General features: G+C 36.4%; 6 protein-coding genes across 13 annotated transcripts; 3 read left to right on the top strand and 3 right to left on the bottom strand.

Annotated features, from left to right (window-relative positions):
• Nucleotides 1-9,491: 9,491 nt before the first annotated feature.
• Nucleotides 9,492-37,108, bottom strand: LOC121378681 (coiled-coil-helix-coiled-coil-helix domain-containing protein 1-like). 3 transcript variants are annotated; one of them, XM_041506965.1, is made up of 5 exons: nt 36,972-37,108; nt 30,736-30,854; nt 16,491-16,599; nt 11,004-11,091; nt 9,492-9,648 (listed from the first exon to the last, which is right to left on the bottom strand). In XM_041506965.1, exons 2-5 carry the CDS (start codon nt 30,832-30,834, stop codon nt 9,633-9,635), a joined length of 312 nt encoding a protein of 103 aa, XP_041362899.1. In that variant the 5' UTR covers nt 30,835-30,854; nt 36,972-37,108; the 3' UTR covers nt 9,492-9,632. The 3 variants fall into 3 exon arrangements, with proteins under 3 accessions (XP_041362899.1, XP_041362897.1, XP_041362898.1); XM_041506963.1 differs by lacking the exon at nt 36,972-37,108 and adding an exon at nt 36,319-36,639; XM_041506964.1 differs by lacking the exons at nt 11,004-11,091; nt 36,972-37,108 and adding an exon at nt 36,319-36,632.
• Nucleotides 37,109-37,237: 129 nt separating this feature from the next.
• LOC121378680 (N6-adenosine-methyltransferase non-catalytic subunit-like) lies at nt 37,238-49,546 on the top strand. Its single transcript, XM_041506962.1, has 10 exons — nt 37,238-37,469; nt 39,730-39,815; nt 40,412-40,502; nt 40,958-41,023; nt 43,377-43,464; nt 44,388-44,478; nt 44,830-44,968; nt 46,291-46,383; nt 46,807-46,923; nt 47,365-49,546. Exons 1-10 carry the CDS (start codon nt 37,383-37,385, stop codon nt 47,908-47,910), a joined length of 1,404 nt encoding a protein of 467 aa, XP_041362896.1. The 5' UTR covers nt 37,238-37,382; the 3' UTR covers nt 47,911-49,546.
• A 2,264-nt stretch (nt 49,547-51,810) lies between these two features.
• LOC121378387 (cytochrome b-c1 complex subunit 2, mitochondrial-like) lies at nt 51,811-72,777 on the bottom strand. Its single transcript, XM_041506537.1, has 14 exons — nt 72,628-72,777; nt 68,478-68,552; nt 67,759-67,908; nt 66,737-66,801; nt 66,024-66,080; nt 65,279-65,403; nt 64,222-64,319; nt 63,035-63,185; nt 62,260-62,323; nt 60,687-60,822; nt 60,331-60,411; nt 54,631-54,707; nt 53,722-53,875; nt 51,811-52,101 (listed from the first exon to the last, which is right to left on the bottom strand). Exons 1-14 carry the CDS (start codon nt 72,667-72,669, stop codon nt 52,012-52,014), a joined length of 1,365 nt encoding a protein of 454 aa, XP_041362471.1. The 5' UTR covers nt 72,670-72,777; the 3' UTR covers nt 51,811-52,011.
• On the top strand, nt 72,728-90,565 carry LOC121378386 (BRCA1-associated ATM activator 1-like). The gene is made up of 11 exons (XM_041506536.1): nt 72,728-72,908; nt 74,382-74,675; nt 75,070-75,276; nt 76,481-76,676; nt 77,348-77,464; nt 77,825-78,005; nt 78,430-78,577; nt 80,280-80,365; nt 81,230-81,416; nt 81,915-82,087; nt 89,665-90,565. Exons 1-11 carry the CDS (start codon nt 72,728-72,730, stop codon nt 90,400-90,402), a joined length of 2,508 nt encoding a protein of 835 aa, XP_041362470.1. The 3' UTR covers nt 90,403-90,565.
• A 350-nt stretch (nt 90,566-90,915) lies between these two features.
• Nucleotides 90,916-170,846, bottom strand: LOC121378928 (WD repeat-containing protein 90-like). 2 transcript variants are annotated; one of them, XM_041507318.1, is made up of 42 exons: nt 170,734-170,846; nt 169,294-169,385; nt 168,146-168,458; nt 167,084-167,254; nt 166,207-166,330; nt 165,544-165,617; nt 163,968-164,077; nt 163,348-163,482; nt 155,773-155,826; nt 154,829-154,897; nt 154,324-154,434; nt 153,680-153,825; nt 150,899-150,956; nt 149,652-149,770; nt 148,265-148,426; nt 146,480-146,604; nt 144,917-145,027; nt 144,113-144,183; nt 143,381-143,545; nt 142,452-142,591; nt 124,142-124,403; nt 123,022-123,192; nt 121,024-121,152; nt 118,486-118,613; nt 118,106-118,149; nt 117,331-117,462; nt 116,319-116,404; nt 113,788-113,991; nt 111,281-111,383; nt 110,285-110,359; nt 108,538-108,741; nt 106,064-106,305; nt 101,607-101,751; nt 100,536-100,735; nt 99,680-99,769; nt 97,268-97,387; nt 96,176-96,413; nt 95,501-95,631; nt 94,943-95,116; nt 94,334-94,456; nt 93,309-93,393; nt 90,916-92,340 (listed from the first exon to the last, which is right to left on the bottom strand). In XM_041507318.1, exons 1-42 carry the CDS (start codon nt 170,741-170,743, stop codon nt 92,186-92,188), a joined length of 5,601 nt encoding a protein of 1,866 aa, XP_041363252.1. In that variant the 5' UTR covers nt 170,744-170,846; the 3' UTR covers nt 90,916-92,185. The 2 variants fall into 2 exon arrangements, with proteins under 2 accessions (XP_041363252.1, XP_041363253.1); XM_041507319.1 differs by lacking the exon at nt 90,916-92,340 and adding an exon at nt 92,477-92,687.
• Nucleotides 170,847-172,170: 1,324 nt separating this feature from the next.
• On the top strand, nt 172,171-234,972 carry LOC121378927 (MICAL-like protein 1). Of its 5 annotated transcripts, none has more exons than XM_041507314.1 (13): nt 172,171-172,534; nt 185,176-185,438; nt 198,355-198,403; nt 209,113-209,254; nt 210,143-210,273; nt 211,073-214,105; nt 216,577-216,691; nt 222,445-222,544; nt 223,643-223,716; nt 228,139-228,253; nt 229,070-229,116; nt 230,760-230,854; nt 233,670-234,972. In XM_041507314.1, exons 2-12 carry the CDS (start codon nt 185,290-185,292, stop codon nt 230,852-230,854), a joined length of 4,050 nt encoding a protein of 1,349 aa, XP_041363248.1. In that variant the 5' UTR covers nt 172,171-172,534; nt 185,176-185,289; the 3' UTR covers nt 233,670-234,972. The 5 variants fall into 5 exon arrangements, 4 of the variants coding, with proteins under 4 accessions (XP_041363248.1, XP_041363251.1, XP_041363250.1 ...); XM_041507316.1 differs by lacking the exon at nt 172,171-172,534 and adding an exon at nt 181,962-182,155; XM_041507315.1 differs by lacking the exon at nt 172,171-172,534 and adding an exon at nt 182,164-182,369.
• Nucleotides 234,973-241,013: the final 6,041 nt, after the last annotated feature.

Here is a 241,013-nt window from a genome sequence, read left to right on the forward strand (position 1 = left end):
GACTTGCCTCCAGTTTCAGAGCGTTATTCGAGATCGTCGAATTTTGGTGAGGTGCGACAACACGGCAGTCGTCGCATACCTCAATCGTTGGGGTGGCACCAAGTCCGAGTTGCAGGGCCTTGGAGATCCAGGAATTGTGCGATCAGTGGGGCATTGTGTTGACGGCAAAACACATTCCCTCTTCAGTCAACGTCTTGGCGGACGCCTTGAGTCGTCGTTCACCTGTCCAAACAGAGTGGATGTTGCACAAGGTGGTTGCGGGCAGGATTCTGCTATTGTGGGGGAGTCCACAAGTGGATATGTTCGCGACCAGGCTGAACCACCAGTTACCGGTGTTTGTGTCACCGGTTCCCGATACTCTGGCTCTGGAGTACGATGTGTTGAGTATGGACTGGACGGGGTTGGATCTGTATGCCTTCCCGCCCCCAGTCTTACTCAGCAAGGTTCTGGCCAAGGTCGGAATGCAACCGTGTCGAGTGACGCTCATGGCGCCGGGTTGGACAGCCCAACCATGGTTTCCTCAGCTTCTGTCACTGTTAGTGCAGGAGCCGGTGCGCTTGCCACCCCTTCCGGATCTGCTCAGCCAGCGGCTGCAGCAGCCGGTGTGGCACCCGAAGCCGGAGGTCTTCCGGCTTCACGCGTGGAGGTTGTCGAGTTTTCCCTGTGAGGCAGAGGCTTTTCGAAACGAATTGCTGAACTCGTCTCCTCTTCGAAGCGCCGGTCAACTGAGCGAGTTTACCAATGCCACTGGAGCGCCTGGGTTCGTTGGGCAGGTGAACGGGATTTCGATCCCTTATCACCTACTGTCAATGACTTAGCTGAATACTTTCTGGCCTTGGTCCAGGAAAGGAAGCTTAAAGTTCAGACAGTCAAAGGTCATCGTTCTTCCATCTTCACTACTCTCAGGCAGTGTGGTCGGACAGACTTTTCCACGAATCTCGTATTGCATGATTTACTCAAATCTTTGCAATCCACGGTTGAGAGGCCTTCCATTTTGCCAAAATGGTTCTTCATGCGCTCAAGGGTCCGCCTTATGAGCCATTGCGGTTTGCCACTCTTCGATTTTTGACTTGGAAGACGCTTTTCCTGGTCTCTCTTGCGGTTTGTCGCCGTATTAGTGAGATTCATGCGTTCTTGCATGATTTGGTCGATTATAACCCTGATGGGTCGGTTACGTTGCGGACTGATCCCATCTTTGTGGCTAAGAACCAGGCACCAGGGGAGGAGTTTCCTCCGGCAATCATTCAAAGTTTGTCTCGTACGTTGCCTTCTGATAATTCAGACCGTCTTCTTTGTCCGGTCAGGGCATTGAAGTATTATCTGCATCGTACTACACTTCTTCGTGGTGGGAAGAAGAGGCTGTTTATTTCTTACACTAAACAGCCGGGAGATATTACTAAGAATGCATTGTCTCGATGGATGGCTGCAACCATCAAGCTGGCATATGAGACGGCAGGAGATCATGTTCTGCGGAACTTCTCAGTTCGGCCTCATGAGATTCGAGCAATCTCAGCTTCCCTGAATTTTCACGATTCCTTGGATATTATCAAGGTGATGAATGCAGGGGTGTGGAAGGGTCGACATACGTTCCACCGCTTCTATTTTCGTGACATGGCAGTTGGTCCCGATGGTACTAGACGTATCCAGTCGGTGATTGCTGGTCAGCAGGTTGTTTCTGTACGACGAGCCACGAGACGAGGGAGACCTCTATTCCGGTAGGCAGCTCGTACAGGTCGTGTCGGGAGATAATTGAGCCAACTTTTTCGGGAAAGGGTGTGGTTGCTATCTGGGGCAGTCTAGTGTTTTCCTTTCACTTGTGAGATGGTTTTGCCTCACACAGGGGGTGGAAGATGTTTATTAATTCGGGTATTGATAATTAATAGTCACTTAGACTTTTATACCTCGTATGTCTTGGTTGTTTTACACCTTGTCATTACTTGAGACGATTCACGTTGGTCGAATGGGTAAGTCCTCACGTTTTCTTACCTCCTCCCATTAATGTTGAATTCACGTGCTCTAACGGTGTTAAATCACGTCCGTTATAGCATAGTTATTGTGCTAGTACAGTAAGTTGAATAAGACTATTAGAAACTTTGTTTCTAATTTTCATTATTATTCATACTTACCTAGTACTAGCACAACAACGGTAACCTCCCACCCGCCCCTAGGAGGTCTTCCCTGGATTCGGTCATTACGGACTTTGAATCGAGGACGATGGTCTGCCCATGCGCGGATATGGATATACATCCGGCAAGGGAAGACAATTCTGCAGTGGAGGAGATGACTCAGGTTGTATAGCATTGTTGTTGTGCTAGTACTAGGTAAGTATGAATAATAATGAAAATTAGAAACAAATTTTCTAATTATGGGATGTTTTGGGGACAACTGCCTCCTAGTGCTGGAGAAAAACCTCAAATTTGGTCAAAATTATAGATATTCGGGCAAAATGTGTTAATATGAGACCTTTTTACCATTTATTTCCATCATTCTACCTGCAAAATTAGTTGTAATCCATTTTAAAATGCGCAGTGATTCGTTTGCAACCCTGTATAGTTGTTCGATAGAAATAGTAATATGAATAAATATTGTTATCCGGATTCGGGCATTTTCGTTTAAGTCGGGCAAAAACCAGCCTGCCACCCTACAAAAATAGGAGCCCATATGCTTCTGCTGACTTCACGTTTAGTCCGGCAGCGCAATGGGATATTTAAGGTGAACCTGGACTTACAGTCCATGTGTGTGTGTGTGTGTGTTGGTCTCTCTCTCTCTCTCTCTCTCTCTCTCTCTCTCTCTCTCTCTCTCTCTCTCTCTCTCTCTCTCTCTCTCTCTCTCTCTCTCTCTCTCTCTCTCTCTCTGTGTGTGTGTGTGTGTTTGTGTTTTAAATTAAACGAAAATGCCCTTATCTGGATTACAACATTCATTCATATCAGCATTAAAGAAAGAAATGTTTTATTTAACGACACACTCAACACATTTTATTTACGGTTATATAGTGTCAAACAAATGGTTAAGGACCACACAGATATTGAGAGAGGAAACCCGCTGTCACCACTTCATGGGCTACTCTTTTTCGATTAGCAGCAAAGGATCTTTTATATGCACCACCCCACAGACAGGGTAGTACATACCACGGCATTTGATATACCAGTCGTGGTGCACTGGCTGGAACGAGAAATAGCCCAGTGGGCCCACCGACGGAGATCAACCGCGCATCGAGCGAGCGCTTTACCACTGGGCTACGTCCCGCCCCTCATATCAGCATTACTACCAAACAGCTATGTAAGGTTGCAAACAATTCACTATGCATTTACCCGAATATCTCTGTCGTTTTGTGGGGTGGGGTATGTAAGGTTGCAAACAATTCACTATGCATTTACCCGAATATCTCTGTCGTTTTGTGGGGTGGGGTATGTAAGGTTGCAAACAATTCACTATGCATTTACCCGAATATCTCTGTCGTTTTGTGGGGTGGGGTATGTAAGGCTGCAAACAATTCACTATGCATTTACCCGAATATCTCTGTCGTTTTGTGGGGTGGGGTGTGTATGCATCCCTGGGAATTGTCCAATTCACTCAACAACTGAGTATCCTTTTCTCACCATACCTTCACTTCTAAATGGAAATTTCTATGCATTTAAAATTATATTTTATGCTTTAATAATGATAAACATTAGTTATAATTTGACACACCTTTCATTTGCATAAATCCAATATGGCCGCCATTCAACACAGATCCTATTCTCATCATGTCTCCACTTCTAGATGCAGGTTTAGGTGTATATAAAATACTACTTCAGGGTTTCTAAGCACACGAAACACGTTAAGACAACATTAATTAGAATTGCTCATGATTAAAGTCCATAAAATAGCATTTTAAATGCATCTAAATTTCTATGCAGAATTGAAGATATGGTGAAAAAATTATCCTCAATTATTGAGTGGCGGCCATATTAGATTTATGCAAATGTATTAGAAAACCTGCCCGAGGGTGACATCAAGTGGATTCTTCATATTTATGGTCTCATACACCAAACACACAAAGAAACATTGTATAGACTACAAGTCCAGGTTGGGTACCTTGGCTGCCAGACTATTTCCAAATGATTCTGTAATATTATAAAGTGACGAAACAAGGAATATCTCTAGTATTCCTAACTGTTGATAATATCTCTACAGACTGTATGGTGTTCTGAGGAACACTAATGAACGCCAAAACGTTTAGCAATAGTGTTTTGTGCCATTCCAGTCTCAATCATCGCTCGAAGACTTTAATTTTCTGAGGCGCGGTATTACGTCAACTAGTACCAACGAATCTGAATGACAAACCCGTAATACGTGATCAATGCCGTATCTCTGCCCAGTGCAGAATCGAAAGGGTATTTGGCAAAATAGTGATTGATTCCATAAATTTCTATCTAGTGTCTCGACTATAGGACAGCCACTCCTAAGGAGATCATTTACTGGAGATTCCATCCGTTTTGTACCGCAACAAAGAGGACTGCCACTTCCAGACTAGTTTACTTATTCAAAACTAGTAGAGGACAGACTCACTGGAATAAGTAGAGCTGTGATGACATGTTCTGATGAATCATTGTCAAAACACACTGCTCATATACATCTATGACCATCCACTCTCCCACTCTATCACATACACACACACGCAAGCACGCGCATAATCACATACAAATAAACACACGTGGACACGTTATGAACAGAAAAAGTAAGATGCATCATGCTAAACTATACTCTGTCAAAAACAGAAACGTATAGGCGAAATATTCATGGAATTATCTCTTTAATATAAAGTGGCATAATTTCGTTATTTATGATCGTATCACAGTCAAATTTGACATGAATATGTGACAATGGACTAACGGCAGTGGAGGCGTTTTCGTCACCAAACAGCGTCGCACGAGGGCGCTGAAATCAGTACTTCATGTGGCCACCAACTGCAGCAACCACTGCGCGACATCTCTTTGGCATAGACTGAATGAGTCTCTGAATCTGGGCACGTGGAATTCTAACCCATTCTTTCTGTGCACAGTGCATGTGACAGTTGCGGAAGCGTCTGAGGCTCCGGGTGACGCTGGCGTACACGTCTGTCCAGTTCGTCCCATAGAGGTTCAATGGGGTTGAGATCTGGCGATCTTGATGGCCATGGCAGCACATTAATGTTCTTATTCTGTAGGAAATCCATTGTCCTTCTGAAAGAGTTCTCTCTGTCGATCCAAAATGGGAAGCATGTGACGGCGAAGAATTTTATTCCGGTAGCGTACAACTGTCAGGTTGCCTTGTACGAACACACAAGTTCACTTCTGCCGGTGTATGAGATGGCTCCCCACATCATGACACTCCGTCCACTGAATCTGTCAACTTGGGTGACGCAGTTAATGGCAAAACGTTCATTGCGGCGTCTGTAAACACGTTGTCGTCCATCACGCCGCTGTAGAAGGAAATGTGACTCGTCGCTGAACCATACTCGCCGCCAGTTTCCCCAAGTTCCACCCCTGTACATTCGTGCACTAGCGAACACGTAAATGTCGACGTTGACGTCGCAGGACGGGGCCAACATACGGTCTCCTAGCCCGTAAACCAGCTTCTCGAAGTTGGTCCGAATGGTTTGTGCAGACACCCTTCTCAAACCAGGTATGCGTCCAGCAGTGTTCGTTGCTGTGGCAGTTCGGTGACGCAAGTGCAGAACTCGGATGTAGCAATGTTGTGCTGCAGTTGTTATGAATGGTCTTCCACTTCTGGGCCAGTCTTCAGCTGATTGAAACTGCTGGCACCTATCCCAGAGACGCGGAATGGTGTTCTGATGGACGTTCATGTGGTGTGCGACTGCTGACTGCGATTCACCTAACTGGAGGCGGCCTATTGCAATGTTTCGATTCGGCAGGCTTAGTCTTGGCATCTTGTAACTCGTCTACATCGAAATGGAAATGAGGCATCATTGCGAGCATTGCAGCTTTAAATACCCATCACTACCCCAATGTTTTTCCCCGAATTTCACGTACATTCGCCAAAATATGACCATTTCACGCCGATTTCCTGCAGTTGTCGCACAACGTGCGTTAAATTTGTTTTAGGGTGCATTTGGGCATGCTGTCCCATTCCAGGAACATTAACAAACATGGTCATTCAGCAACATTGTACCAAAAAACGATATTTTGTAAAATCAAACATTTTTCTTCATTTTTTTTTTATCAAGGGGCGGGACGTAGCTCAGTGGTACAGCGCTCGCTCGATGTGTGGTCAGTCTGGGATCAATCCCCGTCGGTGGACCCATTGGGCTATTTCTCGTCACAGCCAGTGCACCACGACTGGTACATCAAAGGCCGTGGTATGTGCTATCCTGTCTGTGGGATGGTGCATATAAAAGATCCCTTGCTGCTAATCGGAAAGAGTAGCCCATGAAGTGGCGACAGCGGGTTTCCTCTCAATATCTGTGTGGTTCTTAACTATACGTCTGACGCCATATAACCGTAATTAAAATGTGTCGAGTGCGTCGTTAAATAAAACATTTCTTTCTTTCTTTTTCTGTCACATTAATTAAATGATCCAGGCTGTATTTAACTACTAATAAAAACCCTTCCCAAAGTTATCATGAACTAGCTTAAATGACCCTCACAAATATGCTAACAGACTAACACATACTTATTTCATGAACAAGCTTTTTTTAAATAAAGGATTTGGTAAAACATAGATTTTGTTTGTTTTCGATCGAAATTTTATGCACCAATTTGTTGCCTCCGTGTATAAGCTGACTCTCTTCTTTTTAAAAGTATTTCTAGACTTCAAAAGTCGGCTAATACACAGCAATATATGGTAAATTAAATCCTTTTCACATCCAACAGCTGATGATTAATAAATAACATTCTCTAAAAACCAGCTGCTTTAGCACAAAGGATAAAATTAGTGTTGCCTATTAGAATTAGCGAAGAACAAAAAGGTTTCATGTCAGGACGATATATAGGCGAGGTAATAAGACTAATTTTTATCGAGTATACAGAAATTAAAAAAAAAATTATTATTGTTAACCAACTTTGAAAAGGCATTCGACTCTGTAGACTGGGGATTTATTTTTAATGTTCTGAAATATTTTGGTCTTGGTCCTTCAATACAAAAATTTATTTCTATTTTTCATAAAGATTGTCAATCTACTGTTCTTGTTAATGGGTTTGCTTCATCCTTTTTTAAATTAGAAAGAGGTTGCCGTCAGGGGAATCCGATATCTCCATATATATTTCTCACGTGTGGTGAGATTCTTAATAGGATGTTAAAAACCAAAAAAAATATAAAAGGTTTGACAATTGGAAATATAGAATTTTTGTTAACTCAATTTGCAGATGACACAACAGTAATTTTAGATAGAACAGAAAAAAGCCTCTATGCAGTTCTAAATACATTGGAGATTTATGCAAGATTTTCCGGCCTTAAAGTTAATGTGGAGAAAACTAAGTTAATATGGATAGGTTCTGAGAAGAGGAGTAGATACAAATTATGTAAAGAATGGAAATTTGATTGGATACAAACGTTTGATTTATTAGGTATAAAATTTGATATTGACTTAGAAAATATGGTACAGATTAATTATAAGAATAAATTAAATTCAATAAAGAATTTGTTAAACATTTGGTCTAGTAGAACTTTAACACCATTGGGGAGAAATATAATATTAAAGAGCCTTATTTTACCAAAATTAAATCACCTATTTTCAACCCTTCCTAATCCACCTGATGACGATATTTAACTACTACAGAGGCAATTATTTTCTTTCGTATGGAATGGAAAACCTGATAAAATTAAGCGTACTGAAATGTCAGAAAATATAAAAGATGGTGGTATTAAAGTTACATTAATAGAAGAATTTATTAAAGCACAAAAAATTGCTTGGATTAAGATTAGTTAACACCAATTCAAAATGGAAGGGATTGATTATAATTCATGAGTATAAATTATTAGGTAATATAATGGTTTTTGACTCTGAAGGAATAGAAAAACACTGTCAATATATTTATAATTATTTCTGGAAAGAAATCTTAATGGTGTGGGGAACATATCTTAAAAAATGCAAATCAAACTCCGTGTTTGAAAAGATGTCAGAATATATTTGGAATAATAATGACATAAAAATAAATGGAAATTCAATATTCTATAGAGACTGGTTTGAAGGAGGGATAAAATTTATTAATGATTTATTTCACGATCGAGATAATTTTTTTAACTTGTCATGGCTTTTAATATCAATACTAATTTTTTAACTTATCAAGGTGTAATTAATGCGGTAAAACAATATTTCAAATTGTGTAAAGTAAAACTGAAAAATAAGCTACCGTCTCCATAGAATACCGTTGCCGTATAATATTACAATATTAAATACAACTGTTAGAGGAAGTAAACATTACTATAATACTTTATTAAATTTGTCGTTCTCAAAATCGGCGTACAACTACTTTTTCAGATTCTGATTGGAAAAATATAAATATAATTCTTTTATGCTGTACTGATAGTAGTGAATTGTGCTAGTTTCAGTTTAAAATAATTCATAATATACTTCCTGTTAATACCTATTTATATAAAATTGGTTATATTTCTTGTCCGAAGTGTAATTTTTGTAATTTAGAACTTGGTACAATTATCCATTTATTTTGGGAATGCACTTTAGTCAACTCAATTTGGACTGATATTCAGAACTGGATTCATGTAAAAAAAAGGGCAGCAACATTAAATTTAATAAAGAAAATGTAATTTTTGGTTTTAAAACTACAAATAATGATCCTGTTAATGCTGTTGTACTTGTTACAAAACACTTAATATTTAAGTCATTTCAGTACACATGTACCCAGTTTGAAATGGATCCAAAAAGAGTTGACTGAATACTATTATGTGACAAAAGCAACAGCTTTTTTCGCATGCAATTATGATAAATTCACCAAATTTTGGTCAATTTGTCACAATTTATTTAAAACTTAGATTGTATTTTTTTCTCTTCTTTTGATACTTAGTATGTCCTCGGTCTCCTTTTGAATTTTTCATACATGTATGTTGGATTATTAGTCACATATATTTGATTTTCTAGCTAAATATATCTTTAACTACTTTATTTTTCATGTAGTTAAATATCTCTTTGTCATATTCACTGTATATATCTGTGTGCGGATATCATGTCAATAAAAATGGAAATGATAATAAAAAACCCATTATCTAAAAACGTCATTAAACAAAACAAACTTTAAACCTTCTTGAGCTCATATAACTTTAAATGGACTATAATACTAAGTTGATCAGTTGGTGCAAATTGATTATAACTGATGAAATTCCAACCGATTCCAAACACCAGTAAGAACTAATAACTAGCAAGAACTGGTCTGACTCATCATAAACACAAATAAAACTAGAAACACCCTGTTGAAAACTAGCATCAGACACTCGTTTTCAGTCTCTCAGTATTACCACACAAACTATATCTGACATAACAACAAATGCAGGTGTGTTTTCTAACTACTGTTTATTAATAAAATAATCTGTATGGATTATGTCAATCGTCACTACACTCGGGGTATGGCAGGCACACAATGTCAACTGAAGAGTCCTTCAGGCACTCCTACTAATACTTGTCCATGTCAAACACCTCAACTTCTATTCAATCTGAAATAGAGAGAGCAAACATTTAATATTTAGTCAATATGTACAAGTGTGGGTAAAAAAAAAATATATATATTGTCGGGTATTCTGACTATATAGATTCTGCAATGCTTAAAATTTGTAAGTGGCAAGTCATTTTTTTCCTCTCAACCTATACTTCTGATGATCCTTCATTCTTAATTTTATTGACTGTCTTCAAAGATTTACTTGAAAGTTTTATTTTGCTGTTGAAGATATTTGATCACCTGTCTCAACTTTAAAAAGTTCATAATTAAAAAAAGAAAATGAAAAAGTAGATTCTTGAAATTTAAAATAAAACAAATCAAAGTGAAATATTATTAAAAACAACAACAACAACAACAACAGTTTGTGATCCTGTCAAATATATACTGATTAACAGGACTGAGTTTATCACACTGGAATATCTATTTATTTCACACGGAACAAGGTTAGGTTAAAAAATATTTTGTCAGTGCAGCAAGAAAAATATGTTGCATATTAAATGTTAATCTACTGACTTTTCCTAAAAACAGTGAAGTTATGTTAAAAGCACATGGTCTTGTTTTTCTACAAAGTAGGTGATTTTTTTATAATACAATCAAGAAGACATTTAATAAACTACAATTAAAAAAGATAGATAATGTCTACTACTTTTACAAATTAAACAATTATGTTACTAGAAACACGTTGAATATACAGACACTGATATTCTAAACAAGAAAACATATTTAATATATGTCTAATCATAGAAATATTTTATTAGTTGGAAACATCTTACAATGCAGCAAACTCAGGAATGTCCCTTTAAGCTACTGATTTTTCTAATACCCCTAAAAAGAGTAAATTTATGTTAAAAACACATGGTCTTGTTTATCTACGAAGTAGGTGATTTTTTTTATAACACAATCAAAAAGACATTTAATAAACTACAATTAAAAAACATAGACAATAATGTCTATTACTTTTACAAATTAAACAAATTATGATATGGTAGAAGCTTAAAGCTAGGGTGGCATAGAGGTGTTTGAGGTAAACAAAAACAGATTTTATTAATTTTATTTCAAAAGTCGTAGAGATCATTAATCGTGTTAAGGCAACAGGTACATGTAGGATTGACTTATGGGTGAAAGGGAGCAAGTCATGACAAATCAGCAAACAAAAATATCTTTACTTCTTTCACAATAATCATGAAATAGGGTGGGTGGGGACGGCAGTTCTGTATAGAACTTTCAACACAGGAGTGGATTTTAAAGAAAAAGTTAACATGGCTATTTCATGTAAAGAGGCTATTTTCATTTGTCAAGTGGTACAGCTAACAACAAATGACCAGGTGTCACTATAATAGAGAAATAAAATACATGTAAGAGTGGCTTGTGTGAAGAACTGTGAGCGGATTGAATAAGCACCCAGCACTGGCAGATTCCTGGGAGCTTTGAGGGGAAACACCTGCGGACAAGATCAGAAGAACTGTCAACAATACAAAGAGGTGATTTCCTTCATTCAATGCATCTTGACAGTGTGTGTGCACAAGAACAGTGAAAGAAAATAAACTAAACAGCAGGATAAACATGCATTCTGACATCAGATATCAAGATGTGATTATCATATATGGAAGTATACAGCTAGGTCCACAGATAGGTTTACAAGGACTTTGTAAAACTAGATTAAAACTGAACTGAATAAAGGGAGCAATGAAATAATTTTAAAAAATAGAATACAAAAAGAATTAAAACAAATTAAAACAAAACTAATGAAGTTTTTTTTTGCAACTTTTAAAGTACATTAGAAAGAAAACTTCAATTTTAATAGTAACTCTGGTAAAACTCCATTTGCTATTAATGTTTGTAAAACTAGTTTTAATGGCTGCAAATGGTTAAATATAATGTTACAGCTATCTCCAAATTACAAACAGTGATCCTTTAGTCTAGAACCTCATAAAAGCTTTATTCTTGAACTGTGTTTTTAGTTGTACTATGGGAGAATGAAATAAAACTATACCAATACTGCAGTAATATTAATGAAGCAATAAGAGTTATTTTGTCAACTATCATTGGCTATTGGATGTAAAATATGTAGTCTTCACAGGAAACCTGCTATTTCTTTCTATTAGTGGTAAGGGATCTGTTATATGCACTCATTCATTCATTTCAACTTATTTTTTGTGCTTACATCCAATTACGGTTCAAGCATGCTGTCTTGGGCACACACCTCAGCTATCTGGGTTGTCTGTCCAGGACAGGGGGTTAGTTGTTAGTGGTTAGTGAGAGAGAGAAGAGGGTGTAGTGGTCTTACACCTACCCATTGAGTCGTTAAAGCTCGCTCTGGGTGGGAGCCAGTACCGGGCTGCGAACCATGTACCTACCAGCCTTATGTCCGATGGCGTAACCACGACACCACCGAGGCCTGTTATATGCACTTACCCATAGCCTTTGATATACTAGTTGTGATGCACTGATTGGAATGGGAAAAATTCAATCAGAGAATGAGTCCATCAAGGGGTTTTGATCCTTCAACCCAAGCTCCTCAGGTGAATGCTCCACTGACTGAGCTAGACCTCACCCCTTAGTTAAATGGGGCTGGGAGGGGGTAACTGTGTATGAAGGAGTTTTGTATTGGGAACTCTATTAATGTACCCACATCCTTAAAGGTTCAGGCACGCCGACCTTGGATCCAGTCTCTGACATCGCCAGTGGTTTATATTTTTGTTTTGTCTAGGCGTGTCAAAACTGATTGACATTCAGAGCAATTCGTCTACTTTTGTGATGTCTGCATCATCAATACTTTAACATCCAATTGATAGAAGATGAATTACTTTGAATTACTGCACTCGGTGAACATGAGACAGGATGTAGTTCAGTGGTAGAGTGCTTGCATGAGGAGCAATAGCTCATAATTGATTGCCCTTGCTGAACCAACTGAATCTCAAGTGCCCCATGACAAGTATATCACAGTCTTTAACATTAGCTAACTCAAGGTGAGCTGAAGATCACTCTCCTGAAATGGTACTAGACGAGCAATCACATCAAGGTTCAAATAAAATTTATTAAAACATTTGTGGCAAGGCTGCTCTCTTAAAACATTTCAGATATGTGTGAAAGGGATGTCATGTGATCAACCGCCTTTCCTGGTAAAGATCATATGCCATAAAGCCTTAGAGCAAAAGGGAATACAAAAGATCCATTGCTGCTATACAGTAAAAGTAGCCTGCATTGACCTCGGTGGCATCGCGGTTAAGCCATCGGACATAAAGCTCATAGGTACATGGTTCACAGCCCAGTACCAGTTCCCACCTAGAGCTAGTTTTAATGACTCAATGGGTAGGTGTAAGATCACTACACCCTCTTCTCTCTCACTAACAACTAACCCACTGTCCTGGACAGACAGCTCAGATAGCTGAGGTGTGTATGCCCTGGACAGTGTGCTTGAACCTTAATTGGATATAAGCAGGAAAATAAGTTGAAATGAAAATGAAAGTAGCCTGTGTGACAGCAGTTTCCTTTTCAACTATCTAGACCACATATCACTGTACCCATTTGTAAGGAACGAAATGAAAGTAGCCTGTGTGACAGCAGTTTCCTTTTCAACTATCTAGACCACATATCGCTGTACCCATTTGTAAGGAACGAAATGAAAGTAGCCTGTGTGACTGCAGTTTCCTTTTCAACTATCTAGACCACATATCACTGTACCCATTTGTAAGGAACGAAATGGTTTATTTAACGACACACTCAACACATTTTATTTACGGTTATATGGCGTTGGACATATGGTTAAGGACCACACAGATATTGAGAGAGGAAACCCGCTGTCACCACTTCATGGGCGACTCTTTTCGATTAGCAGCAAAGGATCTTTTATATGCACCATCCCATAGACAGAACAGCACATACCACGGCCTTTGATGTACCAGTTGTGGTGCACTGCCTGGAGCGAGAAACAGCCCAATGGGCTCACTGACGGGGATCGATCCCAAACCGACTGTGCATCAAGCAAGCTCTTTACCACTGTGCTACGTCTCGCCAATTTGTAAGATACCAACAAAATTAGTGAAAACTGTGCCGAGGTGCCGATAGAGAAATATTTTTTTCCTCTTACCTAACATTGCCACCTACTTTTGACAAACAACCTCCGACTTCAACGCCTGATGGACACCCTGGCTGTTTGTTTTGATGTTGGTCTTTGTCTGGGTTTCAATGATAAAGAGTTATGGTTCAAGTTGAAGGAATGACAGGGTTGGGCAGCTATCTGAGTCTACGTGATTCCTAGAACAAATAGCCCAGTATGAATGCACTGAATCACTGAGTTAATTAAAACTCAGTCTATTTAGACCATTTCTCATTTGTCACTGTCAGACATTTCATCCATCTTCCAAGTCTACAGTCCAAGAAATAGGTAAAATACAATTTTCTTTGTGTACAAAACTGTCTGGAGGAGAAAGTAAGTTTAAGTCTGTGAGTTGTGATAAACCAATGATCAGTAAAAACATTAACATACCAGCAACATTTTAGTAAGTAAATCAAATCATATCAAATCAAAGGTGATGTTTTGGATTTTCATAATGCTCAAAATTATTTACACATTTTTGTTTAAAATGTTAAGATTCTACCTAGAACAATCAGCCCATAATTACAACCAAATAATGTCATTTAGTAGTTTTAAAAAATAATAATGTGTGTTTCAGGTTTCATCTCTGGAAAAAATAGGGTAGGTAGGTAGGAACTTTTTTCTTTTCCTTTTTTTTTAAATCGTGTTCTTGACATACTGTATATAACTTGTCTACAAAAATCGTGGTAGATGTTGGGTTTTTTTTTTTGCTAGTCAAATTTATTTAGGGTCGCAGCGTAAAATTAGGGTCGGTCGGGAAACCAGAAACACACAATTTTTTTTGATGGGTGAATATGTGATGGTAGATTTTTCAACAGTGAAAACCTTGTTGCTGGTTTGATGGGTGAATATGTGATAGTAGATTTTTCATTTTACTTTCTATTTTGAGAAGCAGGATTTAGCTCAGTCAGTTGTGTGCTCACCTGAGGTGCTTGCATCACAGGAATGAACCACAACTGGTCAAAGGCCGTGGTTGTGCTTTCTTGTCTCTGGGAATGTCAGGGCTAGCTCTGCCACTCGCCAAATTCACAATTGCTAATTTTAGGAACAATTGGCAAATTTTACTTTAATTTGGCGAAAAAATTTCAAGTAATAATTGGTGTTTTATAGGAAAATAACTGGGTTTCGCATTTTTTTAAAAAGATAATTTGGCGAAATGTTTTGCTCACCCAGAGCTAGCTTTGGAATGTGCATATAAAAGATCCCTTGCTGCATTAGGAAAAATGTAGCGATTTCCCTCTGATGACTACGTGTCAGAATTACCAAATGTCTGACATCCAATAGACGATGATTAATAAATCAATGTGTTGTAGTGGTGTCGTTAAATAAAACAAACAGGTTTTTTTATTCTGAGCAAAATGTTTTAGGAACCCACAGCTTACTCCCAGTGTCAGCATATTACAATGTTAATATTCTTGAGTTAATTATATGCAAATTTTCAATTATTGATCACACATGTAAAACCAGATAAAAGTGGTACTTGCAACTATACATAGAGCATGTATAACCTTGAAACATATATGGGACAATCATTATAGATGTATACCTGTATTTATTAAATTATTTCATAAACTGACATAAAACAAGTCCAACAAAATGATAAATTTATATACACCAACAGATCTTAACCGAAACAAAATTATACAGTTTAAAAAAGATTGAACGACTGGCAAACCAGTGCTAAATGTTTGGAGTTTAAGAGAAACAGAAAAGAAATGCCAGGAAATAAAAACAACAACAATCAGGTGGTCTCTTTGTAATTACAAGACAAATTTAGAAAGCATATTTTCAAAACTACGCAGGAACTGTCTGCGAAATGTCTGACTGCTTCAAGATAATTAGCAGACGACACTTTGACTAATGATTTTCCTTTAGCTACAAGTTACCAACAGACGTTTATGACACTCAGGCTGCTCGGGTGATTAATCTTCCCATTTAACTTATTGGAATGCTCATTTCAACACCTGAGAGACACAGACACAGCAATAAACAGCAACGAAGTTGAAAGTCTAATTAGACAGGTGTCCCCCATTCACGGTTTCAACCGGGATAAAATATGCTGGCAGTAAGTGGGTTGTCTTAGCCAATCAAAATTCAATAATGTGAAGGAACATTAAACATATAGCTAGGTATTGACCCTACAACCTTTCACACCTCAAGCGACTGTTTACCACAGGGACACTAAGAATTTAGGATAAAACGTTTCAGAGTGTTTTATATTGTTCTAGTTACTATGATCAAACAGAACTGAATCATTATTTTGAATGAAGAATACTGTAACATACGCAGGAAACATTTTGTTTTCAAAATCTTGATTAACAATATTTCTAGTCAATTGGAAATTAATGAATTAGCAACTACTGTTTGATGTTTTAAATTTATGTAGCGATCTATGAAACCTGCAAAGTGAATTGTAATGCAATACTGAACAAAATGTTCCCCAATATGAGCCTGTTCAATAATTATGTAACAAAATTTTGCAATTGTTTAAAACTCACTCTCCACCCACATGTATTGGCAAGCTTAAAGTAATACCACACCGCCCTCTAAATTTACTCACCACTCTTGTTTTATTTTCTTAATATGATGTAACTCTTCATTAATACCCCTCACCTCCCCTAAAATATTTTACATTACATAATTATTGAATGACCCTTACTGATAAACTTAACTGCATGTGGAAGCTGTACTGATGGGCATGAAAGCAGAATGAATTATGAAATTATACTTTACCAACTTACCTTTCATCTTGATGGTATGTGGAGGTTGTGGATATCGTCTCAGAAGTTTGTTTATTTTTGAAGAGGTCAAAGTTTTAGAGATTGTGGACTCGTCTGCAGACTTGTTCGCCTTCAAAAAATAATATTACTATAATTAAAGAGACTGACCCAAGTTCAGAGTTTGCAATCACTGTACAGACCTATCAACCTTTAGTCAAGAGAAAGCAGGAGATTTTTTAAAATGCAAATGATTTAAAGGGACATACCCTAGTTTTTAAACACTAAGACATTTTTTTTTTTTACCATTAGAGCCGTTTTTGATAACTGAAATCATACTTTACTTGGATTTTATTGTGTAGATTATCCATTTCCATACATTCAAAGTGTTTTTGGTCATCCTGGTGTTTTTAATATCACAAAATGCATTTCTCATATTTTTAAAAACACATGTGCGTCTGAGAAGTAACAGTTATGGAGTCGAGTTTTAGTCCAGTTTTAGAGGGTATTTCACCAGTTCAAAGTCACAGACTCATGTTTCACTCAATTGTAACTTTATTCAAATGTGTTACAGGTTTGTAGAGTAACTAAACTTAGTGTGCATTTTCATGAGCTGAAACTAGGGTCTGTCCCTTTAATACAAAATTGCAAGTTTTAAAAAATTATTATATATATAATATATAATAAGATATATAAACACTACATAATGTCATGTATTTCTATCAACCTTAGATCTTGGCATTAATAAATAATATATATATATATTATAATTTTAAAAAATTATAATAATTAAAAAAAAAATTCTATGTTTAAATATTATTATTATGATTCAATACCTATATTTTAAAAAATAACACTTCTATCTAAAAATGTTAACAACATGTTAAATGTACCTAAAGACAAATTTATCTAAATCTTATAAATTAACATTCAGATTATACTATGAGGGACAGTGGCGTGGTACTTATTTTAAAATCTTCATAACAATGCAATAAACATTGTATGTCCACTAATCATTAATAAAACCTCATTATTGACATTGTGTGAAATATACCAGTATTATACCCACTGACATTGTGTAATGTGTGTGACTAATGGATACTTTTATTTATGTATATTCAGTGTGTTTCTGGCTGTTAATCAATCCAATGATATTCTTTGTTTCTTTCTTTTTTATTTTAACAACACTTCTAGAGCACATTGATTTATTAATCATTGGCTATTGTGATGTCAAAAATGTTTTGGTAAGTCTTTGAGAGAAAACTCACTACATTTTTTCCATTAGTAGCAAGGGATCTTTTATATGCACCATCTCACAGTTGTTGTGCACTGGCTGGAACAAGAACTAGCCCAATGGGTACACTGACAGGGATCGATCCTAGACCAACCACGCATCAGGCGAGCGCTTTACCACAGGGCTATGTCCCGCCTCAAATGATACTCAGTACTGTCTGCATCATTCGGCAAGCAATATAAAATTATCCAGGATTCTGCCGTTGACGTGTGCATGTGAAAGTGGCTTAACAGTATTTTTTGGCCAGTGTACATGGTGTACATGTATTGGAGCGCCAGCACTGGGTATTGTTCTGTAGCGACACTGTTTCTGTTTACTCAGGTGAGCTATATTACTGGTACCTCTATGTCACTAACAGACAAGCCTTTTCATGCCGCAAGTGGCCAGCACACCTGGGCCATTTCTATTTGTAAGGCAATATGGTAAACAGTTATTCGATATTGTGTAAATTAATTTTCACTACACGTCAATACAAAATTGATTTACAACTTTTGATATCTATGCAGGCGATGCATTTAGAAATTAAAAGGAACAAGGAAATGCTTTGGTATGTAAACTACCATAACACAGTTTATAATCTGGCTGCGTGATAAGACATTATTTTCGTTCATTACATTTATTGCAATGCATGTTGTTAAGAATAAACCAATTAAAAAAATGGAACAGAACATTAATTTAATACAATGAGCATTTATTTGGTGTAAAACCAGTATTAACTATAACAAATTGAAAATAACCTACAATGTGAGTTAAAAAAGTTAGTTTTGTTTAATACCACATTGATTTATTAATCATTGGCTAATGGTTGTCAAACATTTGGTAATTTTAAACTAGTCTTAGAGAGAAAACCCACTACATTATTCCATTAGTAGCAAAGGATCTTTTATATGCACCATCCCACAGACAGGATAGCATATACCATGGTCTTTGATACACAAGTCGTGGTGCACTGGCTGAAGTTAGAAATAGCCCAATGAGCCCACTGATGGGGATTGATCCTAAACCCGACAGTGCATCAGGCGAACACTTTACCACTGGGCTACGTCCCACCCGTACAGTGTGAGAGAATCAGCCCAATGGTACCACAGATGTTACTCTTTTTTAGTAGTAGCAATGGTTCTTTACATTAATAACTTTATGGTCAGGACAACATTCAGACTCAAAATTAAAAGTCCCCATACATTATTTGGTTTTAAATTGTTGGAAAGAAATGAGGGATCACACCAACACTAACAGGAAAGAGTGACTTCAGCTAAAACCCTCATACATTGGCGTAGTTTTTTTTTTGGGGGGGGGGGAGGGGGGGAAACGTATATCGGTGTCAGGAACTGTCAAGTTGAGTCAAGTTATGAAGTGTGTATAAAAAAACGGGTGGTGGTTCACAATGCGACACAAATGTCCAGCTGAGTCACATCTAATGTGATCTATGCTTTACTGACATTAAATGTCATTTCACCGACATTCAATCCCACATTACATTCTAGAATTAATTTAGCAGTTACGTTAAAGTGATATACCGTACCCTAGTTTTTAAACACTAAGACATATGTTTTACTATTAGAGCCGTTTTTGATAATTGAAATCATACTTTACTTAGATATTATTGTTTAGATTATCCATTTCCACACATTCGAAGTGTTTTTGGTCATCCTGGTGTTTTTAATATCACAAAATACATTTCTCATATTTTTAAAACGCATGTGCATCTGAGAAGTAACAGTTATGGAGTCGAGTTTAAGTCTATTTTTAGAGGGTATTTCACCATTTCAGTCATAGCCTCACGTTTCACTCAATTGTAACTTGTAACATACAATCATGTAGAAGACTAAGTAGCTTTAATGGCAACATAATCATTAAAAATAAACACAAAATACCTTCATGAATGAATGAATGAAGTGTTTAACGATACTCTAGCATGAATGAAGTGTTTAACGATACTCTAGCACGAATGAATGAATGAATGAAGTGTTTAACGATACTCTAGCATGAATGAATGAATGAAGTGTTTAACGATACTCTAGCATGAATGAATGAATAAAGTGTTTAACGATACTCTAGCATAAATGAATGAATAAAGTGTTTAACGATACTCTAGCATGAATGAATGAATGAAGTGTTTAACGATACTCTAGCATGAATGAAGTGTTTAACGATACTCTAGCATGAATGAATGAATGAAGTGTTTAACGATACTCTAGTATGAATGAAGTGTTTAACGATACTCTAGCATGAATGAAGTGTTTAACGATACTCTAGCACGAATGAATGAATGAATGAATGAATGAAGTGTTTAACGATACTCTAGCATGAATGAATGAATGAAGTGTTTAACGATACTCTAGCATGAATGAATGAATAAAGTGTTTAACGATACTCTAGCATAAATGAATGAATAAAGTGTTTAACGATACTCTAGCATGAATGAATGAATGAAGTGTTTAACGATACTCTAGCATAAATGAAGTGTTTAACGATACTCTAGCACGAATGAATGAATGAATGAAGTGTTTAACGATACTCTAGCATGAATGAATGAATGAAGTGTTTAACGATACTCTAGCATGAATGAATGAATAAAGTGTTTAACGATACTCTAGCATAAATGAATGAATAAAGTGTTTAACGATACTCTAGCATGAATGAATGAATGAAGTGTTTAACGATACTCTAGCATGAATGAAGTGTTTAACGATACTCTAGCATGAATGAATGAATGAAGTGTTTAACGATACTCTAGTATGAATGAAGTGTTTAACGATACTCTAGCATGAATGAAGTGTTTAACGATACTCTAGCACGAATGAATGAATGAATGAATGAATGAAGTGTTTAACGATACTCTAGCATGAATGAATGAATGAAGTGTTTAACGATACTCTAGCATGAATGAATGAATAAAGTGTTTAACGATACTCTAGCATAAATGAATGAATAAAGTGTTTAACGATACTCTAGCATGAATGAATGAATGAAGTGTTTAACGATACTCTAGCATGAATGAAGTGTTTAACGATACTCTAGCATGAATGAATGAATGAAGTGTTTAACGATACTCTAGCATGAATGAATGAATGAAGTGTTTAACGATACTCTAGCATGAATGAATGAATAAAGTGTTTAACGATACTCTAGCATGAATGAATGAATGAAGTGTTTAACGATACTCTAGCATGAATGAAGTGTTTAACGATACTCTAGCATGAATGAATGAATGAAGTGTTTAACGATACTCTAGCATGAATGAAGTGTTTAACAATACACTAGCATGAATGAAGTGTTTAACGATACTCTAGCATGAATGAATGAAGTGTTTAACGATACTCTAGCATGAATGAATGAATGAAGTGTTTAACAATACTCTAGCACGAATGAATGAATGAAGTGTTTAACGATACTCTAGCACGAATGAATGAATGAAGTGTTTAACGATACTCTAGCATAAATGAATGAATAAAGTGTTTAACGATACTCTAGCATGAATGAATGAATGAAGTGTTTAACGATACTCTAGCATGAATGAATGAATGAAGTATTTAACGATACTCTAGCATGAATGAAGTGTTTAACGATACACTAGCATGAATGAAGTGTTTAACGATACTCTAGCATGAATGAATGAATGAAGTGTTTAACGATACTCTAGCATGAATGAATGAATAAAGTGTTTAACGATACTCTAGCATAAATGAATGAATAAAGTGTTTAACGATACTCTAGCATGAATGAATGAATGAAGTGTTTAACGATACTCTAGCATGAATGAAGTGTTTAACGATACTCTAGCATGAATGAATGAATGAAGTGTTTAACGATACTCTAGTATGAATGAAGTGTTTAACGATACTCTAGCATGAATGAAGTGTTTAACGATACTCTAGCACGAATGAATGAATGAATGAATGAAGTGTTTAACGATACTCTAGCATGAATGAATGAATGAAGTGTTTAACGATACTCTAGCATGAATGAATGAATAAAGTGTTTAACGATACTCTAGCATAAATGAATGAATAAAGTGTTTAACGATACTCTAGCATGAATGAATGAATGAAGTGTTTAACGATACTCTAGCATGAATGAAGTGTTTAACGATACTCTAGCATGAATGAATGAATGAAGTGTTTAACGATACTCTAGCATGAATGAATGAATGAAGTGTTTAACGATACTCTAGCATGAATGAATGAATAAAGTGTTTAACGATACTCTAGCATGAATGAATGAATGAAGTGTTTAACGATACTCTAGCATGAATGAAGTGTTTAACGATACTCTAGCATGAATGAATGAATGAAGTGTTTAACGATACTCTAGCATGAATGAAGTGTTTAACAATACACTAGCATGAATGAAGTGTTTAACGATACTCTAGCATGAATGAATGAAGTGTTTAACGATACTCTAGCATGAATGAATGAATGAAGTGTTTAACAATACTCTAGCACGAATGAATGAATGAAGTGTTTAACGATACTCTAGCATGAATGAATGAATGAAGTGTTTAACAATACTCTAGCACGAATGAATGAATGAAGTGTTTAACGATACTCTAGCACGAATGAATGAATGAAGTGTTTAACGATACTCTAGCATAAATGAATGAATAAAGTGTTTAACGATACTCTAGCATGAATGAATGAATGAAGTGTTTAACGATACTCTAGCATGAATGAATGAATGAAGTATTTAACGATACTCTAGCATGAATGAAGTGTTTAACGATACACTAGCATGAATGAAGTGTTTAACAATACTCTAGCATGAATGAATGGATGAAGTGTTTAACGATATTCTAGCACGAATAAATGAATGAAGTGTTTAACGATACTCTAGCACGAATGAATGAATGAATGAAGTGTTTAACGATACACTAGCATGAATGAAGTGTTTAACGATACTCTAGCATGAATGAATGAATGAAGTGTTTAACGATACTCTAGCATGAATGAATGAATGAAGTGTTTAACGATACTCTAGCATGAATGAAGTGTTTAACGATACACTAGCATGAATGAAGTGTTTAACGATACTCTAGCATGAATGAATGAATGAAGTGTTTAACGATACTCTAGCACGAATGAATGAATGAAGTGTTTAACGATACTCTAGCATGAATGAAGTGTTTAACGATACTCTAGCATGAATCAATGAATGAAGTGTTTAACGATACTCTAGCACGAATGAATGAATGAAGTGTTTAACGATACTCTAGCACGAATGAATGAATTAAGTGTTTAACGATACTCTAGCATGAATGAATGAATGAAGTGTTTAACGATACTCTAGCATGAATGAAGTGTTTAACGATACTCTAGCATGAATGAAGAACACTGGCTACTGGGTCTCAAGAAATGGTATACGGTATAAATAAATATATGATAGCAATGAATTAGCTACATACCATTTCATCAAATGAAAACTAAATCACCATTTCATTTTGTCAGTTCAGGTGTTCTGATAAAATAGATATCAATTCCTTTGCTTTTAAATCTGTTACATTTTCTGTGTGGAGTATTTTCTACATGACTTAAGTAAACAAGCCTGCATGATGTCCTGAATAACATAACACAATAAATATAGACAACATTTTGTTAACACATTGTACCTTGCTACTAGCATATCAATACTAAATTTCTCTAACTGATGCTTTTAATAATTTATCAATATTTATTCAAAATATGATCTAGGTGTGTCTAAATAATCTTAAGTCCAACCATGTAGCAATGAAAGTAATACCTTTTATATATAAATGTACTGTATAATATTAGGAATAAGAAAATCAATGAAGATTTCTTTTTAATAACAGGAAGGAAGGAAATGTTTTATTTAACGACGCACTCAACACATTTTTATTTACGGTTATATGGCATCGGACATATGGTTAAGGACCACACAGATATTGAGGGAGGAAACCTGCTGTCGCCACTTCATGGGCTACTTTTTTCAATTAGCAGCAAGGGATCTTTTATATACACCATCCCATAGACAGGATAACACATACCACGGCCTTTGATGTACCAGTTGTGGTGCACTGGCTGGAGTGAGAAATAGCCCAGTGGGATCGATCCCAAACTGACCACGCATCAAGCGAGCACTTTACCACTGGGCTACGTCTCGCCCCTTTTTAATAATAATTAAACTTAAAATATTAAAAACTTTAAATCATACCCAACAAAATTCATTAGGGGCCAGTAGATGTGTTAATAATTTTTCTTTAAATATGGGTTAAAATAAATACAGCTTCTTTCTTTGTGAGGTGTCAACTTTGTGTCATGTTATTAAACTTATTAATTTAAACAACAATTTAGAGCGAAAAAGTCAATAATTGTTAAGAACCAACATGTAATGGCTCACAGCAGAATGTACATTTCTGTAGTTGTCTGAAAGAAATTTTGTGTATCATGGGTCAAAAAGAAATATCCATACATTGCAAGTGTTTGAAGTCTACTGGCCCTAAATTAGTTTTGTTGGGTATATTAATCACATGTGACACGAAAGTGCCGCTCCACCTTTAAAAAAATATTTTACTACATGTACCAATAATTTAATGTTGATCAAATTAAATAATTACGACTTTAAAAAAAAAGTCTATACATTTGACATACGATGTACATGTATGTTGTGCATTTTAGGTTGTAGATTATTATAAAAATGACCAAGCAAAAGCTGGTAGGTACTGAGTTTATACTTCAGCAGGGCACAATATTTCACGCGAACCGCCGTTCTGTTCGCGCGTCGGTTACGCAAAATTAAATTTACGCGAATCGCAAATCGGTTACGTCATGACCTGTAAACGTTCAGAAATTAAAACTTGCAAACTTCACGATTACAGGAAGTTTATTCATGCAGACGTACTACTGGTATTCCGCCAAATATTTTAGACTGATTTTTAGATACTTGATGCGCAGCAAACCAGTAAACTACGTTATATTGCAACAGCTGTAACTTGCGAACAGTCTACAGTTTTAAAACAGTTTTAAAGAAATGTGCTTGGACCGCTTGGGACGGCTAAATTTTCTGCTGCTATTTTATCTCTAAAGGAATATATGTAGACATACTATTGGATTGGCTATAATTTTACATATGTTAAAAACAGTTTTAACGTAAACAGGAATCCAAAAGTGTCACAAAAATAGAAAAATACTAACATCGCATAATGAGCCTTAAAAAACAACAACATTTGGAACGTCACTGTAGTATATAAGTAACATCGATGAAGTGAAAGTAGCATAGCCACCGCAAATTGCAAAAAGGAATCCCTACAAATGAGTATTTATCTATTTCAAAGGCTTACCGCCCATTACGCACAGTACGCATGTGCGTAATTCAAAAACAAAATCCGGGAATAGGTTGAGGCTGTCTGTAATTGTTCTATAAAATAGACCTCTTAAAATTGACTCGAAAAAAGATTTTAAAAAATGCATCTACAGGCGTCCTGAGTTTCAAAATTTTCACAGGGGAAGGCCCCCCGAATCCCCCCGCTTGGGCACGCCTTTGGCGTGCGTAATTCTAAGAATATTTCTGGCTACGCCCCTGTATTTTGTTTCAGTACTGGGACTAATATTCAGTTCTTTTATAATATTGCTAACTTTAGCAAGCATTAAAGACATTTTTTTTTTTTTTTTAAATGTTTTCTTTTGTATTTGTTTTAACTTTTATGTTTCAGCTAAAAACTATGTATTTAAAATATAATTTCAACGTAATTTTGAGGTAACCGATCAGATAACCCATGGGTTACGCAAATATAATTCATGTAACCGAACAATTGGTTACCTAGGTAAAAACCACGTGAACCGACTTCCGGTTACCTCAGATTTCGAAATATTGTCCCCTGCTTCAGTACTGGCTCAAACTATAGGCTCACAAGGTAGGCTATATGGGACGTCTCTGTAACATGTGTGCAAATGATTGTTTCGTTCATCCATTATTCACACAAATCAATTTTCACGAACCCATATTTTGTTCTTGCATTATAATTAGGACATTATTTACAAGGTATAATGGGTTACACAAAATAAAATAAATTAAATAAGTCGTCTTAAAATTATTAATTCTGAGATGCCAGCATGGTATGTGCTATCCTGTACAAGAGGTTAATTGGTAAGACAGAAAAACCCTGATATACTGACATATATACAACATGTAGGCTACTATTTTCAGTTAGCAGCAAGGACACTTTTATATGACGTTTTTCACAAAGAGGACATGAGGATCACAACCTATCACATTTGTTATTGATTATTTTGGTCTAGTGGTTTCCAGACTCAGCCTATATGGTAATTTGACCACCTTGAGCTTTCTAATGACTTATCCTGAGAAGCATTTTTGACATCAATCAAACAAAATACGGTGGACTCTGTCCAAACTGGCATCTTCTGTGTAAACTGGCAGAGGTTTAAAGTCCCGTCCAGTTACCGTTAATTTATTATGGATAAAACTCTGCCTAAACTGTACATGTACATAGAAAATAAACGTGCTTGTGCCACACTATAGTGTATGCCCCACTCTCCACACCACACATTATTCCTACGGTACTTCTTCTATCTTAACATCTAGTAAAGACATTCAACACTCATGTCAGAGTTCATGTATTACCCTCGCTCTCGCTCTGGTAATACAATAATCCTAACACTTGTTTCATAAAATCAGTATGATTCACACACGAGTGTAATAATTTCTTTATTATCCACATTATGTAAAATCTAAACATAAAATCACAAACTTGTATAATAATCTTTATATTCACCCCCACACCCCAATAATTATTTAGTAATTTTTGCTTTGTAACACCTTCAATATGAGACCGTATAAAATTACAACCAAATACTTTAATTTACTAGAAGAATAAATAGCAATTATTGGAGAATATTCTGACGACCGAGAGAAGTTCAATCATAATGTTAGGCCATGTATATGTTGCAGATAAGTTTGCAAATCAACCATCTTAAAGGTACAGTGGTCTTTGGTCTAGTACCCCCCCCCCCCCCCCCCCCCAATCGTATTTTGCTGCCCCTCATTATTTTACTGAACACAACTTCATTTCTACCCAGTCCACTATTTCAAAATACACAGGTGTGTTTTTTTTACACACAATGAAATAATTAAATCAACGTATAAGTTTGCACATTGGACATCAAAGGAAGCAAGCCATGTTGTGTATGGAAATGCAAGTGACAAAATATTCAGTAGCTTATTGTTAAAAAATTTAACAGTATTTTTAACAGCTTCTAATATGTCCCATACCAGTATCCATTTGTTTGCTTGATACACATAATAATTTTTTATTTTTATTTAAGCAATGAAAAACCACTTATTTGAAAGATTTTGTAAACAAGACCTAGCCTTATTCCTACATGCCTATTATCATTTCTTTTCCTTCTTTTTATTATTCCATCTACTTTTGAATTGTCTTTGTCTAAATTTCATTTCTTTTTTAAAGAAAGTAGAAAGTTACACACTTGCCATTTTCGGGACCTCACGTAAGCTTTGTAGGCTAACAGAGACAATTTTACTGACTTCACTAATTTCTGTAACGAGTTCATTTGTGTAGGCTACAGAAGCCACTATTTAATTCAATTCCTTTTCTTTTTTTGACAACTATATGAACAATATAAATGAGTTAGCCGTATCAGACTTTGTGATCTATTACCTTACAGTGTTCTACGCTCGGTTTTATAACTTACTCTTCTTTGACTAGTGGACAAAAACACTGAACTCGCCAAGCTTAAAATGTTACTAGCCACACTACTCTTTTTGTATCATTTATGCATGTGTTGTAACCAACTTAACATTATACATGACTTATGCTGCTGGATTAAATAAATAGCTTGAAACAGTGAAATTGTTTAGTTTTCACTCAATCATGAATTTGAAATGACAACCATTTCAGAATTGATCGCATGAGGGAGGTGGGAAGGACTGTAATTATAATTCTATGCCTCATATGACTGCTATTTTATGCCTCACATGACTGCTATTTTATGCCTCATATGACTGCTATTTTTTTTCTTACGTATCTACTGTTTAACTAAAATATTATTTTGTGGGTGGTGGGTATATACCAAAAAAACCCGTCTCCCCTCATTTGATTTACGCCAGCAACATGCTTGCTAATATTTCTACAATAGGTACAATGTATAGTACATTGTGTCAGTATTGTCGTCATGTTGAAGCTACAGAAACTGAAAGCGAAGTTTTATAAAATTTTCTACGTTTTTTGGTTGGCTCTGTTTCGGTTTCAACTGCAGATTTCTCAGATTGGCCTTAATTCATTTGACTTTTCAGTACTTGTTTCACCTGTCTCGTCTTCTTGATTAGCGTTTGAAGTTTTAGATTTTCGTTTTCTTAAAGAATTGTAATATTTTAACATTTTGCCGCTTTGAAAGTTTTTGCCGTGCTTCTACATGGTGGGTGGAAACAGCGCATACATACACAGCAAGAACACACACACACCCCCACCTGCTAACTGGGGCTGCATTCGATTTGAACGATTGTAGCAACATGCGTAATGGATTAGCAGATCAAATGCAACACTTAATTTGTGTCCGTTCAATAATTACATAGTGGAAACTTTGGCAGGTTCATTTTTTACCATGCTCCACATAACATTTCGTAATGTTAAGATCACCATCCCTTCTAAAATTATGTAAGACTTTGTCACCCCCTCTACTTTTCACTGCCACAGTTATGCAATTTAACCAACATTATTCGGTTTGCACTTTTTTCTTTTGAATTTATTATTTTAAATAAATAATTGATTAAAAAATAATCTAATAGAAAATATGGCCATGTATGGCTGCCGGTATTTAGTTTATGCTTTAAAAAAAATCACTTTGTTTTAAAGACGTTGTCGATATGTTTGTAATGTATCGTATGGTGCATCAAAGAGCGTTACGTTGAAATGCTCATTTTGTAATGCATTGTTTAATAATCAGTCTCTATTTTGCACGTTTGATTACAATGTGTATAGTATGAACAGTGAGTGAGCAACCTTTACTTGATTTTGTACTCGTGTTCTTCAATTGAATGCAACCACCAGTAATGTACCATAGTGAATCGGTTATGTATAGTACAATACAGTATTCGGAACTTCTTTATTATATACATGATCCAGAAATCGATATCAGTTGAGATATTCCAAATGGTTGTCTGCATTAAAATAGCACACCAATCAAAATATCTGGATTGTTTTCGCAAGTATCTGGATTGTTTGCGCCAAATCACTAAAATCAATAAGTTCTGAACGGTACTGAAAATTAATACGGAATTCACAGTGATCAATCGGACAACTTTGTAAATAACGAAGTGTTCCGACTGCACAATGATGTCAACAAATTTCATTTGTTTTCGCTGTTAGGACTTTGAACATACATGGCAAATAATTTAATACTTAGAAGTTTTTGCCAGATGGTGACGATAATAAATTCAATCAGTCACCACGCCAACATTTTGGTTGCATTGGCGACCATTTTGGTCACAACGTAGAACACTGCTACAAAAGTGTACTGTTTCTAATTAATAATAAATTAAATAGGATTGGTATGTTTTCAAAGATGTCTACCAGTGTTTTCCGATTTATATAGCAAAGATAAGTATCAGTCATATATTAAAAGCTTGCTGGACGCTACCGTTCATGTCACATTTTAACAAAAATTCTGGTATTATTAAACAGGTCTTTCTATCAGCTGCATATTTTACGTGCGCTGTTAAGTGTAACATGCGTTATTTTTCACACTTGCCAGATTGAAATTATGTGCGCTGTATGAGCACCTTAAAAGGCAAGGTCTGATTATATTGATGGGAATATTAACTTCCCTTCCCAACATCATCATATTTGGTATAAACCCTGTAGCAGGATCAATGGTACTTTTATAAGCAGCTAAAGGAATTTCAATATATGTGTCCCATTCCCTACCATTTTCATTAATGTAATTTTTTATAATTTTCTCTAAAATTCTGTTAAATCTTTCTATCAGTCCATTTGATGAAGGTCTGTATGAGTAGTACCGGTCTTCATTATCAGATATAAAATCTTACAAATCTCTTTAAACAGATCACTATTGAAATTTGTGCCTTGATCAGTGTGTATTTCTAACGGAGTTCTGAACATGAAATAAATGCATGGTCTGCTACTTTTTCAGCATGCTGGTATGAACAGGTTATGCCTCCCATCCATCTAGTGAAATAATCACCCACAAGAAATATATATTTATTGTTCTTCTGAGTACGTGGTAATGGACCAATATGTCAATGGCTATATTGTCCATTGAATAACCATCTCGATAATCTGTTAGTCATGCTTTAGGTTTGAAATCAGCCAACATCCATCAGTTACAACTATGTAATATGAAGGGTTTTTTATCTTCACTCATGCAATACCATTAGTATAGTTGCTTTATTCTAGATCCATTGTTTTATGTACATCAGAAATACTAGCTCTAACCTATTCTCTCTCTCTCTCTCTCTCTCTCTCTCTCTCTCTCTTTCTCTCTCTCTCTCTCTCTCAGTAACAACAAACTATTAATCCTTGACCTGGACAGATAGATAGCTGAAGTTTTTGTCCACAGTCTGGTTTGTACAGTTTAATAATCCTGGAGACAGTCTCTGAAGACTGTGATTTGACAGTCTAGTAGAAGGTGCAGCATTTTGTGGGGTATTTGGGTGTTTTTCAAGGTTCTGTAGTGGTTAAACCATCCTGTTACTGGTTCCCACCCAAAGTGACTGAATTGGGTAGCTGTAAGATCACTATACCTACTTCTCTTTTACTAACCACTAGACGGACAACTCGGATAGCTGAGGTATGTGTCCAAGACAGCATGCCTAAACCTTAATTGGATATAAGCACAAAAATAAGAAAACTGTGTGGCTGTGATCAAATTGTATACATACCAACACACATGCACACACGCACACAAGTACACCTATACACATATGTAATTTATTACATAGTAAATACATATTACATTATATACTTACATTTGCTGTGACAACACAATTGTTGAAGTCAACTATTTCTTTACTGCACTTTGATTCAAGAAAATCGTTTTTTCTCCAGCATGAAAGCAACAGCATCATTTCCTGTCCACAAGGAGAAGCTGAAATGTGCAAGGTGTGAAATATTATTAGCCACAGACTAAGCACAAATCCTAACCTGGATTAAAAAGTCTTGTGAATAATTTGATTATTTAACTATCATCCATATTGATTTCCTTCCTGAGACATGCTATCATTTGATATTTTTAAATGCAATTAAGTGATTTAAACTTGTTTTATTAATTTGCTATTAATGCTAAAAAATTAGGGACATGTTTTCCGCAAACACAATTCAGAAAGGTTTCCATATTTCCCTCCTTAGGGATATTAAATTAATGTAATTAACTCAATACTGCATAAAGCACTACAGACAATAACTAACCCCAACACCAATTGTGAAGCACTGGCTGGAATACGAAATATTCTTATAGGCCTACCAATGGAGATCCATGAAACAGATACAAGTCAAAACATTACTATTAAACCAAAACATTAGAAAAAATATATAATAAATAAAACATTTAATGTTTTTTTTTTAAATACAATTTATTAACTTCCGATGTGTCAAAACCTTAAGTTATTTTTATTCATTGCTTCTTTAGGTATGTTTTGATTTATAGTCTTTCCCACAATGATAACTGATTTTCCGTTGTGATATTTATTTCTGAACAGATTGTTTTCCAAATTGCACACAAAAATAGTGTGGTTTTTTCATATCCAAAACACTTTCACTTTTTTGCTTACGTCAAACCAAACTGAATTGATTTACCAAAAAATAGGTGGGCTTTTTCAAGACCTGTTGAAAATCAATTGTAAAACTAATGTTTATGAGTTTTAGCTTACATAAAAAGGGAACTTTTTTTAACCAAAACATGGGTATGTTTTATTAGGTATGTTTTGAACAAAACTGTCACATTTTAGTTTTGGGTACATTTTGACCAACTTACCATAAAACTAGTAAAATGTACAGTTTCATATTTATTTGCCCACCTCTCTCTAATGCATATATATGTATATATATATATGTGTGTGTGTGTGTGTGTGCGTGTGCGTCTACGTATACGTAAACATATACATATATATATACACATATACATACATACATATATATACATACATAGATACATATATACTAAAACGCAAAAGAAATGCAGGTCCTGAAAATGCGAAAGAATTGCACTTTGTAAAGCAGTATCTTTGGTGGAATTGAACCTCAACTGTGTTAAAGGACATGGCACACACCCACACCGCAGTCCCACCTGCGTGTCAATTTCATTACCTGTGTGACGTCACGAATTCTCAAAACACGTTGTTTGCACGTGCTGGATCATCCGTATCATGAATCCAGTGCAAACACACTCATTGAAATGCTTATAAAGCCTACACACCTGGATTTAATCGCATAAATTCAATTTGAGTAGTGACAGACAACAGAATCACATTTTAAAAATGCCGCGACTGACGCAACTCCAGCGAGGGATGGCCATCGGGATGTTGCAAGCCGGACAGACCCGTACTGCTGTAGCCAGACAATTGGGATGTCATGTTTCGACAATCGCACGCCTTTCTCAACGTCACCAAATCACTGGATCTGTGAACGATCGACCACGCACCGGCCGCCCGAGGGTGACAACCGCAGCCCTAGACCGGTACATCCGGGTGACCCACCTTAGGAATCGGATGCTGCCAGCAGCTAACACCGCTCACCAGGTGCGTGGTCCACGTGGTCCAGTGTCCGCCGATACAGTCCGACGCCGTTTGAGGGCAGCAGGACTCCGTAACCGCCGTCCTTATGTGGGACCAATATTGACCCCTCGGCACCGCCAACAACGTCAACAGTGGGCGCAACAACATCAAAGATGGCGACGTGGCCAGTGGCAACAAGTTCTGTTTACTGATGAGAGCCGTTACAATCTTTCCAACGCTGATGGCCGAATCCGAGTATGGCGACGTCGACATGAACGTTACTCCGACTGCTGCGTTCTGCAGGCCGACCGATGGGGCGGGGGTAGTGTGATGGTGTGGGGTGGGTTCTCATTCAACCACAAAACACAACTTCATGTGTTCAGACAACGCGTTAATGCCGCCGTGTACCAAAATGACGTCATCAACAATCACGTCGTTCCCTTCTTTGCCGCTCACCCACGTGTGCGCTTGCTGCAGCAAGACAATGCCAGGCCGCACACTGCCAGGGCAACACAGGCGTTGCTGGCTCAGCACAACATCCCAACGTTGCCGTGGCCAGCCTTATCTCGGACATGGCGCCTATCGAACACGTCTGGGATGAAATCGGACGTCGCCTTCAGGCTCGCGGACAACCTCAGAATATGCAGGCGCTGGAGGCAGCATTGGTCCATGAATGGAACTCACTCCCTCAGGCATTCTTTCAACGGCTTGTCAACTCAATGAGGAGACGTTGCACTGCCTGTTTGAATGCCCAGGGTGGTCACACGCGATACTGACTTTGACAATGCTACAGGTCGTCTCTTTCACATTTTTAACATGGACCCCCACCCTACTTTATGACATGAAACAATAGCCAAAAAGGAATTCAATCAAAAATTTCCAACACCAATGTGTGCCGAATTGGTGTAGCTCCAAAATAAATGTTGAAATCTTCATTTCGTTTTGTTTTTTTAATATTTTATATCCAATTTAATGAGAACCTGCGTTTCTTTTGCGTTTTAGTATATATATATATATACATACATACATATATATATTTATCATATAATATCTTACATTTTCAGTGCAATCAAAGTATGTGATATTTTCAGATCACATACTTTAAGAATTTGATAACTTTGCAAATTAGATGTAAATTAATCGAGGTCACAGCACTAGGTTTATTGACATTTAAGCAAATGTATTTGGGTGACACTCCATAATTGATGTATGCATTCATAGTCATCGATCGACTGGCCTCGGTGGCGTCGTGGCAGGCCATCGGTCTACAGGCTGGTAGGTACTGGGTTCGGATCCCAGTCGAGGCATGGGATTTTTAATCCAGATACCGACTCCAAACCCTGAGTGAGTGCTCCGCAAAGCTCAGTGCAAACCACTTGCACCGACCAGTGATCCATAACTGGTTCAACAAAGGCCATGGTTTGTGCTATCCTGCCTGTGGGAAGCGCAAATAAAAGATCCCTTGCTGCCAATCGGAAGAGTAGCCCATGTAGTGGCAACAGCAGGTTTCCTCTCAAAATCTGTGTGGTCCTTAACCATATGTCTGACGCCATATAACCGTAAATAAAATGTGTTGAGTGCGTCGTTAAATAAAACACTTCTTTCTTTCTTTCTTTCTTTCATAGTCATCGAATAAAAAGATTTCAATGGCAATTTGACACTGAAAGATGTAGTTTGTTTTGATGTAAGGATATCCAAAATGACGTCATTTGAGTTTGACGTCATTTCCATTCAAAAATACACCGCGCCACATATTCTTACATCATTTGAAGATCTAGTAATGGCGGACTGGAATTAAAGTTGCGTGTAGTTTACAAAAACATGTTGTATTAAGCTTGAGATTATGATAAAGAGATTATTACCCTCGTGTATATGATACTGACGATACCGAAAAACACTGGTAATAACCTCTATATATACTCTTCAAAAGAAGAAATGCAAAACCACATTGTCGTAACATTTGGAGAATTGATTTAATTATTGAATGGTGAGTCCGATAATTACCAAATGTTGCAGGATTGTTCACAATTCACTCTAGTCCATTGTGAGTAAGTGATAGGACACACCACCAAGGTCAAGGTCATCTGGAGTCAATACCGGGTGTGGCCTCCGCGTGTGTTGACAACTGCCTGGCACCGCCTGCCCATTGAAGCAACCAGAGTACGGATGACGTCCCGGGGGATGGTGGCCCACTCGGCCTGCAAGGCTGCTGCCAGCTCGGGCAGGGTCTGGGGCTGTGGTTGTCGCTGTCGGTCCAACTCGTCCCACAGATGCTCAATTGGGTTCAAATCCGGTGATATCGATGGCCAAGGAAGGACATTAATGTTGTTGTTCTGTAGGAAAGCCGTTGTGAGACGTGCTGTGTGAGGCCTGGCGTTGTCATGTTGGAACACTGCGTTGGCGTTGGCCATAACTGGAACGATGTGTGGCCGGAGGATCTGGTCAATGTAGCCCTGTGCATTCAGGTTGCCCTGCACGTGGACCAGGTCAGTTCTGCCAGTGTGTGAGATGGCTGCCCACACCATGACACTACCCCCGCCGAATCTGTCCACTTCCTGCACGCAGTTTGCTGCATAACGTTCACCACGACGCCTATACACGCGACATCTTCCATCATGACGTCGGAGCAGAAATCGGGACTCGTCACTGAACCACACCTGTCTCCATCGCAGTTGAGGCCATTGTCGATGAATCTGGCACCACTGCAGTCGGAGTCGACGGTGTTGTGGTGTTAAGATGACACCTCGAACTGGACGTCTGGCACGAATTCCTACCTCACGTAGGCGGTTCCGTACGGTCTGGTCGGATATCCTGCGCAAACCTGGTATTGCTGCGGCTGTGGAGTGGCAGTAGTCAATCGTTCCCGAAGGTGGCGTACCCGGATGTAGCGGTCGTGCCCGGGGGTAGTGACCCGTGGTCGACCGGATCTAGGGAGGTCACGTGTTGATCCATGTTGCTGGTAACGGTCCCACAGTCTGGAGATGGTGCTTGGGGACACATGGAATGCCCTGGCAACGGCCGTTCTGGATTCGCCTGCGTCTAGTCGGCCGATGGCATTGTTTTTCTGCGGTTCACTGAGACGTGGCATGTCCTGGATTGTCAACTGTCGGACGGATACAGAGGCCAGGCAAGCGAACACCCTGCACTTTTATACTGTCGGTGTTCATGTTGCACGTGCAGACAACGCACGTGCAGTGGTGACATGGTTTGCACGTGGCTGCGTTTTTGCGAATATTCACATTTTGGAACTTTATTGTACAGTAGCTGCGTTTTATCGAATGTAACCGTGGGAATGTGTTTGGGACATGCAATGACCTTATATTCACAAAGCATGAACCGGTAGGAAACATAAAATCGGAGTTATAACCCATTTGTACCCTTTTGCGTTTCTTTTTTTGAAGAGTATATATATATTTAAATCATTTGAAGTGAAGACAGAGTATATTATAATATTGTTAAACAATCAACATCATCAACGAAAACGTGACCCAAACCTTGACTAACAAATCAATACATTTTGAAATACTCTGGTAAATTTATACTAAATGTTTCACATTTCTTTTATATAGATTTACAAAATTCAAATGAAATCCCGAAAGTGTTTAACAGAACAATTTATTCAGAACACACCGCAGATTCAATGCAAAAACAAAATATGTATATAACAAATTAAATTAGTCAAGTCAGAAAAAGGCAGATCACCCGTTGGACTGGTAATTGCATTTTTTAACTCCTCCGTCAAATTTTTTACTCGCATTTGGCAATCAGGTGAGTACTTTCTGCAGTACCCCCACCCCCACCCTCCATAGTTCTTTAATAGTATATATTATTTTTACTTACATTTTTCTCTAACTTTCTTGTTAGACACGGAATCTTTCAAAATTGGGGGATAAATAATTTTATATGTCACTGGATTGTGTTTATAATTACTGAATTTCTTCAATGGCCTATATTTATACAAAACATCTGTCAGCTTTGTCATTTTGGTTATTTCACCAGCTGAACAGTCTTTTACAAGAACAGCTAAATTATGAAAACGTCAAACATGTGAAATAAACGATTTCAGTAACATTTTTTGATTGAACAGTGTTGAAGTTCACTGATTCTCACTTGTCAAAATGAAAACGTGAGCTACGCAATGTAGAGTTGCGTGCCCTTGAACATTGTCACGCTGGGATCTCACAACACGGTTTAAAATTATAGGCCTAATACCAATGGATTATTGTTTAAAACATTTATTTATTATTATTTAAAAAAAATTGATTGATTGATTGATTTATTTATTAAATATTGCTTGTCATTCTTCAGAAGAAAGTATGTATCTGTTATGTTAGTAAGGCAACATACTAGAAAACAAATCTTAAATTTGCTACTCTGAATGTCAGAATCATTAGCATATTCCAGCTCGAATTTTTGCACAGAACAAAATTCAAAGGATTTTGTTAAAACATCAGGATGGTATACATGAACAAAACTCTCGTTTAAAATCATACAATCATTCTCCTGGTCGAATGCATCTCATTCCTATGTACAAGGTCTGTAGTCGTGTAGGAGGACTGTCACAGTGTCAACCACGACTAGCTTCACAAATCTGAATATCAGTCGTATTTCTACACAAAGAAGATTTCGTGCGTTATTTTGACATGAAACTAACCATGAAACACTGACAAAATAGTGATAATACTAGGCGTTCGTGAAAGGTCGACATATTTTGTCCTAACGTTTCCCCCACAAAGGATGGATTTGCATCAAAGAAAACCCGGCGTCTTTGTACTTCCGGAATAGTGTTTTGCTATGCGAAAAACTTTAACTTTAAGTTAATTCTTAATATTACACTTTGCAAATTTGATTAAATTTTGTTGCATGCTTGGATATTCTAGTTTTCTTACAGTTTTACTCAAAATATGGGAGACCAGCTCAAAGAACTACGCGAAAAGTCTTTGAAAAGATCCCAGTTATCACAGAAGAGGAAAGAGTTACTGGCAAAAGCGGTAATCGATCAAAACATCTCGTCAAAACCTCTTATTACCTGCTGGTCAGAACACTTCCTGGTCAAAATGTCCATTATATGCATTTACTCAGAACCATGATAGCATTTACTCATTGCAGCATGATGGCCTTGGATAAACCAGTCAGCAGTCGAGCCAGAGTACTCTGCTGTTCTAAACGGTTACTAAGGAAGGTCGACGACAGTCACTATTCACACCCTTGTTTTGGGTTCGTACACAATAAATATAGCATATCTTACCGTAATTTCACTTGAAATCCATATTTCGTAAAAGGTACAATTTTTTAATCACAAGATTTTCATCAAGCATTCAGTTGCATTAGTAATGTTCAAACAAAACATTTTCAATACACGTTTGCATTGGAATTTTTCCAGCATTCTTAAAACGGAAATGTCATGTACCCAGTGTATGGTTATTGTAAGGCGATTCAAAGTGACATTGGAATACTGACGTCATTCAAATTCAAAATTAGCTATATTATTACAATGCTTTGCCACATTAAAATAAAAACTGGTCTACTAACCTTGACCCCTGTCAAATTTCTATAACAAGCGGACGTTGTTTACAGGTTGGTATTTTGTTATTTTTCATAATTCTGGACAAAATATTAATTTTAAATTTCAAAAGATGAAAGAAATAAAAAGTACCTTTTGTCAAATATATCATATAAAAAAATTACCGTTGGATATGTTTTATTTACTGTGTACGAAGCCAAAACAAGGGTGCGAAAAGTGAGGGCTTCTAGAATTTTTATAAAATCCACTAGCCATGGGATCAGTAATTTAAAACATTTACTAGCCACAATTAAAAATCCACTAGCCCTACTTTACTTTACAATAAATACAATTTTACTAATGGTAATAATCAGATATGTCACCCAAAGAGGGAGATAGAGTTTAAAAACATGAAGATTTGAGAGTTAAGGGGTGGGGCCAGGATGTTCATATTTTTGCAAAATAGACTTAAATGTAGCATTTGACAACTTTTTTTTCACTAGCCGTCGGGCATGGTAATAATAGTTATTTACTAGCCCAACATTGAATATCACTAGCCACGGGAGTGGGCTGCCATAACCTAGAAGCCCTGCTAGTCATTCCGTGCCATCCATTTCGTAACATAGTTTATGGTCATTTCGTACCATAGTGCTTTGGTAATTTAGTGCCACAGTCATTTCGTACCATAGGTAAACGTACCTACTTTTTACCATCTCGTACCATAAAGTTTGGTCATTTCGTACTCGGTATCTTATTTTTGCCGTGGAATGCCACTTCTTTTTTTTATTGTTGACGAATAAACGTTGACGTGTAAACATACCTTGTAAAGTGAGCAAAGGTTTAAATGAATAAAGGTTTAAATAAATAATAGAAGTAAATTAACGATGAAATGTGTTTCAATGGCCATTAACCCTATTGAATTAACTTTTCTGAACATATGTATATTGCCACATGAAGGTGATAGTTTATTTTTAAGACGAACAGACAAGTAACCCATGGCACTGATGACCCCCCCCCCCCATCTTATATAGGCCTAAATCCTTGGCCCGTTTGTTTATCTAACACAGTCTTCGTGGGTAATTAAGGTTTTTCTGAAATCAGCTTGTCTTAGAAGATCTTGATACGTTATTCTAACACAAGATGCTCGTTGGTAATTAATATTATGATGAACGGAAACGTGAGGAGATAAAAGTAATATATCATTTTTTTCTTGTTCTTTCTTTCTTTATTAAGGGGTGGGCTTCAATATAGGTGCATTAACCTAATGTTTATTTTTTAAATCAGTAATTCGACATTTTACTATCTGTCATTCAACTAAGCTGCACAATAAATGATTGAGGTACGAAATGACCAAACAGACATGATACGAAATAACCATGGTATGAAATGACTTGGGTACAAAATGACCAAATAACCATGGTACGAAATGACCAGGGTACGAAATGACTTGGGTACGAAATGGTAAAATTGGGTACGAAATGGCTATGGTACAAATTGACTAAAGTTGGAACCATATTGTTGACAACTACATGATAAATTGCTCTCCTACCTTTATTTACTATTGGATTTTCCCCAAATTTAGTTTAGACACAAATCATAAAAAAGCAATTACAGTAACACAGATTCCACAAAGGAAACTAACGATGTTGCTCATTAATTTTGGAAATCTTAATAAATTATTGTAACTGAAAATGATATAAGAAATTATTTGCACTGTTCTGTTGTGCATAATGTTTCATGTTTTTCAGTTTGGAGTGGGTTCCCCAGATGGTTTAAAATCTGTTCTCAAAACAAAAGACGACCAGGACGATACAAAGAAGGAGAAACAAGCTGGGTAATACTGCTATTTGCAGTTATAGTTTTAATTAATTTTTTTGCAACCAGTGAAGGTTCAAGCATGCTCTCCTAGACTCAGTGCAGCTGCCTGTCAAGAACATTTAGTAAAGGCAGAATTACACAGAAAGCTGACTTACTATTAAAATGGTCTAACAAAATATTGCCAGAAACTTTAAAAATATTATTTTTTCTGAAAAGTATTTTATTCAGTCACCTATATTGTCATATATGTTGTGTTGTTATATTATTGAATTATGATTACTAAATTGTAAATTGGAAGAAAAAAAACCTTTTTATTTTTAGCTAATGCTAATGTTTTTTTAAGTTTAAGAAATTGTGGTTCATTTCTTAACCAATTTGTTGTTGCATGCTTTTTCATTTGCATTTAACTGGCACACAATGAACAGTGGTTGACATAAATATTATCCACTATACTTGGTACTATACTATAATAGTGTACAGTGTTGTGAAATAACCATGTTTGTCGCGTCATATCGATTTGCAAGGGAGCAGGATTTTGATCACTCAGTAGAGTGCTCGCATTATAGACTTTGATAAACTCACTCTTTATTTTTAACCTGTATCTACTTGCAGTGGTGAGTCTAAGGGCTCTGATGTGAAGAATAAGACCGATGAGGAAGAAAATAAAACACCTTCAGCTGGACCTAGTAATAAAGAGAAGGAGGTTAAACATGTTCTCTTTATTCATATGTTGTGCATAAATTAACATATTTAGTGCACATTAAATGGGTTATATTGTTGGGGTTTAAAAATATATGTTTTCAGTAATAAGCTCCAAAATCAGTAACAGTTAAAAATATGGACGGATCCAAGATTTTTTTATAAAATACTACAAAGGGCAAATTTGAGTTCGACAAAGGCAAATGAGCCAATCACATATAAAGAAGCAAGAACTGTAAGGGAGTTCTAGGGTATGCTCTCCAAAATAAAGATGTCCAAAGACAATTTTGGATCTTATTACATTTTATTTGAAATTAAAAATATTTTGAATGATGAATGTTACAACCTAAATGTAGATTTGTGTGTAATAAATTGTTCATGTCTGAATAACAGATTTTTACCTATTTATATGAACTTTATTTATTACTTAATGTTTGTTATGTTCTGTTTTTATGTCAGGGTGATGAAGAGAAGTTTGATGATGATACGGAGGAGATGTATACTGATTCCAGTACATTTCTAAAGGTTAGTTGGATTGGCTTTTGTTAAAAACAATGGCTTTTCAGGTATTGCTCTGGGTGAACAGAAAGTTTCGCTAAATTATCTATTATTAGACTTTAAAATTGTGAAACCCCAGTCACTTCCTAACAAAATAGCAAGTATTGCCTGATATTATTTAATATTGAAATAAAATTTTCCAATTGTTTTTAAAATTCACAATTGGTAAACAAGGTGAGCGCCACAGCTAGCCCTGCTGTTTAAGAGGTTAATGTAGTTTAGAGACCACATTAATTTGAAAATTACAGTTGGTAAATAAGGTGAGCGCCACAGCTAGCCCTGCTGTTTAAGAGGTTAATGTAGTTAGAGACCACATTAATTTGGAAATTACAGTTGGTAAATAAGGTGAGCGCCACAGCTAGCCCTGCTGTTTAAGAGGTTAATGTAGTTTAGAGACCACATTAATTTGGAAATTACAGTTGGTAAATAAGGTGAGCGCCACAGCTAGCCCTGCTGTTTAAGAGGTTAATGTAGTTTAGAGACCACATTAATTTGGAAATTACAGTTGGTAAATAAGGTGAGCGCCACAGCTAGCCCTGCTGTTTAAGAGGTTAATGTAGTTTAGAGACCACATTAATTTGGAAATTACAGTTGGTAAATAAGGTGAGCGCCACAGCTAGCCCTGCTGTTTAAGAGGTTAATGTAGTTTAGAGACCACATTAATTTGAAATTCACAGTTGGTAAATAAGGTGAGCGCCACAGCTAGCCCTGCTGTTTAAGAGGTTAATGTAGTTTAGAGACCACATTAATTTGGAAATTACAGTTGGTAAATAAGGTGAGCGCCACAGCTAGCCCTGCTGTTTAAGAGGTTAATGTAGTTTAGAGACCACATTAATTTGGAAATTACAGTTGGTAAATAAGGTGAGCGCCACAGCTAGCCCTGCTGTTTAAGAGGTTAATGTAGTTTAGAGACCACATTAATTTGAAATTCACAGTTGGTAAATAAGGTGAGCGCCACAGCTAGCCCTGCTGTTTAAGAGGTTAATGTAGTTTAGAGACCACATTAATTTGGAAATTACAGTTGGTAAATAAGGTGAGCGCCACAGCTAGCCCTGCTGTTTAAGAGGTTAATGTAGTTTAGAGACCACATTAATTTGGAAATTACAGTTGGTAAATAAGGTGAGCGCCACAGCTAGCCCTGCTGTTTAAGAGGTTAATGTAGTTTAGAGACCACATTAATTTGAAATTCACAGTTGGTAAATAAGGTGAGCGCCACAGCTAGCCCTGCTGTTTAAGAGGTTAATGTAGTTTAGAGACCACATTAATTTGGAAATTACAGTTGGTAAATAAGGTGAGCGCCACAGCTAGCCCTGCTGTTTAAGAGGTTAATGTAGTTTAGAGACCACATTAATTTGGAAATTACAGTTGGTAAATAAGGTGAGCGCCACAGCTAGCCCTGCTGTTTAAGAGGTTAATGTAGTTTAGAGACCACATTAATTTGAAATTCACAATTGGTAAATAAGGTGAGCGCCACAGCTAGCCCTGCTGTTTAAGAGGTTAATGTAGTTTAGAGACCACATTAATTTGGAAATTACAGTTGGTAAATAAGGTGAGCGCCACAGCTAGCCCTGCTGTTTAAGAGGTTAATGTAGTTTAGAGACCACATTAATTTGGAAATTACAGTTGGTAAATAAGGTGAGCGCCACAGCTAGCCCTGCTGTTTAAGAGGTTAATGTAGTTTAGAGACCACATTAATTTGAAATTCACAGTTGGTAAATAAGGTGAGCGCCACAGCTAGCCCTGCTGTTTAAGAGGTTAATGTAGTTTAGAGACCACATTAATTTGAAATTCACAGTTGGTAAATAAGGTGAGCGCCACAGCTAGCCCTGCTGTTTAAGAGGTTAATGTAGTTTAGAGACCACATTAATTTGAAATTCACAGTTGGTAAATAAGGTGAGCGCCACAGCTAGCCCTGCTGTTTAAGAGGTTAATGTAGTTTAGAGACCACATTAATTTGAAAATTACAATTGGGATTAATCATCATCAGTTACTTTATTAATTAATTTATTTCTACAATTTTGTGATCTTTTTTTATTTTATAATGTTCAAACAGTCGAACCATTGCAAGTCTGCACTATGAGGACACTACTGTGACAGAGTGTTTTATATAATTATATCCAGAAATAGATACAATGCATGAATACTACATTTAGAGTGCTATAAATATTGTTACAGAATAAACAAGATTAATAACAGTTTTTGTTCACTGATGTTGCTGCAGAAGATATGATTTGGTGTTATTCCACATAATGTATGATTATAATATTATATTGCTGATCTCTGCACTTAATAAATAATGAAATTTATTTATAAATTACAGGGAACACAGAGTGCAAACCCTCATAATGATTATTGTCAAAACTTCATGGACACTGGAGAACGACCTCAAAATTTCATCAGAGATGTTGGTATGTAAACTAATGTTGCTATGGTTAACACTTCCTTGGTTTTAATGGGGTATTGTTAATTGTTACATATCTTTTACATGTTTTGAGTTAATATAAAAGTTTTTTTGAAAAACAAATTCATATTGGTAAAACATGATAATCTTATAAGCAAATATATGAGTACAAAGGCAGATGCTGAACTTGAAGTGTTAATACTCGTGTAATAGGAGTAGGACCTAAATTTGGACAATATTGTAATGTGAATTCCTTCAAAACCAAACCCTCAGTAAACAAGAATTCCCTCAAAAAATGGATATTTGTCAGTCATGTGATTTACCCATCTTTTAACACTAAAATTTACTAGTCGGATGTAATCATTACGGTTACCCGAATTGCTCCAAATACAATCCCAGCCGAACACGGACAACTAATGCAGTGTGCTCACATTCAAGTTAGCTGTCAGTGTTACATTTAATCATTGTTACACATAGTCTGTATCCTGTTGACAAGAATTGATTTAACTGTGATCCCATTGTTCAGGGTTCTTGCACGTCCTGGAAATCCTGGAATGTCCTTGCATTTCATGATTTTAAAATCCAGGCCTAGAATGTCTTGGAAAAAGCATTAAATTTAATTATGTCCTGGAAATCTAGGCCAAAATTTGGTGGAGGTTTTTTTTCCCTCATAACCTGTCTAAATTCAGACACCAATTTGTTGTAAAAACATTCATTGATGGAACATTTCATGTCATGGAAATTTTTTGAAATATCCTGAAAAAGTCCTGGAAATATCCTTGTTGTTTGAATTGACTTTACTTTTGCCAAGTTTATTTGATTGCTGGTATAATGTTAAATTACAAATCATTTTTCAAAATGCCTGAACATACTGCAAAATTGTTGATATGTATGTATGTATACTAATAAACCCGTATTCTGTTTATAAAGGTTTAGCCAACAGATTTGAAGAGTATCCTAAGCTGAGAGAGTTGATTCGCCTTAAAGATGAGCTAATATCTCAGACAAACATCCCACCAATGTAAGTTTTAACCTTCATAATGTTTGAGCATCATGTCCGCAGTTTTGGATTAGGATGGCATGTCTCCCTTACAGCATTCCCGATTGGTTACTAAGAATAGTATCCAGTAATTGTTTAGTTTTCATTTACCGTAATTCAGTTTTCAAGAAAGACAATAATTTATTTATTTTATAGTAACAGAAAAAGTCACATTTGTTTTTGTTCAATTATACCCACTTGTAGATAAAAATAGTGTTCCATCAATATTTAAAGGGAATAATTCTTTAAGAGGATATTTTTCTATCAATAATCAGGTTTAGACTTTTTGTGTGGAAGATGTTATTGTGATCATTTGCTTTGATTGTTTAATAGGTATTTACAGTGCGATCTAGAAACATTTGACCTTCGAGATCTTGGTAGTAAATTTGACGTCATTTTGGTAGAACCACCACTCATAGAGTATCAAAGAACCAAGGGTGCAGTATTTGACAAATACTGGAACTGGGACGAGGTGAATATGCCCTTTGTATATTGAAAAAAAAGGGAAAAACCTGTAACATATCATTGTCAAGCTATAGTTTAGATTATTAAAGTTATTCAAAAGAAGCAGTGACTCATTTAGACACACGTCCAGTTATTAATTGCTATACAGATTGACACCAAAATGTAATACATGTATTTGATTAAATAAGTGAATTTTAGTTGTGCATCTTAGGATGCAATCAATACATGTGTAATCATCAAATATGAACCAGGGCAATACACTGCACTGTTACGCTGTGGCGGGACCTAGCCCAGTGGTACAGCACTCCCTTGCTACTAATCGAAAAATGTAGTAGGTTTCCTCTCTAAGACTATATTTAAAAAATTACCAAATGTTTGACATCCGATAGCCAATGATTAATAAATCAATTTGCTTTAGTGGTGTCCTTAAACAAAACAAACTTTTTAACTTTTGCATTGTTAATCTGTGCATTCTTTATCAGCATATATTTCTTTCAAGGTGACCTTCAGGTGAGCACTCACCTGAGGTGTGATAGGATTGATCTCCTTAGAAGACCCACTGTGTACCCCCCCCCCCCCCCCCCCCAATGTCCCTCCCCCATTCCAGCCAGTGCTCCATGACTGGCAGATGAAATTTATATTCTACCTGTTGGCAAGTACATATCAAATTAAAGATTCCATTCTGTTGTTGTAAAAAAACATTTACGGTGTGATGTGGTTTACATCTTTGTAAATTACAATAGGTTTGAGTACCCTAACATAGGTGTCAAAGAAATTTTTGATGATTTCCTAAGGACACAGACATCTTTGAACCAAAATGGATTCAGTGAATACCATTCTATATTAATTTTAATGAATCTCATATCATTTGTCTTGTGATTTATGATTGGATTGGATTGGATAACATAACATATTAATGTGCCTATATCCAATTAAGGTTCAAGCACATCTCTCCCAGGCACAATCTCTGACTTCGCCAGTGACTGGGTCCGAGACAGAAGGGGTGGGTGAGGATGGGGGGTAAAGCTGAAAAGGGGCAGAATTTTGAAAATAGCAATTAGTGAAAAAGTTAATATATTTAAAAAAAATAAAAAATAAAAAGTTAACAAGCTAAAAATAAAAGAATTGACTGCTCAGCCGAATATTGATATAATTTGTGATTTAGAATTTTACCCAAAAAGAATGGGAGATAACTCCTGTATTAGATATTCACTTTGAAAATAATCTGGCTATAATGTATCCATATTGTTTGATTTATCTCGTAGGAAATGTTATTGTATGGTCATTTTAATGAAATTTCATTCCCCTTTTGACATATTTTCATTTTAGATACAGCGTCTTGATATTCCTAGCGTAGCCGCACAGAGGTCATTTCTGTGGATGTGGTGTGGTAATGCTGAGGGACTGGAGGGAGGCAGACAGGTAAATGATTTATTGTAAAATATTAGGGGTAAGACTGAGCAGAAAAACGTTTGCTTCACGTTAAACCGAATGATCAGACCTGGAACCAGTCGGATAGTTTGCGAACATTAGTATCGCTGTTGCTGAACTTGGGGCAGTAGTGAATCAAATATTTGAATAGTTAGTGAAGACTGATGCTGGCTAGCTGGACATTAAGCTATTGACCATGAAATAATATCACCATTCTATATACTCCATAAATAAGACTCCATATATCGCAAGCCATCGAACTGTACAGATTTGGAAATCAATGGAATTAAAAGACAACTTAATTGACATGAAAAAACTTCATTATTTCATCAAACCGTATGTTTTTAGTGATAAGCTATCAATTTCAACAGTAAAATATGTTTTTAAGCTTTATCCAAATTATTTTTCTGCTAGTGTTTGAAACGGTGGGGATTCCGAAGATGCGAGGACATCTGCTGGATAAAAACCAACATCAAGAACCCTGGACACAACAAGAATCTAGAACCAGATGCCATCTTCCAGAGAACCAAGGTAAAATGGCTTCAAATTATCCCTGACATTTCTGTATATGTGATCTGGGACAATAATATATATCTCTAGCAATCACCCAAGGGTGTGAACAGAAGATACCTGATGTGGGTCTGAGACACCCTTCACACACACGGGTAGGTATTCAGTTTGTAAAGACATTTACCTGTGATATGTTATAGTTTTCAAAGCTCTTTGCACTGAATTTTTATACTCAAGGGAGTTTATTGACTACAATATTTTTTTTCTTCAAAATTTGATACTAATTCTCTCCCCCCCCCCACCCACCCTTTTGAGCAGGAAACTAACTCATTACCATAATTGAGTCATGAGGAAAGGAACAAAAATATGTTTCAGCGTTTTTTTTTAATTTTTATTAACAGCCGATTTGCTGGTCATTGAAAAACCAAGTGATTTCTCTGTTTGATTTCCTGTATGTTTTAGGAACACTGCATCATGGGAATCAAGGGCACAGTAAAGCGAAGCACAGACGGGGATTTCATTCACGCTAATGTGGACATTGACTTGATTATTGCCGAAGAACCAGAGTATGGCTGCAAGGACAAGCCAGTGGAGATATTCCACATCATAGAACATTTCTGCTTGGGCAGACGGCGTCTGCATCTGTTTGGGCGGGATAGCACAATCCGCCCCGGGTGGTTGTCGCTCGGACCAGAAATACAAAGCAGTAACTTTGACGCTGATGTGTACGCCAAGCTGTTTCCTGATCAGGACAGCACGTTGACGGGATGTTCAGAGGAAATCGAGAGACTGAGACCGAAATCACCCCAGCCCAAAAACAAACAAGGAAATATGGGGGATAGGGGTAGAGGAGGAAGAGGGATGGCTCGGGGCGGGCATAATATTCGAAATATGAGGGGCGGACATGTCATGAGGGGGGCACGGGGTGGAATGAGAGGGATGGGTAGGGGAAGTTTCAAGCCAAGAATAATGCACGGCCGACCAGAAACTAGAAATGATGCGAGATGATAGAATTAAGTGAATTGCAGTGATAAAAAGAGATTAAACAGAGTGGTTGGAATGTTTAATTCAACTGTTGTGTACTGGTCAATGTTTATTTTGATCAATACATACTATTAGAACTAAAGGATTGTATAAGATTTGAGAAAAGTCCCACCAAACTAGTGGTATGGTACTTAAAGAATTATATATTTGTAAAAAAAAGTGAATTAATAATGCATATGCCAGACCAAGGTTCATTACATATACACCCTTTAAAAAGTGCTTAAAATCGGCCTGAGATAAACCTGCCTTGAAGTTGAAACAAGTAGGTATGAAGTGCTGGAGTAGAGGAAACATTGTTGAGCATGAAAGCAATACTGTCTACTGTCAAGTTGGCCTTTTTTCTCTTTTCTTTTTATACTTTTCTTCCCTTTAATACATATTATCTCAAACTATAGTGCAGATTTGCCTCAATATAGTGAACCATTATCTATAACGCATTCACAACACGTGGGGCTAAGGTTGCTCGAACCCAAATGTTCGAGAATGTTCCAAATTTACCAAGTGGCTGTTGTGTACATGTATTTGTAAGATATGTTCCTGGGCTCCGTTCCACAAAGTAATCTTGGTGCCAAGATCACCCTAAGTGCATATGGTCATTATGACACCAATAGATTGAGTATACTTTAGGGTTGGATTTCAATTACAGTACAATCTCATTGGCTTCAATGCGGAATGGTTGAACATACAGCTATGCTCGATGTCCCAAATTTTTCTTTTAAATGTAGGACCCACAGAGTACTAAAAATCTGTGTGTGGGTATACAGCTTCCGTTCTGTTTATCCAGGAGATAAAAATGGGGCCCCAAACTTGTTACTGACAAGCTCACCTGAGAACACATTGAATTTTGGCTATTTAAATAGAGCATTTTCCAGCCTCCTGAGCACAATAACTGGAAAAAGTGAGGGGTATAATGACTCCTGAAATAAATCAAACCATGCTAGCTGTAAATTGCTAGCCTTCTGTTGCACAGTAATGTTAATTCTGTCGGAGGGAAGGCCGTTTCACAAAAACCTGTTATTCATTAAATTTAAAATGGCAACAATACAGCCTTTCGTGTCACAATTTCACTCATTTGACAACTGACCAATCACTCGGTCACATCATTGCCTTGGACTATTGTATAACTAACTGAAAGGCAGATTGATTGGTTTGCATTGTTTTAACAATGCCATTTATAACACTTTATGTTCCTGCAAGTGGCATTAACTTGAACATGAATAGATCTGATGCAATGGTTGAACAAGGCATCTCAAGTTTTTACCTCTGTTAACCATATTGCTTGGTTACACTAGTACAAAATAATTTATGTTTTGCAAATATAATTTGGTTAATCATTGGGCAGTGTTACCAAAATGTCCAAATGCTAGGTTCAAAGTAGCCGAGTCAGACAAATTAAGATGCCCCAATGAGATTCTACTGTAAATTGTTAATGGTGTGTTGATCCAGAGAGATTCTACTGTAAATTATTTTATTAGTTTTCTTTTGCCAGTGGGAAATAATTATGTAAGTTTACACTACATTGTTGGTGCAGGCAATAAAAATAGCACAATGCAGTTTCGACCAAAGTTGGCCATGTAATAAAACTATTTTTTTAATACAAGTCTTAGTGAGTTGTGTTTTTGTGCCATGTTAGAATATATTGTTGTTTTTCTTCCCTTGATGAATCTCCTTGTAAACCTGATCATTGTTGTGTAACCTTGGCATGTCAAAAGGATGTTTTCACCATACTAATGCTCTGAAGGAAGAAATGTTTTGTGTAAAAACATACTTGACATTGGTTATATTGTTGAGAATTACACTTGAGAGGAAACACATTGCTACTCTTTCAGAAATGCAACCACTAAGGGGATCTTTTATATACACCATCCCACGACAGGACAGCACATACCAAAGCCTTTGTTGCACCAGACTAATACTCTAAAACACTGGAGACTAAATATCTGTCCTCATATTAAAAATGGTGATAACGCGTCAAGGCATCATTATTTTTATTGAAGTTGTAGTGATGTTTGTTTTGCACTAGTAAAATATAAATATACATATATATAGTTATATAATTATATATATAGTTATATAAACTATGTAACTATATATATATATATATATACTACTTAAAAGAATTTAAGGGTCAAAAAGTTATAACCAAACAAGTTTCAGAGTGTATTAGATTGATGATGTAAAATTACATCAAATTTTTTATTTATTGTTCCATATTTACAAAAAAACACAAATAAACGTCACTGTATACAAGAAAGTCCCATGACATGCTGTCAAAGTTAAAGGTTGTCAAACATGGATTTTACACATTAGAACATTCGTTTAATAGTGTGTGAATCCACCCCTGGCGCGAATACACTCGACACATCGTTGCCTCATGCTGTTGATCAGACGTCTGAAGAACTCTTGGGGAATGGCCTGCCACTCTGCCATAAGAAGTTGACCCAGATCATGAAGGTTGGCCGGAGGGGCATGGTTATCCTGAACTCTCCTGCCTAATTCGTCCCAGGGGGACTCTATTGGGGCCAAGTCAGGCGAATATGCTGGCCAATCCATCCTGGCGATACCTTGTTGTCTGAGAAAGTCCGTTACCACCCTGGCGCGGTGGGGTCTGGCATTGTCATCCTGCAGAACCGCCCCGCCACCAATCTGCTGAAGGCCTGGGAGAACCAACGGCCGGATAATCTCATTCAGATAGCGGATTCCATTCAGATTGCCATCCACCACATAGAGGGGGGTCCTGTGGTGGATAGAGATGCCGCCCCACACCATGACGCTGCCACCACCGAACCGGTGACGTTGTCTAACGTTAACGTCAGCGAAGTGCTCCCCAGGACGTCTGTAGACACGAACCCGACCGTCGTTGAACTGGAGACTAAACCTGGACTCATCAGTGAACATCACTCGACCCTACTGAACACGTTGCCACTGCACCAGTGACGTCTGGCGTTCTGTGACGTGGTAGGAGTGGTGGTCGAACAGCCTGGCGACGGCAGCATAGATTATTGGCTCTCAGACGATTGCGTATGGTTTGATCAGACACTCTAGTTCCAGTTGCAGTCCGCAAATTGTCACGTAATCGGCGTGCAGTGGTTGTGCGTTGATGTAGAGCCATATTGGTGATGTAGCGGTCCTCTATTTGTAGTGCTTCGGGGTCTTCCCGAACGTGGACGATTTCGAACAGAATTCGTTGCTTGGTACCGTTGCCACAGTCGGCCAACGACACTCTGACTGACACCAAGTCTCAGAGCAACATTTCTTTGCGTATTGCCATCCTGAAGCCAAGCAATAGCCCTTCCTCGATCTTTGATAGTCAGTTGAAGTCGTACCATTGTCGAATTTGGAGTGTGCACCGTACACGAACGCAAACTCCAATTATACGGAAATTCGGCATTGGAAACATGGAATACACATGCAAAGCGTGCACATGAAGCGCTTTGTGAAAAAGCAAGTTATGGGCACTTAGCAGACCTTTCGCTTTCGCCCTAATTTACGTGCAAATGTAAGCATGTTTTCGCCATTAGAACTAGTCGACAGTATCAATGACAGTGGATTTTAATTCATTTATGGGTTGCTTAGACCGACTTTCGTCAAAATGGAACAATACTATGCGTGACATTATGGTCTAGCTAATATAATTGACATTCAGAAAATAATGTCGAAAATATCGTCTGACCCTTAAATTCTTTTGAGTAGTATATATATATAGTTATATATATATATAATTATATTTAGTTTTGTTTTTTCTAAGTGCAAACAAGTGACTGGTTTGACTGAACCTCACGAGGCAAAACCAACAAATTCTAAAATGGGCGAGAATTTCATTTTCTTGCAGTTATTTAAAAATAATTTTCAACTAGACTCATAAAAACTTGACAGAATATTTTTAATTCAACCTATTTTATAATTTTCCAAATTTCACAAGCACTGGTGACGTCCATACATAATTTAAGTCTGTAATGTAGAGCAAATAATGTCACTGTATAAAGAATTCCGCTGCAGTTCAAACTGTTTCTGGTGTTCGTTATTAAAGGATTGTTGTAAAACCTCTATCAGGACAACACTTGATTATTTTAACAACTGATCCATATATGGGGTCTTGGTCAGATCACCGAGAACAGCCATGGAAGTCTTTCCCTTGCTGAATTTTGTAGCAAGCTAAAAAAGAGAACAGAAATATTAGAAAAGGAAGAGTTTAAACTACAGCTGTTTCGTGTCTTAACATATGGTTATTTCTCTCACCCTAAAGTATATGGGACAGAGCTATCCCATGAAAGAAAGCTATGTAAGCAATTTCTATATCACATGCTTGTGCTTAATATAACATCATATTAATGCGAGATGGTGATGTGAGGTCATCAAACAGTTTTAAATCAATATTTTGTTATTAAAACTTTTATAAAAGCTATCTTGTTATTTAACACATGAAACAAACAGCAAATACGATAATGCAGTTAATTTATGATAAAATGGTCAAATAAAAAAGTTACCTTTTCAGCCATCTTTGTCTGTTCATGTAAAATATAATCTATTTACAAAATGGATGAGAGAAAAAGACTCCATCATATGTGGTCATGTGGGATAGAAAAAGTACACCATCAGTGGTGAAAATTTCGACCACCTCAGGTGGACTTTCTATCCCACATGACCGTACATGATGGGAATCTTACATTCCAACTCTTGGTTGAGGTTAAGAAAACAGAAATCTGCTGCTGCATACTACTGAAAAAGTAGAATGGGATCTTTTAGATGTACTTTCCCAAACAGGACAGCACATACCACAGCCTCTGATGAACCAGTCGTATTGCACTGCTTGGGATGGTGGAAGAACCTCCATTAAGGCTGGTCAATCCTGAAATCCATTACACCCCAGATAAATGCTCACCAATTAAGTTACATAGTGCCATAGATATAATGACAAGGAAGATGGACATAAACATATACACACTGAAGCCAGCATACCATGCAATCTAAAATCGGATCTTACGGACTTCTCACGTTTTAAGTCTCCATCTGTAGATCTTATCAAAGCCAATGTTATCACATATCGAGATGACATTTCATTGGATTTTTCAACATTGCTGGTTCACATTTGACAGCAGTTTTAATGCATTTGTAATCCGTCTTCATGATGAAATGTAATAACATTCTTTATTATTGTTTGTGTGTTTAAACTATTAACATGCCTATATCCAATAAAGATTCAGACACATCCACTTTGGGTTCAACCTCTTTGATATGCCAGTGAGTCCAGGGCAGATCTAAGAACGGTTCCAGAAGTATTTCATGTCAAGTTGGTTTGCTGCAGTCTTTTTTTTTTTTTTTTTTCTATGCACTTTTTACTTAGTTTTAATACAAAAATATTATTTATGGGTGGTGGGTATATAAAAAGGTTGCCTCCCACTCCCCCCTTTGTGATCAATTCTGACAAGCCTTACTTTGATAACATCATCATCTTTTGTAAAGCCATCAATGTTTATTCCCCATTTTGTTACACTGACTACAGTCAACTTTATTTTGATGACATCTTTTGTAAAGCCATCAATTTTTATTCCTCATTTTGTTACCCCATTTTCTTTTGTACCACTATTCCCCATTTTTTTTACACTACAGTCAACTCTGTTATTTTCATGACATCATCTTTTGTAAAGGCAGCGAGGTATTTATTCTCTATTCTATTCTATTCACTGCACAACTTACTTTGACAACATGACCTGTGTTTATGCCCAGTTCTGTTACATAATTTACTGATTAACGTAGTTCATTATGAAGACTTACTTTGACCACATCATCTTTTGTGATGGCATCGATTTGTTTGAAGATGTCATCCATGGTTGCAACCTTCTGATGGCCCAGAGTCTGCTCGGCAAGATCAATGAGAACATTGTCCTGCTTCTCAAAATACATCGCAATCTGACTCTTCAGCTGAGTTCTGAAACACAAACACAAGTTAATAAGAGTTAAAGTTTGTTTTGTTTAACATTGTCCTGCTTCTCAAAATACATCGCAATCTGACTCTTCAGCTGAGTTCTGAAACACAAACACAAGTTAATAAGAGTTTAAAGTTTGTTTTGTTTAACGACACCAGTACAGCACATCAATGTATTAATCATCAGCTACACAGACAAGATAACACATACGACAGCCTTTGATATACCAGTCGTAGTGCATTGGTTGGAACAAGAAATGGCCCAGTGGACCCACCGATGGTGATTGAACCCAGACTGACCACGCATCAAGTGGGCGCTTTACCGCTGGAGTACATCCCGGCCCCAATTCAATAAGAGAAGAAGAATGTTTGTTTAACACTACCTTAGTACAATGGGGTTTTTATCTTGTCAACATGTCATTTGTCGGGGTTTTGTGCATTTTTGTTGATAATGAATTGGGACATTTGTTGTAAAAATACAATACCATGATCTCAACCATCTGATATTTATGAAAATCAATTTATTAGCTTTTTCCATATATTTATTGCAGATGTGCTAAATTATTTACTCCTTTATTTGTAAGCCAATTCCATTTAAAAAAATGTTAATATTTTTGTTTCAGCCTGATTGTAGAAGGTCATACAAGAACTCAGTTTATATAGAATATTTGCCTAATAAACTCTGTAACCACAGAGCTCACCAACTAGCAGTTGAATAGACTGCCAGTAATAAAAACATTTCTATAGACATTACTTACATGGCTCTGGCAAATTCCTCGTCCTTGATTCCAGTTTTTTTTACAGATAAAAACTGCTCCATCGCCGTCTTTAGAACCTGCAACATCAGCCAAAAAAATAGGTTTAATCATATTGACAACGCTGATAATAATACATTTTCAAACAACATTCAAAGTTCCAAGCATGTAAGCAGAGCCAAAAAATAGGTTTAACCATGACAATGCTGGATATGATACATTTTTAAACAACATTCAAAGTTCCAAGCATGTAAACGAAGCCACAAAATAGGTTTAACCAAAATAACAATACTGGTAATGATACATTTTCAAACATTCAAAGTTACAAGCATGTAACTGGTTGTCTATCCAGGTTAACAAGCAGCGAGAGAGAAAACTGGATAAAACTTGGAGTGTTTTCTCTTTTATGGATACATTACCTGTCCTCACAAGTGCACCTCCCCCCCCACGCAAGTGGTCTGGTCCGAACATCCCAACAGCCAATGGGATGGCCTAAATTCTTCTACTGCCTACTGCTCTCTAGTTCCGGTCACATGACTGTAACTTCCTTCTTTTTCCCTGAGCGCATTGCACGGAAAACAGGAAGCGGGGAGGCTCGGGCTGGATGAAATCCTGAGGACAGGTAATGTATCACAAGAGCAGCATTCAACAGAAGGCGGTGGGTTCTGGAATCCAAAGATGCATTTGATAACTTCCAAAGACCGGATAGAGGCTGACTAGTGGAAGAATGAGGCCAACCGTGGTAAACCCTCCTCCTAGGGATGTCCGTCACAGACCAATGCAGGTGATGTTAGTAACAACAACCAGAATGGTGACATCCGTCAGCAGTGGCGGTTACGGCTCCTAGAATACATGGACCGGGAGTCGGAAAGCCACATCTCATGCTGGTTCTGACAGGGTGGGAAGACGTAGCCACCAATGATGCAGGTGTTAGGTAACCCCCCACGTATTGAAGTGTTAGTAAAAACAAGCGACAACGTAATGAGGTTCATCCGTCAGAACATTGAACTGAAGCCCCCCCCCCCCCCCCCCCCCCCCCCGAGTGTTTTCTGTCTAGTACACCAAAGAACTGTGGGAATTATGACAACAGATAACCACATGCAGTGCAAGGTAAATGTTATCGAGACAAAAGTTCCAGCACCAGTGCGTGAACCGTGCAAAAGAACTAAAGTCTAAGCAATCCTCACCTGTCGATTCGATGGACATCTCGGTATGCAGCCAAGATTCCGACAGACATCAACGACGATGACGACGAGGACGGCTTGTATTCACCAGAGTCTGCGCAGCAACAACTGGACCCAGATGATGGAATCCCTCAACGTCTACTGTGGAGACATCCCTCAGATAATAGTTAGCAAATATGGAGTCCGTAGCCCAGAAACAACCAGTTAGAATGTGCTGAATGGGTGTGTTGCAGTGCAGGGACATCATGGCAGCCAAGGCACGGAGTTCATGCGGGTTAGTAGCAGATGGAGCAGGCAAATCCTCTTTCTGATATGCAGTCAGGATAGAAGACTGAATCCAAGTGGCAACCGTGTTCTTGGAGATATCCGTCAACCGACTCTGGTTACAGGAGAGGAAAAGTCTCTTGCGATGTTGATGAAAAGATCTAGTCCTCTTGATGTAATGGTGTAGTGCTCTGACAGGACATAAGGCCAAGTCCTCAACGGCCACTGGACCGACAATAGAGGAGAGGGCTTGCACATCATACGAGCGAAGCGCTTGGTCAGGTAGCTGATTCTTTGCCACAAAGTTCATGAGTAACCCCAAGGTGACCGCATGACGAGCTCGGTGGAAGTCCACATCAAGAGCATGGATTTCTGATACACGAACAGCCGTGGCAAATCCAAGTAAAAACACTGTCTTCCGAGTCAAGTCTTGCAAGAAAGATGATTCGATCGGCTCATAAGGTGAGGTCGACAACGCTCGTAGCACAAGAGTCAAGTCCCATTTTGGCGGCCGAAAACGGTCAACCTGATCTTCAAGTCGAAATCCCTTGATCATGTTATGGATCTCAGAGATATTCGATAGCTTCGTTCCAGTAGCCACATCATGAACCGTAGCGATGACCGAAATGTAGCCCGCAATGGTAGACCCCTTCAATTTCAAAGATGTACGTAGAATACAGCAAAAAATCCATTGGATGTTGTAAGCCGCAGTAGTAGATGATCTGTGAGCTTTCAAAATGGCTGCCGTGGATTGGGAAGAAAAACATTTCTTCCTCAAACTCTTGGTAATAATGTCCACGTGTGCAGTTTGAACAACTGAGGATGTGGATGGTGTAGTCAGGACGTGGGAGACAACAACATATGATCCCAGTCTGGCAGAGGTAGTGGATGCGGATCGGCAAGACGTACGAGATCTGGATACCACACCCTGGAAGGCCACATCGGAGCGATGAGTAGTAGCCGACAAGTGTACAGCTGAAACCTCTGTAGCACCCTGGGAGGTAGGATGGGAGGCAGAAAAGCCTACGAATCCATCCTGTCCCAGCTGATGGCCAAGGCGTCTAGATTGAAGGCTTCGGGATCTGGCACCGGAGACACGTAAACCCTTAACTGATGTTTGGTGTCCAAAGGTTGTCGCACATTTATCGAAACGCTTCCGGATGCAGCATCCATTCCGTCGACTGTGGAGACCACGGACGAGACAGAGTATCGGCTAACTCACTGGAAACGCCTGGAATATGGCGAGCCCGAAGTTGAAGAGGAATTTCGTCGACCAACTGGTAGAAATGATACGTCAACTGCAGCAGACTGCTGGAGTGTGTTCCGCCCTGGCGATTGATGTAAGCCGCTGTGGTGGTACTGTCTGTGGCCACCATGATGGATTGCGTTGTAGACTGCCAACAACTCCAACAGGTTGATGTGTAGTCCGACTTCGCCGGGAGACCACAGCCCCAAGGTAGTGTGGTTGCTGAGATGGGCTCCCCAACCGTCTAGTGACGCATCGATGAACAGGTGATGAGTGGCTTGGAAGGGCCGCATAGACTCTCCATCTAAGACATTCAACTGGAGTTGCCATCACCGCAGGCTGGACCGGAGTTCATCTGGGAGACTGATGAGCAAGTCTGAATTGTTGTAATGAACAAACGGATTGAGAAACATCTGCAACCGCTGAAGCTGGAGGCGACCTCTGAGCGTCAAATCCTGAGCCGAAGTGAGGAGACCCAGGAGACTCTGCCACCCATGGAAGGACATCGGAGCGGTTAAGGCCCTGGAAACCATGGTTTGGATGTTCTCCCAACGGTCGAGAGGAACTTGAACTAGGCCCAGGTCGGATCAAAGACAAGCTCCTATGAATTGTAGGTACTGTGTAGGAGTCAGTCTTGACTTCTCGAGGTTGATGATCCAACCGAGACACTGGAGTAAATCCATGATGAAGGCAACGTGTGCAGTAAGCCATGTCTTACTCTGGCATTTCATCAGGCAGTCGTCGAGGTACGGGTAAAAGGAGATACCTCTGTGATGCAGGAAACGGGATATCGGAGCCATAATTCTGGTGAACAGCCATGGAGCGATGAATATCCAGAATGGCAGGACTGTCCATTCATAATGACGACCTTGTAGCATAAACCTCAGATAGCGGTGGTAATCTGCATGGATCGGGGCATGGATACGCATCCTTGAGATCCAGCGAAGCAAGCCAATCCCCTAGTTGTACTACAGCAAGGACATCTCGCACTGTCAACATTTTGAAGGCCGGAGGAGGAAGCAGGTAGTGGTCGCTGAAAAACGGCATGTTATGAATCATCCGCAGGTCCTGGGAATCTTTCTTTGGAACCAGAAAGACGTTCCGAATAAAAGCCTGGTGTAAACGGCTCCCTTCTCCAGAAGTTTGTCGACAGAGTCCTGTAAAACCTTGGTGTGCGACACGGAATGCGATTAAGGTACCGGCTGCCAAGGAACGGATGACCACATCTTCTGGTGGAACATCAATCGCAATCTTCGGTATAGGCCCCTTCTTAGAGGGTGTCGGTGGATGCGGCAGGGACGGCAACATGTCGCACACGACATCAATGACGGAAGCCGCTGGAGCGTCATTTCCGAAGTCTCGTAGAACTCGAGCACAGGCAAATCGATCTGCCGGAACGGAAGACGCAGGGGAACTGGACCATGGACGGTCCCGTCTGGAACTCTCGGAGGCCACATCAACTGAAGATCTGCGATGACGGTCCATAGAATCTGTACAGGCCGTGGTGAACGGCTACGGTTCCGACTCTGATGCGCCGAAGATGACTTCTGCTTATCCTGTGACGGTATTGAAGATCGACAAGCTGTGGATCCCATAGAACGTCTAATGGAATACTTCTTAACGGGCTGAGTAGATGCAGCAGGACCCCTGTAACAGGTGGAGCCGAAGGAACTGAACCCCCCGAAGAGGGAACTGGAACCGGCCCTGACCCCGAATCCGCCGGTTTGGAGGAAGTCGCCATTGGTTCTTGAAGCACAGATGGCAAAATGAAGGGTAACACATCCGCTACGGAGTCTGCGATGGAAGGTGGGGTCTCCACCTTCTTGGCCCTCGCTGACACCACTTTCAGATACGCAGCAAACTCAACTTCCGATAACCCCGAACAAAGGTCGCATCTCGAGTCAAGAGCACATGAAACACGACAACCCAGACATAAGTCATGTGGGTCGTCGTCAGCGGTAAACTTCTTACAGCGTAAACACGCCAGCACAAGTCGATGAACACTAATATCAGACATGATAACAATTTCTATCTGTGAAATAGAAAGAAAAACAATCATGACAAAACACAAAGCCGGTCAACAACCGACACCATATTTGCAAATGGCGGCTGACACGATGCTAACCAACAAACAAAAACAAACATTTCAAGGAAAATAAACACTTGGAAAACCAAGTGAATGACGTGAAATGATACACGAAAGACAATGAATACGATGGCAGAAAAGATTCCACCAAAAGGTCGATGAAAAAACTGACTCCAAAACAGAGCCAAAGAAAAGACGTCCAGACCCTTTAGCGAAGAGAAAAAGAAGGAAGTTACAGTCATGTGACCGGAACTAGAGAGCAGTAGGCAGTAGAATTTAGGCCATCCCATTGGATGTTCGGATGTTCGGACCAGACCACTTGCGTGTGGAGGAGGGGGGGGAGGTGCACTTGTGAGGACAGGTAATGTGAAAAGAAATTGCTTGTACCACCTGGACTGCTGTCAATTCCAATTACTGCAAAATTCTGTAATTTCATGGGCTAAATAAGTTTTAGTGGATAGTTCAATAAAAAACATTTTGTAGTTTAGAATAACATGTTTATGCGTATTCACTAAATACCATTTATGTTTCAAAACATATATAACAAGAAAAAACAAGTTGGATACCTATTAAAATGAGTTGTAAGATAAATGGTATACAGACAAGAATGTAGTATTTTATTTCTTACAAATCCTGAAAACAACAGGTTCATAACACATTTAAATGTCTTATTTACAGTGTTTGCAGTTTACTTATATATCACAGAGCAATCAGTTTCAGTTTAACTTATATGTTTCAGAGCAAACAATTTCCATTGTGCTTTTTTTTTCCCACTGGATAGTATGGTTGTGGCAACTGGATGATCACCTAGGAGAAGCCGATCGTATATCTTTAAATTGATAACACACACATTATTGCTGTGTGAAATCATAAATAACTCATGTATAAGAAAAAATGTTTAACAAAACAAATTAACTGTTTACCTTTTCTGCATCGTCAGGGTTAGTAACAGCAAAGAATCCAAACAATCCACCATCTGTGTAATTGACATTGATGCAGGACACCTACAAGACGATCAGAATCATAAACAGTTAATTACTGTAAAATCAAACAGGCATGTATACAATGTGTACAATGGGTTGCATTGTCAGTATGATCTCTTAACACTTCGTAAAATATCAGATGCTTTTAGCAAATTGTCAGGTAACAATTTAAAGAATGACAAAATAAAGGCCAAAGACATTTTTTTAATAACTAGTTCTTTCAAAGGCTGGGCTCATACCTAGAGTATGTCACTCCACTATTGTAAATGTGAACCACCACAATAAAACACACTCACAGCACTGGGCAGTCCCGTACACTGGCTGACTGCATGGCCTATTCGAGAGGTATGGTTTGTGCCCCACTTGACATACGGGCCTCTTCCCATCACATTCTGCAGTACCCCGGCATGAAACATCTCCGGACTTCCCAGACTGAAATATATTGTCATCATTAGCATATTATATAGATTCATCACGACTGGTTTTTAATATGGAAAATATAAATTGAGGCTCTGCCGATTAACCAATTAACTAAACAAGGTTGATATTTTACATTCTAAAAAACATGAGCAGCAAATTCTATTTATCCTATCAGTGTTTCTGCCAGAAAGAAATTTTTGGGTATGGCGCTATGAAACTAAATGCAGCCACAGTCAACAGGGGGTAAGGGGGGCCTCCCCAACAAAGAAAATGGGTTACATTTAGGGTTAGGGTTAAGAAAATTATACAATAATAATAAGAATCATTAATTTTGTCAAAATGTTAACTTAAAAAAAAAAAAAAATTGGGTATGGCGCCATACCCATTTTACCCTCTGGCAGAAACCCTGCCTATAACACTTCTAAAATAAAAATTTAATTCAATATATTTAGTAAATCAAAGTTCTGTAGTTGACTATCGGTTAGCACAAATGTAGTTTGACATCATGCACTTCAGCTAAATCTCATCCAAATGTTACTCTCAGGTATACAAGTCTTGTTTAATAATGGTAAATATCAAATGGGTTTATGACATGGATATTATAGGTAAGTTAGAGGATAATGGTAAATATCAAATGGGTTTATGACATGGATATTATAGGTAAGTTATAGGATAATGGTAAATATCAAATGGGTTTATGACATGGATATTATAGGTAAGTTATAGGATAAATATCATTATCATTAGTATTTCTTTGTGTTTTATTACATTGGTGTCACTAGTAAATATCAAATGGGTTTATGACATGGATATTATAGGTAAGTTATAGGATAAATATCATTATCATTAGTATTTCTTTGTGTTTTATTACATTGGTGTCACTAGTAAATATCAAATGGGTTTATGACATGGATATTATAGGTAAGTTATAGGATAAATATCATTATCATTAGTATTTCTTTGTGTTTTATTACATTGGTGTCACTAGTAAATATCATCAGTAGAAGGATTGGTCGTAAATACTCGCTCGCACAATAAGAGAGGAAGGAAGGAATGTTTTATTTAACGACGCACTCGACACATTTTAATTATAGTTTATGGCGTCAGACATATGGTTAACAACCACACAGATAATGAGAGAGGAAACCCGCTGCCACCATGCAATGGGCTGCTCTTTCTGATATGCAGCATCCTAGACAAGATAGCCTTTGTTACACCAGTTGTGGAGCACTGGCTGGAACAAGAAATAGCTTAATAGGCCCGCCGATGTGGATTGACAGACCACGCATCAGAGGAGCACTTTATCTGGGAGTGGTTTCAAGTAGAGAACCATGCTCTTCTCCACCCAGCCCTATAGTCCTGCCTTCTGTAGCAGCCTACATTCCTCTCTAGTGGGTTGACCCACCCACCACACATCCCTGTATGTAAACCAACTGTTCAAGAACATACCTTGGTCCTTCTACTGCTACAGCAGAGAATGTTAGATTAGCACCTGTGGCCTTTCTCATCTCACCTGAAATGATATATACGTATAATAATAATAATAAATAAATAAAAATATAACTAATAAATTCTTCAAAAAGATTTTTGTTAAATAGCTTCAAGTTACTCATGATTACTAACATCACCCTTTTTTTCTTCGAGCAGGAGTCATATTTAAGAATGTGCTACCTACAGCATTTTAAGCCCTAATTTTTGCAACAAATAAGTTAAAACCCCCAAAATATCCCTTCAAGTGACAGCAGTAATTTTTATCCAATGTAAAAAAAACCCGACTGTCATTGGTAAAGAACCATCTATGGCAGCTATGCCAATTGCTGCCTACGTTACTATTCAGTTAAGTTTGTGCCCTGATGAGCATACTTGAACGTGTCAATATAAGCTGACCATCTTCAGCTAGCAAACCTTCATGCTGTCTACATTTTAGTGAAGGAAATTGAGAAGAGTAATTATTTCCTCCCCAAACTTAAGATTATGGGGAGCCATTTAAGGTTTTACCATGTTGCTATAATATAAATTCACATGATAAGGGGAGTTAAAAATTACTTACTTGGAACTAGTTTCAGGAGATTGATTGGAGTGAGAGTGATGGCTCCCCTTAAATGACGGGGTCTGATTACAGACGTACATTGCTTAAGGTGGTCCTTAACATAGCTGCCTACTCTGAAACAATGAACAACCTGCATTACTACAATATACTAATTAAGAAAAGGATGGTACTAACCTCCATGGTATTTTGTTTTCACTCCAGTTGCTCCAGTGGAATCAAACGGGGTGAATTTATTTCCTTCAGCTACCAAATAGTCATGGTCCACCCCGACACCAACCAGCGCCATACGCCCACTAGTGTAGTAGTTCTTCACAAAGTGCATCAGCTGTTGAACAAAATATACTGGATACATTAAAATAAAGTTCAAAGAATAATTTACAGAACATATTTTATAGTTTTACTGTGGTATAGACACAAGTATACTATAAGGAACTACATGCATTACCGTATGAATGTTAAAACAAAATGTAAAATGGGCACAGGTTACCTGAAGTACAAAATAAATTATCTTATATTACCATTGTAAAAATGCATAATTTAGTGGTTTTACACCAAAGGTAACAATCCGTAAGTTTTATAGCAATAAAAGGAACTAATATGTTCAGTTTTAGCCTCAAGAATTGCTGGACAATATCTTTTTAAGATTACTACAAAATGCTGAAACATTGCTTAAAATTACACTTTATATTTGCAGATGCACTACTAAGTCAGTACAATTACAGTAAGGTATACTAATATTTTCTAGTTACTAGCACTTTAATCATGTATACAAAGAAGTCTGTAATAAACATATATTTAAAAAACATTTATTTTTATATCTAATTTGTTTTACCAATCTTAAAATAAGGACATCATGACACTGAAATTTTCAATGTTAAACTTCAGTTTATCCCTCCCCCACCTCCTAAAAATTATTATATATATCTCAACTGGTTTGTGGACACTGCCCTGGGGAATCTCTGTATTAAGTTTCAGAACTATCCAATAAAGTGTGTTTTGTTTAACGACATCACTAGAGCACATTGATTTACCGATCAACAGTTGCTGGATGTGAAACATTTGGTAATTTTGACATATAGGCTCAGAGGAAACCTGTAACATTTTCCCATTATCAGCAAATGATCTTTTATATACAATTTCCTACAGATAAGACAGCACATACCACAGACTTCAATATGCCAGTCATGGAACTAACCAATAGTCTCTGACGAGAACACAAACTGCAAGAAAAGTTGACTGACACTGAACATTAGTATCAGAAAAGATCTGCTAACGAACATCGTAGCAGAGATACCCATGTTTGATTTAACTAATAAAAGGTGTGCTTAAACAATTCTCTATTAGAGCATCAAAACACATACCTGTTCACTGGAATATTTGCCAAACATATGCTTTGGGGCATACAAAGAATTTCCAAGGGAATTCCTGAATGCAGCCTTGTGCAGCAATTCAAAAACACCTAAACAAAACAAGAAACTCTTGATGCAATATAAGAATCGATGAACCAACCAAAGTTGGGTGTAAAGAAACTACTATCTGGGTACAATATGTGTCCCAAATGCCCTGTTTCATAGTATATAGCAAGAAGCTAATTGAGTGGTTTCAGTCAAAGATTTAGAATATAGTTTTTTTTAATACAGATATTTTCATTATTCAGTGACAGAATAAATTGTATCAGGAGTATGAAATAAACATAAGGGCACTGGCATTTTATTATATTCAACTTTTTAGTTTCAATACTAGTGAAATTACGTAAGCTTTCAAAGCCTGGAATGTCCAATAGGTTTTCACAGGATGTTTTTTTTTTTAACATTATATTTTTTTTTTTTTTTTTTTTTTTTTTTTTATAAAGGGTCAAAATTCTAAGAAATAATTTAACAGAATTACACCTAATTATATTTTCTTTTCCTCCCCCACCCCTCATAAATGGATATCCATTCTTATTATTTTCGATAATCGTAAATGACACATTACCTCAACAACTGATCCTGTCCTTCACATCTGAGTTGCGCAATACCATTTGCGTGCCCATGTGCATCCTGATTTTATCTCACAAGCATTTTTATCGTCCACCTTAAAACAAGGTTACAGCAAGCCTCCTGCTTGTTATTTGAACAAAAAAGAAGCTGTCCAGCCAATCGAAGTGCTGGAATAGTAGTATAGTTATACTGCTTCAGTGACTGTCCAATGTGTGCTGTTCACAACTTACCTGTATGTCAATATGTACAGGCTTTACTCAATATATTTTCAATGTAATGCAAATCACTTGCCTGGAGCGTATGAGGAGAGTAATTTATCACTTGCCTGGTATTTTTAAATGTTTTATATTTCATCCTATGTATAAAATCAGTTCCAATGCAGTTAATATACTAGCAGCAATATCAAGTGATTTTTAAAGTAACAAAAAGCAAATCTTACGAATATGAGGCTGGGTCTTCAGAATGCCCAAGTCAAGAGCCAGCTTTGCTTGGATATCGGCAACCTCCCACGGTTTAAAGGCGGGAGTTGTTGTGATGTCTCGGAGGAAGTTGAAAGCAACACCTCTGTACAACAAAAGTCCAAACAATTAATATTCATACAATGTCTTCTATTAAGAAAATGTAAACAGAAAACATGCTACTGAATAAAAATTGAATACAGTCCATGGCAAAAACATGCTGTAGTGAATTAAAAACTTCACGGTATTGTCGACTGCTTTGGGCAACTGCAGCAGTTGTTATATATTCCGATGAAAAAAATATTAATTTAACCACACCCCAGAACACAGGGTCATTACTATGACCAATCCCCCCCACCTCCCAATCAGACGAGCTGACTCGAGGAAGATAACAAACAAGTATAACTCTTAAGGCAGGCAACTGCTTAGAGGAAATCAATCTATACTGCATTTGGACTTTGTTTTGACAACAGTAATATGAACTAGGAATAAAACATTATGACTGTTAACAAAATAATTCAGTTAACTTTATAACACAGCTGTATTACGCACAGTAACCCCTCTGAACCAAACATTCTGTAAACCGAAATTCATTCAAAATCAGTAATTTTTCAAAGTTCCTTGTTAAATATCAGTACAGAACAGAACCACTCTAAACCGGATGCCCTTTAAAATCAGATGTTTTGAGGAGTTTCACTGTATTTGTTTCAAGTTGACTTTACTTACATGTGATTTCTAGTACACTCTACAGTGTAGTATACATACTCCCTGGTCGACATACACCTGAAATAACAACATATTTTACATAGCATTTGCTCAAATAAATATGAAAACTGCTAAAATAACGAAACATTTGACAGTAAACATGCTGTAATATAAGAATCAATTAAGCAAGAAAGGTTGGGTATATCAAATGTGTGGAATCAATCCTATAACCCTGAGTACCTCAGGCAACCCTCTACCAAAGAATTAGGCAAGTGAAAAATGTCAAAGACACATGCTTCGAATCTGACATTGATGAACAAATGTCCAGTGAGATGTCAAGTTGCCTCATTATGTATTTATTAACTGTAGACAGAACCGTTAATTTTTTACCCAGGCATTTTATTGTCAAGTCTGAATAATTGATAAAAAGCAAGCATTCTGAGTACTGCTAAAGCAATGCATGACCCCTACCCGGTCCAATTTTTGTTCATATCTCCATAAAAGTTCAAAGGCTATAACTGTGAAAATTGGGTAAATCACCATGAAAGTCAGTTGATCTGTAACAGAACATAAAAAAGCTATATACAAAATTTCAGCTCAGTATCCTGAGTAATTGTGTGGGAAAAAAGTATGGAAAACTATATGTGGAACAGACAGACAGACAGACAGAATGATGGAGACAAAACCTATAGTCCCTTCCGGTTGGACTAATATTTAGCAATAAAAATACTCACTTCAGGTCACCTCCAGTTTGCTGGATGTGTTTGGTGATTCCAAACATCGTTGAGTTATTGGTAGTCTGTAATAAAATAAGACATTCACATTCCTTTTGTATGTGATAAAATGTTTAATGAATTATGCTAAGCAGCCACCAATGATTAAGATTTACTTAAATATCCCTCTACTAGGCTTACCACTGCATTGTATGATATCCTATGCAAAGTATTTTACATTAAACACATATTATCCTGCAACCACTGTTTCTACTGACAGAATATGATAACGGATAAAGCAGTCATATCCTGCTACTAGCAGGATATGACTTTTGATGAGTGACGTCACATGCATAGCCTACATTACAAAATTGCACACTTGACCTCTAGCTAGGTGGCTGAAATAACAGAAATAATAGCTTTTCCCCTTAATTGTTATGGTCTGCAAGATAAATATAATAACTAGTTACTGACATCGGATATCTGCTTTATCCTGTTCAGGCCTAATGAGAAATTCCGCTTGGCGAAGCCTAGCAGAATTTCTTATTCTTACCATCACAAGATAAAGCAGATATCAGATGTCATTAATTAGTTATTCTCTATTTAATCAGCATTGAGCAAAATCAAGGTAAGCTGAAGATCACTCTACTGAAATGTGCAAGGCACACAATCACATGAAGTATCATATGAAATGTATTAAACATTAAAATGCAAGGTCATCAGTTTGCTGTTCTAATAAAACTTTCTAGCCGACTGTAGAGGGGAGTGGAAGTGACCACTTGCCTTTCCGGGCAAACACTGTTAGTGGATAAAATTACTTAAACAGAGCAGAAATAGAATTACACACTTTACAACAGCATTAGCGAAATCATTTTCTGAGTTTAATTTGCTTTTGCTTATTAGTAACTTAGTGCAAGATAAATGGTAGTAATGGCCATTCATGTAGTATTGTGTGTATACATTTTTCTTTTTAGGCATGATTTTAATTGTGCAAGTCTAGTTACCAGAAGGTAAAATGAAAGTGAAAGTAAAAGCTATAATACCAGTCCAGCAGCAGCTCTCAAGCAGTGAGTGACTCCGATGTCATGTCCCTCCTCGAACCTTGACCCTCCGTTTATCACCACGGAAACATGGGAGATCGGCGAATTGTTCTCGAGAGATGCAACCAACAAGCCATTCGGCAACTTAGTCAGCTGGAAAAACACAAAACTCAGATGTCAACACAGCAAAGCAAACACACAGGCTATAATTAAAAAGGATTTTCTTAAAGAACATTTGTGTTGCTTTACATTACACTTACAATTATGTGACAATTAACATCGAAAGACTAACATTTTTATAAAGACAGATGATAAAATAACTTTTAATTTCTTTTGCAAGCTCCACTAATAAGACACATTCAAGAGATGAACCTCACATAAAATAAAATAAAAAATTACTGTAAAATGTTTTTATACCTTAGGTCCTTGTTTGGGCAATGATGATGCTGTCTCAGATCGAGACTGTAAAATGTTTTTATACCTTAGGTCCTTGTTTGGGCAATGATGATGCTGTCTCAGATCGAGACTGTAAAATGTTTTTATACCTTAGGTCCTTGTTTGGGCAATGATGATGCTGTCTCAGATCGAGACTGTAAAATGTTTTTATACCTTAGGTCCTTGTTTGGGCAATGATGATGCTGTCTCAGATCGAGACTCCTGTAGGTCCTTGTTTGGGCAATGATGATGCTGTCTCAGATCGAAACTGTAAAATGTTTTTATACCTTAGGTCCTTGTTTGGGCAATGATGATGCCGTCTCAGATCGAGATGGTGCTGCCTGGCTGGAATATAATCGTCCCTAAAATAACGAATGAGAAAGTTAAATAATGAAAGACAAAAACAAAAAGTAAAATAAGAAGATAAAAAAGGAAAAGAGAGTTAAATAACAAAAATTAAGCACAATTATGTAATCATGAATTGTTTTTTAATTTCTAATCCACAGACCCATGTAACCGTCGAGTGTATGTATGTGTGGCAGTGTATGTGGTATTAAAGTTGGACACTGTGACCAATTCTAAAGCAATATTATATGGAAACTGATCTCAGCTTTTAAGGTTACATAGATGTATGTACCTGTACGTCGTTACCAATAAAAGTAAAGACAATATCTAGGTAGGGGAAACAATGAGATAATCAGAGCAAGCTGTTGTGAACCACATCTGACTTATGTACATATTCTGATCTGCAGCAGTTTGTGTTCCAGACAGAAAAAGGTGGGTGGGAAAATAGTTTGTTTTCTTTAATGACACCACTAGAGCACACTGATTTATTAATCATCAGCTATTGGATGTCTACATTTTCCAATTAGAAACAAGAGATATTTTTATGTGTACTTTTCCACAGATAGAGGAGCATATACCACAATCTTTGATATACCAGTCGTTGGCACTTGATAAAATGGGGAAAAAACCCCAATCTGAGACCATGCTTCTGGACCTAATCTTTAATTAAATCACAAGCATACAATGTGTATGGTGTTGTCATGACGTTAAAGGTAGAGTAAACTCAAACAAGAGATTTATGTGTTGGAAAGATGCATACCCGGACCACCAACACATAATGACACTTTAACAAATGAAAAACGTGTAATTTTAGAGTTAATAAAAAAACATGACTATTCCTGCTAACTGGGAGCAGCCATTTTGTTTCGTTTTTGTGACGTTCGGTGGTATAGCTTGGGGCAAAGTGACGCCAGCTCCGTCCATCTGCTCTATGCAGTGTAAACAAACGCTCTAATTTACGACAAAGTGCTTCGCTTTCATCAACCTGACTTGTAAAACAACATAAATGACTTGATAGTACAATAAACTATTTAACTAAATATATTTCAGTTTGCATCAATAGAATGAAATGGAGTTATAGTATTTTTCTCTTTTTTTTAAATCCAAAGAAAAAAATGGATATTATTAGGCCTGTTAGTATACCACTCACGATACCCAAGTGATAATTTTCTTTTCTTTGGGACTATGTAATTGGTCAGTTTTGTGATTTTAGATGGGAAAGTCTACTTAATCAAGGGTTTTACAGAAATACTTACAGTAATACCCTGTGATCTTAATAAAAGTGGCACGTCTTTTTAGTGTGTCTAGACAGTGTCTTGGGACCATCTAAATATACACTTGCCAATCAGGAACTACAGGTACAGGCCACGGAAAGAAAAGACCAATTAACTAAGAAAACACTACAATTATTATTTCAGTATGTGGGTTAATTGATGTACAAACCATAATACAGTTATTTCAACACTGACAATGGTGGTTTATTTTGTATTAAAAATAATATATAATTGTTGCTGGCTTACTGGGATGACTATTATTATTACAGAAAAATCAGGTATGTTTTGTTTCTTCAGTTCGAAGACTAATTCTTGACGTGACATGTTAGGTATTACGTAACCACCAGCTCGCCAGAGGGTGTATTCACTGGGATGATACAAAATGGCTGCGCCCATTATATATAATAGCCGTCACATTTAACCATTTTATTAATTAACTATACGATTATACTTGTTGATATTAACCTTCTGAGTACTGCAGGTGAGATATCTCGCCCGACGTCACGTCAGTCGACATACTGTATACTGTATACAGGGCATTCCCCAATTCATATTTCCCACCGTTTTGCACACGACACTCACCAGAAACGGAAATATAATAAAAGAAAAAAGATTTTTTTTTCAAACTGGTGGCTTTTGTTTTGATTTTTTCAATTGAAAATACCTTGAAATTTTGAGTTCAAAAAGCGGTTTTCGGCAAGTATTTTCGCTTGACAAAAATGGCGGCACGTCGCGGTCATTTTCAGGGATCAATAGCTGATTGTAACAGCTAATTTGATAATAAATTTGATCGTTTTACCAACAACGAAAATCACCAAATATTGCAATATGAATCGTAGTTCGGGTTTAAAAAAAAAAATCGGTCAGAAAACCACTGTTATCGGGAATAATGGACATAAATACTGGACATCTGGCCACAAATGCCTGTAAGTAAACGCAACTTTTTTTATTTTTTGCCTAATTTTAATCACCATTAGCTGATCTAAAAATAATAAAAATTACAAAAACCCACGAAAATAATACTTACCAATTCATATGTGAACTTTATTTCATGTATTTATAAGACATTTAAGTGAATATATGTGAGTAAAAATTATAAACTTGTACCCACTCAACATGGTTTTTGTTAAAAATTAATCCAGTAGTCTAAAGGTTAAGCAATAATGTGCATTATATATCGTTGAATATGCATACCAGGTCAAATGCCTTTATTGTCCTTTTCCTTTAAAGTCTCATACTCTATCAGTTTTGATGATGATAACTAGTTTAACGTGCCCATATACCACTAGGGTTTTGAACACGCCCATCCCCGAGTCGACCTTCGATAAGATCGGTGGCCTGACTCGGGATGGAAGTAGGGGGGGGGGGGGGGGGGGGGGTGTGTTGAAAATGGGCAGAATTTTGAAAATAGCAATTAGTAAAAAAGTTAATAGAATAAAAAAAAAAAAAAAAAAATATGGTTACAAGCCAAAAATAAAAAAGAATTGACTCTCGGTCGAATATTTATATAATTTGGAGCATTTTAGAAGGACAGTCCAAAATTAAATAAGAGAAAGAAGAGAGGATCAGACTATTTAATAATATTTAAAAAAAAGAAGTAATTTCGACATAAAATTTTGAATGCAGATCTAAAAGTTTAAAGTCCGATCGATATGTCCACGCGAGTGGCCTCGTTAAGGCCGTTTGGGTGCACAGCTTAAAGGGACGAGGTGGGTTGCATCCTGTCAAGAAAACCCCTAGATTGACAGTCGATAGACGTTGAAGGTGTAGTGCTGTGCTGAAATACAGATCTTGAGAAGCCGGATCCGTCTGAACGAGAGAGAGTATCAGACTAGGGTATAGTCCAGTCGTCATGGGTTGGTATAGTGGTGCGGACGGGCCCGACTCCGGAGGATACGAGATGGTATCACTATAAAGCAAGGTAAAGTCTAGAAAAAGAGTAGTAGGGGCCGACCCCGCTTCCTATTTCTTCTTAGAGTGGGGCGGTCAATCTTCCAGTGCTGCTAGGACAGGCTCGGACATGTAGAGACTAAACGCGAACAACCATGCAGTTTTGAGGCTAAGGTTGACAAGAGTAACTTTTTGCACCCTTGTTCTGGCCTGTACATAATAGATATAGATAATCTCTTTGTAATTTCACTAGAAATCCATATTTTGTAAATAGTACAATTTTTTAAGTAAAGATTTTCTAAGTTTTAAAAGATAAAATAAATAAAAAGTACCTTTCATCAAATATAACATACCAAAAAATTACCATTGAATATGTTATATTTATTATGTATGACACCAAACCAAGGGTGCAAAAACTGACTGTCATTGACCTTTGACTAAACATTTAATAAGCCTAGGGAATGGGCCCAATGACGTGGTTCAATCCTACGATGCAAACATCTCAGACAATGCTCTACTGACTGAGCAAGATCCCGCCTTTGGTTGAGGAGTGGTAATGAGGACATTTGCATTGTATTAAGATTTATTTTTAAAGTTATGATCCAAATTGAACATTCTTTTTGTCTGGGAACCTTGATTCAAGGATTTTGACTTAATATAAATAGTTCACAAAATTTTAAAAATTGTTTTGAGAAAAAGTTTTAACAGTTTTGAATAATACCCAAGTAGGAATATAAATATGTACCATAGAACAGAAATATTCTGTCTGTCATTGCCTGTTAATACCATGGCTTTTGCCCGTTTTGGTTGCTACAGTACACACATAACACCATTATAACTGCAATACTTTGGCCAGAATTAAGCTGCATTATTTTGTTATTCCTAAATTTTATCACTTAGACACTGTCAACTCTCCATAACGTATTACCTTCAAAGGTCTTGCCAATGTTCTACACGCTCGGGATGCCATTATTTACAGATGCCCTTGACGTGCCCCGACCGTAGAGCTAAGAAAATGGCCGAACTGTATGAAGAGAATTAGAGTTACCTCTCTTGAATCGGCTATTTTTTATTTTTTGTTTGTGAACAGAGGCAAAATGAGCTTTATAAGTAAATTATCGGAAGTGCTGAAATTGTTTCTTCATTTGAAGAATCCAATTTCCGACGACACTAGCTTGCAAAGATTGTTAGATTTAATACACGATTCATGTAAGAAGAAACAAGTTATTTGCAAAACGTGACCTCACGTTTCTTATCATGGCTTACAAGTTACAGTACACGACCCAACAATGAAGTCACCTATCAACCCATAGTCGGTTTTTTAATATCTCTAATTATCTCAGATTAACAAATCAATGTAGTGGTAATTACTAAAGCACCCAAAAGATCATTGATTGTTGGTTCATTATCGGTTTACAATGCATTTTTTTTTTTTTATTGGTCCTGTAAAATAATCATTTTTTTAATAATAATAATGCCAATTTGATGTTCTTAGGCTATCACTCTTCCGTTCATTTTAAAGATTTCATAATATTTAAGCCAGTAAAGGTATAACAGGTTTTTATTTTTAAGTGATATCTGTCAATAAATGTGGGGAAATATACTGAACAGATATGAACACCTGTACAACCAGACACATTTGTTAAATAGGTTCATTCGGTACACGTCTAAAACATTTAACAGACAGTACATTGGTAGCTTATTTAAAAGTTATTGCAGGCTGACAGGTACATTGTACGGTGAACTTGACTCATTCATGCTGACATATTATATTTAGGTGGTAGCAGGGACTAAACCTGTCCATCTCCACACTGTCACTCTGAATGTGTTATTTGCATGTCATCGCAAACAATGGCATATTGAAAAATAAGATTTGGGCTAGATGACCAAAAAATTGAGTGGATTGGTAAGTTTTAGGGAGACAGTTTGGGGCAAATCAAGGCATCATGCAATCCCCTATCGATGGACTTATTGGGATTGTTTTCTCTTCCAACCATAGATCATCAATTGCCAAACGGTAAAGTCATGGACCGTGCTCTCCTGACTATAGGAAAGTGTTTTTAAATATGTCATGTTCCTCCTTGGTAAGAGTAGTCTGTGTAATGGCAGTGGGTTTCTTCTCTCATTCCTTAGGGAGCTGGAAGTAGCCCAGTGGTAAGGTGCTCGCTCGATGCGCTATCTGTATGGAATCAATCCCTGTCGGTGGGCCCATTGGGCTATTTCTCATTCCAGCCAGTGCACCACGACTGGTATATCAAAGGCCATGGTATGTACTACCATGTCTGTGGGATGGTGCATATAAAAGATCCCTTGCTGCTAATTGAAAAGAGTAGCCCATGCAGGTTTCCTCTCTCAATATCTGTGTGAGTGCGTTGTTAAATAAAAAAAAAAATTCTTGCTCTCATTCCTAAGACCATTTTTCTCAACAACTTAGCTTAGAGATTTTTAAAGCTATCTCAGCATAACACTATCGTAAAACCATTGTAAGCTGTGCTGTCGCAACGTATGCCATAGTCTAGACTATGATGGTTTTATGATACCGTAGTGCTAAGATAGGTTTGGAAATCTGGCCCCTGTAGTTTAAAATATGCTGTCATTAAACACTCATTCCTGTTGTTACTAATAAATTGAAACTGATATTTGAATTCAGTTCATAATATCTTGTTTTCTTTGTTTATTTAGTTACAGAGAAGCCTGATGACACCGGTGGGGTTCTGGTTGAGTTTCTGCAGTCGATGGTGGATGATGTTAAATCTGTGGAATCAAGCATCGTGACTTTTGCCCTCTCTGTGTGTGGCATTGTGGGTAGAGATACTAGTTTCTACACCACACATCATAGTCTTATAGGCCAGCTATATCAGAGTGTCAAGAAGCAAGGACTGACGGCTGATCCGTCCATTGGTACAGCTTATTTTAAAAGTCTGACTTTAGTCTGCCAGAACGTGAAGTGGGTTACGTTTGAAGATTTTATTCAAGGTAATTATATTATTAATGAATTTATTCTTGTTGAAGTGAGAAAAAAAGACAGAAACATTGTGAGTTTGTGTATAAAATTTGGTAGTTTCAACGAGTATATTTTTGTACTTTGTAGGCCTATTATATAACAAGACCCAGCAAATTTTGTTTTCTTGTCTTTATTTTGTTTCATTTTGGTTTTTTGTACCAAGGTCTGTTATTGATAAAGAAAGGTAACTTAATTTTATATTTTGGAAATAAATAAAAAAGCATAATGTTTTGTGAAATGATGCTAAATTTTCAAAAGTCATTGTCATGAATACCATGTAAAATTTTAGAGCCAAACACTCTTGATATTATACATTACAAAATCTTGTAGATTTTCCATCATGTTGATGTATGTTTTGTGTTCCAGAAATTGTCCAGGAGGCATACATCACACTCAAAGGCAAGGGCAGCCTTTTTCATCAGAGTGCAGCCCGGCAGTTTCTGGTTACTACTATCACAAACAAATCTACAGAAAATCACACCATGGCTGAACCAAACATCTTTTTGGAAAAACTGATGCAAACACTTGTGGATGATTTGATGAAATCTTTACTGGAATGTACAACAAATAAAGGTAAAATAGATTTTGTAGGCCATTTTATAAAAATTATGGTGTACATTATACATTAGTGTCATACTACAGATATGTAAAATTATTGATGAATATAATTATTATAAAATGTTGCACTTTACACAGATGAGGACTGTTACATAAAGGAATAATAGAATATTAATAGTTGTACGTAATGCGTTTGTTGTTAATTGCTGTTGTTGTACAGGTATGTCTTCTCAGCATTAAACCGGCCTTGGTGGCGTCGTGGTTAGGCCATCGGTCTACAGGCTGGTAGGTACTGGGTTCGGATCCCAGTCGAGGCATGGGATTTTTAATCCAGATACCGACTTCAAACCCTGAGTGAGTGCTCCGCAAGGCTCAATGGGTAGGTGTAAACCACTTGCACCGACTAGTGATCCATAACTGGTTCAACAAAGGCCATGGTTTGTGCTATCCTGCCTGTGGGAAGCACAAATAAAAGATACCTTGCTGCTAATCGGAAAGAGTAGCCCATGTAGTGGCGACAGCGGGTTTCCTCTCAAAATGTGTGTGGTCCTTAACCATATGTCTGACGCCATATAACCGTAAATAAAATGTGTTGAGTGTGTCATTAAATAAAACATTTCTTTCTTTCTCAGCATTAAATTTTGGATGTAAATAAATAGCACTAACATAGCAGGTGTTTAGATACTAGTAAGAAAAATTAATACATGTAGTAATAATAATAATGATAATGATAATGATGATGATGATGATGATGATGATGATGATGATGATGATGATGATGATGATGATGATTTATTTATTAATAAGAAATGGAACACTAATTAATAGATGTGGTACTGAACTTTTTTTTGTTTTCTTCTTGGTTCATTTAATTTTTTTGTTTAAATTATTTTTAAAAAAATATTATTTGTTTTTTTTAACAAAAGTGTCTAGGAATAAGCCATGCTAAACTCACGATGAGTTGTCTTGGCCCCCTGGCCTTATTTCTAGTCAAATACTGTATCAACATTTTCACAAGTGTACCCCTTCCCAATCTTAAAAATGTATTTAAAAATTTAGATTTTTAATAAAGAATATTTAAATGAGCTATTTTTATTTGTTTTACAAGTACATTTGTATTTACCTCCTGTCTACCCTAGCTGAGGTTTGTATATACCCGTATGTGAAAATGTTGATAGCTGTGATTAGTGGTGTTAATTTGATTGGATATATTTTACAGTAACCACACTGGACACGACACCGGGCAGTATTCTAGAGTTGTGGGTTGATGTACTGAAGACTTGTCCCGAGTCTTCACTTGCCTTGATGGACGATGTACAGAACGTGGTGGAGCTGTCACTGAAGATTTGTCTTGACGGACCTAAACACTTACAAAGCACAGCGGAAAATCTGTTAATTAATCTTCTCAACTGCTGGTACGTCATCACAGAGTTCTTCAAATGCAGTGATAAACCAATTACTGTGCATTGTTTTTGTTCATGAAATAGTCTGTTGGTTCCCAGAGAGTTACAATTATTTATACAGTGAAATCCCTCAAAACAAGATCCTCTCTGTATTGGAATTCCATCAAAACCTGGGACCTAATTCACAAAGGTCTCTTAGGCTCTGCTAGACAACAAAGCATCCTCTTTGCAAGTCTTTTAGCACTGCACTGCGAGATCGCAAAGTTGCGAGAGTTTGGTGAATTGAGCCCCTGATGTGTTTGACGGTCCCTTTTTAACTATCAGTACAGAACAGAACCTGTCTCTTTTTACTTGATCCCATGGGTGTGTGGTTTAGAGGGGTTTCACTGATTTTAGTATTTACATTTCAGTTCATGTAACACTATTCTATTGTGAGTAATAATTTTGGAGCACAGATTTTAAAAACACTTAAAGGTCATGTTATTGTCATAACTATATAGAGAATGGACCCTCTGTAAACTGAAATTCCCTCAAAACTGGATGTTTCTCATGGTCCCTTTTAACTATCAGTACAGAAAAGAACCTCTTTAAACTGGATACCCCTTAAAACCAAACTTTTTACTTGGTTTTTGTAGGCATTAGTTCAGAGGGTTTTTACTGTATTAGACTTTTTAAAATTGCAGTCCACCAGAGGACAGAGATGTGATAATGTCTTCAGCGGTTGTTCCATTGTTAGAGTATGAATCGCTACAAAGTGACTTCCTAGCAAAACACAGAGCAGCAACAAATATGCAGAAAAGGTGAGGATAACATTTCTATAAAATCAATTTTTAAATATTTGTTTTTACAAAATTAATAAAATAAAAGACATCGTTTTAGTTTGTAGGAGTTTGGCTTAAAAATATGATGTGTCAGCTTCTAACACTGGAAATCATGTTAAGTTGCTTGATTGACAGTTTTTGTGAAATAATGTAAAATAATTTTTAGCAACACCTCGGCACATTGTTTAAGTAGCAGCTATGATGTACATATTTAACAATATCCCAATACAAACAAAACCTCAGTAATTGAAGGCCAAACAAAGGTTGCCTTCTCATAGTCAAATTATGATTATGATTATAATTGTGAGCATAAATAATATTCTTTCATTGTTGTTTTAGCCTTCAGCTGCATGGTGAGTCTTTGTCAAAGCTTAAAGCCGTCAGCCTTCTGCCTCTCCAGTTCCTCTTTGATGCCAGTCATCTCAACAAATACCAGCTGGAAACAGTGGGAGAAATCGTCAGCCAAAAATCAACTTTCCTTAAACTGCTTTCACAAACTCTAGATGTCACAGCCCTAGACGTAAGTTACGTTACGTCAGTGTTTATTAAAGGCACCGAGTCTAACAATTTTTTAATGATGACAGCTTTGTTTTAACCATTAAATTACACATTACAACATGCATAAATTAGTTTTAACAAATGTTATATTTTTCTAGTTTTAGTGTTTATAATAGTTCCAAATGAATTTTATTCAAAACAGAAAAAGTACACATCAACAAGCATTATTTAATTGATATATATTGTTTTTTTTCCTCCTTATATCAATCGTGTGCTCTACTCTTTGTTTTCATTTCAAATTAATTTGAGGCTAACTTTTACACAAATCTTGTCCCCACCAAATTCACCATGACTCATCTTTTTTCAGGCATATTATGTTTCTCTTTCTTAATTTTTTTAATCCAAATATTTTTTTAAATAGTAAACAATATTTTTTTGTTTGTTAGCCAGGAAATCATGAATTAGTGATTGACCTGTTGGCTTGCACGGATGTGGACAGTAACATGAAGGTACTGAAATGTCCACAGGCTATACATTTGATTGGAAACACCAAGCTGCAGATAAAACTCATGTCCACCATTGCTCAACTTGCAGGTAATTCATTTCATTTTATTACTTATACCTAATTAAAATTAAAGTCCTGGGAACACTCTATAGCTGCCTTAGCTGTCTGTCCAGGAGAAAGATTAATGGTTAGTTGTTAGTGATTAGTGACAGAGAAGACAGTATTGTGGCCTTGCACATAAGCAATGGGCTATTACAGGGTAAGATTTTGTCTAGGTGGGAGCCAGTACTGACACGTGAACCCCGTACCTGCCATCTGTAAGGCTGGTTGCCAAAACAAAGTAGTGTTATGTCACTGAGGCTACTTTGTAGATCATTTTATCATGACTGTTTACTATGTACATTCATAGAAAGAAATAAGAGACCCTGCGAACACCAACCTTTTATCCATTGCATCAGGAAGTTAACCGTTTTACCGACATTCAGTTTCACACTACCGACATTCAGTCTCACATTACCGACGTTCAGTCTCACATTACCGACGTCCAGTCTCACATTACCGACGTTCAGTCTCACATTATCGACGTCCAGTCTCACACTACCGACGTTCAGTCTCACATTACCGATGTCCAGTCTCATATTACCGACGTCCAGTCTCACATCACCCACGTCCAGTCTCACATCACTGACTGAGGCGGATCCAGCTTTTCTGATGGGGGGGGGGGGGGGGGGGGTCCAAGACAAAAAGGGCACCATAACATTATGAAAAGGCACTATTGAAAAATTACATACGGTTCACATGGACCATAATATAATAGTGCTACAACAGGGATGCTGGCAGACGTATTCTACAGTGTTCTATACATTGTCAGAATAAATAAATTTGTAAAAAACCTAAAAATCCTAAAGGGACACTTTTCAAATTTGGGGGGGGGGGGGGGGGGGGGGTCCGGACACCTTGGACCCCCCTTCTAGATCCGCCCTAGACCGACGTTCAGTCTCACATCACCGATGTCCAGTCTCACATCACTGACATTTAGTCTCACATCACCGACGTGCAGTCTCACATCACCAACGTGCAGTCTCACATCACCGACGTCCAGTCTCACATCACCGACATTTAGTCTCACATCACCGACGTCCAGTCTCACACCACCGATGTCCAGTCTCACATTACCGACATGCAGTCTCACATTATCGATGTCCAGTCTCACATCACCGACGTTCAGTCTCACATCACCGACATTTAGTCTCACATTACTGACGTTCAGTCTCACATTACCGACGTTCAGTCTCACATTACTGACGTTTAGTCTCACATTACCGACGTCCAGTCTCACATTACACCATGATTGTATTTTGTACAGACATTACAATGCTAATAGAGACTGAAATTTGGTCTACAATACCAAGTTTTTCCGCATTTGTTTTTCTCTCATAATAATATATAATAAACATGAGCTGGAACAGGAAAAAAATACAATGGGTCTAGTGAGGTAGATCATATATTTGACCTGTTGTTTGTTGAGTGAATGGTTTACACTGCCCCAAACCGCCAGTTAAGTCCACATATATTGTTCTCTTTTAAGTAACTTAGTAGCTGTGCCCTAAACAGGTGTCTTTGAAGCTTTAATGAATGTAAACGTCAAATAGTTGAATGAAAAAAATAAATATATATTGATATTTTTTCTGGATAGAAAATAATGTAGCTAATTTAAGTTGCAATTTTTAATTGGACTGTATTGTTTATTTTCACTTGCTAATTAAAATGTATATCATTTCTGCTTTTCAGACACTGATATGTTACAACAAACATGTTTATCTCGAGCCATCGACATCACTTTGAATATAATCAGCCAACCCCAAGTTGATCCAAAGGTGACTTTGCTTTTTAATTATCATTATTATAATATAGGACCATGTCTGCGACAAGTTTAAATGTGGCATGACATCTTTCACAGAAAACATTGTTCAAAATGATGTCATGTGGAATTTCAATGTTGTACATGTACCAGGAGAGCTGAAAAACTGCATAACCCATTTATGAGTTACAATCTTCAGACTGCAAACAGGACACTGTAGACTGCAGTCCCACCTTGCCAGGATTAAACTTGTCCTCTCTCCAATCTGTCCCTGTGAACAAGCCACAGAAACTGTTGAACACATCCCACAATACTGCCAACAACACAACGCAACAAGAAAAACTTTATGGAGACCAGGAATCCCTCCGTGTCACTGTGAGATTCATCCTGGCAGCAAACATCTCTCTGTGATATCATTACAAGAAGGAACGAAAAGAAGAAGAAGAGTTACACAAATATAAAGTCAGGAATCCCATTTGATTTTGCATGACCCGTTATGGTAAGGTAAATCATGTCCCAAATGTAATGCACCAATGAAAAATAGGTTATGCAAAACAAAGACTTGTACTAGCTATATGCTAATGGAATGATTGTTCATGCAATTTTCAGAGGCCTGTTGGAATTGTTAACATTATTATAAGCAAATTATAAGTCAAATAAGAAATGGCATATTAGGGACACATACAAAAAACACTATAATTATATCTTTAATTCATTATTTGTATGTTTGTGGCAAACACAATTCAGTATCTGTTGTCATAAACAAATCTTCACTGTGTTAACTGTAGCTACATGTATTAATATGACCATTTTATTTTGGCATTGACTGAAAAAACAAATCCCATAATTACAGTTAATGGACGTATTGTTTTTACTTCAGATATATCAAGTGGGTCAGACATGTTTGCTGTCCAAATTGTCCTGTATATCGAGACATGATAGTGGAAATCTGACTCAGTGTTTTCCAAGATTGACCGTCTTGTTAGAAAAACGACTGGTCGATACTCGCTGGGAAGTTCGAGACACAGCCATAGATGGGATCAAACAAATTATAACACGTTTTAAAGGTATGTTTTTGTTTTTTTAATAGCAGCTTATTCAAAGAAGGCAGCTTCTATATTAAGCATGCCCCTATACAGAGTAATTATGCTGTATTGAAGTTTATTGAATACTGGTACAAAATTAATTTTTAAAATACAGGTGCAGATGCTAGCCTATTTGTACAAGTCTGAATAAAAACTTGTTTCACAGAGTTTAAAAACAACAATGGTCCATATACATTTTAACATTAAAAAAAATTCTGGGAGTCTATTAAAAACCTGGAATGAAGTAAATTAAGAGAACACATAGTACTTGACACCATATTTAATTCACTACTTGAGTAGTTCTGCCTGTACAAAACACAGAGATGTAATGTGTGACAGAGTGTCAGTACTGTGGGACTGACTGCCAGTAACACGGTTAACCTCCTGATACTGTCGATGACGGTTTTGATTGCAGTCAATATTTGCTGTTACTACTTTTGTGTTCCCGTATTTCTAATTTTACAGTTACTATAATTACAGATAACAACACAGTTTTACACCAAGTCTCTACCTCTAGAATAGTCGAGTCAGCGTGGAGATGTCATGTAGACACCGACAGCTACGTTAGAGCTTCTGCTTTCTCTCTGATCGGTGCCATAGCAAAATATCCACAAATTTGGAATCCGTTTGTCACAGGAACAGATTGTCAAGAGGTTTGTCCATTTTCTCATTTACAGTTAATGAGAAAGGTTGGCCCTTTATACATGTGACACCCTTCTACCGAGAAGAGTGGGTACAGCCAATTTGTAGAGCTTGTTGAAGGTGCAGTAGATCACCTGATCATGTCCCATTCACCTTATACTAGTGGTCCATCATTGGATTATCAAACTGCTCAGTATGTGCCAATGTGTTAACAAAAAGTGCATATAAAAAGACAACTTGTTGATATTTAGTTGCCTATGTACTGTAGCAGCAGTGGCTTTTTCTGACTACATACATTGGTCAGTTAAATAGTATGCTGGGGTTTGCAAATTAATATATTTATTTTATCTAATCAACTACCTACTTGTTGTGATGAAAAAATACATGTTGATAATTTAAACCTTTTATCACCACTACTGTTTCTATTGACAGATTATGATGACGGATAAAACAAAGTCATATGCAGTACGGTACTCTTATAAGGAACGGGAAAGGACCATGATAGTTCGTTAAAGCAATAGTTTGTTGTACACATTTGGATAAGTTGGTTATTAATATATAGGGAGATAAAACAGGACTTTACAATCAGTTCATTTTATGCAGTAATTTGTGCTTAGCATATTCGTTATAAGTGTACTTTACTGTACATGTATATAAACCGGCCTCGGTGGCGCAGTGGTTAAGCCATCGGACTACAGGCTGGTAGGTACAGGGTTCGCAGCCCGGTACCGGCTCCAACCCAGAGCGAGTTCTTAAGGGCTCAATGGGTAGGTGTAAGGCCACTACACCCTCTTCTCTCTCACTAACCACTAACAAACTAACAACTAACCCACTGTCCTGGACAGGCAGCCCAGATAGCTGAAGTGTGTGCCCAGGACAGCGTGCTTGAACCTTAATTGGATATAAGCACGAAAATAAGTTGAAATCAATCATGTATATAATAGCAAAATATGACTTTTGACATCACAAGAGTGACGTTACATGCATAACTACATTACAAAATCACTCATTTAGAAAATTTGTTTCTAATTTTCATTATTATTCATACTTACCTAGTGCTAGCACAACAAACTATACCTCCCACCCACCCCTATGAGGCTTCCCCTCGGTGGGTTTGGGTGGACTTTGAACCGAGAATGAAGTTACAGGTAGCCCGTGCAAGGATAGCATTGCGCATATCCGGCAAGGGAGAGAATTCTGCAGTGTGTAGGTATGACTCAGGTTGAATAGCATATTTGTTGTGCTAGCACTAGGTAAGTATGAATAATAATGAAAATTAGAAAAATAAATTCTAATAGTCTTATTCAACTTACTGTGCTAGTACAACAAATGTGCTATAACGGACGTGCAATGACACCCTTAGAGCACGTGAATTCAACATTAATGGGAGGAGGTAAGAAAATAGAGGACTTACCCATACCCAAAAAGCTCCTTTGAAGTAATGACATGGAGATAGGACAAACCACGACATACGGTAACAAGGAGTCAAAAAACTTTTGGGAATAAAAAGGGGCTTCCCAAAAGAAAAACTCATCCCCATGAAAGGGAGGAAAAACATCTCTCCAGGAGAGGAAACGGTAGACAACACTATAAAAAAAAAAAAAAAAAAACAAAAAAAACCCATCCCTCAGAAAAGGGTGTAGTGTTAAACATGTCCGAAGCGTGAATCGATGGCAGTTGGACGGAAAAGAGGTCGACCCCTTTCTGTTGCCCTGCGCACAGACACGACGTGTTGAGCCACAATGACTGTCTGGATCCTACGCATACCGTCAGGACCAACCGCCATATCCCGGAAATAGAAACGGTCAAAAGTGTGCCGTCCTTTCCAAACCCCTGCATTCATGACCTTTATAATATCTAAAGTGTCATGAAAATTCAGGGAAGCAGAAATGGCTCGGATTTCATGTGGTTTAACAGAGAAATTCCGTAACACATGATCACCCGCCATCTCATATGCTAGCTTGATGGTAGCTGCTATTCATCGAGACAAAGCATTTTTTGTGACATCACCCGGCCTAATGGTATAAGAAATAAACAATCTCTTTTCACCCTGCCGCCAGTTTTTCGTACGCTCCAAATAATACTTCAATGCTCTCACCGGGCAAAGAAGTCTATCCGAGTTGTCAGATGACAGTGTACGAGATAAACTGTGAATAACAGTAAGTGGAAACTCTTCCCCCGGAGACTGGTTTTTAGCAACAGAGATAGGGTCGGTACGTAAAGTGACAGACCCGTCCGAATTGTAATCAACCAAGTCATGCAAAAAAGCATGTATCTCACTAATCCGATGACAAGCCGCCAGTGAAGCCAGAAACAGAGTCTTCCATGTCAAGGCACGAAGACTAGCAAACCTCAACAGCTCATAAGGCACACCCTTAAGAGCATGTAACACAAGAAAGACATTCCATTTCGGAATAATGGAAGGTTGTTCAACAGTGGATTGCAATGATTTAAGTAAATCATGCAACACTAAGTTCGTAGAAAAGTCACGACATCCACACTGTTTAAGAGTAGTGAAAATCACAGCTCTGTGACTTTTCACAGTTGTGACTTTAAGTTTCCTTTCTTGGACCAACGCCAGAAAGTACTCCGCTAAATCGTTGACAGTAGGCGATAAGGGATCGAAATCCCGTGCGTTCGCCCAACGAACCCACACACGCCAGTGACACTGATAAACCGACTCGGTAGATTTGCACTTTGCTGAAGAGACGAGATGCGCAATTCTTGTCGAAAAACCTCTGCATCGCAAGGAAGCCCTGATAACCTCCACGCATGAAGGTGGAAAACCTCTGGCTTCAGATGCCACACCGTCTGACTCAGTCGCTGGCTGAGTAGATCGGACAACACTGGTAACCGGAACGGGACTGCCACTAACAGTGACAGGAGCTGTGGAAACCAGGGCTGCGCCACCCACAGAGGAGCTATCAACGTCACGTGACAAGGTTCCTGGACCACTTTGGTCAACACCTTGCCGAGTAAGACAAGAGGAGGGAAGGCATAAAAATCCAGTCCCGTCCAATCCATACTCAACGCGTCGTACTCCAATGCCAATGTGTCCGGTACACCAGGGACACGAACACTGGCAATTGGTTGTTCAACTGTGTGGCAAACATGTCCACCTGTGGACTGCCCCACACCCAAAGAACCGCTGCGACCATCCGTTTGTTCAACATCCACTCCGTCTGAACAGGGGTATGTCGACTGAGGGCATCGGCTAACACATTCACCGACGAAGGAATGTGTTTCGCCCACAGAGTCGTCCCTGATTGGTCGCAGAATTCCAAAATCGCAAGAGCTTTGCGACCCAAAATCTCCGATTTGGTTCCACCCCAACGATTGAGATATGCCACTACCGACGTATTGTCGCATCTCAACAGAATTTGACAGTGTTGAAGAACACACTGGAAATGAAGACAGGCACGATGCACTGCCTCCATCTCCAAACAGTTGATATGAAGCTTCCGCTCCTGTATCGGATGAGTGAACCATGGGCCCTGAGGCACTATTGTGTCCCAATTGTGACCGTCCCACCGTGGGGACAAATGCCACTGGAGTGGTCGTTTGAATCGTCTGAACCGCACAACCAATGAGGCCAGAGATTTGAGGTGGCCCAACACCATGTGGAGAGATCGTACCGTAGTACTTTGCCCGTCCATCAAATGTCGTGCCGACGTTTGAAAATTGTGGATACGCGCATCGGTGGGATGAACCGACGCTACCACAAGATCGAAGACCACTCCGAGATATGTGAAAATCTGAGCCGGCATTAACTCCGATTTCACCCAATTGGGAATAAAACCCAATTGGAGGATCGTGTCCAAAACCAACCCGACATTGGTCCGACACTCCTGTTGGGACGAAGCTGGGATCAACCAGTCGTCCAGATAGGTATGCATTCGAACCCCTAACGAATGAACATGACCTACCACCGCTTTTACCACATGTGTAAAAGCATGGGGACTCATCGCCAACCCAAACGGGAGCACACGAAACTTGTACGTTTTCCCGTCGAAAAGGAAGCGCAGAAACTTCCAAAATGCCTTGTGCACCGGGACATAGAGGTATGCGTCTTTCAGATCGATCGACGCAGCCCACTCCCCAATTTGAAGCAGGTTCTGGACCGAATGAACCGTTTCCATTTTCATGGAAGGAACGTCGACGTAGATGTTCAGTGGCTTCAAATTTAGGATTGGTCTCCATTCCCCATTTTTCTTCTGGGCGAAGAAAAGATGAGAATAAAATCCCGGAGTGTCCAGACTGACTCTCTGGATGGCCCCTTTGTCGAGAAACTCGGCAATCATACTCTCCACTAAAACGCGCCGATCCGCGGACGGTAACGGCAGCATTCTCGGAGTGGAAGTAAGAGGGGGGCTCGAAGAAAAGGGTATTTTGTAACCGTGTCGAATGACCGACAGAACCAAGTTCGAGACCCGGCAGCTTGCACCAATTTCCAAAGGAAATGGCGGAGCCTGCCCCTTACGGGTATGGTTGCTAACGGTACCTCCGAAAGCAACTGCCGATCGTTCACGTACCCTCACCCCAACCGCTTACCAACCATAGGCGCAACGCCTTTGGTGGACTGAGAACGGAACGCAGTACAACGTTTGTGTCCTCGCTTAGCGGAAGACGGGTTGTTACCTGGTTGCCTCCTAGTGTCAGGAACCCTAGGGATCTGAGCCGACTGTTAAAAAGCAGCCTTTTTCACAGGAGGAGGCTTGAACCCCGAAAACGTGGACCGACATTTACCAGAGGTTGAGGGTTGAATGTTCTGGACTGGTCGCGACAAATCCTTGTCTAGGACAATATTAAAATCGGGACCGAAAAGTAAATTTTCCCGTACCGAACGTGTACGAAAAAACGTCTTCGCAACGTTTAACGCACTCAAACCCGCCAGGTAATGGTCACGCCGTAACAAAAGACTGTTCGCAAACAATCGGCCAGATAACTGAGCGATATGCTTAGAGGCTTTTGATGCAGCCTCCAAACAGCCTTTCGCCATCGTGGGAAGGCTCTCGACAGCCTTATCCAAGCCAAATAGGAACATACCTAAATGGTTATTAACCTGGAACATCGACTTAGCCAGCCATTCGAACGATTCCAGATCCGCGATTGGCAATGACACATGCGGCGATGGGGAACAAGCGGCTCGGACACTAGCGGGAACGACCGCCGGATGTTCGAGAAAATCCGCACCCAACGTCTCATAGGAGTCGGCACGAAAAATGCGCGCTCCTTGTTAAGATTTTCCCCGTAGGCAGTGCCGTTGGGTACTCATCAACACCCACTCCCAGGATACGATCACTGCCAGTGATCAATGCATCAATGTCATAAAGTGAACTGTGTGCCTCCTGGCAAGTGGTAAACCAGACTCCTCACGAGGAGTGACCAAATTCAAAAAACGGTTCCCGAAGGAGACACCCTTGAATATAGGCTGGGCCTCAGCCTGAGGTATAGCGTCCCCGCATACCTGTCGGACCTGGTCCCTGACGAAAGCCAGAAGTGACAGAGAGCTGGGTCAGCGACAGAATCCGGTCCAACTGACGCTTCCTCTGAAGCCAGGTCACTGTCCATTGGATCCTGAAGATCTACATGGACTCCTCCCCCTAATCGAGATGCCCCTGGGGGCAGCGTCCCCCCGGGACGGAAACAATAGAAACCCAACGACAATCCCTAACTGCATCGTCAAACTGCTGTCGAGACGCATTTTCTGCTGGTTTTGGCGGAAAACGGGGGGGGGGATGGGAGCCGCACCCGACGGTCCCATCTGCGAAAGCAATGATCCCAACTGAGGCAAAGCGTTAAAAAATTCCACAAAACTCCGAAACAACGTTTCCTGAAAGCCTAACGGTCGTTCCTGCGCCAAGTGCGGAACGGTCGGAGTTTGCGGCCACAGAGTACCCCCAGCCGAGGGGTAACTATGCGAACTTCGTCCTCTATCGAGTAAGTCGAAGAGGTAGGGACCAAAGATGGTGCAAACTGTGAGGAGATATCCGTTGCTACCGAAGTCACCGGACCCTTGGGGTAAACATATGCAAACGGAGTCCTTCACCCAACGGTAAACATTGGTCAGGATGCCATCAGAGACGGATCCCAGCATCGGAACAACTGGCTCAGTTCGAAGCAAACTGGCAGAACTCTCCTCAGGTCTTGAGAATGCTGAGGTGCCAAAGCGACTGTCAGCAATCGAAGGCAAAGTCGGGGCCACCTGCTCTGCGGACGAAGCAGTGGACCTATGCACAACGGAGTGCATGTGCTCGGTAACCGATGAAGTCGTCAAAACCGGTGCCGCAACGACTCCACCCTGCCCCGCTTCTGTTTGTAAAGGTAACCGTAACGACGATGGTGACGCACGAGATGAAGCAACACAAACAGAAGAAGGCGCCGTCACTAACGAAGACGGCTCACTTACCACGGTCACAATAGGAGTCCGGGGGGCGCTCCCAAAGTATCGGTAACTGTACTCGTAACACGGACCGACGAAGAAACACCCTTGTGTTTCCCCCCTTTCCGGACACTTTTTGAAGTGTCTACAGACTTATGGGACCTACCCACTAAGTCCGACTTGCCGACTACTGCCGAAGCAGCCGACAAGATTTTGCTGGTACCCGAAACCTGAGTCTGCGAACCGAACCGATCCCACTGGTCAGGAGACCACGTGGTGCAGATCTCACACTGACGGTCTTGAGAACAAGACCGACAGTCCAGACACGACACGTGTGTGTCTTTACGTCATAAAGGAAATTGACAACCATCTTGCGCACAAACTTTCCGTGCGCTAGCTGTCAATGAACTCGCGTCGGACATGGTAAATTCAACACAGAATTCCCAACTACCAACCGTATGTCAAGTTCAACCGAAAAACAAACACAAAATTACAAGTAAAGAAAACTTTTTGCCAAAGCTTAAACAGGTGTTAACAGGTGGACTGCAGAACTGAGAATGAAGTTACAGGTAGCCCGTGCAAGGATAGCATTGCGCATATCCGGCAAGGGAGAGAATTCTGCAGTGTGTAGGTATGACTCAGGTTGAATAGCATATTTGTTGTGCTAGCACAATAAGTTGAATAAGACTATTGACCTCAAGGCCATTATATAATGTAGCTGAAATAACAGAAATAATAGCTGTGTCCCATAATTTTTATGGTCTGCAGGATAAAGAGAATAACTAGTTAATTATGTCAGATATTGGCTTTATAGTGTTCAGGCTGAATGAGAAATTCTGCTTAGCAAGCCTCACAGAATTCCCCATTCTTACCGTCACAGGATAAATGTCATCAACTAGTTATTCTCTATATATCTTAATATTTTTTAATAAGAAAGTAAACTTGAAGATTTTATTTTGGCCCAAGGCGTAATATACTGCTGATGACAGACCTGTTACAAGGTAAACATAAATTTTCAGTGAGCTAATTAGCTGTTTTTAAACAAACCCATTGTCTCTCAATGACAGTTCATCAAACAAATGTGTCTTCCATGTTTTGGTGTGGTATGTGCTATTATGTGCATAAGTGCATATAAAATTGTTATAATTTTGTTTTCTTTCCCTTCGAATTTTCTATTTTATCATTTGTCATATTTTACTATTTCAGGACAGTTTGGTGAACATAGCTCTCGATATTCTAAACACCGATTCTGAGGCTTTTGCTAGAAGGGCAACGGTCGACTTCCTTCACTCCATCTACTATCACCATAAGAGTTGTCTCACAGACACGACAGTGAGAACTCTGATCACAGGTGTGTGTCTGGCTGTCGCCGACTTTGACTGGGAGGTCAAGTGTAAAGTGCTGCACTTCATCAAGATGGTTTCTGACAACATTCACCGACCATCATCCTATGACAGAGTACCAGAATATGCAGCTGAACTGAGAACAGATATGAGGGACGAAAGACAGGCAGACGGCAGTGAAAAGAACACTTTGTTGGAACAGCTGATGTTTTTAGCAGAACTAGGCTGTCTTGACGCTTTGTGCGATGGATTTCACGATTTTGATCAGACTGTGCAGCAAGAAGCTTACACAATTTTGCACAATATAAAGACATGTATCTCTGAATCAGGGTTTTCTGTGTTAGATGATGATGATAAAATGGCTTCCAAGACTTCGTTAGTCAAAGAAAACGGTGTTGGTTCTGAAAAGGAGGAATCGTCTTCCAAGGAAGCACTTTCAAAATTTATGCGATTCCTGCGTGGGGTTGATTTTGAAGCCAAGTCACGAGAACTGTTGAGCAGTGTTGATGAATACGTCAGGAATCCAGTTTCTCTTCTTGATGACATTCTCAGTGCCGACTTTGTGTCAGATTCAGAAGAAAACACGGTCGACTGTTACTGACATGTAATAGTACTATTGATCCTAATACATACATCATAATACAGTCAAACTTGCTCCAGTGGTCCATTGTTAACAGCCTCTGGCCATAAGCAAATATTATCTCCCAATAATTTCATTACCTTTGACACGTACAGGCATTAAAAAAATAAAAACTTCTACCAAGGCCAATCTGTTGTTCTTTCTATTTGTTAATGTAATTTATTATTTATGACTTTAATTTACCAACTATATGTATATGTGCATGGGAACTACTATTAAAAATGATTTGTTAACATGTTTAGATCAGGTCCGACTTGAATGCTTCATACACAGGTAGTATAGGGGTTGTCTGTTAGGTCATGCATTTACATAGTCAATTAAGTATGCATTTTATGTCCAATTTGAGTGTTCTCAGGGAGTAAAATGAACATGGTTGGATATAAACTTTTAATTTTGATAACCAAGGTATCCATGATGTAAAATAAACGGTGCATAAGACTGTTGCTCTAAATATAATAACAAAAAGCTATCTTATAATGTACAAAATAATTTATTTCAATATAAATTTAATACATCATATTATCAGTATCACAATATTTGCTAAAATATGCCAACTGCATTTTCTTGTATAAAAACATTTGAAATGAGTCATCAATTTCAAGGTCTTTAAATGTTTGTTGTGTTTAGTGTTGACAGCTGATACACAACTTGTTTTTTAAAAACCTCAAAATTATGTTTAATAAAAACTATTTACTAGATGACAGTTTGAAATGATGAAACTGATTTTTAACTATATTTTATTAATGTGACAAAGCTACAATCAGAAAAAAGAAGACACTTTATAATTCATTATCATGCATAAATATGGACGGAGAATAGTTGCATGCACTGTAACATCAATGGTTTCTCCAATTTTGTGGAAACGCATCCAGAGTGCCAGACTGAATTGAACTGTTCAATATCTATTACTTTTGTTCAGTGAGTTGCTTATAGATCCATAATAATAATAAAAATAGGTTATGACAAAATATTGTGCTATATACATTTAAAAAAAGTTAATTAAATATATGTTATTCAGCACACTGATATGGCAGTGAAGAGATAAGTGTTTTGTAATTCGCTATAAATTATATACTATAATTTAAATGACTAAATATCTGAACATTTGTATAATTTGACCTAGGTTATCGGAAGCCCCAGTTTCAGTTGCTTCGATAGGGACTTTCTAAAACAAAAGTATACAGTAAAAATCAAGAAAAATAGTGTCAAGATGTCTAAAACCAAGAAACCTACAGTCAAGATGTCAAAAATCAAGAATCCTACAGTCAAGATGTCTAAAATCAAGAATCCTACAGTCAAGATGTCTCCATGGTCACCTAACGGTCCATAAAGGATGATTGTTATAAACATGGCTCAGATGGAATGATTTGCTACCTACAGTAATTAAAAATATTTTTGCATAATGCTCACCTACTGCAATTTTAAACCTGTAATTTCTGCAGCAAATAAACCATAACTTAAAAAGTGAGAATTATCCCCTCCCCTGACCCCAATCATTTTCATTTAGCGTCAAAAAACTGCAAACAGTAAAGCCCCAAACTCCTGTCGGTGCCATCATTAAGTTCGAGCCCTGCGTAAAATCATTTAAGTCAAAATCCCATTTCAACATGTATCTTAACCTAAGGAGACTTGCTACTGCTTCTGTTAAACATCCCTTGGTCTCTTATTTGTTGATGTACTGCAATAAGTTCTTCATCGACTCGAAAAGCAATCATGATGTACTGCAGTAAGTTTTTCACTGTCACTACACTTGTACTTCCCAGACAAATATTTCTGAGTAGGAAGCAGTAAAGAGAAGTTTGCTGTCCTCGGAAAACTTGACAATGTTCACAGAATCATTGTGACCCATGAAATCCTGGAAACTTCCCTCTGAGTATTCCATTAGTTTCAACAGTCTCTCTGAAAATAAAGAACATTGTGATAAATTATTGTGACCCATGAAATCCTGAAAACTTCCCTCAAAGTATTCCATGAGTTTCAACAGTCTCTCTGAAAATAAAGAACATTGTGACACATGAGATCCTAGAAACTTCCCTCGGAGTATTCCATCAATTTCAACAGTCTCTCTGAAAATAAAGAACATTGTGATAAATCATTGTGACCCATGAAATCCTGAAAACTTCCCTCAAAGTATTCCATGAGTTTCAACAGTCTCTCTGAAAATAAAGAACATTGTGATAAATCATTGTGACACATGAGATCCTAGAAACTTCCCTCGGAGTATTCCATCAGTTTCAACAGTCTCTCTGAAAATACAGAATATTGTGATAAATCATTGTGACCCATGAAATCCTGGAAACTTCCCTCAAAGTATTCCATGAGTTTCAAGTCTCTCTGAAAATAAAGAACATTGTGATAAATCATTGTGACACATGAAATCCTGGAAACTTCCCTCTGAGTATTCCATCAGTTTCAACAGTCTCTGAAAATACAGAATATTGTGATAAATTATTGTGACCCATGAAATCCTGGAAACTTCCCTCAAAGTATTCCATGAGTTTTAACAGTCTCTCTGAATATAAAGAACATTGTGATAAACCATTGTGACACATAAACTCCTGGAAACTTCCTTGGTGGTATTCCATAAATTTTAACAAACTCTGAAAATACAGACCCCCCCCCCCATTCTAATAAATAATTTTGACCCATGAAATTTTCCACTCATCACATTTTAAAAGACTGAAAATTTTAAACAAACATCCTGATAGCATTTCAAATATTAGTCTTAGTCATATTCTAGAAATCTTAATTAATGATTCAAAGAAAAATCACAAAATATTTTATTTGTTGTGCCTTCATCAATACTAAAAATGAAATTCACAAAAACTAAGGAAATGTTCTTGGAAAAGATGATCAAACAAACTTACCGCTTGCACCCATTGCAATAAGTGTTGTATTCTTGGCTAGATCGAGTGACAGCGTCCACTGGGTGAGAGACGTGGTTCTTACAACCTGAAATAAAATAGACATTCAGAATCTATTTCAGGTTAGATAAAACACTACTTCAGGGTGTATACCACCAAATCAAATCCTATAGATGACAATAGTAACATATGTGGCTAAAACTCCTATCTGCGTATCAATCGACATATACACCATGGATATAAATACTACCACCCCTCATCCTTATAGTAAATCAGACAAAAATGGGGGTTAAGCTGCTCATTTCATGTCTACAACTACCCTAGTTCCGCACAAAATCTGAGTACTTTTTTTTTACAGGTACCCCAGACTTGTTTCAAGTACAAGGTTACTTGACACAGTGGTACTAAATGAAATAAAATTGCATACATTTTTTGCACAGATGAAACTAATTTCTTTTCTTTTTTTTACAACAAACAGACTCATATCTATCACCAATCGCAGGACTTGTGGTATTAAAGGCTCCATCAAAAGTTTGGTGCACCTCAAACTTTGACGCCGGAAGTTATTAGGTTTAGTACTACCTTCAGAGATGGAAAAACCTCCAGAGCCTGTGCATATAAAACTTTAGGGTCTAAAATCATTAATGATGTTAACACACAAGACAGATACTAGTCTTGACTCAAAAGTTTTATAAGCATGAGGCCCAATATTTTCAAAATGCTGGATTGGAGTACCATAATTACCCATGTACTTTTTAAGACCCACATTTTTTTTTCTGCTACTTAAATACAGCATTTAATGGTGAGGCTTCTGTAGTTGCATGTGTACTATAATATTACATATCATGAAGACACTTAATATACTTTACTGTGTGAAATATGATTTAATAAACAACCTAAACTATTAAATAATGCAGTGTCAAATGATTATAGCAGTTATTGCTATGCAAGAAATGTTCACACCTTGAATATTTGAGTTTCATATTTTCTGTCAAACTGCACTAACAGCCTGTTTTTTATTACTATACCTTTCTTTGGGAGAGACTGTAAAATTGAAGACATTTATTCATGCCGTAGCCAGTGTAGACGATGATGTCCGGCTCACTGGTTGAGAATTTAGCCAGACTAGGTGGCAGCGTACTGTACTGGCTCTGAAAAATACAGTGATTATTAGCTTACATTCATATTTGTAAGAACTGCCATGGTAAGTTATGGCATTAAAAAATGAACGGGAAAATAATGCTGTTTAAAGATATTCTTCCTCTCTCCCAGGGAAAGATCAACTATCAGTTGGCATAACAATTACCTGAGGTACCTGGAGTCGTAGGATCAAATCTTCTCTGATTGGATTTTCCCCCCGTCCCAACCAGTGCCCGGTGACTGGTATAATCAAAGGTCATGATATATACTGTCTTGTCTGTGGGAAAGTACATGAAAAACATGTAGCACATTTCCTTTGAAGACTGTAACAATTGCCAAATGTTTGACATCCAATAGCCGATGATTAATAAATCAATGTACTCTAGTAGTTATGTTAACTTGCTTTCTCCATCCCCATTTTGTTATATAAAAGGAAAAAAACAAAAACAAATGGACAGCAATTAGTGGGTTTAACAAACATGACACAACAGCCCTACCTTATCATGTTTCTCTAAAATGGAGCCATCCGGTGCAAATGCTGGAGCAGGAAAGGTCAACCAATCAACAAGTTCACAGAAATCGGTCGACCAATCAGCAGACCACACACTGACCCTGCGGTCAGCACTACAAGCCAACCACAACAAAGGAGCACTGATTCCAAAATCTTGATCCTGCAACAACAGTCAGTTTACTATGTAACCATACTAATGCAACACATCGTTATTACAAGTCTTAATAAACAGAATTACTGGGGGGTTTTGGTGAGAAAACAAAATATTCTCTCCCAACCCTACATCCCCAAAAAGTTGTTAATTAACAATAGCCAAAATTAACTCAGTAAAAATATTGCAAATGGGGTAAATCTATACCTAACATTCACCAAAAATCATAAACATGAACGTCTTAAATCTAAGTACCAATATAAAACAGATGTAGCAATATAGTTTGTTACACAATGATTAAAAAAACCCTTTATATATTTAATTATTTATTTTTATTTATTTATTGTTATCAGGTACCAATATTTAAAACCAAGGACACCATTTATTTGTTACCTGTCTAAATGTGACATCAATGTTAGTAATGACTGCTCCCTTGTGATCACCGACCACTCTGACAGTCATCCCCGTGGTCGGGCTGCTGACCGCAATCAGACCATCACTACCACCCGACAGAATCATGCGACCTGAAGGTCACGTGTTATAAAGAAATGATACATATCGTTGTAGGTGTACACAAACATATAAAGACTGTACATACCCCAAAGGTTATCTTTAAAACCTTAGCTGTAAGAATATTTTGGTTTATTCTTTCGTATTAATCACAGTTTAGACTAATGAATGAATGAATGTTTAACGACAATCCAGCATGAAAAATACATCGCCTATTGGGTGTCAAACTACGGTAAATGCATAAATGAAGTGATGATCAACATCAATATAAAAATACACGAGTTAAATTAAACTGACCCGTGTATGGTGTGATTTTGACAGAAATCAATCAATGGGAAAACGCATAGTGAATTAATTCACATAAAATTGTTTTTGTTATTAGTTCAACATGTACTGTTAACAATGACACCCATAAAACATGTTTCATTTAAATAATAGGTTTGTTGTTTTGCTTTGAGTAGACTCACTGTAACAATAAAATGTGCTCTAGAGCAGAGAACATCCCATGTATCGAGGAATGAGACAATAAAGAAATCTATATTATCTACAGACTCGTACCATCTGATGAAAACGACACCGCTGTCACGGCAACAGCGTGAGGGTGCATCTTGAGTACCATCTCGGCCTTGTTGACGTCGAACATGCGCACCGTTCCGTCGCTGTAACCAGCCGCGATGTACGGCACTAGTTTGCTGTCTCTCCTCCTGTGAGATAATATCACTTCAGACTCGGAGCTACTCACCACTGACTCATGTGGTGCAGGCTGGTCCGGGGCAAACGATATACACGTACAAGCCTGGACAGAAGAAAATAAACACGTGGATTATAAAGTTTTTGATAACAAGCCATCAGAAATGCTGTAAATTCAAGCATAGTTTCATGATCCTATTTCTATATGTGAAGTTTTATCAGAATCAGATATCCCTTCGATAACTCATTGCGAAAGGAAAATTAATTTAATTTGTATTGCTATAGGTATTGTTTTCTGGAAATCGTTCATTCATAAAAGTTGCTGTGACTTTTTCCCCAGCCATTTATTTTGTAAACCATTATGTCACGCTCAACTTCTTTTGTAAACTACAAGAAACTCCTACTTCATTTTAAAATCAGGAGTGATTTCAATTTTTTTTAAAACAGGGTTAAATATAATTTGTAATGATGCAGCCAGATGCAGCAATTATTCTTAAATGTTGCTTTTGTCTTCAAGTGGAATTCTAAAAACTGCTTTAAATAAAATAGGGGCCATTCAACAATCTTTTAATAAACATTAAAAATATTATGGGGATTTTCAAAACCATGAACCATTATTATTAATAAATTAAATATGTCCACTCAAGGACTACACTAAAGAAAGAAATCAAAAATACAAATAGAAAAAACAACATAATGGTCAAATTATATCAGGGTAATAGTTAAAGTGGTGTGTGTGTGTGTGTGTGTGTGTGTGTGTGTGTGTGTGTGTGTGTGTGTGTGTGTGTATGTGTGTGTTTGTTTGGCAGTCCTGACAAAATGTTATATGGGGAGGATGTGGTATAGAAATGTCCAACATGAATAAAAGTAGCCATATTCACAAAGCGATATTTTCTACAACCAGTCCTAGCCAAAATCCATAATAAATTAACCACACGGCTACATTAAACATATGTTTACCTGATCAACGACTTGGAACTGTAGAGTTTGTTCTCTGTCATGCACTGACCACACCCGAACACTCCCATCATCGGCACACGACGACAACAGTCCACCAGAGGTCAAGGTCAGACCATTTACCTGTCAGATTATATGAAGATCAATATTTAATATCTCAGATCATTCTTCATAAAATCAATTTAGATAGTAGTTTATTTTAACATGTTGTTAAATAAATAGTTTAACCAGGCATAGAAATCAGAATAATGTACACAAACTTGAAGTTAGGATAAACTTATAAAGTTATTCAATTAACTTTACTATTGAAAGTCCTTCACAGACACTCCTACCTTTGTTCTCATTATACCGATTCTGGCATGATGCTGATTTTTAAAACAAGATTTTGCAAATCTGAATGACCGTTCTTGACTTATTTTGATACCTGTTAACAAATAATGATAGGGTAGTTGTAATTTTTAGAAACAGTGTAACTCCAGTTTTAGTTTTACTAATTAAATAGGTATACTGTGTAGGTGGAAACTACTACTTACCATAACATATACTGAATAATTATCGGATATTAAACAAGCTTCCATTTCGTATCATATTTATGTACTTAGTGAAATAATTTTCAATTTTCACAAGCTTTAGCATAAACATTATATGAAATGGTAGCAAGTTTAATATCCCATTTATTACTCATAACCAATCTTAATTTATATCACTGAGCTCGTTTGGTAGATATTCCTGCAAGGTTGTAGTGCACCAATAGATGACGTTACTGTGTGACGTTTGAAATGTTACGTCCCACATATGTATCATATATTGTGACAAAAACCCCACATTCTTGTTATGCGACTGTGGTGATATACCTGGTGTTGTGTAATTCGTGTTGAGCGGTGGCCACTGTAACTTATAAACTCTTTCCCCAATATCTGTACTCTCTTTATTCTGTATATTATTTGTCCCTTTCCTGTACTATATATCTTTAATCTGTATCTCTTTCCTGTACATTACTTCCCTTCTCTAATCTGTATCTCTTTCCTGTACATTACTTCTCTTCTCTAATCTAGATTTCTTTCCTGCACATTACCTCTCTACTCTAATATCTATATTTCTATCATGTACTATATCTCTTTAATGTGTTTACTTACAGTGGCCTTAATTCACAACACAGGTTGTCAACAGAAAATAATTTAATAAAATGGAGAAATGTATTCTCAAATTGGTAGATGGGAGGCGCACAAAGTGCAAGATAAATATAAAGTAATTATTACAGTAACTGTCCTGTAATATGAAGAAATTAAATGAAAGAAGAACAAAGTCAGGTAGAGTTAAACTCAAGAAATGTTTTCTTGTAAATAATTAATAATATTAACAACAGCAGTATAATAGTCAAAATATAGTCTATATATTAACTACATAAAATACATCAATTTAGTATTTAGAATTAAATTGTGATTTCATTAATAAACTTTCTAATACTTTATATAGTTCATTTATTTATACTTATTTAAATAGTTATTTACACAATTCTAAGTTTTATCCTACCCCGTTACTTAGTTTGTCATCCGTCACTATGTCAAGGAGAGGGACGTAACTTTAACGTGAACCTAACGCTGTGAAAATCTGTAATCTTTAAATACTTTTTCTTTATCTGTTCTGTGTGTATGTGCTGTATCTGTGTGATAATATTTCAGTATTTCTTTATTTTCTGTTACCTTTGGAGCTCTAGTTTTTATTTCTTTACAATCTGTATGGTCCGAGAGACTGAACCCCAACTGTCATGACGTTGCGCTTTTTATACCCCGTACCAACCCCTTATTTGGGCAAGAAGGTCGGATAAAAATAGGAATATTCCATATATGGTAAAGAAGGTCAGGTTATAAAGAGTGCATACTATATAACACAAATAATGTCAAGTTAAAAATAGCACTAAGTCGTAAATGCCGGAAATTAGAATTAATAAATACAATAAATTAATATTTAAGGAAACCACTATTTTTCTAATAACTACTATACACTAGCATATTTAAATAATATCCTAAATTATCTAAACAATAGTCCGTTTACAAACTAATTAAAATAGCAACAGGCTGAAAATCATTCATATGTAAAGTTCAAACATGGCAGATTCCATGCAAATAAAACTGTGCTATTTTCACAGCTTCGACAGGTAGTGACTGATACATCATTCGATTACATAAAAATTCTATAATATTTCTTAAATAGTAAGAGTAATGACACAGAATATTGCAATATTTTCTTTGAAAAACTATCTGAGCCGCTAGTCTGCGGTCTGTCAAATAACCGTGAAGGCCAGTAATGGAGACTTCGTCATCAAACAACATTAACAAATACTAAACGTCCACATTTTGTTACAATATACCAAAATATTTTTAACCCTATGGGTAATAATAATTAAAATCTCACCTTGTTCATGTGTCCAGACACAAGACGCACACTCGTCCTCTCTGACCAGTTGATGTACCACAGTGTACCAGCACTCGTTCCAACTATGCCCTGAGAAAATATTTACTATAAGTCTCAGAAATCAGATGGAACGAAACGTACAATCATCTATGGAGTCGAATATCAAGTCATGTTCATCCCGTTAAAGAGGAAAATGAGGGCATTGACTAACACTATAACTGCAACTTTAAAACCTGTACCGGCCTCGGGGGTGTTGTGGTTAAGCCATCGGATGTAACACTGGTAGGTACTGTTTTCACAGCCTGGTACTGGCTCCCTCCCAGAACAAGTTTTAACACCCTCTTCTCTCTCTCACTAGCAACTAACCACTAACAATTAACTCACTGTCCTGAACAGACAGCCCAGAGAGCTAAGCTCTGTGCCCAGGACAGTGTGCTTGAACGTTAATTGGATATAAGCAAGAAAATAAGTTGAAATGAAATGAATGTACCCATTGTGGTGATGGGTGTGAAAACCATCATCCTAGACTGACTTGTTTTTATCACAAAACAAAACCGGTTTTATTTCTGAAAATCCACATTTGCTAATCAACTGACTTTGACCTCTTCCTCTTACAATTACAGGAAAGCCTGCATACATGTTTTTTTTTCCACCACAGCAAACAGTAACTGAAAAAAAATGTATTTACTGCATACAAACTCTCCTAAATTAAAAAAGGTTGTGGTTGGAGACAAGGACCGGCATGAAGAGTCAAAATCGAGATAAAATGAAAGAAATGGAGTAGAAGAATTAAAAAAAATTGTTTTATTCTAAAACACCAATTAAAAATGATAAATTAAAATAGAAATCAATTTACCATTTCCAGACAGTCATCGAATGAAACGGAACAAATGGCTCCATCCAAGGTCATTTCATCCTCCATGGTGAGGCCTCCCACTCGTATGCTGTTGTTCTCCCCGGGGAGTCTCATCTCGCCCACGCCGACCGTGGACCACAGGCGGACGTTCTGTCCTACACTGCCCGTCAGCAGTCGGTTTCCACAGCTCACCAACTGACCTGCATGGTCACAAGGAAAGGAATGTTTTATGACATCTCGGCACATACTAATCTACAGTTAGTTCAGAGTTCTGGGCCCATGCTTATAAAACTTTTAGAGTCCAGGCTCAATCTTTAATAACATCACACATATACAAATTGTATGGCGTTGCCATGACGTTAAAACATCACTCTATTAAGAGTCTCGAGACTCAAATGTTTTATAAGCACGGGGCATGGGTCAAAGGACAAAACCACCTCGGTGGATCCATATTCTGATTGTGTTTTTCCCATCCCAACCAGTGCCACAAGACTGTATATATCAAAGGCTGAAGGAAATGCATATAAAATATTTGTTGCTGCTAATTAAAAAATGTTGCAGGTTTTCTCTGAAAACTATGTGCAGTAAATGTTTGACATCCAATAGCCGATGATTAATTAATCAATGTGCTGTCATTAAACACATTTTTTTTTTTAGGGTTCTGCCAAGATATTTTAAGTGGTGGAAATAACATACTGAGGCATATTGGTGAAGTTCATCTTTGTTAAAAAAAGTGGAATTCACGACTTTATTGTGCTGACATACAGAAATAGTGCAAGTGGTGATCGGCAGCTAATCAGCAGCAACAGTGGTCGACACAACTTTCAAAATTCCAGCCAGCCCAAAAAGCTCTGATTACCATGGGCAGAAGCCTGAAATTTGGAATCATAATGAGATGAAACCAGCTGTCACAATGCAGCCTAATTCTGAAAAATATTAGCAAGGGTGTACAGGGAGAAATGGAATGCAAAATACAAATTTTATGACATGACGACAAGTACTGAAAAACATTTTCAGACTTCATGCAGCCAAATAGAAATTGAAATTAGTCTAACAGAATATGAGTATCACCTATTTCTGTTGAGTCTGCCTCCCAGTGCATGAAACACGTGTTACATCTGGTATCCCAGGCGGAGACGCGGCCGTGGTTTGTGGCTGCGTACATCGTACTGTCTCCGGCAAACACAAGAGAGGTGAAGTCCACCTGACCAGCTCCCTGAAACCACGTCAAAATCAACACAGAATTAACTAAACACTTTTTAAAACACACCAGGTTTTATTTCAAAATTTTAGAAATATTATGTTATTTTTTTATTTAACACAGCTCTTTACAATGTATTTTGAATTTTGTACTGTTGGATTTTTATACTGATGTCAGAATTGATGTCAAAATAAGAAAAGAACATCTGTTCAGTTGAAGTTTGTTTGGTTTAATGACACACCTAGAGCACATTGGTTACTGGATGTACATTTTTCCAATTAGCAGCTCGTGATATTTTATATACACTTTCCCCCAGACAGGAAAGCACATACCATGGCCGCTGACCAGTTATGGTGCACTAGATGGAACGAGAAAAAACCCCAATCAGTTGAATGAACCCACCGAGGTGGTTCGATCCTGCGATGCAAGCACCTCAGGTGAGAACATCTGTTCAGAACTAATTTTATACTTTATAACTGTGATATTTGTATTTTAACAACTGTTTTATCATTTATTGTAATTGTTAAATTTTAAAATTGATAATTTTTTCATATTCTCACCTTTACCCAATGAGGACAGATGACACCAGTACACTGGTCATGATTTAACTGTGCCAAAGATACTGGCTTGAATATTCATTGAAATATTTTCAATCTTGGTTAAGTTTAAAATTAAAGAACATGACAGATTGGATGTTTTACAAATATATCACCACATTTGTTACAGAATTAATGACCAATTCATTTGAGAGAGACCTCAAAGGACAAACAACCAGCCATTAAACTGACATTAACCCTTTCAGACTCGTTAACCCATTGTCTTCAAAGTACCCCAGGAATTGATATATTGTACAGTTAAACAAAGGATACATTTACAGATGGTTTTTTGATGATAATTAGAAAATTTGTTTCTAATTTTCATTATTCATACTTACCTAGTACTAGCACAACAACAATGCTATACGACCCTGAGTTATAACCTCCACTGCATAATTATCTCCCCTTGCCGGATGTATAACCTACACCCATGCATGGGTAGACCGTATATCCTCGTTATCGATTCAAAGTCTGGAATGACTGAATCAAAAAAGACCTCCCTCGGGGCAGGTGGGAGGTAACGGTTGTTGTACTAGTACTAGGTAAGTATGAATAATAATGAAAATTAGAAACAAATTTTCTCATAGTCTTATTCAACTTACCGTACTAGCACAACAACAGGGCTATAACAGAGGTGATATAACACCGTTAAAGCACGAGAATTTAACATTAAAGGGAGGAGGTAAGAAAACAAGGAGGACTTACCCATTCAACCAGTAGTGTTCGTCTCAAGTAATGATACAGTGAAAAGCAACCCACATCATACGAGGTATAAAATGTCAAAGTAACTTTGAAAATGAAGAACTACAACCCCAATTAAAAGTAAACCAAGTTAACAAGGTGAGGAAACCCGCACACCAAGTAATGGTAAAAGACACTCAACTGCCCCAGATAGTCAACCATCCACCCACCACTCTCCAAACAGGAGGTGGAGAACTATCTCCCAGAAAGACTGCCGCTAGCGACTGGATGAAATAAGGGTCGCCCACTTGCGCACCGAAATGACTTGCTGCCCTGCAATGACTCATTGAATCCGCCGAGTTCCGTCCGGACCAACAGCCATATCACGGAAATAAAACCGGTCAAACGTGTGTCGACTTTTCCAAAACCCCGCACTCATGACCTTGAAAATGTCCAAAAAATCATGGAAATTAAGGGAAGCAGAAATCGCCCAAATCTCCTGAGGTCGAACGGAGAAATTCCGCAGAACATGATCACCCGCCTTCTCATATGCCAGTTTGATGGTTGCAGCAATCCATCTCGACAAAGCATTCTTCGTAATGTCTCCCGGTTGGCGTGTGAAAGAGATAAACAGTCTCTTAGTGTTTTGCCGGAGATTTCTAGTACGTTCCAAATAGAATTTCAAAGCCCGCATAAACCCCAATCGGAGAATCATGTCGATCACGAACTCCACGCCCACGAGACATGCCGTCTGTGACGCCGCAGGAATTAACCAATCGTCCAGGTAATTGTGCATCCGTATACCCAACAGATGTACACGCCCCACCACTGCCTTTACTACCCGAGTAAAGATGTGAGGGCTTGTGGCCAATCCGAACGGCAGAACTTGAAACTCGTAAGCTCTGCCGTCGTAGAGGAACTGCAAGTACTTCCAAAAATCCCGATGGATTGGAACATGCAGGTAAGCGTCCTTCAAATCGATGGACGCCGCCCATTCCCCCACCTGAAGCAAAGTGCGAACAGACTGAACCGTCTCCATCTTCATAGATGGAATAACGACGTAAGAATTCAGCGGCTTCAGGTTTAGAATTGGTCGCCATTCGCCATTCTTCTTCTGGCCCCGAGTCCGCCCCGAAACCATCGGACCCTGAACAAAAGGTTCCGCCCACGCAGTCGAGGGATAACGCCTGGAACCTCTACCCCGATCTGACAGGTCCGGATTGACCATCAGTGTAGACACAGGCGCACCCAAGAAAGCTGCAGTTTCCCTGATCCCTGCCGAAGCAGACAATGGGACTGGTGGTGTCAGTTGAACCGGACTGTCAGGAAATTCGTACACGTACGAATCCTGCACCGAATTCTGAACCCAACGTACCACTTGTGGATTAGCCAACAGTTGACGTAGCCACATGCGAACAATCTAAAAGTTGATGATGCTGTACAGGCGCGCCAACAACAGAAGGGACGCCCACTGGTGTCGCACCCGAAACAATGCCACCCGGCTCCGTGACTGAGACAACATTGTGAGACTTCGCGATTTCGCCAAGTGGCTCTATCACCAAAGTAGTGCCGAAAGACGCGTTGGCCGAAACGGCGCCCTCGGACGCCACGACCAACCCTGCACGATAACCCAGCAAGATGGGAGTCGGAACTGAGAGACACAGTCGTTCCTGCCACGACTGCACTCCCTCCGACTGACGCTCCCGTTACAACTGTAACAGGTGCCGCCTCCACCGACAGAGGCAAAAGCAAATCCCCAGGTGGAACGGAGCCCGACCTGGAAGAAACCTTCGGCTGAAGCAGGGAGCAACAGCGCCCCCTCCACGCCAAGCGGCGCTTCGGGTTTACTGGTATCACCATGAAGATGGCGAACAAATGAGAAGGCGCCCTTGCGCCTACCACTTTTCCGCGAGCTCTTTGAACTGGACACCGACTTGCCGACTGACAGCAAATCGGTATGGAGGACGACCCCAGAGGTTGCAACTGTGCTCCGCCCGTCCCGTTCAAGTCTAATCATCCTCTTACACTCGGTGTCTTTTGACAGCTTCCTAGCCTTCCCCCACGTGGAGGGGGACCAATTTACACAGATATGACACTGGCGTTCAAAACAACAAGAACGACATAACAAATGCTGATCAAACTCGGGCAGTCGTTTAAGACAACCCCCCTCGGCACACACAACCAACTGGTTGGAGCCCGAGGAAGCCGTGTCAGACATTAACCCCCTGTGTAAATCACCCAAAAGACCTCGTATGACAGAGTAAAACAAAATTACAAATTAATAATTTGACAAAAGTTTTACTACAGAACTCGAACACGACTGCAGTGGAGGACTGCAGAATCAAAAACGAGGATATATGGTCTACCCATGCACGGGTATAGGTTATACATCCGGCAAGGGGAGATAATTCTGCAGTGGAGGTTATAACTCAGGGTCGTATAGCATTGTTGTTGTGCTAGTACGGTAAGTTGAATAAGACTACTTATTTATTATTCATAGGAGAAGACTGGTTCAAGCATATTTGTAAACGTTAGTCAATTTTCTATGAGAAGGAGCTCATTATTATACATATATAGAGGTATATTAAACAAAATCACTGGTTATAAAAACATACCAAATTTCTACGAAAATGTGTAAATGAATAAACCCATTTAGAAAATGTTTCCGACCACGTGCAAATCTTGAAAGTGGTATGTCATCTTGAATTCGTGATAATATTTCAGCCAGTGGAATTCCATCGGAATTATCACTGTTACATTACGATAAAACATCACTATCACGGTAATTTTCCGTGAAGGTCGTATTATAGAAAATGGATGTCGCCATTGTAGTTAACAGAACACTTATACCAAAAAGGCTGAAAAGTTCCGAACAAATGAGCATATTCTCACGGCAAACCAAGTAACACTTCTACAGGATGTTGTTGTTAACACTGCCTCTATTGCGCATGTCAGCCTGTGACAAATTTGGTGGTAAATACAAACTGAAAACACACAACGGGATTTCCCGTTCCATAGTCTGAAAGGGTTAAGTTGAAATGCTGACTAACCATATGGTGCATCTGTAAGAGTTCCTCTGGCACGTCAGCCTCGTGGACGTTGAGACAGACGTCCGACGATGTCTCATCCAGCAGCCAGAACAGCAGGTTGCCGTTGGCGCCGACCGACGCGAACTCGTTCATGGTGAATGGATCCCACTTGAGGTCGTGTATGGGATGGGCAGTCTTCGTTATGGAGAGTGTGTCGTAGTTCGTCGTGCTCCACACAACCAGAGAACATTCTTGGTAATCACCTGACAAGACAGGAAAATGTTGACTTCACTGACACTAGTTGAAAAACGTACCTTTTTGCTGTTGTTAAAAGCTACAGTTGTAAAGCAATACATTACTTTCACCTATAGGAGCATAGACATGGCAGTTATTTCACATGTAGACTTAAAAATTGAAGAACTGATGTAACCAGAATTCTACTTATGTGATTTCTTGTCTAGATGTCATCAATTATTCTGTTATGTGAATAACACATGTAAAATTGGTAATACAGGCTTGCGTTAGTATAGTTTGCATAACCCATTTCCCCCCCCCCCCCCCCCCCCCCCCAACCTCATTGAATTTTATAACATCATTTACATATTCATGATGGGTTACCTAAAAACGAAGTGGGTTACCTGAATTTGTTTTTGTGTAACCCAAACTCAAACTCAGAGCTTCTAGAATTAAAAAAAAATCCACTAGCCATGGGATCAGTGATTTAGAAAATTTACTAGCCAGGATTAAAAATTCACTGATCCTACTTTACTTTAAGTTAATACAAGCTTACTAAATAATAGTAATAATCAGATATGTTGCCTAAAGAGGGAGACAGAGCTTAGAAACACTAACATTGGGTGTTGGAGTGGGTCAGGATATTCATATTTACAAAATAGACTGAACTGCAACATTTGACCACTTTTTTTCACTAGCCGTTGGGCATGGCAATAGTAGTTATTTACTAGCCCCAGTGTTCTCGCTGGGTGAAAATTAAAGGAGGGCGGTCGTACGGCACCACACCCTTCAAAAAAAAAAACCCACACCAATAAACGAAAAGCAAAAAAAAAAAAAAAAAAAAGGGGGGGGTGGGTGGGTGGAGAGGAGTAGTTTGATTACCATATTGTTTTGTGTTGGTAGACTTTGAGAAAAGACATACTCCTTATTTTGCCTACAAAAAAGTGCAAAGGGGTTTATAAAAAGACTCGTCTTTTAATTGAACCGAAGATGATATCGGTCTGACATTCACGGGCAGTTCCGGTTTTGCTGGACCGATCACAGTTTTAATATTATTATTTTTAATAAAGATTTCAAGATATACGAAAAACAATAAATATGTTTGTAAAGTGATCTAATGTCAGATACATTTTTGTTATTTCCATCTTCATCGAATGAACCGATCGCTGTGATAAAATATCGCCAGCTGATAAAAAGTTTCGTTTTTGTAAAGACAGTGTATATATTATTTGGCACTCAAGATAAATGACTTTAATGATAAACACTACCACTTCCGTTGTTTTTATAAGCGTTAATATCCCCTCAAAATTAAAAGTTTACAATATTTTATAAAGAACTACTGAATAAACAGAATAACAGAAAGTAAAAATCATCAGTTTCAAGCAATTATATCTGCAAATGAGGACAAAATATCAAACGATAGTTAGTGGAAACAAAAGACAGAATGACCGTTCTGATCACGTGACAAATTTGGCGCCAAATAAGAGGGTTTTTTTCCAATCGGAGATTGCCGAATCCGTAAAAAATTAAATGTTTTGATTGCTTGTAACATAAAATATAACTTTTATTGTGTCTGTCAAACATACAAATGGATACAGATATGAGACAAAATAGAGGCTGTTAAAAATACTGTTAAATTACGTTACGGTAACTGTCGTAAATGTTTTGTCAATTGCTTTTTCGTACACAACGCGGCTTGTTTCCTTTGATGTCCAGTGTCACAGTGTGCAGACTGATCGTTGTTTTTTGTGTGAAAAAAAAAGTGCATTTGGAAATAGCAGAGATAGGTGCTGGAAAATAAAGAGGGGCACTCAAAAATAAAGGAGGGCGCTCAAAAATAAAGGAGGGCGGGGAACGTGAAAGGAGGGCGGTAAAATGGAATAGCGGGGTGGGGCGCCCCGCTTAAATGGAGCAGCGAGAACATTGAGCCCAACACTAAATATCACTAGCCATGGGAGTGGGGCCACCATAATCTAGAAGCCCTGAACGACATACAATTTTGAGTCTTGTAATGAATAAGATACATAAATTGAACACACTAATTTTATTTGCAGCTACCAACATAATATACTATCTTTTATGTGGAATTGATTTATTCACCTTTATTCTGATTATCTGTTCACATATTTGTTAATACTTTGTCTTTTATAAGCTTTATTTTTCACTTATTTAATTAGTAGTGATTTTTGTCTAATGCTGGCATTTAAAAACAAAACACTCAAGATCGTTGAAGTGAACACACTGATTTTGTTTGTACCTACCAACAGAGATGAGGAAGCGGTCGTCGCGGGAGTAAGCCAAACACACGATGTCATGTTCATGGTGACTGATCACCTTTTTACAGATGAACAGCTTCAGGTCCCAGATACAAATCTGACTTTCCGACAAGCCAAACGATCCGCTGGACGAGGCCAGCATCTGACAGTCATTCTGTAATGTCAGACAGGATATCTCCTCTGTGTGGCCTGGTGGTGTAATACAAACAATATAAATATATCTTTATAATTAAAGGGACAGCTGTCAGTTTAAAAGAGACATTTTCTGAATTTATAGCTGTTTAACGTTTCTGGTTGAAATGGGGTTTTTTAACAACTAAAATTACATTATGTTGTATAACATATTAGTGTCTGAGTATCCTGTGTCTTTGACTGTCAAAATATCTGTGGTAGATCAAAGCCAAAAACATATACCAGTAGGATTAGGGCCTCAATTTTTGGACTCGAGTACTCAAGGGTCATACTCGACCCGGACCCAAGTATTCGACACTAGATGATAATGAGACTAAGGAACAAAGTAAAATAGCATAATGCATCTTAATTCCACCTGTGAACATGGATGCCAAATCATGCCATTGATAATACTGTATTCCACACATTCCACTTTTGTTTCCCTTCATGTCTCATAGCCCTATTATGTAATCGGCAGCAAGCATAATGATAAAATTATATTAAAAAATATAATTAAATATAAGTTCTCTTCCTTGCACGGGTACTCTCGAGTCCTGCTAGACTTAGCCCGTGCCCGAGTACTCGTGGAGACCCTAGGTAAGATGTACAGACAACAATATTCCATGAAATGTAATTAATGTGTAATAATAATCATTTAAAAGGCTCCATTAAGCTCACTAAGCATCAGGAAATCTCTTTAAATACGTTAAAAATACACAATATGGTAAAAACAATGATGAAAATCAAAATTATAATACAACTTATGAATAGAATTCATAAAAAAAAAGAGAAAAAATATCATTCGAGTGGTTTAAACAAGCATTCTGAGAGTACTGCTAAAGTATTACATGTCGTCCACTGAGCCTAACAAAGTTTTGTATCTCCTAAGTTCAAGGGCCATAACTCTGTGAAAATTGGGCTATACAGTAAAGCTATACACAAAATTTCAGCCCAGTTTCTTGAGGCAATGAAAAAAAAAAAGAGTCAGGGAATTTTGTTTTCATATCTCCTAAGTTCAAGGACCATAACTGAATCAAAAATGGGAAAATCGCCATGAAAGTCAAACTTGATCTGTAACAGTACCTGATAAAGATATACACAAAATTGCACCTCAATATCTTGAGGCATTAAAAAAAACTCCGGAAAACAAATTTTCATATTTCCCAAGTTAAAGGGCTGTATCTTTATCAAAAATGTGTACTACTACTAAATCACCATGAAAATCAAACTTGATCTGTAACAATGCATAATAAAGCTATACAAAAAATATCCGGAAAACTGTATATGCGATAGACGGATGGAGATGAAATCTGAAGTCCCCTCTGGTTGGACTAATAAAATAAACTACAACTGTAGGGCAATTTACAACATTAATACTTATTATACAACAACAAATAATTACGATTGTTGTACATTTCATAGTTAACTATACAAATAATAACAATGATATCTTATGACAGCTATCCACTATACAGTGAAAAAAACCCTCAACTATATCAAATGTACAGTTAGTAATAATAACATAAAAATGACTTCTTCTTTTCTTTTTACAAACACCGACCTTGAAGGTGTTTTTGTTGTCCGTTATTCAGATCTTCAATAATGACTATACAGCCACTGGTGTACACAAACAGACCTGAAAATACAAAAGTATTTATTTCGTGTATGTTTAATGAAACTGTCATATCTGTTATTGTCAGACTGCTAGGTGTACCATTATTTGACTGTCATATCTGTTATTGTCAGAATACAATTTGTGTATGTTTAATGAAACTGTCATTCTGTTATTTCAGACTGTAGGTGTACCATTAATGAATGAAACTGTCATATCTGTTATTGTCAGACTGCTAGGTGTACCATTATTTGTGTACTGTCATATATTTGTGCTGGTACCATTATTTGTGCTGTAGATTATCATTACGATTACTCTTATAATCCGTCCCACGAGGAACTCATTTTTTCATGCTATGGAAATGAATACAAGTTATTTATTTCTGAGCCGATTGTAGGAGGATAGGACAGACTATACTTTGGTTTTCCTGATGATGGCCAGTATTATCTGCCGTAAAAGAAAACACCACTGTCAGTTATAGTTTTGGCATCTGACTAACAAGAATCTAACAACAAAACCCCCCATTTTAATCAGAATATTCAAACCAATTTAGTATTTGTTTAAAATTACAGGTACTTTTAACAGAACACAAAACCCTAAATTTTAAGAGTTAAATTTGGTTACATAATTCAAACAAATCAACCTCCAGTAGTTGTGAGTATTAAAGCCATTTACACAGTTCTAATAACAGTCAAATGGTTCACAATGAAAGTAATGAAAGAATATGTTTTGGAAAATTTCTGGAAGATTAGTCATTGACGCAGCTTTTCATTACGCAAATAGTTTATACTCAGTCTTCATAACCATAAATAAAATGTGTTGAATGCGTCGTTAAATAAAACATTTCCTTCCAATCTTCATAAAAATATATCATTGGTTAAGTGACAAGCTAAGCCATGAATTTGCAACGCACATTTAAAACAGTCAAACTTATGAAATACGTACCATAATCAGGTTGCCATACCATGTTGTTCCTCCCATTCCCATTGTAGCCGATCACTGACTTCAGTTTCAAACCCGCCTGGTTTGGTGGGGCGATATATCTCCGCTGTAAATAATACAAACATATCAAATATATAATAATAAGCAATATGCATTTTAGTTCTGTATTAAAGTCAAATTAAAATAATGTATCCAAGCCAAGGCTCAATCTGTCCACTGACACTTTTGAAACATTTTCAAGGAAATACTCAAAATTCTTTCTAGCATGAGCCCTGCAAGCAACCGTATGGCATTTATATCTGTCTTGTATGATGTTAAACTAAAATACCAAACAATCTAACTAAACAATAGTATGGATTTTAGTGCTGTTTGAAGCTGAAGAACTGAAATCATCTACCCAAATAACAGTATGCATTTTAGTGCTGTTTGAAGTTGAAGAACTGAAATCATCTACCCAAATAATAGTATGGATTTTAGTACTTTTTGAAGTTGAAGAACTGAAATCATCTACCCAAATAATAGTATGGATTTTAGTGCTGTACATGTGAAACTGAAATAGTCTACCAAGCAGTAGTGTGCATTTCAATTCTGTCTAATGTTAAATGAAAATCTATCCAAGTAAGACAAGATGGGACGGAATTTTGACTAAATAAATGAATGGATTTTAGTTTTATTTAATGTTAAAGCTGAAATAATCTTCCTCAGCAATGGTATGAATTTCTGTCCAAAGTCAACTGAAATAATCAAGCAATGGTATAAATTTCAGTTCTTTTTAAAGTTAAGATGAAAATCTCAGGGTTCACCCTGGTTCAAAAATACCTTTAGCCAAAAAATTAGCCAAATGGGATTTTTACTAGCCATATTGAAAATGTTTTAGCCAAAATTGTTTTACGCAGTACTGTATGGAGCATTTATATATGAATATGAAAATGCATCTTTTCAGCTAATTATGTACAAACTGGAATAAATCTGAATAACAAAACTGTATTCCCTGATCAAAATCAAAGACAGCAATGGGTGATGGGGCAGTTAATATATTACATTGATTTTTCAGAGGGGTGTGGGGTGTGTGGAGATATGCGGAATTGGAAGCCAGTGCCCCCTGCAAACACCCCCTCCCAACTTCTAAGGCCTGTGACATTAATAAAAATTTAAGAGCCAATACTCTTCTTTTTTCTTTTTTTAAACAGAGCTCATTATTTCTTTAAAATAGCAATCTTTATGTTGCTTTGAACTGTTTGTTGTCGATTTCAGCTTGTAAAATATGTAGCCTAAGAATGCTGACTTCACGTTATTACAACTATTCCATTTACGTCAAAAGTTTTTGATTAAAAAGATAATGAATTGAAATTTACGGTCTTTTTAAAATACAGTTAACTTTTGAGATGTCACCTCAGTCTACAAATTTATAAATATTTTATCTAACAAATGTCATGATTATTGTAAATTAATTGTATTCAGTGTATGTTTAACCAGAATTTGTATAAATACTGCATATTCATTTTCCGCGATAGCAATTAAGTATTCATTAATGCGAACAACTATTTGGGTTTGTTTTTAAAAATTTACATCAAGATTTACTTGCATGTAATCGTATTGTTTAATGTCTGCAACGATGTCTCTTGACACATGCAACAGTTTCGGCTGACTGTCAAGCATGACCTATATGCACACTGAGAGAAGCCAACGAATGTTTTCCTAACATTCACGAAACTATGTGATTGGTTCCCGACGTGGACATTGGGTTTAACGTGAAGCGCATAAAGCAGTCTAGTGGACGTTTTTGTTTTTCTCGGTCTGGCTGAACTCGGCCCTAGCCTATTTGTCTTTCGGCCCTGAACTAGCAGGTGTATTGAAACTTTGGTATTACTTTGGTTCAAAGACTTTACAAAGTTAAAATAACAAGCTACAGATCTTCCAGACTATGCTTTCATACATGTTGCCATTAAAATAAATAACCGTGATTATTAAAATAATACAAAATAATATAAAAGATAAGAAAAACCGATAAATGACTCCGAATAAATCAGAGCCAAATAAAAAGACGGCCGAAACAAACAGTGAAGGAAAAAAGAAAGTTAGAGTCACGTGACCAGAACTAGAGGGAGCATGCAGTAGAAGAATTTAGGCCATCACATTGGATTTTGGGATGTTCAGACCAAATTACTAGCCGAGTGGGGGGGAGTGCACTTGTTTGAGGACAGGTAATGTTGAAAAGAAAATTATTATGCTGTATTCTAGATGACACTGCTTCTCTTTACCAGTCGCGAGATAGCTATTAATTACGCTAATTGAATACTTGGTATTATTATTATATTTCTGGTGTCGGATAGATTATGTGATTGTTTGTTCAAATCAGAAGATAGAAAATGGCTTAGCCAAAATTTTAGCCACTTACAAATTTGAATAGCCATTCTTTTGTAAAAATTAGCCAATGACAAATTTGGTTACCGACAGCGCGAGCCCTGAAATCTACCTGAGCAATGGTACAGATGTTAGTAACATTTAACCTGAGCAATGGTATGTATTTTCTTTCTTCGTGTGAAGTGTTTGTGAACACAGGGTGGAGACCGATCCTCGGCGGCGGGTTTCTTCACCACATGGGATGGCGACAGTGGGCCGGGTTTCACTGGAGTCAACACGGGAACTTGCTGTCGACGGTGTTCTCTGACGTTTGGACTTTTACCAAGAATCTCCTGACCCATCGTTCCCACCTGAACAAAGAAGAAGAAATGAATGTTTAATGACACTCCTGCACAGTTTTAATCAGTGGATATTAGGTTGTGAGAGTAGAAAGAAAGAAAAGAAAGAAATGTTTTATTTAACGACACACTCAACACATTTTATTTACGGTTATATGGCGTCAGACATATGGTCAAGGACCACACAAATTTTGAGAGGAAACCCGCTGTCGCCACTACATGGGCTACTCTTTCCGATTAGCGGCAAGGGATCTTTTATTTGCGCTTCCCACAGACAGGATAGCACAAACCATGGCCTTTGTTCAACCAGTTATGGATCACTGGTTGGTGCAAGTGGTTTACACCTACCCATTGAGCCTTGCGGAGCACTCACTCGGGGTTTGGAGTCGGTATCTGGATTAAAAATCCCATGCCTCGACTGGGATCCGAACCCAGTACCTACCAGCCTGTAGACCGATGGCCTAACCACGACGCCGGTTTGTGAGAGTAGAAAACACTATCACTATATATGCTATGTGGTGCAGTCAGAAACAAGAAACAAAGGGCTTTTAAAAGACATTTTGTCAAGGCAGGACAGGACAAATCAAAACCCCATCTACCAAGAGGAACTAAGACTACAAGTATTCACAGCTTTGCACTAGCCTACTTATAAAGCTAAAAAAGAATAATACATTTTGCTAAAAATATTAATAACCTTTGGTGAAAGTTGTCAATATAAATGTTTAAGTCCAATATGGTGTAGCGTGCTGTGTTGCATTCTATTGTGTTGTGATATGTTGTATTGTGTTTTGTTGTTTAGTGCAACTTTACCATCTTTTGAAGAGTGGATATTTCTATCATTAATAACAATGACATAAAGGTAATGTGTATGGTGTGGTGTATTTTGGTATGGTGTTGTGTAGAATGGTGTGATGTGGTATGGTGTGATGTGGTATAGTGTGGTGTGGTATGGTGTGATGTGGTATAGTGTTGTGTAGTATGGTGTGGTGTATTTTGGTATGGTATGGTGTTATGTGGTATGGTGTGATGTGGTAGTGTTGTGTAGAATGGTGTGATGTGGTATGGTGTGATGTGGTATAGTGGTGGTGTGATGTGGTATGGTGTGATGTGGTATAGTGTTGTGTAGTATGGTGTGGTGTATTTTGGTATGGTGTTGTGTAGAATGGTGTGATGTGGTATGGTGTGATGTGGTATAGTGTTGTGTAGAATGGTGTGATGTGGTATGGTGTGATGGTGTGAGTGTGTGTATATGTGTGGTGTGTGGTGTGATGTGGTATGGTGTGATGTGGTATAGTGTTGTGTAGTATGGTGTGGTGTACTTTGGTATGGTGTTGTGTAGAATGGTGTGATGTGGTATGGTGTGATGTGGTATAGTGTGGTGTGGTATGGAGTGATGTGGTATAGTGTTGTGTAGTATGGTGTGGTGTATTTTGGTATGGTGTTGTGTAGAATGGTGTGATGTGGTATAGTGTGGTGTATTTTGGTATGGTGTTGTGTAGAATGGTGTGATGTGGTATGGTGTGATGTGGTATAGTGTTGTGTAGTATGGTGTGGTGTATTTTGGTATGGTGTTGTGTAGAATGGTGTGATGTGGTATGGTGTGATGTGGTATAGTGTTGTGTAGAATGGTGTGATGTGGTATGGTGTGATGTGGTATAGTGTTGTGTAGTATGGTGTGGTGTATTTTGGTATGGTGTTGTGTAGAATGGTGTGATGTGGTATGGTGTGATGTGGTATAGTGTTGTGTAGTATGGTGTGGTGTATTTTGGTATGGTGTTGTGTAGAATGGTGTGATGTGGTATGGTGTGATGTGGTATAGTGTTGTGTAGTATGGTGTGGTGTATTTTGGTATGGTGTTGTGTAGAATGGTGTGATGTGGTATGGTGTGATGTGGTATAGTGTTGTGTAGTATGGTGTGGTGTATTTTGGTATGGTGTTGTGTAGAATGGTGTGATGTGGTATGGTGTGATGTGGTATAGTGTTGTGTAGTATGGTGTGGTGTATTTTGGTATGGTGTTGTGTAGAATGGTGTGATGTGGTATGGTGTGATGTGGTATCGTGTGATGTGGTATAGTGTTGTGTAGTATGGTGTGGTATGGTGTTGTGTTGTGTAGTATGGTATGGTGTGATGTGGTATGGTATGATGTGGTATGGTGTGATATGATGTGGTATAATGTGGTGTGGGTTGATGTGGTATGATATGGGGTGTTGTGGTATTGTATGTTTTGGTGTGGTGTAGTAGTGTTGTGTGGTGTGGTGTGGTGTGGTGTAATAGGGTGGTGAGGAGTAACAGAGTCCATTTCTACCACTGATATATAATACCAAGTTAAATAACATACTTCTGGAGATTCATCATCTGAGTCTTTGTAATCTCCGAGTTCCGGACCAACCAAAACCTCTTCTCTGTCGGACTCCACATCAGCATCTACCAATACACATGTTACAATGTTTACACACACATGTACCAGTTACAATGTTTACACACACATTTACCAGTTACAATGTTTACACACATGTGCCAGTTAGTGTTCACACACACATGTACCAGTTACAATGTTTACACACACATGTACCAGTTATAATGTTCACACACACATGTACCAGTTACAGTGTTCACACACACATGTACCAGATACAGTGTTCAGACATACATGTACCAATTACAATGTTCACACACATGTACCAGTTACAATGTTCACACACACACACCAGTTACAATGTTTACACACATGTACCAGTTACAATGTTCACACACACACACACACGTATTAGTTACAATGTTCACACATACACATGTACCAGTTACAATGTTTACATACATGTAACAGTTACAATGTTCACACACACACACACACACACACACACACACATGTACCAGTTACAATGTTTACATACATGTAACAGATACAATGTTCACACACACATGTACCAGTTACAATGTTCACACACATGTACCAGTTACAATGTTCACACACACATGTACCAGTTACAATGTTCACACACACATGTACCAGTTACAATGTTTACACACATGTACCAGTTACAATGTTCACACACATGTACCAGATATGTTCACACACACATGTACAAGTTACAATGTTCACGCACATGTACAGTGTTCACACACATGTACTAGTTACAATGTTTACACACACACATGTGCTAGTTAAAATGTTCACACACGTCCATGTTACATAAAGAATACTATATAAGTTGACGTTATATACCATTTATCTTACAAATGCCTCTCCACATGATATATATAAAAAAGTGTGTTATTTTGATTCTCGATTAATCTGCTGTAACCTACAAACTATGGTAAAATGCTGTATATTTAGAATGTGTGCTAACCTGTAGAAAATTTGTGTATAGAACTGAGATCGTCTATAAACCCGTCCGGAGCCTGGCGAGTCGGTTTGGGTGGAGACCGCCTGGGAAGATCGGTGTAACTGGTACTGAGGTTCAGATGCTGCGAACTGTAGTCTGAAAACAAAACAACAGACTTTTGATAGTATGAAAAACAAAGTTATTTATAAATTCTAATAAGTGATAAACAAAACGTTTTTGAAATACCACATGCACCAAACGTTAATCAAATGTTTTGGCCATTTTAAATTAGTTTATAATTTAGTTTACTGTAATCCCCATACCACATCCCTAATTTAAATGATTCTATCAAAAACATCCCAACAGTCTGACCTAATACAAATACCACTTCTTCATTAAATAAGCAGCCGTTACACTATTACCTTTTTCTCGCAATAAAGAATAATTCTAAATAAATGTCTCCAGTAACATAAATTTATTCAATATTGGTCATCCAATGAAATTAAGTTTTTGAGACATAAACCGTAATGTAAAAACTTAACATCGAGTTAATCACTTAAGTATTTTAACTAAAACTTTAACTTTTAAACAAATAAACAAACCCATGAATATCCTTTACTATTCCATGTGAATAATTTAAAAACAAATACATGATAAACATTGTAGAAAACGTGGATTGTTTTCTCTTTTATGAATACTTAAGTCTCACCTCAAACAAGTGGTATTTCCCCCCTATTTTAGTTAAATTAAAAAAAAAAATTACAATAAGAGAAAAATCAAATGATAGATAACCACATACCGATCTGTCTGGATTCATTGTTGCTGTGATCCAGATGTCGTCCTCTGAAAAGAAAACAAAGTCATGACACCAACATGATGACCATTTAACTTATCTTCTCAGAATACTACTGCAAAATAGATTTGCAAAAATTATTAATTATTATTTGCACTAAATTGTCATCTAAATTTGTATGGCTACTGAAAGAATTCTTCAAGACATTTGATATATGCAGTTATGGAACACTGGTAAGGCTAAACAAAATTGTAATAAATCTGTTTCTAACAACATTTTAAAAAACAATAATTTAAACAATTTAAGTCATGACTGAAGAAAGTTGTCGTCATATTTAAAGTATATGACAGTGAAGTACGTGATATAACCAAATAATGGGTACCAACTCTGTTGGAGTAGGAGGTCGCGCTGCCAGGAAGTCCCAGACATAGATTGCCTCCCCTGCCGTCAGGAGGCCGAGACCGTCGGGAGTAAACAGGATCTTACTGATCTTCTCCGAGTGACCAATAAACACCTGAAACAAGTATTGAAAAAATACTATCACTACACAACCAGACCTCGATGAGAACAAAATGGAGGGGAATGATTAACTGATACCCTAAGTTAGATTATGGGGAGCCATTAAAAATATAGAGGATATTTCATGTTTTTTGTAAATATAATTTATATCTCATCTCGTGTTTGCAATCATATCTCACGAGTCGCATTGGGCAACGAGTGTGATATGATTGCAAACTTCATGACAAAAAACATAAAATGTTCTATTTATTATATAACTTTTGGCAATTTACCTTTATTTTTAAAATGCCAGCAACAAAATAGTTCTGGCTTTCTTACAATGAAGATAACACTATCTACAGTGATGATAACACATTTTAGAATGAAATAGTGAAATTTTCACTCTAAAATGTGTTATCGTCACTGAGTGAATGATAACACTTTTATTTTACTGATATTTTAAGATATTTCACTAAATGTTATATAATAAATTACCATATTGATACCACATACATTTATATGCTAAAAATTAAGGCTAGTATTTAAGAGATCAATACACCAAAGTAAAATGGACCAGTGTTGGTTGAAATGGTGATATGCTTTCAAAATAATACAAGTGGAAATACTTGAAATTGATTAATTTCCTCTCAGGTCATGTAGAGCACAGAGAAACAGAACGTAACCACATGTCAAATGAGACGGACTGTTTCTCACCATGAACCAACAGAAGCAGAACGTATCCAAATGTCAAATGAGACGGACTGTTTCTCACCATGAACCAACAGAGACAGAACGTAACCACATGTCAAATGAGACGGACTGTTGCTCACCATGAACCAACAGAGACAGAACATAACCACATGTCAAATGAGACGGACTGTTTCTCACCATGAACCAACAGAAATAGAATGTAACCACATGTCAAATGAGACGGACTGTTTCTCACCATGAACCAACAGAAACAGAACATAACCACATGTCAAATGAGACGGACTGTTTCTCACCATGAACCAACAGAAACAGAACATAACCACATGTCAAATGAGACGGACTGTTTCTCACCATGAACCAACAGAAACAGAACGTAACCACATGTCAAATGAGATAGACTGTTTCTCACCATGAACCAACAGAAATAGAATGTAACCACATGTCAAATGAGACGGACTGTTTCTCACCATGAACCAACAGAAATAGAATGTAACCACATGTCAATTGAGACGGACTGTTTCTCACCATGAACCAACAGAAATAGAACATAACTAAATGTCAAATGAGACAGACTGTTTCTCACCATGAACCAACAGAAACAGAACGTAACTAAATGTCAAATGAGACAGTCTGTTTCTCACCATGAACCAACAGAAACAGAATGTAACCACATGTCAAATGAGACGGACTGTTTCTCACCATGAATCAACAGAAACAGAATGTAACCAAATGTCAAATGAGACAGACTGTTTCTCACCATGAACCAACAGAAATAGAATGTAACCACATGTCAAATGAGATGGACTGTTTCTCATTATGAACCAACAGAAATAGAATGTAACCACATGTCAAATGAGATGGACTGTTTCTCACCATGAACCAACCAAAAATTAAATTTAGTACAGGTCGATGTGAAGTTTGCAATTAGTTCTTTATAGGTTGATTATAAAGTGCTTACCACCAATTCTAATCAAATGACATTAATTTTCTGGCCACACATAAAATAATTGTTTGTTGTAAATGTTTTCACATATCTCACCAATGGCAGGCATGACACACTGACAGTATTTAATGCTATATTTAAGTTTTTAAAAAACATGGATCAACAATGTTTTCATTTACACCATTGTCGCAAATGAATGAATGAATAGTAGGTATTAAGGTTGTGAGAGGGGTCTGTAAAAAAAAATCCAGTTTAAAGCATTATTGTGTAAAATAATATAACGTCTAATCTCAAACCTTTTTGAAATTTAGTTGTTTGGGACATTAGTAAAGTAACACTTACAACAATTAACTTATTTCAATTAATGATAGAATTGTAAAATTTGTAATTTTGATAGAAACATTCATAATTTTGTGCCTATCGATCTGCAGTGGGTCCTTGAAAAATAGGGAACGCATTCCACTATGTGATAAGTTATACTTGACAGCATACGATTTCATCACATATCTTTCAATGGGAATGCTTCATTGACAGGGAAAGTGTATGGAACTCTGGCTCTGGTTCAGCCAAAAATGAGGGTTAGGCAAACAGACTACACACAACCAAGCCCACCTCACATCTTTTACAAATTACTAACTGAAATCACAAAGTTCAATCAAACTTCATCAGGTAAAATATTTTCTCACTCCCACCCAATCATAAAACACCTGATGTGCCCTGATCCATTGAAGAGATTTATAACAGTAAATTATAAGAGAAAAGCTCCACTTGCCTGGAAGTTGATGTCAAGGTTCATGCCGTACTGCCAGATCTTGATGACCTTGTCCCCGGTCGTAGCGAGGTACTTCCCGTTATCTGACACCGCCAGAGACGAACAGCCACTGCGATGGATGTCACTGATCTAAACAGTTACAAAACAGGAACGTTAATTCATTATTTACACTACAATACAATTACCCTGAATAATGCTCACCTAAAACAAATCACCATACTGTACTCATAAAAATCTTTGACTTTAAAAATGACATTTTAAAAATAATAATGTGATATTTAAAATATACGTATAACTGTAATCGTGAAAATCCATGTCATCATGGTTTTTTCCTCAATCAAAATATGGGTGGGTTTTTTCTACTTAAATACAGTGAAACCAGATACCAAGTAAAAAGTCCAGTTTTAAGGATTATCCAATTTAGAGAGGCTCTATTTTGTACTGATATTTAAAACAAAGACTGATATTTAAAAAGAGATTTAAGTAACAGTCTGGTTTTGAGAAGATTCCTGTTTATAGAGGATCTGGTTTTGAGAAGATTCATGTTTATAGAGAGTCTGGTTTGTAGAAGATTCATGTTTATAGAGGGTCTGGTTTTGAGGAGATTCATGGTTATAGAGGGTCTGGTTTTGAGGAGATTCATGTTTATCGAGGGTCTGGTTTTGAGAAGATTCATGGTACTAGAGGGTCTGGTTTTGAGAATATTTGTGTTTATAGAGGGTCTGGTTTTGAGAATATTTGTGTTTATAGAGGGTCTGGTTTTGAGAATATTCCTGGATATAGAGGGTCTGGTTTTGAGAATATTCATGTTTATAGAAAGTCTGGTTTTGAGGAGATTCATGTTTATAGAGGGTCTGGTTTTAAGAAGATTCATGGTTATAGAGGGTCTGGTTTTGAGAATATTCGTGTTTATAGAGGGTCTGATTTTGAGAATATTTGTTTATAGAGGGTCTGGTTTTGAGAATATTCGTGTTTATAGAGGGTCTGATTTTGAGAATATTTGTTTATAGAGGGTCTGGTTTTGAGAATATTCATGTTTATAGAGGGTCTGGTTTGTAGAAGATTCATGTTTATAGAGGGTCTGGTTTTGAGAATATTCGTGTTTATAGAGGGTCTGATTTTGAGAATATTTGTTTATAGAGGGTCTGGTTTTGAGAATATTCATGTTTATAGAGGGTTTGTTTATAGAGGGTCTGATTTTGAGAATATTTGTTTATAGAGGGTCTGGTTTTGAGAAGATTCATGTTTATAGAGGGTCTGGTTTTGAGAAGATTCATGTTTATAGAGGGTCTGGTTTTGAGAAGATTCATGTTTATAGAGGGTCTGGTTTTGAGAAGATTCATGTTTATAGAGGGTCTGGTTTTGAGAATATTCATGTTTATAGAGGGTCTGGTTTGTAGAAGATTCATGTTTATAGAGGGTCTGGTTTTGAGAAGATTCATGTTTATAGAGGGTCTGGTTTGTAGAAGATTCATGTTTATAGAGGGTCTGGTTTTGAGAAGATTCATGTTTATAGAGGGTCTGATTTTGAGAAGATTCATGTTTATAGAGGGTCTGGTTTGTAGAAGATTCACGTTTATAGAGGATCTGGTTTCAAGGGGTTTCATTGTATAACTAACAACATAGTTTAAATGATAAACAGAAAAAGAAGTTACACATATCACTATAAAAACTCATGTTAAGGACTGTTATAGAATTGATCACATGATTGGGGGGGAGGGGGAAACTCACAATTTTCCCTCATGCATATACTGATTCTCCCCCTTCCTTTAAATATATGGTTTAAACATTTTTTAATGTGTAGATATATTAATTTAAAAAAAGGTCTCTTACACAACACCTTTGTAATCAATTTTGGAACAGCACTAATAAAACAAACCCATACAATTAACCATTTCTGCAGATAACTGAGAAGCACGCCCAGGACACCTTGCTTGAACTTTTATTAGCTACAAACACAGTTTTTTTTAAATAATGACGATAAATAGTAATAATCACCTCTGCTAGTAACTTGCCAGTTCTTGAGTCCAGCTTGAGCAGTTTGTTGCTGGACGTGGTCACCAGCAGATGACCACAAACACTGGGAGTGAAACACACTTTGATGGCCGAATCAAGAACGGAACGCGAACTGTCTGTTGTGTTCATGCTTGTAATGTCCACGCGTAAAACCTGTTTAAAGAGAGAACATAATTTATTACTGTTTATTAAAATAACAACTATACACCGATAAAAAAAAGGCATAATAATGTACATACATAAAGCATAAAAATGGACATCAAGGCAGTATTCAACATGTTTAATTTGACGTTGAATTCCAGCATGTCATTTTTAAAGGGAGCAATTGCGCATGCCTCTTCGCATATGTTATTTTAATATTCACCACTTTAAATCAATCACCTGACTTGCTTTTTTAATGTAATACTGGCCTTTTTATTATGAGAATGATTGATTCATTCACCACCAGCCTCGGTCGTGTCGTGGTTAAACCACTGAACATAAGGCTGGTAGGTACTGTGTTCGCAGCCTGGTACAACTACTTAACCACTAACCCACAATTCTGAACACATAGCCCAGATAGCTGAGGTGTGTGTGCCCAGGACAGCGTGCTTGGACCTTAATTGGATATAAGCACGAAAATAAGTTGAAATAAAATGAAATGTTTCATTCACCTGTTGCTCACATAATTCAGATTTTAAAAATGGCGACTGACGACAATGAATAAATTTGGAAACAATACAAGATAAAAAGTGAATTAAGCCAAAATAATGTACAATAATATTGTAGCAATGTGTAGGAAGGTATTCCACACCATAAACTCTCAATTAAATCAAAAGAAAAGGACAGATAGCTCAGGTTAAGACAGAGAAAAAAGAAACATGTCCGAACCACACAAGTGAAGGAAAGGGAAGGAAATTACAGTCATGTGACCGGAACAGAAAGGAGTACAGAGGAGGAGGATTTTTGGCCATCCCATTGGCTTTTGGGATGTTCGAACCAGACTACTATCCGTAAGGGATTATGCATTTGTTTGAGGATAGGTGAAGTTGAAAATAAAAAAAATTTAAATCTAAATTTGTTGTTATTTATTGTATAGGCAAAGAAAGCCTTTTTGTTTCACCTCGTCCAGACATTTAGCGTCGACGACGGTGATGGTAAAATCGGAGGGTCCGACAAAGGCCACTCTCCTGCTGTCTGGACTGATGGCGATGGCGTCTGGCCCGTGGTGTTCTCCTCTAGCGGCGGTGTTAGCCAGGGCTCGTATCACGCGGTAATCGGTCGTCGACGCGTCATAGACCGCAATCGAGCCCAGTGAACAGCAGCTGTACAAGTTGTCACCAGAAGGAGAGTAGATCAAGCCAGTAACCTTTCCTCTGTGGAGTCTGTGGAAAGTAGAAATCAGGCTAGAAAATGTTGGTCTGTACACACATACAGTGAAACCTCTCAAAACCGGACCCTCTGTAAACTGGAAATTTTTTATGGTCCTGTTTGAAATATCTGTGCAGAAGAGAACCTCTCTAAACCAGATACCTCTTAAAACTGGACTTTTTACTTGGGTTCTGAGGGTGTCCGGTTTAGAGGAGTTTCACTGTATATGTGTGTATGTGTATATATATAATATATATACAGATGGCCTTGGTTTTGCTCATGGTGAAGATTGTACTGAAGGAAAAAAAGTTCCTGGGCACTAAATAAATTGGTCAAAAACTGCAAAGTTTGAAATTTGACAAAGATAAATACATCAACATAATTGTGTAAATCATCTCATGTTTAAGAATAACCAAAATAATGTATTAATATATATATATATATATAGAGAGAGAGAGAGAGAGAGAGAGAGAGAGAGAGAGAGAGAGAGAGAGAGAGAGAGAGAGAGAGAGAGAGAGAGAGAGAGAGAGAGAGAGAGAGAGAGAGAGAGAGAGAGAGAGAGAGAGATTATTATACGAGCTTGTGTGTTGTACTGATTTTACGAAACAAATGTCAGTATTCTTGAATTGCCCGAGTAAGAGTGAAGGTAATACATGGATCCCGACACGAGTTTCGTTAGATCATTACAGTTCACACGCGAGTGTAATAATTTCTTTATTATCCGTAATATTATTTTTATGAATAACAATCTAGGACCATGTCAAAAACGTTTCAAATGTAACTAAACGGAGACAATGAAACGACGTCATTTTTCGAAATGACATCATTTTGTTAAGCGCTTACACAGAGCTAAGACTGGGGAAGGCATGTTAAGTTATGATGTTGCTTCCCAAAATTGCGTCATTTGTTGTGCACATGAAAACATTATGACACAGTTTTGTCATACTGGTTGCATTTCCCTGAATATCTTGAACAATGTGGATAATAAATTTTCTTATCATTACAATACATGCAGAGAAATCTTTTCCATGAGTATATATTTCAAATCAGGTTACACTTGTAGACAATGGATGAACCTTTCAATACCCAGTTACTTGGGTTAATGCTTTCACGAAAACCACAATATTTTCCACTCTGCTCTTTACGATTATTTTTTTATTAAGTTATTTAGATAAGTAAATATTTCAAACCTGCATGGTCATCTTTAGAAAATATATTACTTGCTGTAACCTAACCAAATAATATGAAATCACTGTATTTCACACCATAATTTTTTCATTTTTATCGTCTTCCTTGTACAATATTTATAAAATAAAATAAATAAAAACTTGACCAACACAACAGCCTGTCAGTCAGTTTACAAAAAAAGAAAGGAATGTTTTATTTAATGACGGACTCAACACATTTTACCTATGGTAATATGGCGTCGGACACACACATAAAGAGAAAGACAAAATATTGCAAGCACTCCACAGGGATCAAATATAGGAATTTGTCTCCCACAGCAACTTTGAACACAAAATCCCAATGGTGAAACAGCCCATATATGGCAATTTTGAGTTTGCCTATGGCAATTTTCAGTTTGCCTAGGGCAATTTTTAAAAAGTGACATTTGATTAAAGGGTTATTTTGCTGTATGTAGACATATTTTAAATGTTCAAATGTTAAATATTGACAAATAATGTACACCAGGTGTATACATTTTGCCATTGCTGAGGAGCTTTACCAATGACACAAAAGTGCCCTTGGTGATACTCTCTGCCAACAGCAATTTATATCTCAATGGCAGCAATTGCCACCAGTGCCGTCATTAAGTTCGAGCCCTATTCAATATTTTGAAAAATAATAATGTTGTCTACTTACCTATCCCAAGCTATTCTTCATTAAAACAAATGATTGGTTTTAAAGATAATTGTTAACAGCTGGCTAAATGTTCAGTTTGAATAACTGGTCCCGAAATATATTTGTTCTTGTATATGTGGGCTTATGGCTTTACATACAATAAAGAACTGAAAGAATGGTTGCAATATAAAATAAGTAATATTAACGTGAAATATTAATAGGAAATATTGCATTACTATCAGGAAATCAAAATAGGATATATGCTTTTTTATTGTATTGAAACTAATTATTATATTAAAACAGATATATCCATCTAGCAGATAATTTATTTATTACATTACCAAATACATGAGCAATAAAGGATTCCAATAAAATATGAAACAAATTGCAATATTTATATTAAATACACCATCATACACACTACAGGGAAGTGATCATTACTTAGATCATATTATACGAGTTCTGTTTAATTATTTTATGAAAGAAATTTCATATCAGATAAATCATGTATTAAAATCAGGGGCAATAAAATACTTGTAGCAATATATAAAAGAGCTGAAACAGTCTGTGTTTTGTCGTCGCTTAGTGGAATAAAGGTACGTACACATGAACCTATTTTTCTAGGCATTGTACTTGTAATCACTGACTTCACATTAAATTTTAAAGGTTAATTTTTATAATAAAGTGAAATTAAAATTAGACAAAAATATTTTTTGCCAAGTTGTAGTCAAATATCAGTATATCTTCATTTCCAATAAAGGCTATTTTATTGTTATAAAAATTATAGAAAATCCTGCATTAAAATAGCTTCTAGGCTAAAAACAACCCAATAGTGATATAGTTTGTATGATTTTCACTTGAACAGTGATATAATTTGTATGATTTGTGTATAGAGTATGTATAGAAAACATTAAAATGGATAAAATTTAGCAACATTTACAATAATGTATGTAGGCTTGGGTAAATCTACATAAAATTTTGGTGCCTTGCATTTTCTATGATAATTTTGGTCACTGAAAACGAATACAGTGGAATTTCATCATTTGACATGAATTTTTTTTTTTTTAGAGCATATACCCTGTGTATCAATATATGGGTTTTTGTTGTTGTTGTTGTTGGGGTTGGGGGTTTTTTGGGGGGGTTTTGGGGGGTGGGGGTGGGGGTGGTGGTGGTGTAGACGATGAATATGGCACTTTTAAATAGCATAGCCTTAATACAGAGACTCTTTGTGCATTTATGCACTAAAAAAACAGTATTTCACCAATTGTTTTTAGTAGTTTAAGTGCACACTTAATAACTGGTTCAAGTGCTCACCACATTTAATACCAAAACATGCTGATGAAAAAGGATGACAGAATGCTATGAACCATGCTGTTTTATAGTCATAATAGTGTAGAAAAAAAGAGAAAAAAAACCCCATATTCGCTGAACAGGTTAACAGGTTTACAAAATTAATATAACCAAAAATGAAAACTGGTGGCTACCTATTTGGCAGAATGCTTTCTGTATGCAATGCACCAGGAAAAAAAGACTTCAAGCAACTGGAAAGGGCAGTGCAAGTGGAATTGTGGCAAAAGAAGTCTGTATTTATTGGAAAATTAAAATGTTTTCCCCAAAGACAGAAAGAGCGGTAGTTAAATAATTATTTGATGGCTATGAAACAAATGAAGAAGTATGAGAATAGTTCAAAGCCAAAGTCAGAGAAATATTTTGGAATATCAATGATTGGTTAATAGACAAGTCACTAGATGGATGATTTCATGAATCTCTAGTGCCATGTCTATATTTTTTGTCAAATGCCCTTTCGACTCTGTATTGTACAGAGATACGGTCTTGATCATGTTTTACAGTTTTGTTATTCAGGAATATAATATATATATAAAATGTATATATATAATAAGGAATATATATAATGCATACAATATTGGAACCATTAACAAAGTTACCAGAATAAAAGTTAGAATCTGAAAATGGAGTACACATAGGTATAATTTAACATAAAGTTTCAAAATCTTTAATAATATAATGCAATAATATGTATACCTACTGTGCCAGAGAGTTGGAGTGGGGAGAAAATAGACAAACAAAACGAGAATATTGGTAGAGAAAAAAACAGTATGATTGGACAACAGAAGAGGTAAATGAATGCTGTTGAGGACCTACATGATTTATTAAAGCAGATGAGTTCACAACTGAATCAAGTATTGGCCAACTATTTGAATAACCATCTGCTACTTCGACTTTGGCACTAGCCACACCTCCAATGTTCACATAAAACACATTCAAATAGGTCAGAACACTACTTCAAGAACTCACCGATTGGCTTCTTAGTAAATCTTGAAATTTTACCTCTGTGGCAGAATTCATTTTGCTAATTACTTCATTGATTTTTTGCTGCTTCTTCTTTTATACTTTCCATGTTTATTCACATATTGTCTTCATATGCCAGTTAAAGAACGGAATGTGCATTTAAATTCATCCTTACTTAATCCAATCTCTTTGTTCATATATTGTATAAATTAGAGGTCAATCACTGAATTTGCATTTTGTAACATTCCTCAGACTATGATCTTCGACTTTCCCACATACTTTTCGGCCATATTCTGAAATGTTTCAGACAACGAGGATTTATTTCTCTACTACTCTTTCAGCCTTGGGGGTAAACCTATATAATATTCAATTCTTTTAGCTACTATTTCACTTGCAATGTCGTTTTAGTCACTTGAAGCCTTTTTTTCTGGTACATTGCATATAAAAAGTATTCTACTTATAATGTAGACACGTGCAAATTAGTTTTTGTTTTGGTCGATATTTGTGAGTCTGTTGACAAGTCTCACTACATATTTAGTGTTCTGGCCACACCGTGTGTGCAGACAGAACAGGATAATTCAGATAATTATACCATACCTTTTCAACTTTGATGAGGTAGACCCATGTTTTGGTATTAAATATGGTGAACACATGTCCCACTTATAACTTGTTCACTCAAGCTACTAACGAAATTGTGAAATTCCATGACAGCCTGAACAAAAAGAGATATTTAGTGTAAAAAGGTAGGAAAGGCCTCTATATGAAATCTATGCTATCTGAAAGTGTAATTTTCGTGTTCTCTGACCTAGAAAACACGTATACTGATATATCATATGGGGTATATGATCTAAAAGCTACAAAATACACATATGAGATTAACTTTGTCTGCCATTTTGAATAAATTAAAGTTCTGGATAAAAAACATATGGCTTTAAGAGAGCACAACATGTATCCATGCACTCTGGATCTCCCCCCACCCCTAGGAGCTTTGATAGTAGGAAGTTAATAGAATACTGTGGAGTAAAAATAAGGCAAGGAGAACACGGAAGAAGAAACGTGCGCCAAGGGCGGCACAGGAGAGGCCATAACTGATAGCTAAACAGCCAGCAGCGGCTTTTCCTGCGTCGTCACCCCCAGCCCAGCCTGCTGCATTGGTGAAGGTGTCAAAGCCCAGGCCAGTCCAGAAGATAGTGGCTGCCTCCCAAATAATCATGGTCTATGCTCTGGACAGCCCTGAGTTGCCTAAGTCTTTGCCTCCGTGTTGAGCCAGTAGTCCGAAAGGACAAGAGGAAAGCCAGCTCACCACTACTTGAACGTGCAGCAACATCAGCAACTACCACGGGCGACAACTGGCTGGTGGCACTTGGTAAACTTCCTTTCAAGTACCACTCAAGGCTGATGGGAGATTTCAACGATCTCCAAAAACTTCCTGTAAGCATCAATTCGGACCACCGGGAACCGTTCGTCAACAGTAATGGCTTTTACACCAATAAAGTCATCACAGGATGGGATGGAGACAAGAACGTTATCATCACAGGATGGGATGGAGACAAGAACGTTATCATCACAGCCAAGATTGGTGATATCTACAGACAGGCTGTCCTATCCACAGACATGGATGGCGTAACAATTCACCGGATCCTGGAGATTCTCCTGATCAGCGAATACGTTCATCAGGAAAGCGGGAAATCTTCAGCAATATCTTCCAAACTTCAAGAGGACAGGCATCATCTTCAGTCCTTGGTGTCAACCTCTCCAAGAACCTTCACCTCCAGAAGTTTATTTTTGGACTTGACCTTTTTCCAGACATGCAGATTTATTCTCCATATTTTGGCTTAGGTCTCTCTGAGTTTATTCTAAGTTCTTTTGCAAATTCCATCGACCTGAAATTTACACACATCCCCCCTTGTATCCCAGACTTAGTCACTATCAAAGTCAGAGATTAAGCCTGTTAGAGGCGTGCTCGTAACCATGTTATATGAGCACGTTAAAAGAGTTCACAATCACGATAGAAAAAGTGGTCCTAGACAAAACAATTCCACCGAATTCGTGTTCAATTACCAAAATGGCCGCAGAAATGGCAAGGCATATTTATCTAATACAGAAAAAGTATTCATTTGCCCATTCTAATATAGGAATAACACATTTTACACATTATTGAAAATACAGAGTACACAGTAAAATAGATTTAACCGGTACAGCTCAAAGTTCATAATTTTATTATAAAGTTAAACTTTAAGTATATATATATGTGTGCTAAATGTCAAATTTTGCAAAACGGGACAATATTTCACAATCTTATCTAGGCTTAGACTGTCAACTGTTAATACAAAGTTGGCCAATGTGACAGTTGCAATGTAATTTCCACAACTTCTGACTTACGACGGGTGTTCTCAGATTAACAACTAATGGGTTATTCGATGAGAATCGAGTTGTAAGAACACTCAGACTTGCAACTGGACAATCATAGAAGTCGTGAGAGCAGAAAGGTGGCCAACTCTGTGCTGGCAGTTGGTAGTTTGAACCTAGCAGTAGGTAATTGGTAGTTGGTTCACATGAGTGTTTCCCAGGTAACCGATTGCACTGAACCTATATTTTAATGATAGCACATTGTATTTCTAGCCAAAAGTTTTAGCAAAATAAAATATTTTATTTTAAAATCATTAAATTACTGTTTTTTTGATACTTGGCAAAGTGACGTTTAGAACATGTAACAGTTTACATGTAATACAGCACCTAGTAAACTCACAACAAATAGTTTGAATGTGTTAAAATGTGATACATAACTTTTAAATTCTATGACTAAGTATTAAAACACAATGTAGTTGCAATATATGCATAAAATCCATCTGAAGCCATAAAAAATTGTGACAATCATAATGTTTTCAAATACAAGTTTCCACTAACAATGATTTGGTAAGTGTTAAACAGGAATTTGAACACTAGCTAAAGAGAATGGTACTACACTGGTCTGTGCATCGCTTATTTATTAGTGTTTTAACAATATACTCTTTGATTTTAGTCAAAACATGCTGAATTTGGAGCTGTGGATTAGCTGTGGTAAGTTTTAATATTTAATTCTTTATTTTAAAAAAAGAAAAGTATGAGGACTGCTAAAACATTTAGTGTGTAACACATATCAAGCAGAAGCACTATGACATTTAGTGTTTATAAAAAATAAAATAAAAATGCTTTCATTCTACCTGTGATGATATTTGTATTGCTTGCACAGCTCTTTAAACTGTTTTAATTTAACTTTTTAATTTGTTTACTGATATTGCTGATCAATTCATTCATATATTTACTTTTGCTTGACACCCAATATTGATGTATTTTTGTATCCTGGGATGTTATTAATAAACATTCATTCATTCTCTCTCATATTCTCTCTCTCATTCTCTCTCATTCTCTCTCTCTCTCTCTCTCCACCTCCCTTCAGTCCTCTTAGACCTAGCAGAATATTCTGTTTCAATTCTACGAGTTAATTAAAATGTCTTCAAAATCACCAAAACTGTTGCCAAACTTAGTAAAATATATAAATAATTAAAGTAATAATGCAGGTTTTCTTTATTAACCACAAAAACCATAGTATTTGCTATCCTGCTTGTGGGAAAGTGCAGTTAGTATGATGTGTGTGTCTTTTTTTTTATTTTTTTTTTGCTTTATCACTTTCATGACCAAGAGCGTCAATTATCATATATTAGACACCTAAATAATATACAAACATTCCTTTTCTCTTTTCTATATTATTAAGTGACCTCTGATCTAAAGAAAGCTATGCAACTATAGTCTGTCCCATCCTCCTACAAATTGTTTTTTTGTTGTTGTTTTTTTGTAAATAATTTCAATTTTGTTAGAAAAGTAAAAGTGTTTTGGAAATCCCAACTATTTTTGTGTCCAATTTAGAAAACAATCAGCTGAGAAATAAATAACTTGTAGTAAATTCCATGGCATGAAAAATGGCATTCCCTGTGGGACAGACTATAGATGTGCTAAGAGTCAGAGAATACTCAGAACAGATGCAAATCTGTTGGGAACGAAACAACATGTGTTAACAACAATGTAATATTTCATAGTTTCTGACTGACAAAAAACACCTAGTAACACACACCCCCCCCCCCCCCCAACCCCTAAAAAACCTTGCTTTATTACCATATGTCAAATCACTGAAAACTAACTGCTGCAAAAGGTAGGTAGTGAAATGAAAGATCTGCTATCAAATACTTACCCCACCTCACCTACTCCAAAAAATCTCCACCACCAACACCACATTAACTACTAGTAATTGTTGTCATGTTTTTGATTAAAATGTAACAAAGACTGACTGACTCTCACTCACTCACTCTCATTCTCTCTCTCTCTCTCTCTCTCTCTCTCTCTCTCTCTCTCTCTCTCTCTCTCTCTCTCTCTCTCTCTCTCTCTCTCTCTCTCTCTCTCTCTCTCTCAATATTTTGGTTGTGAATAAATCTGTTTTCAGTTCTCACTATTTTGGTTGTGAATAAATCTGTTTTCAGTTCTGGTCATATCAAGTGTGAAAACAGCAGGTGCTGCCCAAGACTATGACGCCAACACCCGAGCACAGTATTACGACTTCATAACAATGGAGGACCCGGAACCCGACCCCTCCTTGGAACAAGTGCTGGGTCTACCAACAGACTGCAAGCTGATAGCCAAGGACTCGTTCACAACAGCTCACGGCACTCTCAGGCAGACATACCGAGAAACATTCCAAGGCATTCCAATAGCTGACACAGTGGTGGGGATCGATGTTGATGGTGATGGCAACTTTGATGAGGGTGGGTCTGTTGGAGGAAAACTGATTTTCAAGATTAATGAAGACATTCCAGATAGGGAGAATTGCAATCTAAGTCTTGATGATGCCTTTGATGATGCAATGAATGCCCTATCTCTGGAAATAACCCTCGTCATTGAGAAAGAGTCAATGGAGGAAATCTATGCAGATACCAATAACAAAGCTCATTTGGTCTGGAAGATTGTCCTGTTGGCCTCCAATGACACAGAAGAGAGTGTAACGCAGCATTTGTTCAGAATTGACCGCTGCAATAGAGAAATTATCCAACACTCTATCAAACAAAAGTCCTCTAAACCACGCGATGCTGCTTCCAAGAGACAAGATAACGTGGATTTTGGAACCGAACCAACAGAAAGCTGGATCACAAACATAGGAACAGAACAAACAGAAATAATTACAGATTCCACAGCAAACCCAACTTCCCAGAAACCAACTACCGGAAGTGGAACTACCAAGAAACCAACCACAAAATCTACACCAAATGGAAGCTGTAAAGTTAACGTTGGAGGATTTGGAGGAAATACAAAATCAGGGAAATATGCCTTTGGCGTTGCTCCACGATGTTTGGACCTGAAGAAAGAAGGGGATAAGTGTACACTGGAAAACGAGTTTGTCAAAGTCGTAGACATGAAGACTGGGGAAGACGAAGGCAAGAAAGACATCGTCACATATAACTGCAATCAGATATACAAAGATGAAGTCAACGGTGCATTTTCACCTGTGCTTGATGCATTTTTCCACGGCACCAAAACCTTCCAAATGCTGAAGGACTGGTATAATTATACACCTTTGAAGTCTGCCCGCTACCTCATGGTTCACTTCCGAAAGCAATGGGCCAACGCTATGCTGTCCCCAGATGGCAATCTGTTGTTTGGTGATGGAGATGACAGCTCGTATCCTCTGGTAAACCTGGACACTGTGGCCCATGAGGCTGGGCATGGCATAACTCAAGACACATCACAGCTGGCCTACACCGAGCAATCTGGAGGCACAGATGAAGCTTTCTGTGACATCATGGGAGAAGTAGCTGAGGCCTATCTCGACAAAAACGACTGGCTGTCAGGTTTCTTTGATGAAAAGGATCCAAACAAAGCTCTGAGATATTTTGTAGATCCTACCAAAGATGGGGGTTCAATAAAGCATGTGAAAGATTACAAATCTGGAATAGACGTCCATCTAAGCAGTGGAATCATCAACCACATGTTTTATTTGCTAGTAACAGCAAAGAAGATCCCGATCAGGTATGCATTCGAAGCACTGCTGACGGCAAACAGAATGTACTGGAGGGAGAAGTCAGACTTCGAGGACATAGCCTGTGGAGTAATGAGGGCCGCGTACGACCATGGGCTTGATACCAGCAAATTCCGCTCAGCATTCAAAGCAGTAGGCGTCAATGGCTGCTCCCTGACAAAGTACCTTATCAAAGTCACTCCTTCCAAGCCAAGAGCTGGAATAACAGTATCGGCTATCAGAAATCCAATTTTCCTTGCCGTTGTTCCCAATACTGCCAAGACCATACTGGTGACAGTAACGGCACCAAAAGCCATTGCAGTTTCTCTGTCTAGGACCCTGTCGTTTTCTACAACGGAAACAAAGGGCTCCAACACTGTCACTTATTCTCTCAGTGGAATCAAGTTCCTCTATATTCAGCTTGGAGATGAAAACCAGTCCGCTACAACTGCTACTCTCACTATCAAATACACATAAACAATTAACACATTAATATAATCAAAGTAAATATAATCAACGTAATTTATTACTGTTCCAATTACAACTTTACAATTCTGATCTAAATTAATACAAATTACAATAGATATGTGCTTTGTTTGTTATTAATTATATTAGAACTGTTAACCCGTATCCTGCTGCATTCGTTTTGCTAAATTTAAAGAATTTTCACCAGTTCTACATTTCTAGTAATTTTATTAAAATCCATGGACATTTTAACATGAAATTATACCCATATATACTATAATGATCCACCTACGTAATGATAGCATTTTGTAGATGGTTATTTTATTTATGTTACCATGGCAACAGCTGCAAATTTCAATATACAATTTTTTCATTAATAATTAAGAAAACATGAATAAAACACTACTATTTTCCTTTTAAGTGTATTTTTTGTAAATTATGAAGATAATGTCCAACATTAACTATTATACATTTCTAGTAATATTATTAAAACCTGTTGATATTTCAACATGAAATTACACACACATATACAAAGGAAATCAACCTATGAAATTATAGCATTTTGTTGTCAGTTATATTATTTATGTTACCATGGCAACAGCTGCAAATTTCAATATACCATATTTTCATTAATAATTATGAAAACTTTAATTAAAAACTAACAATTTTTTTTAAATTTAAGTCTATGATGTGATCTATTAACCATACTACTCGATTTAGAAAAAGAATTAAGTAGACAGCCAATTTTGTTTTTGAATAATAGGGTCAAATGCACATACTACCATCAACATATTTTTGTAACTTGTGGACAGTGTCCAACATTACCTAGACACTAAAAATATGTATACTATCTCTATTACTTTATATATCTTTGTCAAATGACACAAGATTTAAAAAAAAAGGTATATGCCCTTTCACTTCCTGTCATTTTCAAATGAACATTATTAATTCTGTTACCATGGTAACCAATGCAAAAAGATGAACCGTTTCCCATATGAAATGTTTTAAATGAATTTATTTGAATAGTTTGCATTGGTTACTATGGTAACAATTTCGATCTGGGTACCATGGTAACATATAGTTTTGAACTGGTTACCATGGTAATATAATTAATAAGCTTCATATATCTTTTCTACAGGCATAGTACAATTATGTCACTATACATTGGTTGTTTCTCAGTCCTTGAAAATGATATTTTTTTAGAAATTTGTTTTCTCTGTTTTGCATTGGTTACCATGGTAACAGAATTCACAATTTTCACTCTTCTCTTGTAAACAGCTGGAAGCTTATTATTACATCATTATACAGTGATTTGTGTTAACAATTGTGACCGTGTGAAGCACTATTGTAAGTATCTTGTGTCACAATAGTGCTTCACACGGTCACAATTGTTAACATTTCAGTAATTTATTGTGACACAAGATACTTGCAATAGTGCTTCACACGGTCACAATTGTAAACAGTTCAGTAATTTATTGTGACACAAGATACTTGCAATAGTGCTTCACACGGTCACAATTGTAAACATTTCAGTAATTTATTGTGACACAAGATACTTGCAATAGTGCTTCACACGGTCACAATTGTAAAAAAAAAAAAATGTCCATTCACCTAAAAAAAAAAAAAAATCCAAAGAAACAAATATCAATATGTGAACCCTAACTAAATATGTACCGTATACATAATATGTATCCAGTGTTGAACACTTATGCATGATACAAAATAGGTCACCTGAGTAAATTGCTGACCACAACTACCAAACACATGGAGTGCGGGGCACCCATTTTCCTAGGGGGATTAAAATGACCAAATTCATGGTTTTGGGTTTTCCATGGGTGAGAGCAACTACCAAATAAATTTGGTTGGAAATGGTCTAGTATTTACGAAATGGTCTAGACATTAACGAAATTTGCAAAACTTATATTTTTATGGTATTCCTGGACACGACAATTGGCTTAATTTTCCCCTATTTGTGCCCCACCTTAGGAGAGGGGTAGAAGGAAATGGGTCATGGATATGCAATTTCTATATAACTATTGTGAACTCCATCCCCACCTCGGGGACATTCACAAGTTATATACACTGGTCATCTATTTGTCTTTATATATTATTTGAATACTATACAGGTATAGCATTTCGGGCAAATGAGCTGGCCTAAAACCTTTTCACGATGTATTTCCATCATTTTACTCTGACACAGTATTAGTTGTAATCCATGTAAAAATATGTAGTGATTCATTTGCAACTCTATAGCTGTTCAGGGCTGTAACTAGGATATAAACAATGAACCAATGAGCATGGAAGGTGCAAGACACTATTTTGCGGTCATTTCAGGGAGGTTACATACTTAAAACATCAGTATCAATAAACTATTTTTCTATTATTTTATCCCCCCCCCCCCCCCAATGCATTCCTCCCACACCAGGGGCGGGATGCAGCCCAATGGTAAAGCGTAGTTGGTTTTGGATTGATTCCCATCGGTGGGCTCACTGGGCTATTTCTCGTTCCAGCCAGTGCTCCATGACTGGTATATCAAAGGCCGTGGTATGTACTATCCTGTCTTTGGGATGGTGTATATAAAAAATGCCTTGCTACTAATGGAAAAATGTAGGGTTTTTTTCTCTCTAAGACTACTAGTATGTCAAAATTACCAAATGATGGACATCCAATAGCCGATAATTAATAAATCAGTGTGCTCTAGTAGTGTCGTTAAATACAAAATAAAACACAAACACAACATTGCCTCTACCCGTTAGCTGAGGCCCTGCTGTTTGGCAGTAAAGCTAATATGAATAATTGTTGTTATCCAGATTTAGGGATTTTTGTTCAACTCTGGCAGAAATCTGCCTGCATCCCCAACAAAAATGAGAGCCAGTACGCTTAGGCTTATGCCACTTCATTTTTTTTTCATTTTGAGCCCTGTCGCTTAGGCCCTTGGAGAGGGAGGTCAGAATGTGTTTATATGTGGCACAAAATGTAGTTGGAACTGATTAAGATATTTTTGAGAAGTCAAAAACATGAAACGTTTATGCGTGACGCACAGAAGTCCGAGCGGACGTAGAAAATGTGCTCCCTACCGCAATGGGTCACTTGAGATGTCACACAAGTAAATGTTGAAAACATTATTATCGGAATCATGAATTTATATTTGTGCAACTTCTTCTGACATGTTTATTGAGGAGTGAAAGAAGAAGAAATCACTGGCAGTTGGTCCCGCGAAGTATTGTATCTGGGTCAAGCATCGATAATATAGGTCAACTACACTTTGAAGCTTTTGCGATTTTTCTTTGATATTTTTATCAACAATATAGAATCGTTTCATAATTTGTGATTATTACATTCTGAATACAACATTTTATTTGCATTAAATATTTTGTTTAACAATTTTTGAGACAAAAACAATGTTTCGGGTCGTTGCCTACACAACAGTGTTCACTCTGTTAAAGTATGTGGGATTTTATTCTTTTTAATTGTCATTTTAAAAAATTTAGTTATCACCATATTTTGAAAATAAAAAACAAGATTACTTACTCTGAATCTATTGCAAACCATTATCCTACTGTAATTTTCACATTTTATATAGGTCCATATAGTTACCTTACGATTTTTTGGGGGTGTTGCGTAACACGAAAAAGGACCGTGTCGATGTTCTAAAAAACAGTCGATAATTGTTGCACGGGAAAATAATGGACCTTGCGCTGAGGGTATGCATCCACACCAATTGGTACCGTACAGGCCTGATGTACTAATCATAAGCGTACGGCATCCCGTTTTGTTTTGTAGGAGTGGAAGAGGGAGAAGGGCAGGCTAATTTGTGACCGAATTAAACGAAAATACCACCAACTAAAAAACAACATTTATTAGTTTTAGCGTTACTGCCAACCAGCTATATATAATATAGGGTTTCAAACGAAGCACTACACATTTTTACATGGATTTAATTACAACTAGTATTGTGGGAGAAATGTTGGAAATACTAGTACATGATGAAACGGATTCAGGCCAGCTCAATTTTCCCGAATGTCTGTCGTATTCGCCCGAATTTTAGATTTTGGTACTAATAAATTTATCAAAATACAATAGATCCAACACAACTACAGATTACCTCATGATGATTAATTTATCTTCATAACATTTGCAAATGTGTCTGCAGGGAATGGGTTGACCACCCCCACCCTTTTCGGTCCATGCTCGAGCAGATTAAAAAAACAAAAACAAATTCAATACATAATCCGGCAGAGCATGACTTAAATCCCCTACAAACTTCACTCTCCAGACACCCCTACCTAAAATCCCAGCACACATGCCTGATTTTTTTTAAATTGTCATCCACCATACAAACATAATTACAAAACATTCACTGCTTATATACGCTAACTTATTCATAAAAAGCCATACACGGCACCTCCCCCCCCCCCCCCCAATCCTTGGATCCATGACTGGTACAGCATAGTACATGCTTTAATCTATTTGAATAATAAACAAAAAGCCGGTGGCGCCACATAATTATGTGTGAAACACAACGAGAATGTTTTGTGATTAGTTATTGAAAATAATGTAGGTCAAGGTATTCCCCAGACTAGTTCAGCAGATATTCGTAACCTATCGTTTGTAATTCATATTTTAAAAATGAGAACAAATATATATCCAATCAGTAGTGATTAATACCAATGTGAATGTAATATGTCATGTTGAAAAGGAAAAAGGAAAAACTGGCAGAAAAACAACACACAACAAAACAACGACAAACACCGAGCACATGTACGTATTCGATCATATATTATAGTCAATGTAACTGTTCAAGCAAACATAGCTAGTTAGAATATCGTCTGCTGTAGTATAAGTAACCACGTTGTAATTATTAATAAAAACAGTTAGCAGCACATGCAAGCAATGTGTACTACTGCTTTCAAATTGTATGGCGGGAAATATGCTGTCACATGACCTGTTGTTTATAAATAGAAATAGGGAAATGGCGCTTTTCAATGACTGTTTATGCCGTCGGATTACAACTATTTGATTATGTTTGTACCTGTTTTTAGGCATTAAAAGTGATACTTGTTCTATTTTAATGCAACTGTCATAATGTAGTTCATATATAATAGTATATTATGACAACTTTGTAGAGATAAAAGAAACCGTTACCAAAAAACAAGAAACCATAACAAACAATAGCACGCACCATTTGACGGGTATTTTTTGTTTTTAAAAAACCCATAAGATGTACAACAACAATTTAGCAAATATTTGCATATGTCATTCTAAGACTATTTATTGACATTTTCTTACTTTGTTTTTGACAAAAATATCAACAATTAATTTAGAAAACAATTTTTAAATGAAAACAATGCAAAGTGACGTCATTGTGATGATGCTTGACATGTATACACATCAACAGCAGGAAACGGGTTAATATCTTGTAATTTGTTGTCGTACAACCAAAACAAATGTTGTTGTTTTTTCTAAACTTACTTCCCTTTAAGAATTTCATTTTTGAACTATTTCTTGTATAGAGTTAGAATTTGGCTTAAATAGTTTTGGTGAGCTATAGTAATTTTCTAATACCTTCTTTTTAAAAAATGTAACTCACTGCACATTATATATTGGGCGACTCATAAAAAAACACCCCACTTTTTAAAGTTAAATGGTGGAAAAAAATCATTAATCTTTTTACAATACTGATGTATTACGTTGTCTACTGATGTTACAATTTTTACTGACACATTGCTTACCATTACAAGACTTCCACAGAATTAAAGGTCTCACCTACCATAAAACATTTTGGTGTACTGTGATGAACATCCATAGGTGCAACTACAGACCAAGTTTCATTGACCCAGGACTTATAGTTTGTGAGAAACTGATCTAAACAGGAAACTTTACCATTAAACTTTACTGCTAAAGTTGACTTAGTAGAGGCGAGACAAAACTGGTGCATGATATAAAATATACTGTTAAAATATAATATACCATTAAAGGGACATTCCTGAGTTTGCTGCATTGTAAGATGTTTCCTACTAATAAAATATTTATACGATTAAACTTACATATTAAATATATTTTCTTGTTTAGAATATCAGTGTCTGTATATTCAATGTGTTTCTGGTCATCTTAATATTTATAAGAAGCCTAAACTGGATTTTGTCTTCAAATAATTTCATATGTACGAAAAAACAATATTTGAAGAAATAAAATGAAATATAACCTAGTACAAATATTAGAATGACCAGTAATATGTTTAATATTCAGCCACTAATATTTTATACAGAAAAATATATTTGATATGTAATTACAATTGTTAAAAAGTCTCTGTTAGTTGATAACATCTTAAAAAGTGCAGCAAACTCAGGAATGTCCGTTTAATAGAATCTACCATATACACTAAAAGCAATGCCCAATTGAATCACCTCCTTCATTGTCAGTCCCTTTTTTTCATAACTTCAAGTTACTCCCAATCACCAACACTGAGTTTGTTTTGTTTAACGACGTCATTAGAGAGCATTGATTTATTAATCAGCTACTGGATGTTAAACATTCGGAAACCTACCTTTGTCCATTAATAGCAAGGGATCTTTTTATATGCACCATCCCACAGACGGAATAGCACAAACCACAGCCTTTGATATACCAGTCGTGGTGCACTGGTTGAAATGAGAAATAGCCCAATGGGGATCGATCCCAAACCAACTGTGCATCAAGCGAGCACTGTACCACTGGGCTACATTCCGCCCCCTTGTTTTGTTTAATAATCATATTGATTTAATAATCATCAGCTACTGGATGTCAAACATTTGGATATTTTTGACTCATAGTCTTTGAGGAAACCCACTACATTTTTACAATAGCAGCAAGGGATCTTTTATATACACTGTCCCAAAGAAAGGACTGGACATATCTCAACCTTTGATATACTAATTATGGGGCACTGGTTGGGGTAGAAAAAAGCAATCACAGAATAGGTCCACTGAGGTGGTAAACCTCAGGTGAGTGCTCTATTAACTGATCTAGATCCCAACCCCCCCCCCCCCCCCCAACACTGAGATTTCCATTTTAAGTTATTCTATTATAATCTTGTTCAAAAAGATGCTATAGATCATCTCTGAGCGTGTCCCAGGGGACGTAGCCCAGTGGTAAAATGCCCGAATCTGTGGTCGGTCTAGGATCGATCCCCATCAGTGGGTCCATTGGGCTATTTCTTGTTCCAGCCAGTGCTCCACAACTGATGTAACAAAAGCTGTGGTATGTACTATCCTGTCTGTGGGATGGTGAATATAAAAGATCCCTTGCCATATAATCGGAAAATGTGTTGTAGCCCATTGCAAATGGTTACAGTTCAGGTCCCATTTGCATGGTTACAGTTCAGGGACTTATTAAAAAGGATAACCCAATCAACAAAACTTACTTGTGTTCTGCTAGCATGCTTGTTGTCTGTACGTTGAATACTCTGACTACGCCATTCTCAAAACCACATGCGAAGATCTGCCTTGACGGATGGTAGCTGATAGCACAGGGACATTCACTGGGTGTGCTGAAGTCGTACAGCTTAAACAGTAAACAAAAGACTATGAGAAATACATGGCTATAATGGAATCAAAAAGCATAGAGAAAAAGAGACCATGAGATAAACATTTGCTGAATAAAATGAAATCATAGAGCTTAACTAGAGGAAAAAAAACCCAGATTAAGGTAAACATTCATTGGCATGTCATGAAAGCAAAAAGCATTAAAAAAAGACTACGAATATGATGAAATTTTATACCATAAAGAGAAAAACTGAGGTTAAAAAAAAAGACTTTCATGGAGCATAAAGAATTCACGTCGGTGGGCCCATTGGGATATTTCTCACTCCAGCCAGTGCACCAAGATTGGTAAATCAAAGGCTGTGGTATGTGCTATCCTGTTTATGCATATAAAACATCCCTTGCTACTTATGAAAAAATTTAGCGATTTCCTCTCTAAGACTATATGTCAGAATTACCAAATGTTTGACATCCAATAGCCGATGATTAATAATCAATGTGATCTAGAGGAGTCGTTAAACAAAACAAGCTAAATATATTCCATTGGTTCTTTCTTAAACTGGTAATTTTTGTTTAAAAATATAACATGTGTGCACTAACACACTAACAAAATATATAAGTGCAATATACCTGTACACTTGAAAAATACTACGATCTTTACAGTTCAAATTTATATTGCAGTATACTGGTTAGAAAAGATTAGATTAGATTAGATATTTAATGACACCCCAGAACGAAAAATACATCAGCTATTGGGTGTGAAACTATGGTGAGCGGTATACCGGTTATACCACGCATCTCTAGCACTAACCTGTTGTAAGGTTTCAGCATCCCACACTCTGATGGAATGATCGTCGGAGACCGTTGCTAGGTGTTTCCTGTATGGATCCACGGCGATACCTCGGATCCGGGCAGTGTGTGATCTCATCATGGTGGAGTAGGCTCTCGTCGACACGTCCAGCACTCCGAGGTTTCCCTACAAATAGTAAAACAACAAGCGTAAGATGAGAACAAAATAAAACTCAACCTCTTTGAAAGGGTTGTCATCGAGATGAACTAAAACAATGAAAATACAGACATGGATGAGTGTACAAAATATTACGCCAAATTATTTATTAAATTTTAAAAAATTGCTAAAACCTACCATTATTTTAAAGAAAATATTAATCATTGTGTGAATATGTGCCCAGGACAGCATGCTTGAACCTTAATTGGATATAAGCATGAAAATAAGTTAAAATGAAATGATTGAGAGTACTGTTAAAGCACTACATGGTCCAAAAAAATTTCATATCTAAGTTCGTGGGCATAACTGTGAAAAATGGGTAAATCGTCATGAAAGTCAAACTTGATATGTAACTGTATATGATAAGTTAAAAGTAATACACAAAATTTCAGCTGAATATCTCAGTGCATTGTGAAAAAAACACCCGGAAAACTATATGTGGGACGGACAGACAAGAATGAAATCTATAGTCCGCTCCGGTTGGGCTATAATGTACTAACCACCAATATTCCCAGTTTAAACAGAAAACAAACTCACCACGGAGGTTCCTGCTAGAATTTTAAGTCCATCTGGCGACATGTTCACTGCTGTCACAGGACCCTCATGCTCTATATTATAAACATCATAATTAACAGTATATTTCAAGACATGCACTGTAAGAATGCATCTCCCTATAAAAGCAACAATTCTTTGTTTTCCTGTCTTTCTATGTAATGATTACATAATGCTGAGAAACTGTTGGTTTTGCAATAAACACAGTTGTATGTTTTGTTTCAACACATTGTATTCATTCCCTCTCTCCCCCAACTCCCACTCCCTTATTTAAACAAAATCCTCTTTCTGTTACGTTGTTACGAAATATAATTTTTTCCATATACTTAATATACATATCACATGAATCAAATATTGTTATTAATCATTGGCTACTGGATGTCAAACATTTGGTAATTTTTGAGTCGTAGTCTTAGAGAAACACTACATTTTTCCATAATCAGCAAGGGATCTTTTACATACACTTTCACACAGACAGGACAGAATATGCCATATTATTTGATATACCAGTCATGGGGTAGTGGTTGGTAAGGAAAAAAACTATCGAACTATAAGTCTACTGAGGTGGTTTGATCATACAACGCAAGCACATCAGGTAAGCACTCTTCCAACTGAGCAAAATCCACCCCATATAATATAGTGAAGAAATAAGATTTAAAAAAACACCTACAGTTTAACCATAGTAACAAATATGACCCACTGAGATAAATCCACCCCATATAATATAGTGAAGAAATAAGATTTAAAAAAAAAAAAAAAACTTTAATCATAGTAACAAGTATGACCCACCAGCTTCGAGGTAGACATTGGCGAAGTCTAACGGCCACAGCCTCAAGAATCCATCGTCGGATCCCGTCACACAGAACGTCTCATTAACACACAGACTGTTGATTCCAATACCTGAACAAAACAAACAAGATGGATTACAGTCTAAAGATGAAAATACATCTCAAATTAAAGCCAAATATATATAATGATTAATCAAAGCATAACCGTATACTGTGAAATTGTTTAAACAGGATCACACCGAGAACCTAATAGTCATCTGATTTAGACGGGATCTGGTGTTTAATGATTAATCAAAGCATAACCGTATACTGTGAAATTGTTTAAATAGGATCACACCGAGAACCTAATAGTTATCTGATTTAGACGGGATCTGGTGTTTAATGATTAATCAAAGCATAACCTTATACTGTGAAATTGTTTAAACAGGATCACACCGAGAACCTAATAGTTATCTGATTTAGACGGGATCTGGTGTTTAATGATTAATCAAAGCATAACTGTATACTGTGAAATTGTTTAAACAGGATCACACCGAGAACCTAATAGTTATCTGATTTAGACGGGATCTGGTGCTTAATGATTAATCAAAGCATATCCGAATACTGTGAAATTGTTTAAACAGGATCACACCGAGAACCTAATAGTTATCTGATTTAGACGGGATCTGGTGTTTAATGATTAATCAAAGCATAACCGTATACTGTGAAATTGTTTAAACAGGATCACACCGAGAACCTAATAGTTATCTGATTTAGACGGGATCTAGTGTTTAATGATTAATCAAAGCATAACCGTATACTGTGAAATTGTTTAAACAGGATCACACCGAGAACCTAATAGTTATCTGATTTAGACGGGATCTGGTGTTTAATGATTAATCAAAGCATAACCGTATACTGTGAAATTGTTTAAACAGGATCACACCGAGAACCTAATAGTTATCTGATTTAGACGGGATCTGGTGTTTAATGATTAATCAAAGCATAACCGTATACTGTGAAATTGTTTAAACAGGATCACACCGAGAACCTAATAGTTATCTGATTTAGACGGGATCTGGTGTTTAATGATTAATCAAAGCATAACCGTATACTGTGAAATTGTTTAAACAGGATCACACCGAGAACCTAATAGTTATCTGATTTAGACGGGATTTGGTGTTTAATGATTAATCAAAGCATAACCGTATACTGTGAAATTGTTTAAACAGGATCACACTGAGAACCTAATAGTTATCTGATTTAGACAGGATCTGGTGTTTAGAGGGTCATGTTTTAGAATTTAGAAGATTCTTGACTATGAAACTTGACCAGTTTTAACAGGATTCTGGAATATTCAGGATCCGATTTAGACAGGTTTCACTTGTTAAATATTGTGTAAAATAGCAATTAGGTCATCTGTGAAAGGTTTATGTTACAATGACCTGGAAGAGACGTTTATGTTACAATGACCTGGAAGAGACGTTTATGTTACAATGACCTGGAAGAGACATTTATGTTACAATGACCTGGAAGAGACGTTTATGTTACAATGACCTGGAAGAGACATTTATGTTACAATGACCTGTTTTAAAGCTTTCTTTTCCTCGCGAAGACTTCCTCTCTGTGGGTAGAAGACGTCTGACATGTCGAAGGGAAACTTTCTGATAATCTATCTCAAACACATGGCCAGACCGACTGCATGCATATCTAAATGAACAAAAATTTTAATTAAATAAAACATCAAGTAAAAGGAAAGAGAAGGCAAGCAAAAGATTTACAGTTAACAATTTATTTCCATGTTGCACTCAGTATTCAATGAATTTACATATTTCAGCTAACTGTATATTTTGAATAAAAGCATACTTCATTTCTTACCTCTTGTGTTAGATTTAAGTTAAAATTAGTATATGTTGGCCACTTAGGATTGTACTAGAAATGATAACATGGGGAGAGGCAGCCACCTTTTTTATTTATACCCAACAACCACAAAATAAATTTGTATTTAAACCAACTATGTCTAGAAAAACAATGGCAATAAAATGTTGTGTAACCTATTTTCATTATTTGGCATATAATTAGTTATGCAAAAAAGAAATGGGTTACCTGAATTTATTTTTGCACCACACAAATTTTAAATTCTCAAACATTTGTACATGCAATGTGTGAGATTGTGTGCGTAATATTAGACTATGTATTTCACTCTTACATTGATCTGGCCACCAAGTCTTGGCTGGGACGATACCCGACATCAAATCTACATGCAATGTGTGAGATTGTGTGTGAAATATTAGACAATGTATTTCACTCTTACATTGATCTGGCCTCCAAGTCTTGGCCAGGACGATACCAGACATCAAATCTACATGCAATGTGTGAGATTGTGTGCGTAATATTAAGACAATGTCTTTCACTCTTACATTGATCTGGCCTCCAAGTCTTGGCCAGGACGATACCAGACATCAAATCTACATGCAATGCGTGAGATTGTGTGCGTAATATTAAGACAATGTATTTCACTCTTACATTGATCTGGCCTCCAAGTCTTGGCCAGGACGATACCAGACATCAAATCTACATGCAATGCGTGAGATTGTGTGCGTAATATTAAGACAATGTATTTCACTCTTACATTGATCTGGCCTCCAAGTCCTGGCCGGGACGATACCCGACATCAAATCTACATGCAATGTGTGAGATTGTGTGCGTAATATTAAGACAATGTATTTCACTCTTACATTGATCTGGCCTCCAAGTCTTGGCCAGGACGATACCAGACATCAAATCTACATGCAATGTGTGAGATTGTGTGCGTAATATTAGACAATGTATTTCACTCTTACATTGATCTGGCCACCAAGTACTGGCCAGGACGATACCAGACATCAAATCTACATGCAATGTGTGAGATTGTGTGCGTAATATTAAGACAATGTATTTCACTCTTACATTGATCTGGCCACCAAGTACTGGCCAGGACGATACCAGACATCAAATCTATACGCAATGTGTGAGATTGTATGCGTAATATTAAGACAATGTATTTCACTCTTACATTGATCTGGCCTCCAAGTCTTGGCTGGGACGATACCCGACATCAAATCTACATGCAATGTGTGAGATTGTGTGTGAAATATTAGACAATGTATTTCACTCTTACATTGATCTGGCCACCAAGTCCTGGCTGGGACGATACCCGACATCAAATCTACATGCAATGTGTGAGATTGTGTGCATAATATTAGACAATGTATTTCACTCTTACATTGATCTGGCCTCCAAGTCTTGGCCAGGACGATACCAGACATCAAATCTACATGCAATGTGTGAGATTGTGTGCGTAATATTAGACAATGTATTTCACTCTTACATTGATCTGGCCTCCAAGTCTTGGCTGGGACGATACCCGACATCAAAGCTAACGTCAGTGAACTCAATGTTGTTATACTCTCCCAGCGATACTGGGGCTGATCGCAAACTTCCTTCTTTAACACGCCACAAGCGGATGTTGTCTCTTCCACACGACACCATTCTGAAATGAACATATTCAAAGTCTCATTAACAATTTTTTTTTTTTTAAATCCAAACAGGTAAAAGGGTGTAAAACAATTAAACGGTAAAGAGAATTATTCATAAAAATGGAAATGTCATCAAATAAGAAAGAGAGGAAGTGGACAATTAGTAGTGTCAAACATTAAGAGATATACAGTTGGTCAAATATACACTGAAATCAAATTATCAAATACACTTTAAAATTAAATGATAAAATCCACTTTGAAGTCACATGATAAAACATATTTAAAAATCAAATATTAACACTTGAAAATGAAATGGTTTAATATAATTAAAAATCAAATATTAACACTTGAAAATGAAATGGTTTAATATAATTCAAAATCAAATATTAACACTTGAAAATGAAATGGTTTAATATAATTCAAAATCAAATATTAACACTTGAAAATGAAATGGTTTAATATAATTCAAAATCAAATATTAACACTTGAAAATGAAATGGTTTAATATAATTCAAAATCAAATGGTAAAGTACACATAAAATAAAGTTTGTTTTGTTTTACAACACCATCAGTGCACATTGATTTATTGGCTATTGGATATCAAATATTTGGTAATTCTGACATTTATAGTCTTAGAGAGGAAACCAAGTACAGTTTTCTATTAGATCAAGGGATCTTTTATATTCACTACCCCACAGACAGGAGAGCACATACCACAGCCTTTGATATATCAGTTGTGGTGCACTGGATACATTTAAAAAAATTAAATGGTAAAAGTTAAGTGGAAATAAAATAAAACTTTTATAGTTATCATCACCATTACCGTAATAACTGCTAACAATCTTATATCAATATTATTTTCTGATATTTCATTGATTGTCAAAAATCATTACACTGGATAGTAAAATAAAAAATAAAAAATTGCTTTGTTTAATGACACCACTAGAGCACACAAATTAATTAATCATCGGCTATTTGGTAATTACGACTCGTAGTCATCAGAGGAAATCCGCTACATTTTCCTAATGCAGCAAGGGATCTTTTATATGCACCTTCCCACAGACAGGAAAGCACATTCGACAGCCTTTGACCAGTTGTGGTGCACTGGTTGGAACAAGAAAAAAAAACCAATCAGTTGAATGGATCCACCAAGTTGGTTTGATCCTGCGAAGCGAGCACTTGACCGACTGAGCTAAATCCCGCCCCCACTGGATAGTAAATCAGCTTCATAACCCTGACCGTGTATCATCAAATGCAGCGATCTTCATCTGTACAATATCAACATCAGTGTGAGCTTTAGCGACGACCGTCACCTCGCGACTCTTTGTCACTCGCGATGTGTTCCAGATGACAATCATCTAAACAGGACACAAAAATCTATTGACGAAATACTGTAACAGAATTTTTTTTTTTTTTCCCTTTTAAGTATGAATTTTACAACTAAGATCATACTAGTTTATCAATGAACAGAAATGACAAACTGCTATGATGTTGTGATGAACATAACATGTCAAGATATTTTCCAAGTATTAATCAACATTAGCACAAGAAATAGGACTGTAACAGCTCTTTGACTAGAATCAGGGATGTGAGAGGGGTAGGAACAAAAAAGCTTACTGCGGCTGGGGTCCAGTAGCCGCTCAAGGGCCCCTGAAGGAAAATTGTTGTTTGCAACCCCTGGAACTGCCAAAAATTGCATTAAATGCTAACAAATCTAAACTGGTTATAATTTATAATACAAGGCACACATCATAAACTTGAAACCATGAAAACATGCAAATGAACCATGCGTGGTCAACAGTATTGAACATCATGTTTTTGTTTTTTTAGATGAAATGAAAAAGTGCATTTACGCGTTTCCGTGTAGCTCTCACATCCCTGTAGACTAAAACAAATAAAAGAATCACAAGTGTAGAAATAAAATACCCAATACAATATATATTTTACAGTTAAATAACAAGACTGAATGAACGAACGAATGAATGAGTGTTTAACAACATCAACCATTGGGTGTCAAACAACAAGACATGCCAACAGTTGTGAACAGAAAGATATTGGATGTTTGTATTTTATTGCAACTTGATTTTCATACTTATATCCAATTAAAGTTCAAGTACAGTTCTGGATACACACCTCAGCTATCTGGGCTGTCTGTCCAGGATGGAGAGATATTGGCTAGTTGTATGTGGTTGGTGAGAGAGAAAATGGTATAGCAATCTTACATCGTCTAGACCTTACTCTGGGTGGAAGCCTGTACGTGGATGTGAACCCAGTACCTACCAGACTTAACCACTATTACCAGCACATTAAGGTGTGTGTATTTAGCTTCAAGCATGTTTCACATTCAAACAGTGCTTCCAGTTTAAACTGAACACTGATCAACATATTGTATTTTTTTGTTTAATGATCATAATATTCTACACTAATTATCAAATTTATTACAATGAATTAACTTGCTTTAAAACACTTCTTCATAATTGACTCACATTTTTGCCATGTCCATCTTTTCCAACACCACACAAAACATTTCCATTTTGAGAAAAACTGTAAATAAATTAAAGATGGAATAAGTAGGCTAGATCACATAGATATCAAAGTCAATGTTAATATGTTTGACATACCTGAGGCAGCTCAGGGAATGAACATGTGTAACATACCTGAGGCAGCTCAGGGAATGAACATATTTAACATACCTGAGGCAGATCAGTGAATGCACATGTTAAAGTTTGACATACCTAAGACAGCTCAGTGAATGAACATATTTAACATACCTGAGGCAGCTCAGTGAATGAACATATTTAACATACCTGAGGCAGCTCAGTGAATGAACATATTTAACATACCTGAGGCAGCTCAGGGAATGAACATGTTTGACATACCTGAGGCAGATCAGAGAATGAACATGTTTAGCATACATGAGGCAGATCAGTGAATGAACATGTTAAAGTTTGACATACCTGAGGCAGATCAGTGACTGAACATGTTAAAGTTTGACATACCTGAGACAGCTCAGTGAATGAACATATTTAACATACCTGAGGCAGCTAGGTGAATGAACATATTTAACATACCTGAGGCAGCTAGGTGAATGAACATATTTAACATACCTGAGGCAGCTCAGTGAATGAACATATTTAACATACCTGAGGCAGCTAGGCGAATGAACATATTTAACATACCTGAGGCAGCTAGGTGAATGAACATATTTAACATACCTGAGGCAGCTCAGTGAATGAACATATTAAAGTTTGACATACCTGAGGCAGATCAGTGAATGAACATGTTTAAGTTTAACATACTTGAGATAGCTCAGAGAATCAAAATGTTTAAGTTTAACATACCTGAGGCAGCTAGGTGAATTAACATATACTGAACAAAAAAAGAAACTTCTGATTTGTACATATAGTATTTTCTGTGTTAAAGAATTCATTGTGTAATGAAATTATATAGGTAGTATTAGCCTTGAGCTGTATTATCAGGATTCATGAATTTTATCTATTATTTTTGCACTGTTAATCGTCGACAACATGAAATTCAATTTGCACGTGCATGCATGGTTCGACATGTCCTGTGTAGTATTCGGTCAATTTGTTTTACTTGTCTTACTGACATTGTTGTCAAGTGAACGAAAACGCTTCAAAATTTGTAAAAAAAATAAAGTTTCTTACATTGTAGCATTTTTAGTATGCCAAGAATACCCAATAATTTACATGAACGGGCGATTGGCATGCTTGATGCTGGCATGTCGACAGAAGACGTTGCAAGGCATGTTGGGAGTTCTAGTCGAGCAATACGAAATCTTCGCGTAAGATTTCGTACGACAGGAAGCACCAATGACTTGCCCCGTCGTGGACGTCCGCATGTTACAACGCGTAGTCAAGACCGCTATATCATGAACATGCATTTGCGCAATCGATTCCAAACTGCCACTGCTACTGCTGCTAACACACCTGGGCTTCATAATAACCGAATCAGTGGGCAAACTGTTCGTAATCGTCTGCGGGAGAACGGTTTACATGCACGACGTCCTTACGTCGGATGCGTTTTAACACAACGTCATCGCTGGTATACCGTTCTTTTTTCGGATGAATCTAGATTTTCTTTACAACATGGTGATGGCAGGGTGCGCGTCTACCGTAGGAGAAATGAACGCTATGCTGACCGTTGTGTTCTTGAACGAGATCATTTCGGGGGTGGGGGTTGTGTCATGGTCTGGGCAGCCATTGCCCATGGTTATCGTTCACCACTAGTCATCATTGATGGCAATTTAAATGCTCAACGTTACCGCCATGACATTCTCACTCATCACGTCATTCCTCTGTTCCATAACACACCAACATCTCGATTTTTCAGCATGATAATGCCACCTCTCATACAGCTAGAGACTCTGTAAATTTTCTTAGGACAAATAACATTTATTTCATTGATGACTGGCCCGCTAAAAGTCCTGATCTCAACCCCATCGAGCATGTCTGGGATAGTCTGGACAGACAATTGAGGCATCGTCCCAACCCACCCGCTAATGTCAACGAACTTCGTCAAGCGCTCATTCAGGAATGGAACAATATTCCACAGGCAGAAATCAACACTGTAGTCAATTCTATGCGCCTGCGATGCACTGCAGTGGTCAATTCAAGAGGTGGTCATACCTGTTATTAAGTGGGTGTGGTTTTTTTAAACCCCTACCACACTTGGTCAAAATTTCTCCCACTTTCTGTTAACCTATGGCCATGATTTTTGCACCAAATGATGCATCATGGAACACTCTTTAAACGCATATATAACAATTATTCCCCCGGTTTGTTTTCATCAAGTTATGTTCAAGCAAAGTTAGCAGAAGTTTCTTATTTTGTTCAGTATATTTAACATACCTGAGGCAGCTAGGTGAATGAACATATTTAACATACCTGAGGCAGCTAGGTGAATGAACATATTTAACATACCCGAGGCAGCTCAGTGAATGAACGTATTTAACATACCCGAGGCAGCTAGGTGAATGAACATATTTAACATACCCGAGGCAGCTCAGTGAATGAACGTATTTAACATACCTGAGACAGTGCAGTGAATGAACATGTTTAACATACCTGAGACAGCTCAGTGAATGAACGTGTTTAACATACCCGAGGCAGCTCAGGGAATGAACATATTTAACATACCTGAGGCAGCTCAGTGAATGAACATGTTTAACATACCCGAGACAGCTCAGTGAATGAACGTGTTTAACATACCTGAGGCAGCTCAGGGAATGAACATATTTAACATACCTGAGGCAGCTCAGTGAATGAACGTGGGTCTTACACATGGACAAACATTCTCCTGACCGGAACTTCCAAATTCGTACGACACTCATCTGCCCTGTCTGACCCGACGCAATCAGTGACGAACTGCTGTTCATGGACAGACACGATATCTAGACCAAGTAAATAACACACAAAATGTTAAATGTCATCATCAGTGTCAGGGGTAAATAGAGAAAATTAATATAACAGGAAAAGAATATTTGTTTAACACCTCAGCATGTTATAAACTATGACTGTCCGTTGTCGAACATATGGATATTTTGTCTTTTGGTCAATAGAGAGAATGACAGGAAACCTGTTGGAATGACATAGGCAAAACAATACTGCAGAGCCTTTGATGCACTAGTCATGGAGAACTATTTATGATGGGGCAAAATCGGAGTCCATTGAGGAAGGAAGGAAAATGTTTTAACAACACACTCAGACATATGGATAAGGACCACACAGATATTGAGAGAGGAAACCCGCTGGGCCCACCGACAGGGATCGATCCCAGAACGACCGCGCATCAAGCGAACATTTTACCACTGGGCTATGTCCCGCCCCTCCCATTGAGGACAAGCAAGTATTTGATCAAAAGCATATATTTTGCCAGCTTGGTTCAGTACCTTTTCTGTATGTCCAAGGAAAAATCTTTGATGGCCGTTGTTGACTTTCATGGCAACCAAAACAGAATGACATGGGTAGACAATGGTGGTACCATCAGCCGACCAAACAGCCTGAAAATAAAAACAACCGAAAAATTCATTATTATCATTAGTGCAACATCTTGAAAAATTATTTTTAATCAAACATTCTTATTAGTACAACATCATCTTAGTGATTACATTGGGGTTTTGGGGGTTTTTTTAAATTATTATATCTGTGCATAAATCAACATTTGAATTAATATTTTTTATTTAATGAGAATACAATCTTTTAGAAGTGTCATATATTTTAACTTTAACAGCCAATACAAGTCTCATACAATAATCCTATTGCTATTTTGTCATAACCTTTACAGAAAACAAAGATATGACCATCATAAATCAATAACATTGATCACCTGTTTCTTTTGTTTTGTTTATTGTTTGTTTTTAAAAATCAAGACAATAAATGCTCCAAGAAACAAACCTCTCGATATGTGCTTCCACCGAAACCAACTATCCGTTTTAATTTCAATATTGGATCTGGTTCCAGAGTCTGAAATACCAAATATTAAATAAATAAAAATACTTACATATACACATAAAACAAAATATTACATTAATATAAGTACTTACACATACACAAAAAAACAAAATACTATAAATCATAAATTAGTGATATTAAAATTTAGCGAAATCCAAATAAGTGACATATTAGCGACATAAAATTTTGGCACGGTCGTTATATCAGAAACTTAAAAATTCTCAAGCCTACAGATCAGGTTAAATAATACTTTTGATCTATTTTGACGTTATGCAGCTTACAGACAGCTGAATTTTAGTAGCATAATTACAGAATGTACATGCTAACCAACTAGTGTTGTTTGCTATCCATTTCATTTTTATTCAATATTTCAAGTCATCATCACAGAATTAATTATTGCACACATTTAATAAAAAGAGTTTCCTTCAGCTACAGAGTTAAACTCAAATCCTAGTTGGACCAAGCAGTTAAAGTTGGTTTTGTTTAACACCTCCACTGGAGCACATAGATTAAGTAATCATCCGCTATTGGATGTCAAACATTTGTTAACTCTGACATAGTCTTAGAGAAGAAACCTGCTACATTTTTCCATTAATACCAATCTTTTATATGCACTTTCCCACAGACAGGAAAGCACATACGGTACCAGTTGTGGTGCATTGGTTGGAATGAAAAAAAACGCAATCAGTTTAATAGATTCACCAAGTGGTTCGATCTTGCAACACAAGCACACCAGGCGAGCACTCAACCGACTGAGCTAAATCCCGCTCCTGCACCAAGAAATTAGCTACAGATGATTCTACTGTATTTGTGCTGATGAGCTAGAAAGACGGACCAGAAATACCATACATTCCTTTAGACACCACAACTCTTACAAATTAACTCACTCTGCAGCTCGGTTTGTTTGACAAAAAGTTGTTATGACTGTTATCTGCACCAACCTGTAAAACAAAAATCAAGAGTATCAGAAAATGCCACATGCTCTTCAATTTAGGTTTACTTACATAAAATTAAAATAAAAACAACATTTAAGAATTATGTTTTTTGAGCTAGTACAAACATCAGGTTGACCAGAAAAATAGTGAATTTGTCAAACTTGATCATTTAAGTAAGACCTTGTAAATAAATAAATAAAGTTTGTTTTATTTAACGACGCCACTAGAGCACATTGATTTTTTTATCTTATCATCGGCTATATGGTCATTCTGACAGGTTTTTTTTAGAGGAAACCCACTGTCGCTACATAGACTACTCTTTTATGACAGGCAGCAAGGGATCTTTTATTTGCGCTTCCAACAGGCAGGATAGCACAAGCCATGGCCTTTGTTGAACCAGTTATGGATCACTGGTCAGTGCAAGTGGTTTACACCTACCCATTAAGCCTTGTGGAGCACTCACTCAGGATTTGGAATCGGTATCTGGATTAAAAATCCCATGCCTCAACTGGGATCCGAACCCAGTACCTACCAGCCTGTAGACCGATGGCCTAACCACGACACCACCGAGGCCGGTATAACTTGTAAATAATGCAACTTAAGAGCAATTTTTTTTTTTTTAAATGTAATAGTCACAACTATTTCACACTACCAATAAGTTGGGATCGGTGTCTGTAAGAAAAAGTTCAAGTTTGTTTTGTTTAATGACACCACTAGAGCACATGGAACTTTTAATTATTGGATGTCAAATATTTGATAATTTTGACATATAGTCTTAAGAAAGGAAGGAATGAATGAAATGTTTTATTTAACGACGCACTCAACATATTTTATTTACGGTTATATGTTGTCGAACATATGGTTAAGGACCACACAGATGTTGAGAGAGGAAACCAGCTGTTGCCACTTCATGAGCTACTCTTTTTCGATTAGCAGTAAGGGATATTTTATATGCACCATCCCAAATACAGGATAGCACATGTTAAGGCCAAACATTACATTTACGTAATGTACATATTTGTTTGTTTACTTTGCATGCACGTCTTTGTTTACGTTTATGACGTCATGGTAATTCTGTTACGTCATTCTTTAGGCAACGTTAATTTCTATCTTTCCAAAAGACGTTTGTTAATTCCAAAAGAATGTGGTACGCCGACAAATACGGTATGTATTACTATTTATAACTTAGTTTAAAATGTTTAAATAAAATATTGCTTAGTCTTATATTAAGGCGAAATAAGCCTATACACGTATATGTATATGTATTAAATGGTATATGTATATAAATGTACATGTATATAAATGGTAGGCGCATTGTATTACTTATATTATACTTATTATATATATATGTATTATACACGTGCTAAGGGTAGATTATTGTTTCATTTGATAGTTGCGACATGTGTGCACTGGATGTTTGTAATGTCATAGAAGTTATGTTGGCTCCTAACAAATACTATGTTTGTATAAATCAATAATAGGCTATTTATAGTATATTTTGTATATTTCAGTCAATCTGTTGCTCTCGGCAAATAAAGTTTTCCGAATTAAAGGCTCAGCATTGATATTCACATGACGTCCCACATCATTGACGTATCTCGGCTTGCTTGGTTTTGGAGAAATCAGACTGCTTCAAATATGGAAGAAACCGAAATAGATACCTCTGAACTGGAAGGTAGAAGATTGGCTGCTCATGTAATAGAAGAAACTGATTCGATGGTTTCAGGAGGCAGGATCAAGACACTTTCCAGAAAGGGACTGCTATATACAAGGGAAAATATGGATAAACAATTATCAAATCTATTCCAGAACTTGAAGCGCAAGTCAGAAAATATGGAGAAACTAAAGGCCGACAACACAGCTCCTAGAAATGTTCAGCTTGAATATGCTAAATGGTTGGAAATGTATGAAGAGTTTATTAAGGTGAATGAGGAATATTGTACACTTCTATCAGCAGACGAGAAAGAAGTATATCTGGTTAATAGCTGGGAGGAGAAAGACACTTACTTGAAGAACTTTAAGGTATCTTATGAGGGCTGGTATTCGCATGCGCATTCACAAGAAAAACAGAGAAGTTTGAACAGTGTTGGATCACGAATAAGTTGTAACAGTACAGTATCATCAGCACGACTGAAGGGTGAACAAGAAAAGGCAGAACTTGAGGCTATGAAAATTTCTTTGAAGAAGAAACAAGAACTACAATTAAAAAAACTGATGTTAAAACAAGAAGAAGAAGAACTGAATTTGATCACTAAAATGGCAATAGTTGAAGCCAAGAATGAAGTGTTAAATAGATTTGTGTGTCAAAATGATTACTTGAGTTCTAGACATAGCCAGTCAAGTATTAGTCCGTCAGTACTAAACTTAAATGCCCCCCTTTTGTCCTTGCTAGTAAGAATAATGATGTCACAAATGTTATGTCTAATGTACATGCAGCCACCACGTCTCAATGTCATAAAATTGTAGGTTGTGGTTCGGGGCTTCAATTACACACTGACACCACTTCTCACAGTAATGAAATTATGAGAGGCAGTACTGGGGTGAACATAGGTACTACATTTCAGAATAGTTTTATAACTAGGGGCGATGCATTTCAAAGTACTGAAATGACAAATTGCAACGCAGGTTTATGCTTAGAATCCACATCGCAAAAAGATTCTGGTACAGGGTGTCAAATAGGAAATATTGCAGGTCAGAATGTTGATACTAGAAATGGGATCGGGTTTCAGAATATTGAAATGAATGATCAGAATAGGTCTGTAAATGTCAGAAATGTAGGTCATGATCCATGTCAAAGCTTGTTAATGCATGTGTGTCCTGTTAATAGTGAGTCTCTTTCAGGTGATAATGCTGACTATTTCCAAAGCAATAGTGCTGACATCCCAGCTGATAATAATATTTTGTCTGTTGTCTGCCAGTTGAAGAAACCAACTGCAGAAATTAAAAGATTTGGGGGAAATCCAATGGAATACTGAAAATATATTCGTCAGTTTAAGTGGTAATGAACTCTGATAGTGATGATGAACGAATGAGTTTCTTGGAGCAATTTACTGTTGGTGAAGCTAATCGTATTGTCTCTGGATTTAGCCATCTTCCAACGGAACAGGGATACCCTGCAGCTCTCAAGGAGTTGGAAACGCGTTTTACTTCAGGGACCTGATTTAACAAACAGTCTACTAGGTGTTCTCTTTCGTTTCTGACAGGAAGAGGTCGCCATTATGGGAGATATTGAAGCTATGTTCTACCAAGTCCATTTACCCAAGGACGACAGCGATTGTCTTCGATTCTTTTGGTGGCCAGAGGGAAATCTCCATAAAGAGCCAACAGTGTATCGTATGCAAGTTCATCTGTTTGGTGCCACATCTTCTCCTAGCTGTTCAAGCTTTGCTCTTCGCCATATAGCAGAGGAATTCAGTGATGAATTTAAAGCAGCAGCCAATGTGATAAAGAGACATTTCTATGTAGATGACTGTTTAACCTCTGTGAAGTCAGAAGAAGAGGCTGTAGACTTGATTAAGGAAACGGTTGCCCTCTGCAAGAAAGGTGGCTTTCGTTTAACAAAGTAGATTTCCAATAATCATCATGTGCTGGATTCGATCCCGGTAGAAGAGCGGGCAAAGGATGTCAAGGAACTTGATTTAGAGCACCAACGTCTTCCAAATGAAAGAGCGCTTGGTGTAGTCTGGTTTGTAAAATCTGATACTTTAGGCTTTAAAATTCAGCAACACAATAAACCACCTACAAGGCGTGGTATTCTGTCAACAGTAAGCTCTGTATATGACCTTTTGGGGATGGCCGCACCATTTGTTCTGAATGCCAAACTACTTCTTCAAGATCTGTGCCGGCACAATGTTCCCTGGGATGAAGAAATTAAAGGAAATGATTTAAAGATTTGGCAACAATGGACAAATGAATTAGGTGATCTGGAGAAACTGAATTTACAACGATGCTACAAACCACGATCATTTGGCAATGTTGTATCCTGTCAAATTCACAATTTCGCCGATGCCAGTGATCTAGGTTATGGAATAGTTACTTACTTACGTCTCACTGATGAAACAGGACGCATCTTTGTCTCATTCGTGAATGGGAAATCTCGGGTTGCTCCTCTCAAGAAAATGACTATTCCTCGAATGGAGCTCACTGCTGCCACTGCTGCTGTGAGGCTCAACCAAATGTTGGTGAGAGAACTGGACTATAAAATTTATGAAACATATTTCTGGACAGACAGTATGACTGTACTAAGGTATGTGGCTAATGAGAACTCGTGCTTCCAAACATTTGTAGCAAATCGCATTGCTATTATCCGGGAAACTTCTGATGTTAAACAGTGGAGGTACATCAACACAAAAATTAATCCAGCTGATTGTGCCTCTCGTGGTCTTCCTATGAAGAAGTTCCTGCAAAACAGTCTGTGGTTGAATGGACCAAGCTTCTTGTCCGAACCAAAATCTGAATGGCCGACCCCCGTGTCAGGTCTGGATATTTTACCTGATGATGATTTAGAGGTGAAAGGAGTTTATACTAACATAATGCAGCAGTCTACAAATGCAATGGATAAACTACTGACACATTACTCTGAGTGGAACAAACTCAAAAGAGCTGTTGCCTGGTTGTTAATTGGAGTTAAAAACTTACAAAAACACATCACTGCACGAAGACAGTTGAAGAACGAACTTAACCAGCAGGAACATAACCCTCTGAAATGTAACCAGATATTTGAAGAACAGTACACACGAATTAAACAAAAGAGATTGATGGAAAGAAAGAAAGGTCTAACAACAGCCTATCTCGGCTTAGATGTTCTTCAAAGTGCTGAAAGGGCTTTGATACTCTACGTGCAGCGACAGCATTTCAAGGAAGAGATCAAGATCCTGGAAATACAAAAGGATGCTTCGCATATTTTGAAAAGATATTCTCCATTAAGGTAGCTGGATCCTTTCATTAGCGATGGTTTGATCCATGTTGGAGGACGACTTCTTAGAGCTAACTTACCTTTCGATGCAAAACATCCAATTGTACTACCCAAGGACTCTGTTATTACAGAACTCGTATTACGGGATGTGCACCAGTCAGTTGGTCATATGGGAAAAAACTTCATGCTTGCTAGTCTACGTCAGCAGTATTGGGTGCTCGGTGCATCAACTGCTATAAAGCGTATAATTTCAAAGTGTGTTACTTGTCGAAGATATCAGGCCCCGCTGCAGAGCAACAAATGGCCAGCCTTCCTGTAGACCATTTAAATGCCGATGAACCCCCATTTTCCAGAGTTGGGATGGATTTCTTTGGACTATTTGAGGTAAAGCGAGGAAGAAGTACAGTAAAGAGATATGGTGTGTTGTTCACGTGTTTGGCTATTCGAGCAGTACATCTAGAGGTTGCTCATTCTCTTGATACAGACTCGTGCATCAATGCAATCAGAAGATTTGTGGCTAGACGTGGTATAGTTAAATCAATTCAGTCTGACAACGGGACCAATTTAGTGGGAGCAGAATGCGAAATATGTAAAGAAATTAAAAAATGGAATATGCAAAAAATAAATAGGGCCTTGCAACAAAGATCCATCTCATGGAGTTTCAATCCTCCCACAGCATCCCATTTTGGAGGTGTTTGGGAACGGCTTATTCGTGTTGTCAGAAAAATACTCTATTCGCTACTCCGAGAACAAAACGTATTACCTTGATGACGAGTCTCTGCAAACCCTGTTTTGTGAAGTTGAAGCTGTGATCAATGGTCGCCCTATCACAGAAGGGCCCCAACAGTCCTAATGATCTAGATGTATTGACACCAAATCACTTGTTATTGCTTAGAGCAGGAGAACATATTCCACCTGGCTTATTTCATAACAGTGACAACTATGCAAAAAGGAGATGGCGACATGTACAATATTTGGCAGACATATTCCGGAAAAGGTGGATACGGGAATACTTATCTCTGCTGCAAAAGAGACAAAAATGGATGTACCCCAAGAGGAATTTGGCTGTGGGTGACATTGTACTGATTATAGATACAACCCCTAGAAATTCATGGACACTTGTAAGAGTGCTTGAAGTCGTGAAGGACAAAAAGGGGATTGTCAGAGTTGTGAAACTGAAAACAAAATCGTCTACACCGACTCGTCCAATTACAAAATTATGTCTCTTGGTAGAAAGCGACTAAGATAGTTTATTGCTAGTAAGCAGTTAAAAAAACAACAACCCAAAAACAACCTTAAAAACAACAACAACAAACAAACAGTGAATCGTTTGGCCTTGTAATAGTGATAATAGTGTAATTGTGTCTCTTGACTATCCACAATTAGAGGGCCGGTATGTTAAGGCCAAACATTACATTTACGTAATGTACATATTTGTTTGTTTACTTTGCATGCACGTCTTTGTTTATGTTTATGATGTCATGGTAATTCTGTTATGTCATTCTTTAGGCAACGTTAATTTCTGTCTTTCCAAAAGACGTTTGTTAATTCCAAAAGAATGTGGTAAGCCGACAAATACGGTATGTATTACTATTTATAACTTAGTTTAAAATGTTTAAATAAAATATTGCTTAGTCTTATATTAAGGCGAAATAAGCCTATACACGTATATGTATATGTATTAAATGGTATATGTATTAAATGGTATATGTATATAAATGTACATGTATATAAATGGTAGGCGCATTGTATTACTTATATTATACTTATTATATATATATGTATTATACACGTGCTAAGGGTAGATTATTGTTTCATTTGATAGTTGCGACATGCGTGCACTGGATGTTTGTAATGTCATAGAAGTTATGTTGGCTCCTAACAAATACTATGTTTGTATAAATCAATAATAGGCTATTTATAGTATATTTTGTATATTTCAGTCAATCTGTTGCTCTCGGCAAATAAAGTTTTCCGAATTAAAGGCTCAGCATTGATATTCACATGACGTCCCACAGCACATACCACAGTCTTTGATATACTAGTCGTGTTGCACTGGCTAAAACGAGAAATAGCCCAATGGACCCACCATCAAGCAAACACTTTACCACTGGGCTACGTCCCCCTCCTATAGTCTTAAGAATGAAAGGATGAAACCTGCTACATTTTTCCATTAGTAGCAAGGGATCTTTTACACGCACCATCCAGTATAGCACATACTACAGTCATGCACTATCCCAAAGCACATAGTACAGCCTTTGATATACCAGTCGTGGGGCACTGGCTGGAACAAGGTGTCTTTAAGGAATTAAGATCGATCTCTGTCACTGGGCCCATTGGGCTATATTTTGTTCCATCCAACGCACCACAACTGGTATATCAAAGCCTGTGGTACCTGCTATCCTGTCTGTGGGATACAAAAAATCCCTTGCAACTAATGAAAAAATGTAGCAGGTTTTCTCTCTAAGACCATATGTCAAAATTACAACATATCTGACATCCAATAACCGATGATTAATAAATCAATACGCTCTAATGGTGTTGTTAAACAAAAAACCTTTTATTTAAGGAATTAAAAAAATTAAAGAGAAAAAGAATCAAATGATTCATACTTCCTGGGCTCTAGGCACAAGCACATCATCTTCTGGATGAGCATAGACATGCACGTCTGTGTCACGAGCTAGTGACAGGTTCTCGAGACCTATCTCCGGCAGGTCTGTCGTTATCGGTGCACGCTTTCTCACTTTCTGTATCACAACCACAAATATATAATTGAAATAATGGTATCAATATTTTTTACAAATGTGATACTCATTAACTCTACAGGTCAGAAGTTATAGGCACATGCTTCCTTTCTGTATCACAAACACATATAAGGGTAAAACAATTAAATTGCAAATTTTATTTTAATTTGGCAAAAGAATTCATGTAATAATTGATAGTTTGTGGTAAAATAACTCTGCATTTTGCATTCTGAGATAATTTGACAAAATATTCTATTTGCCCAGAGATTGCCCTGACAGTACATTCCATTGCTTTTGTTGTACCAGTCATGGGCATTCGCTGGGTTGGAATAGCAAAACAAAATTGCACATCACACAACTGAGCTACATCCTGCTCTCCAGCCAAAAAGTCCTGTATTAAATTATTATTGAACATCTAACTCCTAAGGACTGTTGTATTATGATCAGCTGGTTACACAGTAATTAAAACACTAATCTCTCACACTCACCTCTTTAGGACTGGTTAGTTTGTGTATCATCGACACGCGTTCAGACACACATTTACTAACGTCAACAGTTCTCACTGGAACTCGCTTTGGATTCAAAACTTTTGAATCACCTTTAAAATAAAATAAATGTTAGTTGTCATAACAAAAGTTGTATAAATATTCACCCTATTAATTTTAGGGACAAGTGTAACTCAGGTGTGTGTCTGTTCATCAATTATATTCATAATATTGGAAATTAATATTATAAACAAATAAATATGCTATATATCAGGGCACAATATTTCACGCGAACCGCCGTTCTGTTCGCGTGTTGGTTACGCAAACTTAAATTTACGCGAACCGCAAACTGGTTACGTCATGACCTGTAAACATTCAGAAATTAAAACTTGCAAACTTCACGATTACAGGACGTTTATTCACGCAGACATACTACTAGTATTTCAACAAATGTTTTCTAAAGGCTGAATTTTAGATACTTGATGCGCAGCAAATCAATAAACAACGTTATATTTCAACAGTTGTAATTTGCAACCAGTTTAAAGGAAATGTTCAAGCCAAAAGTTTTAAAGAAATGTGCTCAGACCGCTGGGGACGGCTAAATTATCTGCTGCTATTTTATCTCTAAAGGAATATATTATGTAGACATAATTTTGGATTGCCTATAATTTTACATATGTTAAAAACAATTTTAACGTAAACAGGAATCCAAAAGTGTCACAAAATTTTTAAAATACTAACATCGCATAATGAGCTTTAAAAAAACTAAACATTTGGAACGTCACTGTAGTATAGAAGTACCATCGATAAAGTGAAAGTAGCATAGCCATCGCAAAACTGACTCCCTCCAAATGATTATGTATATATTTCAAAGGCATTACGCACAGTACGCATGTGCGTAATGCAAAAACAAAATCCGGGAATAGGTCGAGACTGTCTGTAATTGTTCTATAAAATATCCTCTTAAAATTGACTCGAAAAAAAAAGATTAAAAAAAAAGCCTCCGAAAAAGCTCAGATTGCATCTATAGGCGTCCTGTTTCAAACTTGTCACAGGGGGAGGCCCCCCCCCCCGAATATCCCAGCTCGGGCACGCCTTTGGTATGCGTAATGCTAAGAAAATTTCAGGCTACGCCCCTGTATTTTGTTTTAGTACTGGAGCCGATATTCAGTTCTTTTATAATATTGTTAACTTTAGCAAGCATTAAAGAATTTTTTTTCCCTAAAATGTTTTCTTTTGTATTTGTTTTAACTTTACGTTTTAGCTAAAAACTATGTATTTAAAATATAATTTCAACGTAATTTTGAGGTAACCCTTGGGTTACGCAAATATAATTCATGTAACCGAACAATTGGTTACCTAGGTAAAAGCCACGTGAACCGACTTCCGGTTCCCTCAGATTTCGAAATATTGTCCCCTGTATATGTGGAGAATTTATAAATTAATTTAAAAAATTGATATTCTGCATTTGATCTTACAAAAATATTTGTCAAACATGTGTGTTCTAAGAAAAAGTTACAACATGCATTCTTATTATTTTCAAGTAGAACTAAGCACAAGAACTAAACGTAAGAATTACTTGACAAATCCTGGGTGTCAGTCATCTGGATGGAGTCAAAGGGTTTCATCTTGTTGTTATTGTCTGTTGGAAATCTATTAAATGTGAAATAAGCATTAAAAAATTATTGAATTGCTGCTCAGTGAAATCAAACTTAGTTACAAGTACTGTAAACCGGATTAATATTGTGACGTGTGTTTTTTCCACTAATAAGAACCTTAGTGCATGTTCACGTTTAAATTTCGCAAATGGCATTGGTAAAAAAATAATTGTGTGCAAAATAATGCGTGCAAATAAATTTCACGACTTGAAGTTGGGCTCGAACGACGCAAAATTACTATGCATGCGATTTTTTCCAGTTTACAGTATGTGAAATATACAAAAGTAGTTTTAAAAAAAAAATTAATATACAATATTTTTCAAAGGGCACATAGAATTTGGTTTAACTTTAAGAGAAAGTTTAGTTCCATGATATCTTACATGGCTCTCTTGTTAATTAAAAAATAAAACAATCCCAAGATTGCTTATTTTGTATGCCAATAAGAGTTTTAAACCAATTCAGAAGAAATATATTTAATTTACTCACATATTACATTTTAATACTCTTCACAAAACAAAATATAAATCTGGATTTCATACACATATTTCAAAATACTGCCTGAAGTAAATATTCAGTATTGGTACCTGATCAGATCATAGTGATCGTGCCAGTTGTCTCCCTTGAAGAGTGGATAGGCCATTTCTCTAGGCATGGGCATGATTCCCTGTGAGGTAAGTCCTCTTTTCTTCGACTCTTCAAACGTTATTCCTATAAGACATCTTGGCTATAGTACAGAGACAACAACACAATCACATAAAAAAATTCTGAATCTGTTGTATGTATCTTTAAATTTAGTGTCATGCTCAAATTTTAAACTTGCCAATATTTCCTGATTTACAGTAGTCCTGTTTTTGCCACGAGCATGGGATCTTCTACTTTGTATACAAACTTTTAGAGAGATCATGCTGGTAGGACAAAGCACCATCCTCGTGATTTTCAAAAACACATGCTCCACACCCATTATGATCCTGCCATGCTCACAAAATCTGGTAGTTTCTTTCAAATCTAAACTTTTGTCACACACATTATACCCAATTTGTCTCCCAATCATCCCAACAACCAACTTCTACAATTAAGAAAGTTTGTTTTGTTTAACAACACCACTAGAGCACATTGATACATTAATCATCAGCTACTGAATGTCAAACATTTGGTAATTCTGACTCTCTACATTTAAAAAAATATGTATTGGAAAAAAACCCTGAATATAGACCACAGCAAAAACAAGTGCTATGGAGAATTAAAAACTCCACAGCACTATCGATTTCTATGGACAACTGCAGGGGCTGCACAACCCTATTCTTTTTACTGTGGATTACACATCCGCAGAACTTGCGTGCCCTCCTGGTCAGTCTTTGAGCCCAAATGGTTTGAAAAACGTAGGAGAACACTGACCCCTTTGAAATACTACTGATTTGAACAGAGCAGGTGCCCCGAGGTACAAATATAAGCAAACATTACCTGGATCATAGAGCACATCGCTGGTCATGACGTTCTTCACCAACATGTTGGCACACAGTCGGACACTCTTCACGTAAGAGTACTTTCTGTTCAGGTACATGGACAGGATGTACTGCAGGTCCAGACACAGCACAGTCCATCTCGCAGACAGGGGGGCCGGTCCAGTGTGGTCTGAAACAAAACAAGTTAATATATTGACATGTCGTGTTAGGTTCCTGGGTCTTTCTCTACCAGACACAGAACAGTCCATCTCGCAGACAGGGGGGCCGGTCCAGTGTGGTCTGAAAGAAAACAAGTTAATATATTGACATATGGTGTTAGGTTCCTGGGTCTTTCTCTACCAAACACAGAACAGTCCATCTCGCAGACAGGGGGGCTGGTCCAGTGTGGTCTGAAACAAAACAAGTTAATATATTGACATGTCGTGTTAGGTTCCTGGGTCTTTCTCTACCAGACACAGAACAGTCCATCTCGCAGACAGGGGGGCTGGTCCAGTGTGGTCTGAAACAAAACAAGTTAATATATTGACATATGGTGTTAGGTTCCTGGGTCTTTCTCTACCAAACACAGAACAGTCCATCTCGCAGACAGGGGGGCCGGTCCAGTGTGGTCTGAAACAAAACAAGTTAATATATTGACATATGGTGTTAGGTTCCTGGGTCTTTCTCTACCAAACACAGAACAGTCCATCTCGCAGACAGGGGGGCCAGTCCAGTGTGGTCTGAAACAAAAAACAAGTTAATATATTGACATACAGTGTCATGTTCTTGGCTCTATCAGACAATGATGACACAATACTTGAGTCAACAGATGTAACTGCTATTGACTAGTCTTTCTATGCTGAAGTGTATTACTTTGAGTGAAAATAAGTTTGACATTTCTGTGTGAATTTTCCCTGCAAAAACATTTCCCTATACTATAAAATAAAAGTAGAAATGATCTTTAAAAAAGCTAAATCAAATCTTGGAAAAATTATTTAATGTAAAACAACAATCTGATGAAAAAAAACAACAACATCCCTGAATCAAGGAGATACTAAAATATTAAATACTGCGGAATTACCTCTGCTTCCAACTGCTGCATAAGCATGAACTGATCCGCCCGAGACATTACAGACAAACGGAAACTGGAGCCACGTGGACGTAGACTTGAACTCTTTGAACAGGTTCGAGAATGACACTCGTACAATCAAGTTGTCTTGGGTGGCCACATCAATGTGGGCCACGAAATACTTAGCCGGGACGGGTCTGAACAGAAGATACAGGTAACGTCCCGTCAATCCAAGGCACTGAGAACCGGTCTTCGGCAGCTGAATAAAGTTGCCCGCTGGAATGGCTCCACTTATACGATAGACTGTCCCCTTTACTGACTTGTCCTGCAAATATGTTTAATTTCTGGTACATTATTTTAATGATTTCATAATGGAAAGAAAGAATAAATAAATAACCAGGGCTTTTAGAATTTTTATAAAATCAACTAGCTATGGGATCAGAGATTTTAAACATTTACTAGCCACAATTAAAAATTCAACAGCCCTACTTTACTTTAAATTAATACAATTGTACTAAGTAATAGTAATAATCAGATATGTCACCTAAAGGGTGGGTTAGAGCTTTAAAACACTAACATTGGTGGGTTGGGGTGGGAGTAGGATATTCATATTTACAAAATCGACTTAACTGTAACATTTGACTTCTTTGTTTTTCACTAGACATTGGGCATGGTAATAGTAGTTATTTACTAGCCCAACATCGGCTAGCCATGGGAGTGGAGCTATCATAATCTAGAAGCCCTGAAATAACATATGTTGTAGCTCCTACATAATTATGTACATTCTAGGAATCAATTAATAAATGTTTAATATCCTTGCATGGATTAAAAACAGCTGATTATGGGAAAGAAAAGGAATGCTTGCTTAATGCCACCGTAGCACTTGTTAAGCTGCAGTTATTTGGTGTCCAACACAACTATTTTGACTCTTGTTCTAGATAGTGTCATTATTTCTCAGAGGTCACACTGGAAAGAAATTGGTTTTAGCCCATTTGTAGATAGGTAGGGTATTTGTATGAACATTATAGAAAATGGCAAATTTTTTAATTTTATTATCACTTTGTATAAAAATTAGCATTTGGTTAATTTGGCAATGGTAAGAGTGAGACCTGTGACATTGCTATGGTTGTGTAAAAAAAATAAGAACACTAATGACATACCATAACAGCAGCAACTTCGCCTTCCTTCGTCGACTTTTTCCATGTTGAAACGTTGAAGTGCTTAAAAACATTGACATATGGGTGTTGCCACACTGAAAATATAAAATTAAGAGACAGTAGTAATAGAGAGCATTAATGAGCACCTAGTAATGGTGTTAAAAAAAAAAAAATCGGTGTTAAATATGTGAGGAAAGTTAATATAATAAATATTTAGTCTATATTATGTCAAATTGATTGTTTTGGGGTTTTATTTTCAATACAAACTATTGTTTGAAATACAGACAGATGAAAAAAGTTCTGAACACTCCAACCTAAACCTGAATATATTGAATGCTGGAATGATTGGAAGTCTTGCCAAAATTATTACCAATGTTTTGTCAATTTTAAAATGATAATTAGGGGCTAACTATGTCGTTCTTTTGCGAGTTTTTTCACACTTCGGGAACATTTCCATCAGCAATAAATTTCAGACAAGTATCTAAAGACAAAACTTTAATAACCCTTAATTTTACCAAGTTCATTCATTAAAATTACTAATATTGCCTCCACTTGACTCACAGAAAATTAGTTAAAATGGAGGAAGATGAATTTACATTTGATGGGTGTCACATGACCTCACACGTCAGATCAACAAGGCCAAATGATTTAATCTGTATGATTTTTATCCCCCTACCCACCTCATATTGTGGGATTTTTTTCCTTTCAGTTAATATATTCAAAGTGTTTGAAACTCTTTTTTTTCATATAGTGGCTTACTATGCCTGCACGAAAAAGTTATTTTTTCCAAGAGCATGTGCCTAACAGTTAGAATCTAACACACTTCCATGTGTAATAGATGGTGTTCGTTTTTTTAAAACTAGAATGAATTAGTTTGTTGTAGATTTTTTTACATTAAATAATTGGAATTATTTCATTTCATGTACCCTAACCAACAAATTTATGTAGAATATTCTTTCTGTAAGTATCGTATTGTCGTTGGCCAAACAGTTTGGTACTTGATGATACGTTTTTCTAAAAATAATAGGTGTTGTTTTTGTTTTTAACCAGTAGTCAAATGCAAAATGTATGAATTTTCAATAAATAAAAAAAAAAACTTTTTTTTTAATCTAGGCCTTAAGGCTTAGTGGCATAACAGTGTAACTGATAACTGATTTTTTCCCAGTTCTAACTTTCTAGGGTGTAACACATTTTAAAGCACCTTTCAGGATTTTTTTACTATATATGGAAACCCTGTAGAAGGACCTGCTAGTTTGTAATTAATATGATGTTAAACAAAATAATTGGACAATAGTAAAAATGTAATGTTAGCTTTTGCATTAACAGTGGCAAAGTGACATGTCCAAACCAGTCGAAAACCAGTCCAATGTTCTCGATTAAATTAAATTGTCACAATATATATGGTATTTGTACTAACAAAATGCATAATACCACAACACCTACACTGAGACATAGTTCGACTTGTTTTTGTTTGTTTGTTTTCTTCAAGTAGTGCACAGTTAAGTGTCAGGCGATCATTGACAACTGCAATGTTTTGGGTTTGCCGCCATACTGCTTTTCTGATTGACTGATCCTACGTCGAGTGTTGCAAAATGTAAGAATAGCGCAACAAATAGAGATCGACAGTTGTACAAGCAATGTTACTAGACTGAAATTCTTTGATATACAAATGTTACCAGTCAACTGTAATGAGCAAAATTGGCCCATATTAAACTCGCCACAACTAAATTAGTTCGCTCACCAAGTGGTTTTGTCAGTTAAAACATTTTATGTTTTATTTCCATTTTTATACTTTAAACAAATATACAACTATGAAATACAAATACACAAATAATCATTACTGTCACTGTGTCTATGATGTTATTTTTTTAGTTTTACGAAACATAAACTGAAGTCCGCTTACAAAAGAACATTATACAGTCGAACCTGTCTATGGCGGCCACTCGTGGGACATGACAAAAGTGGCCTCCATAGAGAGGTGGCCGCCGTATGCAGGTCATATATAAGTCCGAATTTTTAAAAACAATTACACGTATGTTGCAATAGAACTATTAAGGAGCCATATACATGTGCAAAAACGTAATTAAAAACAAAACAAAAAATTATCATCTATATGAAATTTTATTAAGTGAAAAAGAGAATATTTAACAAACAACAGAATAATGGAGCACTGTTCTGCGCATTAAAGTCACTGATTATCCTTTAATGTTCACTTGCTAAAGAAGTCACGTATCTTGCTTTGTTTGCACGTATTTTCAACTCGCATGTTTGACACACTTTCTTACGGTGTTTTTTTTACGATATACAGGTAAAATATATAGTAAAATTCATTGGGGGGACCTCAGGGTGGCCGCCATGGACAGGTGGCCGCCATATGGAGGTGGCCGCAAAGGCAGGTTTGACTGTATATATATTTACCCCGCAATCACTGTATACATTGGCAAGCTATGATGACTAAATAAATCTCTATATTTTCGACCACTGACCAAAAATATAGGTCACGTGACATAAGATTGACTCGACTTGAGTATTTTAGACTAGATTTTCAACAAACATACTTTTTAAATCATTTAAGTACAGAAAATACAAATTTATAACTTTTAGTTTAGGGATAACAATATAAAACTTGTATATTTATTATGAATTACAGTTTAGAAACGCTTTTTGAATGTGACAGAATGTAGAAATCTAGCGTCTTACAGAGAACGACGTCATGTATCTTGTGTGACGTCATATGACAAAACCATTGCAAGTTTGACGATCTTAAATTTATCTACTCGATTTGCGTACACAAAAATGGAATTAATAATGATTATCTGCTGTTCCTGTAGGATTTCAGGATTTAGAAAAAATTGTTACTGTCTTAAGATATTGGCTTAATCCTGCTCAGGTCGAATGGTGAATGCAGCTGGGCAGAGCCTCGCTGCATTCGCCATCCTTTGCAGGATAAAGCCGATATTTTAAGACAGTAACCAGCTATTCCCTGTATATATTTAACTATTGGGTTAGACAAAAATATGATTGCTGTTATTTTACTTAACACTGAGGTAAACTAACTAAAATGTTGATTCAAAAGGCGAAGACGTGAAGAGCAGCTTGTTTTAAAGATTGGGACAGATTGATGAGAAGCATGTTGGATATGGGACAGATTAACTAGCATTCTTTAAATGCGAGGGAAGATCAACAACTGAACAAGTCATATTTTCCGATTTACCATACGTTTGTAACACAATGTTGGAAATATGTAAGTATTAAATTGGCATTGCTTATGGCCTTTATGAAGTTATTTCGTTTAACTTTTTATGATTTATTCCTACTGCTACCACTAATAAAATGCTGTCAATCTTGTTTAGTGGTTAACTTAAAGTTGTAGGCCTACCGGCATCATCATCATCATAACATTATTGGCATTGTCAACAGTGACAGGTGTGCCAGGTGAAAATTAGGAAACATTGGATTTTTAAGTGAAGTTTTAGATTTTTTAGATGTAAAAGCAATAAAAACAAAACCCCAAATAAAAACGAAATATTTTAAAGGGAAGATTTTATTGTTAAATTATAATTTTTAAACAGTTGTCTTACCAACACCCTATACTCTTTCCACATGTATGAGGGTCCACCTGGAAGGGTCCTAGCCCGAAAACTCTGCTGTTTGAAAGATAGACGAACATTTGGACAGTTATGATCACTTTCTCAAGCAAAGACTAGTGAAAACACAAAATTGCTGTCTATCACTGGGTAGACAATGATTCCCGTTCTAATACAACAATATTTCTATGTTTGACATTAAATACCATTACATTGATCATTTTCGAGTTTGTTGATAACAAATATTTTACATATTAACCACTAATACACACACTACAGGAATAAACCTGTTAGTACAGGTCTACTCATTTAACCGGAACATTATTGAAAGGGTGTGCCATCGTGTTTCTTCCTGTAGTGTGTCTATTAGTGGTTACTATATGAAACAATAATGTCCAAGGAGGATGACATAAAATGATAAAAAAAAAACCCACAAAATATACCTACCTTTTCTGTCTGATCAATGCTTTGTAAAAAAAAACACCCAAAAACCCCTACTTTAAAATGTGTCACTGCATCAGTTTTGGAACTTGGGTCTGACCAGAGAGCAGCTGTGTATATTTTTGGCAATAACTTTCTGGTAATGTTCTATTAATCTGTTATGAACACAACAGCAATGTATTGTTTAACAATAATACTGCAGTCGGTGGCCCAACCAGTGCATCACGACTGGTATATCAAAGGCTGTGTGTGATATGTGCTATCCTGTCTGTGAGATGGTGCATATTAAAGATCCCTTTCTACTAATGGAAAAATGTAATTGGTTCCCTCTCTAAGACTATATGTCAAAATTACCAAATGTTTGACTTCCAATAGCCAGGGCTTCTAGATTATGGTAGCCCCACTCCCATGGCTAGTGATATTCAATGTTGGTCTAGTAAATAACTACCATCACCGTGCCCGATAACAAATTGTCAGATATTTCAGTTAAGTTTATTTTGTAAATATGAATATCCTGCCCCACCCCATCCCCCACTGTTAAGTGTTTTAAAGCTCTATCTCACTCTTTAGGTGACATGGGAAGGGATGGGTTAGTTGAGCCACTGGGTTAGTTGATCCACCCTTCCCATTGGTTTCTGAATAGAGACATGTGACATTTGGCACCATATTTGGAGAGGTCTATGACCCTGTGCCTCCAAGATGTAATGGTCAGGTCTCAGGCACACTTTGTACATTTTGCCTTGAAAAAGACATTTTAACACAGGAGAAAGTTAGATTCATCACTCAAGATATATTGATTTATATCAGAAGAATCATAAATATTTTGCATGTTCCCTGACTTGTGATTAAAACATTGTTTTACTGTGTATTTCCATGAACAGTTTGGGTTACGTTTGTGCAACCATTTTAGGGGCCGTCCATAATTTTCAACATTTTCACAAGTGTACAAAGAGTACACTTTTGACCACCCTCTTCCCCCCTCCTAAAAGTGTACATCCCCAAATGAAAAATGTTGACCGACATTTTTCGTTTAAAAAAAAAGTGTACGCTGGCCCCTTAACCCCCTTCCCTCCCCCCCCCCGCGTACGGTTTGTACGCTCGTGAAAATGTTGAAAATTTTGGACGGCCCCTTAACAGCATGGATTAAGATATTAAAATAGCCAATATGGGGCAATTTGTGCCAGTCTGATTGGGGTATGTTGATCCATGGAACAACTTACCCCATTGTGTTTTCTAAACATGATCAATTTATCCCTATTGTCTTTTTTTCCAATATGTTTTTTCCATATTCAAAATGAATGTTTTCAGTCCTTCATTATGTTTATCAGACATTCCTATATGCTTAATATGTTTGGATTTTAAAATTACGATGTTTATTATGTTTGAATTAGTTTGCGTTCGAATAAAACCATCTTCATGTGTGATCTTACCAAGTGGGACTTGTAGAGAAATTGAATAACATGTGTCAAGATAGAACTTTTAAGTAATTCGTGTTTGAGACAGGATTTGAATTAGTTCTCAAATGTTAATACGTTCTTATTGACTTTATTCTATGATTTAATGTGATTGATGGTATGTTATATAGTCTTGAAAGTATATTATTATTTGTGAGATATGTTGTCGAGAAATCTCTCGTAGTAGGCTATTATAGAGAGACATATTCAAAATGAATGTTTTCAGTCTTACAATATGTTTATTAGACATTCCTATATGCTTAATATGTTTGGAGTTTTAAATTACGATCTTTATTATGTTTGAATTTGTTTGCATTCGAATAAAACAATCTTCAAGTAAAGTACAGTATATTGATCAACTTGCCCCTTGACCTGGCACATCTTACCCCAGAAGGTGGGTTATTTGAGCCATTTTTTATAAAATGTTTGATAACCCACTATTATGCAGGGACACGACTGACTTATGATAACTTGACTAGAATATGTGCACAACTACATGTATATGCTGCAAACATTAGACTATAAACCATCACCTAGCATATCTTAAATCAAGCACAGGAGTTGTTAGAGTAAACATTGGCTCAACTTACCCATTCCTCCCCTATCTGATTACTACTATTATTTTGTAAAATTATATTAACTTAAAGTAAAGTAGGGCTAGTGAATTTCTAATTGTGGCTAGTAAATTTTAAAAATCACTGATCCCATGGCTAGTGGATTTTATAACAATTCTAGAAGCCCTGTGCATGAATACTATAGAGTGTACGGGTTATTATTTGTGTTTAATATTCTTACTGTATGAATACTATAGAGTGTACGGGTTATTATTTGTGTTTAATATTCTTACTGTATGAATACTATAGAGTGTACGGGTTATTATTTGTGTTTAATATTCTTACTGTATGAATACTATAGAGTGTACGGGTTATTATTTGTGTTTAATATTCTTACTGTATGAATACTATAGAGTGTATGGGTTATTATTTGTGTTTAATATTCTTACTGTATGAATACCATAAAGTGTACGTGTATGGGTTATTATTTGTGTTTAATATTCTTACTGTATGAATACTATAGAGTGTATGGGTTATTATTTGTGTTTAATATTCTTACTGTATGAATACTATAGAGTGTATGGGTTATTATTTGTGTTTAATATTCTTACTGTATGAATACCATAAAGTGTACGTGTATGGGTTATTATTTGTGTTTAATATTCTTACTGTATGAATACCATAAAGTGTACGTGTATGGGTTATTATTTGTGTTTAATATTCTTACTGTATGAATACTATAGAGTGTATGGGTTATTATTTGTGTTTAATATTCTTACTGTATGAATACTATAGAGTGTATGGGTTATTATTTGTGTTTAATATTCTTACTGTATGAATACCATAAAGTGTACGTGTATGGGTTATTATTTGTGTTTAATATTCTTACTGTATGAATACCATAAAGTGTACGTGTATGGGTTATTATTTGTGTTTAATATTCTTACTGTATGAATACCATAAAGTGTACGTGTATGGGTTATTATTTGTGTTTAATATTCTTACTGTATGAACCATAAAGTGTACGTGTATGTGTACGTGTATGGGTTATTTATTTTTGTGTTTAATATTCTTACTGTATGAATACTATAAAGTGTACATGTATGGGTTATTATTTGTGTTTAATATTCTTACTGTATGAATACTATAGAGTGTATGGGTTACTACTGCATGAATACTATAGAGTGTATGGGTTATTATTTGTGTTTAATATTCTTACTGTATGAATACTATAGAGTGTATGGGTTATTATTTGTGTTTAATATTCTTACTGTATGAATACTATAAAGTGTACATGTATGGGTTATTATTTGTGTTTAATATTCTTACTGTATGAATACTATAGAGTGTATGGGTTATTAATTGTGTGAATACGTGTATGGGTTATTATTTGTGTTTAATATTCCTACTGTATGAATACCATAAAGTGTACGTGTATGGGTTATTATTTGTGTTTAATATTCTTACTGTATGAATACTATAAAGTGTACATGTATGGGTTATTATTTGTGTTTAATATTCTTACTAAATGAATACTATAGAGTGTATGGGTTATTATTTGTTTTTGATATTTTTACTGCTAACCTCCGCGTACAATCAAAGACACATGTCTTGTTGTGGACGGAGTATGGCCAGGAAAAGGAAACGCGTGTAGGACATACCGAAGTTTAACAACCAGATGTAAGACTGAGAGCCTGTCCCATAATACACACCACATTTCTGAAGTCTTTGTCAAGTGCACAGTAATCAAAAGGGTATTTGAATGTATTTGTATATGAAATTAGGGCATTTAGAAAAGAAACTTAAGTCAGTTGTGCTGCTGTCGATACTACTAGAGTGGTACAGTTGATCTTGTTTAAAGGTAATCCCATGTATTGTTGACATGGTGTGACATTATTGTGTATATGTTGTATTCAGTACACGTAACTGGTAACATCATCCTTATTATACTGATTTAATAACATATATATATTTATATATTCGATGCTGATGGATTACAAGTATTATGCAGTTTAGGATACCATACATGCATCTACGTACAATGTACCGGTACATGTGTGTACATTATTTGCTGTTTTAGAATTAGTAAGTATAAAATTCTGCACATTTTAAATAGATTTAGCTTTTTATTAAAACACATGTTTCTGTATTTCAATTTCTTATTATTTAATTACCTTGATTTTCATAATTAGTAAAAACAAAAGTTTTAAAACAAAAACAGTTTATGTATACATGCAGGTACCTTAAAAGAGCTGTATTGTTTTAATTTGTTTTAAAGGAACGCTTAAGCAAGGTCTTTGGACTGGTATGCATATTCAACGATATATAATGCACATTATTGTTTAATATCAACAAGTATAATCTTATATTTAATTAATAAAATGGTTAAATGTGACGGCTATTATATATAATGGGCGCAGTCATTTTGTACCATCCAAATTAGGGTTTCTGCTTGAGGGTAAAACGGGTAAGGCACCATACCCAAATGTTTTGTAGATTTTAATTTTTAAAGTTAATCTTTTGACACAATATGATTTTTAAAATTCTAACCCTAAACCTAACCCATTTTCTTTCTGAGGGATGCCCCTCATACCCTCTGTTGACTGTGGTTACATTCAGCACACATATTGTAAATATTCAATTCCATAGTGCCATACCCAAATATTTCTTTCTGGCAGAAACCGTAAATATGTGTTGATATACCGGTAGATAAAAAATAACACTCTGTGGCATAGTGGTCTTTAGGTTGGTAGAAACCTGGAGTTAAACGACTCAATGGGTAGGTGTAAGGCCACAATACTGACTTCTCTCAAACTAACAACTCAAACTAATCACTCAAACTAACCACTCAAACTAACTACCACATAACTACAGTATGTTCCCAGGACAGAGTGCTTGATATAAACATGGAAATAAGTTGAAATGAATTGAAATTATAATATATATTCAGTTATATATACCAGTTTTAATATTTATCTAACAGGTAATTAACACACATCCCCCCCCCCCAAAAAAAAAAACCCCAAAAAAAACCCCCCCCCCCCAAAGACAACAAACCCTATTTGTCATTGAAATTTATCTATTTTGCAATAAAAAGTGAAAAATATTTCTGTTATCTTGGCAGAATGAACATTGTTGTGGCTTTTCAGTATGTGTTAACTTTGTAAATGCTTGAAATATTTCTACAATCTTCTGTTTTGTTCACTAGATAAGAATTCTTTAAGCTGATTAATTTTGGGATTAAAATGTTCGGAATAATGTCTTTACTCTCAATGTTGGGTGTACTAGTTTAATCTCTACCTACCTCTTTGTTATTTGCAGAATTCAGGAATTAACACTTACGCTAGTTGTTAGGGGCGTGTCACTGAAAGATTATCATATTTTAATGCATTAATTTATTTATTTTTCCTTTTTTTTTTTTATGAGGGAAAATGCATGTAGGAAACTATTTTACATAACATGAATATTTGTAATCAGTAAAGATTTTTATCATAATTATAAAATAGTGTTATGTAAGCTTCTTTTTTTTTTAAATTGGTAATACAGGGTTAAAGTAGGTATATCATGCCTGCAGGGTGGATCTTAAAATAAGGGTTTTTGTGATTTTGACAAGCAGAGGGTGCAAAAGATATTTTGTTATTGAAGTCTTTAATTATTATGTAGGGTAATTTTTTACCCCTTTCTCTCTCTACATACACATATGTAGGATTACTGCACGGTCAGTTTGGGATTCATCCCCGTCGGTGGACCCATTGGGCTATTTCTTGTTTCAGCCAGTGCACCACAACTTGTATGTCAAAAGCTATCCTGTCTATGGGATGGTGCATATAAAAGATCCCTTGCTACTAATGAAAAAATGTTGCGGGTTTCCTCTCTAAGACTGTATGCCAAAATTACCAAATGTTTGACATCCAATAGCCAATGATTAATAAATCAATGTGATTGTGATCTAGTGGTGTTGTTAAACAAAACAAACTTTAATTTTTATTTCACATTTGGGTGCAGTTTGAGGGGGAAGGGTGAATGCCTTATATCTTATAATAGTACAAATTTATATGATTTCAGTCAGGGGATTCGTTTGACACCCACCTCCATTCCCCTTTTCGGACACCCCTACCCACCCTACAAGCAGGTACCTAAGGAAGTTTTAAAACATACAACATGATAATATAGATGGCTGTTTATTAAGCTATTACAATAGGAATGATCACCAGTTTGACTCCTTGAAGAAAACAACTGATTATTGTTTTTATAATTCAGTAAAACTTCATAATGTTTTTGAGCAGTGATTATTCTGTTGCATATATCAGTGAACACATACGGCACCGTTTCTCCAAACTGATCTGTATAACACACTGGACCCTTTAGGACCTTAATACCCTTTATGTGTTATATACATGTACCTTATAAGTTTTTAGCTTGTCCTGTATACAGGTATAGTTATTTACATGTAAGTTTAAGGATTGTGCTCGGCAAAGTTAATTCCTCAATGACATAAGACTGACCGGAATATTTGTATTTATTATTTAACAGCTGCGTGTATTATTAGTGGCTGCCTGGTAACATATTGCCATCAGTGTGGTCGACTGCCTAGACTTACTTATTGGCTGTTATCCATTTGTCACCTGGGTTGTGTATATTGGTAATAGGTATTGATGGCTAAACAACAATGCTAAATAACAGTACCTCAAAACTGGCCTCGGTGACATAATTGGGTTTTAAACCTGGTAACTCTCCCGGGGTACTTGGGTCAAAAGATCAAATCCCCACAGTCGACCTATTCTCAGATAGGGTTTTTCCCCTATCCTAACCTGTGCCCTTTGGCTGGTATTATTAAATATCATGATACTGTATATGTCTGGAAAATTGAATATAAAAGATCCTTTGCTGCTAATGGGCAAATGTAGCAGGTTTCCTCTGACTACATGTCACAATGACCAATTATTTGACATCTAGAAACTAATGATTAATTAATCAATGTGCTCTGGTGCTGTCATTAAACAAAATAAACTTTAACTTAAAAACTGATAGGTGTGAGTCTATCAAGTGTCATCTATCCTATGGCCATTGCAACTCAGGCATGTTCCCCCATTGAACATTGCTTTAATGCTATACAGTGTCATAGAGGAGATATGTACTATGTGAGATGTGCAATTGCCAGTATCTGAATTAATTTGTACATGTAGATAGATGCAATGTCCCAATTTAAGGTCAAAACATGTCACACTATTTAAGGTCATCCCTGATGGTAGTGAGCCATTTTAATGTTATCCATGATGGTAGTTAGCCATTTTAAGGTTGGGTGAGACATAGCCCTGTGGTAAAACACTTATCTGATGCACAGTCAATCTAGGATCTATACTTTCGGTGGGCTCACTGGACTCAACTGGTGTAACAAATGGCATGGTATGTACTATCCTGTCTGTGGGATTTCTAGTGTCACTGAGGGTGGTAATTCAGTTTGTTTTCATACTTAATTAGCAGATTACACAATCTTGAAGAGAGCTGAGACTGGAGGTCACAATAGTTGGACCTGCTGGGGGCGTCTTGGGTGGGGGGAATGGGTAGAAGGTGTAGGCGGTTTTGGCCGTATGGTGAGTTAGGTATGTCTGGGGGCCCGCCCCCTCCCTGTCCCCTCCCCTCGTGGTGGGTCAAACTAAAGTTCGCAATATGATTGGTTCTCTTCCCTATCCCAGCCACTAAGTAAACATCCTGTGGCGTGGGCCTAAACTTCCTAATCCACCTCCATTTCCAATCTAGAGCTAAGGTAAATAAAGTAATTATTAAATATTTTTAAATTTAGATAGCCCGCTCTAAATTGCGCCAAAAATCTTAATGAGTACTTCTATACATATTAATTATAATTATATTTTGAATGTGCATACAAAATTAAATAAACTCCCCTTTCCTTTTGGTGTTAATACTTTAAATTGTCCCCTTAATTTATTCTGTCCTGGATCAGTCCCCTGGCTATCCAGGAGCAGGTTCTGGGACAGACATGCGTGAAACCGTAGTGGTATATGAGCATGTTAAAATAATTAAGTTAAGCTAAGCAGATTCTAAGGGGCAGCCAATTGTTTTCAGGAGGCAGTGAAACACTCACCTGGCTTTTCTCTCATTATTCATGTTGTTTTTGACTATATGTCCAAAGCCATATATAACCATAAATAAACGTATTGAGTATTGTTAAACATTTAAATATTTCTCTCCCCCCCCCCCCCCCTTCATTTTATTGGAAATAATTTGGAATATTCTTTTAAAAATTGTTGCTACTTAATGATCCACCAGTCAGCATTTTATCTTGATATGTTTTATTATACAAAATTCTCCCTTTTTTATATGATATTTGAAAAATAAAATTGTTAAATTAATGATTCAGCACAGTTTTTACAAGTCATTTGGTTTATAACAAATATATTTAAAAAAATTCTTCCAGAGCTGAAATACAGTGATTTGTTGTAATTTGTTTGAATCAGTTGTGTTACAGCCAACTCTATTCTGTGTATAAAGTTTGGCTTGATCAACGAGTAAGTTGATTTGAACAGCCTGTACACAGTCATGTTAACTGTGAATCACTGACCGAGGCTGTTGTGTTGAAATGTCCACGACACAAGTCTATGTGGGATGTGACCGATAGCGTATTACAGACAGCTAATTCGGGCTGGCTGCATGGCCCCTCACCTGGGATGTTGTCTCAGTGATTTGTTAACTCTGGCCGTGGTCAGTTTGTTTATTACCTGTGTAATGAGCTTTAAGTTGGCTACGCTAAGCTTGTCAACACTTGCTGTTTGCTAGACAGCCTGAGGTCACATGATCTGCACGCGGCCAGGTATAATTACCTCTGCTAGTAACTTCACTTCCTGCTGCTCATTAAGGTGAGAGAGGGTGTGAAAGAACGAGCGAAAGAGAGAGAGAGAGAGAAAGAGAGAGAGAGAGACGTCAGTAACGAGTCGAGGACAGGTCTTTATGTGGATAGATTTCAACTTGGTGAAATTTTCAACTTTGTCAAATAACACTTCTCAGATTGATGTGTACGTATTCAGGTAATTTCAGTAACTTTACTTGTAGTGTATAATGTGGTGTGTTGTGTAATGCAGCTATAGATGTTGATATACATGTATACAGATAGGTGGGTGGATGTAATGTTAACCTCATTTAGGGAATTGTTTACTGTATAGACGTTGATCAGGGAATGTACATAATTACAGTCGAACTTACTGGTGTTGTCATCTGTTTTATGAGGTTACCTTCTCTTTATTTTAATTACTAGTAATTGTATTTAATACAGATTAAAATGGCATTTATTAATACATACAAACCTGTATACAGTCATGTTAATTGTGATAGCTGTTTATTTTAATTTATTTTTTAATATAATTATTATTATTACTTTTAAAATTTTAATTGTTTGGTTGTTTTGTGGGGGGTTTTTCTGCCATTTTCTTTAATGGTCTCTTTTTTCAGTTTTGTTATGATTGTTTAATTGTCAACCATTTTCAAAATTATTATTATTTTATATAGTAAAGTAAATACAAATAGGATATATGTAAGGAGTATTTACATAGGTTTCCTTTTCTAAGTTTTATAATTTGTACTGTTAAATGCCAGCCATGCATAGTTAAACTTTTTAAAGCTGAAGGCAGTATAAAGTAAAACATTTATATTTTAAAATATGGCATTTATTAATACATACAAACCTGTATACAGTCATGTTAATTGTGATAGCTGTTTATTTTATTTATTTTAATTTATTTTTTAATATTTTAATTGTTTGGTTGTTTTGTGGGGATTTTTTTCTGCCATTTTCTTTAATGGTCTCTTTTTTCAGTTTTGTTATGATTGTTTAATTGTCTACCATTTTCAAAATTATTATTATTTTATATAGTAAAGTAAATACAAATAGGATATATGTAAGGAGTATTTGCATAGGTTTCCTTTTTTAAGTTTTATAATTTGTACTGTTAAATGCCAGCCATGCATAGTTAAACTTTTTAAAGCTGAAGGCAGTATGAAGTAAAACATTTATATTTTAAAATATATACTTCACTAAATTTACTTGTACTTTATTAAAGGTAAGATAAGAACAATTATGAATTAAAAGTAATATAAATATTAAAATAAAATTATAATCATCTTAGTTTGTGTGATTAAACTGTTTTCTAGACTCAATCTGGCAGGATCTTGGTGTTCGCTAAACTACAGTCAATTAACACTTACATCTATGCAGTGCATTCATCAGAAGGATCTTGGTGTTCGCTAAACTACAGTCAGTTAACACTACATCTATGCAGTGCATTCATCAGAAGGATCTTGGTGTTCGCTAAACTACAGTCATTTAACACTTACATCTATGCAGTGCATTCGTCAGAAGGATCTTGGTGTTCGCTAAACTACAGTCAATTAACACTTACATCTATGCAGTGCATTCGTCAGAAGGATCTTGGTGTTCGCTAAACTACAGTCAATTAACACTTACATCTATGCAGTGCATTCGTCAGAAGGATCTTGGTGTTCGCTAAACTACAGTCAGTTAACACTTACATCTATGCACTGCATTCGTCAGAAGGATCTTGGTGTTCGCTAAACTACAGTCAGTTAACACTTACATCTATGCAGTGCTTTCATCAGAAGGATCTTGGTGTTCGCTAAACTACAGTCAATTAACACTTACATCTATGCAGTGCATTCATCAGAAGGATCTTGGTGTTCGCTAAACTACAGTCAGTTAACACTTACATCTATGCAGTGCATTCATCAGAAGGATCTTGGTGTTCGCTAAACTACAGTCAGTTAACACTTACATCTATGCAGTGCATTCATCAGAAGGATCTTGGTGTTCGCTAAACTACAGTCAATTAACACTTACATCTATGCAGTGCATTCATCAGAAGGATCTTGGTGTTCGCGAAACTACAGTCAGTTAACACTTACATCTATGCAGTGCATTCGTCAGAAGGATCTTGGTGTTCGCTAAACTACAATCAATTAACACTTACATCTATGCAGTGCATTCGTCAGAAGGATCTTGGTGGTCGCTAAACTACAGTCAATTAACACTTACATCTATGCAGTGCATTCGTCAGATGGATCTTGGTGTTCGCTAAACTACAGTCAATTAACACTTACATCTATGCAGTGCATTCGTCAGAAGGATCTTGGTGTTCGCTAAACTACAGTCAGTTAACACTTACATCTATGCACTGCATTCGTCAGAAGGATCTTGGTGTTCGCTAAACTACAGTCAGTTAACACTTACATCTATGCACTGCATTCATCAGAAGGATCTTGGTGTTCGCTAAACTACAGTCAATTAACACTTACATCTATGCAGTGCATTCATCTGAAGGATCTTGGTGTTCGCTAAACTACAGTCAATTAACACTTACATCTATGCAGTGCATTCATCAGAAGGATCTTGGTGTTCGCTAAACTACAGTCAATTAACACTTACATCTATGCAGTGCATTCATCAGAAGTGGGGGCGGGACGTAGCCCAGTGGTACAGCGGTCGATGCACGGTCGGTCTGGGATCGATCCCCGTCGGCTGGCCCATTGGACTATTTCTCGTTCCAGCCAGCGTACCACAACTGGTATATCAATGGCCATGGTGTGTACTACCCTGTTTGTGGGATGGTGCATATAAAAGATCCCTTGCTGCTAATCGAAAAGAGTAGCCCATGAAGCGGAGACAGCAGGTTTCCTCTCACAATATCTGTGTGGTCCTTAACCATATGTCTGATGCCATATAACCATAACTAAAATGTGTTGAGTGCATCATTAAATAAAACATTTCATTCCTTCCTTCATCAGAAGGTGTCAGACTGATTTGTATTACCATTTTTATTTCAGATAAAAAGAAGTTAAAAGTGAAAACTGTAGAACATGAAGTGAGGTAGACTGCCAGTTCAAGCCCAGTGAGGGGACGCAGTCTTGATAACAGGGTTGAAAAGACAGCGACCGAAAATGGCGTTGACGAAAATCAAAGGACTCCAGATGTGGTGTCGCAAGATGAGCGATGGATACCGTGACGTTGAGGTCAAGGACATGACCTCTTCCTTCAAGAGCGGTCTGGCATTCTGTGCCATCATCCACCGATTTCGGCCAGATCTAATGTGAGTTGTTTTAGGCTTTGTCGCACTCTTTGTTGTATGTACAGTCCCACAAAGCCGTGTTAGGCACGTCCAGCATGTTTGAGCTGTCTAAGCCCCTGATCCGCGGGGATATGCTGCGGCAGTAAGAAGGATGTGGTTTGAATATCTCAAACAAATGTGAGATGGAATTTGTTAAAGTCAGTGTGTGGAGTTTGACTTTGTCTTACGGTGATGGTAGAAGGCTGTGATTGCGAGCCGACTTATCATCTAATTGTCTCTCGTTACTTTATCATGTAGATGAGATGGTGAATCGGCATGAATGTGAACCTAACGGTATGCAGTGGGAATCCCTGCTGTAGATCAACATGGCTTACATTATTTAAATTCAGTCTAATTGAAAAAAGAATCAAAACATTCCTTCAAAATAAAAAAATTTAAATACTAAATGTGAAGGTAAATAGTACCAAAAAAAAAAAGAAGAGCAAAATGCTGCTTGTTGGATTACAATGTATAGTCGGAATATCAAGTTAAATTTAAGAAATATATATAATCTTGACATTTTGTACCTGAAGTTCAGTTCCTCTGTATTGTTCTTAAAAGTTTAGTTAATTACGTTTGTACCTTTATAAGTTTAGTGAATGAATCTTAAACCTAAGAGGCGGGACGTAGCCAAGTGGTAAAATGCTCACTTGCTGTTTGGTCGCTTTGGGATCGATCCCCGTCGGTGGGCCGATTGACCTATTTCTCATTTCAAGCCAGTGCACCACGACTGGTATATCAAAGGCCATGGTATGCTCTATCATGTCTGTGGGGTGGTACATATAAAAGATCCCTAATGGAAAAAATATAGCGGGTTTCCTCTCTATGGCTTAATGTCGAAATTACAAAATGTTTGACATCCTACAGCTGATGATTAATAAATCAATGTGCTCTAGTCGTGTCGTTAAACAAAAAAACTTCTTATACCTAATGTTTAGTGAATTAATTTTGTACCTAATGTTTAATTACTTAATTTTATTACCTAATTTTTAGTGAATAAAATTTGTACATAAAGTTAAGTTAATTAATTTTATACCTGTAGTTTAGTTGTTTAATTTTATTCTTAGGAGGTTAACATTTTTACTTAAATATTTTCTAACCTTTTAATTCGGGTACCTTTAAGTTGTCCAGGGATTTGCATGTTGTGGTTTAAATACTGATGAGTCTAAATCGGTGGACATTGTGAATTGATTGATTCTTAATGTGACCGATCGTCCTAGTTGTTTACCTAGGCAAGTTGTACAGTGTTATATTAGGTAAAGTGGACAGAGTTAATTGATCTGCTACATCTGTTGTGGCAACACCTCATCAATAATAAACGTGTACGTGTATTGTCGTGGCTCACTGATGTGATGTTACATCTTCAGTGTGTATAATATGCTTTTGTGATAACTTGAAGGCTTTCGTTTTCTTTTTGTTACAATCGATCTAGTGATAGGATGTTGATTGATTTATCTTCTTTTTATCTTTTGTTTCCACTTTTCCTTTTTTTCTTTCTTTTTTCTGTTTTGTTAAAAGTATTGAAGCATTTAGATTGCATTAATTTAAATATTTATATGTACCGCAATAATAGTACACACTCTAACAAAGTTCAGGATTGAGATTATCATGGGCATGACTAGGAATTTCAGAAAGACATACTTTGACCTTTAATTAAAAAAAAAAAACTTCCTAAATTCTGGCTGGAATGGGGGAGGGGTTGTCAATGGACCTATTGATCAACGTTGCTTGTGGGAATGAAACAAAGTTTGTCCTGGGTTGTTTTGGGGTTGTTTTTGTTTTTTTATGGAGGGTATTGGGAGTGATGGAGTAAGTAGCTTGATATGCAAAAGTTGTAGCATAAAATGCAGCTTTTCTGTCAAATAATACATTTTGGCTGTTGTATTATTAATATTTGCATAGAAAAATCATCCTAGCCTTTCATATAACTCAAGTGAAACATTGGCAGAACAATTGTTGTGTAGATATTTGTTTGGTGGTTAATTTTACGTCACGCATGAATGCATCTTCCTCTTCAATCAGTGTTTGTTGCTAGTAACGTTTGTTTGCTTTGAAGTCCTTGCTGTCGAGAGTTCACCTTGACTCGTGTTACAAGTGAATCAATACATCTACACGGAAATGATTTCTTCTTCATCAAACAGTTAATGAGATAAAAATAAATACATTTTTTTTCTTTTATTTCTGACTTCATCAAACTGTCGTAGACCATCACATGTATGTCTTTTGAGACAGCTTGAATTAATGTGGGGGTTTTCTGTAGTAGACCATCACATGTATGTCTTTTGAGACAGCTTGAATTAATGTGGGGGTTTTCTGTCGTAGACCATCACATGTATGTCTTTTGAGACAGCTTGAATTAATGTGGGGTTTTCTGTCGTAGACCATCACATGTATGTCTTTTGAGACAGCTTGAATTAATGTGGGTTTTTTCTGTCGTAGACCATCACATGTATGTCTTTTGAGACAGCTTGAATTAATGTGGGGTTTTTCTGTCGTAGACCATCACATGTATGTCTTTTGAGACAGCTTGAATTAATGTGGGGTTTTTCTGTCGTAGACCATCACATGTATGTCTTTTGAGACAGCTTGAATTAATGTGGGGTTTTCTGTCGTAGACCATCACATGTATGTCTTTTGAGACAGCTTGAATTAATGTGGGGGTTTTCTGTCGTAGACCATCACATGTATGTCTTTTGAGACAGCTTGAATTAATGTGGGGTTTTTCTGTCGTAGACCATCACATGTATGTCTTTTGAGACAGCTTGAATTAATGTGGGGGTTTTCTGTCGTAGACCATCACATGTATGTCTTTTGAGACAGCTTGAATTAATGTGGGGGTTTTCTGTCGTAGACCATCACATGTATGTCTTTTGAGACAGCTTGAATTAATGTGGGGGTTTTCTGTCGTAGACCATCACATGTATGTCTTTTGAGACAGCTTGAATTAATGTGGGGTTTTCTGTTGTAGACCATCACATGTATGTCTTTTGAGACAGCTTGAATTAATGTGGGTTTTTCTGTCTAAAAATGTAAAGGATTTAGAATTTCATTTTAATGACGTAGCCCAGTGGTAAAGAGCTCACCTGATTCACGGTTGGTCTGGGATCAATCCCCATTGGGCTGTTTCTCGTTCCAGCCAGTATTATTACTAGTATATCAAAGGCCATGGTATGTGCTATCCTGTTTGTGGGATGGTGCATATAAAACATACCATGCTACTAGTGGAAAAATGTAGCAGGTTTTCTCTCTAAGACTACATGTAAAATTACCCAATGTTTGACATCAATAGCCGATGATTAATAAATCAATGTGCTCTAGTGGTGTTGTTTAACAAAACAAACTTTAATTTAACTTTAATGATTGCTGTTCCAGACAGATGACTTGTTGCTAATGAAAATGTAGTCTCCTTGCTTTGACGCCACAGGAATTCTCGAAACTATGGAAACCATATTATGTTAAGACACCAAACAGCCATACTTTGAAATATGCAGTAGATTGAGATGTCATTTAACAAATATTCCTTTCTTTTCCTCTTTCACTATCTAGATCAAGAGTCAAAATAGTCATATATAGAGAGGTATTATGCGAGCCTCTGGTGAGCATAATATATTATTTTTATTCCTAATATATAATATCGACAATACCGAAACACACTTTAATTATCAAATTTTGACATCTAATAGCCGATGATTACTAAATCAGTAAGCACTAGTAATGTTATTAAACAAAATAAACATTTTAGAAAAGCAATCAAAAATAGAGAAATATTTAATTTACCATATAGTGTACATGACAACTCTCTACCAATCCCCTCTTTTCGTTTAGAAAAAGCAATCAGGAAAAGAAATATTTATTTTGCCCGATAGCCTGACAACTCTGTCAGTTGTTGAGCATTTGTCGTTCATCACACCGGTAATGTTGAAGCAGAGAGCAGAGTTTACAAATTGTGAGCGTGCCAGCTATGCTGTCCCCTGGTCAAGTATTAGCGGCTGCCTGTGACAGATGGTGACACTTGGTCAACCTGGTCAGGGTCCACACACTGGTCTGACAGTGACTACTCGAGGTGACTATTCCAGTCTTGGTGTAGTATGTTTCATCACCGTGGTATACAGCCAAGGTGATGTTTGCTTAATCCATCCTCACAGATAACACCGAGCTGTGAGATAACACCTGTATGGTTCCACCCCGTAGTCCCTACACACTGGTTAAATACGTCTTCATCTGCTCACTGGTTCAAGTGGGATATAGCTTGGTAGTAGTGTGCTCGTTTGAAGGACGATGGGTCAAAGAATCAGTCACACTCGATGAACTTAAGATGGTATTTTTTTCCATTTTGTCCCACAGTTGGTTCACCAAAACATCAAAAGCTGTGGAATGAATGAATGAATGAATGGAAGGATGAATGAATGAATGAATGAATGAATGAATGAAAACTACATTTAAAAAGATCCTTTGCTGCTCGTTGGTAGAAGTAGACTGACAACTAACAACTAACCACTAACCAGATAGACAGGCCACACAGCTGAGAGGTGTGCTCAGGACAGCATGCTTGACCCTTAATTGGATATAAACACAAAAATAAATTTAAATGAAACTGACTTGCTCGGATAACTACTAACAACTTACCAGTAACCCACTGTCCTGGACAGACAGCCCAGATAGCTGAGGTGTGTGCCCAGGACACATGTGCTTGAACATTAATTGGATATAAGCATGAAAATAAATTTAATTGAAATTGACTTGCTCGGATAACAACTAACCATTAACCCACTGTCCTGGACAGACAGCCCAGATAGCTGAGGTGTGTGTCTGCGACAGTGTGCTTCAACTATAGTTGAATATAAACATGACAATAAATTGAAATGAAACCGACATGCTCAAATCACTGGTCTGAGGAGAAGTAACTGTCTGATTGATTACCTGTACATTAGTATGTGAGACCACGGGTCAGCTGATGATTGAATCGTGACATACAGTGGCTTTGTACACTCTCGTATCTAACAGATGTAATCACACTCAGCTATATTAATTTCCTGATTACTTATTCAGATTTTGTGAATGTCTGTAATCACACCTGATCTTGCATAAGTAGACGTTGTTACAGATATTCACTGTCATGCTGTTAATGAATAAATGAATGTTAACAACACCCTAGAATGAAGAAAGAAGAAGAATATTTAGTTAACGACATCTCAGCAAATATTAAATTATGGTGTTCGACATATGGGCCCGGATGTTCAAAACAGGTAAATTAACTCTAAGGTAGTCCAATATTTTTCTGTTAATTGTGTTTGCATAAATACCCCAAAAAAGCCTTTAGCTTTGATTATATAGTGATGGATACCTTTGACTGTTTAAATCAACTTTGAACATGTTTTTAATTATTATTTGTATTGATTCAGTCCTTGGTTTTGAAAATGTCTGTTAACCACTGGTTGAGCTAACCAATGTTTGAACAACTGACACATGGTTATTGTTATTTCTATTATGATTACACCTGGTCTAGAAAATGAGAAAAGAAACCTGCTACTGGCATATATTCCTGAATAGAAGCAATGGTTCTTTTAGACAGGATGGTGCATACAGTGAATAGCATCAAGAGATCTTTTATAGGTCCTTTCCCATAAACAGAATGGTACATACTATGAAGAGGTCAGGCACTATAAGCTAGGTCATAGGGTTTAATGTGCACAAGAACAAGCTGTTGTAGCGCATGCCTGTCATGGACACAGGTGCTGGCCTTGGTGCCAGCTCCTCCGTCCAGGACAGGAACTATGAAGAGAAGCCCTTTTCCATAGACAAGACAGTACATACCATGAATAGCAGCAAGGGATTATTATAGGCCCTTTTCCATAGACATACCATGGTCTTTCAGTGTTCGAGATTCAATTTTTTGGCCAGTATCCCAGTTGGATATTAACATTACAAAATCTGGTATCCCACCTGAGAATTTAGTATTATATGGCATCCCGGTGGGACACTGGGTTCTTGAAGTCTGGTATCCAAAATTAAATTCTGGTATCCCCGGGATATCGGGATACTGTTAATCTCGAACACTGTCTTTGCCATATCAGTAGTGGGACACTGGTTGGGATGTGTCCACAGCATCATAAGGCACCTGAGGTGAGTGGTTCTACCACTGAGCTACATCTCGCCCATTAGCAAACAACACCAATAGCAATTAGTATCGCATGTCAGAAATTGTATCTGGTTATATTATTGATATTATAGGAAAAGAAGGCAAGATTGCAGATTTAATTTGTTTCATTTAACAACACCGCTAGAGTAACATTGATTAATTAATCACCGGCTGTTGGATGTCAGATAGATGATAATTCTAACAGTCTTCACAGGAAACATGCTGCATTGTTCCATTACCAGTAAGGGATCTTTTATATGAACTTTACCACAGGCAGGATAACACATACCCACAGCCTTTGATAAACCAGTGATGGGGTACTGGTTGGAATGGGGTGGGTTTAGACAGGTTTCACTGTTAACTATAATGCTGGTAATAATTTCTTCAAACAAAGAGGTACATATATTAGACATGGGAACTGGAATATATAAATTTAATCTTACTGCTTAAAGGGACAGACCCTAGTTTCAGCTCATGAAAATACACACTAAGTTTAGTTACTCTACAAACCTGTAACACATTTGGATAAAGTTATAATTGAGTGAAACATGAGTCTGTGACTTTGAAATGGTGAAATACCCTCTAAAACTGGACTAAAACTCGACTCCATAACTGTTACTTCTCAGACGCACATGTGTTTTTAAAAATATGAGAAATGCATTTTGTGATATTAAAAACACCAGGATGACCAAAAACACTTTGAATGTACGGAAATGGATAATCTACACAATAAAATCCAAGTAAAGTATGATTTCAGTTATCAAAAACGGCTCAAATGGTCCCTTTAATTTTTGCTTCTAAATAAGAATATGTACATAAAATCCTGTATAGCAGTGTAATTTCAAAGAACAATGAATTGCTTTGGGGTATTTGTCCTGCACTGGCTGACAGCGGTAAAGAACCTGTTGAGGTAGACATTTAACACGACAATGGGTACGGCCACTTGAGAATTATTAACATCTGTGGGAAAACCGATTACAGATACACACCGCGCATGACTCACCGTTTTCATTACTCTGGCCTGATATTTTTCTTTATAATATACTATAGACCAGGTAGATTCTCAACGGAATCTAAATCATGGAGATACTAGCAACAGCTGGTTCGTGTATGAAGGGCCATTCAAATATTATGTAACGCCCGAGGGGGTGGGTGGGTGGGTGTTGGTTAAAACGTTATGTGGTGTTACAGGGAGTGGGTGGGTGTATTGTACAGAGTTATGTAATGCACTTTTTATTACTTAAATGTTAACGTTTTTTTTCTCCATGAAGGCTCTGCCATGGTGACAGTGTATAATGTAGTTAAAGCTAGACATATACACAATATTGGTCATAAATCAAGTTGAGATGGGTAGCTGCATTTTGTCAGATTGTAAAACAATACGTTAAGATTATATCATACCAGTTGTATTACGTATTTAAATAAAGCCTCTTATGTGCTTAAGGTGTTCCTAACTAACGTTAGATGTAGTTTAGTAAAGAAAACAAATATTTATTTAACAACATGTTAAATCTGTTTCGTGTAATGTATATGATGGTAATAAAGAGTAGTGTGCTTTGTTTAGGATGTGGGTGGGGTTTTTTGGTAACTAGGCAGTAGTATACACAGAAAAGAACAATACACCACTAATGTACATTCCATTTGTTTTTATTTTTGTTGCTGCTACTAATGTTTGTATTCAGAATATAGTATGGAGTACTCTCAAAATGTAACATGACAAACATCAAAAGTAAAAAAACTGCCTTTCATTAACGCTAAATGATTACATATACTAAATATAAAATTATTTTACTTACTAAAAATCTTAAATGATGTTAATTACTTTTTCTTAAAGTGTGTTTACTTGTTTATATTAACTTTTTAAAACTACATCCCTTTAGGAATATATATCATATAATATATTTACATTATATATGGTTAGCATGGTAAGAAACATTGAAAAGTGAGAAAAACTAAACTTGGTTAATTTTATGTTTAAAATTTTGTATGTTTAAAGTAATTGTCCCTAAAAAGATACCAACATAATACCTTTTGTTTAATTTTAAAAGTAATTTTATCTTATTACTGTAGTTCTGCTTGTACCATGAGTTTAAAATCTTAGTGCAATTTCAAGTGTAGTGCTCTGTAATCTAATATAATATATTTCATACGATTGTAGTGTTGTGTATATATATAGGGTCCTATATATATATATATATATATATATATATATATATATATATATAGATATATAGATAGATAGGTACATAAAATAATATATATATATATATATATATATATATATATATATATATACGTACGTATATATATATATATATATATTTTTTTTATTAAAAAAAATTTCACTTGCCATCGGGCATACTCAAAGTAATTTTTGGTGGCCTAAATCTAAAAACCAGGCATCGGGCCACCGTATTCTAGAACCTTTGATATTTTGTCCTGTAGTTACAAGCATACCTTCATCTCCACACTCAAATTAATTAAGGAATATTCATGATCTGTTTCTGTCACAGCTGGAGCCCAGCAATCTGTAGTATGTCAACCTGTAAGGCTGAGCTTTCCCTGCTCTCTACAGCCAGGTTTAATATCCCCACACAGGACAAGTGTCATTAATAAACCCAGTTTGACAGCTTAGTGGTCAATTTCCTTATGTTTACCATATGCAGGTTATTTTGTGTATTATAATCTGTCCTATACTATTATTAGTACTCTGTTGCATTACTCCTATACATTCCCATTCTAGCCAGTGCACTACAGCTGCTATATCACAGGCTGTGGTATATGCTATCCTGTCTGTGGGATGGCACATATAAAAGATCCCTAACAACTAATAGAAAAATGTAAGGGATTTCCGCTATATTTCATTTTAACTTATTTTCGTGCTTATATCCAATTAAGGTTCAAGCACGTTGTCCTAGGCACACACCTCATCTATCTGGGCTGTCTCTCCAGGACAGTGGGTTAGTTGTTAGCTGGTTAGTGGTTAGTAAGAGATAAGAGGGTGTAGTGGCCTTACAAATACCCATTGAGCCCTTAAGAACTAGCTCTGGATTGGAGCCAGTACCGGGTTGCGAACCCTGTACCTACCAGCCTGTAGTCCGATGGCTTAACCACTGCGCCACCAAGGCCGGTCTTTCCGCTGTAAGAGTATATGTGAAATCTACCGAATGTTTCACATCCAGTAGCTGATGATTAATAAATCAGTGTGCTCTAGTGCTGCAGTAGTGATGCTGTTAAAGAAAACAAACTTTAACTTTACTCATATACATGAATTGAGAATAGTTTTAAACTTTGTTCCTCATTTGATGATCTTACGCTGAAAATGCTAATAGTTTAAACTTTTAAAAAGACTTAAAAGGTAATTTTTGTACTAATTTGCACATGTTCTTTGTATATTTGTGCAATTTTCAACAGCTTGTTTGTTACTGTTCAATCATTTGAATCAGTTAATGTAAGGTATTTATGGATTAAACTAAATTTTTTCTGAATTCTTGCTGCTAGCTCAATTGATTGGTTCAAACATGTTTATATCGGGCCAGATGAAATCTTTTCTTTAAACAAATTCACAACGTTTTTTAATTACTACTGGTACATGTATTATCTTAGGACACAATTTTATATGAGAAGCCACAATATTATGTGTCTGTTATGGATTTTTTATTTCTACATTTATGAAACACACTACATTAGTATCTCGAGTATCGGATATATGCTGTCTAAAAGATGGTTTATTGTGTTTTTGACATATAGGTGTATAGTATTATGTATACTTAATGTTTTTCCATGTGGGTGGGGCTTTTTAATTATTTTTTAAATTTTTAATAAAAAAATAAAAAAAAGTTTTTATTTAACGATGCACTTAACACATTTTATTTACGGTTATATGGCGTCGGACATATGATTAAGGACCACACAGATATTGAGAGAGGAAACCCGCTGTTGCCACTTCATGAGCTACTAGTACTCTTTTCGTTTAGCAGCAAGGGATCTTTTATATGCACCATCCCACAGACAGGGTAGTACATACCATGGCCTTTGATATACCAGTTGTGGTGTTATTTTTAATCATTACTTTGTTTTAGTTTCTTTCTTTTTTTTCCTTTATTAAAATATTTATTGTCATATATCACAAGTCATAGACACTATTAATATTTTAATGTGCTGTCATCATGTCCTATATATAATTTAGTTTTGCAGCTCTGTCACATTTGTTTTGTTTTCAGTACAATGTTTTAGCTTTTGTGTTTACATTCTCAACTATCCTGTACTATTTAATATTTAGTCATATTATTGTTTTGTTTTTTTAATAACCTATTGGTCAGACTTATTCAGAGCTTCTAGAATTTTATAAAAATCCACTAGCCATGGGATCAGTGATTTTAAAAATTACTTGCCATGATTAAAAATTCACTGGCCCTACTTTAAATAAATACAATTTTACTAATTGTAATAATCAAATGTCATCTAAAGAGGGAGATAGCGCTTAAAACCCCTTAGATTTGGGGTTGGAAGAGGGGGCAGGATATTCATATTTACAAAAAAAAAAAAAATTAAATGCATCATTTGACAAGGTTGTTTTTTTCCACTAGCCATCGGGCTAGTTATAATAGATATTTACTAGCCCAACATTGAATATCACTAGCCATGGGAGTGGGGCTACCATAATCTAGAAGCCCTGCTTATTACAAAGTGATCCAGACATTTTACCTTGGGGTTTTTTTGTGGGGGTTATAAAATGCTCTCTTTTTTTCATTAACTCAACCGGAGGGGACTATAGGTTTTCTGTCCGTCCGTCTGTCTGTCCCACAGACTTTTTTTGCAATGCGTCCAAATACTGAGCTGAAATTTTGGAAACAAGGTTTGACACCCACACCCTTTCTGGTCCATAATAATTTGACTTTTAAGGCAGAATAAGCTTCACTTTAATCGTCTGTATTTAAATCACTTGCTATTTATATTTACGTAAACTTACTTAATGGTTACACATACTTAGTGTTAAACCTGCTAATGATTAGTGGTATTCATGTAGTGGTAATTAGTTCATTAGCAAGTAAAATCACTCAGCTGACAAGTGTGTCGTCCTGGCCTCCAGGGCTTAATGAATAAGTTACGTGTTGTGTGCAAGTTTAAAAGTAGAGCCTCAGGACATGAAATGGAATGTGTTGTTGTTTTACAAGACAGATGACTGGAATCCAAAATATCAGTATACAGTCAAACGTGTTATACAGTCACTTAATTAAATGATCTCTCGTGACTATATATAGTCAAATCTGTGTTATACAGTCACTTAATTAAAGTGGTCTATCAAGGAGAGTACCCGGTACATACAGTCAAACCTGTTATACAGATACTTCATTAAAATGGTCTATCAAAACAGTACATACTATTGAACTTGTATTATACAGTTGCTACCGGCCTCGGTGGCACAGTGGTTAAGCCATCAGACTACAGGCTGGTAGGTACAGGGTTCGTAGCCCAGTACCAGCTCCAACTCACAGCGAGTTTCTTAAGGGCTCAATGGGTAGGTGTAAGGCCACTACACCCTCTTACCTCTCACTAACCACTAACCAACTAACAACTAACCCACTGTCTTGGACAGACAGCTCGGATAGCTGAGGTGTGTGCCCAGGACAGCATGCTTGAACCGTAATTGGATATAAGCACGAAAATAAGTTGAAATGAATGCAGTTACTTAATTAAAATGGTCTATCAAAACAGTGCATACAGTTGAACCTGTTGTACAGTTACTTAATAAAAATGGTCTATCAAAACAAAACATACAGTCAAACCTGATATCCAGTTACTTAATTAAAATTGTCTGTCAAAACAGTACATACAGTTGAACCTGTTATACAGTCAGTTAATTAAAATGGTCTATCAAGATATAGTCAACCTGTGTTATACAGATACTTAATTAAAATGGTCTATCAAAACTACATACTATTGAACCTGTGTTATACAGATACTTAATTAAAATGGATATCAAGACAGTGCATACAGTTGAACCTGTTATACAGTCACTTACTACTACATATAGAACCTGTGTTATACAGATACTTAATTAAAATGGTCTATCAAAACTACATACTGTTGAACCTGTGTTATACAGATACTTAATTAAAATGGATATCAAGACAGTGCATACAGTTGAACCTGTTATACAGTCACTTAATTAAAATGGTCTATCAAAACAGTACATACAGTTGAACCTGTTATACAGTCACTTAATTAAAATGGTCTATCAAAACAAAACATTCAAACCTGATATCCAGTTGTTGAAAACAGTATTAGTTGAACCTGTTATGTCACTTAATTAAAATGGTCTAGAGACTACATATAGTCCCTGTGTTATACCTTAATTAAAATGGTCTAAAACGTACTTTTGAACCTGATACAGACAATTTTAAAATGGTATCAAGACAGTGCATACAGTTGACTGTTATACCATTAATTACTTTTCCCCCGTCACTTAATCTGGTCTATCAAAACAGTACATACTGTTGAACCTGTGTTATACAGATACTTAATTAAAATGGATATCAAGACAGTGCATACAGTTGAACCTATTATACAGTCACTTAATTAAAATTGTCTACATACCTGTGGTCTACCTGTTTTATACCGTCACTTAATTAAAATGGTATATCAAGACAGGTGGTTGTTTAACAAAGAGAGAGAGGTTGGAATAATTGTGACCATAAACGTGATGTTTGTAAAGTTAATTATGTCGTTGAAGTTTAGTTTATTTCTGTTTTTCAGAGACTATGATTCCCTGTCCAAGGAAAACGTCTTTGATAACAACAATTTGGTAATATTTTACTTCCATTTACTTTTCCCCCCAATCTTTAAAAACAAAATTGAACGTCTTTCTGTCTGTCTGTCTGTCTCTCTTTCTCTTGTGTGTCTCTGTCTGTCTGTCTGTCTCTCTCTCTGTCTCTCTCTCTCTCTCTCTCTCTGTCTGTCTGTCTGTCTGTCTCTCTCTGTTTCAGCCAAGTGTTAAGTTAGCCATATTGTTAGACTCAAACAGGGCTTTAGATCTCACTAATGTGGACACAACATGCTTTGTTTATTGCCTTGTCTTCGGTGCAATCTAAATCCATGTTAGATAGCTGGCTCTGTATTCATAAACGTACTTAAGTCAATGTATGATACCTAAATACATACTTAAAGTACATAAATAAGTATCATACATTGACTTAAGTACATTTATGAATACGGAGCCTGGAGTCTAAAATATGATGACTTGTCATTAGACAAGTATAATATGGCCTCACTAACCCACATTTGTTATTCTGTGTAACATTGATCAATGAGGACTTCAAACTTGCACTTAGAGACAATTAAGACACAAATACCAGCGGTTAATGTCGAACCATTGATGTGCGAAATGGATATTTCTGTTACACTTCATGAGTTGTCATAGAAATCATGTTGAACAGTATTGAATGAAATGGTCTATTTACATGTATAAACAGCTATTTTGAGGTGAAATCTGCATGATGTATATACAGTGTAAATTTGTCCTGTACAGGACATTATTTCTCTAAATATGGATTATAAGTAAAACTTACTTCATTTTGGATGCCAAACTTAAAATAGAAAGTTGTTACCAACTTGGTCACATCATATTTGCGTGATATTTAACTTGCAAACTCACCATTTTGTGTAAAATAAGTATTCTGCAAACCACCAAACATGACTATTTTGTTGACTATTTTTTAATATAAAGGGTATTTTAGGTACCCTACAAACAAAAATAGCCTCCGTGGCAAACAAGACACTTTTGATCAAGTATCCTAATTATTATATAGCACCTGGGATGTCATTAATAGCCGGCAGTCGGGCCAGTTTTCTCCGTCTTTTAATAAATTGACACCGGATATAAAATTACAAAGATTAAATGCTTCTTGACCAAATGTTGATATTTTATATATGAGCCGTCACATGGGAAAACCTTCAACTTAGCAAAAAAACACTTGTCTTATTTTTTTGTAAATAACAGGTAATAACCTTACAAAACTAAATCTCAGGCATTTGGGCTCTATCTTAATTATATCTTGTAAAAATACAGCATTAATGACGTCACGTTTTCAAAATCAAAGTAGACGGCATCAAAATTAAATTTCAACGTTATTACCTTATTCTAGGTTACCTCCCGCCCAATTTCAATTAAATCAATTGATTTGGAATCGGTACTTTGTTCATTTTATTTTTACCCAGTATTTTAAGTTATATATTCCGATTTATTATTTTTTTTAAAGCGATATATCAGTGGTTGCAAAACAAGGCGTCGCATGCAACGTTTACTACCCTCATTTCCGACGTCTATTTTCGCCACAGTCGCTCAGACTCCAGTTCATATTTTCTTGGTTCTTGTCTGAATGTATAGCTCAGCTTCTATGGTTTAATTAAAAAATTAATACTACCGGTATTTTACTATTGCCACACGCTGTAAAACTGACGATTGACCCGTGTGCAATACTATTGGCAAATGCTAGACTGGATTATGCGCTTCACGGTAAACCAAATGGTCACATTGGAAACCAGTCAAATACTTCACAAACGTTAGCAAAACGTTTGCTGGCTGAACTTGGGGCTGGTCCACTGCTTAGTCTGTTGCTCCTGCGCAGATGGGACAGGTTTTTTTCCAGGAGTAAGTTTAGCCAGTGGTTTGTCGCTAATGCTTGTCTTTTATGTTACACATTAAACCGAATGGCCATTTCGGAACCAGTCAAAATATGTTTGCATATGTTTAGCAAAAAACGGCTTTCTATTAATTTCAAGAGTAAACATCACCTTGTACATAAATAGATATTTAGAAAATATTTACATGTCACTTTAATATGAAAGACATAATCGACGAAAATCTTTTTTATTCTATTTCCGACACTACTTAGTATGTGGAATCTGTGTTATTGTAATGGGTTTTTTAAGATTTCACAAAATGTGGGTAAAATCTAACGAAAAATAAAGGTAGGAGAGCAATTTATCGTAGTTGTTAACAATTTGGTTCGGACTTTAGTAAGATGAGACAACTTGTAGACTTAGTCACCCAGTCTGATTTCTTGGTTTTTCAAATTGTCTGAACCTGAAGCAACTAGAGTGGTCAGAGTAAGACTGTTTCTTTCTGACACAACTTGCCACTGTTTTGTCTGAAAACAGAGAAATATAATACATCATGTGATGTAACATAGTTTGAACCAACAGCTTAATTTTACAAGACGTGCATTAAAGATCTGAAATGTTTTCGTGCTGGGGTGTTGTTAAACATTCATTCATTCATTCATTCATTCCATAGATGAATGTAGGCTAATACTAATTAGTGAGAGATATGAAATTTAGCGAACTACAACATTTCGCATCAATGTTTTTCAATTTTCTGTTATACATTACACCCCACCCCACTTTATTCAGATTCCTATATCCACTATGCAGTAATTTCATATTTTGTTGGTGTCTTACTGTTGAACGATATCGTTTCATTCTTCGGTTGGTAATGGGCATGATGTAACCTGGTACGTGGGGCGGACAAAGTGTCAAATGGTTTTATATTTAGTTTTGTTTCTGTTGTGACAAGTGTTCTCTCGCTGCTCTATTTAAGCGGGGCGGCCGGCCCGCTGTTGCATTTTGCCGCCCCGCTTTCGTGTTTTGCCGCCCCCTTTATTTTTCTCCATCACTCTTTATTTTCCCACATCCTACTATATTTTACAGAACCCAGCTCCATTATTTCATATTGGATACTTTTTTTCACATTGAACAAAAATCGGCACACTCAATATCAAAGAAAACAAGCCGCGGTATGGAAAAACTTCAGTAGCTTACGATAGTTACCGTAACGTAATTTAACACTATTTTAACAGCCTTGGTCAATCAGTTTTTGTGTTCACTAACTTTCGTCTGATATTTTGTTCTTAATTGCAGATGTAGTTGGTCGTAACTAATGATTTTTAATTAGTCATTTGTTTATTCGGCAATTCTTTATAAAATATTAGAAACTTTTCATTTTGGGGGTATTACAGCTTATAAAAATAACGGAAATGGTAGTGTTCATCATTAAAAGTATTTTTCTTGGATGCCAAATTATATATACACTGCCTTTACAAAAACGAAACTTTTTATCACCTGGCAATATCAGTGCGATTGATTCATTCGATGAAGAAATAAAAAGAACACAGACATGATATCCCAATTTAGGGGATCACCTTTATTTTTTTAGATATCTTGAAATCTTTATTAAAATAATATTAAAACAAGGGGTATGTCTTTTCGCAAAGTTGACCAATACCCAACGATAGGACTACACGTAGCCCAAGTACTCGGGCTAGCCTATACAGTAACCATGTTTCCCACCCTTTTTTCTCTTCTGGTTTCTTTTTTAGGGGCTGGGGGTGGAGGGGGGCTTCCACCCTCCTTTAATTTTTACCCAGCAAGAATATTATGTAGGCCTACATTTCCTTCTGCTCTTTTTCCATTTCCCTCAACTTCAAAATATGGTCATAAATTTTATTTTCAGATTATTTTCTAAAAGACAATCCACTGCATCCTTTCTGTAACTTGTGCTAATTGGATCAGGTTCAGTGTCATTTTGCTCACTGGTGTTATCATCAGATAAGTGTTTGAATCTATGTTCAGTATTATTGTCAACATCTACTGGACTGTATTTATCATCTTCATCCAATACAGTTAAACTTAAAGTTAGAGAACATTGATTTATTAATCATCGGCTATTGGATGTCAAACATTTGGTAATATTGAACTATAGTCTTACAGAGGAAATCCGCTACATTTTCTATTAGTAGTAACGGATGTTTTATATGCACCATCCCACAGACAGGATAGCACATACCACGGCCTTTGATATGCCAGTCCTTGTGCACTGGATGGGACGAGAAATAGCCCAATGACTCCACCGACAGGGATCGATCCCAGATCTACCACGCATTAGGCGGGCACTTTACCACTGGACTACGTCCCACTCACCATCTAATACAGATACTGTTTCTTCCATTTCCACTGTTCTTAGTCTTGGTCTTCTCTTTTGAATTCCAAAATGTGCCTCAAAGAGTAGGGCTACTTCAGGCTCTGGTAAAATTAAAATATACATCTGTAAGGAAAGAAAACCAACTCCTTCTATACAAATGATGTAAAATTAGTAAAGTGAACAGATATTATAATAATTTAATAATTATCACACACACGCATGCACATACACACACAGCAATAATAATAATAATAATAATAAAATTGGTTGAGGGAGAAACAACCTTTCGAGAATTGATCTACTATACCTCCGCATGTTAATCTCTAGGCCAGCTTATGCAATGACATCATGACGTATAATAAAGGTATATAAATGAAACGTTTCTGTTACCGTACCACAATGTGTGTGCAGACGACAGTAAATTTGTTTGCAAACGATGGTAAAATAAATACTTAAAAATGTAGTATTGTTACAGACATATATATATTTTTTGTAGGAAATGTATTTAGATTATATATACACAATTATAAATTAGAAATAGGAGTAGAAATAGTGGCGTTGATTGTAGTCCACAGAACAGGTAGGTATAACCGAGTGGTAGACCCATGCAACCCGATATGATCCTAATTTGATGTTTGGTCTAACTTATGAATATTGTATTTTAACTTCTGGAACAGTTGTTGAACTTTATGTTATGTATAATCATGTACGTTATAAAACGTGTGATACTTGCATACCATATCGATATATAGGACTTCTCCCTATGCATGTAAATGTGTATCAAAGTACTGATGGTATTGCTAACGAACTCGACCTATGTTCTCAGGTACAAAATACAAATTGTACATACAGATATATGTTTACTTCAAACTGATCTTCATGTAAAGAAGATATCATCTTCTAAATTCTTCAAAACAAACAATGCAAACAGCATGTCAACTTTTACTTCCACGTTTACATGTGGTGTCAAACTTTGAGCCGCGTTTACTCGGTTTCTGACATCATGCTAAGTTGTAGGTTTTCGCGTGTGACAGCTCATATAATTTCAGCATGTAGACAACTGTGTTATACATACATGTGTGTGTGTGTGTGTGTGTGTGTGTGTGTGTGTGTGTGTGTGCGTGCGATATATAAATAAATATATATATATACTGATATATAAATATATATGTATAATGTGTTTGTAAGCTTGGTTAATATTAGCTTATTATCAGTACTGTTAATCTTTAAAATAAATCAATGAAATCACATCATTCTTTGGTTTTGGTATCAACCTAATTATGTCACATGACATGACATGACAACAACCAGCTTTAATTTAATTTTCACCTGTTATTTCTATTCTCCTTGACGTCACTGTATGATGTAACTGTAACACTGACAGACAGTATTAAAGTGGTACTATTCATAACATCACAGTGTTATCAATTTGAAATTGTGATATATGCTATGTTGTCTGACTCACAATGTGGTTTAGTTACACTGTCATATGGTCCGACTTCCTAGTGTCCTCTAAATAGAACACATGACAACTTTATTTCACTCAGTTATTGTGCAATAAATTCACTATCTTAAACATCATGGCTGTGACACACACTGACCTTCCTACATCTGACTGTGGTGTGGGTTGTGTTAACAGAATAATACATCAAATACTGCCTGTATTGTTAGGTTAAGTGTTCATGTCACACACTATTTCATTGATAGTGGAACTCTTAGGCCTGGTCACTTTATTACCCTGGTCAAATGTACAAACAGCACACCTTAAATACTTGTTTGTATAGCATGACCCTGACTCATAATTGTTTTTCAGCTACAATCTGTATTTAAAAGATTTTCTTTTCTTTTCTTTTGTTTAGTATTAAAACAAACAAAAACAAGCAACCAACCATGAAAATGCATGTATAACTGTAAATAAAAAGAGTAATTATGTTATTTGAAGAACTTGATTTAGAAAAAAAAATAATTATGAAGTCTTATGCATTAATTTTGTTAACAAAATTTAAAATATAATGTTCAAATATTTATTTAAAATTTAAATATTCTCTTGTCTTTTATGTAAAATCCAGTGTTCTTTGCCATAATCTATCTGTCTTTCTGCAGAATTATTTATCTAAAAAAACACAATTTGTTTATCACCCTTCAAAAGTAGTGGTATGTACTATCCTACATATATCTGTGGGAAAGTGAATGTGATTGTGATAAAGCTCTAAATAACAATAAAATTCAATGTCAGTGAGTTTTTTATTCTTTTGATCAATGGCTGGAACATATCCCAGTGATAAAGCTCTAAATAACAATACAATTCAATGTCAGTGAGTTTTTTATTCTTTTGATCAATGGCTGGAACATATCCCAGTGATAAAGCTCTAAATAACAATACAATTCAATGTCAGTGAGGTTTTTATTCTTTTGATCAATGGCTGGAACATATCCCAGTGATAAAGCTCTAAATAACAATACAATTCAATGTCAGTGAGTTTTTTATTCTTTTGATCAATGGCTGGAACATATCCCAGTGATAAAGCTCTAAATAACAATAAAATTCAATGTCAGTGAGTTTTTTATTCTTTTGATCAATGGCTGGAACATATCCCAGTGATAAAGCTCTAAATAACAATACAATTCAATGTCAGTGAGGTTTTTATTCTTTTGATCAATGGCTGGAACATATCCCAGTGATAAAGCTCTAAATAACAATACAATTCAATGTCAGTGAGTTTTTTATTCTTTTGATCAATGGCTGGAACATATCCCAGTGATAAAGCTCTAAATAACAATAAAATTCAATGTCAGTGAGTTTTTTATTCTTTTGATCAATGGCTGGAACATATCCCAGTGATAAAGCTCTAAATAACAATACAATTCAATGTCAGTGAGGTTTTTATTCTTTTGATCAATGGCTGGAACATATCCCAGTGATAAAGCTCTAAATAACAATAAAATTCAATGCCAGTGAGTTTTTTTATTCTTTTGATCAATGGCTGGAACATATCCCAGTGATAAAGCTCTAAATAACAATACAATTCAATGCCAGTGAGTTTTTTATTCTTTTGATCAATGGCTGGAACATATCCCAGTGATAAAGCTCTCCATAAATAACAATACAATTCAATGTCAGTGAGGTTTTTATTCTTTTGATCAATGGCTGGAACATATCCCAGTGATAAAGCTCTAAATAACAATACAATTCAATGTCAGTGAGGTTTTTATTCTTTTGATCAATGGCTGGAACATATCCCAGTGATAAAGCTCTAAATAACAATACAATTCAATGTCAGTGAGTTTTTTATTCTTTTGATCAATGGCTGGAACATATCCCAGTGATAAAGCTCTAAATAACAATACAATTCAATGTCAGTGAGGTTTTTATTCTTTTGATCAATGGCTGGAACATATCCCAGTGATAAAGCTCTAAATAACAATACAATTCAATGTCAGTGAGGTTTTTATTCTTTTGATCAATGGCTGGAACATATCCCAGTGATAAAGCTCTAAATAACAATAAAATTCAATGTCAGTGAGTTTTTATTCTTTTGATCAATGGCTGGAACATATCCCAGTGATAAAGCTCTAAATAACAATACAATTCAATGTCAGTGAGGTTTTTATTCTTTTGATCAATGGCTGGAACATATCCCAGTGATAAAGCTCTAAATAACAATACAATTCAATGTCAGTGAGTTTTTTATTCTTTTGATCAATGGCTGGAACATATCCCAGTGATAAAGCTCTAAATAACAATACAATTCAATGTCAGTGAGGTTTTTATTCTTTTGATCAATGGCTGGAACATATCCCAGTGATAAAGCTCTAAATAACAATAAAATTCAATGTCAGTGAGTTTTTTATTCTTTTGATCAATGGCTGGAACATATCCCAGTGATAAAGCTCTAAATAACAATACAATTCAATGTCAGTGAGGTTTTTATTCTTTTGATCAATGGCTGGAACATATCCCAGTGATAAAGCTCTAAATAACAATACAATTCAATGTCAGTGAGGTTTTTATTCTTTTGATCAATGGCTGGAACATATCCCAGTGATAAAGCATTTGCTGGATGCACGGTCGGTTTTGGATTGATCCCCATCGTTGGACCCATTGGGCTATTTCTCGTTCCAGCCAGTGCACCACGACTGATATATCAAAGGCTGTGGTATATGCCATCCTGTCTGTGGGTTGGTGCATATAAAAGATCCCTTGCTATTAATGGAACAATGTATTGGGTTTCCTCTTTAAGACTATATGTCAAAATTAGCAAATGTTTGACATCCAATAGCCAGTAATTAATAAATCGATGTGTTGTAGTGATATTGTTAAAAAAGCCCACTTTAACTCTTTTGATCAAGTGCCATGAGTACCACTGAACTGTTCTGAGGTGTCAGAACAGTAAATACATTCTTTTCATGTATGTATGGCCATTGTAATGGTGTTAGTTATATTTCTAGTTTTCTAGCATCATTACTGTGCTGGATTCCTCTGTATTGTAAACAATGACAAAATTCCAGGTCTTGGTGCTTTATTTTTAACTTATTTACAACACGCAATTTATCCATTACGCCTTCGAGATCAATGTGACACATTTTACACTTGAGTGATTTCATTTGATAATAAATTAATTACTAGTACATACTACTTTCCAGTTGAATGCATGTGACAGTCAGTGTTTTATTAGTTATACATGCAGTATGCCGTGTATTACCCAGTGCAGGCTGTCTGTCTGTGTTACAATGTACAGTTAAACCTGTTCTACCAGCAACCGTTATTAAAAAAAAAAAAGAGCCTTCTTTACTATGATCCTAAATCAATTATTTAGTACTTATTGACCTCAATTAACTAGCCTTGAACTTTATAAAATAGTTAGCTGTCTAAAGAAAGAAAAGATTAGATGATTTAGTTAAAAAAAACTTCAGCGCATTTTAAACTACATTTGGAAAGAAAGAAATGGTATATTTAACGATGCACTCAACACATTTTATTTACGGTTATATGGCATCGTACATATGGTTAAGGACCACACAGATACTGAGGGAGGAAACCCGCTGTCGCCACTTAATGGGCTACTCTTTTCGATTAGCAGCAAGGGATCTTTTATATGTACCATCCCACAGACAGGCTAGCACATACCACGGCCTTTGATGTACCAGTCGTGGTGCACTGGCTGGAGCGAGAAATAGCCCAATGGGCCCACTGACAGAGATCGATCCCAAACCGACCGCACATCAAGTGAGCGCTTCACCACTGGGCTACGTCTTGCCCCTAAACTACATTTGGTATCTATCGTATGAATATTTCAACGACACATCGTCATTAGAGAGAGAAAAAACACCACATAGCCATAAAGCAGCAAGGCATGTCACACATGCACATTCCCATGGACTGGGTAATACATTCCTTGACCGTTGATGTACCAGTTGGTTGGGCATTGGTTGGAATGGGGGAACAAACCAGAGTCCATTCAGGGCAATCATGTTCCCAGTCTCAAGAGGCCATGTATTTGGTGGCTGTTTCATGAAGGTTTAACTGTACTGTATTATAGCAAAGTTAATCTGCAGACTGAAATAGGACTCAGTGAGATAACAAGCTTAACATGCCAGCTAATCCTGTGATGATATTGTTCTGAAGAATCGTATGTACATGTATGCACTATAATCTATACTTTTTCCTTCAGTACATGGCATTACTATTATTAGTGTTAACTTCAAGGTTTGCAAACTTTATCGATGTCAGGGATTCTAAATTATGGTAGCCCCACTCCCATGGAAATGTTGGGCTAGTAAATAACTACTATTGCCATGCCCAACGGCTAGTAAAAAAAAAGGTCAAATGTTGCAGTTAAGTCTGTTTTGTAAATATGAATGTCCTGCCCCACCCCAACACCCAATGTTAGTGTTTTTAAGCTCTATCTTCCTCTTTAGGTGGCGTATCGGATTATTACTATTATTTAGTAAAATTGTATTCACTTTAAAGTACAGTAGGGCTAGTGAATTTTTTATCATGGATAGTACATTTTTAAAATCACTGATCCCATGGCTAGTGGATTTATAAAAATTCTAGAAGCCCTGTGGATGTAAAATATTTACACATAATTCTGGATTTTATTTCCACTTGAAATGTTTTCCTGTCTTTGTCCCATGATTAAAGGTTGCAGTAACACAACTTTTTTTCTTTTCTTTTCTTTTTTGTGTCCAAGGTTGTTTTCATCTCTCAAAAATTTAATTTAGATTTGAATTTAGCAAATGTACGTTATAATCATTTCATCTAAAAGCTTTATTGAACACAATTAGCGGCTGGGAGCGGATGAGAGCGGGGGCAGAGTGTAAGATGTCCCCTCCACCAGAAAAATTTGAAAAAGTGACTATTTTATTTTAGATGTACCATTTTTGTCTATTTGGAAAAGACCCTATACATTGGATGTTTTTTGGGGGTTTTAAAACTGCCTCGTTAGTTATTTTAGAATTGTGATATGTATATTTAATAATGATTTCAAAAGTATACCAGGCATGTTCTAACACATGGTGTAATTTATCTGCAGGCTTTTACTGTCGCAGAACAGGAACTGGACATTCCGGCCTTGCTGGAGGCTGCCGACATGGTGGCCATGAAAGTTCCAGACAAACTCAGCATTATCACCTACGTCTCCCAGTACCACAACTACTTCAGAGACAAACCACAGTGTAAGTGTTTGTCGTAATATCATGGTATGGGCTGTCCTGTCTGTGGGATAGAGTATGTAATGTCATGGTATGGGCTGTCCTGTCTGTGGGATAGAGTATGTAATGTCATGGTATGGGCTGTCCTGTCTGAGGCAAAGTGTATGTCATGGTATGGGCTGACCTGTCTGAGAAACAAGTGTTCGTAACATCATGGTATGGGCTGTTCTGTGTTTGGGAAAGTATATGTAATATAGTAAGTGCTGTCCTGTCTGTGGGATAGAGCATGTACTTATAATTGACACCTGATGGCTACTGATTCAAGCATTCAACATCATAAGGTTTAAAATTAACAGGGAGCATGAGGCAACTGTTGCTCAAAATACTCTGTGTACTTTCTGGGGTTTTCTAGCAGCTTTTGCATTTCATCTTTAAGTATTATACAGTTACAGAATTTATAGCAACACCTGTGTCATAAAATTAGATCTTAATTTCTAGCTTTTGTTTTCAGGTTAAAATTTAAGAAGCAAAGCTTATTTTCTACTTGACAAAATTAATTTCAAGACTTGAATCATAGTATTTCGCTAAAAGAGAAAATAATGTTTTAAAAAGAAGAGGACAAAGAAATGGATACAAAAATGTTACTGTATTTTGTCTCTCTTGTGGTTGTAATGTCAGTGTACTGGGCCAAGAGGAAGAGGAAGTCTGCTATGCATGTGTTGCCGTCATAGTCTTGACATGACATGCATCTTCACACTGTGGAAAGATAAGATGTCATAACTAATATAAATAGATTTGCAGTTAAATTAAAAAGACACAAAAAACTGTAAAAAAATTTGTTTTGTTTTAAACTTGTATTTGAAGTTTGAAAATTTATAAATGGTGGGGTTTTTTTTACTTTTCTTCATTCAGTGGGAGGACCTGGTGTGAAGTCTGCCGTGTCTGCTGGCAACGTGTCCCTCAAGCGTCACACAACATCACCCCCTGCATCTGCTCCTGAAACCAAACGATTCACGCCGTCCAAAGACAGCAATACAGGAAACGTAAGTAATACCACACCATCTTACCACTGCTTTTAGTTGGTCATAGATATACATGTTCATTTTTAGTTGATAGTGGCATATTTAATAGGGTAAGCACTCAAAAGCAATTTGGTTAGTTTGTATCCTATTTGATCCTTTTCATTTAATGTTAGACTCAAACCCATTCTAGAACTCATTCTAGAGAGCTAATGTAAATGCTCGGCATTCTGAAGATAACTCTGTTCACTGCTTTTAGAATTTCATAAAATTTAGCACAAGTTTAGAACTACGTTTATTTTTTTCCATGAATAATGTCGGTAATATAGCCTAGTAGTTTGAAGACTGTATTTACATTTTGTTTCAAAAATTTGCTTCTACGTGCATATGAATGTCTCTTTCTCTGGAAAGAATAGCTTGAGTGGTATGAGTAGGCTTCTACTATAACTCTGTATCAGAATATTCCAAATCTACCTGTTAAATTAACATTTTAACAACCATTTTCAGTTCTGTTCACTTGGTAACATAATGATGTAATTAGTAGACATTGCATAATTAATAAATACTTCCCAACTGAATTTTGTGATAACTTTGTGATATGCCTTTGAAAGCTTGTCTCTGATTGGTTAATAGAGCTGGTAGTTTAATATATGGTGTTAATATTCAAGGTTAACTAATGAAATTGTGCTATTCTTAGGCTTGGGTATCAATTTGTTTAGGTCACGTGACATTTGTAGCAGAAAGTAATAGCGGCCTATAAATTAATTTTGACCTGTTATTTCTATTCTTAATGACACCACTGTAATATCAGAATTCTTTACAGGTGTCCACTCCATCGCAGGTAACGAAGAAACAGACAACAATCGGAGACAAGTGTGACATCTGCCACAACAAGGTGTACCTGTTAGAGAGACAGATAGAGAACGGAAAACTCTACCACAGATCCTGCTACAGACACAGCGAGTTCTCTCCAACATCGTCTCTCTTCAAAAACTCTTCTTCTTTCTTGTCACACTCGGGTCATACCGTTAGCTCAGAAAAAGCTAAGAATACAGAAAACAAACCATCATGGGCAAAGGGAGAAGTGACATCCAAGTCAGATGCTGCTGCTTCTCAGAGGATTAGTCCTGACTTGAAGAGAAACTTATTTCACCATGAAAATGAGGTGGAGATGGCGAAGAGTGAAACGAAAGAAGATAACGTCATTACGAGATACTTGAATCAGATGAAGGAGAACGAGAAAGTCGAGGTTCCAAAGTATCAGAAAAAAAGACCGCTTATCTTTCAGGTAAATACTGACAAAGAGGACAAACAACCTGAGACGTCTCGATCTTCACCGCCACATTTCAGTTCTAAGGTTCCCAACAAACCTGAAGTTCAGACCACAGAAAACAGAGACGTTAAAGACAGGACTAAACATGAGGTAAAGACTAGCATAATTCCTGGTTCCAAAAGCGAACAGTCACTTAATGATAAAAGTGAGTTGTCCATAGCTGTGAGCAACAGGGGGATTTCTAATTCAAAAAGTGTGGACAATGTGAAAGTGAATAATACATCTGTGGGTGAAAACGTTGCAGTACCGAAACCTAAAGATCGTAATGTAGTTAAACAGCAACCACAAAAGAACACTGATCAGAAACAGGATTCAGGTGAAGGGAAGAAGCAAGCCATAATAAGCCCAGTGACAGCCCACAGGGCTATGTTCGATGATACAATGCCTGTGAGAAAGCCGGTGTTGGGCAGACCTAAAACTCCTCCTCCTCAACTATTTAAAGCTGGACAACACCTGTTGAATACTTCTAGTTCTTCTGAATCTCCAGACTCCCCGCCCCCTCCTCTTCCATCATCTCAACCCCCCTCTGCTCCTTCTAGTGCTGAAAAATCAAACCTGAAATCACTTCCCACTTCACCAAAGAAAACGTCACAAAGTAATATTGTGTTAAAAACCGAGTTTTCCTTGAGTCCTGTTCCTAAGGCCAGACAGATGAAGAAGAGTCCTCAACCTGTTAAGCAGGAATCTCCAACCAGTACACCTGCCAAGCCATTGAGAGGTGCTGAGACTTCTAAGAGAACAGAGATACCAATGGAGGTTGACAATAAAGTGACTAAACAGACCGAGTCCATTCCATCTGATCCCAATAAAGATGGTAAGAATGTTCTTAGTGGGCTTCTCAAGTCTTTGTCTCATGTTCGCCAGGCTGAAGAGGTCTATCCTTCTTCCCATCCCACAGATATGTCTATGTCTTCTGCTAACTGGAAGGTGTCTGATGCTAGTCTGTCTTCCACAAACTCCAGTATTACTATCAGTTGTACTTCCACAAAAACGAAGTCTAAAGAAACTTCTCAGGTCGGGGAATCAAATGTGTTGAAAAAGGTTCAGAATTCAGAAATGACAGGCAACAAAAGTGGTTTCTTAAAGAAAGATGTTAAAAATAAATTTGTTCAAGATTCTAAGCATCCGGCTCCTGTTCATAAGAAAGACATCAGAACTGAAACAAAATCAGTGGATAATAAGAGTCAGGATGTCGGTGTGTCCAACAGGGTAGGAAACAGAACAAATGATAAATCCAGACTCAAATCTGCTTTTGTAACAGCAGATATGAAGCTTACTGAAGATGAAAGCTCTAAAAGTGGTGTGAGCTGGAAAAAGGATTTGGAAAAAAAGGATAAATTAAAATCAAAATCAACAGAAAATTTGTGGCAAAGTGACAAATCAAAAATGCAACAAGATGACAACATTCCATCATGGAAAAAAGAACTTGAAAAGGCTAAGAAATCTAAGGGATTACCTGATGGTGAGAAAAGTGTGTCTGCAGCCAAAGATCAAAAGGCAGCTGAGGTGGTTCCATCATGGAAGAAAGAATTGAAGAAAAATGAAACTGAAAACGTTAAAATAAAATCTAGTCTCTTACAAGGCAATGGATTACATCGTACTGGGGTCAAAGAAGATGTATCACAGAAGAATGAAAAAGTTGTTTCTAAAATTAAAATTGACACAGTCCCTAATGTTCCATCATGGAAGAAACAAAATGATGAAAAATCGAACATTGGTTCTAAGTTGCAGCAGGAGAGTGAAAAACCATTTTCAAAAGCCGGTGTTACAGAAGATAACAAAAACCTACCATTTTGGAAAAAGACATCTGCAGAGAAAACTGCAGCAAATTCAGGACCTAGTTTAATTCAGGACAAATCAGAGTCTCAAGATAAGCTAAAAAATGTGAAAGACAAACCTGTTTCAGATTTAAGACCAGAAAGCAAAACACCAGTTCCAAAGAAAAGAGGTTTACATGCTGTCAATGGTGAAGTTGCTCCATCGTCGGGCAAGGCGGATAGACCAAGGATAACAGAACATCCTTCACAGATGGATGTAGACGGTGATGCTGCAGATTGGCAGACGGAGGCAAAACGAAGATTGCAAAAGAATCAGAGGCAATTTGTTGACCCAGAAAGGAGGAAATCATCTGATTTTGTTTCAAAGAATGAACCCGAGAAAAAGATGGATCAACCTCAGACACCAGAAATTGTATCAACCAAACATAATGATCCAGGATCTACGGTTTATCATTCGACACCTAAATCTAGTGAGCAGAAGTCTAGCATCAATCAGTCGATACCAAAGTCTCCGACCTCTCCTCCGTCAAAGGTCCGCGTTCCAGCGCGACCTCCAAGACGACCTCCGTCTCCGCCTCAACAGCGTAAAAAGATTCCCGTCGACACAAAGTTCAGCTTCTCATTCAAGCCATTCTCATCCACCAATAACAATAAACCACCAACTGTCTCCCCGATAGGGCCTCCAAAGAATCAGAATTCACCTCTAAAGCTGACACCACCTAGACCTCCACCTCCAAAGATTGAGGTAAGAAGTAATAAATTATAGTAGTTTTTCTTGCTTTTTCTTTTTGTGATTTTTTTCCCAGGTTTTTTGTTTGTTTATTTGGGGGGTTTTCTTGCTTTTTTTAGATTTGTTTGGTGCTGTTACTTATCTTGATATATTATTTTTTTAAACCTTTCTTTGTTTTGAAAAGGGTGTTTTCACTGATATTGATATACTGTAGATTTCTGCAGTTTCTGGTTTGTTTGAACATTTTGATCATTTTATTATATATATATATGTTATAATCCATATATATTTGGTGCCAAAAAACAAAAATGATTGGTGGTTTTGTCATTTCTTTTTATTAAGATAACTAATAAATTTACAAGTCCTTTTCCATTCCATAATTACCATCAGGTATCTTTTATTCAGACCCAATTTATTCATCAATTTAAATATTGGTTATTTCATTTTTGATATAAACCAGAAATCCACTTTATAGTACAGTATCTGTGGTGCCTCGTTTAATAATACTGTCAACAGTCAATAGCAGAAGAGTAGATGGATATTTTTACAACAATTAAAAACATATTCACAAACAAAGTCCATGGAGGAAACTGCTGTTCTGTTTCTATACACATTTCTCCTGTTAAACATTAACTTCATACCCACTTCAGACCCCCATCCATAAGAAATGGAGCCCTCCACGACCACCTCCTCCAAAGTTCTACCATGTAAGTGTTTAGTTGTAATTTCCCTTCCACACTGCACCTGTACCATATTGCTGATGTTCACCCTGTAGGTTTCATTATTTGGGTGGTGGAAAATTATTTACTATAGACGTGATGGTTATAAATACAGTTAAACCCCTCTAAACTGGACACCCTTGGACCAAGACAAATATCTGGTTTTAAGAGGGATTTGGTGTAGAGAGGTTAAGTTCTGTATTGGTTTTTAAAAAGGGACTGTAAACTCCGGTTTTAAGGGATTTCCGGTTTACAGAGGGTCTGGTCTTGAGAGGTTTCACGGTATTATAACATGCATGCATGCATATATTTGAAGACATCCCTTTTAGAATCTTATGGAAGGACACACTCAAGGTTTGTTTTTAATGTGGGCCGATTGTTCTAAATCTCATTGTGATTATATCCAGAAACAAATTGTGACTTTGGTACACTTCTCTCTGTTGGGTTATTTCCCTTTCCATCCATTTGTGATTTGCAGAAAATGAGTTTGTTCCATTGCTGTGTTTGGGTGCATGTCACATGTGCATGATGTATGAATATTGTTAGTAACAATGTGCATGATATATGGCACCAAGGTTTAACAACCTGTTATTTTACAATATACTGAAAAGGTATAAATCAGTTACATTTTATGTTTTCCCACCATACCCGATTCCAGTTATCTGGGTGTGCATGTTTGGGTCTAAAAAAAATTATTTTGTATTGGTGTTTGTGACTAAGAAATATAGTCACCAGAGTTTTAACTAACAACAGGCTATTTGTATGAACAGTATTTTATTAAAGCTTTAAAGTTTTATGAACACTTATTAGATTTGTTCAACCAACTGGGGTTATATTTTATTGCATTCACAATCTCAGAATTCAAGGAACATTGATTTATTAATCTTCAGTTATTAGATTTCAAACAATTCTGACATATATAGTCGTTGAGAAAACCTGTTATATTTTCCATTAACAGCATACATTGCACTCTATCGCCTGAGATAGATCCCACACAACTTTAAAAAACATTATTATTATTTACTTTAATAAGACCACTAGAGCACATTGATTAATTAATCATCTGCTATTGGTAATTCGGAGATGTAGTCGGAGGAAACCTGCTACATGTTTCCTAATGTAGCATGGGATTTTTTATATGCATTTTCCCACAGACAGAAAAGCACATACCATGGTATTTGACCAGTTTTGGTGCACTGGTTATAATGAGGAGAAAACCCAGTCAGTTGAATGGATCCACCGAGGTTGTTCGATTCTGCAATGCAAGCACCTCAGGCGAGCAATTGAGCTAAATCCCGCCCCAACTTAAACCAATAGTATTCTTTTTTTTAATAATTTTTAAAAAATAATGTAATTGATCCATCAAATTTGATTTGATTTAGTCATACATGTAAATAAAAGAATTTAGTAGTTTTGTTGGGTGAATATAACATAAATAGGTCAGTTTACACAATATTATAGTCCTTGCCATCAGGGAACGCCGTTCTCTTACTATCGTATTTATTACTACAAGTTATTTATTTTTTAGCCAATTGTTTTGTAAATTGCATACAATTTTGTATTCCTTTTTTTGTTTGTTGCTGAATACTTTTACTTTTCTTCTTACATGAAATCAAACGGAAATTATTTACAAAAAACAGTGTTCGTGGAGGCTGGGAAGGACTATAGATGATTTGGAAGAAGAAAAAGGTCACATCTTCATTCAGACAGGTGGCTGCTTGAGCAGGTTTTACTTGTATTTTGACTTGTGTCTGTGGTGTTTTTCAGTTTAGTCCGGGTCAACTAAACCCCGTGGAGTTCCAGAATCAGCTGTGTGACATTGATTCCAAACTCAGTGAGCTGGAGCTGAGAGGACGGGAACTGGAGGACTCCATTAGAAACGGTAATATGCAGTTTGATGCTATTCTTTCAGTTCACTTCTTTCAAACTGGGCAATTTGGTTTTGCTGTTGCACTACTTTTTGTTGTTGCTAAAATCAGTTTTGTTTTCAATTTTATTTTTGCATCCTGCTACAATAAAAACTAGTTAATAAAATCAAATCTTAGATTATTTTCCCCACATATAAAGCTTTATAAAAGATTTTCTTTGAATGAATGTATTGTTTGTTTGTAACGTTTATTACTATTTATACTGCATTTGTTCTGTTCAGTATAAAATCATCATGTTTAACAGTGCATCAGTATCATTCTGCATTTAAATATTTGTTATTTCTGTATTACGTCATCATGCACTAACTTACATTATTCATACATAACTCACGCTTTGCCAGTAATAAGCATTGCACCTAATAATGTCATCACCTCATAGTAAATAATAATTTAGTTGTTCATTGTTTCTGTTTGTTAACTGCACTAAATTTGAAAATAGACTTATTGTAAATCAAAAACAGTCTATCCAAGATTGCTGCTGTTAAATTCATTAGATTATGAAGGGAGGAGGGTTTTGGGGTGGGGGGGGGGGGCTTTGGGGCGAGTTCTTTCATTCTTTTTTTTCTTTCTTTTTTAAAATATTCAAACTTTGTTTATAAACATATTGCTTTATAAAACAGTCACATGTACAAGATATGAATCCTTTTGTCAAAATTCGTAAGTTTATGAAATAATACATTGTATTTTTAAGTAAAATTGTTAATATTTGTGCAGCAAATCTTGATGGATTGTTTTTTTTAGTTTATATATTAGTCCAGATATTCCAGTTTGAAGATCACTTGTGCATTTAACCAATTTGTAAATTTTGAATATTTGTAGCCCCAAAAAACAAACCTCACTATTTAATGAGTTCAGCATTCCCAGTAATTATTTTATTTATTGGACACGTAAGAGGCTTGTAATGATCATTTTGGGATCCATCTGTACATTGGTCATTCATAATTCAGTACGTCCACTGATTAATTCCAAGAACTGAAGTTATTTCTTGAATAAAGAAATGTGTTTTACCATTAAGTGAAATAAAGACACATGTCACACTCTATTTCAACATTTATTACTCTAAAAATATTTAATGGTTACCAAATACAGAATCAGTGTGTGTACATAAATAAAGCCTCTTCAAAATGAAAAACACAAAGATCTATCTTTGACATTTATGTCGTAAATGTTATCTTATCACATTTGACTAAAGTTTGATTGTTTATTTGATAGCTGTAAAAATAAATTATTGTTTGATTCTACATATTGCATCAGCCTTCAGATTCTAAAACGCATTTGTATATTGTAGAGATACCTATAAGCTACATGTATCTGTTTTAAAAAAAAAAAAAAATTCATCATGAAATAGTTGTATAAATTAAAAAAAAAATATCCTTGCACAAGTGAACTTTGACTGCATTGTTGCTGTTTTGTGTTTCAGTATTACGGTTTGCCTCCCATTGAGCATGAATACTTTATTAACCTGGAATGTTCTCTTCACCCAGCCATTTGCTTTTCTAACCTTTCAGATCAGAGATCAGTCAAGGGGAATAAGTACATTTTTCTAGGGTAACCATTTTCAATCCATTGCTTTTAATGTTGTTTGATTTTTACTTGTCGTGTATCTGGCATGCAATCTGATTCACATGTATATTCTTCGAACCTTGGCCACCCGTGATATACCTAAAGGGTTTCAGAAAATCATAGTGTGTCACACCTGTCATTTATTTGTGTTAAATTATATTTGAAAAAAATATAAATTTAGCCAACCATTTTCAGTCACTTTCTCTATTAAAGGTTTCTTTTCTATGATTTAGTAAAAGAAAAGTTTTGTGCCTTAAAAAAAAGAGAAAAAAAAAGAGTTGTCAATGAATTTTAGATAATCATTTCAGTTTAAGCACTTTTAATAGCTTGTAAACTGGATAAATTTAAAAGTTTAATTTAAGATTTTAAAAATATATTTCTGATTAAAAATAATTAAGATATTTAGTTTGAAACACCAGGTAATAATAGAATGGCTATACACTGCTTGTCTTTATTGAGTATGTACTTACCAAGACTGTGATAACGTGCAGGAAGTTATACAAGTCAAGTAATAAAAGGTAGACCAGCTTTTGTCTTGTTTACAATCTATTGGGCATTATGATACCAACTGATGATACTTGTGGATGAAAGGAGCACTGATGGGTCTGCTCTTAAAAATCTTATGTAGATTAATATTACGAAACACAATTAAGATAAATGTGTGTATATTTAATAATTTATGATTGTCATTGGTGTGTAGCTACAATTAAATGAAGTTGGGTTTTTGGGAGGTCTGTACTAACTCATAAGACATATTTGCATCTAAAATAAACACATGGTTTAATAGAGCTTATGATCTGCAAGTATTTTTATTGTCCTGGATCGTATACACTCAAAAGAAACAGGCAGTATTGTCATAATATATATATCAATCGAATTAAATAGCAACATTCTTATCACATTCTATTTAGAAGTATCACTTTTAGTTTTGTCTTCTGTGTAAACACATTTTTCTGAAACCTTAACTTTTTCCTCCCTTTTTATCAGTGACATTTTATTTTGGCTACCTTATCAGAGGTGTCTCCCTTGGCTTATGACAGGTTTACTGTGAGCAGGGTTGTCATCATTTTATAGCGATTTTAGACATATTGATGGCAGTAGTGGGTGTTTTTTTTGCTTATACTAACACAATAATGTAAATGAATACTTTGTTAAAATCATGAATAAGTATCAGGACCCGGTAACACAAAGCACTCGTAACACTTACGACAGACGTATGCCACACATTATGTATGGTTTATGTCTGACGTAAGTCTTACAAGTGCTTTGTGTTACCAGGCCCTGTTTTTAAAATGAATCATTTTGCACCTGTATGAGGATATATTGGTAAGATTTCAATGGAGAATATTTGTTTTGTTTTTAATGAGCATGAAAATGGTGTGTTATAAAATGTAACGGTCAACGGTGGTCATAATTTATTACATTTACAGATTTGAAATGCAATATACATTTCATTGTGTAAAATGTGTGGTACTGCAATTTGCTGTAATCTGTGCACATTGGAATTTATAATCTATTATTGTATGTGTATGTGGGTGTGGAAAGTGAATGTATGGTTTGTGCTATGTCACACATATATATATATATAAGGTTTGTATACGGTTTATATTGGTTTTATTATATTTATTGATAGTCTTTCTTGCATAATATACTTGTGTCTCCAGTTAAATCATCAGATAACTCAATAAAAATATATTTTAGTTACTAAACTGACCTAAAACCAGATATCTGTGTGGATTTATTAGATCATTAACTGATGTAACTAACACTAAATTTGACTCTCATATTTTGACAGTATCCTAACCACCTCAATAATTAGAACTTATTTTATTGATACAAATAACTGTTCATGTATATCTAATCCATTTTATCCATTTTTTTAAAAAGTTTTTTAAAAAGTACCACAATACTATCCTTGTAACACTAACTTCTTGAACCCCATTTTTCATATTTGGCAAACAGTGTTTTCAGTTATTACATTTCTGTACATATTGTATTAATAAATATGTCTTTAATGGAGTGGGTGGGTTTTTTGTGTGTGTGTTATTAAATACCGGCTCATGATTTGATTACAATATAGAGCCACGGGTTCAGTATTATTCAAAGAAACCCAGTTGGCTATTCTTCCATTTTGAATATTGCTCAGTGGTTTGCATACCAAAGGTATGGAATTAGAATATTTGTATAAGGGAAGTGCATATTTAAGCCCCTCTTGCTGCATAACCAATGAAAAACAAAGTGTAGTTATATTTATAAATTATTAAAATAGACTGTATTTAACTGAATGTTAAGGGAAATGGTTGCAGTACACCAAATCACTAAACACAAACTCAAGTTAATTTTGCAAAAATATTTTTTTCATATCAAATAAACAAGAACAAAAAATGGATTATTATTATTATTTAAATTTATTATTATTTAATTTAATGTTTTTGCTTCAAAAAAATTAAGTGGGCGTGACTGCACAAGTTCAAATAAAATTTGGTTAACTTGCTAATAATACCTTTTTTTCAGTTTAAATACTAAGTGGTATGATAAGCATGTTTCTGTTGAGTATAGAAGATGATAGATTTTGCAGCAAGGCACATTCTTACGTATACATGTACTCACCAAGTTCACATCTTTTCTCTTCTTTTACACACGGCAAACACCAAGTTCATTGACAGTGCTCTCTTAAAGATACAGCATTTCATTGTTTGCTCACCCAAAAAAAGAAACTGCATGAGACTGAATACATATGTCAGCCCTTGCTGCTGATGGAAAAATGTAGCAGGTTTCCTCTAAAGATTTATGAGTCAAAATTACCAAATGTTTAACATCCAGTAGCCAATCATTAATTTAAGCAATGTGATCTAGTGGTGTTTTTTAAAACAAACTTTAATGGTCAAACAGTAAAAGAAAACATTCTAAATATGAAAGGAAGATAGCTATCTCATAGTGAATAAATTACATTAAGATTGCTTAAACTTTGAAAAACTAACAGATTAAATATTAATTTTTATGATTCATTGTCAAAATCATAATTTTTTTAATGCAGTTTCTGTTTGGGTTGAGTGACTCTATCACTTGGTTTAGATAGATTTGTATCATATAATGGATAACAAATTCTGAAAATACTGCAGGGCTTGAATGTCATTTTACTTGTCCTGGACTGACTTCTTTTTCCCCCAGCATAACCAGTTATAATTATATCAGGCTTTTAAACCTCAGCTTAATTTCATCTGATTCTCTATATAGTGGCTTAATTACAAATTTAGTTATGATTTACATATCCATTATTAAAGCTTCCAAATGGAGTAGGGTAGGGATGAAATAAAAATTATATTGCTCTGTCTTTAATAAAAATTTAAAAAGTCTGGCATATATGGCATATTTCGGATGAATTTCAAAATAGCAATTGTAAAAAAAAAATTCCTCTTTAGTTTGCACGTGCTTGTACATTTTAATAATTGGGAAGTATGTAGTATAATTATTAATGATCTTACAGTCAGATTTGTCAGTAGTTTGCTGATATTTAAGAGAGCATTGTCATCATACGTGTACTGGTAGTAAAAACAATATATTTTCAAATTAGGTTTCTTTCACATATTTCTTCATTTGTATTAATCTCTATCTCATGTGTATGTATTAGACAGGTGTTTAAAATAGAGCTGCAACTTGATATTCTTGTTTTTATTATTAATAAAACAATCCTTAATATTTTACGTCAATTACAAAGGAAACAATATCATCAGGAGAAAATCATATGCTGTAAACATTGTTCAAAAATGGGAAACATTTACCAAAATGTTGGAATGGCTACAACATTTATGAATTCTAACACAAATTCATGGTATTTTTAAAATTCATAGAAAGATATTTAATACTAATATACAATATATATAAATATAAGCTTACGTAATATTTTGCTTAAAATTGCACCAGTTTTATTGTTTGTTCATTATGAATTTTTTGCTGTTACAGATAATTTGTTGGACGTTGAGAATCAGCCACAGATTTCAGTGTTTATGACATTTTTGTTTGTTTTAATAATAACTGATCTGTATCTATATTTATAATACTAACAGTCTTAATAAATCTGTACAGTGTTGTAGAAGTTGTGAGGATAATGAACATTGAGTGTGTTTGTCTTTCTCGTGTTCAGCTAGTACAACGGAGGAAGAAGATGACATGATGATTGAATGGTTCAAGTTAATCAGCGCAAAGAATGAGCTGGTCCGTGCAGAGGCTGACCTCATCTACATGTAAGTAGCAGAGTCAGCCTTCAGATTTTATGGAAACAATCGTTTCCGATAGCATGTCGGTAAAATCACAGAACTGAAATTTCATGTTTCATGATTATCGAGAACGACTATTCAACAAAAATAATATATATATAATTATATAATAAAACAGTTTCCGATGGGTTCCCATGATCACAAGGCACAGAACTAAAAAAAGTCTTCCTTATGAAGTTCAAAATCCTATGGCCTGAGAGTAGAAACAGCTTGTTTAACTGTTTATACAACAATTTTGTTATTTCTGAGTTACTTATTCAAAGCTCGCTCCAGCCAGTGCACCACGACTGGTACATCAAACGCTGTGGTATGTGCCATCCTGTCTGTGGGATGGTGCATATAAAAGATTCCTTGCTGCTAATTGAAAAGAGTAGCCTATGAAGTGGCAGTGGCAGGTTTCCTCCCTCAATATCTATGTGGTCCTTAACCATATTTCCGACGCCATATAACTGTTAATAAAATGTGTTGAGTGTGTCGTCAAATAAAACATTTCCTTCCATTTCCTTATTCAAAGAATATGCATCCATGCATTAATTTTAGTCATTTGTTGCCAAAAAAATAAAATTAGTAAAATATGGCACTTGTGACTATGATGTATGTACACCTGGAAAGTAATTAAGAACCACATGAATTACATTGCAGCGAAATCGAAGCAGTTGTATGTACCGGCGGAGTTTAAACCTGATATTGAGAGTTTTTACATCTTCTGTATTTACTGTTTACAGTTGTTTACCGAGATGGCATGAATAAAGTACTCATGAGAAGCACATCAGTGTGATTCCAACTCCATAGTTAATTGCTATACATGTTCATGTATATTTACGTGTTCTGTCTTTTTCTCCAGAATACATTAAGTGTTGATGTAACGACAGTGTCACTTACTGTCAATCTTTTTGAATACTCTCAGTATACACAGAACATTACTTTTTCAGTGTCTTATATTCACGAAATGTGCTTAGTGTAAGCCACGTGGTCAACGCTAGGTGGTGCTTTTTTAATTTCCAGGTGTATAGCTGTAGTTTAAAATAATAACTTGATAACAGAAAGATTTCTCTCTTTTTCCAGACAGAAGGAGCAGGAATTGGAGGATGAACAAGAAGACCTTGATGCTGAACTCCGACGGCTGCTTAGCAAGCCAGGTCAGTTAGCTTCCTCATTTAAACATTCATTCATTCAGTAGCCCAGTAGTAAAGCACATGCTCAATGCATGGTCACTCTGGGAATTATTTCTCATTCCAGCCAGTGCACCATGAAAGGCTGTGGTATGTACTGTTATGTCTGTGGGATGGTGCATATAAAAGATCCCTTGCTGCTAATCAGAAATAGTAGCCCATGAAGTGGCAACAGTGGGCTTCCTTTCTCAATATCTGTGTGGTCCTTAACGATATGTCTGACACCATATAACCGTAAATACAGTGTGTTGAGTGTGTCATTAAATAAAACATTTGTTACTTTCTTTCTTTTCATTAATTCATTTCAGCTTAGTTTTATGCTTCTGTCCAATTAAGTGTCCTGGGCATACAACTCGGCTGTCTGGACTATCTGTTCAGGACAGTGGGTTAGTTGTTAGTGAGAGAGAAGTCCGTGTCGTGGTCTAACATCTACACATTGAGTCATTAACTCGCTCTGGGTGGGAGCTGGTACTGGGAACCGAACCTAGTACCTACCAGCCGTATATCTGATGGTTTTAACCACGACATCACCGATAAGCAAAACAATTATTTACTTTGAGGAAAGTCTCATAACACATGACATATACGAGGGATAGAGTTGAGATATCCACAAAGAGTTGTGTTGTAACATCCAGAAAAAGGAATAATTAGTTTTTGGGATGTCCAAGAACACACAACATCTAGGAGGGATAGGATTGGGAAATCGACGAATGATAGGGTTGTTACTTCTAAGAAAAGGAGTAATTATTTTTGGGGATGCCTCATATGTTGTTACAAGGGTAGGGTTGTAAGATCCAGGAAAAGGGAGTAATTAGTTTTAGGGATGTTCCATAAAAAAGGCATCTAGAGGGATAGAGTTGGGACATCCACAAATAGAATGGTTGTAACATCCATCAACTATAAAACAGTGATATGGCACCCAATAAATTAATAGTTCAGGTGCCTCCTTTTCCCACCAGTTTGATCATATGTGGAGCAGTCTTTAAAATGCTTCCATGAAACAAAAGGAGTTTTTGTGTAAAATACAAGTACCTCAACATGATGCATTATTTAATTAATGTGGAAGTCAGGTACCAGGGAAACTTGCTTTAATAATTAGGATTTATTATTCAGATACTGTCTTGTCATGGTTTTGTGTGATTTCTTACAAAGCCTTTAAGTGAGTGTTTATATTGTAGATTAACTGGTTACAGACTTCCTTATTATGTTCTTAGGGCTGGACATAGCCCAGTGGTAAAGTGAGTGTTTATATTGTAGATTAACTGGTTACAGACTTCCTTATTATGTTCTTAGGGCTGGACATAGCCCAGTGGTAAAGTGAGTGTTTATATTGTAGATTAACTGGTTACAGACTTCCTTATTATGTTCTTAGGGCTGGACATAGCCCAGTGGTAAAGTGAGTGATTATATTGTAGATTAACTGGTTACAGACTTCCTTGTTATGTTCTTAGGGCTGGACATAGCCCAGTGGTAAAGTGAGTGTTTATATTGTAGATTAACTGGTTACAGACTTCCTTATTATGTTCTTAGGGCTGGACATAGCCCAGTGGTAAAGTGAGTGTTTATATTGTAGATTAACTGGTTACAGACTTCCTTATTATGTTCTTAGGGCTGGACATAGCCCAGTGGTAAAGTGAGTGTTTATATTGTAGATTAACTGGTTACAGACTTCCTTATTATGTTCTTAGGGCTGGACATAGCCCAGTGGTAAAGTGAGTGTTTATATTGTAGATTAACTGGTTACAGACTTCCTTATTATGTTCTTAGGGCTGGACATAGCCCAGTGGTAAAGTGAGTGTTTATATTGTAGATTAACTGGTTACAGACTTCCTTATTATGTTCTTAGGGCTGGACATAGACCCAGTGGTAAAGTGAGTGATTATATTGTAGATAACTGGTTACAGACTTCCTTATTATGTTCTTAGGGCTGGACATAGACCAGTGGTAAAGTGAGTGTTTATATTGTAGATTAACTGGTTACAGACTTCCTTATTATGTTCTTAGGGCTGGACATAGCCCAGTGGTAAAGTGAGTGTTTATATTGTAGATTAACTGGTTACAGACTTCCTTATTATGTTCTTAGGGCTGGACATAGACCAGTGGTAAAGTGAGTGTTTATATTGTAGATTAACTGGTTACAGACTTCCTTATTATGTTCTTAGGGCTGGATTTAGCCCAGTGGTAAAGTGAGTGTTTATATTGTAGATTAACTGGTTACAGACTTCCTTATTATGTTCTTAGGGCTGGACATAGCCCAGTGGTAAAGTGAGTGTTTATATTGTAGATTAACTGGTTACAGACTTCCTTGTTATGTTCTTAGGGCTGGACATAGCCCAGTGGTAAAGTGAGTGTTTATATTGTAGATTAACTGGTTACAGACTTCCTTATTATGTTCTTAGGGCTGGACATAGACCAGTGGTAAAGTGAGTGATTATATTGTAGATTAACTGGTTACAGACTTCCTTGTTATGTTCTTAGGGCTGGACATAGACCAGTGGTAAAGTGAGTGTTTATATTGTAGATTAACTGGTTACAGACTTCCTTATTATGTTCTTAGGGCTGGACATAGCCCAGTGGTAAAGTGAGTGTTTATATTGTAGATTAACTGGTTACAGACTTCCTTATTATGTTCTTAGGGCTGGACATAGACCAGTGGTAAAGTGAGTGATTATATTGTAGATTAACTGGTTACAGACTTCCTTGTTATGTTCTTAGGGCTGGACATAGACCAGTGGTAAAGTGAGTGTTTATATTGTAGATTAACTGGTTACAGACTTCCTTGTTATGTTCTTAGGGCTGGACATAGCCCAGTGGTAAAGTGAGTGTTTATATTGTAGATTAACTGGTTACAGACTTCCTTATTATGTTCTTAGGGCTGGATTTAGCCCAGTGGTAAAGTGAGTGTTTATATTGTAGATTAACTGGTTACAGACTTCCTTATTATGTTCTTAGGGCTGGACATAGCCCAGTGGTAAAGTGAGTGTTTATATTGTAGATTAACTGGTTACAGACTTCCTTGTTATGTTCTTAGGGCTGGACATAGCCCAGTGGTAAAGTGAGTGATTATATTGTATGTTAACTGGTTACAGACTTCCTTATTATGTTCTTAGGGCTGGACATAGACCAGTGGTAAAGTGAGTGTTTATATTGTAGATTAACTGGTTACAGACTTCCTTATTATGTTCTTAGGGCTGGACATAGACCAGTGGTAAAGTGAGTGATTATATTGTAGATTAACTGGTTACAGACTTCCTTGTTATGTTCTTAGGGCTGGACATAGCCCAGTGGTAAAGTGAGTGTTTATATTGTAGATTAACTGGTTACAGACTTCCTTATTATGTTCTTAGGGCTGGACATAGACCAGTGGTAAAGTGAGTGTTTATATTGTAGATTAACTGGTTACAGACTTCCTTATTATGTTCTTAGGGCTGGACATAGCCCAGTGGTAAAGTGAGTGTTTATATTGTAGATTAACTGGTTACAGACTTCCTTATTATGTTCTTAGGGCTGGACATAGCCCAGTGGTAAAGTGCTCACCTGATGCACAGAATTTGATCTTACTCTTAGGGATTGATCTCCATCAGTGGGCCATTTGGGCTATTTCTCATTCCAACCAGTGCTACACAACTGCAGGGAACATTTTGTTCATTCTCGTGTCACAATTTGCTGTGCAAATTTCAGAGAACACTACACAATTTTAAAACATTAAACAGTAGTTGCTAATCAAATTTCAATTGACTAGAAATGTTGCTAATCAACATTTGGAAAAAGAAAGAAAGAAATGTTTTATTTAATGATGCACTCAACACATTTTATTTACGGTTATATGGCATCAGACATATGGTTATGGACCATACAGATTTTGATAGGAAACCCGCTGTCGCCACTACATGAGCTACTCTTCCGATTAGCAGCAAGGTATCTTTTGTTTGCGCTTCCCACAGGCAGGATAGCACAAACCATGGCCTTTGTTGAACCAGTTATGGATCACTGGTCGGTGCAAGTGGTTTACACCTACCCATTGAGCCTTGCGGAGCACTCACTCAGGGTTTGGAGTCAGTATCTGTATTAAAAATCCCATGCCTCGACTGGGATCCGAACCCAGTACCTACCAGCATGTAGACCGATGGTCTACCACGACGCCACCGAGGCCAGTCATTTGGAAAAGAAAATGTTCCCTGAACTAGTGTAACAAAGGCTGTGGTATGTACTATCTTCTCTGTCGTATGGTGGATATAAAACATTCTTCGCTGCTAATCAAAAAGAGTATTTCATGCAGTGGTGGCAGCGAGTATCTTCTCTCATTATCTGTGTAATCTTAAATAAAAATGTTTTGAGTATTTCATTAAATAACTTTTTTTACTTTCATTATTTTCTGAACCTACACAGACTCTGAAAAGACCGATGCCGAGAGGGAGCACGAGGAATACCTTCTGAACAAGAAACTTGGAGTTGTCAATGCTCGCAGTAGTATTGTGGACTCCATGGATGAAGATAAACAAAGGTGTGTCTTTTGTGTTCTCAATATGTACTGCATGATTAATTAGAAATACTTTTAAAAAGTCATGATTTTTTACATTTTCAAACCTGCATGCATGCACTGTCAACATGATTGAAAATGAAAGTCTGTTAACATTTTTACTGAGTTACCTGCTATGACAAAACTGTTGTTGTGGTTATTGTTATAGTTATAACATTTTCCTCCAAACTTTGTGATGTAATTAATGTGTGGTCGGTCTGGGATGGATAGGCACATTGGGCTATCTCTCATTCCAGCCAGTGCACCACCGTGGTATGTGCTATCCTGTCTGTGGGATGGTGCATATAAAAGATCCCTTGCTTCTAATGAAAAAATGTAGCGGGTTTCCTCTCTAAGACTACAGGTCAAAATTCCTAAAAAAAATATATAAAAAAATCCAATAGCTGATGATGGTGTCGTTAAACAAAACAAACTTCTATAAGTTAGATTACATTACATCCTTCCACCCCTCTTGAGAAGTATTTCATTAAAAAGCAAAACAGCAGCCAGCAAAACATATCCTAAGAGATATCAGCGAAGTCGATACAGGTGACATGGTTGCCATCTAGAATGTGGAATCTGTGTCTTTGTAATGGTTTTCCCTCGATTTCTGTCAGGACAACATGTGGGGGAAATCTGACGGTAATTAAAGGCAGGAGAGTAATTTATCGTAGTTGTTAGCAATGTGGTTCGGACTTGAGGTATTGTTTAGAGCACAGTTTTGACATGGGCAATCTCTAGTAGTATAACTTGTTAAATTATTTATATTAATAGGATGTATTGGTTAATTTGTATTTGCAGATATGAAGAGGAAGACCAACACATTGCAGAAATGATAAATCAAAAAGGTGACTAGCTGATTTTATTGTTCTTTGTCTCACTCTTAGATATTAGAAATGATAAATCAAAAAGGTGACTAGCTGATTTTATTGTTCTTTGTCTCACTCTTAGATATTAGAAATGATAAATCAAAAAGGTGACTAGCTGATTTTATTGTTCTCTGTCTCACTCTTAGATATTAGAAATGATAAATCAAAAAGGTGACTAGCTGATTTTATTGTTCTCTGTCTCACTCTTAGATATTAGAAATGATAAATCAAAAAGGTGACTAGCTGATTTTATTGTTCTCTGTCTCACTCTTAGATATTAGAAATGATAAATCAAAAAGGTGACTAGCTGATTTTATTGTTCTTTGTCTCACTCTTAGATATTAGAAATGATAAATCAAAAAGGTGACTAGCTGATTTTATTGTTCTCTGTCTGACACTAAACAGTATGCTTAGGTCTGAAGTGCATGAAATCAGGATCAACACTGGTTAAAAACAAAGTACTGTGTCTTTTAAACATTGAGAGATATAAATTTATCTTAATTAATAACTTTTGCCATATTACTTGATTACCATTGTAATAAAAGTAACTAATGAAATATGACAAAATTAAGGGAAAATGTGCATCTTCAGAAAATTATTTTGAATAATTAATATTCAGCTAAGAACCTGTTTCAAACAGTTATTGGATATTCAGTCAGTTTTTTGTAATAAAGAGCCTACTCTATTTGGCCATGCATGGGGGGGGGGGGGGGGGGGTGTTCAGTAGTATCCCCTTGAAATATTTTTGGAAATTTAGTGTTAACCAGGTTTCGCATGCTTTAGTTTATAAGAATAATTTGTATGCAATCTTGTGGGATATAGCAAGTTCATCTGAGGGGTGGAGCTTTCAATCCAGAGATGATTCTTACTAATAATAATAAATAAAATAAAAACTTAGTTCATTGTTGTCAAGGGAAATAATTTTGGATTATTTCTGTCTAGAATTTGTAGGTACTAGAAGAAAAAAAAAAAGTCTCTGTTGATATAAAACAAAAATAGTAATGACAGTAACATGACACTTGTACATTACAATAAAAATAATTTTTGATGCTTGAAGATATAAATAAAATTGTATTGTAAGACTATATTATGTTGTTTTTAGTACAGATGTTGGGGTTTTTTTTCAATTTAAATATTTAATCACATTAACACCTTTACTTCCAGATTTAACAAAACATTTAACATGGGGTTTTTTTTACTTAATTTTATCAAACCATTGAGTTAATATTTCCCAAAATCCACTTCATTAGAACTTTATTTAACATATTTATTTTATTTTTGTTTTGTTTTAACATTAACACTGGTTTCTATTTGTAGTGAAATACATATACTAATGTTTGAATTGAAAAAAATATTTTATGCTTTACTCAATAGTTTGCTTCTAGATTTAATTACATAAACCTTTTGTGACACCCAATAGCCGATGTGGGTTTTTTGTGTGCTGGGGTGTCATTAATTATTTTGAATACCTGTAGCTTAGGTTTGTTTTATACATAAATAGTTTTCTACTGGAATTAACTCTTTTGAATACCTGTAGCTTAGGCTTGTTATATAGTAAATAGTTTTTTATTTATTTGGGGCAATTTTTAACCTCTTTTTTCACACTTTTTGTCCCTTTTAAGTGAGAAGACGAGGAGTAAAACAAAACACACAAGGAAACTGGCTTTGGAGATTATTTCGTATAATAAGGGCTCTGTTGTGCCCACCCTGGCTTTAGGTATCGTTTAAAACACGTTTGGGCTTGGGCAGTCTTTCTAGCACCTATCTTAAGTTGAAACCATCTAACAGTTTTTGTCCCTGTGCCTGTATCACTTTAAATTCAAGGATCACATCTGGGGCCTAATTCACAAAGGTCTCTTAGCTCTGTTAGACAACAAAGCATCCTCTTTGGAAGTCTTTTAACATTGCACTGCAAGATTGCAAAGTTGCGAGAGTTTAGTGAATTAGGCCCCTGGAGTCTAATATCATAGCAAGGTTTGAATCAGATGGGAAGTTACATGAGACAATATTTCAAAATCTCAGGTAACCAGAAGTCGATTTATCTGATTTTTATCTAGGTAACCAATTGTCCGGTTATATAAATTACATAACTGATGAGCTACAATTTGGCAACTATTGCCAGAACTCCCTCAAAACCATACGTTTTTCTTGGTCCCTTTTTAAATATCAGCACAGAACAAAACCTCTTTAAACTGGATACCTTAAAAACCAGATTTTTTACTGGATTCTTGGGTGTCCAGTTTAGAGGGGTTTGACTATGTTAATGATGGTCTGAGTTTGAAGTTTTATAAGCACAGGTGCTGGTTACTCTGTACATCTATTTCTGTTTCTCTGTCCAGCATTCACAAATATTTTTATTAACTTCTGCAACTGGAGAGTGCAACCTTTCTCAATCTGGTATTAAAGGAAAGAATTACTAGAAAAGACCCGTCAGAGGAAAGTCAGATTATTTTATGCCTCCAATGTAAAACTAAAGATTGTCTAAAGCCACAAATCTCATTGATGTTTTCCTCCCACACAACCCATCCCAAGGATCTATGCCTGCTAAAGTTCTTCCTGACACAGATTTGTGTCATTCAATCTGCAAACACACCTGTTGTTTTAACAATCTTTCATTCGGCTTATTTCCAGATTAATTTTCTTCAAATGTTTCCTGTCTTTTCAGTTCAATATTTGATATTAACTTAATTTACTTGCCTGTTCTCGAATTCTCTTTTGTCTTATAATCCCAAATGGTGCTGAAAAGACTTGCATGAAAATTTAATAAATTCTCCATATGCACGATTTATTCTGTTTTAATTTCTGATGGGTTATTACATAATTTCTAACATGTCATTATGATTTTTTTTTTTTTTTTTTTTTTTAAATTCGTTATTTATTTTTATTATTAACTTATACTGAACAATGTACATAATGATTTTACTAAACATGAATATTCAATATTTTAGCATTTACTTACTGGGATTGTTTTCTGTGTTGAACACAAACATTAAGTTTCTTTTGGACAAAAACAATTGTTTAAATATGTAAACAATTTTACTGTTTTATACAAACATTATATGTTATATGAATTGCATTTTTGTGTGATAAAATAACATTCTGAATATCAGCATTGGTCAAACCCCTAAATGTTTAGCTTCGACCCTTTTGAATGAATACATTTTATCTACAAGATTTGTGTTCATATTTGTTGCCATTGTGGATGAGTACCGGTATCTAAACATAACAAGTACTTAAACTTCTTTTGTGTAACAGCTAGCAGCTACATGAAGTGAACATGTTTTTGATTGAAAACATATTTTATTGCATATAATGTATATATATATACAAAAGAGTTGGGCACAAGTTATCCAACTTACAATGCCCTCTTCTAAAGAGAACTAGGTAAACAGTCTTGTCCATTGAAACCATTTGCTAAATCATTTTGTACAAAATAGCTATAACATTTAGTCTTTGGCTAATAAAAGTTTCTTTAAATTAGTCACTTTTTAATAATTTTTGAGAAAATACCCTACATATTCTGAAACAAAATTATTTCCACTGTGAGCTCTAAGTGAATGTTTTTATGTCACTAGAGTAAAGGTCATTATAATAGTATTTACCTCTAGATTTGAGTGGCTTTATATTTCATACTGTGCCAACATATTCAGTGATATATTCAGTTGTGGGTAAATGCATTTTTAATTGATTAGAACTGTAATAACAGAACCAGAATGTAATTGGATAATGGGGGTTTTGAAGACCATGAAAATCATCAGACCTAATGTTTTAAGCATGTCAGTTTTAATAAGTCAGAAGGTTCTTTAGTAATTTGATGTTTTGGTCATATGTTAAAATGTTTATAGCATGAGTGATATACAATGTTTACTGCACCATTTATTGCTAACATTTTATATTTTAAATACTTAACATGTATATTTAACTAAATAAATGTTCACACATAGTTTCATCAGTTTCATATCCAGCAAGACTTGCAAGGATTTATCAGTTGTGACCACAAGAATTTGTTGAGCTTAAAACTCATTCTGAACTTATCTGTCAATTATTAATTTAACATGGCCTTTTTATAGTTGTACTGAAAATTCTTAGCTACGGTATATATAAAATATAGAGATTATTATATGAGCTTGGGTGTCGTATTGATTTGTATCAATACGACTCACACACAAGTGTAATAATGTTTTTATTATCCATATTACTATTGTTTTGTTTTTTATATAACTATCAAGGGCCGTTATAAAATGTTTCAACCACTACTAGGAGACAATGAAATGATGTCATGTTAAACTTTAAAAATACATTTCTGATTGTAATATAGAGTCAAACTTTGTTAACTTAAGTTTTTGTAATCCTGAGAACATAGATCTTGAAGTCAAGACATTATTCTATGGCATAATATTCATTAACAACTAATGTTTATCCTGATACTTTGAGCTTGTCAACTTGGTCCCTTCAACATCAAGTTGATGAAGTTTGACTCTGTTTCATGCTATGATGCCATTTCTAAAATCTTTATACAATTACATTTTCAGTTTTCTCCCAAGATGCTGTGTCTGGAAAGATAAACAAAGCAAGTGACCAGAAGAGCAAGTCTACCTGGTACACCTGAGATGGATGGATGTCTCAACCAAGCATCGTATTGTGGAGGAAATTACATTAACTAACAACTGGCAAAAATATTACTTTAATCAGTTTCGATTGATGTCATCTTAACCCAGCATCATCGGGGGCGTGGCGTGCTCAGGTCATGGAGAGGGAGAAATGACATTAATTAATAACTGCAAAAAGCTATAGTTACAAAATTTTACTTTAATCAGTTTAGTGAACTAAAAACTGTTAGTACTCACATCACTGATTTAACATTTAACATCTAGATCTTCATATTATTAAGACATATCTTCAGCTTTTTCAAAACTAAAAGACAACCCCAATTCTTTTTATCATTTGTGGCAGCCATCATAGTTTATACAGAAAAATCACTGTATAAAGACTATTATTCCTCCATAATGACAAACAAGTTGCTTAGTGATAGAGGTCAGTAAAATTTCTGAACATGTTTAAACTAAATTATGAAACTTGCAAGACAATGCCTTGTGGTGGCCATTTGCAGGACCAAGCCATGTTGTGGCATATTTATTGTTTTTGTCAGTTTACAATTATCATGTTATGACTTAGATTTTGATCAGTTGGGTTTTTGACCATGGATAGAGGGCTCCAAATGATTTACAATCTAGTCTTTCAGTATGATAAGTATGGCTGATTCCAGGAACCATACATTTGAGCAACAATACTATCATTCCAAACCTTTTATTAGAGATTTATAACATTCCATTCTCGGTAATATAAATATTATGCATTACAAGCTGGGCATTAATACAAAATCATATATATATTTGTTACCATATTCATAATGGCATTTTAATCTGTAATATATTGACCAGCTGTTAAGAAGTTTGTTTTGTGAACACAAAACATAAATCTTTTAAACTGCTGCCTTTTCAAACAGTATGCTCTGTGATAATGACAAATACATTCAGTTTTAATCATTATTACTTGTTGAACTTGTGGATAAAACATATCAACTATTGCGGTATATTTATATACAACTGTTTATGTCATAATGCCTTTCTCTTGCCTGCAAATTTTCTTTCAGTTGATATAGAGAGTTTTCACAACTACACCACCATTGTTACGGATACCAATTGCTAATCATAACAAGTGAAATTTACAAAGCCTGTTCATGTGTTACATACATGTAACTATATACGTTTACAATGCTTAAACACCTGTTCATGTGTTACATACATGTAACTATATACGTTTACAATGCTTAAACACCGGTCCATGTGTTACATACATGTAACTATATACGTTTATAATGCTTAAACACCTGTTCATGTGTTACATACATGTAACTATATACGTTTACAATGCTTAAACACCTGTTCATGTGTTACATACATGTAACTATATACGTTTACAATGCTTAAACACCCGCGTTAAAGAAACAGGCTTCATAAATTCAGCCCAATATGATTCGGTAACTACCAATCGGATAGCTACTTACATCTCAGCACAGTTAGTGACTTAAAGAAGGTGGCATTCTCAGAAGTTTTTTTTTTTAAATTAGTATTATTATATATTAGCCACGAAATGTATCACATGTAGCAAGCCTTTGAATCATAAAGATCTGGGAACAAATTGCTGTGACGTTAACAACTACTGGGTACACTCAAATGGTTGTAAAACTTCTCTAATATTGTAAATGTTTACATTTAATATCATCAGATCTCATTCTTAATAATACAGTTTACTTAGTTTCTTAAACCACTAGTGTTATCTTCACTATACAGTGTTCAGTGCTTGAATAAAGAAAAACCCACATGACTGAAATATTTTTACAAATGAAATTATTTAATAATTTTATAATTCTAATAGTTTATCAGCATGGTAAACATGTTAACAATCATTTTAAACTACATTCAATGTTGTCACTTGTTTTTCATGTTCCTTTTATATATTTCTTATACTTTTATATTTTGTTATCTACATATATTTTTTATATACCAATAAACTTCCTTTATCATTAAAAAGTATGTGAAATCCACACACTAATATAAATTATAATGTTAATGTTCTGTAAATACCTACGTAGAAGTAAGTTTGTTTTGTTTTGTTTGTTGGGTAGGGGGTGGTAGGTTCAAATTTTTCTATAATCGAGCAGCTGATGATACTTGTGATGTGGCTGATACTAGGTCCAGTGCTTATAAAACTCAAGACTTTAATAAAGTCTCGCCTATACAAACAGCCTGTCATTATTGAAGTCTGGAGATAATGTGTGAGGGGCAATATTTCAAAATCGTGGCTAACCAGAGGTTGGTTTATGTCTTTATTTTCCTTGCTTTTATTTTTTTTTCCTTTTTTTTTTTTTATTCCGCTGCCCTCTTTTCTTTCTCTCCTTTGACTTCCATCTCATTTCTTTTCAGTCTGGCAGCTCCTCTTTCAACTTCTTTTGCTTTCCACCTTCACATCCCAGTCCTTGTCTATCCAACCACAATAGTTGCTCGATCCATGCCACACACCTGTCAGCTTTTACTTAGGTAACCAACTGTTAGGTTACGTGAATTAGATATTAGTGACCGGGTAACCTAATTGGTTTGAATCAAATTTACATTGAACTTGTACATGTATTTCAATGACAGAACCAGTATCTCTAGCTAATATGGTAATTGGAAACAAAATAATAATAAAATGTTTAATTATTTCCCACTTAAAATATACTCCACAAGCCCTGCTAAAGACTGCCAGTTTTAATTTTACCAATAACCAATTGGCAGTTTGGATAAATTTTAAAAGTGCATAACTGACATGCAAACAGAATGACAGTGAATGTAAAAAAATGTACCGATTGCTAAAGTCCAGATTTACTCATTAATGTATGCCCCTATATTGTATATAGGTAGTGTATATACTGATGTCTTTATTAACATTTCTTTTCATCAGGGTGGGATGAGTTGGGGGTGGGGAGGAATGTAGCCCACTGCCAAAAGTGGTCACCCGATGCATAGTCAGTCTGGGATCGATCCCCGTCGGTGGGCCCATTGGGCTCTTTCTCATTCCAGCCAGTGGTCAACAACTGATGTAATAAGGTCTGTGGTATGTACTATCCTGTCTGTGGGATGATGCATATAAAGATCCTTGCTGCTCATCAGAAAGAGTAGCCCCTTGTTTGGTGGCAGCAGGTTTCCTCTCATTATTTTTGTGGCCTTAATCATATGTCTAATGCCATATAGTCATAATTAAAATGTGTGGAGTTAAATAAAACATTCCTTCCTTCCTTTTCTTTGTCAAGATTACTAGATTTATTAAACAGCACTCAGACACATTACAAAGTGTAACAAGAAGACAGTTCAAATACATAATTAACATACATAATAAGAACAGGCTTTATGATACAAAGCTAATAAAATACATTTAGGTTAATATTTGAATCCTTGGACATCAAGGTTAATGAAAACATTTTTGAATTGTATGTAAATGTAATGTTTAAAATGTAAATCACGTTTATACCAAGAATTTTGATGAAAATAATGTAGCATATGTGTATTCATAAATATTTGATAACCATTTTCTTATTTATAGCTAAAATTAAGTTTAATTAGCATAATAATGTAGTTTTATAGTGGAATGGTCATCATAAATAGACCACAGTTAATGGTCATATAATTATTATGTTGTGGACAATGCCTTTCTGTGATACATGTATTATTATGGTGATAGTTATGCTTTGGTTGGCAAGTTGTATATACCCCAATAACTTGAGCTTTGATACACATAACAAGTTCAGATATAAACTGTTCTGATAAAAACTCCAAATTGTTTTTCTCATTTGGTTCTCCAAAAAAAATATTTCTACTTTGAAGTCAGGAATATTGAATCTTGTAAACTATTCATAATTGAAGTTTTATTGACTGTGGAATTTATCAACAGATTTGCCGACAGATACATTTTATTATTCTTTAATCACATACTATGACAACGGTGTAAAAAAAGTTGCATGTTAACTATGTTTAAAACTATAAAAAGCTATATAAATTGTTTATGTAAATATAAGCAATATTTTAATTATTTATTTCTGAAACATACACAATATAGGACATAATTTGTCTCATTATTTTTTAATTATTATTTGTTCATGCATATATATATATATATATGTACACGCTGTTGTATGATCAACCTGATTGGTACCTCTGTTGGTGGAGAAACAATTTGAGAAAACGTTCCAAACAGCTAAAGCCGTTCCAAACAGCTGAAACTGTTCCGAACAGCTGAAACCGTTCCGAACAGCTTATTTGATTTTATTTCTTTGAGATGGAGGATCAAGACCTATTAGAATGATTGTTTGATTTGTTTGGGTTACTTTATGTGTATCCTTAATATACTTTTATTAATACTATTATATTCATATATTTTCTATTGGTATTGTATGTAAATATTTTGAGGGCACAAGGAACAATTTGTTTTCAAAATTAAAATATTGTACATGTACATATGAAGAGTTTCATCGCAAAACGCGATAAACGCCACTAGACACACCCATTACTAAAAACATTTTATTCCAAACCACCATAAACACTACACCAGTTTCTCTGCAATCTGCGATATATCCTCAGACAATCGTATCGCGTTTTGCTGAAAACTGAATTTGAACTTGTGTTTGTGTACGTGTGAACAGTGTCCGAGTGGTGTTCACACAATGGTTTTTAATATGGCGTTTATCGCGTTTTGTGATGAAACTCTTCATATAATTCTATAGAGTATGTGTGTTGATATGTGAGATTGCTAGATTTTGTGAGAAAATGCAGGGTTACTTTCTGTTTAAAACTTGTTAAATCTGATGTTTTATCAACATATTCTAGCTCATTAATATTTAATGAGGCATAATTGTATAGTTTGATGAGTACTTGTACTTTTTGGTTTGAATGGCCAGCTTAATACACTGGTAGTGAATTAGAAGACACACAGTAAAATGTCAAAATATGTATTATAGTAGTTCCAGCAATGTTTACATTTTTGAAACGTTTTACTGTGAATTTTATTGGTCAGTTGATAAGTAAATAATTATCTTTTTTGAGCAAAAGTGGGCGAGTGATTTGGATAACCTTACTCGCCAGTCATAAACTAAGTGCTTGTAATTCATTGATTGTAATATGGACTGGACTCCTAAAATATTTTAAATAAAAAGACTGAATTGAAGTGAAAATAGTAAAAGATGGCCAGCAACTAGGGGTTGGGGGGGGGGGGGGGGGGGGGGGGGGGTTAAATAATAAATAATCCAAGTCCATTTAAACAAAAAACAATGTCCTGATTACATTATTATGAATTACACTTTTGTAAACTTTCCAAAGAATTTATCGAAGTAAAAAATATGATATTCCTACATGTGAACTTGTGTTGGGGATGGGATTTACACATATTCTGGCTCTCAGCTTCAAAGTGGGGGCGTATCCCGCAACCTCCCATGTCTGTTTGTATAAATGTATACACAATGCATGCTTAATACAATATTTGTAAAATACACATATTCTGGCTTTCAGCTTCAAAGTGGGGGCGTATCCCCCAACCTCCCACGTCTGTCTGTATAAAGTATACACAATGCATGCTCAATACAATATTTGTAAAATACACATATTCTGGCTCTCAGCTTCAAAGTGGGGGCGTATCCCCCAACCTCCCACGTCTGTTTGTATAAAGTATACGCAGTGCATGCTTAATACAATATTTGTAAAATACACATATTCTGGCTCTCAGCTTCAAAGTGGGGGCGTATCCCCCAACCTCCCACGTCTGTTTGTATAAAGTATACACAATGCATGCTTAATACAATATTTGTAAAATACACATGTAAATCTCCAAATCAAATGCTTATGGTGCTAAAATATATTTATTGATATTTACATGTATATTGAATCTTGTGATTTTTATGTCTTTTGTCATAATGGGATTAACAGTTTATTATTTGAATATAGAATTATTAAAAATGGAAGGTTTAGTTGCTATATATAATCCATATAAATATAATTACTATTCATGTAAGCATGGATGGCTAAATTTTTGTTGCTATAATAATGTAACTGAAAAATATGATGGGTTAAATATAGTACTGAACACAAAACTCTGTTTTCAAATGTTAACTGTTTTTAAAACAATATCAAATGTATTAATAAGATGCTTTTCGTGAACAAACAGGTTTCTGCCACAAAGTGATTAAATGCAATAATAAAATTGTAAGTTTTCTTGATGTTTGTTATGATGTGATATTAGATGTTTAAAGTGCATCAACTACATCTGGAATTAATTCACAAAACATAAGTTTATGCTTCGTTCATTAGAAGTCATGAATATCTTATTTTCCAATTCACAAATTGTGAAGAGCATTTGTTTGGCGAAATAATCCACAGGCACAACTACGGTGGTATTTTCTGTCTCAGGTCTTCATAACTCGTGGTACATTTGGTATATGTAACTATCGAGATGGTATCATCCCAGCCAGTGCACCACAACTGTGGTATGTACTATCCTGTCTGGGATATTCAATATAAAAGATCCCTTGCTACTAATGGAAAAATGTAACAGGTTTCCTCTGTAAGACTATGTCAAAATCACCAAATGTTCAACATCCAATAGCTGATGATTAATAAATGAATGTGCTTTAGTGGTGTTAAACAAAAAAACTTTAAATAAGAAACTATTGAGATGGATGCATCTCTGTGGTAGAGTACACACCTGAAGTGTGACAGTTAACAGTCATGGACCAGTTATATTTCCCCCTCATCCCATTACTGGTATATCAAAGATCATAGTATATACTGTTATGTCTGGAAAAATGCATAATGAAAGATCCATTTGTTATTTGGAGTTATCTATGTGGCAGCAGTGGATTTCTTAATGTGCCGAGGTATTAAACAAACACTCCTTTCTTTTCCTTTCCATAACTGTCGTTCAGTTTCAGCAAGTACTGTATCAAGTACTGACTATGAATACATTTCATTTGGTCCAGACATTTCTGCTTTATTTATTTCACCTGGCCAGTCATGACTTTGAATTTATCACAAGTCCTGACCGTTAGTCTAAAGTTAGTGCTAAATATCACATCTGTGTATAATCCACAGCAACTGTATTTATACCACCTCTAGTGGATCAGGGGCATATCACAGGTTCTGTCATCTGAGAAACAAACTGCACATGAAGCATTCTTAGCAGTAATTAGGAGTAGTTTGTTGTAGATATTTCGGGATGGGTCAGTTGAGTGCTCACTTGAGATGCTTGTGTTACAGAATCAAACTATCTCGGTGGATCCATTCAACTGATTG

The sequence above is a fragment of the Gigantopelta aegis genome, chromosome 8 (genome assembly GCF_016097555.1).
Source record: "Gigantopelta aegis isolate Gae_Host chromosome 8, Gae_host_genome, whole genome shotgun sequence".
Taxonomy (NCBI): Eukaryota; Metazoa; Mollusca; class Gastropoda; order Neomphalida; family Peltospiridae; genus Gigantopelta; species Gigantopelta aegis.

Coding starts and splice junctions, on each gene's coding strand:
- LOC121378681 (XM_041506963.1), bottom strand. CDS start 36,460: ATGACAAAGCTGACAGATGTTTTGTATAAATATAGGCCATTGAAGAAA. Junction 30,855..36,318: donor CAAGAAAGTTAGAGAAAAAT/GTAAGTAAAAAT, acceptor TGCACATTTCAG/CTTCTCCTTGTGGACAGGAA. Junction 11,092..16,490: donor ACATACCATCAAGATGAAAG/GTAAGTTGGTAA, acceptor TCTTGTCCGCAG/GTGTTTCCCCTCAAAGCTCC.
- LOC121378928 (XM_041507318.1), bottom strand. Junction 124,404..142,451: donor AGCATGCTAGCAGAACACAA/GTAAGTTTTGTT, acceptor TACTTTCCACAG/ACTCCACAGAGGAAAGGTTA. Junction 110,360..111,280: donor GGTATGGCAACCTGATTATG/GTACGTATTTCA, acceptor TTGTATTTTCAG/GTCTGTTTGTGTACACCAGT.
- LOC121378387 (XM_041506537.1), bottom strand. CDS start 72,669: ATGGCATCCCGAGCGTGTAGAACATTGGCAAGACCTTTGAAG. Junction 60,823..62,259: donor GTAGCAGTAGAAGGACCAAG/GTATGTTCTTGA, acceptor AATATATTTCAG/TCTGGGAAGTCCGGAGATGT. Junction 60,412..60,686: donor GTACGGGACTGCCCAGTGCT/GTGAGTGTGTTT, acceptor ATCGTCTTGTAG/GTGTCCTGCATCAATGTCAA.
- LOC121378680 (XM_041506962.1), top strand. CDS start 37,383: ATGGGAGACCAGCTCAAAGAACTACGCGAAAAGTCTTTGAAAAGATCC. Junction 37,470..39,729: donor AAGAGTTACTGGCAAAAGCG/GTAATCGATCAA, acceptor CATGTTTTTCAG/TTTGGAGTGGGTTCCCCAGA. Junction 40,503..40,957: donor CTAGTAATAAAGAGAAGGAG/GTTAAACATGTT, acceptor TTTTTATGTCAG/GGTGATGAAGAGAAGTTTGA.
- LOC121378386 (XM_041506536.1), top strand. CDS start 72,728: ATGAAGAGAATTAGAGTTACCTCTCTTGAATCGGCTATTTTTTATTTT. Junction 76,677..77,347: donor ATTAATCTTCTCAACTGCTG/GTACGTCATCAC, acceptor TTAAAATTGCAG/TCCACCAGAGGACAGAGATG. Junction 77,465..77,824: donor GCAACAAATATGCAGAAAAG/GTGAGGATAACA, acceptor TTGTTGTTTTAG/CCTTCAGCTGCATGGTGAGT.
- LOC121378927 (XM_041507314.1), top strand. CDS start 185,290: ATGGCGTTGACGAAAATCAAAGGACTCCAGATGTGGTGTCGCAAGATG. Junction 214,106..216,576: donor CTCCACCTCCAAAGATTGAG/GTAAGAAGTAAT, acceptor GGTGTTTTTCAG/TTTAGTCCGGGTCAACTAAA. Junction 229,117..230,759: donor AGAAATGATAAATCAAAAAG/GTGACTAGCTGA, acceptor GTCCCTTTTAAG/TGAGAAGACGAGGAGTAAAA.